The sequence below is a fragment of the Schistocerca serialis genome, chromosome 9 (assembly GCF_023864345.2).
Source record: "Schistocerca serialis cubense isolate TAMUIC-IGC-003099 chromosome 9, iqSchSeri2.2, whole genome shotgun sequence".
Lineage (NCBI taxonomy): Eukaryota > Metazoa > Arthropoda > Insecta > Orthoptera > Acrididae > Schistocerca > Schistocerca serialis.
The window spans coordinates 464,490,472-464,778,829 of record NC_064646.1 but is presented as its reverse complement, the minus strand read 5'-3'; the positions used below and the strand labels follow the sequence as shown (position 1 = coordinate 464,778,829).

Genomic DNA, 288,358 nt, shown 5'->3' with positions numbered 1-288,358 from the left:
CAATCAGCTAACCTTTTCATGAATCAGACAATGACCAAATGGTTACAGAACACGAATCAAATGCAGATACACTATCTGTGGTATCGATAGTAACGATGCCACATAGTTTCAAAGGTTGGCTCTACCACGAGACACCGACGGCAGCGCCCTCTAGCTGGTGCTGTGCAGCTCTACGAGCTCCGCTACAGTTTCTGCCCATTTTCATCAGGTGCAGTCAGCCAGGAAACTTTGCTTCACCTACGCACCACCTTGCAAGTTATGTATTCTTATCGCCTGAGTAAAGGATATTTAAATGCATACAGCAGTACCGACGTGTTTTATCTTTTCCTGATCCAACCCACGCGCCGCCTTCAAATGCTTAAAATGGCTCTGAGCACTATGGGACTTAACATGTGAGGTCGTCAGTGCCCTAGAACTTAGAACTACTTAAACGTAACTAATCTAAGGACATCACACACATCCATGCCCGAGGCAGGATTCGAACCTGCGACCGTAGCGATCGCGCGGTTCCAGACTGAAGCGCCTAGAACCGCTCGGCCACACTGGCCGGCGCGCTGCCTTCCAGGCAGGATACAAAAAATTGGCTGCATTTCATCTCCTATCATTTCCTTTTTTTTTTTCTCTCGGTTCTGCTTTAGCTTTTGTGATTTCCACGTGTAACCATGGCTTCGCCACAGGAATAGGCATCGCTCTCCGATCTTGTCCGTTTTCAGGCTCAGCAAATGACGCAGCTGATTGCTGCCATAAATGGACTGGTCACGCTACAAACGGCAGCTACTTCGGCGCCTCCGACGCCACCGCCTGTACCGACGCCGTCGCCGGAGGCGCCGCCATCTCGTGCCTTCAATCCTGCAATCCTGACGTTGAACGCTGGCCAGAATACATCGCACAGCTCGAGGCACACTTCGCAGCTTGCAACATACCAGGTACAGAGCGGCTTGCTTTTTTCATTAACCAACGCGGGTGTTGTGTTGTACCGTGTGCTCGTGAAATTGTTTCCCACCACCCGCCCAGAAACTAAAACTTACGACGAAGTGATTGATGCTTTGAACTCCCACTTCCGTGACAGTGTAAATGTGGTAGCTGCACGTTACAAGTTCTTTCGTCTCCGGCGTGTCCCTACTCGGTCGAATAAATCTTGGTTAGCAGACCTTCAGGGACTCACTTCTGATTGTGACTTTAATTGCTCATGTGGACGCTCATATGCGGATATAGTGAGTAGAGACGCTATTGCGCAGAATGTGGCGGATCACCGAATCCTCGAACAAATCCTCCGATTTAAAAACCCGTCTTTGCAGGAAGTAATGGACTTGCTAGACAGACAAGATACATTAGACACGGCTACTTCCGCGTATGACGTGACCCCGTGTGTGTGTACTGTTAGCGCGGCACAACACGTGCCCTCCAAGCCAGCCACGCCGCGCCGCTCGCGCGCACGTAAACATGGTTCGAACCTGGCACCCTCTAAGAAACTGAAATCCTGTCCGAACTGCTTTCGTGCCCACCCACGGGACAGTTGCCCATCCCGTCAAGCACAGTGTTAGTTTTGTAGTAAAAAGGACATGCGAAAGCTGTGTGTAGTAAGAGAAACTTTGATTTTCAACATGTCTCCCGTTCGCGTGACTCGCGTGGGCGTCACCGCAACGGCAACCGCCATAATCGGGTTTCACATCAGCCTATGGACGTTAATGCCATTTATTCAAAGTCTTCTTGCTTCACGTGCGTCAACAGCTCGTCGTGTGAATCAAGTTTTGCCAGGCACTTTCTCTCGCATTCAGCGCCATGCGAAGCAACTTTTTGTTACTTTGCATATTTGTAGACGTTCTGTTCGCATGCAGCTGGACACTGGTGCGTCAGTTTCTGTACTGAACAAATCAACGTATGCCTTGTTTGGTTCGCCCCCGCTTCGTCGTTCACGTTCCACACTGACTGCATTTACTGGTCAGGAAATCTCAGTGCTTGGCGTGTGTAGTCTGCAAGCCACGTATGGTGCAACGAAGCGTACAGTGTCTTTCCATGTGCTCCGCTCTAGTGATGCTACTAACATTTTTGGCATGGACGCATTTGAACTTTTTGGCCTCGAAATTCAGGACAATGTACTGTGCATCAACGCTAGTGACCATGCTGACAGTGTTGCCGCACTATGCGATGATTTTGCTGGACTCGTTTTTGATGGACTTGGTTGCGCCACAGACTTTGCAGGGCATGTTGTAGTCAAAGACAATGCCATGCCTATTTTCCGGCGCGCACGCCCGCAACGGAAGGCACTGCGCGACGCCGTAGCTGCTCAACTTACGCATTTGCAAGACAATGGTGTCATTGAACCTGTTTCGCCTATTGTGTGTGTGTGAAAAAACCAAACGGTCGTCTCCGTATTTGTGCTGACTTTAAGCCTAAAAAAATGGTTATGAGCCCTATGGGACTTATCTCTGAGGTCATCAGTCCCCTAGAACTTAGAACTACTTAAACCTAACTAACCTAAGGACATCACACACACCCATGCCCGAGGCAGGATTCGAACCTGCGACCGTAGCGGTCGCGCTGTTCCAGACTGTAGCGCCTAGAACCGATCAGCCACCCCGGCCGGAGACTTTAAGTCCACAGTAAATCCCCAGACAGTGGTAGCTACGTTTCCCTTGCCGCGTCCTGAAGACATTTTTGATAAGCTTGGTGCGGGAAAATTTTTTTCCACGATTGACTTGTGGGACGCATACTTTCAGATTCCGCTCGACGAACACTCTGCGGTATTTTGTGATCAACACCCACCTTGGCTTGTTAAAGTTTCGCTGCCTTCCGTTCGGTCGTGCTTCGGCTCCTTCTATTTTCAGTCTTACTTGCAGCAGTTGTGTGCCACTGTCCCTGGTTGTTCCAATTATCTGGACGATATAGTTGTCTCAGTTCGCACACCTGACGAACATTTGCAGACTTTACGTGCCTTATTTTCTGTACTTTTGCAGGCAGGACTAAAGTGTAACAGAAGAGTGTAAATTTTTTCAAAGTGATACAGTATTTAGGACATATGATTAATGGACAGGGTATCCACCCCTCGCCGTCACATCTCAGTGCGATTAGAGGCTTTCCAGCACCCAGGAACTCGAAAGAACTTCAGTCTGTGTTGGGCAAAACCACTTACTATATTCGGTTTATGCGAAATACAGCGCAGATTGCAGCGCCTTTGCATCGCCTTCGGCGTAAGAACGTTCCTTTTGTTTGGTCTTCGGAATGTGACGCCTCTTTCCTCAAGCTCAAATCTTCTTTGTTGAGTGATCGCTGTTTGATACCTTTCGATCCTTCCCAACCAGTTGTTTTGGCTGTCGATGCATCTTCTCACGGCACTAGAACGGTTCTCTCGCACCGCATTAATTCTGTCGATCGCCCGATCGCTTTTGCGTCTAAATTGCTCAATTCTGCCCGGCAAAACTATTCTCAAATCGAGAAGGAAGCTTTAACTATTGTATGTGGAGTGACTAAGTTTCATGATTTTTTGTACGGTAGAAAGTTCTATTGGTCACCGACCAAAAGCCTTTGACGTTGCGACCGCTGCGGTCGCAGGTTCGAATCCTGCCTCGGACATGGATGTGTGAGATGTCCTTAGGTTAGTTAGGTTTAATTAGTTTTAAGTTCTAGGCGACTGATGACCTCATAAGTTAAGTCGCATAGTGCTCAGAGCCATTTGAACCTTTGACGTTGTTGTTCCACCCGTCAAAGCCAGTTCCGGCCCGTACTGCACGAAAGTTGCAACGTTGATCTTCGTTTTTGTCCAACTACAATTACGAAATTTTGTTTCAGCCTATGGCCCAGCATGGCAATGCTGATGCTCTGTCTCGTCTGCCTATCGGCCCTGACGAAGTGTTTGATTCATCCGAACTATCATGCATGTTTATTGATTCGCAAAAATGGCCGCCGTATCGTCTGGTTGGCCACTCTCTCCCTATACAGGCTCTCCACCCGGCAGTTCCGCTGACCGCCCCCTCAGCTGCGCCGCCCCTGGCTCCCTTCACCCGTCGTCGGAAACCGTACTCAAATACGGCCCGCCATTTCAGGGGGAGGGATGTGGTATCGATAGTAACGATGCCACGTAGTTTCAAAGGTTGGCTCTACCACGAGACACCGACGGCAGCGCCCTCTAGCTGGTGCTGAGCAGCTCTACGAGCTCCGCTACAGATTCTGCCCGCTTCAACTACGCACCACCTTGCAAGTTATGTATTCTTATTGCTTGAGTAAAGGGGATTTAAATTCGTACAGCAGTACCGACGTGTTTTACCTTTTCCTGATCCAACCCACCCGCCGCTTTCCAGGCGGGATACAAAACCATCACAAAGCACAGGAAACAGAGACGCTAAATAAACGTTGATCAAGTTATGGCAATGTTGCTACTACTTGATGAATCGAACAAACAAGTTAACTAAAATTTCAAACAGTCTAATGAAAACAAAAACAACTTAACAAGCACCTTGATCAGGTCAATCAAATAATCCGATAAAAATTTCAGATTACTGAAAATCTTCACACCTCTATTGAACAGCTTACTGATCAGATTACAGCCGTTGCCGAGCAATGTAATGAAACTAAAAAACAATTACGTGAGGAAATTAAGGCTTGTGCTAGGAATAGTAGTGAAGAAATCAGATCCGTTGCATAAGAGATATGCAACACACACGAAGCCACAACAAAATTACTTTGAGATGAAATCAACGCAGTCGCTAAACAGTGTTCAGAAAACACAACACGGTTACACGATGAGCTTAAAGCAGTAGCAGCACAACTTTACGCACCTTGGATGCGAGAGTTGACGAGAACTTTGAACAGAACACTCAAATTGACGAACATTTTAAGTGATGATAGTGACGTCCCGTACTCCAAGGAGCGTAGGGGACGATGCCGGAGACCCGCACCGCTGTACTAGGCAACGTCCTAGTGGAAGTGGTTTGCCATTGCCTTCCTCCGACCGTAATGGGGGGGGGGGTGAATGATGGTGATGAAGACCACACAATAACACCCAGTCATCTCGAGGCAGAAAAAATATCTGACTCTGCCGGGAATCGAACCCGGGACCGCTTGCGCTGGAAGCGAGAACGCTAGCGCAAGACCGCGAGCAGCGGACACAGATTTTAATTAGCACCTACAAAACAGCGAAATGCGTTACCGCAAATTCATACAAGAACAGAACAAAGTAAAGAAACAAGTCATGCAAACAATTACTACACAGAGACAGTAAGATAAGCGTAAGTTGTTTGCGAAAGCAAAAACATATGTAAACACCAACATTGCTACAATATCAGATGAAATTAAGTCAAACAATCGAACACAGAACTACAGATTGAACTTACGGATCTCACAAAAAAAAAAAAAAAAATCGAACACAGAACTACAGATTGAACTTACGGATCTCACAAAAAAAAAAAAAAAGAAACCAAAAAAAAAAGAACACTAGTATTCAGACCTTGGAAAATAAATACATAAATACATAGAAGACTTTCAGACAGTTAGCAACAGACTTGAACAACTGGAATTTGTACAGGATCCCGATACCATTAAAGCAGATATTAAGAAATTAAACAAAACCACACGCAAAAATGCAAAAACAAATTGATGCTTGTGACGCCACAAATGACAAGCAGGTAAAAGCACTAACTGAAAAATTTGATTAATTAGCCAGTAGAGTTGACGTTATCGAGAACAATGACACTAAATCAGATGATACGTCAGCAGTTTCCTTCAGACACCTAAATTTCAAAATGTGCAGCAAACAGTCATTTAGGTACTTCGAATAAATATGTCGCAAAAGTCATCCTTACAGCATGAAGTGACAGGAATGAAAAATATTTCAGCCTCTAACATCTCACAGCACACGCCTTATTCTGAACATTTGTCACACTCTCACAGCCAACACAATTTAAGGTAGATTACAGAGAGTACGTGACTTAGATTCCGAAAAGACGCAGACAAACAGATTCTTACACAACCCTGATCTTGGTCAGACATTTAGAGACGATAGTTTTGATTACAAGCACTTTCTGTCCGTGAGGAAATTTAAAGTATTTAAGAACGACAGAACACAGATTCACCCTTTGGACTGGATACAACAATTTGCTTTTGCGTTTCCACTGGCTTGGCCTGTAACGCAGAAGCTAAAATTTATTTGCGGCTTTTGACATCAGGGGATTCATTACACTTCGATGAGTGTGTGCCGTAGCGTGCACAGGGCCCCGAGCCATAGTAGTGCCATTTCTTCTTCATCAAAACTAGACATGATTGTCTCAATGGTAATTCCGCGACCGTTCATTAAATAAAATGTGGCGTTTCAGTCTTCGATCGCAATTCTTTATTTTCAATTACTGCTCTAACAGATCTGAAGATGGGCAGCTAGCCCTAAACCGGTAATTGAAAATAAAGAATAGCGATCGAAGACTGAAACGCCATATTTTATTTCTTCTTTAGTTTTCTGCACTGATGCCTGCTCTTTCACTATCCTTTATATCTATCAAAGCAACTCTTCACCTATCGATCTACCTAGGATTAGGAATGAGTAAAGAAAACCTGATGTGACAAGTTTTATCTGAAAGTGACAGTTTTCATTAGACACTCCCGATATGACAAGAACTACCAGCACAATTTTAATGACAAAATTTTAGTCAGCAGTATCCTTATAATTATCAACAACCGCAAACACATTTTGGCAACAGTCGAGGTTTTTCGTCACAAGAGCAACAAAACCTACCAGCTAGCATACCTAACCAACAATATGGTTTACAAGGTCAGGCAGGCTTTAGTGCTTCGCCACCTGCATGTACAGCATGGGTTCCGCCGAATAATAACGCTCGGCAACAAGGAAGCCAGTACGTACAGAAAACACATTTCACCTCCCATCGCAACGTGCCGTATAGTAGTGGCGATCACGACCGACGCAAAAGCAATGAGCACAGTTTTCAGCGCACGTTTAATAACAGTAGGTTTTATCAGCAGCAGGATCATCTACAACCACAGTTTATTATGAATGAACTAGACAGTCGGTATCATTTTCAGTCTAATACTTCAGGACGAAGTAACAGAACAGTACAGATAGTTGAAATAACACATCATCCGTCATCCTCCCGCAAATAACAGCGCGTCAGAAGGAATTTGACCAGATACAGTACAGGTTGCATCTTCCAGCAACGTGAGCAACACCTTTGACAAAAAAGATTTTGTTCATGAAAATGTCATTACTTTTGAAGATATCCGAGATACGCTTTTACATGAAAAACCAGTTATACAAAAAACCATTTCCCACCCTGTTATTGAATAAAAATTGGATCATTCACATTTTCAGAAGAAAATTATTCTGGATCACCTATGTCAGTAATAAGTGAAGAGACTTTCAACAAATGCAACAAAGAAAATACCACCAGGCAAAACTAAAGTAAGAGGAACAGTATCTGGTAAAGGAGTAGATGTTAAATTACAGACATACTTATCATTTTTTATTGCAGGTCATGTGTTTCACACAAATTTTTGGATTGTTCCTTTACTGACAACACGTTATTTTAGGGAAGAATTTTTTGGTACAACAAGACGCAACTATCGATTTCAAAAGTTATTATTTGATGTTAAAGGATTGAAAGGTACAACCGGCATTGGAATTTCAGCACGCATTATCAGCAGAACAACAGGCAATTAATCGAACAGAGGTCATATCCCGTAACGTAGATTGGCATACCACATGAAGCCGATTGCGACGTTATGCAAATGATTTCTGATAAAGTAAAACAGAGCAACGCAAATACAGATGATGGACATACAGAGCTACGCAAAATTCTTTTACAGCAAGCCCCAGTTTTCGACAACATCCCTGGTACTATGTCCGGTTTTATGTATGAATTTCAAGTTAAACAGCACGACACGTTTAAAGCCAAACATTATCCTATGCCTTATATCCACAGAGAACAAGAAAGAATTACAAGCTATGGTAGACCAAGGGATTATTGAACCGGCAGATAGTCCGTATATAAACCCGCTCCATATTATTACGAAAAAGGATGACTCACTTCGTCTCGTACTTGATTCCCGTCATGTCAACGACATTATTATTGATGAAACTGATCGTCCACAGACACTAGAGGAACTTCTACAGAAATTTCATGGTACTGCTATTTATACCACCTTAGAATTAAAATCGGGATTTTGGCAGATTCAGCTCCATCCGAACTGCAGAAAGTACACAGCTTTTCTCTGTTTTGAAAATTACCGTTTGGTCTAACAATTTCTTCAGCAGCATTTATTCGTGGTCTGAATTCAATACTCCCGACAGAACTCAAAGACAGAATCACAACGTACGTAGACGACATCCTTATCGCAGAAGCTAACTGGTCTCAACATAATTTGATTCTTGAACAGCTGTTACAAACTTTCCGTGCACAAGGACTCACAGTTAATCTTAGCAATTCGCACTTTGGCAGAACCTCCATAAAATTCCTTGGACATGTAATATCAGCAGAAGGCATTGCGCCTGACCCGGAAAAACTGCAAGCGTTACGTGACATTACTGTTCCCGCGACCAAGAAATAACTACGCACCTCTCTAGGATTGATTAACTTTTTTCGTAAATTTATTCCTTACTCTGCCTTAGACAGCCCTAGATTATGCCAGTGAACACTTCCGCTGCGGCATCGGTGCTGGCGCGCAGCTCACCAGTGTCGCGCGGCGCGGCGCGGCAACCTGCGAGTGCGGCCCGGTGACACTGACACGGCAGCCGACCTGCCGACGCTCCTAAACACACTTGAACTACAGCCTGACGTCAAGAACTTGTAAAGTCTGTAGGATAATGTTCTATACTGACTTAATGATGCATTACTTCAAATAAGCTTCGACTGTATTGTGGTCATGTTTTAAAGTCTGTTTGATATCTGACACCTATAGGGGCCACAGGTGTCATTCAAATGTTCGTGATTTGTTGAAAATGTAACTAAAAATAAAATTCAAACAAGCAACAAATCCAGTGCATTCAGGAAGAATTTGGATTCCAAAACGCAAATTCTTATGAAGGAAAAAGGAAACTGGATTCATTTGAAATTCTATTTACTTCAAATGCGCATTTTTAAGATTGACTATGATAGAGGTCGTCAACTTAGTAGCACGCTTGCTCCTGGTATGAGAGAATTAGCCGTCTACATTTATTATAGACGCCCAGGGGACGCCAGGATGTATAGAAATTGGTAAGCGAAACACACCCTACGTGGAGGCTTCTCTCGTGTCCCCCATCACTTCAATTAAGGTGCTATTAAAGAAAATTTAGCACAACAAATTCTTTCGCAAAAAACTAAAGTGAACACTTTACAGCGCAATAAGTCGACTTAACACAAAAGAAAACCTAATTTTCTGAGTGCTCGTGAAAAAAAAGTTCTAACCTTTCACGTCATAAAAAGAAACCATGCAATGTCAAAAGAAATAAAAAGTTGTCTTTGATAATCGGAATTTCCCCGATATAGAGAATTGAAAACTAGCACGTCAGTGACATGAAGGAATAGTTTTTTCGGCCAGCGGATAGTCTTTCGTTCACATAAATAATACGATAACACCTGATGTTGTTTATCAGTTCCAGACATACACGCATTGTACCTAATAACAGGCAAAGCTTTCGTGACTATCTGCTCGCGCGCATTCGTCACTTGCTCCGTTAACATTTAGATGTTCTGTGGAAATGTAGGAAATCTCTCGTCGATGCTTCCATTTTCCAATCTTAACTCCATTAGAATACCGCGCAATTGTTTTGCCGATACAACGTCTTCGGGGGTATATTTTCTATTTAATTTCAGAGTACCTGTGGAAAGTGGTTTTAGGCTCAACAGAGTTGTAGCTAAATGAAAACTGTTATAATAATTGTCCAAGTAAATGTGATGACCAACATGCAGCTTTTCTGCCATCAAATGCAAAACGACCTTTTCAGCGTGACATTTTCGCCCCATATCTCCACTACTTCCGTGTACACAGCGCACTAATTTATGAAACCGTCTGGATTGTTGAGCATGTACATCGTAATGCCATATTTATTACGTTTGCTTTTTATGTATTGTCTAAATAACAGTCTTCCCCTCCAAAGAATTATTGATTCATCTATTGATAAATCTCTTCCCGGGTAATACACTTGACATTCTAGTGTTAAAATAATCCAATATAGGTCGTATCTTATATAAACGATCGTCTGGTTTCGGGTTTCCTGGAAGTGGATTTTTTGCAAAATACAAAGAGCATAATGTGATCAAATACCGGTCTCTGCTTATACTCATCGCTAGTCCTCTTTTGTCAAACAGGGGTTCTTTCTTCCAGTAGTCTTATAATCGCGGATATTTAACGTTACCCATATCTAACGAAACACCCAGGAAAACTAGTAATTCGCCTTTACTTAGAGATTCTCATTTACACATCCTAGATCCCTCTTTTGTATTTTCACTCAGCAATATGTTGACTGCGTTATCGTTCGTTTCGTCAACTAAAAATTGCAACAATTCGTCTGTTATCAATAATCTGAAGAAATCCATAGGAGAATTGCCACCAGGATGAATTTGCAAAACTACTTCCTTCGTAAATTGGTGATACTGCACATTACGTGGTTCTCTATGCCAGGACTCACCTGGATTATCTCCGTGTGACAGGTCAGGCTCTTTTTCGCCGTCGATTTCCACATAATCGTCGTGATCCGTATCGTCATCTTCGGAACTGTCACGAAACAGATTCGAAAGTTGTGCTTCTACGCTACAATCACTCTGCAATTCTTCTGCAGCCTCTAAATGATAATCTCCGAGGTATGAATCGTCCTCACTACACAGAAAATCACTGTCGTCTATTACACTAAGTAACAGTTCCTCTGTCAGTTTAACACTTTTCTTGCTCCTTTTCACATTGGAAGGTCCAGGTGTCGGTTCATTAGCCGCCGTTACGAACAATATACGTTGGATAACAGACCACACAAATGTATTCACGCTTTGATGCTAGCTTAGACGCTGCAACTAGACAGTAATCCGACAGTTGTGACGCTTATAAGCGTCAGCCGCAGCGAAAGTGTTAACTGGCAAAAACACTAATTGGTCCTGGGGTAGCCAAACACAGTCTGAATTTGTTAATCTGAAACATGCCTTGTTGAACGCGCCACTTTCATCGCACCCAGATCCCACCAAAAATTTTTCCATTGCCACCGACAGTTCTAACACCGCTCTAGGCGTACATATTTTTCACGAAATTGAAGAAGACGGTGCTACAGTGATTAAAAACATCGCCTTTGCAGTCGCATTCTGTCACCTGCGGAACGAAATTATTCTGTTACAGGGCTTGAAATGAAATGTAGTGTGACGAGGGCCTCCCGTCGGGTAGACCGTTCGCCTGGTGCAAGTCTTTCGATTTGACGCCACTTCGGCGACTTGCGCGTCGATGGGGATGAAATGACGATGATTAGGACAACACAACACCCGGTCCCTGAGCGGAGAAAATCTCCGACCCAACCGGGAATCGAACCCAGGCCCTTTGGATTGACAGTCTGTCCCGCTGACCACTGAGCAACCACTCAGCTACCGGAGGGGGACGTTACAGGGCTTGAAACATTATGTGTTGTATGGGCATTTTACCAGATTTGGGCATTTCCTCTATGGGAGACATACTACCATTTACACAGACCATAGAGCTATACAGTTTTTACTTTCCGCCAAATTTACACACGACAGGTTAAGCAGTTGGAAACTTTATTGGCAGGAATTTAATTTTACAATTGTTCACATTCCCGGAAAAAAAATATTGTAGTAGACGCACTATCCCGTTCTCTCAGCAACAATCAGCGAGACGTCGCGACCAACTTACGCCAAACAAATTTCAGCCTCATGTACAGTCGTGTTCAAAAGTATCCGAACGACCTGAATTGCATTTCGCCTGATTCGCATACAACCCTCATAACGCAGCTGTCTAGCAGGTCCTCTGATCGCTCCTCGGTATAGTCGTTTGACTATTGAAAATGGTTCCAACAAATCACCACTAGAAAACACTGCTCTGTCAGTCGCAATAACTCAACACGTAAAGTAATACCACGATACGACAAATATCAAGAAACACCTTATCACAGATAAGACAGTCCTGATGGCTTGAAATCTCACAGTTATTACAATAAATGACATACCTGAAATGTTACCATTCTCATTAATTCGTCAGATAGGTAATGCACGTAGTTAAGTTCGTCCTACTCACGATTTCCTCTTCAAAGTAACATACCTTACTTATTATTTAAAACAAATTGACATTAAAAATTTAAGTTGCGTATGAACTTAAAATGACACGAAGAACCGTCTCGTTCAGCATATGGATTCAAACCCAGGTCATGAAGCCTAAGCAAAGATTTCGTGACTAACGGACACCAGCAGTCATTCCTGACTAGGCATACAGAGAGTGATATGCCTCGATTTCAGACAGTATCAGTTAGCAAATATCAACTTTAAATTACATAACGTAAACATTTTAACGGACGCGAATCCCTACCCAGCATCTATTGTCCCTGTTAACGAACTACGAGAGATGTTAAATATTGCTTCTTCACAAGTAACTTACTTGAAATGCCGTGAGGTAAAGCTTTGTGTTGGACAGGGATTCGAACCCAGAACCTAGTCGGACTGTTATGGAAGCACAATCAACTGTGACATATCGGATTTTCTCGGCAGTAGCAAGATGTTTTAACTGAAATGACGAGACGAAACATTAATTTTATCCTTCCCAGGACTCCAACCTAGCACCTATCGCTGCTATATTCTAGAGCAGGGCTTCCCAACGTGTGGTGCGCGGACCCCTTAGGGGTCCGCCGGCTCTTTCTGGGGGGTCCGCGGGCACGTTTCACCAAATCGTGTAAAAAAATGAGTAAAATTATTGAATAAAAATATGAAAATAAAATTCATCACTATTTTTTTTTTTTTTTCGTGTGAAAATCATGTGTACCTTTCCTTCAGGTCGTATCCCCAAGCAGCCTTTGCGGTTCCTAAGTGAGAACGTATACACAGTTTTGTGCCGGAGAATGCGGCTTTTCTGATCGACTGTTTTGCAACAATACGGGGGTCGTTTGTGCGCCGGCTCACGGCGCTAGATGCGCTGAAACCTTTTACGCATGCGCGGAGCGAGCTTTGTCGGCCAATCACAGCGCTCGCTGGCACGCATGCGGCCCCAGGCATCATTAAATGTTAAGGCTGCGTTCACACTGCCGGCCGGGCCGAGCCGAGCCTGGCCGGGCCGCCGCCCGCTTCGATATCAAACACATGGTTTTGAATTGCGGTGTTCACACTGGCGGCCGGGCCGCGCCGACACGGCGTGAGCCTCCCGGAGCCGAGCCGGCGACATCCCGTGTGTTTAATATTGCCGGCGCGAGCCGACCGCAGGCGCGAGCCTGTGGAACAGCACTACAGCTTCTGCAGTACACGCATCACACGTCTCCCTTCTGCTTTCTTCACAAGTGTGACTGCACACGTCTTTTATTTTAAGATGTTACCTCACATTTCACAATCAATGAGGAAAAATTACGTTTATTATGATGATACATGCGAAATTACTTTTATTTCATTTATTTAATCTACCGTATTTAAATGCATTTGCAACAATAGCTTGCCAGCGATCGCGGCATTGCCGCCACTGAATAGTTTCCATTTACTTGTAAACGGAGACAGATATGAGTGTCACTGAGGGACGGGAATGTGTCCCTACCAGATGATAATGCACTGTGAAGTCATGCTGTGGCAGTTCCTTATCAGTGGAAATGTCCGCCCCAGTAGCTGAGTGGTCAGCGTGACGGATTGCCGTCCTCTGGGCCCGGGTTCGATTCCCGGCTGGGTCGGAGATTTTCTCCGCTCAGGGACTGGGTGTTGTGTTGTGTTCATCATCATTTCATCCCCATCCGGCGTGCAGGTCGCCCAATGTGGCGCCGAATGTAATAAGACCTGCGATATGGCGGCCGGACCTGCCCCGCGGGGGGCCTCCCGGCCAATGACGCCAAACGCTCATCATCATCAGTGGAAATAGAACCACTGAGTCAAAGGGCATTATCTCAAAACTCTTCGCCTATCAATCTGTCTATCTTACAAGGTAATGAAAAGAATTCTGTGAGATCATCAGTGGCTCCACATGATGAACCATCACCATTGCCAAGCGCTGCATCATGAAGAAAAAAGAAGAAAAAAGTTACAAAATTCTGAAGGAGTTTTCTGCGATTCTTCGTTGAAGGCACAGCAAGACATTACCCAAAATGACGAAGCTAATTACTTCGAATGATTCTCAGGAATCCCATAAACTCTCTTTCCCTCAGAGGTAAGGGTAAGCGTTTGTGAAATTTAAAATACAAAAGCATGACTACAATTAACTGGAGGTAGTGAATGCTATACGAAGTTCTACTGCGAGCCAAAAAGTGTGTACTAACGAATCTTACCTTATCGTTATACACAATTTTTCTTCTGCTGTTATACTTCTGCGAAAATTTGTGTTCTGTTTAGCAATTTTGTCTTGAATGTTCTGCAGCACATACTGAAATGTATTATGATTCGTTCTGTAATTTGAATAAAATTTTTTAAGGATAGTTTTTAAGTTCTTCATATAAAGAAAAAAACTCTCCTAAATGTCTGTCGCTATTCATGGGATGAATCCACAACCTCCTAGTTCTTCTGTACTTCAAAACTCGACGAGTTACTGCAGAGTCAAAACAATACCAATAAAAGAGTGAAGCCATTGTTCTACACGACAGCACAGACCAGCTAAAGGCGAGCAACTGTTGACTGCAGCTGCGTTTTCTACTGACTTGCTTGTCAGCTGCCGAAGGGTGGAGATCTTTTTAAATTTATTTATTTGGCCTCCCGCCAGCCATTTAGCCAAAGTGTGGGGAGATTCAGGGAGAGCATAAGGGAGCAATTGACAGGAATGGGGGAAATAAATACAGTAGAAAAAGAATGGGTAGCTTTGAGGGATGAAGTAGTGAAGGCAGCAGAGGATCAAGTAGGTAAAAAGACGAGGGCTAGTAGAAATCCTTGGGTAACAGAAGAAATATTGTATTTAATTGATGAAAGGAGAAAATATAAAAATGCAGTAAGTGAAACAGGCAAAAAGGAATACAAACGTCTCAAAAATGAGATCGACAGGAAGTGCAAAATGGCTAAGCAGGGATGGCTAGAGGACAAATGTAAGGATGTAGAGGCCTATCTCACTAGGGGTAAGATAGATACCGCCTACAGGAAAATTAAAGAGACCTTTGGAGATAAGAGAACGACTTGTATGCATATCAAGACCTCAGATGGAAACCCAGTTCTAAGCAAAGAAGGGAAAGCAGAAAGGTGGAAGGAGTATATAGAGGGTCTATACAAGGGCGATGTACTTGAGGACAATATTATGGAAATGGAAGAGGATGTAGATGAAGATGAAATGGGAGATATGATACTGCGTGAAGAGTTTGACAGAGCACTGAAAGACCTGAGTCGAAACAAGGCCCCCGGAGTAGACAATATTCCATTGGAACTACTGACGGCCGTGGGAGAGCCAGTCCTGACAAAACTCTACCATCTGGTGAGCAAGATGTATGAAACAGGCGAAATACCCTCAGACTTCAAGAAGAATATAATAATTCCAATCCCAAAGAAAGCAGGTGTTGACAGATGTGAAAATTACCGAACTATCAGCTTAATAAGTCACAGCTGCAAAATACTAACACGAATTCTTTACAGACGAATGGAAAAACTAGTAGAAGCCAACCTCGGGGAAGATCAGTTTGGATTCCGTAGAAACACTGGAACACGTGAGGCAATACTGACCTTACGACTTATCTTAGAAGAAAGATTAAGGAAAGGCAAACCTACGTTTCTAGCATTTGTAGACTTAGAGAAAGCTTTTGACAATGTTGACTGGAATACTCTCTTTCAAATTCTAAAGGTGTCAGGGGTAAAATACAGGGAGCGAAAGGCTATTTACAATTTGTACAGAAACCAGATGGCAGTTATAAGAGTCGAGGGACATGAAAGGGAAGCAGTGGTTGGGAAGGGAGTAAGACAGGGTTGTAGCCTCTCCCCGATGTTGTTCAATCTGTATATTGAGCAAGCAGTAAAGGAAACAAAAGAAAAATTCGGAGTAGGTATTAAAATTCATGGAGAAGAAATAAAAACTTTGAGGTTCGCCGATGACATTGTAATTCTGTCAGAGACAGCAAAGGACTTGGAAGAGCAGTTGAATGGAATGGACAGTGTCTTGAACATCAACAAAAGCAAAACAAGGATAATGGAATGTAGTCTAATTAAGTCGGGTGATGCTGAGGGAATTAGATTAGGAAATGAGGCACTTAAAGTAGTAAAGGAGTTTTGCTATTTGGGGAGCAAAATAACTGATGATGGTCGAAGTAGAGAGGATATAAAATGTAGGCTGGCAATGGCAAGGAAAGCGTTTCTGAAGAAGAGAAATTTGTTAACATCCAGTATAGATTTAAGTGTCAGGAAGTCATTTCTGAAAGTATTCGTATGGAGTGTAGCCATGTATGGAAGTGAAACATGGACGATAAATAGTTTGGACAAGAAGAGAATAGAAGCTTTCGAAATGTGGTGCTACAGAAGAATGCTGAAGATTAGATGGGTAGATCACATAACTAATGAGGAAGTACTGAATAGGATTGGGGAGAAGAGAAGTTTGTGGCACAACTTGACCAGAAGAAGGGATCGGTTGGTAGGACATGTTCTGAGGCATCAAGGGATCACCAATTTAGTATTGGAGGGCAGCGTGGAGGGTAAAAATCGTAGAGGGAGACCAAGAGATGAATACACTAAGCAGGTTCAAAAGGATGTAGGTTGCAGTAGGTACTGGGAGATGAAAAAGCTTGCACAGGATAGAGTAGCATGGAGAGCTGCATCAAACCAGTCTCAGGACTGAAGACCACAACAACAACAACAGCAGATGATTGTCCAGTAGCCGAGGGAAAAATTCTTATACATTTGGATTTATCTAGAGAATGAGACCATTAAAAAAATAAGAGGGACTGGCACTAGGCCTGCGCTGATCACTAGTAATTAGTTTTTTTCTGTCCTGCATTATATGACTACACTAAACCAAGCTGTAACCGCGCGAACTCCGTGGCTTGCGGACGCGGCACTGACGCCACTGAATAGCTCACACTACTTGAGACCAGAGACAGATATCAATATCATTATCATTTCAAAAACTTTTTGGTACTTTTAGCTACTTCTCAACAATGTATGGTCTAAAACTGATCTAACAGTAAGCTACCCGCTACATAACTTTTTCACTAAAAGATTTGTAAATCAAGTGCACAACGTTGACAAATAGCATCATTTCACAATGACTGTTAAGAAATATGGAAAGATAAATGATTCAATACGAAGCTAAGATGTTGCACTACCACGTGTACAAAAATCAGATTCTTTAGCCGCATACTTTCTTCAAAATCGGTTGGGTAGCGTTACGAAACTAAGAAATCACGCGAAACGAAAAGTAGACTTTTTCTTTTTTCACGACGTAAGTAACGCTTTTAAGGAAAAAATAAGTTCATAAAACGATGTGGCGAAGTCTTATATACCGCTAAGAATTTTTAAAACATGAAAATCGGAGAAGTGAATTTTCCCCCATTTCGCCGTCCCGGTTCGGCGCTGCGATGCAATGTGAATGCACTACTCGTCGGCCTGAGCTGGCTAGGCACGAGCCGAGCCAGTACGCGTCAGCCCGGCCCGGCCCGGCCGGCAGTGTGAACGCAGCCTATTAAACTTGCCTTGTCAGTACACTCCCTATTTCATAAGTCGCTTTTTGACCAGTTTATTACTTCTAACATTGATCGGTGGCTGAAGTCAGGATCATTGAAGAAGGGTGCAGATTCTCCATCGCCTTCACAACAAGGAAGTGTCCAGTTGAAATGAATGAGGAGGGAGGACGACCAAAGGAAGATTTTACATACATTAGAACGTCACAGCTGCAAAATACTAACACGAATTCTTTACAGACGAATGGAAAAACTAGTAGAAGCCAACCTCGGGGAAGATCAGTTTGGATTCCGTAGAAACACTGGAACACGTGAGGCAATACTGACCTTACGACTTATCTTAGAAGAAAGATTAAGGAAAGGCAAACCTACGTTTCTAGCATTTGTAGACTTAGAGAAAGCTTTTGACAATGTTGACTGGAATACTCTCTTTCAAATTCTAAAGGTGTCAGGGGTAAAATACAGGGAGCGAAAGGCTATTTACAATTTGTACAGAAACCAGATGGCAGTTATAAGAGTCGAGGGACATGAAAGGGAAGCAGTGGTTGGGAAGGGAGTAAGACAGGGTTGTAGCCTCTCCCCGATGTTGTTCAATCTGTATATTGAGCAAGCAGTAAAGGAAACAAAAGAAAAATTCGGAGTAGGTATTAAAATTCATGGAGAAGAAATAAAAACTTTGAGGTTCGCCGATGACATTGTAATTCTGTCAGAGACAGCAAAGGACTTGGAAGAGCAGTTGAATGGAATGGACAGTGTCTTGAAAGGAGGATATAAGATGAACATCAACAAAAGCAAAACAAGGATAATGGAATGTAGTCTAATTAAGTCGGGTGATGCTGAGGGAATTAGATTAGGAAATGAGGCACTTAAAGTAGTAAAGGAGTTTTGCTATTTGGGGAGCAAAATAACTGATGATGGTCGAAGTAGAGAGGATATAAAATGTAGGCTGGCAATGGCAAGGAAAGCGTTTCTGAAGAAGAGAAATTTGTTAACATCCAGTATAGATTTAAGTGTCAGGAAGTCATTTCTGAAAGTATTCGTATGGAGTGTAGCCATGTATGGAAGTGAAACATGGACGATAAATAGTTTGGACAAGAAGAGAATAGAAGCTTTCGAAATGTGGTGCTACAGAAGAATGCTGAAGATTAGATGGGTAGATCACATAACTAATGAGGAAGTATTGAATAGGATTGGGGAGAAGAGAAGTTTGTGGCACAACTTGACCAGAAGAAGGGATCGGTTGGTAGGACATGTTCTGAGGCATCAAGGGATCACCAATTTAGTATTGGAGGGCAGCGTGGAGGGTAAAAATCGTAGAGGGAGACCAAGAGATGAATACACTAAGCAGATTCAGAAGGATGTAGGTTGCAGTAGGTACTGGGAGATGAAAAAGCTTGCACAGGATAGAGTAGCATGGAGAGCTGCATCAAACCAGTCTCAGGACTGAAGACCACAACAACAACAGAACACTTTTCTTCGGATTTCAAGAAAAAACCACACACACACACACACACATACACGACTGTTACGAAATATGCATGCTCCTTACACAATAGCAGCCAAACAGTGGAAGTGAACAGACCATAAGCGGCAACTTGTCAACAGCGAACAGTTTGGACGTGACGTTGATTGCTCTTGGAGGAAGGCACCTCCATCGTGTGAAATTTCAATTATCAAGTAATTTTAATCAGGCTATAGTGTGTTGAAGAAAGAGAGTAAATACATTAGTAAGTGTCTGGATACAGTGGAAATTCAAATTGGATCGTTAATTTCAAGTTGTTTTCATTCATCTCTAAACCAAAGACTATTGATCCTTTGGGGTGGGGGGAGGGAGGGGGGGTTCATTGGGAAAATGGCACTTGCATTAAGAAGCTTTCAGTTCCCATGGGTTTCGCTCTGAAATTTAAAGTTACTGTGCTCTTGACTGACTAGGGGTCCGCCATGGATTTTCGACTGAAGAAGGGGTCCGCCAGCTGAAAAGGTTGGGAAGTCCTGTTCTAGAGAAAACGAACGTTAAATATAAAATTTGTTAAGCCAGCAGCGACATGTGAGCATGTTTGAACTAGAAATAATATGACGAAGAGTTCAGTGCTGACTGGTAATCGAACCCCACACATATCTTTGTTGACTACACACAAAGAGACGTCAGCTACCGAATTATTCTCCACCAGCAGCTCGGAATAACATCCTTGAACTTACAGTGATTTCGCAAATAGTTCTGTGTCTCACTGGGAGTCAAAAACATCAGATATCGTAAGTGCTGACAACGAGCGAAAATACATTAAAAACAAAATTATTATCCACCAGCAGATAGGTGTTCTCACGCTAGAACTTGATAATACATAAATACAACTTTAGTTCTGGGCCAGGATTCGAACCCAGTATGTGGAGATGTTGTGGAATCTGCACTTTTGAACAAACAACAAATTGTAGTCGAGCTGTATTGTCATGAAGGGATCAAATTCCGCGTTAAGAGCGGTCTGAGTTGCACTCCCAATTCAGAACCAATTTTATCGACATACAGAAGCTCGAATAAAAGGTGGAATAGATGTCCTATGACCTGACCCTACATAGCGTTTGTTTCGTCACTAAAAATAAATAACTGGTATAAGAAAGGTTACTTGTGACAGAGTTTCTACATGTCGCCACTCCTGACTTTATTGTGGTTCAACCTGATGTCTACTTGGTAGAGAAGGAATATCATGTTTAATGTGAATTTCAGACCACAATGCCATTATACCTTCTTCACTTGGCGTAGCCAGATGAGAATAGAATCTCTCTCTCCCTATCAAAAACCCTTGGCAGAAGTTGGAATCGAACCCAGACCATGAGTATATTAATCTATCAACAATCCAACAGACCACCAAATCCTCTTCTCTGTGGCTCATTTTTCTATTGTAATGCCGTTGCACCATACTGGATGAGAATTCTGACACACAGGCTCCCTGTGGTGGTTTGCAGCATTTTCAGTACATTCATTTACTTGGTTGACCGAATCGCCATGAACTAGCTGCCTCGGATACCCAGTGCATACATTCGATTCTATTTTGTAATCACGGAAATAAAATCACGTAACTGCCTCCTACACAGAACTGCCAACAGTGTAGGATGCAGAAATTTAAGTAGGAAGTGTTCCTTCCCACTTGAGCTACTCTATTGCGCTATCTGTTTGTTGGAAACGTCGTGCACTGCAAAAGAAAAGCTGTAACGGTGTCTCTCAGAAGTCTACATCTGGCCATAGGCGTTGTCTCACAATACTGTGGAATGCGGAAGTTCTGGAGGAACTGTTACTGACTTCTGGAGCTGCACTAGCTATGGTTCAGCTGGTAGTGTAACGGCAAGTGTAGTGCACTGTAGACAATATGTTCTGAGTTCAAATACATTCACTGCTATATTTTTTAAACGCAATTCTGCTGTCAGCTGAAGTTATCAATGTAATGGAACTTTGAACATAATACCCTTCACTTCTCAACCCAAAATAGTTGCATGTGGAAAAAGGGCCAACTATGCGACATTTTGTTCTTTTCAGGTTTAGTAGGTGGCCTTTGTATTTTGTATGGGGAGATCGCATCATGTCAAAATACGTCAGGAAAGTATTTCCTACATTGGCTGTCATGTGGTAGAGCCATTTTATTCTTCTTCAGACCTTGTTTGACAGCTTTAACTCAGAACAAGTTTTCTACATGCATATAATCAGTAAACTACATGTGCGTTGTGAGACTGTTAATAGAAAACTTCAGAGAATTCGCATCTATCGTTGATGATTAATTTCTCTCTCATCTTTACTATTGTTTAAACAACACTAAAAGAAACCCTACGAAAATTGTGTACTGTATTATAAGAAATGAAATAAAACTACCCACTATAACCTTACGACGAAAGTCTGTTTTAATAAAGCTGAGTATCTGTAGACAAGTGTGCCTCTATCGGACGGAATTAGTAAAATGCTACTCACTTAGACTTCGATTGGGTCGATGTTTAATTGGTATGCTGTGTCATACTCAAGAGGTATGCAAATATAGCATTTCATAAATAAAGTTATGTATTCCTAGAAACCCAAAATTTGCTTGTCAGGAATGGAAAGAGGCATTACCTCTTGGGCAGCATTGTACGTTTTTCACCATTGTACTATGAGCTGAAAGTATTTTCTTGCGTTTTCCTTATCGATGTTTGATCTGACTGCTTGTTGCTCTTTCACAGAATGGTATAAACGTCACAGTCAGCGAGACAGAAACCGCGACTAAGAACAGTCGCTTTTTTACAGGTCAGCATGTTACCACAGAGCGAGCGAATAAGTATGTGTCTCGGATTCCTATTACGAGGCTAATAGTGGCTAGAACTCGCAAATCGCTATTTAAAGGACAAGACTGGTTGTGATTTCCATGTGCAACGACTTTCCTAGGCTAAAAACCGTAAATTTACAATCTTTTGTTACACCTCAAGCAATAATAACTCAGATTATTCAATGGAAATGACATGAAAAATAAAGTGAACTTCGAGGCTTAATTCCGTGCACACCAGGAAGTAATTCGTCGATCACAGAGTTGCCAAACATACCTTGCCTTGTTGCCAAATCTCAGTTACAGTACCAGCAGGAAGTGACCATAGCTGGTATCTCAAAGACGTGGCTAGCACAGCCTGGAATAAATAATGCGTCAGATTCGCATTTCTGTAACTAGGTTTAGGGACTGGAGCGTAGTTACTAATAATACTCAGAACTGACTGCAAACTAAGCATCATAAATCAATAACTCTCATAGTTCCCAGAATGAGATTTTCACTCTGCAGCAGAGTGTGCGCTGATATGAAACTTCCTGGCAGATTAAAACTGTGTGCCCGACCGAAACTCGAACTCGGGACCTTTGCCTTTCGCAGGCAAGTGCTCTACCAACTGAGCTACCGAAGCACGACTCACGCAAAGGTCCCGAGTTTTAATCTGCCAGGAAGTTTCAACTCTCATAGTTGTTTTTATATTTCTTTCGTAAGAGTACTCAAAACTAAGAAACTCATTCATGGACGTTTTCGTGCCCGGCCGATAGTCGAGCACAACAAACAAATAAAAATAAAAAACCAAGTGTGAGTGTGTATTTGTGTGTGTGTGTGTGTGTGTGAGAGAGAGAGAGAGAGAGAGAGAGAGAGAGAGAGAGAGACGATTATATATATATATATATATATATATATATATATATATATAAAAAGAATGAGAGAGTAAATAATTGTTGTAAAGAAATTGCATCATAGTATGTACAGAAATCTTTCATTAAAATGACACGTTCTACATCATTATGAAATGTCGTATTCATCATCTATGGAACAAATGTTAATCTAATCCAATCATATTGCTGACTAGCCATGAAGAGTCATGAATTATCGAAATTTTCACCAATATTAGTAACCAAATCCAAATTTGAAAATAAAAGACCACAGTTTTTGTAATAAACCGGGACTCCTACCAAGACGCTTTCGTCCCTGTTAACTAACCACAAAAGATGTCTGATATACCTGCATTCTGAAGTAACAAAGTCTGTGTGCATTTAAAGATGAAGTGCATAGTCGAAGTTCTGTGATGGAGATGCGAACCTGACACGTAACCGGATTGTTAACTAAGTAAAATCAAATGTTATGTATCGGTTTTTCTTACCAGCTGGTAGGTGTTTGAATCTAAAATAAGGATACAAATTTTTGTGCCTGAGCGAGAGTTGAACCGCACACCGACTGTCCTCCTTTATCGTCCACAAATTTAGCTTAAGTATCAATTGGTTACTCACCAACAGTAAGATGTGTGCATGTTTGACCAGAAAAACGACACCTATTGTGAATGTTCGCAATACATGAACAGACATTAAAAATGCATGTTAATTTTCACTAGCAGTCCAGTGTGCATGTGATAGGGCTTGAAATGAAATTATGAATATTTTTGTACTGGATCAGTATTTGGACCCACATACTTACCTTTGGAGGAGACGTAGAGAAGACTGAAATCTTGGGAAAAGGAATGAAATGACTGAACTACACTGCTCCAAGAGATGCGAGGAGGATCCTGTGCTCGTGTCATAGGAGGATACAGAGAGGAGGCGCGGGGTTTCGTTAATATGCAGCGTTTTCTCCTACCAGTTGTGTCAAACATTCAGGTGTATAAACTTCCATCACGATTACAGTTTCCCACAAAATATATTCGAATAAAACACTTACCCTGTTACTTTGTGACAAAAGATTATTTCAGTACAATAAAAGGTCTTTGGAAGTCAACTTTGCCCACTTGTCACGAAAAGTAAGATAACGAACAAACTTGCACCTCGAAATCGATTGCGTCTATGTGCACTCTTGTGATCATACAAGTAGAATTTCATGAATTGCACGAGAATGTAGAAAAATGTTGGTGGGTATGGAAGCTACAAGAAACACAATTAATTAATTACTCTGTGCCACGTAATAATCAATACATTTGAAAATTCAGAAGAGAAGAAACTAAAAATTATGCCAACTAAGACAGAAACTAAAGTGCAGATGCAGGCACTGTGCAGATCTGTGCTTTTTCATCTTCAGATCTGCACGAATAATGTATACTAACTAGCGTATTCATTGCTTTCGTTGTGTTTCCCTCTTGTTTAGTCTTCTAATGATGAACTGGATCCACACCCATGAGTCTGATTGCTTCTTTGTATCCTTCCATTTACTATCTTTGTGTGTTATTGCTCGGTGTTCAAAAAGCAAAATTTTATGCCTGGTCCCACGAGGTATAGGAACGAGGTCGCAAGAAGGCTAACAAAGTATAATCAAAACACAGGAGACGCCAATTTGTCTGTCGTCATGGTGTTAAGTCGACAGAAATACTTCGGTATTATTGCCTGCATCACCGGCATCCCACTGTTGTCTTCTCTTACTGAGATTCTCATATTACCCTGAACACAAGACGCCGAGATAAATGTGTATATTCTCCATGACGAAACATCCCACATTCCATTCATCCTGATCCATTCGTTACGTGCATCGGCAGCAATGAGTGATAGGAAAGTTGTGAGGTGACGAATAACAATAACAAAGGTAGTAGTAACAAATCAGTAATCAAGGATGTTTACTGCATTACAGACAATTGTTAACGATTAACAAAATAACCTAGAAAGGCTGAGTGTTTAATTGGCGCACTGCATTGGTCTTCTTACCACTCTGTTGCTGAATTCTGTTCTGGTTGTTTGCAGAGGGAAAGAGAGAACCCTGTAGCCATACATATCGCTAGTACAACGAGATGTTACCTGTCAACTATTCTTGCTTTACATCACAAGACGAACATGGCTTCACCAAGCTGATATTTGAAATACATTTCTGTTTTCTCTCTCTGTTTCTCTCTCTCACTCTCTTTCCCGTTTTCTTTTTCTTTTTTGAGGAAAGCATCGAGAAGTACGAGTAATAACCAAGTAAGCATATAATATATTTACAGTTATTTTCATCGGGATACATAATGCAAAAAATACACGTTTTAAGTGTATTATTGTGGAATTCCAATTATTGGCAGTCTATTCGTGAGCTTGCTCGCATTCAGGGGGGTGAAACCTATCACAGAAGCTCAAATAGTTCAAATGGCTCTGAGCACTATGCGACTTCTCGCTTTACCTGATTTTGTATCATTCCAATACAACAACATGACCTTCCAGTGTACGTTTTTTCTCGCAAAGACGCATAATGGCAATGAAGATTGAGGCAGCAAAGGGAGACCATTTGGGTTTTTTAATTTTTCTCCTTTTCTGTTTATGCCAACTTGAAGGCACTACATTCAGTTCAGTTCTCTTTACTTTGGTGCAGTGACGCCCAAGCGCCAACGCAGGCACAAACAAGAGATGCTTAATTTTAATGCCAAGCAGAAGCCACAGTGGTGGCTACACGGCGGCAAAGTGATAAACAGCAAGACTACGAGTACGACGCTCTCGGGTTCTATCCCTGGTCAGTCTCACGAATTTTATCTCCCATTTTATACTTATTTCACCTCGGGCAGAGTTTGTTGATGTGAAAAAAGCCGAGTTGCACTTTGGTCCGAAAGCCATGTTAAACTGTAGATTCCCCTATTAACTGTCTAGGCAAGTCAACTCAAAGTTCGGAGGAAAGCAACGGCATACCACCTCCAACAGGATCATGCCTATTAAAGCACTGTGGTGTTCAAACCAGTCTTCTAACTGATGACTGCTTTACTTTACTATGGGTTCCAAAGTTAATGATCTTCAGGTTATTAACATTTTTGTGTTTTCATGCTGTAGCTATGATACCAGTAAAAGTAAGTAAATGGCCGAACACTGTCACAGTTCGAGTTGTCAAGCTTGTAGACGACGATGCCGTCGACCCCAGTTACAATCTAGGTCATGGCTATGTTTTAGTCGAATATCTTTATGTGCCTTTCCGTGTATTTCAACATATACTTTTACACACTTGGTACCCATCCAAATTGATATCTGATAGAGCTGTATTCAGCAATATGAATCAGATATGTTTTCCGAGCAATACATCGGACAACACGTCAGTGCAGCGTGATTTCGTCTGTGCGTTGCGCATGGTCCATAAATATGAGTGTTTTACTTGCTTCTGTGATCTGGAACCGAGCGACCGCTATGGTCGCAGGTTCGAATCCTGCCTCGGGCATGGATGTGTGTGATGTCCTTAGGTTAGTTAGGTTAATTAGTTCTAAGTTTTAGGACCTGGGGACCTGGGATGCAAAGCATGACGAAAGTGGCGGCTGAGCACACGATCATCACCAAACGACGCGCGCAAGAGATCTTTCACGCATCTAGCAATATGGGGTGGAGAGCCATTCAGCATAAACATCGTACGTTCCAGCATGTGTTTATCAGGCAGGCTGAGGATGATGCAATTCTGTAACATATCAGCGTACCTCTCACACGCCAAGGTAGCAGTTACTGACGTTTTGCTGTCCAGCGCCATCTGTCGGACATTTTGTGAACTTCGTCTTTTTTGGTTCTAATAAAACCCCACGTCATTCCAAGCATGTGTGTCAATTTTTACCTCTCTATCTACATTATTCCGTGATTTATTAAGTTTCCAAATTTATACTGACTTTTTGATGACCCGGTATACATCCCAGTATCACACTTCTTTGAATCCTTCTGAATGACTGATGAAAGAAATTTAAACGGCATATTGATTGGGATGTACACATATTCTCGTGGTAGGATGTAATTACCTCTATAACAAATGAATCTACTATGTTATCTCCTACTGTTATCTTGAAAAACGTTGAACACCCAACAAAATTATAGAACTGGTATCTTTTCCTACATCTCGTCGACTATACCACAATGAAATAATTGACATTGCGCTCAACAGTATCAAGTTTGCCATACAGCGATGCAGTAGACAGCAAAAACAGGTTTGTAAACGCCGTGAATTTCACATAGGACAGAAGATATTAGTATGCACACACTATTTATGCAACAGAGGAAATAGTAGATGCAGTATATTTGAGCTTCTATACACTGGTCCATATAGAATTTGCAGAATTCCTCACCCCAATGTAGTACATATTGAAACTTAAAGAAACAGAAAATCCAGGGGCAACCACCACATTGCAAATATTAAACCCTTTATAAAATGAATATACTTTATGATTTATCACACTGTAATTCCGTTTTCTCCAGATACACTTAAATTTATGTAACCACTTACTGATGAATATCGTATTTTTCTTGCCAAGTGCCCGGCAAGGTAATGTTAGCAGGTCACTTTCCTTGTCATTATATATCAGACTATGCACATTTTCTAAATAACATAATTTTTTTGGGAAAGTCCCAATAAGTTGAACTTAGCAAGTCAATCCACATACTATAATCACAGACCTGAGACATTTTCCACTTTATAATGTATATATGATAGTTTTCCTATAGTAAGTAGAATATTCTCTGTATGCACTATGTAATCCTTAAGATATAACAAACACCAGTTGACCTTGACATTTTGCCTTATGATATCCACTATCTTGACTGTTCAACATTTTTATGCTACTACATTATGATATTGTGTATACACTTCTGCAGTTGAAAATATACTTCTCTATGGATTTGATCTAATACATTTTCTATCATGCTATGCTGTATGCTTAGTTATATCATTAGAAACATGAGTTTCTTCAATGCGAATGTGATATAAATGCAAGATAATAATCCATATTCATCATTTTCAGAAAGCAATACCCTCTAAAAGAAATAAATTAAATAACCACAGTGTTTACTGTAAAATGACGTGGATATTTTACCATCAGAATGAAAGAGAGAAGATACAATACTTTGTCATAAAAAGTAAATGGATCAGAATCAACAAGCATTAACAAGAATAGACTATACACATCATATGATAGCAGTCTTGACTAATTATTTTTCCTTCAGTATATGACGTGATTGTGGCAGGCTGTCGGATAAACTACACATGCTAATTTTAGTTCTGAAATATGCTAGAAGTAAAAAACTCTATAATATATGAAATAATGAATTATGGTGAATAGTTGTATGAATAAAATTGTAATATGAATAATGAATAATGAAGTGTTTATCTTTTTGCAAATGATAATAAATGATGATGAATAATTATACGAAGAATATAGTAATATGAATAATAAAGTTTTTCTTTGCAGATGATGATAATGATGAAGTTTATATATTTTCTATTAATGAGGAGATGCTATGTAATTATTTAAGTATTTTTTGCACTTCTTTTTGACAGTATGTCATATGTCACATAGTATAATGACTGAATGTTTTGGGAAATACAGCTGGAGTGCATACATATTAAGTACATGTTCCATTACCTGTTAGTTCGAAGTTTACTACATTTCAGCATTCTCAGCTCAATAATCAACTTCGTATTTTTCACAGGAGAAGCTTTTCATGATATTAAGATCATTCCTGAAATATGTCCTTATGTTATATGCTACAGGCACTTAGTTATTAACTCTATTCCAGTACTTGCATTTTACCCAGTTGTTTCTATGAATCATTAATGTGATAACTTATACTCTACTTGTTTGCTAACCTTGTTGCAGCTGACTCATAACGAATGACAAATGACTTTCATTACTTTATTTCCAGCAGTACATAAAAGGCAAATATTTTAATGCTACAGCAATAGGAATACTGGTGCTATGTCACTGAAGTAGCAGCGATATGCATCACTGTAGTGTAAAAGAAGACTCTACGATAATGAAGAGTGATACTCCGGAGACATCATATCCGATCAGCTAGAGAATGCTGTGAAGAATTTCAGTTTGAAAGCAACAGTGGTCTGTCTAAAAAGTTATCGAAATTTGAACCAGGAAATGGGTTACAACCTATAACTTTTTTTTAAAAAAAGTTTGAAAATGCAGTGCCAGGTGCATGGAATGATGAGTGGAAAATACAATGAGCATAGAACACCTGAAAGAAGAAGCTGTGAACTGGGCTACATTGCATCGAGATAAATTTACTGACTGAGGACAATTTTGTAAAAGGTTTAGAGAAAGGTATTGGCCTACAGCCGAGCAACATAAGTTGTCTTTAGAGCTTATGATGCCCAGCCCATATGAGAGACGATGGGGGAGGCGGGGTTGAAACAATATTTCGAGTGGCATCTACAAAGGCACGAATGTTAGATGAGAAGTTCAATAAACCGCAATTAATAAAAGCACTGATTAGTTAGTTACCAACATTTGTCAGGGAGAAAATTGTAGGTAAAGACTGCATAAAAAGACATGTAGTTTTACAATACTTGGGTAAGCTAGATATTTTAAGTAAATGAAGGAAGATGAATGGGATTGGAAAAATAGGAATGTGGTTTTCGATTACAATTGTGATGTAAATGGAAAGAGGGAAGGTGATAGAAAACATAGCCAGTATTGTGAAATGAAGAGAAAAAAAATTAATGATAATAACCATGGTAGTGATCAGGGAAATCAATGGGTTAATAAATGTCCCAATAAAAGTACTTATCACAGACAGTAAGTGAGAGATCAGAAAGACTTAGGATATCCAATATCAACAATCGTGACTGAATCAGTGGAAAACGAAGAAGGTCCTTCGGTAGGAGCTATGCCATAGGACCTAGGTATAAAATTAGGGGGCTCAAGTTGCTTAGTTTGCAAACGTTGACCGATTGTTAGGAGAAGAATTGTTGGATGAAAGAGAATCTGAGATGCAGAAAGAGGTGATAAAACTGGTAATACCTGGAAAAAAGGCTCAATAACAATTCAGTTGATTTTAGCCACAGTTAGAGATATTAGTGTTATAAATAGAAGTATCTATAGCTAGTTAAGACAATGTGCACATTATCCCACTTTATCAGTGGAAGGAACATGGGTAATAGGTATTTTTGGGGACTAAGGGAGCCCAATTAAAGAAATGGTGTTATTGTCAGTTTCTTTGGGCAATGTGAAGTTCTCCCATAATTTCTTAGTAATGTCAAACTTAAATGTTACCATATTACTAGGTGTTGACTAGACCTCCAGAAGTCAAGGCATAATCGATTTTGGAAACAGGAAGATAAAGTTTCCCACATAACAACCAGTACAGGAAATTAGTTTTAGTAAAAGTGAAAGTATAGTAAGACCAGTTATTAAATCAGATTAACTTTGGGCAAATCCTAACATCTGTGCAATGTCATGCACCAAAGAAAATATGGGAAAGCCAGGCACTTAATGAACAAGAAAAGAAGGAGCTAAAAATCATGCTAAGTACATACCAAGAAGTACTTTTGGACAAGTCCAGCATAATTAAAGGATACAAATTAAATTAAAAATTAATGCATTACAGCCATTCTTTAAAAAGACATACCGAATCCCTCTAGCTTTTAAGGATGCCGCTATTAGGGAAAACAAAAAAAGCATAATTGATGGATCTATTAGTACGTTTAATAATCCCTTGTAGGTCGTGAAGAAACATTGTGGAAACATGAGATTAGTTCTGGACACCTGAACATTATGTCAGCATATTGAAATGGAAAGGGACTGACCTGTGTCGACAGAAGAAAATTTATCAAAATTAGAAGGTGTTAAGTATATGAAATTTATGGACCTCATGTTGGTATACTGGTCACATTACATCCTAACTTATGACCTATAATAGCTTTCATATTTGGAGGGAGGTAATTCCAGCTGAAAGTGCTGCCTTTCGGTTTGAATGTGTCAGCGACTTCGTGAGAGCATTGCAGCAAGCTCTAAGGATGTAGATGATGTGCCAATAGTAACAAAATCCTGGACTGCACACATCAAATTGTTACAACAAGTGTTACAAAGGTTTCTTGATGTGGGAATTGCTTTGAAGTTGAGTAAGTCTGTATTTGGAGCAAAGAAAGTAAAATACTTAGGACATATCGTTGATAGTAAAGGGGTGAGACCAGATCCAGAGATACTGGAAACTATAGCGGAATGTCCCTATCACAGAACAAGAAAACAATTGAAAGTCATTTCTAGGAATGGCAGGATATTATCATAGATATTTACCAGGAATTAATATAATAAATCTGGATACTGTTACCTTACTTAAACAAAATACTAAATGGGAATGGGGCCAAAATAAATGTGAAAGGTTGGACCAGATAAAAAGGGATTTATTTACATTTGGTTTATTGCGCCATCCCTGTATGCATGAGGATTTTAAAATATCTGTTGATGCATCTTCCTAAGAGATAGCTTGTGAGATTTTTCAAGGGGAGTTCTCTAATGCAAATGGTGAATATACAAGCTTTGCATTTGCTAGCTGAGTGTTAAATTCCCGAGAAATAAATTATACTGTTACTGAAAAGGGAGCATTATCAGTTGTGTGGGGGTTTAAGAGATTCAAATATCTATTATCAGGTAGAAAGACCGTAATTTATACCGAAAATCATGCACTCACATTCCTAATGAAAAGCAAATTATTACATCCAAGGTTAATGTGTTGGGTTTTATTTTTCAGGAATTTGATTTTGAAATAAGATACGTAAAGGAAAGTTAGAATGTCGGTACAAACATTCTCTCTAGGTTACCTATGGGATTAGAAAACTAACCTATGTTAGAATATGGAGGTAAGGAAATAAATATTTATTTTTTAAAATCACAAAGTACAAAATTCTATGAAAAGAAGTTAGCTTACAGTATTATGAGGGAACAAATTAAAGGTATGTATCTAGGAGGATACTAGATCAACCGGAAAAGCATGCTACAACTAAAGAAAAGGAAGATCACTGGCTGATGTGCAACGGGCTATTGTACTGGCTCAGCCACATTGGAGACAAGAAATGGCGAATTTGTGTCCCTGAGTATGCACTAGACGAGCTAGTTACTCATATACATAAAGGATACGGTCAGTTTGGTATAAAAAAGTGACTACAACATATTAACAAATTCTAGTATGGATGCGGTATGGGCAGGGTGTTTAGAAGCAACATCAGGCACTGTAAAATATGTCAGAAGACTAAATATGTAAGTATTCCATATAAATTTACGCTTTACCCAATAATACCTAATGGAATGTGGGATCTCATTGCTGCCGATTTTTACGGTCCATTAGTGAAAGGAAAAGGTGGAGTGTCTTATATTTTCGTAGTCATAGGGTGCTGGTCAAAATTTGTAAAACTGTACTCTTTAAAAATGGCTACAGCTAAAGGAATAATTGGATGTCTTGTGAATGATTACTTTGTTAAGTATCAGTTACCAAAGAGGTTATTATCTGATAATAGTAGTCAGTTCTGTGGAGAATTATTTAAAAAATTCTTAGACAATTATAATGTAAAACATGTGGAAATTTCAATGTGCCACCCATCCAGTAATCTAACAGTGAGAATTATGAAAGAAATGGGATACCTTTGTAAAACAGGCTGTAACAAACGACACAGCAAAGGTCAGAGATGATTGGCAAATTCCAAACCTTTTTGAATGAACTACCACACCTAAGCAAAGTTTTGGTGCCTTATAAAATAGTGAGCCAAAAGATTACAGAGGAGCCGTTACTGGGTGTGTTGTTATGGCCTCCAGGATACCAGACACAAAAACATATCTTAAAGGTACAAGTTAAGCGAAACCTTATTTCAAGTGCAAAAAGTCGATTAAAGAAACATAATGTAAACGCTGGAATATCCAAGTTCCCTAGAGGGGATATAATATTAATTAAGGCTCATGGATTTAGTTCAAAACTCGAAAGGAAAATCGCTCCTTGGGAAGTAATTGGTAAGTTACACCAGAAAACATTCAAACTTAGAGATCCTAAAACATAAAGGTTTAAAGGATTGTACAATATAGAGCATGTCAAAAAAGAAAAAGTGAATTGGGTAAACACACTATAGGACACTAACATACTGAGAATTCTCGCTGTCAAAAGGAATGAAACATCTTTATTTAAATGTGTGTGTCTGTACTTAAATTGCTGAATGACTGACCACAATATCCTAGCACAACACAATCTGACTGCCCAAAAGAAGATAACCTGACTTCAAATAATTAATTCAAAAGAATGGCCCTGACTAACAAGAAAGCCTAGCAATAACCTATACATTTCATTAAGCACTTACCTAACAAAAATCTTCATTACACGAACTACTGCAATACAGCGAGCGCCAATACCGCCAGCTAAATAAAAGATTCTAACTACTAAAGCCACTACTACTAATAGGCATGTGGTTAGCAAAGGAAAGACTTTGTTGCAAACTAAATAATGTATTTTTTCCCTTAATAATGTGACATCCAGTTCAGACACGAATATAAATCGTCATTGACATCTAGTACAAAGGTATATAATCACGAATAATATTCAATCTCCAAGTCGAACACGTACAGAGGGATCGTTAGCCTACAGTAACACTTCATACCTCTACCCTCCATCAATGCTAACTTCTCACAGTTAACATCCATCACTGCTGGTTGTTCATCTCTAACTGCCCAATAGCACTTCCGTCACTGCTGGTGACTAACTTCCAACTGCTCAACACTACTGGCAATTAACTTCCAGTAATGAGTCCAACCAGCCACAGAGTCTCCTTAAAGAAACCTCAGTCAGAGATCCAATGCAAAGCGCTACACAGCGTTGCCAACACAGAAGCAGCTCACTTACAGGATGTAGATCTGAGTCTAAAGTATTCCACATTTGAAAAAGAAAAGAAAATTACAAGCTGGGGAAAAGCTAAGGACACAAGACATAATCGACCACTCTGTGTGTAAAACTGCATACTAAGATTCTCTAGAGCAAGGAATAGCTTAAGAATGTTCAAGAAAAGGTATATGAAGTAATCGAGGTGACAGTTCTGCCAGATAATATAAACTTTTTGGGTGTAAGAAACTCCAAATAGCAGTTTAAATTCTGGTGAGTGCTGGGGTATAAAATACGAGATTCTGACTAAAGGGATAACGAATATGAAGGAGTTACTATATCTATACATTCACTAAGTGGTGCTGAAAGAAAGCACATACAGTACGGCATATCCTAGGTATGACAAATGTCCACAGACAAGTAGAAAACGGTAAGGATAATGAAATCAGGCTTGTGAGATTCAATTTACTGATGAGAGGTGTAAACAAAGAGGACTATTATTTTAATATAGGAGTAAATCGAACGATACTTAGGGATGAGAGAAATTATAGGCTTGAATAACCGAAACTTAGGAAAGAAGTATTGTGGGAGAACCATGATCTCAGAGAGTAAGAACAATTGTTTTGCATGCTACTCTCCTTTCTCATTGGATAATGGTGCAGGGATGCCTACCACTGAGTATGCTACTTCAGGTCACAGTATGGTAAAATAGTGATATAGTAATAGTGTCTTAGTTTTAAAAGGAACATAACAAGGGCTAATGGAACTATTATGCATAAAAGAAAACTGGAGCTAGCTACAATTTGTAACCTGCAGTAGTCTGGTATACAAGTCACTGTACTACGAAATTTCCTGAAAGATGGTAGATGTTATTTAGTATGCCTAGCGATAGTAATACGATAAGAGTATAACAGGATTTTTATGGGTCGATGTATAACCGAGAATATGTTATAATCAATACATAACAGAAACAACCTTAGAAGATTGGATACTGTGAGTAATTACAAATGCTTCACTGTTACATTGCTTGAGAACCAAAACACTGATCTCAACTAAATAAACAAAACATAAGATTATTAGCTGATAAGGCTAATAAGTATTACACTATCATATTTGTTTGTCAAACCTCATATGTCAAATATTTATGTCAAAGAAATTTGATGGTGTAATAGGGAACTTCGTCAAATCACGCCTGCCATCAAATAAATATTATCAAATCTAGGGCCTCGCTGTAGATTTGACCATAAAAGTCGCTTGTCTTCTGTTCACTGCAATGTGAAATGTTAGCACTTGGATCTGTCACCAGTAGTGTGTAAACATGGCTGCAAAGTTTAATTCGTGGGTGCTGCCAGCTGCAAAATTAATAGAAATGTATGAAGGTGATGAGGCACTTTACAACTTGAGGCACCAATTACATTTATGAATATTAACTATGAATCTCGTGAACTTCATATACTGTAGTGTTATCACTGGAAGATTATACATCGAAGACCGTTCTTGGAGGAAGGCAGTGCTGATCAGCAAAAAAAGTGCGATATTCACTCAAGAATATCAGCGCATATCTCCCTTCCAGCGGTTCGATATATGACTGCAGTCATAATTCAGTTTTCACTACTACACACTGAGTGCTTTAGTACCATCATTATTGTACTTTTTCAGTATAGTATTGTAGATATTATTGTGCATTCCATAGCTATTCCTTCTCCAACAGTTCCACCTTTACATTATTAGTTCAAACGTTCCCTTACTATATCAACAATTATAATTTGTTCCCCTTACATAAACAGTACATTAAATCTTTACATACATACTGTGTATGTATATTGTGTATCATTATTTATGAGTCTTTTACTAATCGATTGTAGGCACCTTGTCAGTCTTTTTCTAACCACTTGGGTGGCATTCATCTCACACTCACACTAGGTGAGGAGAGCCCTACGTCATAATGACGTAACGCTACGTCATCGTGACGTAAATAAACTTAAATCGACTTCACGAGTGTATCGATCTCTGAAGTTGTACCACAGAGGTTGCACAGTAACGTGAAAGCTTAATGTAAATAGACGTGTTTAAACGTAGTGACAGCAATTGAATTACTTATTAAGCTGTAATCTCAACAGTTTTCGATGTTACTGTGTGTTTCTTGATGTAATGAATGTCTGAACGAAGGAACCATAACAATAACGAAAGTCAAAAATAGCGTCTAGTCATTAAAAAAAATCCAATTAATTGTGCATAAATCATGTGGATAGAAACGTGAAATAGAGAGAAATTAACGTGTTTCGTATTTTTATAAAAGCCAATGGATTGTACATAATTCTTCTGGACAGAAACGTTAAACAGAGAAATTAATGTGGTTCCAAAGATAATTCCGAATGTTGCTGAAATTTTAATTTTGCCTTCATGCTGTAGTTTAGCACAGAAACTTTTGCTCTTCAGAAATAAATTATTGCTGATGATTATAATGTACTGACCTGTTATAACACATTTCATTATTTTTCTTCATATGTTGTATATCGTGAAAAACAATGGCATGCAAGTCACATTTACCAGCATTTTAAGCAACTGAAAGCAATGAGTGCTGTTGCCATTTTCAGCTACTTTTTGTATGACTCTCAAAAAGCTGGGTTTACACTAGCAAGTCGCTTGCAGAAATTATTGCTGCAAGTTATTGCGATCCGCTTGCAGCTGTGTTTACACTACAACGCAAGAATTAAGCAAGATTCTTCCGCAAGTTCTTTGGCAAGAAACTTGCGTCAACATGTTGCTGATACTGTTTATATACTCTTTCAGTACCACTACGAGTGTCTGCCGAAGTATAAAATGACAAGTAGGCGCGTGAGATATGCTGCAGCTCTTGTAATTGTAATGAAAAACGTGAAAAAGAGAAAGAGAAGTATTTGGGTTAGAGAGTGGATAATGAGAAGATCGCAATATGGTGCCTATAATAACCTTTTGCAAGAACTTAGTATCAAGAGCATGGATACTTTTGAAAACTTTTGCAGAATGTCCTCAAATGATCTGGAGTGCTTGTTGACGTTAATAGCGCCCGTCATATCAAAACGTGACACAAAGTTCCGTACTGCTATTTCAGCAAAGGAACATTTGCTTGTCACTCTACGATTTATAGCTACAGGTGAGCTACAAATAAAATAGGCCTTTTCATTTATGTGTGTGAAACATACAACCAAAAAAAGTTTAAATTTTGAAATCTTTTCTTTGTAGGAGACTCATACAAGTCCCTGATGTACTTGTTTCATATTCCGGTCAGCACGATTTCTCTGATCGCACCGGACGCATGTAGAGCCATTTTCGACGTGTTGAAAAGGGAAAATTATTTGCAGGTATGTGAAAACACAACAATGAAATTAAATTTTTATTGAAATAAAGTGCATTTTACAGAATAATATACTTATAAATTTTTTTTTTTCTAATGCTCATAAAATCGAAAGTGACTAGCTAATTAAATAGAACATGTACTAATTACACATCATCTGTTTCTAGACTCCTAAGACAACAAGCGAGTGGATGCAGGTGGCAAAGGGGTTTGAAGAGAACTGGAACTTTCCACACTGCATTGGGGCCTTGGATTGGAAGCATATTGTGATGCAAGCTCCAAAAGACAGTGGAAGCTATTATTATAATTATAAACATTGCCACAGTGTTGTTTTATTGGCACTTGTTGTTATACATGGATGCAGGCTGCAATGGAAGAGTTTCGGATGGTGGTGTATTCAGTACCTGTTTCTTATCTTCAGCCTTGGAGCAAGGACATCTTGACATTCCTCTGCCCAAACCACTCCCTGGTAGAGAAAAGGACACCCCCTATGTAATCATTGCAGATAATGCATTTCCAATGAGGTCATATTTAATGAAGCCCTATCCATTCCATAACCAACCTGATCTGCACAGAGTGTTTAATTACAGGTTATCGAGGGCCAGAAGAGTTGTGGAAATTTTTTTTGGACACATTGCACAACGGTTTAGGATATTGAGGTGTCCATTGTTACTAGGTCCTAAAAAACTGTATCAATAGTTTCAGCTTTATGTGCCCTACACAATTTCTTAATGGACAGGAAAGATAGTAATTATGCAAACCGAAGTAATTTTGATATAGAGGATGTACAGAATGGAGAGGTAATATGAGTCTCATGGAGGAATGAAGAGCAAGGAACACACAATTTAATCCTCATTCAAACAGGACAATGTAACAGAAATTCTAATGATACTAGAGCAATTCGTGAAGAATTCATGAATTACTTTGTATCGCCATTAGGTGAAGTACCTTGGCAGTACAAATACATTTAAAATGTAAACTGTACACTTGGAAAATATATTTGCTGCTTGTGACTTATCATTTATAGCCTTACCATTAAGTTCAATAGTGATGTTCTCCTTTTCTGTGGCTGGCTGTCCCAGCACTCATTTCACTACATTCCATATGGCCCTAAGCATGTTTTCGGAATTACTGATTTCTGACATTACATACATGTTCCTGGACTTTATAGTAAAGTTTCTCAGTAATTTTGAGTGTTTTTTTTTTGTAACGTGCAATTTACTGCAGGACCAGTTGAACACTTATTTACTTAATATTAAATTGCAAATATTGGCTGCAGTTAAAAGAAGTATAAAGCCTCTTAGTAAGTAGTGAAATTCAGTTTAAGATCAGAAGAATTGGAGCTTGCCCTACTTGACAAAAGTTGTGCATACTTTTGTTCCACATGGCCACTTAATGTACTTACAGCTTCACAGAAGATAGAACACCATGTGTATGGTATGCTGTGGTGCAGTAGGTTGTTCTATGAAATCAACTGTTAATGAATAATATACTTACAGATTAACAAACAATTATGATGAACAAACAAGGAATCAATCTATATTTTGGTTTCTTTACAGAACTTATCTTACCTTTGTGTAATACCCTTAAATTGTGAACTGTGTGTCTTATCTGCTTATTCAATTCCAACCCTTAACACATTTTCATAAACAGGAGAATATTCATTCATATTCCATTTACATTGTGGCACTCTTGTCTTGTATAAAATCTCACATTTGGAGAACTGCATACTATTTTATTCATAGAAATTGTAGATGTAGTCAGTGACAGTACAAAGTAACATAATGGCACTGGCCAAACTGCATTTAAGTTATTTGAGGAATCAATATGTAAACAGGTTCCTCCAACATTACTGCAAATTGGATATTCCCGGCCTTTTAGTAAGGAAATTCAGCTGGGTAATGTCAGCAGGATTGGTATTCATAATACTTGGCAATTTACGTTCACTATTTTGTTTTGGATGGTAACAATATGTAGGCAATCTTTTTTAATGGAGGGTAACATGGAAAATGGCAGCAAATATGTCCAATAGACTATATTTGACATGCAACCAAACATTTCAATTTTGAAATAAACTATAGTCTGCACAATACAATTTACACAAGGAGCTGTGGAGGTGAAGAAAGGATCACAACCTACCTTTGAGTTTCTTTACAATACTTCTTTCCTTAATTGCAGTTTTGAAAATAGCTATTCTACATATAACTTTCACTAGGAGATCCAGGTCAGGTTAGGAATTGAAACCCACTTTGTTTCCTTAAAAAAATCCTTCATTTGTTTCAATTTTGAAATATTTTGCACAGTACAGCTTCCACAAAGAGTTGTGTAGGCCAAGAAACTAAGCACAACCTACCATTCAATTTCTTTATGAATTGTATTTCATTTGTTATTAATATAATCTTACATTTGTGGCTAATTATTTTGGCACAGCATTGGAATACAACTACTTCTCATACAATCAGTGTTAGTGTACCATATTTAAGTATCTAGCTAATAATCATACAGATTTATTAAGCATTTACTGTTCCTATATGCCAAACATTTAAAAAATCAATTTCTGAAGATGTTATTTGTAAGACCTTAACAAAAGCCCACAATGTACACATTCCAGTGAGCCTAAATTCAGCAATCATTACAGGTTTACTGAGCCATTTTTTTTAGGTTGGAAAGGTTATTGAATAAACACTACATTCTGAAAATAAAATAATGTTTCATTTCGGTATCATACAGATATTCTATTATCATTAATCTATGTTTATAAAATCTGTAACATTAAGTATACATTGACTTGCAGCACTTGTCTCTCTCGTTGGCGAAACTGGAGCGGATGGTATTCCTGCACTGTCAATCTCGCTTATTTCAGTGATGTTTTTCAGAATCATTATTTTCAGTTTGTTTACATTTTTTTCATTTTTTAGTGACCGCAGCTCACTAGCCACATAATCTCCAAAGGTTTGAAAAGCATCAATTTCCTGGCCCAGAAATTTTTCTGCCTTTTCAATGAGCCCATTACCACTTCCTTTATTCTCCTTTCTTTTTCGTTTCTTACCTTCATTAGCAACAGGCACATCATCTCCTGTAACTATTTCTTCTTCCTTCAAAAAGTAACAAAATTGAATATAACAGCAGATCAAGGAATACAAGAGGCAAACAAATGGAACATAACTAAGTTTCCATACAGTGTTGATAGACTTCATTGGAAGCATATTGCTCGTACTGCAACCAAAAGACAGTTAAGGTTATTAGAATTTAAGTTCACAATGTAAAATGTGACTAATACATATTAATTATACTATTTTGTACTATCTGTGTTAATGTTATGTGAGAACAACTATCGTGTATTAAGTAAAACAGTCAGCAATCAAAAGATTGTTTTGAACATCACAGGGCTTTACCAGCCCTGGTTCTGTTGGTGGTGGTATTATGAAAATAATTTGTTTACATTCCCAAAACCTGGATCTACTCAATACTATGCCTAATGATCTTACTGTAAATGTATAATTCCACATGGCAATCACATTTGCAGAGATTGATATAGTTAGTTTCATGTTATGTGGATCATTTAGCATGAGAAATTGTAATGATTTGGAAGGAGTCATTTTACATAGCAAATTAATTTGTGAATATGTCTACATGCTCAACATTTATAAGGTGTATATATTTTTTATATCCATAAAAGTCTATAACATACAAACTAGTTAGTACCCACCACCTACTGCATATCACCGTAAAAGAAATTCTTGTAAAAGAGAAACTTTTTCAGTTTGTTTTCAATTTTTTGCTTTGCTATCTACCAGACACTTCATATCACTGTAAGTAATCAAAAGTTTGAGTTGCAGCATGGTGCACTCCTTTTTGCGCTGAAGACAACTTTAATGTAAAGTAATGAACGTAATTTCATTAAGGCATAAATATACTGTGAAGCAGTAGTCAGAATGCCCAATACCTTAAGCAGGTGTCTACGGGATGATTGCGGGTGAGCATCACATATTATTCTTACAGCATGCTTCTGGACAATGAAGACTTTCTTACTTAGATATGAGTTGCCCCCAGAACACTATTCCACATAACACTATGAAAATATGTCAACTTACTGATTTGTCTCTCCCCAATGATTTTAAGTTCAAATGTGGATGAGCTGAGTTCTTCTAGGAATCCTAAATGTGCAACCAAACCAAACCAAACCAAAACCAAACCCAAACCCCAACCCCAACCCGGCATGTTCCTCCGCGCAAGTAAATTAGGTGTAAATTGCTGCAATATGTTACTAGTGTAAACCCAGCATTAGGCAATATGGAAATAGCTATAGCAACCTCTGTGGTACAACTGCAAAGATCGATACACGTACTCGTGAAGTCGATTTAGGTTTATTTACGTCTCGATGACGTAGCGTTACGTCACTATGACATAGGGCTCTGCTCAGCTAGCGTGTCTTTTTAGAGGTGGGGCAAACAGTTATTCTGGAGTAACCGTTATCACAGCTCCAGTTATTCTTTGATAACCGTTATTGTTAACGGTTACTAATAACTGCCGAGTTATTTTTCGCTATCGAATACCGAATACTCCGAGGAGCTACAGTTAAATAACGACATAGTTGGAATCCATTAGTTTAGTTATCAGTATAACTGCGAGTAGTGTGAAATGGCAGGAATGTCGTATGAATCGTGTCATAACCTTAGCTTATTAACTCCGGGTACATTTTAGTTGATGTTAGAACGATTATTAGTGTTTCATATTATATGTTTGTAGGTTATCGGTCGCTATTAGAAATATTATCTTCGCAGCTGCAACAGAAAGTACGCGGAATTTCGCCACAGCATTGTTTAAGTAAAATGTTAACAATGTGCGTGTTTAAGTATGAAGTAATATGTAAACTGAGTACTGTAGGTTAAATTCGAAGCTTAATTTCTTGTGCTGCTCACATAATAGAATAAAGTGTACAGCCTTGTAATACAACAAAAAAATCTACGTAATGTGACAGATTCGTTTACTCCTGTGCTGTAAAAGATAGTCCTATTGGGAAAGTGTGAGTACGCTAATCCAAGTTTTATGTGAAATTTGGAAACTTCTCGATTTCTCCAGATACAGCATGTTTATAACATATGAAGACATGCAGATCGAAAAGGTTGACAGTGTTACATTTGTGGGACTACAACTCGATAACAAATTCAGTTGGGAACGGCATACCACATTTTTTCACTCTATTATTTAATAAGGGAGCATATTCTGTGGTAACTCATAAAATGTAGCAAAAGTGTTTCGCATGTAAAAGCGTGTAATAAAAATTGTTTGTGGTATAAATTGAAGAACATCATGTAGGAACCTGTTCAAGAAACTTTGTATTCTAACCACTGCTTCCTAGTATATTTATTCCTTAATGAAATTTGTTACAAGTATTTCCAACCAATAGCTCAATACATAATATCAGCACTAGAAATAGGAACAGCCATCTACATAAAGACCTAAAATCACTTACCTTGGTCCAAAAGGGGTCCAATATTCAGGAACATGCATTTTCAATAAACTGCCAGCAAGTCAGCAATCATCAAAAACTTGGTTTCAGATAAAGCACGGTTTACAGTGTGTTTGAAAGACTTTATGATACAGAAGTGTATGATTCCACCCATCATCAATATGCCGGAAATGGCTATTTTAAGTGTGTCTATGTTGTCACTACATACACATGGCAACAAACACGAAGATACATATAAATAATACAATAACATCTCCCACCAAAAATACAATCAAACCAACGGGACAACTGCGGGAAGTTGGGGGTTTTAGGGTGAGGACAAGCTAGTAAAAAAAACACACCATGATCCCAAAACACAAAATGAAGAACAAAAAGAAAAAATACAGCATTTTGCTACACCAACAAAAATCTGCGGGACTCGGACACTTCCCTTGAACACTATAGGTCAACCATTGGTGACCACACCAATACCCACAGCTACAAGCACGAAAATTGGAATCGGACATTTCCCTTGACTTACATAGGCAAACCACAGATGACGATACCAAAACATCAACACGTACAACTATGAAAATGGGAATCAGTCATTTCCGGTGACCACCACAGCTACTGATGCCAAAAAGCCAACACCTACAACTGCGAAAAATAAAACCACAATCCCAAAAGTCCACAAATTAATCATCCCTACATAAATTAAATCACATTCAATACTCCATAAATACACAAAACATCACAGCTAGAAAAAAAAAAAAATAATAATAATTACCACCAGCAAATTCCGGCACTGCAAACTAGATTGGCCAGCGCCCCCCCCCCCCCCCACACACACACACACACAAAAACAAACTCATAAACACCGTGCCGTAATGACACTCACACACCACAATACCTTTTTACATCGAAGCAGACGGGTGGAATCAGACGCTTCCATTGACCTCTCCTTCTACTCTGTAGATGAATATCGTAACAGACTGATAGACCAGCTTATGTAAAAATTCTGCTATATTTCAGTTTTGACAGCATTTGGTTGCAACAGTCAAGATCGGGTATTCTGTGTATGATAAATTTATTAAAAGTGCGTAACTGTGTTTTATTCTAACAGTGTATCAATTCCGTAAATATTAGAATTCTTTACAGACGAATGGAAAAACTGGTAGAAGTGGACCTCGGGGAAGATCAGTTTGGATTCCGTAGAAATGTAGGAACACGTGAGGCAATACTAACCTTACGACTTATCTTAGAAGAAAGATTAAGAAAAGGCAAACCTACGTTTCTAGCATTTGTAGACTTAGAGAAAGCTTTTGACAATGTTGACTGGAATACTCTCTTTCACATTCTAAAGGTGGCAGGGTAAAATACAGGGAGCGAAAGGCTATTTACAATTTGTACAGAAACCAGATGGCAGTTATAAGAGTCGAGGGGCATGAAAGGGAAGCAGTGGTTGGGAAAGGAGTGAGACAGGGTTGTAGCCTCTCCCCGATGTTATTCAAACTGTATATTGAGCAAGCAGTAAAGGAAACAAAAGAAAAATTCGGAGTAGGTGTTAAAATTCATGGAGAAGAAGTAAAAACTTTGAGGTTTGCCGATGACATTGTAATTCTGTCAGAGACAGCAAAGGACTTGGAAGAGCAGTTGAACGGAATGGACAGTGTCTTGAAAGGAGGATATAAGATGAACATCAACAAAAGCAAAACGAGGATAATGGAATGTAGTCAAATTAAATCGGGTGATGCTGAGGGAATTAGAATAGGGAATGAGACACTTAAAGTAGTAAAGGAGATTTGCTATTTAGGGAGTAAAATAACTAATGATGGTCGAAGTAGAGAGGATATAAAATGTAGACTGGCAATGGCAAGGAAATCGTTTCTGAAAAAGAGAAATTTGTTAACATCGAGTATAGATTTAAGTGTCAGGAAGTCGTTTCTGAAAGTATTTGTATGGAGTGTAGCCATGTATGGAAGTGAAACATGGACGATAACTAGTATGGACAAGAAGAGAATAGAAGCTTTCGAAATGTGGTGCTACAGAAGAATGCTGAAGATAAGGTGGGTAGATCACATAACTAATGACGAGGTATTGAATAGGATTGGGGAGAAGAGAAGTTTGTGGCACAACTTGACTAGAAGAAGAGATCAGTTGGTAGGACATGTTTTTGAGGCATCAAGTGATCACAAATTTAGCATCGGAGGGCAGCGTGGAGGGTAAAAATCGTAGAGGGAGACCGAGAGATGAATACACTAAGCAGATTCAGAAGGATGTAGGTTGTAGTAGGTACTGGGAGATGAAGAAGCTTGCACAGGATAGAGTAGCATGGAGAGCTGCATCAAACCAGTCTCAGGACTGAAGACCACAACAACAACAATTTTGACAATCTCCTGACAAATGATGAGGATAATAATTATTATATTCAACTGTATTATAGTTCCTGGCATGTTATTTGTCATTCGCGATGGCCAGCGGCTATTTCCGAAGTACGTAAATATTTGTTCGCTCCAATAACTATCGTCTCTTAAATATCACCGGGGTCTAAGACAGGAGTCACTGTGTCAGGAACACTGACACAGTTATTCCGTTACCAACTTCCAGGTTACCTGTAATGGTAGCCCGATAACTGCCAGAGAGCGAGAACGGTGAGCCAATAAAGATAACTGCCAGAGGAAAATATTTTTTTTTTTTACTTTATTGTTATTTTAAAATCTGTACAACAGGCGGGCTGTCAGCAGCACACTACGCTGCTCTTCAGCCATAGAATATACAAGGAGCTAAAACAGTGAGAAGACACATAAGTTACAGAACGGTGGGCAATAAAACAGAGGACTCCGGCGCGTGAATGTCCACTTAGCGTGTGCGAGTCCGGGGACCTGCCAAGAGGGGAACAGGGGTGAGGTGGGGGAGAGGGGAGAAAAAGGATGGCAATGGCTGAGGAGACGGGGCAGGAGGAGAGGGACAGGGGTGGGGAGGCCCGGGGGAGGAGGGGGGAGAAAAGGAGGAGGGAGGGAAAAGGGAGGAGCAAGCACAGGAGGAGGGCGGGAGGATCAAAGTTGGTAGGAGGGGTAGATGGAGGGGAGGAGGGCATCATCTGGGAGGGGGGGCTGGTGGAAGCCACCTTGGGAGAGGGTAAGGAGGGTGGAGAGATGGAGACCGGGTGGGACCAGAGGAAAATACCGACCTCTGACAGTTATTTCCATTGTCGCTCGAATTCCTAATGGTACCTCTCCTTATACTACCCGTCCAAGCTAAATTGACAAATGAGGCGGTGTCTTTAGGGAACGACCGTACTTGTTAATGCCTGTACTGCAGCTCCTATCAGCCACCGCTCGGACGTTAACTTTATTTAATTGTTTGTGGTAAAAGTAACGAAGACCCACGATATAGTACACAGTTCTTATCAACAGATAGCGGGCAATCTCACAGTTATTCCCATGGCCTATAGAACGCCTTCCAAATGGTCTATCCTCTCCTTAGTTCCTAGCCAGATCTCCGATGAGTTGACGGGAAAGCGTAGTACGATCTTCGGTCAACAGATGGCGCGAGGCACTGTTGACATTAGACAGTTATTGAAATAACTGCCTGTATCAGAGGAACGGTTATCGCAGTATACGTTACCTCTCAGTAACCGGTTATTTCTATCAGTTACGTTATTTTTTGCCATAAGCTTGAGATGATTGCTATCCAACCCACTTGTCAACACAGACAGTTTCATCTTTTTAAGTTTGCAGTTACTGTGATACCTTAGGCCGGTATTATCAACGACCTATATAAACAACATAGACTGGCTATGGCACTGCCATATTTGAGGCAACCTGAAAACTTAGCCGCCATGTCTTCTAACGTCAAGATGCAGCCTACACGTCGTCTGCTAATACTGAATGTTGTTATTGTTTACTACACATGGCGTAAAAAAAAGCCAATCTGCAGTGACAATCTGATTTCTCTACTGTAAAACATATAGTGATGAAGGCTAAAAGAAATGAAACACACTTCTGACATAGATTAATTGAAAAGTTTATTTCGAAATGTTGCAGTTCATTTCGCTGCAATGCCTTATAGATTAGGTCAAAAACAATTTTAAATAGTTCAGTAGGTCCATAAACGATCAATTGACAGCGCAAGACCTTTCATTGTCCATTAAACAATATAAGTTTGTATATATTTGCCGAATATGTTTCCCTCTTTCTTCCATTGAGCAGGTTTTTCCACAAATGGTGTAACGACCAATTAAAATATTATTTTAACAGCATCCTGGCTAGAAAAGAGTAATGTAACTCTTCTCCAAATCCAACTGGCACCATTAGATGGTCAAAATCGAGTAAATAAGTTCGTCCTGTCACCCAACATTCTGAACAATTCCACACAGAACTACAGAAGAAAGTTCTTTTTCCATATTAAGGTTTGACAGTCCCTGAGAACCCTTTCTGCCACTGTTAACAATTTGAATACACCCTTTGGAGCAGTATAAAAACTATTTTTGATGCATTTTATTTGCAATGACACCTGTTTTCCATCAGTTTCCTCCAATTTACGGAGGTACTGCTGCAGTAAATTAAGTTTCACACTTGCTGTTAAACCATTAAGTAAACAATAGCCAACAGGATTTTTCCAACTCTTATTAATCCCAGTGACCATAAACACGTGCCTCTTTTTTGTCACATCCTATCACTTGAGAAGCACAGTCTTGAAGTCTCTTATTTAGGCATACAACCACTGTTTTATGTGTCACAATTTGTTTCTTCTTTCTTGAAACACTTTGCCTTGCATGTTTCGCTTGCTTCCTCAGCTTCTCGGTCCTTTGCTGTAGTGTCTCATAATTCTGTTTCAATATTTTGGGGGTAGGCAAACAATAAGAATGATCTGTATGATTATTCTCATTCACTCTTTCACCTACAAAAATGAAGTATTATCTTTAAGCTTTGTTTTTCTTTAAACATACATTGATTAATAGTAAAATTCACACATAACCCATATAGCAAATAAATAACAGGAAAACTATTTTACCTGGTTCATTTAATAAGGAAGCTGATTCTTCACTGACAAGCCCTTTCCTTGGTTGTCTCTATACTATAGTTGTTTTCTGCAGATGGTCAGGAAACGTAAATATTGTCGGTATGCGTTTCCAGAAGTCGCCTTTTCTCGTCTGTACTATACATGTATCTATCTTCTAAGTGAAACGAGCATATGTAGCTATATTGAGTTGGCTGCCACTTATCTCGCCTCATATTGGCTACCCACCGACTTAACAGCTCTTTCTTTTTCAGAGGAAATCTAAAAATAAAGAGACGTGTATACAGTAGCTTATTTACATTTTGTATACAGCTTAAACCCGAAAATGATGCACAAGACGCTAAGTACAACACGCACTTAGATACTCACCTGAAATATGATATTCCAGTTGTTTTATCACTTCTATTAGCGCAATTGTACACTGCACATACACTGGGAATGATTGGCGATCGGTCAATAAGACTTCTAAAACAAATTACAACCGGAAAACAGTGATTTTCTAACGCCAGTACCATACACCAATTTTTAGATTTCCTCTGAAAAAGAAAGAGCTGTTAAGTCGGTGGGTAGTCAATACGAGACGAGATAAGTGGCAGCCAACTCAATACAGCTACATATGCTTGTTGCACTTTGAAGATAGATACATGTATAGCACAAACGAGAAAAGGCAACTTCTGGAAATGCAGTACCGACAATATTTACGTTTCCTGACCATCTGCAGAAAACAACTATAGTATAGATACAACCAAGGAAACGGCCTGTCAGTGAAGAATCAGCTTCCTTATCAAATGAACTAGATAAAATAGTTTTCCTGTTATTTATTTCCTATATGGGTTATGTGTGAATTTTACTATTAATCAATGTATGTTTAAAGAAAAACAAAGCTTAATGATAGTACTTCATTTTTGTAGGTGAAAGAATGAATCAGAATGATCATATAGATCATTCTTATTGTTTGCATACCCCCAAAAAATTGAAACAGAATTATGAGGCACTACAGAAAAGGACCGAGAAACTGAGGAAGCAAGCGAAACATGCAAGGCAAAGTGTTTCGAGAAAGAAGAAACAAATTGTGACATATAAAACAGTGGTTGTAGGCCTAAATAAGAGACTTCAAGATTGTGCTTCTGAAGTGATAGAATGTGACAAAAATAGTGATATTCTGAAGCACTTTTAGCAATGCAAAACAAATGTTCAATTCCTGAATATCCTAAAGAAATAAGACAGTTTGCCCTTACACTCAGTTTTTACTCCTTCAAAGCTTATAATTATTTGAGGAAGTCTGTTAAATTACCCCATCCTCGAACACTCCACAGGTGGGCAACTACAGTAAATGGCAGTCCTGGATCTACAGAAGAAAGCTTAAAAAAATTAGCAGATGAGGTTCAACGTCGTTCAGGACCCATTTTAGCTGCACTTATGTTCGATGAGATGGCTCTTAAAAAAGACTTAATATGGGATGGTAATAAGGTCTGGGGTTATGTTGACTTAGGGCAAGGATGTAAGGAAAGTGATGATAGCCAAATAGCAAAAGAGGCACTAGTGTTTATGGTCACTGGGATTAATAAGAGTTGGAAAAATCCTGTTGGCTATTGTTTTCTTAATGGTTTAACAGCAAGTGTGAAACTTAATTTACTGCAGCAGTACCTCCATAAATTGGAGGAAACTGGTGGAAAACAGGTGTCATTGCAATAAAATGCATCAAAATAGTTTTTATACTGCTCCAAAGGGTGTATTCAAATTGTTAACAGTGGCAGAAAGGGTTCTCAGGGACTGTCAAACCTTAATATGGAAGAAGAACTTCATTCTGTAGTTCTGTGTGGAATTGTTCAGAATGTTGGGTGACAGGACGAACTTATTTACTCGATTTTGACCATCTAATGGTGCCATTTGGATTTGGAGAAGAGTTACATTACTCTTTTCTAGCCAGGATGCTGTTAAAATAATATTTTAATTGTACGTTACACCATTTGTGGAAAAACCTGGCCAATGGAAGAAAGAGGGAAACATATTCGGCAAATATATACAAACTTATATTGTTTAAGGAACAATGAAAGGTCCTGCGCTGTCAATTGATCGTTTATGGACCTACTGAACTATTTAAAATTGTTTTTTACCTAATCTATAAGGCACTGCAGCGAAATGAACTGCAACATTTCGTAATAAACTTTTCAATTAATCGATGTCAGAAGTGTGTTTCATTTCTTTTAGCCTTCATCACTATATGTTTTACAGTAGAGAAATCAGATTGTCAGTGCAGATTTGCTGTTTTTTTTACGCCATGCATAGTAAACAGTAACAACATTCAGTATTAGCAGACGTCGTGTAGGCTGCACCTTGACGTTACAAGACATGGCGGCTCAGTTTTCAAGTTGCTTCAAAGATGGTGGTGCCATAGCCAGTCTATGTTGTTTATACAGGGTGTTACAAAAAGGTACGGCCAAACTTTCAGGAAACATTCCTCACACACAAATAAAGAAAAGATGTTATGTGGACATGTGTCCGAAAACGCTTAATTTCCATGTTAGAGCTCATTTTAGTTTCGTCAGTATGTGCTGTACTTCCTCGATTCACCACCAGTTGGCCCAATTGAAGGAAGGTAATGTTGACTTCGGTGCTTGTGTTGACATGCGACTCATTGCTCTACAGTACTAGCATCAAGCACATCAGTACGTAGCATCAACAGGTTAGTGTTCATCACGAACGTGGTTTTGCAGTTAGTGCAATGTTTACAAATACGGAGTTGGCAGATGCCCATTTGATGTATGGATTAACACGGGGCAATAGCCGTGGCGCGGTACGTTTGTATCTAGACAAATTTCCAGAACGAAGGTGTCCCGACAGGAAGACATTCGAAGCAATTGATCGGCGTCTTAGGGAGTACGGAACATTCCAGCCTATGACTCGCGACCGGGGAAGACCTAGAATGACGAGGATACCTGCAATGGACGAGGCAGTTCTTCGTGCAGTTGACGATAACCCTAATGTTAGCGTCAGAGACGTTGCTGCTGTACAGGGTAATGTTGACCACGTCACTGTATGGAGAGTGCTACAGGAGAACCAGTTGTTTCCGTACCATGTACAGCGTGTGCAGGCACTATGAGCAGTTGATTGGCCTCCACGGGTACACTTCTGCGAATGGTTCATCCAACAATGTGTCAATCCTCATTTCAGTGCAAATGTTCTCTTTACGGATGAGGCTTCATTCCAACGTGATCAAATTGTAAATTTTCACAATCAACATGTGTGGACTGACGAGAATCCGCACACAATTGTGCAATCACGTCATCAACACAGATTTTTTGTGAACGTTTGGGCAGGCATTGTTGGTGATGTCTTGATTGGGCCCCATGTTCTTCCCCCTTCGCTCAATGGAGCACGTTATCACGATTTCATACAGGATACTCTACCTGTGCTGCTAGAACATGTGCCTTTACAAGTACGACACAACATGTGGTTCATGCACGATGGAGCTCCTGCACATTTCAGTCGAAGTGTTCGTACGCTTCTCAACAACAGATTCGGTGACCGATGGATTGGTAGAGGTGGACCAATTCCATGGCCTCCACGCTCTCCTGACCTCAACCCTCTTGACTTTCATTTATGGGCGCATTTGAAAGCTTTTGTCTACGCAACCCCGGTACCAAATGTAGAGACTCTTCAAGTTCGTATTGTGGATGGCTGTGATACAATACGCCATTCTCCAGGGCTGCATCAGCGCATCAGGGATTCCATGCGACGGAGGGTGGATGCATGTATCCTCGCTAACGGAGTACATTTTGAACATTTCCTGTAACAAAGTGTTTGAAGTCACGCTGGTACGTTCTGTTGCAGTGTGTTTCCATTCTGTGATTAATGTGATTTGAAGAGAAGTGATAAAATGAGCTCTAACATGGAAAGTAAGCGTTTCTGGACACATGTCCACATAACATATTTTCTTTCTTTGTGTGTGAGGAATGTTTCCTGAAAGTTTGGCCGTACCTTTTTGTAACACCCTGTATAGGTCGTTGATATACCTCCTTGGGTGTTATACTATCATATTTCTTTGACAAAGATTTGATCAAAGATAAGAGGAAATATTCGTCAAATTTGTTTGAGAAAGATTTTTGACGTGGCACTAAGAAGGGATGTTACACTGTCATCATATTTTTCGAAGCTTTATTGAAAGTTAACAGTGAAAAGTGAAATATTTTGACGGTTTCATTACGGGACTCAGAGATACACTTAATGCTATTGCGCAGTAATTCACGCGAGCCTATCTGGTTGCCTTGAGAACAGGAACAAACTGCAGTATGTCTGAATACGAAAAGTAGCTTGAATTTGATATTTCCAACATTAATCTTTACGAGAATAAAAGCTACTAGTGCTCGTTTGTCATTTTTGAAAGTACAAACCTGCAAAATATAGAGAACAATTCTTCGGAAGAGACGACATTAAATATCGGCCCATTCAGTATAATTGATAGCTCTGTTGGGCTGATCTGTGGAGATATTTCTGTGGACATTACGTGTCCAAGTGTGTGGAATTCGTACACCAAAGTTGGGGTGACTGCCAATATGTGCAGTATGGACTGGGGAAGAAATGGGGAGTGACTGTCCCCAAAGACATAATAGGAATAGCATTATTATTGTGCAACATCATCGAATGATTTTTTTTCTTATTTTTAATTTGGATGTGTAGTAAAGTATCCTTTATCCAATGAAGAAATGTTTTTCCACATATCTACAGCACATAGTTGACATTTACATAAATTGTGTTGTGAAATTTTATGGTGTGTGACACATTGACTTTTGAAACTTAAGGCATTATCAGTAAAATCACTTGAGTAGATATTTGAAAAGGATAGATAGGCTTTTCAAACGTAATGATGCCTGTGACACGCACTGTTACTGAATGTAATTTTAAAAGTAGTCATTACGTTAGCATTATCTTTAAAGAACTCAAATATTGCTTTGAAAACTTCAGGCACTGTCCATGATATTACTGGAATGGATATTTTAAACCGGAAATGTAGGCTTTTGAAACCATCTCCTCTAGGAAGAAATCGAAGTGTCGCTGCCAAACGAACTTTAGCAGGTGTATCTTCCCTCCAAAACACAAATATTTTTCTTTTCTATTTTGGGTTCAATCGTTTGAAGAAGCAGCCCGAAATTTGTCGTTGACATACGACAAAAGTTATCAAACTGACCTGAGGGTCCATGCCTCAAATGGCCTTATAATTGACGTTCCTGACACCTGCAACAATAATTATAAATAAAATCAAGCTGGTAGAATTTTTATGTAACTGGAAGCTTACACTTCATTTAACATGTAGTGATTTCCGTATACGTGAAGTGACATAGCCCACCATCTTCTTTCACGTGATTCCATGCTATTGCTTTCTAACGACAAAATGTCACTACCCTTGCTCAAAACCGGAAATGCTCCGACTGCGACCTGTGTGTCAGACATACGAATTCAGTGCTATACCATAAATACTGGCCGATATTGGCGGCAGCCTTGGTACAGTGTGTGAACAAGGGGTACGGCCAAGCAGATGGAACCGATCGAGGGGGCCCACAACTACTCCAAAACGGGCACCCTCACACACACCTACCATATGACGCAACATTTCAAAGTCTTTTTGTGTGATCATGGGGATTTTCGGAGGGACGAGCGTGCAGGGAGGTGGTGGACAGTGCGTAAGCCAGACTTGGAGTGCGAGGTTCTTCCTCTTGACGGTTTCTTGCTGCTTGTCCGTACACGAACACCGTCTCGGCTTGTTCCTGACATGAATAGCGGACCATTCTGCTGCTTGCCACACGTTGCGTCTAACACACACTGGTGGTGGGGTAGAAGCGCTACACTGCCATATCATTCCATGTTATGGTCGAGCAGTTAAGTTTTACTTAGCTCCTCCTACTTCCAGTGCACTTCCTGCAGTCCGTGTCTGGCTGTTAACATCGAGAAGCACCTTCAGAAGGAAGTTAAACTAGGTTCCGTTTCACTCTGTGTGCCTGGTACAGCAACCAGTTATAAATTTCTTAAAAGAAGACACTTAGTTGCATATTGTTTTTATCTATTTATTCACAATGATGTGTCTTGCTCTTTTGAGGCACCTTTAGATTACTGGTAACGTAAGAAGTAATGTGGTGAGTCAACATCTGTCCTGTAATGCCAGCATATGCCATCAAGATAGAATTATACGAAATCATCATACTGTCATCATAAGGCAAACAAAAGCATGGGGGACATAATATGGAGCCAGCTGTTGCTTACAGCTGACAAAATTGAAATGTAATGTAGCTGAGAACACAAGATATGTCAGACCTTACGGCCAGCCACACAAACAAGACTATCTTATTTCACGAAGTTAAAGTAAGTGGACCAGGTTTTGGCCCATGACATCAAGGAATACCAAACCAATACTTCAAAAAACAAAGATGATGTGACTTACCAAACGAAAGCGCTGGCACGTCGATAGACACACAAACATACACACAAAATTCAAGCTTTCGCAACAAACTGTTGCCTCATCAGGAAAGAGGGAAGGAGAGGGAAAGACGAAAGGATGTGGGTTTTAAGGGAGAGGGTAAGGAGTCATTCCAATCCCGGGAGCGGAAAGACTTACCTTACGGGGAAAAAAGGACAGGTATACACTCGCACACACACTGTGGAACTCACCGTTAACCTATGGTTAATATTTCATTTTTGCGTTTATCAATTTCATTTATTGTGAGTGACATGTTCTTTATCTCTCTCTGGACTGAATGCAGTCTTAAATTATTACCCTAACTGTGACCAATCGTAATCGTTTCGTTTTCATTTAATTATATGATAATTTTGGGAATGCTGATGCAGAACATGGTTTCTGCAGCACCTAACTATGACTTTTATGTAGGTTTGGTTAATCTTGAAATTTTCAGAGTATATAATTGGCATCTCCCGTGTAGTGGTGAGCTGAATTTATCACTTTTTTGAAATGCCCCAATGTTCTAAATGCTCTTTTTTTAACAGCGTTCCTTTTGCTCTCTTTATAGTTCTCGACTACTTAGTAGTAGTAGTAATAGCAGTAGCTGTATTCATCATAGATCTCTTTTTACAAGGATATAGGACATGTCAAAGTTTAGAGCAGTTTAAAATAAGCTACACATACATATACAGAATTCTGGTTTGAGACAATCATTAGATTTACTACTGGTACACAATATTTTTTTACAAATAACTTATTAAATAATTTAATGCCACACCATTCACACATAACTCACTATCTGTCACTGCACACACAATACACAACACCAGCCACCGCTGGCAAACCAGGGAAACTTTTAAAGCCTGCTGGCCTCATTGCTAGTCCAAAATTATCCTCTAAGGTCCAGCAGGTGACACTCAGCCTTAAAATCATACGCCAGAATCTTGGTAGTCTTAGAAATAAGCATGATCTAGATGTAATTTCATGAATTGACAAACCCGATATATTAGTTGTAACTGAACATTGGTACAATGAAGCTCTGATTAGCATTAGTCAACCACTGTGTAAGAAATTCTGCACAGCCTTCAGTAGAAAAGACAAGACGGGGAGGTGTAGCAATTTTCACTGTAAATGAAAGTAATTTTAATGTTATTGATGTGAGTGCCTTCTGCTTGGAAGGAGTCTCAGAATTGGTTGCAATAAACCTAAAATGGGGTAGAGATAACATAACAGATATCAGTGTTTACAGGCCACCTGCAGCAAATACAGATACCTTTTTTTGTAAATCTTTCTGACTTGCTTGTATATATAGACACAACATTTTCTGGGCCAAATGGTCATGTAAATATTATAGTTACAGGGGATATAAATATAGATTTATTAACAAATGATGTCAGCACCAGAAAGTTACATCGTCTGTGTGATGAATTTAACCTGACCCCACTCATTCGGGAACCCACTAGAGAAATTGGCAATAGTAAAACATGTCTTCACAACATAATAACAAACATGACCCACCTATCCCACAGTGCATCGGTTTTAAAACTAGCCATCTCAGATCACCATGCAGTACAGCTTAAATTGGAGCTCCATGAGGCCCCCACTGTCACCACAAAGCAACAGTTTGTAACCAAAAGAATAATGTATAATGACAACATAAATAGACTAAACTGCATGCTAGCACAAATAAAATGGTTTGAAAATAATAACTTTTCATATGATACCTTTGCTGCTGACTTCTATTACTGCTTTGATACCACATGCCCAGTTGTAATCACAAAAATGAAACAAACAAAAAATATAAACAAAAATATTTGGGTAAAAAGTAATGTCACTGAAGTGAGGGAAAAATTAAAACTACTCCACAGTGCAATGCTGAATAATAGAGAGATTCCTGAGCTAAAGGAAGCCTCGAAAATATATCAAGCACACTATAAGGATTTACTCACACAGACCACGAGCAACTGTGTTGCAAATAAGCTTCAAAAATCACACAATGTAACTGCTGGCATCTGGGCAGTCATAAACAGTTTTAGAACCTGCAATGACAAATCCTGTATGGACTTTACTATTAACCACAATGGCATGCTCATAAAAGACCAACTGGAAATTCCAAATATTTTTAATGAATACTTTTCTTCCGTAGGGGAAGCCATAAATGACAAACATAAAAACATGCACCATAGTTTTAAAGGTAATACATGTGACCATCCTGTAGCCAAAATGTCTCTGTACCTCTGTCTGCAGCAGTCAACAATAATATAGAATCAGGCACCTTTCCAGACAGACTAAAAATAGCACAGGTAACACCCATTTTTAAGAAAGGTGACAACAACAAAATATAAAACTACAGACCAATCTCAATCCTTCCTGTCTTTTCCAAAATAGTTGAGAAAGTTATATACATCAGGATTATAAACTATCTTAACAAGCACAACCTGATGTTCGAAAATCAAAATGGATTCCTAAAAGGTAAATCAACTAGCACTGCAGCTGCGCAACTAATTGAAGAGGTGTTAGAGGGTATCAAAAGCAAGGAACATGTGGCAGGTGTATACCTAGACCTGGAAAAAGCCTTTGATTGTGTGAGCGTTGACATCCTATTAAACAAGTTATGGAACACGGGCATTAGAGGCGGTGCTTATGACCCACTAAAGTGTTATATGAGCGATAGAAAACAGTTTGTTCTACTTAAAATGGAAAGTGGTGTCTACAAATCAGAGATCACTTGCATAAAATATGGCGTACCCCAGGGCTCGGTGTTGGGCCCCCTTCTGTTCTTGATCTATGTAAATGATATTAAATACTGTACTATAAATTCCAAAATTGTTCTGTATGCCGATGACACATCCATTGTATGTAAAAAGGAATCATGTAATTAACTAGAGGGCGAGTGCAATAATGTGATAAAAGAAATTGTTCAGTTTTTTAATGAAAGCCACTTAAATGTAAGCACCAGTAAAACATGTTTGATGGAGTTTAACAAAAGTAGTTTGAATAATGAAATTAAATTATACATGGGCAACGAATTGGTAAAGGAAGAGTCTAGTGTAAAATTCCTTGGCACAACAATCCAAAGCAACCTGAAATGGGACACACATATTGACTCCCTAGCAACTAAGTTGTCAAAAATATATTTGGAATCAATACTATTAGCAAGTTCTGTAGAGACACCGTAGCCCTAAAGACCGCATACCATGCTCTTTTCTCCTCTCATTTGAACTACGGTATTGAAATTTGGGGGGCAACAACCAAAGCTAATCTAGATAAGCTACTCATTCTTAAAAAAAGGTGTGAGAATGATCTGTGCAGCAAAATATAGGGAATCTTGTTGCAACTTATTTACAATAACAGAGGTGTTAACTGTTATAAACATATACATTCTAAAAGCCATATTGCTTGTTAAAAGACTGCACCCAAATACTTATTCAGATTTCCGCCAGTACAACACTAGAAATAAAGAAAGATTTTACATTGGCAGCCACACAACAGCACTTTACGAAAAGGGGCCTCGGTACGCAGGTATAAAATTAGCTAATGCACTGCCTAGTGCAGTCATGGCTCTTCCTACAATTAAACTGAAACATTAGCTTAAGAAATTTTTAGTAAAACACCCTTTCTACACATTAGAAGAGTACCATACTTATATGAACAACAAATGCTTTGTGAAATTATGTGAATAGAAATAAGGAAATATCTTATTGTAATTTTGTTGTAAATTAATGATGTACTCAGAAGAATGTGTCTTGTGTATTGTACAAATAACTTTAATCATTACTGTTTCTTTGTACATGTGCAGTGTACCATTCGGTGTTGAATAAAGCTATTATTATTATTATTATTATTATTATTATTACACACATTGTTTCATAACACTTCACTAACTACACTACACACACACACACACACACACACACACACACACACACACACACTGGTGATCTCTGGGCCATGATCTGTGGTACCACAACTTCCCATTTGCAGTTCTGAAAAACGGAGTCAGCATCCCTCCATAATGAGTGAAATGTTGAGGTCAGAAAGAGGAAGAGGTATTAGTATAGTGCTATGCATAGCTTGTGGGTAAGTATTTCTGGAAAGGAATATATACGGAAAAAAACAAAGTGAAGGTGGTATGTGGTATGTTTTATAATAATAATTATTATTATTTTATGTGTATAACATTCTTTTATCAAACCCCTACTCAGTTTTATTTAAGTAATCCTTCAGTGTATAAAATGTATTGCATAACAGGTACTTTTTAGCTGCCTTTTTAAATAAGTGTATTTTTGGAATTTCTTTAATCTCTTTTGATAATTTATTGTACAGTTTTATTCCTTGGTGGAAAATGCTGTTTTGAGTTTTATGTTTATTTTTCCTTGGTAAATGTAAGTTGAGTCGAGCTCTTGTTGCATGGTCATGGACAGAGCTGTTTGTGCAGTAATTAACATTGTTTATGTGTACAACCAACTTGTAAATGTATTCACATGGGGCAGTTAAAATCCCCAGAGTTTTGAGCAGAAAACTTGCTATCCTGATAAACTGTTGTTACTATTCAAAGGCTCCAATGAGTTAGTTTTGTCAATATCAGTGAGCCACATGTATCTCACTGATTTTGAAGTTGTTTAATATAATAAAAGCCTATTACTTTTTATTAATCTTACAGGTATGGCTAAACCTGAATCAAGTAAAGGTTCTTCTATTATTAAATTTGGTTGTAGGTTTTTCAAGAAATTGTATGTTGTCTTCTAAGGTCAAAGACTAAGGTAATAAAACTTTGTGCCAATTTCCTGATAAAAATAATTCCTGGCACCTTATCACTTACCAGCATCCCACTGATCAATTTTTATGACATCAAATAGGATTTTCTCAGTTATTCTGACATTTTTCTCTTCAAGTCACATCATAGGATTAAAAATAATTATTTTCGAAAATATTTCCTATATTACAGTTTTGAATACGGCTGTTATTCAGCAACTGTATATTAGTTTCAATATAAGATTAAACAGCCAACTTGCACATCCCAAATATGAAAAGAGTCCTTCTGGATGCTATATTCCTGATGACAGCACCACTGAAGAGAGCTTATTAAGCACTCCCTTCCAAAATTATTTCACAAAAGGAGATGTAGTAAATAATCAAGAATTTGAACTGAGACCAGTTGCCAACATGAGTAATTTGAAAGTGGTGTAGTGATACAAAGTGTCACTTAGAAAATGTAAATCTTCTGGTCCAGGCTGTACACCTATCACGTCCTTTCATAGTTGTTGTTATTGTTGTGGCCTCCAGTGCAAAGACTGGTTTGCTGCACCTCTCCACTCAAGTCTATCCTGTGCAAGCCCTTTCGTCTCTGTGTAACTAACAGTCCTCCGCCATTTTAATTTGCTTGCTGTATTGAATCCATAGCTATAAGGAGACAGGGGTAATATACAATATGCACAAGAGCCAAGAGAGAATAATAAGAGTGGATGACCAAGATCAAAGTGCTCAGATTAAAAACGAAGTAAGACAGGGACGTACTCTACTGTTCAACCTGTACATTGAAGAACTAATGATGAAAATAAAAAAAAAGTTTCAGGAGTGGAATTAAAATTCAGGGTGAAAGGACATCAATGGAATGATTCGCTGACGACATTGTTATCCTGAGTGAAGATGAAGAATTACATGATCTGCTGAATGGAATGAAGCTGGTTGATGAGTACAGAATATGGACTGAGGGTAAACTAAAGAAATATGAAAGCAATGAGAAATAGCAGAAATGAGAACAGGATTGATGGCCATGATGAAGTTAAGGAATTCTGCTACCTAGGCAGCAAAATAAACAATGATGGCTGGACCAAGGAGGACATTAAAGGCAGACTAGCACTGGCAGAAAAGGCCATTCCTGTCCAAGAGAAGCCTACTAGTATCAAATGTAGAGCATAATCTGAGGAAGAAATTTCTGAGAATGTGCGTTTGGAGCACAGCATTGTATGGCAGTGAAACATGGACTGTGGGAAAAGAGGAACAGAAAAGAATCGAAGTGTTTGCGAAGTGGTGTTACAGATGAATGTTGCAAAGTAGTTTGATTGATAAGGTAAGGAATGAGGAGGTTTTGCGAAGAATCAGAGGAAAGGAATATTTGGAAAACACCGACAAGGAACAGGGACAGGATGGAAGCACGTCTGTTAAGACATCAGCGAATGACCTCCATGGTACTAGAGGGAGCTGTAGAGAGCAAAAACTGTAGATGAAGACAGAGACTGGAATACATCCGGCAACTAATTGGGGACGTTGGTTGGAAGTGCTACTCTGAGATGAAGAGGATGGCACAGGAAAGGAAGTCGTGGCGGGCTGCATCAAACCAGTCAAAAGACTGGTGACTAAAAAAAAAATTGAGTCTGTGGCTTCCTCTACAATTTTCACCCCTCACACTTTCTTCCATTACTGAACTGACAATTCTCAGATGCCTCAGCATTTGTGCTATCAACTGATACCTTATTTTACTCAAGTTTTACCATTAATTTCTTCCCTCCCGTATTTGATTCAGTATCTCATTTTTTATTTAATCTACCCATCTAATCTAATGATTATTCCTCTATAGCACCACATTTCAAAATCTTCTATTTTCTTCTTGTGTGAATTGCTCTATCTTCTGTGTTATATTTCAACATAAGCCTACACTCCAGACAAATATTTTTAGAAAAGACTTCCTAACATTTAAATTTATATCTGGCGTTAACAATTTTCAGTTGTAAATCTTTTCTGGCTATTGCCAATCCACATTTTATATCTTTTCTACACTGGCAATAATTACTTATTTTTCTGCCCAAATAGAAAAACTCATCTACTACTGTCTGCAGCTCGTGGTTTAGTGGCTAGCATTGCTGCCTCTGGATCATGGGGCCCGGTTTCGATTCCTGGCCAGGTTGGGGATTCTCTCTGCCCAGGGACTGGGTGTTTTGTGTTGTCCTCATCATTACATCATCATTCATCGGAACTGGACTGACTAAAGACTGGGAATTTGTACAGGCACTCATAACTGTGTAGTTGAGTGCCCCACAAACCGATCATCATCATCTGCTTTTAGCACCTTGTGTTGTAATCTAATCCCCTCAGCACTACCGAATTTAATTTGATTACATTACATTACCCTTGTTTTAGTTTTCTTGATGTTCATCCTAGAAAATTTTTTCAAAACATTATCTGTTCTGTTCATCTGCTCTTCTGAGTCCTTAACCATCTCTGGCAAAACTACAATGTCATCAGCAGACCTCAAAGTTTTTATTTGTTCTCCCTGAACCACAGTTCTCTTCCCAAATTTCTTCTTGGGTTTCCTTCACAGCTCGTTCAATGTTAAAACTGAATAGCATCAGGGATAGGCTACAACTCTGTCTCACTCCCTTCTCAACAATGGCTTCCCTTCTGTGTCCTTCAACTCATCTTCCAAGATAAATTGTAACATCAGTAATGCTTTGTGTGTCACTATTTCTTTGTAACCTAAACTGATCTTCCCCAATGTTGGCCTCTACCAGTTGTTTTCAGTCTTTTGTAAATAACCATGTCAGTATTTTCCAGCCATGACTTATTACACTGATGATTCGGTAGCATTTGCTCCTGTCAGCACCTGCCTTCTGTGTAACTGGAATTCTACATTCTTCAACAAAACTGTAAAAAAACCATCAAGGTTACTCAGAAGTTTGTATTTATTAACTAATGACTAGCTTTGGACCTTTTTAGTCCATTTTCAAATCATCCACATAAGTCATGCAAGAACTGCGAAGGTCTCAAAGTAGTCATCAGTTAATAAAGACAAACTTCTGTGCAACTTTGACAGTTTTTAAGATTCTGTTGATTCATTTCAAGTTGCTGCCATCCGGCATACTGGGAGCAAGTATTGCATTCTTGTCAAAGTCTGACAGTACTTTACCAGCATCACATATTTTGCACACCATGTGGAATAATCTTCTCATGGCTTTATCTCAATAATTCTGAGGGAATCTCATCTACTCCAGGGGCCCCATTTCCAGTTAGGTCTTTCAGTACCCTGTCAAATTCTTCTCGCAATATTTTCACCCACCTCTCTACTATGCTGCCCTCAAGTTTGTTTCCTTTTATAGATCCTCTACACTGAGGTCACAAAATCATGGCCTGATGCAAGTCTTTCAATTGGACGTCACATCAATGACTCGCATATCCTGAAAAACAACGCCACCCGGCTTTCCCCAAGCGGCCATCCATTCAAGTACTACCGAGGCCCAACATTGCTTAACTTCGGTGACTGGGCAGAAACCAGTGTTACCAACATGGCAAGGCCATTGGCGGTGGGGCAATGATATGCACTCATTTGTACTCAGGTGATTGATGTGAAAATGTTTCTGACATTATGGCTGCGCGACGGGAATTTACAGACACTGAACGACGGTAGTTGGAGCTAGACAAATTGGACATTCCATTTAAGAAATCATTATGGAATTCAGTATTACCTTGAGAGGTAATGCCTGAATTTTGGTATTCTCATCACATAGACAACACAGTGGCTGACAGCCTTCACTTAATGAACCAGAGCAGGAGCATTGTGTAGAGTTGTCAGTGATAACAGACAAGTAGCACTGCGTGAAATAGCTGCAGAAATCATTGAACATATGCATTAGGACAGTGCAGCAAAATTTGGTGTTAATGGGCTACGGCAGCAGTTGACTGACGTGAGTGCCTTTACTAAAAGCACATCATCAGCTGCAATGCCCTCTCTTGGGCTTGTGACCATGTCGGCTGGACCCCAAATGACAGGAAAACTGGGGCCTGGTCAACTAAGTGCTGACTTCAGTTGGTAAGACCTGGCAGCAGGGTTCGAGTGTTGAGTACAGTGCAGACACCATGAAGCCATGAACCAAAGTAGTTAACAAGGTGTACAAAATCCTGCACCAGTGCAGTTTCACAGCCATGAATCGCTACAGAGGCACCATGGCTCCATATTTCTGCAGGGGACTGGGAATGACGTGTTGAGTCCATGCCACATTGAGTTATGCACTATGTGGACAAAAATAAGTCCATCAAAGTATCAGGTGATATCCCATGACTTGCAACCTCAGTGTGTGTATTCCTTCCACCTTTTTTTAATGCTTATCCTTCCTTTCTTAATACTTCTTTGTCATCTGAGCTCTTGATATTCATACAGTTACTTCACTTTTCCAGGAAAGGAACCTGGGTCTGTGGAATCAAGTTCTCTTCATCAAAACATGCATGATTAGTCTAATGCTTGACAAACATCATAGAAGAGTGTGGAAGTGGCTAGGTACCAGTGGACATCTCAGGGATGTAGTTCTACGAATTCAGAAGGGATCTGGTTTAATCGTGTTTTGGGCGGGTATTCTGTACAGATGTTGGACACATCTCATTACTTATGAAAGCACATTGAGGGCTGTGCAGTATTGGACCAGACCCTACATCCTATTGATGAACCCTACACTCAACATTGTTGAGATGGATTAATCCTTAAGGGTGATAATACACGACCACACTGCTCACCTTGTGAACACCTGCCCTCAAGAACAAGAAAGTCGAGTTGTCTGTGATATCTTCTGACGTAAGCCTGTAGTGCAGCATTGCAGGAAGCCTCTGTCAAACACTGGAAGTTCTCAGGAGGATCACCAACAAAGAGTGGAGTAAGATCAAGCAGCAACATCTCTATCACCTTGTGGATAATATTTCAATGTGAATCCAACTGTGTTGCTTGCATGGGGTGGAGCAACGTGTATTCAGGGTTAGCCATTAGCACATTTAGATTCATGGGTGTCCAAAGATATGAACTTCAAACAGAATGGGCTCATTTCAGTTAATGTTTTATTTTTATTTCACAGGAAAATTAACTTTTTAGTTTCATACGGCTTATTCTTTCATTCTGTCCTACTTCTGTATCTAAAACTACATATTTTTGCTGATATGGATGTGTTGCAAAACATTTTTGAGCACTTTTTATGGATTAAATGGTGATGAAAGCAGTATACTTACATTTTTGATGTTAAGTCTTGTAAGCAGTAAAAAATCTGAGTTGAAACCAAAAACCAAACTTAGAGAAGATTGTTCTTTGTCTCCTTAGCACATGATCATATTTTGTTTTATTACCCAGGAATTTTAAAAGAAAAGTACTACTGCAGTAGTTATGTACAGGGTGAATGTTAATAAGAATGACATACTGCAGGGATGGATTCCTGACTGGAAATGGCGGAAAAATGGTCTTATGAACACATGCCCGGAAATGCATCATTGCCACCCTACATGCCGCTGAAAGTGACAGTACCTTTGACCAATTGCCGTGTGTTCCATGTATGCTGCAGGCTGTGCGATTGACACAGCTACTGTAAGCATGAGAATGGTCCTGCATTCATGTCAGGAAAAATCCGAGATGGTGTTTACAGCTAAAGAGATGGAAACAGTTGAGGGATAGCTTAGCTATACCAAAACAACAACCCTCACAGACACCCACCACATCACACAACACTGTAAGCCCATTTTGGGCATTTGTGTGATTATGGGTCCTTTCAGACAGACAAATGTGCAGGGCGGCAGAGGACTGTATGTACACCAGATTTGGACTGGGTTCTACAGGATACTGAGATGAACTCTAGTACAAGTTCCAGGCAAGTGATCTGTCAACATGGTGTAAGTCAATTTTTGATTATAAACATTGTGTAAGTCAAAGTACAATTATGTGTATCCTGCATGACAACTGCTACTGTCCCTATCATCTGCAACAAATGCAAGAATTATCAGCATCGAATTCCCTCTATGGGAAGGATTTTGTCAATGGTTTTTGCACCAAACTATCACAATTATGAGATTTCTGTCATTTTTACTGACAAAGCAACCTTTACCAGAACTGGCATCATCAGTCTGCATAATCATCATTTGTGGGGAACATACACGGTACGAGGTCAGAGGAACTTCATTTGCCAGCACCATCTATCGAGGCACTGATACACTTCTAGGCGCATTTTCATAGGACCTTTCACCCTCCGTTTCCAGTCAGGAATCTGCCCCCCACAGTTTGTCAGTTTTATTAATGTTCACCCTGTGTGTGTTTACAAATTCTGTGGTAATCTTGCTACGCTTTTGTTATGTCAAGTACCACCATGAGTTACTACCATAGATGTTCATTCGGTACTGTATGTCACAAAGAGTTCTTTCACCATCTGTTACAACATCACATTGCTTCTATGTGCAGATAGATGTCAATGGACACTGTGTACAGAGAAAATGACAGTTGTGGGTTTGTTTTAATTTCTATGTATGTTGCGATGTAAGGTACACATTAGTCAAAACTGGTATACATATGAAGGCAAAGAAAGTAGTGGCAGTGACTTAAAGAAAAGTTTTGGTGCTGAAGCTAGACACATTTGGCATTTTTAAATTTACAGGTAAATATTTAAAAGTAACTAAATATGATCAAACATTAAATATTTATTTTTAAATGAATGCTCACAATTGTTTCACAACTCTTAGTAAATTGTTGTCTGATTGCCTTCATAATCAATAGAATAAATAACATATTACAAGTATATTTTACAAAACATTTTTCAAATGGCACATCTTAGTTGTAGTTTATATATCAGTACACAGACTTTAAAAGCATAAAAAATTACTTGTAACTTGTACCATGTTCTTAGGTAAAAATTCATAACTATAAAAATAATGTAACAAGATATTAACCACAATAACTAAAATCTAACATCTACTGCAGGCAAGACTATGCCCAACATCACTTTCTAACACGTAGAGCTTGAAAAACAGGTAAACAGTCAATTAAAGGCACTGCTCATCATAATTCACTAGCATATAAAAGCACACTGACAATAACATCAACAGTTAGTGAAATATTTACAGAAACATTGTATTAAGTAGAATGATTATGTGCAGAAGATGATAAAGTTTTAAAAAAGTCTGTACCTTACGCGAGTTACAAGTGAAACAACTGTTGACACTGGACAGCTGACTAATAGCAGAGCAATCCTAGACAATACCTATAGATACCTTTAAGGGAACATAAATATTTATCTTCATGTGTAAAACATCTGTAATGAATTCACAAGATTCCTGTACTTCTTATCAAGCCACAGATACATTTATTGATCTTTATTTGTTGCCACACATTGCCTCCACTGAAACTGAAATACAGAAAGCTTCTTAATGTCATAGCTACAAATCGGTAAAAAAGGCCAATGAGTAGGATGCTGTAGATCAAATCTTTTCTTTTGTTTCCACAAGTAACAATGTTAAGTTGAAAACAGGACTGGATTGGTTAAAAAAAGCAAAAACGGATATTAGATTTTATAAAGATGTTGGTTTGACTAATGCAAGATGGAAATGAGAAGGGAGAGTCATTATTTGTGAGGATATGTGATACATCCAGTAGTGTTTCCCAAAATTCATTTTGTCAAGTAATCTGAGGTCTCTATCACAAGTAATACAAAAGTAATCATAAGTTCTTTATTAAATTTCACATGGAACTTTCTCTCTATATAGTTGCCTCACAGTCTGTTTTTCCCCATTAATGGGTTCTTAGTGCAGGAGGAGCATTACTTGTCTGACATTTACAGAAGAGTACAGAGTATGTATATAGAGATAACACCACCAAGAAGAGTAATGTTCACATATGGACAAAGAATTTGCTGAAAGAATAAACTAGCAGGAAAGATGGGTAGCACTATGGGAGGCCACCAGCTGGGGATGAGTCCAATCTTTTAACATTTTTACAAAGCTGAAATCTGTTCTCAGTGCATAGAGGAGATGGTGCATAATTTGTACTGACTTGAGGTAGAGTCTTCAGGAGCAACACTGACAAGATGAAAATAAATCTGATGAAGTGCACATGACAGTGCATGCCAGTGTTTTACAAATCTGACTTCGTAATTCTGTTCAACAGAGCTAGAAGTACTTTGGTTTTCATGGAGACATGTCCAATAGCCATTCTGTCTAGAGGAATAGTCACTTCAGCTACATGTGCACTTTGAAGGAACTGTATCAGTTTATAAAGAAGTTATGATAACTTGTGTTAACTGGGACAACAGAAGACCTGCATCTCTTTTCCTTTCCTAACTTCAGAAAACATTTTTCCCACATTAACATTTCCTGCTACATCACCAACTTTGTAATAGCCATTACATAACGAGCACGGACACTTAGAAAATATTCAAGGAAACTTTTTGATTGTATGCCTCATAATCAACAATTACTCCATACTTGAAGGATATGCCCATTCTCCACGGAGACATAGCCATATTTTATGTCATCCCATCTGCTTATGGAAAGATCAGATACTGAGTGACAGTTGTCAATAAGCATACTATTAAACTTTTCTGTGTGGTATGGCAACACATTCAATTCACCTAGAATATTTCCTTGGTTTAAAAAAAGGTTAACAAATTTTTGAAGAAGGTGTCTTAGAGAGATACTCAGTACACATGCAGTTATCATCACAAGAAATTTTGTATCTTACATAATAGGAAAGAGTATTGTATGGGCAACAATTTTTACTTTTGGTTTCCATCTCATGCCTCTCTTTGTGTGAACGGTTCCTCTTGTCCTAAAATAAAGGAAAATAAATGGTCAAGGTACTAAGGTTACATAGATTTATACTTTTTCCAACTTTTTACAGAACATTTGCTCTTGACAACCAATTAAATTGTCCCCATGATATGAGGTTTTATTTAGATGCTGTACAAGAGGGAAGGCATTGCAGAAAAGTCACAAAGTGAAAAAGGAATTTTTAAACCCACAAAAATTTTGTTTTTGGACGCAAAAATAATTGTAGTCATTATATTTGCCTTCATTTTTCCTGCAAACAATGGGAAGTCCAGGGCAGACTTCCTTCATTCTATGGCAAAGACAACTAACTACAAGTAGGGACAAAAGCGTTACAGAAATTGTGTTGATAAATGTAAAAAAAAAAAGATAAAAGTTTTGCTGTTACCTTTATCTTTTTCTTAATTCTGATACAAGCTGCAGTTCACTTGAAATTGTTGTTACTTCAATGCTGTGGTTGAAGATGGTGAGTACAAAACTTGTTGAAACATTGTGACAACACAATGCCATGACTTGGTGATAACCCAAGGAGATTTCATCAATGAAGTTCACCGAGAAAGTGTCCACTGCCAAATCATTAATACTGTTATTTTTATGATGGATTTGGTAACCCTTACCATGCCATGTATTGTGGCAACTAACAGGCATTTAAAGATTTCCTGCGTGCTCAAGTCTTATCATTCAGTAAAAATGTTCTACCTAACAAAATCAATACTGTCTTAGGTGAAGGACTGCTGATGAATTCAGAAATTGACAACGTGAAATAGATGCTTAAACAATCATGTAAGTCTAGTAATTAAACTTTCTTCCACAACAACAGTATACAATGGTTTAAAAAGTTGTTGAGTGTAGCTACATGACTTACTGCATCAATATGGATTCCAAAGTTGACAATGGCAGTACACTTTTTTTTTTAGATGTTTTATAATAATGAATACTGTGCTCACTCAGTTATAGATTTTGGCACAATATTTTTCAAACAGTACTTGGTTTACGTTCATGTGGCAACAAGAATGTAAAATAAGTGTTATTCAATAATTAAATTATGGAATATTACATTAATAAAAAAAAATATTTTCGGAAAAACATTTAAAAAAGTAGGATGAACTGATAATCCATTATGACATTTATAAATAATACACAGGTGGAATGAGAAATTTGAATAGCACTAGTGACATCAGTTTCCCATGAAGCTAACTTTGAAAAGACAAATCTATGAATGCTCCATAGCACTTTGTACAAGAAGATCCATATGTTCTCTTTCCTTTTTCTTCTGAATATGTTTTAGTAATATATCTCATATAGTACCTGTAGTGATGATTGAGATTTTTGAAGTGGCCTTTCAAAATAGATATCACTATAAAGGCCCAAATAAGTATCAAATAAATTACAAACACAGCTATCATAAATCTTTCTATTGAGAGTTAAATAACAGCCAGGATACATAACAAAGCAACTTATTTAAAAGCATTCATATTTAATAATTATTTCCTCACAGAGAAATATAATAGAAAAGATAATCTCTCCATTTGTTATCTACCGAGTTTGTCTTACTGTTCACTGAAATACTGAGAAAAGAAATCTTTCCAGGTTTTCAATTACCTTTTTTCCTGTATGATATCACAGAAATGTCACTGATGCAGGAACTCAATATTTTACGATAATTATTACTACATCCCAAAGGTTAAGGTTGGCTATTATTTTTTCACTTATAACTAATGTTCCTTTCTTAGTTTTCCACTGTCATCAGTAATTAGCTCATTGTTATTACAATGTCATAACAATATTACACAGAGTTCGTTGTAGTGAAGTTGTCAGGAATATTGTTAATTAAATATTATCCCAAATATCACTTTCAAAACTTAACCATGTCTATGTTCAGTATACTATATACTAAACTGCTTGAATTACATTTCAGTTTGTTATGTTAGACTTAGATTACAATTTTTTTTGTACATCATAAAGCTTAAGACTTACAGCATGACTGCCACAGCATTAGTAAATTGTTCACCAGTGGCATGTAAAGCATGAATGAAATAATGTTATATAATTTACCTCAGCTCCCTCATCTTATTTAAAAAAATGTAGTTCATGCAGAAACATATGCACAAACTGATATAATGTATTAAAAATTGCAGAACACTATCTATGCAATCACATTTTTAACATCAGTGTTAAGAGATAGTGTGCAAAAAAATGCACACTTTTGAGGCAGAAATTTGTTTTCTTGTTGACTGTTGTTTATTGGGATTTGGGTTGTGGTCTAAGGCATATGTTTGTATATAATATGTTGTCTCCTCATGTGGGAGACAAATCATTTACTGCTTCTTTGAATGTTTTCATGGCGCATACAGCTGAAACAATTGCCTATTCATAATCATACAACAGTACTCTAATTTAAAACATCCTTCTTTTTTTTACTGAAATTGGTCTCACATTTATGAATTTATGTTGCCATTATTCACTTTAGTTCAGTTTATTAGCATCATTTTAGCTCATCATATATAATTATCTAGGATTTTACATAGACAATTTTATCAAAAAACAAAGATGATGTGACTTACCAAACGAAAGCGCTGGCAGGTCGAAAGTCACACAAACAAACACAAACACACAAAATTCAAGCTTTCGCAACAAACTGTTGCCTCATCAGGAAAGAGGGAAGGAGAGGGAAAGACGAAAGGATGTGGGTTTTAAGGGAGAGGGTAAGGAGTCATTCCAATCCCAGGAGCGGAAAGACTTACCTTAGGGGGAAAAAAGGACGGGTATACACTCGCGCACACACACACATATCCATCCACACATATACACATATACACATATACTGTATATGTGTGGATGGATATGTGTGTGTGTGCGAGTGTATACCCGTCCTTTTTTCCCCCTGAGGTAAGTCTTTCCGCTCCTGGGATTGGAATGAGTCCTTACCCTCTCCCTTAAAACCCACATCCTTTCATCTTTCCCTCTCCTTCCCTCTTTCCTGATGAGGCAACAGTTTGTTGCGAAAGCTTGAATTTTGTGTGTATGTTTGTGTTTGTTTGTGTATCTTTCGACCTGCCAGCACTTTCGTTTGGTAAGTCACATCGTCTTTGTTTTTTGATAAATTTTTCCCACGTGGATTGTTTCCCTATATTATATTAATTTTACATAGACAGTAAGATATGAAACAATTTTACCATTAAATTTTAGTTAATAAAGTATTCTTATGTAGAACTTGAAGCCATACACATAATTACAGGCAATATATAAATTAGCACAGTAAAAAAAGTTTTATTATATTTTATTATGAGACACAGTTAGTGGCCAGTACTTAGCTTGATGAGCCAAAAATATTTTTGCTCCCAAGGTACATGATGATACAGTCTCTTTTGGAAGTATTGTGCCCTTCCTAGGGGAAGAGAGAGTATTAGGTAAGGAGAAAATTTTAAAGAAAGGACAGCTCACTCAGACCTGATTTGGGAGGGATTCCTTGCTTTGAAGTCTGATGATTCACATGTTATTCAATACTGTAAAAACTGTTGTTGGTTAAATGTGTGGAATAATGATGTCTTTATTTCCTTACATGGTGCACTAAGCAGAATTTTTGGCTATCACAGTGCACTTTTTGATACTTGCCTTTTGTGTGTATTTCTCTATGAAAATCATCTCTATATCTTGTTTCGTAGTTATCGAATTGACTCTATGACTGAGAATTCATTGTGTAGCTTCAGAAACATGCACCTTAACACAACTACATTATTTGTAGGGTTGTGATTTAAAATTTCTTAAAAATATACTTATATGATTGTAAAGTACAAATCGTTGTTAAGACAGACTGGTATTCCACCAAGACTATGATTTATCTTCACATGCCATGCATGGCAGCAATGTAGTTACAGAAAATTGTTTTGATACTACAGAAATTTTTAAGTGTATTTAGAATACAACTCTACTGATTCAATGTTTTCTTTAACAATTCTGTATGTTTCTGCCAATGTGCTTCCATCAACACTCCTAAAAATGCAATATGGAGTGTTTTCTCTATTTTATGTGGGCCAACTGCTATTTTTAGATTAGTTTCTAATATGTCCTTCATAAGGCTGAAGTACATTTAAATTGCTCCCTTTTTTGTCATTCACAATGAATTTTTGTCTAAACAAGTACTATTGTTAGATTACTTTCTAATTTGTTCTTCATATGGCTGAAGTTCATTTAAATTGCTTTCTCTTTGGCATTCACAATGAATTTTTGTCTAAACAATTTGCTTGCTTGCTCTCTTGCTACAATGACTCTATCATGTAAATCAGCTTTATTCATCTTTATAACAAACAGGCCACTGTCATCCACTGGCAGTACATGATTTGGCACATCATTTATTAATTATTAATGACACTGATGGTCACAGTACAGAATCCTCTGCCCCTTCCCAGTAAAGAAGGATGCTGGACAAGCAAGATAAATTAGGGGCCTTTGTGTAAATAATAAAAAACATAATAATAATAATAATAACAGAAAATAATTTAACAGCTTGTCCACCAAGTGTGCAAAATGGCAACATTTGTCAACAACAAGATAATCAAAAATGAAATGTTAGGCTCCAAAATATGCTTTAGACCATGACCTAAATCCTGAAAAGTAAAATTTGCCAAGCAAGTGTACAAACAGCAAATAGATGTCATTTGGCATGTTACACCACTTCAACATCTTCTGTACGAAAGCAGAGGCTAGTGTTTCAGTTATGGCAGCAACACTTACACTTCAAACAAAATTGAGCTTAATGAAAATGTGAGTACTGCAATGCTATAGGCAGGAATGCAACAGCTAGGTGTCACGATTATTCTCTTAATTATAAACATGTGGCCGGATGATCAGTCTTATACCTCAAAGGCCTGTCACCCATCTTTAATACAGATCTAGTGCACTAATTTTGTAAAATCATTAATTATACCTGCTGTTGTCATCCTAAAAAAACATATTGTTGAAACCTTTTGCATTTGTAATACTGATGGTAAAATGGATTTACTCATACAAAGAAATCGCAGAAAGAAGCAACAGATCCCCAAAATACTGCAAACCATTTTCAGTTTAAGATTTCAGCAGCTGGTCATATTTAAGATATGTCTTAAGGGTATCCACTAGAGTGATAAATTATTATCTGAGAAAAGATCGCATTTGCTTGTTCTGGTGGGACATGCTCATTTCTGCCTGCTCAGCTTTCATGATCATTGCATCCAAACGATCTGTCTGTGAAGTTATTTTATCAGCTAAATTCAGTGCTCTCTGTGATGTTACAGATTTCTCTTCTTTTTCTGAAACGAGAAATTATTTACACAGAATTATTTAAACATTACAAACATCCATGTTCACTACAGGAAATAATTAATTAGCATTGAGGTCTACAATTGTGTGACTTGGTTTAATTTTAGCTCTATAATGAAGAAAATGCAATGCAATAACAACATTAATTTATCTTTGTCATCATGACCTCGAATACTCATGATTTTACACGCTATTTTAGATTATTCACCAAATTTTTTCTTTGAGTGATCAACTAGCATTCTAGCCTGCCTTGGACACATGACACATTTAAAAAAGTGTGGTAACACTGTCATGTAGTGAGAAAGAAATTTTTACAATTTTTTTCATGCAGATATTGATGCCATACATTTTAAATGATAACTAATAATCTAATGTAAATGGTAAAATAATGTACAGATGTACTTTATGACATCATAAAATCCATGGATCAAGGCAGTCACATAGACACAGCATTTCTTGACTTCTGAAAACAATTTGACTTGGTACCATGTCTACACTTATTATGAAAATATGGTTGTATGGAATATCAAATAAAATTTGTGACTGGATTGAAGATTTACTTTTATGGAGGCTACAGCATATTATCTAGGATGGGGAGTCATTGACAAATGAAGAAGTAAAATCAGATGCACTCCACGAAAGCGTGTTGGGACACTTACGGTTCATTTGTATGTTAAAGGCTTGGCAGACAATATAATAGCATCAGACTTTCCACAAATGATGCTGTTATACATAATGAGGTTCTGACTGAAAAAAAAGCACAAATTTTCAGTCTGATCTTGATAAGATTTCAAAGTAGTATCAAGATCAACAATGTTCATAAACTGCATACATAACAAAATGAAAAAAAAGTAAAGAAACATAGCATCCCATGACTGCTATGTCAGTGAGATACAACTGGATGTTACAATTTGTAGGGATATGAAATGGAAAAATCAAATTGTCTCAATAATCCCTAAAGCAGGTGGCCGACTTCAGTTTATTGATAGAGTGATAGGGAAATGCAACTGGTCTCCAAAGGACTAACAGTGGATATGGGATGTACACTAAGGACAACAGGAATGGTAACATGTTTGTTTGACCCATGGAAGAGTGTCGCAGCTGCTGAAAAACGTGAACTGGCAGATGCAACCTATTCCATAAAAGACTACTCACATAATTTCAAGAATCATTTACAAGAGATGAATATAGGAATGCACTATAAACCCCTATATGTCAATCTTGTGATGATTTCAAGGAAAGGATTAGACTAACTACAGTGCACACATAAGAGTTTACACAATCATTTTTCCCACACTCCATAATTGAATGGAAAGGGAAGGAGCCCCAGAAGCTGGTACAACACAAGAGTAGCCTCCACATACACTTCACAGTGGTTGTGGAGTATGAATGTACATTAGATGTAGAGCTGGTAAGAGTACTTAATGCATATATGTGTCTCTTCTTCAGATTTGCACCTAAAGGCACTAATTATGGTGTTTTGATATCTTCTGGACCATATTAATTTTGGTTCAACATAGACAAGAATAGCCACTTGGAAGGTTGTACATTTGGTGAAGCTCATACATCTCATTACTTTTAAAATAATAGCAATAACTTCATGAATTTTTTATGCTCCCATGCACATTAAGACCATAATAATAACAAATTTACTGAAAAGAAAGTGGTCTAGTCCCTTATTTCAGAAAAGCCAATGTCCCCTATTTGTATGTTCAACAGCAAAGTATGTCACCCTGTAAGTGATACTTTATGACAGTACAAAAATATTTCATTGGAAAAGTACAAACTATTAAAAAAAAACTCTTTTTCAAAAAAATGAGTTGTAAATATTTTGCAGTTCCTCTCACAGTAAACTGAAACTACAACAAAATGAAACTACAACAGGCCTGCTAAACTGTGGAAAACATTAATTGGCTGTCTTCAGGCTACAGGCATTAAAGTTAAACTCCTTGAAAACAGGAACCACCCTGTAAAAGCATGTAATAAAAAAACGATAATATTTAGAATGAAAAAAATGATTTCATGTATAGAGTTTGATGTAATGCACAGCCATTAATAGTTGTTTCTTATATTGTAGACCATCAGTATTTGTTTAGAACTACCTCATATTTGAGGACAGTATCACACTTTGAGCACTACAACAAGATCTGGAGAAGCACTCTGTCGAACATGTATATACAGGGTATCAGAAGTTAGCCAGTAAAGGAGGGGTCATCACACATGTACGTGATTGATGCCTCAGCCCTTTTGTAGTTGTACCAAATGTGCCAACATCTATTTCTGAATGTTTATCTTGGAAGTTATTTGCATGACTAATTTCCAGGGCATGCAGTGATTTGCAGTATTTTCACTAGGATGTTTAGAGTAAATATTTCTGAAAGGCATAGCTGCTGAATTGCTATAATTACAGTTGCAATGATCAGTGTAGAAAGAAAAATCGACATCTTGAAAACCACAAAGGGCCACAATCATAAAAGATTTGGACTTTTCCATCAGAACATCAGAAACTTATTTGAGAAGAGAGACAAAGTACTCATATTTTTACAGGAAACTACAAAACGAAATGGCATTTATACATAGGTTTTAAACTTAATTAATCAATTACATTGTACTAAATATACTTCGTGGTAATAAATGAGAACTGACTATATTGTGTTATAATGGCATCACAATTGCAAAAGTGATTTTCTTCTGGATTGTTCTTATAGGGAGTACTCAGAGTTAGTAATGTCCAGCTTTTGTTTCATCGCCACAGTAAAGTTAACAACTAGAACAGAAGGAAACTGCACAACATTCATTTATTTCTAAGTACCTCTATTTTTCATTTGTGCTGAAACTTAAAGCTCAGAATTTCTTGCTCTGTTATCAGTATTAGATGAGGCATTACATTTCATGCATACTACTCCATCAGCTTTCTTCCTTTGCTGATGCAAGTTGCAACCTCGCGCTCTGAATTGTAGTGTGTAATACAGCTGTGTGTGAAAATCTGTGTGCCACAATCTTCAGAAAATTGAAAGCATGAATTCAAAGAGCTCATCCACACAAGGAATACTCTCTCCTTCAGCATGACAATGCCAAACTACAAATAAGTGCTGCAACAATCTGACACTTTGGGTTCACTATCACTGATCTTTCTCCATACAGTCCCCGACTTGGCCCCCATTTTCATCTGTCTTCAAAACTTATAAAACACATTAGATGACTTCACTTTCATATTGATGAAATGGTGCAAGCAAAGGTGAGATTGTGGCTCTGTCAACTAAGTCAAATATTCTACAGTGACAATATCAACAAAGTAGTCTCTCATTGAGAGAAATGTGTTCATCACCAGAGTGGCTATGTTGAGAAATATATAAAAAATGGAAAATCCAGGATGGAATAAAAACAATATTACGTAAAATATGGGAAATAAATATATTCATATGAAGAATAAAGATGTAGAATGTTAATTGTTTTATTTAAAAGGCTTTAAGAGTTTTGACATAAAATTTTTGGAGGCATTGCTTTTCAGCAGTCCTTGTGGATGTGAATCTTATAATAAATGGCTTATCTGGCCAAGATTGTCTGATGGCTGCAGCAAAGAACCACCATCAGCAGAATTAGATTAGATTAGATTAGTTTTTCATTCCATAGATCCGTGCTGAGGAGATCCTTGTCGATGTGGGACATGTCAATTTTTTTTTAACCTGAAATAACAATACTAATAGTATGAGTTTATACAATACATTATTTGTTTACATTAAAAAATTTGTCAATGGAGTAGAAGGAGTTGGGCACTAGTAAGTCTTTCAGGCTCCTTTTAAACTGATCTTTATTTGTAACTAAATTTTTTATGTTTGCTGGCAAATTATTGAAGATTAGTGTTCCTGAGTAGTGGACACCTTTTTGAACTAAAGTAAGTGCTTTTAAGTCCTTGTGCAGATCATTTTTGTTCCTGGTATTGTATGTATGAACTGAGCTGTTTGTTGGAAAAAGGGATATATTATTTAGGACAAATTTCATTAAGGAGTAAATACACTGAGAGGCAGTAGTTAGTATACCCAGTTCTTTGAAGAGGTTTCTACAGGACGTCCATGAATTTACTCCACAAATAATACGTATTACACACTTTTGGACTCTGAAAACTTTTGTTTGACTTGATGAGTTACCCCAAAATATTATACCATATGACATTATGGAATGAAAGTAGGCAAAGTATGCAAGCTTTTTAATTTTTGTCACCTATGTCTGCCAACACTCGAACTGAAAATACAGATTTGTTAAGGCGTTTCTGCAGTTCTGTGGTGTGCTCCTCCCAACTGAATTTTTTATCAAGTTGTAATCCCAGAAATTTAAGACTCAACCTCTTCTATCTGCTCTTCTTCATACTTTATGCATATGCTGGCTGGAAACCCCTTACAGGTTCTGAATTGCATACAGCGAGTCTTTTCGAAGTTTAATGTCAGTGAGTTGGCTTTAAACCATTTATTAATATCCATGCAAATATCATTAGCAGATCTTTCTAGAACTACACTCGACATACTATTTATTGCAATACTTGTGTCAACTGCAAACAAAACGAACTCTGCTTCTGGCAGTGTAAGTCATGAGAGATCATTAACGTACACAAGAAAAAGCAATGGCCCTAAGATGGATCCTTGTGGGACACCGAATGTAATTTCTTCCAGTTCTGATGATGACTGATGACTTAATTCACTAGTCCCTTGCACTGACACCCTTTGTTTCCTGTTAGTGAGGTACAACTTGAACCACTTTGCAGCACTGCCCGTGACACCATAGAATTCTAATTTATTTAACAGGATGTTGTGGTTCACACAGTCAAATGCCTTTGACAAATCACAGAAAATACCTGCTGCTTGTCGTTTGTTATTTAATGAATTAAGTACATTTTCACTGTAGGTGTAAACAGCCTTCTCGATACCAGAACCCTTCAGAAATCCAAACTGTGTTCTTGATAATATGTTATTTGTGGTCAGATGGTTGAGAAGCTGCCTGTACATTACTTTTTATAAAATTTTTGAGAATGCTGGTAAAAGTGAAATCGGTCTGTAGTTTGATGGTATCTCTTTATCTCCTTTCTTGAATAGAGGCTTAACATCTGCATATTTTAGCCAGTCAGGAAATGTCCCAGTTATAATTGACTGGTTACACAAGTAACTTAGAATTGTACTAAACTCACAAGAACATGCCTTAATTAACTTTGTTGATATTTCAATGTAACCACTAGGATACTTTGTTTTTAAAGATTTTATTATGGAAGTTATTTCTTTTGGTGAAGTGAGTGACATATTCATGTACCTAAAGCTATTTGTAAAGGCTAGTTTCAGATATTCATGGGCATTATTTACTGATCCTGACAATCCCATTCTATCAGTAACAGATATAAAGTACTTGTTAAATAGATTTGGCACACTATGCCCATCAGTTACTAATGTGTCATCTACCATTAATGCTTTTTGCTTCTGTTCCTTTCTGGTTCCACTCTTTCACTATATCCCATATTGTTTTTATTTTGTTCCCTGACATTGATTGCTATCTTCTTCTCGTAGTGCATTTGTTTAGATGTCTGAATCACTGTTTTTTAAATATTTTACAGTATTCATTGTATTTAGCTAAATCATCAGCATTGGAGCTATTCTTGGTCGACAGATACATTTTCCTTTTTGTCTTACAGAAAATCTTTATTCCTTGTGTAATCCATGGTTTTATTATAGACTTATGTTTAATTTGAGTAACTTTTAGAGGAAAACAGTTTTCAAACATGGTACTGACATTGTTCATGAATGTGTTATATTTTTCATTCATGTCATGAGCACTATAAACATCTTTCCAGTTCATATCTCTGAGCAGTTTTCTAAAACACTCAATTTTTGGTTGATTGACTACTCTCCTGTACTCAGATTTAGCAGTCTTGATAATCTGCTTAGAATTTACATCTAAAACAAGGAGCTGCATGTCATGATCTGATAGTCCATTTATTACAGGTTTTATGATATGATTTTGTTCCTTTGATTTGTGTATAAAAATGTTATAAATGGATGTCCTTGAGAATTTAGTGATCCTAGTTGGAAAGTTTACATTGTGAGTTAGATTGAAAGACAGCATTACTAACTGCAGTAAATGTTTACTGGGGAAGATTGCATTAGAAAATCTGTATTAAAATCACCAGCAATCAAAATTTCTTTGTTTCTTCCCATTAAATAACCAAAAAGAGCTTCTAGATAATTTATGAATAGATTATAATTTCCTGCAGGTGCTTGGTAAATAGTTACTATTATATAGGATCTGTTATGGAACTCTACTGTTGCACATGCTTCTAGATGCTGCTCTAAACATAATTTATTAATGTCAATGTTCTTGAATTTATGGCAGTATTTAATAAATGTGGCAACTCCTCCTCCATCCATATCTACTCTGCAGAAGTAGAAAGCTAGCTTAAATCCTGAAATGTCTAACATATCTATACCAGTGGTCACTTGATGTTCAGAGAGGCAGATTATGTCAATTTAGTTAGATGACTTCATTTCATCAATACAAATGAGTAGTTCATCAACTTTATTTCTGAGTCCTGGAGTGTTCTGGTGTAATAAAGATAACTAATACTGCATACTAATGGGATTATAACTGCTTTGGCGAAGATGAACTGGCAGTTTCTGATTATTTCACTAAGAAGAGAAAAAAACACTTTCACAGAAGAACTGTAAACGCTGACTCACGTACACTATTTGAGGAGAACTCGCTGGATGGGCCATGGGGAGAAATGTGCCGAGAACTCCAAGTAGATGATAAATTTAGTTCTTTCCTAAAAATGTTCTTACAGCAATATTCCTTTTAATGGATTAGGGAAAATTACAGTTGATGTTGAGAAAGGGGGTAGCTTACATTTGGACTCAAAGTATCTTGTGCAAAGACGAGAGAGTTTTGTTTGCTGCAGAGGACTACCTCTATTGCGGAATTATTAATGAACTCCAAACATACCCGCAAAATTCTTCAATGTGTCATCAAAAAGACTGAAATATTGTAATATGCATAAAAAATTTGCAATTCCAAGGACAAGGCAATACTCTATGTCGACAGATTCTAGATGTACCCTTGTCCAGTTCTCAGCTACGCTACAGATCAATTTATTTATGAAAATACAAAGTATAGTCTCCAACAAATTTTACATATTCACATGTACCTTTACCTTTAATCCAAATAAATACAGTTTCATTTACAGATATCTTACGTCTATTACGTGTATACAAGGAAAAGGGTGAGGGTGACATATACGATGATTTGCCAAAGTCTTTATTTGCATTTTCACAAACGTGGAATGTGCGGTAGGCTATGACGTCACGGTCGACAAAGCTTTCCAGTCCTGATACATTAGGTACGCCTGTACCACCTCGTACAATAGCGACTGTCAACCAGCCGTTACCATGCGAAAATGTATCATTTAGATCAATACTGAAGTTCAATCTACATCCACAGTCGTCGTGCAAGACAGACAATATATAAAACAATAGAAGACGTCGAAATGACAACATCTGCTGCCGACAAGAAGAAGAATACTATAAAATCTGTCGCCGCACATTCACTACTAGATGGACCCGCTGTCTTCTGTGGATGTTTGTCAGTCTTCGGCAGCTGGCGCGCTGCCAAGATGGCCTTGAGCCGCCTTATCGGCGGGGTCAAAGGTCACGCGCTCAGAGAGCTGATGTAACATGCTGTTGCATACTCTATGTCGACAGATTCTAGATGTACCCTTGTCCGGTTCTCAGCTACGCTACAGATCAATTTATTTATGAAAATACAAAGTACAGTCTCCAACAAATTTTACATATTCACATGTACCTTTACCTTTAATCCAAATAAATACAGTTTCATTTACAGATATCTTACATCTATTACGTGTATACAAGGAAAAGGATGAGGGTGACATATATGATGATTTGCCAAAGTCTTTATTTGCATTTTCACAAACGTGGAATGTGCCATCTTGGGAGTGCGCCAGCTGCCGAAGACTGACAAACAGCTGACGGGCGCACCTAGTGAGGCTAGTGCGGCCGTCCAGGATAACACGCGGCTGGCACTGTGAAATTTTCTAAGTCCCTTATCTGGCGCCGCGCCAGTGCGCGGCTATAAAAGCGAGCGCTGCCAGCGGAGCGGATCATTCGCGCTGCTGCTGCTGCACAGGCAACTGCATTGAACGCTGCCAAGATGCCATACAGAAGATACCGTCGTCGTGCAAGACAGACAATATATAAAACAATAGAAGACGTCAAAATGACAACATCTGCTGCCGACAAGAAGAAGAATACTACAAAATCTGTCGCCGCACATTCACTACTAGATGGACCCGCTGTCTTCTGTGGATGTAAACTGAACTTCAGTATTGATCTAAATGATACATTTTCGCATGGTAACGGCTGGTTGACAGTCGCTATTGTACGAGGTGGTACAGGCGTACCTAATGTATCAGGACTGGAAAACTTCGTCGACCGTGACGTCATAGGTTTTAAATGAATGAAGTCAAAAGACAAATAATATTCCACCATCTAATGACAGAATGGTGAGAAGAATAATGTTAAATTCACACTGTTGCCTATCAATTCTTCCTAAAAATGATGCATCAGAAGCAGTTACAATAGGTTTCCTCAGAAAGGCGTTAGATACTCCACCATCACTCATCTGTTAAAATAATCACAAAAGTTATTAACTTACGTTTTCAAAACTAACAGCCAGGTTATTGGGCTGAGGGATCCATGTGTGCCTGTGGTGCTCTGTGCATCTTTCAAGTGCTGTACAAGTTCAGCTGTCTAACATATGAAATGCCATACATGCAAGGGGTCTAGTAAACCCTGGCCTTGTGGACCATCAAGTCATCTTTGACAGAACCCCGTCTTCTGGGTAGGTTAAAAAGTTGCTTTACCTTTGTGTCTGCTAAGTTCTGATCTACTTGTGATGATATCCAGTTATCAGAAGACAACTCGTACAGAACTACGATTCACCAAGCACATAGCACTACTGATGAGAGCAATATGTAGGATGAGCTTATTCTCGTAGAAGGAGTTTTTGAAGCAGATGAGTATTCTCCACAATACATACACGATATGCTATAAATAAAACGTAAAGTGGACATAAGAAAAAAAGAAAAAGAAATTTAAGTCTGTGCCTTTCCCAACATACTATCAAAAATAGGTTAGATTCTCACCAGACACAAAATTAAAGTGACTTTTTGCCATCCACTGAAGGCAACAAACAGCAGTATTGGACTCCATTGAAGATGACTTGAAACCCCAAAAGGCTGGGGTTTTACAAAATCCTCTAAAATACTGGTATAAAAAAAGTTGAAATTCTAGTGTCAATTTCATATTTTTGTGACTCAGTGGTACACATGGTCTAGGGGTAGCGTCTTTGATTCATAATCAAAACGTCTTCGGTCCCGGGTTCGATCCCTGCCACTGCCTAAATTTTGATAAATAATCAGCATTGGCAGCCGAGGACTTCTGGCATAAGAAGTCAGCCTCATTCTGCCAATGGCCTTGTCAAAGAGGGCGGAGGAGCGGATTGAGGTTCAGGGCACACTCTTGTCCTATGGGTGGGAAATTGCCCCTAAAGGCGGAAGAATCAGCAATGATCAACAACATGAGGATGCAGAAGGCAATGGAAACCACTGCATTAAAGACACGTAATGTGTGTCCACAGGACATGTGGCCTGTAATTGAAGAAGTGTCATGATGATCTCTCCATTGGCAAAAGATTCCAGAATAGTCCCCTATTCGGATCTCCGGGAGGGGACTGCCAAGGGGGAGGTTACCATGAGAAAAAGATTGAATAATCAACGAAAGGATAATGTTCTACGAGTCGGGGCGTGGAATGTCAGAAGCTCGAACGTGGTAGGAAAACTAGAAAATCTGAAAAGGGAAATGCAAAGGCTCAATGTAGATATAGTAGGGGTCAGTGAAGTGAAGTGGTAGGAAGACAAGGATTTCTGGTCAGATGAGTATCGGGTAACATCAACGGCAGCATAAAATGGTATAACAGGTGTAGGATTCGTTATGAATAGGAAGGTAGGGCAGAGGGTGTGTTACTGTGAACAGTTCAGTGACCGGGTTGTTCTAATCAGAATCGACAGCAGACCAACACCAACAACGATAGTTCAGGTATACATGCCGACGTTGCAAGCTGAAGATGAACAGATAGAGAAAGCGTATGAGGATATTGAAAGGGTAATGCAGTATGTAAAGGGGGTCGAAAATCTAATAGTCATGGGCGACTGGAATGCAGTTGTAGGGGAAGGGGTAGAAGAAAAGGTTACAGAAGAATATGGCCTCGAGACAAGGAATGAAAGAGGAGAAAGATTAATTGAGTTCTGTAACAAGTTTCAGCTAGTAATAGTGAATACCCTGTTCAAGAATCACAAGAGGAGGAGGTATACTTGGAAAAGGCCGGGAGATACGGGAAGATTTCAATTAGATTACATCATGGTCAGACAGAGATTCCGAAATCAGATACTGGATTGTAAGGCGTACCCAGGAGCAGATATAGACTCAGATCACAATATAGTAGTGCTGAAGAGTAGGCTGAAGTTCAAGACATTAGTCAGGAAGAATCAATACGCAAAGAAGTGGGATACGGAAGTACTAAGGAATGACAAGATACGTCTGAAGTTCTCTAATGCTATAGATACAGCAATAAGGAATAGCGCAGTAGGCAGTACAGTTGAAGAGGAATGGACGTCTCTAAAAAGGGCCATCACAAAAGTTGGGAAGGAAAACATAGGTACAAAGAAGGTAGCTGCGAAGAAACCATGGGTAACAGAAGAAATACTTCAGTTGATTGATGAAAGGAGGAAGTACAAACACGTTCCGGGAAAATCAGGAATACAGAAATACAAGTCGCTGAGGAATGAAATAAATAGGAAGTGCAGGGAAGCTAAGACGAAATGGCTGCAGGAAAAATGTGAAGACATCGAAAAAGATATGATTCTCGGAAGAACAGACTCAGCATACAGGAAAGTCAAAACAACCTTTGGTGACATTAAAAGCAACGGTGGTAACATTAAGAGTGCAACGGGAATTCCACTGTTAAATGCAGAGGAGAGAGCAGATAGGTGGAAAGAATACATTGAAAGCCTCTATGAGGGTGAAGATTTGTCTGATGTGATAGAAGAAGAAACAGGAGTCAATTTAGAAGGGATAGGGGATCCAGTATTAGAATCGGAATTTAAAAGAGCTTTGTAGGACTTAACAGTCAAATAAGGCAGAAGGGATACATAACATTCCATCAGAATTTCTAAAATCATTGGGGGAAGTGGCAACAAAACGACTATTCATGTTGGTGTGTAGAATATATGAGTCTGGCGACATACCATCTGACTTTCGGAAAAGCATCATCCACACAATTCCGAAGACGGCAAGAGCTGACAAGTGAGAGAATTATCGCACAACCAGCTTAACAGCTCATGCATCGAAACTGCTTACAAGAATAATATACAGAAGAATGGAAAAGAAAATTGAGAATGCGCTCGGTGACAATCAGTTTGGCTTTAGGAAAAGTAAAGGGACGAGAGAGGCAATACTGATGTTACGGCTAATAATGGAAGCAAGACTAAAGAAAAATCAAGATTTGTCGTCCTGGGAAAAGCGTTCGACAATGTAAAATGGTGCAAGCTATTCGAGATTCTGAAAAAAATGGGGGTAAGCTATAGGGAGAGACGGGTCATATACAATATGTACAACAACCAAGAGGGAATAATAAGAGTGGACGATCAAGAACGAAGTGCTCGTATTAAGAAGGGTGTAAGACAAGGCTGTAGCCTTCCGCCTCTACTCTTCAATCTGTACATCGAGGAAGCAATGATGGAAATAAAAGAAAGGTTCAGGAATGGAATTAAAATACAAGGTGAAAGGATATCAATGATACGATTCACTGATGACATTGCTATCCTGAGCGAAAGTGAAGAAGAATTAAATGATCTGCTGAACGGGATGAACAGTCTAATGAGTACACAGTATGGTTTGAGAGTAACTCGAATAAAGACGAAGGTAATGAGAAGCAGTAGAAATGAGAACAGCGAGAAACTTAACATCAGGATTGATGGTCACGAAGTCAATAAAGTTAAGGAATTCTGCTACCTAGGCAGTAAAATAACCAATGATGGATGGAGCAAGGAGGACATCAAAAGCAGACTCGCTATGGCAAAAAAGGCATTTCTGGCCAAGAGAAGTCTACTAATATCCAATACCGGCATTAATTTGGGGAAGAAATTTCTGAGGATGTACGTCCGGAGTACAGCATTGTATGGTAGTGAAACATGGACTGTGGGAAAACCGGAACAGAACAGAATGGAAGCATGTGAGATGTGGTGCTATAGACGAATGTTGAAAATTAATTGGATTGATAAGGTAAGGAATGAGGTGGTTCTACGCAGAATCGGAGAGGAAAGGAATATGTGGAAAACACTGCTAAGGAGAAGGGACAGGATGATAGGACATCTGCTAAGACATGAGGGAATGACTTCCATGGTACTAGAGGGAGCTGTAGAGAGCAAAAACTGTAGAGGAAGACAGATATTGGAATACATCAAGCAAATAATTGAGGACATAGGTTGCAAGTGCTACTCTGAGATGAAGAAGTTAGCACAGGAAAGGAATTCGTGGCGGGCCGCATCAAACCAGTCAGTAGACTGATGACCAAAAAAAAAAAAAAAAAGGTGACGGAATCACTTAACATTCATTTGGCAAAGAATTTAATATATAGAGGTAAGGATTTCAGCCTGGACAAACCTTGGAATCTGGCACTCTCTTTAATACACACATAAAGATATCACTACAATGCAGTTCATAGTGATACATTGATATCCCAACATGGATAGATCCCGTTGTCACAGATTCCATTTATGCATACTTCTTTGCCAATGACCAACATCTGTGGCACTTGTGTATCTGCTACCACATGCACAATGGCACGGTCTGCACTTTTAAAAGGATGGCGCATGTATTACAGCAGCATCAGTCTGTCTGCTCACTCTAAAGATGGGCAGAAGGTATTTGGCTGGATATTAGGAGAGGAAGTGGGGTTTACACAGCTGCACACCCGAAATTTAATAGATCGTTAAATATAGTATTTGCTAGGTTTGATGCTGAGACTACTTCTGTTCTTTATGTACATAAATGTTTTACTCAGGGCACTGGAGGACTTTTCAGAAACTGTGATGTTTGCTGCTGGCACAGTACATCAATAAATGGCTCAAACACATTCATACTAGACACAACCAGGAGCATAGTAGAACTGGCTTCTTCAAGCACATAAGGATGCTTACACTTAAATGTCAATATGTATTCTGTAATGATATTTGTGATTAATAATAATTAAAGTGAATTTAGGATATACTTTGCAATTCACAACCAGGATACTAGAAGTCAAAATAATTTACATAAAGCTTATGCATCCCCATTTAGGATTCAGGATGGAGTTTTACACTCTGGTGCTGGCAGATATCGGACAGGAATTTGAAATTCCTAAGATATCCAAAAACAAAGGAAAATAATATTTCTTTAGCCACTCCTAAAAGTGACAAGAACATTTGGACTCAGGAATGTAAAGACCATACACCTCTACTGTTTAATTAATAAATACACTAGATTCTTGCTAATTCAGCCCTCAGTAGTCTGGCCTCTCAGTAATCTGGTGCACATCCAAAAACACGTGCACAATGAATTATCATGTACAACAACGCTTAGTTAAACAATGCTTTATACACTGTAATTGAAATTGTAGCTTTCTTTACAGTTCGGAATCATGTTTTCTAAAAAGAAACACGTTACACTAGACCTCAAGCAGAAACTTGAAGGTTTAGAAAAGCTAAATTGAGGTTCTTCGCAGAAAGCCCATTGCTGCTGAGTTCAATGTTGGGCGAGCATGTTTATGACATCAAAAAGAAAGAAGATGTTATTCGATAGTACTTAACACAAATCAATAGTGAGTTGGGGAAACGGAAAGTTATGCAAAAGAGTGAGAATGAAAAACTGGGCACAGTTGTTTATAGATGGTTCATACAACAACCAAGTAAAGGAATTCCAGTCAGTGGCCCGATTATAAAGGAAAAAGCAGCTGCATTTAACAAACAACTTGGCGGTAGTCACTTGTTTGCAGCGACTGGAGGTTGGCTATCAAACTGGGAAAAACAACATGGCATTCGGCAGCTGACAGTCACTGGGGAAAGTCGCTCAGCTAATGATAAGGATGCTGATGAGTTTTTAAGCAAGATATGGAAGATAATAGAGGAATAAGATTTAACTGCCGATGCCTTGTATAATGCTGATGAAACAGGAATCCTCTTTTACAAGATCCTTCCTTCAAAAACATTAGCTGCCAAGAACGAGAAGGAAGTGCACGGCTACAAGCAACAGAAACAGTAATGTGTTGTAATGCAAATGGGAGTCATGAACTACTGCTTATAGTGATTAGAAAGTCCCAACATCCATGTTGTTTTCAACATACTGACATAAATACTCTACCAGTGCAGTATTGGGCTCAGAAGAAAGCGTGGATGCACACACAAATATTCTCTTGGTGGTTCCATGAAATGTTTGTACCAGCAGTGAGAAAACAGCTAAAGAAGAAAAAGCTTCTGCTGAAAGCTATCCTGATAATTGACAAAGCTACCAGTTATCCTTCACATGTTTCTCTAAATCCCAATAATATACATGTACAAGCACTCTTTCTCCCACCCAGTGTGACAGCCCTAATACATCCCATGGACCAGGGAATTTTGGAATCAATTAAATGTCATGATCGACATTCACGTCTTGTCTCCTTGCTGAACAAAAGTGAAAATGACTCAATTGAGCCTATGCTGAAGGCGTGGAGCGCTACTACCACATGTGATGCTGTTTTCCAAGCAGCCAAAGCATGGAATAAAGTGGAGTGTGCTCCCATAATGAAGAGCTGGAGAAAATTGTGGCCATCCATTGATGCAGAGTTGGATCCAGTAGTGAGTGACAGCAGTGAGCCAGTCAATTCGGAATTATCAGTTACTTTGTACACTGACATGTTCCACAACCTTCCAGGGGGAGAGGAAATTGATGATGAAAATGTTACTAAGTGGCTCAATGAGGAAAACTGTGATACAGACCAAACTTTTAACAGATGAAGAAATAATCAAAAGCGTACAAGAAAGTAATGATGGAAGTGATGAAGAAGAGGACACAGGAGGAGAGAGCATGAAGATTTCTCACACTGCTGGTGCTGAAGCTGCCGATATCTTCCTGGCATACATTATGCAACAACCAGATACATGCAGTACCGATGTAGGTGATAAAGCATGCCACCATCACGGATCATCATTGAGACAGTTAAAAAAAAAAGGTTCAAATGGCTCTAAGCACTTTGGGACTTAACATCTGAGCTCATCAGTCCCCTAGACTTAGAACTAATTAAACCTAACTAACCTAAGGACATCACTCACATCCATACCCGAGGCAGGATTCGAACCTGTGACCATAGCAGCAGCGTGGTTCAGGACTGAAGCGCCTAGAACCGCTCGGCCACAGTGGCCAGCTGGTGACAGTTAAAAATTAGGGACATGTTTCATAGTGAGTGATGTCACTGTATAATTATGTACAGTATACACTCAAGGACTAAGTTTTCTTTGAAAATTAATGTATTTTTGGATTTAATAAAATATATTCTCTATGTTTTAAAATCATATCCTTCAATTTAATAAAGTACAGTAACACTTTATCCCCTATGTTTTCAAATTAAAAAAAAATGGATAAAATAAGTTTCAGACACTCAATAATCTGGCACTTCCACTAATCTGGCACCCGTATGTAGCAGGAATGGACGGATTAGTGAGAGTCTAACGTACTTCATCTGAAGTATCGTATAAAAACAGTAGTTGAGAAATATGAAAGAAGGAGCAGTGAATTTGTTTCAAGGTTGTCATTTTCTCCCACATCTTTAATTCACTTTTATTACTATCCACAAACACCATTTAAAAGTGTATGTATTGTCATGTAAGTCTAAAAATCACGCACAAGTAATCTCAAATTCCCATAGTTACCAGTGTGAACAGATTAGCACTGGCCATGATTTGTTGTTAGTACACTTTAGAGAAGTAATCTACTTTGATGGCTTTTGCCTCCAATATTTAGTTTGACACATTCCACATCCCTGAAGGCTCCCTTCCTGGTGCAATGAGAATAAATGAATGTGATAGACTGTCACCCTCAAATTTTTATGTACGGCTTGTGCCTCTTCCTTCACATTTGATGATATAACTCCTTTAACTTATTATGTGCTGTTTCTCCTACTCCTTAACCTTTCATGTGCTCCAATAACATCATTTTGAAGAATCTATAATCTATAGGTTTATTGATGTTCTTGATTTGTATATTTCATATTCACTTGCATGTTGCCAACTGATTTGTCTCTACAATGGTAGGCAATTTGTTTATTACAGTTATCCAACCACTGCTGATACTTGTCAAATAATACACAAACTGAATGGAAGGTGATTCTCCAGAAACATTCCTAGACCTACACTGATTGCAGGCCATGTACAGTCTGAGGTAATGTATAGTTTTGAAATGTACATTTTTTTATTTTAGTCATCAACCTTCTGACTGCTTTGATGCAACCTGCCACAAATTCCTCTGCTGTGCTAACGCTTCATCTCAGAGTAGCATTTGCAACATATGTCCTCAATTATTTGCTATGTGTATTCCAATCTCTATCTTCCTCTGCAGTTTTTACCCTCTACTGCTTTCTCTAGCACTTGGGAAGTTATTTCCTGATGTCTTAACTGATGTCCTACCATCATGTCCCTTTTTCTTGTCAGTGTGTTCCACATATTCCTTCACTCTCTGATTCTATACAGAACCTCCGCATTCATTACCCCATCAATCCACCTAATTTTCAACATTCTTCTGTAGCATCACATCTCAAATGCTTTAATTCTCTTCCATTCCTGTTTCCCCACAGTCCATGTTTCACCACCATACAATATTGTACTCAAAACATACATTCTCAGAAATTTCTTCCTAAAAAAATTAAGACCCATGCTTGATACTAGTTGGAAATGCCCTTTTCGCCATTGCTAGTCTGCTTTGTATGTCCTCCTTGCTCCAACGTTCGTGGGTTATTTTACTGTCTTTAACTTCATATACTTCATGATCACAAATCCTGATGTTAAGTTCCTCACTGTTCTAATTTCTGCTACTTCTCATTACTTTCATCTTTCTTCAGCTTATTGTCAATTGATATTCTGCATTCATTAGGTTTTCATTTCATTTGGCAGATCCTGTAATTCTCCTTCGCTTTCACTGAGGAAAACTATGTTATCAGTGAACCTTATCATTGACATCCTTTCGCCTTGAATTTTAATTCCACTCTCAAAGGTTGCTTTTGTTTCTTTCATGGCTTCTTTTATGTATAGGCTGAACACTTTGTTCTTGGACTTCTACTCTCATTGCTTAGTCTTGGCTCTTGTACATATTGTATATTACCCACCTTTCGCTATAGTTTACACCTAGTTTCCTCAAAATTTTGAACATTTTGCACAATTTTACATTGTCAGATGCTCTTTCCAAGTTGGGAAATCCTACAAACGTTACTTGATTTTTCTTTAGTCTTGCTTCTATTATCAACCACAACATCAGAGCTGCCTCTCTGGTGCCTTTTCCTTTCCTAAAGCCAAAAGACTAGCTTTTTGGGTGTTTGGAAACATCAATGTGCATTTTTTTTTTTTTTTTTTTTTTTGCGGGGGATAGAGAAATTTTATTTAATTTCTGTAATAATGAGTTGCATCACTAACAATTTAAATATTTTTACATACAAGGACACCGTTGATCCATGTACATGCACCTTCCTGCTCATTAATTTTACGATGATTCCTGGTCCTTAATACCAATGGCATTGTGGATGTAAAGTAGGATTTACCCATATCTCTTGTTATATACCTCTCCTCATAATCTTTTCCATTCCTCTGTATATTATTCTTGTCAGTAACTTGGATGCATGAGCTAAGCTGATTGTGAGATAATTCTCACATCTGTCAGCTTTTCCAGTCTTTGGAACTGCATGGATAATGTTTCTCCTAAAAGTCAGATGGTGTATCACCAGACTCATATATTCTACACACCAATGCAAATAGTTATTTTGTTGCCACTTCCTCCAATGATTTTAGAAATTCTGATGGAATGTTATCTATCCCTTTTACCTTCTTTGATCTTAAGTCTTCAAAAGCTCTTTTAAATACCAATTCTAATACTGGATCTCCTATCTCTTCTACAATGACTCCCGTTTATTCTTCTAACACATCATCAGACAAGTCTTTCGTTCATAGAGACTGGAGTGCTCTCCCCACCTATCAGCTATCCTCTGCATTTAGCAGTGGAATACCCCTTAATGTTACCACTCTGGGTTTTAATTTCACTAAAGGTTGTTTTGTCTTATCTATATGCTGAATCAGTCCTTGCAATTTACCTTAGCTCCCTGAACTTTCTATTCATTTCATTCCTAAGTGACTTGTATTTCTGTATTTTTTTGTACCTTCTTTGTATCTATATTTTTCTCTCCAACTTCTGTGATTGCCTTTTTTAGAGATGTCTATTCCTCTTCAGCTGGGAACTGCCTACTGAACTATTCATTACCTCAGTATCTATAGCCTTGGAGAACTTCAAGCGTATCTCTTCATTCCATAATACTTCTGTATCCACTTCTTTGCTCTTTGACTCTTCCTCAATAGTCTCTCAAACTTCAGGCTACTATCCATCACTACTAAATTGTGATCTGAGACTATATCTGCTCTTGGATATGCCTTACAATCCAATATCTGATTTCCGAATCTCTGCCTGACCATGGTGTAATCTAACTGAAATGTTCCTGTGCCCTTTCCAAGTATGCTTCCTCCTCTTACAATTTTTGAACAGAGTATTCACTATTATTAGCTGAAATTTATTGCAGAACCCAATTAGTCTTTCTCCTCTTTCATACCTATTAGCAAGCCCATATTACCCATAACACTTTCTTCTACTCCTTCCACTACAATCACATTCCAGACCCCCATGACAATTAGATTTTCATCTCCCTTTACGTAATGAATTATCCATTCATTATCCTCATATATTTTCTCTATCTCTTCTTCTTACACTTGCAACACTGACATGTATACCTGAACTATCAAAAAAATGGTTCAAATGGCTCTGAGCACTATGGGGCTTAACTTCTGAGGTCATCAGTCCCCTAGAACTTAGAACTACTTAAACCTAACTAACCTAAGGACATCACACACATCCATGCCCGAGGCAGGATTTGAACCTGTGAACGTAGCGGTCGTGCGGTTCCAGACTGTAGCACCTAGAACTGTTCGGCCACTCTGGCCGGCACCTGAACTATCATTGTCGGTATTGGTTTGCTGTTGATTCTGTAGATAGTCTGTGGTATAAATTTAATTTCATATACAAGACTTGGTATGCAATTTACCACACTGTTCTTTTATTTCTTGGTCCCTGTGCCTAAATGTTATTTGTTTGTAATTGCATAAAATATCCTTAATATTTAATCATATTAAATTGTTTGTTCTGAGCAAGTGGTGTTCATTTATTTGCATATTGTGTAATCTAAATTGCATTATGAAAGAAAACTTTCAAGGACAAGTAGGAAGCCAAGTCACACATTAACAGGCAGAATCAACACTGTGAATACATCTTTAATATATACTAATGAACAATTATGTAAATATTTTACTTAGCTGAATTAATAACATATTTTACACTAGCAGGTCAAAGATAAGTACTGTAGCATCCATTTATATCAATCAAAATAATGAAAATCATGGAGCATTAACAAAGCACTTCCTCCAAACAAGGTGATTAACAATTGTTCTGGTAATTTAGAATGTGTGTCATTACACTAATAATGTGATATGTATTTGTTGGGCCTTTATGACACACACCTGCTACCTGAAAATGATCATGTGATTGGAACCACTAGTGAAATGAAACACTTAATCAACAGCAGTTGTGAAAGGACTGGATTTATTTATGAAGTATAGATTTAACATATTTTCCTCTTTTTCTGAGGGCTTTGCTCCACAATGGTTTTGTGAAATAAGACAAATGAATAAATGTATGGAATTATAGGAATGCATAACTGCTAGAACAATTATTTTGTAATAGTCAGTGACAAGGGCTGGAACTTTAATAGTGATCACTGGTTCTTTACTACAGACATGAAGCAGATTCGCATTACAAAGTTTTACTGTCCTTTAAAGTAGTCAGCAACATTGTGTATAGTCCATTGCCACCAATGTGGAAGTCATAGAATACCTTTAGAAGTGTCAGTTGTGTTGATAGTTTGAATGGAGTGAATTGGTGTCTAACGAGTCTCTGCAATAGTTCTGAAATTGATGCCATGAACTACTTCCTTCATCTTAGGAATCAAGATGAGATCACAAGAGCTCAAGTTCAGAGAGTATGATGGACTGTACAGCACTTGCCAGCCCCATCAATTGAACAAATTAGTCACAATTGCACTGTACACACCTGAGCACTGTCCTGCAAAATGATGGGTGAATTCTGCAGAAAGTGTCACCACTTTTTCTCAAAGATGGTCACTGGTTGTGTTCCGAAAATGAACAGCAACATAGCATGCCGAAAGCCTGCGGTTAGTGAGTGGTATGTGTTATAGGAACATCATCACAATCGTACATGAGAATCACCATAGCTTTCACTTTGGTGGGATTCTGAGGATCATCATGTGGACCCATAATGCTGTCACTGATTTAATTGAGATTTTAGCTGTGGCTTGTATGATTTGTTCCATGTCTCACCAAGCATAATGAAATGTTGTAAGACAGACTCTCCTTCATGTTCATAACATTCTAAGTGGGTCCGGGCAGCACTGTATCATAGCCATTTCTGCATTTCCTGTGCCGAATCTAATATAATGCAATTATTCTCATTAGTTCTGAATGTGAAGCATAGTTGTATGCACTAATCTTATCTCTTGTAACCTCATGAACTATTTGGCATCAATCACCGTCCCATAATGTGGTAAGAGCAGATGCTTCTTCAGGGATGAGCTGACAGAGAAATGTCTTCCAAATTTTGATATCCCTTGTTGATAGCCTTTACCCACTTTGCCACTGTTGTGTAATGCAATGTACATTATTATCTGGAAGCCTCTCCAAGGGCCTCATGACATTGCTATGCTGTATGCCCTTTGGCATATTTAATTTTTATCCAACTAGTTGTTCTTGTTTCAAAATCACAATGACAGCACTACATTAGACCATCTACTACAGGAGGCCCCATTCTGATAACTGTGCATGCACATGATGTTGGAAGGCAGTGTCCATTCACTCTGTGCATGTGGTATAAGTGATGTTACTTAATTCAGTTGTCTTGTGTCTCCACAGCAGTGTTGCCACTATTCAAATTCTGGTCCTCGTATAAGACTTGGAACACTACTGACTTCAATAATCAAACCATGGTCCCAAATGATGAGCAGAGAAAAATTATAAACTACTCAAACATTGATAAAGCCTGTTTTCAGGACAGCCTTTAATTTCACATACCTGGACTGTTCACTACAGGATTCTGTTCCTTCTCTGCTTCTGCATCCTGTTGCTCGTCCTGTTTCCTTTCTGCCTCAGCACCAGAGCCCAGAGATCTGCTACAGTCTGTGCTGCAGGCACTCGAGCTGCCATCTTCCTTGCCAATTCTTATTTTCAGCAGATTCGTTAGGCTGCCACACACGACCTAGGGAAGTACCACGCATGCTAAGCAAAATTACATTACAGCACCACATTAACATCCTAGTTTTACTGTAGTGGTAGTTAGTATAACATACCTTAAACTTGTTCAGTTTCTTTTGAGTGACAGTGAGAATACTGTTTAGTTCATCCAGGCCTCCTGTTATGTTCTTCATCTGCTCATCTTCAACATCGAGCACTTGCTAAAAAGACACATATTTAATTAAAATCACATTTTAAAAGAGGGGCAAGTACACTATAACACAGCAGAAGCTGTAAATAAAGAATGCAGACTCTGCCTGCAAGACTTCAGAAGTTGATCTGAATAATTTACTGAGTTTTTCAATTTAAGGAACTTTCAGCCAGTTATGATTCCTAAAATAGTAATTTGTTATCAAATTTACCATTGTTACAGCATTTTTCTATGGATGCCTGAACACTGATATAAGTGTGTTTGTTTCAAGCAACTCATTGTGCTTGCCATTGATGATACAGCTAAATCTGCATTTTTTCCCTGTTCACCCACTGCATTCACTTATGACATAGATCATCATATTCTTTATGGGACAGAAGAGTTTCATCAGAATTATGAGCAGAGTCCACCCTAGATGCTCTTGTGGGAATTTATGTAAACAGCTGGGGATACTCACCATGTCATGCCAGTACATTTTTTTCACTTATGTGCATTGTCAACAGGAATTAGACAATTTACAAAATGAAGAAGACATTCAATGATGTTGATACAAGAAGTAAACATAGTCTACACAAATATACATAAAAAAATATGTAATAATCTTGCCATTGGAGTCAAAGCAGTCACTGAGGATCTGACTAAATTCAAACAAAGAGTTAAACCTTTATCTTTTTGATAGCTCTTTCTATTTGTTACACAAATATTTTGAAAGTGTATTATACTTTGTGAAATGTGATGAATTTCAAGCTTTACTTTCTCAACTTAAAAAATAGTTATCCCAATATCTCATTTGTTAGCATAACTGTTTATATGCGAATTGGACTGTAAGCCTTATAATTAGTATGCAGGATTATAATTGCTGTAATGATGTCTTATTATTTAAGAATTTTTCAAGTAACTGTTTACATACAAAATAGATGTATGCTTTATAAACACTTATATACCGGGTGATCAAAAAGTCAGTATGAATTTGAAAACTGAATAAATCACGGAATAATGTAGACAGAGAGGTACAAATTGACACACATGCTTGGAATGACATGGGGTTTTATTAGAACCAAAAAAATATAAAAGTTCAAAAAATGTCCGACAGATGGCGCTTCATCTGATCAGAATAGCAATAATTAGCATAACAAAGTAGGACAAAGCAAAGATGATGTTCTTTACAGGAAATGCCCAATATGTCCACAATTATTCCTCAACAATAGCTGTAGTCAAGGAATAATGTTGTGAACAGCACTGTAAAGCATGTCCGGAGTTATGGTGAGGCATTGGCGTCGGATGTTGTCTTTCAGCATCCCTAGAGATGTAGGTCGATCGTGATACACTTGCGACTTCAGGTAACCCCAAAGCCAATAATCGCACGGACTGAGGTCTGGGGACCTGGGAGGCCAAGCATGATGAAAGTGGCAGCTGAGCACCTGATCATCACCAAACGACGTGCGCAAGAGATCTTTCACGCGTCTAGCAATATGGCATGGAGCGCCATCCTGCATAAACACCGTACGTTCCAGCAGGTGTTTATCAGCCAGGCTGGGGATGATGCGATTCTGTAACATATATCGGCATACTTCTCACCCGTCATGGTAGCAGTTACAAAACCAGAATCACACAAGGCCAGATAACAGTTTTTTTTTTTGGTCATCAGTCTACTGACTGGTTTGATGCGGCCCGCCATGAATTCCATTCCTGTGCTAACCTCTTCATCTCAGAGTAGCACTTGCAACCTACGTCCTCAATTATTTGTTTGACGTATTCCAATCTCTGTCTTCCTCTACAGTTTTTGCCCTCTACAGCTCCCTCTAGTACCATGGAAGTCATTCCCTCATGTCTTAGCAGATGTCCTATCATTCTGTCCCTTCTCCTTATCAGTGTTTTCCAGTAGATGTGGTAAATCCAACCCATACCATGACTTTCTTGTCATGCAATGGAGTTTCCACGACAGTTCTAGGATTTTCGGTAGCCCAAATTCTGCAGTTGTGGGTGCTGACAGACCCTTGGAGCGTGAAATGAGCTTCGTCGGTCCACAATACATTACTCAACCAATCGTCATCTTCTGACACCTTTTGAAACGCCCACACCGCAAATGCCCTCCGCTTCACTAAATCGCCAGGTAACAGTTCATGATGCCAATGGATTTTGTACGGATAGCATCGGAGGGTACTCCTAAGTGCCAACCAAACAGTAGTGTATGGAATGCTGGTGCGACATGCGACTGCATGAGTGCTGACTTCCCTGTGCATAGATGAACCTGCTACAGTCTCCATTTCTTCCTGAACTGTCTCAGCAGCATTACGCCTTGTGCTCGCTCGGCCACTACGGAGTCTGTCGTCTAAACAACCCGTGGCTTTGAACTTCGAAATCATTCTCACCACAGCTGCATTTGTCAGCGGACCTTTACCCATTCGAATCCCCTTCCTATGGCAATAGGATCGTAACGCCGAACTAGCACGTTCCCCATTCTGATAATACAGCTTCACTAAAAGCGCCTTTTCAGGTACCGTCAACATGCTGCGACTGCTGGCGCATCTGATTCTCTCTCTCATTACAGCTCCTTTTATACACGATTGTCATGCGCAGTCACTGACGGTTTGCTGTCCAGCGCCGTCTGTCGGACATTTTGTGAACTTTTTTTTTTTGTTCTAATGAAACCACATGTAATTCCAAGCATGTGCATCAATTTTTACCTCTCTATCTACATTATTCCGTGGTTTATTAAGTTTTCAAATTTATACTGACTTTTTGATCACCCGGTATGATAATTACTGTAATTGTTTGACCTGTTCTGTATTGTTATCTACAGACTTGAATCAAGAGCCTACTACACTCAAAAATTAATAAATAAAAAGTGTTTTGCAGACCAAAGGGGCAAATTGGTACAGTTTGTTGTTGTGGCAAGCTGGTCACAATGAACAGTATTCTATGAACAATGGCCTGCATTTTCAACAGTAATCAATAAAGAACTTTTTCTGGACTTGTCATAGCCAATTTAGCATCCACAGGCCTCACTGGGTCCTTCAGCTCACAATCGAAAATATAGTGATCACTTAAGACGTCATCTACAAACAAATTTCCAGGAACTTTACAAAAACCACTGTTACTGCCAGTACTTCACAACATCCAATGTGTGAACTTAATATAAGGGCTTTCACTCTGCATCTGTGTTCTGTTCACTGATCATATTTTTAGTTTTGGTATCTATTGCTTGGATCCTGGGTTACCTTCATGCACTACTCTGCTGTGATGGCAACATCACAGCTGACTTTGAAAATATGTGAAATAATATCCTAATTTTGCAGAATTTCTTCAAGGTTTTGGGAGGAATAGCAGGTTGTTTTGAGAGTTGATCTACATTACAGATAATCTATTTTAACATGCAGAAAATGCATTCTTTTGAGCTGCAAATCATGTTATGTAATTACAAAGAGACAGAATGGGTGGCCACTGCTTTCTAACCTCTCCCAAACCCTGTCTCTCCAATAGTTCTGATAGCTAGATTTAGTATTTTCATTTTTTACATGTGTCTATTGGTGGTACTGGATTTACACCTCTTGAGAGATGCCATACCGTGTGCACAAGTCACAGGCAGCCTCTTGTGCCCACCGTATGCAGATGCTGTTGGCAGAGTATTTGAGCGTAGCCTGTCAGAGGCCTGGTGCCGCAGCTCGTATCCAGGTATGACATATAGGGCTATAGCACCTCTCCTCCCTTGGGGAAAAGCAACACTCCAATGCAGGCATCGGGGCAACTGATGATACATCCGGGGCCTCTGCAAAAGATACCATAGGTGATGACAGAAGTGGCAGATGGAGATTCTGGATCAGAACTGACGAGTAGGGGTGGAAGTGGCATGGCCAGTCCCCTGTGAAGTAGTGTAAGGAAGGACCAGTGATAAGGATGCTGCTTGCTCATCGGCGTCTGAGTCCTCAACATGGTGGAACTGCACCGATAGTGAAGGCACCGGGCAGTGAAGATAGGGGGTGGTGCCCCGGACTCTTGTTATGACAACCTGATGGCACTTGTGATGAAGCAAACTGTAAAAAATTTATTTCACCTCTTGTTTTGCCACCTGCCTCCTTAAATTTGTTCTTTCAATTTTGACTGGTTAACTAACATATTTGAATATAATCTGCATTTTCATAAAAGAGAAAGGATGGACCTCAGTTTTAAAGAATATAACACCAGATTTAATTTTGTGCTTAGTTTTAGGTATGTAATTGATTTTCTAATTTATTTTGACTATGCCTAGTTAGTATCTTTTGTTATAGGGTGCAATCAGTAACTGTTTTGCATCTTAAATTCCATTGTTGACTAATAAATAATAATAATGTCATGTGACTAGGGCCTCCTGATGGGTAGACTGTTTGCCTGGTGCAAGTCTTTCGATTTGACGCCACTTCGGCGACTTGCGCGTCGATGGGGATGAAATGATGATGATTAGGACAACACAACACCCAGTCCCTGAGCGGAGAAAATCTCCAACCCAGCCGGGAATCAAACCCGGGCCCTTAGGATTGGCATTCTGTTGCACTGACCACTCAGCTACTGGGGACGGACCATTGTTGACTTATAAACAGATATAAAGTCTGTACTAATTCTAAACATTTGGAAGATGAAATGCTAGTAATTTTAAAGTATCTATTTGGCTCTATTCGAAAATATGTTAGCAAAGCCAGCCCGTAATTAATTCCAAAGTAATTAACATTTTTGTCCAAAGTATTGACTGTGTACTTATATTTGTTAATTTCATGATTTAAACAAATAATTCGACATAACTCTTGCAGTAGAAGAAACTGTTAAAAAGGCGCAATTTTTCGATGTGTTCAGTTAATTTAATGAGTTAAGTTTTAATTGCAATTTCTGTAAATTTAACTTCGAACAATGTGTAGTTCCGGCCCCTATTATTGTGAGGATATATAAGGGCCTAATTTTTGGTCATGAGACAGTCAGTCCATGGCCGAGTTTCAGATGGGGAACCTTTGTTGGTCAGAAAGACAACAATGCTTCAACTTAATAGTGAAATACATGTTACACTATGTGTTAAAGCAATGACAGCGTCTGTTCCTTACATACTTGATTATTCCGAAAGAACTGTGAATTATGTGGTTATGTTATTACTGCTTGTAGATGTTCACCTGCAAACTACTGTAGTAGCATGTTGATGTTCACCTGCAAACTATTATCATTTACAGGAGATAGTACTGCACGTCCACCCCCTATTTTTTCAGCCAGTATGTCAACACCAAGGAAAGTGAAGAAACAAAGCAGGCAAGCACTGCCACAACTGCTCCAGAGACATTGGAAGTGCAGGTGGCAGTGAAGCATCATGGGAAGGGCTGGCAGCATGGATCAGGGTTGCGGACCCTGAAGGAGAGGCAGAAGATGGCAACATCCACAAGGAGGGTGGGTTCACCCTCACAGCAGTGACACACTACAAGTCCAGGACAAGCAATGATGGAGGAGGCAAAGCTGATGGCGGCAGACTGTTGGTCATCGCCTTGGCATGAGATGATTGCAGTGACATGCCCCCAGCCTCTCACTGGTGTGCACCATACAGAGGCAGTAGCTGTGGACCATGGCTGGAATCCACCGGCGACTAAACCTGCGAGCCCAGACTGTGGAGACAGGAGTAAAATGTGATGAGGGCTGTGCCGACAGACTTTGGTGGGGCGGCATGAACAGTGCAGGAGGGTACATGGCTGGCAATCAGGAGCATCTCGGCTGGAATCCAATTAGCCCTCTGGTGTAAATCTGTAGGAACTGATGAAGCACAGCAAGGCATCATCCACAGAAGAGTTGCAACATACTTCTTCATTTGAACCTTGAACATGTGGACAAGCTGTTGGCCTCACTGTTAGATTGTGGGTGAAAAGTTGGAACAGTCATTTGACGAATGCTTTGGTGGGTACAGAAATCATGAAGGCCTGAGACACAAACTGTGTGTTATCCGTCACAAACATAAAAGGCAATCCTTTGATATGAAATGTTTGAGAGGGCATGAACTGCAGCAACAGCTGATTTGGAAAAAACAGCAAATAGCAATAGGAAATTTTGAGTAAACATTGAGAACTAACAACTAGTGAGAATTTAGGAAGGATGTCTCAAAATTAGCATGGACTCATTCCCAAAAACGCTGTAGTGCAGCCCATGGAGAGCATGTCACAAGACTCAAAATGTCATTGTCAGTGCCTGGTCAAAGCACATGACAATGGGCCAGTGACTTGGTGACTTGGTATGAGAGGCACCCTGCACCCCCCCCCCCCCCCACCCCTCCAAATTGTCCCAGATGTAGAAGCTGAAGGACATCCCGCTGTAGCAAAGTCAGTATCACAGCCCCAGACGACAGCCCATCATAGCTAAGAGAACATCAGTAAACATGAAAGGCAGTGATGGGGGGAGGGGGAATGAGATGAATAACTTTGTGCAAAACAGGATCAGCAGCAATAGCAGCTGCAATCTGGGATTCCATAACAGGAAACCCTTCCATTGCATCTTGTGTCTCAACATCTAAGCAAAAGCAAAGGAGTTCATCCTGATCGAAAGTAGTACCTGGCCCCATCAGTGTTGGCGTGCTGCATGGCATTTATCTCATAGTTGTAACAAGACAGAAACAAGACCCAATACTGGAGGCAATTTGCTGCTTTATTGGGCAATGAACCACGGGGGAAACAAAGAAACCAAGGGCTTGTGATTAGTAATGAGGTGAAACTTAGACCCATACACGAATACATGAAACTTTTTGAGGGCGCAGACAATGGCAAGTGCTTCCTTTTTAACTTAGGAATAGGGCTACTGTGCTGAGTTGAGTGTTTTTGATGCATAAGCTATCGAACATTCAGAACCACACTCAGAGATGTGAGAGAATGCCCCGGAGCCCTACTGAGAGGCATCTGTAACCAAGGCCAGGGGGTGGCCAGGATGGAAGGTAGCCAAACAAGGAGCTTAGCTTTCATTAGCTTTCAAAATCATCAACACACACTGACACTTAAAAAAAAAAAAAATACATATTCCACAAGGTGCACTTCATGATGGAGAGAAAGGCCCACATGGTCGCTCCCAGAATTAATATGTGATACTAGACAATTGTCTCTAAAAATGTTTAGAATTATTTAACATTGGAAGGGCAAGGAAGAGCTGTTACAGCAATTACATGATGCTGCAAAGGCTTTAAATGATCACGAGAAGCCTTAAATTCCAAATACACAATGGATGGCTGAAAAAGATGGGATGTGGCCAAGTTACGCTTCAGCCCTTCAGTACGTAAGATCATGAACAAGGAGCATTAGCTGTGTAAATGTTCTTCCATGCATGCATCCATCATGATGATGCCACTCAGATAATTGATGCAGTCCAGAACAGACATTGCCAGTTTTCCAGAAAACACTGAAAATCACAGGGTCAGTAGCCACACCAAGTGGGAGGAGCTGATATAAGTACGACTCGAAGGGTGTGTTAATCACTAGGGGCTTTTTCAAGTCCTCACCCAATGGAACTTGTAACAGGGCTTCAGATAAATCAGTTTTAGAGAAAAACTCAGTGTTAACAAAAACTTTAAAGTCACTGCAGAGGCAAAGCTGATCATTCAGTTTTTTGACAATCATGAGGGGGGTAGATCACTCACTGGATGTAATGGGTTGTATGACATCAGCCAGCCAAATTCTGATTTCACATGATTGCACAAAGACACTGGAATAGGGTGTGAACAGAAAAAGCATGACCACACCATAGGTTTCAAGGTAATGTGGGCTGTAAAATTTGTGACAAAACCTAACCCATCTGAAGAAAAGAGACGAGAACTCAGACCACAGAGAATCAAACTGCTGATAAGAGACCTGGTTGGAAATGAGGAGCACCGCATCTGCAATAGATGAACCAAAGCATTAAAGCATCCAAACCAAACAAAGTCAGCACCAGCATCATCCAGTACCAAAAAAGTCAAGGAATGAACCACAGATTTATAAACAGTAGAGGCCCTAAATTGCTCAAAAAATTGGGATATACTGCTTACTGTAACACACCAAACATTGAGTAACTGGAGGCAATGCCAGAGATCCCAAATTCACATAACTTTGTGAGTTCAGCAATGTCACCGCTGCACCCATGTCCACTTGAAGTCTGAGGACTTTGTCCATCAGTCACACTTCAATAAACAGTCCATTTTATTTATAAACACTGAAGACATGCAATGAAGACCCACGTCCATATCTGCTGGAGAGGTCTGGGAATGACACACAGACACTATACGTCCTTTATTCCTACAGTTGCTGCAAGTCGCTCAACGCTTAGGGCACATGACGCTGTCACATTGCATGAAACACTATGAGCAAGATGGGAGCACTCAGTGCTGCCACTGCTGTGAGTTGTTGTTGCTGTTGTCTGTCCAGTACGGTGCAAAGGCCATGTTTGTATGGCTGCCTTGTTGTCCTCTGTCTGAAAACTAGCTGACACCTGATGACCGGCAACAGTAGCTGATGTGGCAATGTCACAATCAGATCACCATCAGCATGAGGTACCTCCAGCAATATTCAACACTTCAGTTAAAGATGTATTCTCACACTGTAGTGCACATTGATGCACCTCCTTGTCAGGACCCAACCAAATGCTGTCCTCATGGACCATAGAATCAGCATAGGAATCATGATGAGCATTGGTAACAACTGACATTTGTGACTGAGGTCACAGAGTTCGGCTGCCCGAGCGCGTTAGACTGATGGGGCTATTTATGAGAACGATAGAACTCGGCACGTGCAGCTATGACATGCATACACTTACAGTGATAAACAGACAAAAACTTGCACATTTCATTGGATGAAAGCGATGCAGCTTCCTGAAGTGAGCTAACTGGTATAACAATTGGTAAATCCAATTGAAATGCCAAGAAAGGAACAAAACCTTACACATGTTAGCATCAGTGACACCAAATGCAAGGAAGTGTTGCTGGAGCTGCTTCTCATAAGCCTCCCAGTCTGCCACATCGTTGTAAGAGGTAGAAGGTGGCAGGTGTGCCCACAGTGTAATAGGCTGAATATTCAAAGTGGCTGACAAATTTGTGACAGCAAGCTCAAGGAGAGGTTTGAACACTGCCTTCATGGACATAAGAACTGGCGGAACAACAAAATAGACTGAGCCCACAGAAGTAAACACCATACTCGTCACCAATTGTGTTGTAACATTAGATAGAAACAATAGTGCGGCCACAAAGAACAAGAGTTTATTTATCCACATATCCACATTTTCAAGTGATCACCAAATATGGAAACAGTACAATAAGCAATAGAACACATTTTGAGGACAGGTGCCTGCCACACTGTCCATTTATTGGGTGTACGGAAATTCTTGTTACAAACTTCTAGGACTTGTAAAAGGGGAGTGAGCAGGTAATATTTTGAATTGGACCCCATGTCCAGAAATATACCATTCCATGCTACAACCATTAGAAAGCATGTTGGTAACACAACCACTTTTACAAGTAATTGATTAGGTATGATGCAGTATTCAATTTTTTTACAATTCAACTCCTTAATAGCGAAAGAAATTGCCCATGTACTCAATGACAGGTTGTCTTGAATGTGATGCAATACAGCCTCTTCTGATTCAGATGTTTGACATCTCCTTGGAGAATCACAGTCATGCCTTTCCTGAAACCACTGAGTGATTGGGGCGAAAAGGATATGCAATTTAATCAGATGTTGTGGAGAATGATCTTGATGAAAGCAACAAGATGAAGGCAACAAGCAGCTCTTCCACCACTGTGAGATTCACCATTCAGGAGGGTAATATTCTGCAAATGTATACTCAACTGTGTTACTCTAACACTTACAGACATGTGAATGAGGCTCAAACCATGTTAAAGAAGTAGGATAGACACCAAATGACATCTGCTGATCTGACATAACTACCTCAACCATGACTACCTTGCTGCACATCTTCCTAGCAAATATGTTTTCAAATGTCAGTAGCATGGACGTGGGTTCCTATTCAAAATATTATTTACTCACTCCCCTCTACAAGTCCTACAAGAATTTATAAACACCGTGTATAGAGGAGAGTTCTTGTAGATAGCACTAGTTGCGGATGGCCTCTGGTAGCCAGCCCGCACAGATGCCGTTGGCAGTGTATGTGAGGGTAGCACATAAGGGGCTTGGTATCATGGCATGCATCCAGGTATGCCTTGATGTCTTAACACATGTTTTATCACCCTGTTCCTTCTTCTTGTTAGTGTTTCACATTTATTTTTTTGTTTATTTAACACCCATATTATCACATTCATGATACTGGACGTGTCAAAGTACAAAACAGTATAAAATATTATATATTTACATCAGGTACAAAGTCTTATCATTTGTATCAATTCAATTCAATTCAATTCAATTCAATTTTTATTATCACATAACATGCCTTATACAATCAAAGATTGTGACATAGGTGACTTGTCAGTTTTTACACTATATATAACAATACTAAAAATAGACAATAAACTAATAATATACATGGTGTAACATCTTCAAAGAGGTATTTTAATTACAATTATAATGCATTGTTACCATTCATGAAATCTTCTACACTATAGTAACATTTATCTTTCAGATATTTTTCCAGGTCTCTTTTGGTGCCTTTTATATTTGGGTCATCCATATCTTTCCATATTTTATCTACAAATTTCATGCCCATATAGTATGGGGTTTTTTCATATGATTTTAAACGGTGGGTAGGTAACATGTAGCTCGTTTTATGTCTTGTATCATATTGATGCAAGAAGAAGTTGCCCTCAAAAAGTTGTGGGTTTCTTTTCGTGAAAGTGAGAGTTTCATAGATGTATATGCTTGGAATGCTCATTAGATCCAGTTTTACAAATAAAGGTTTGCAGTGTTGCTTTGGTTTTGCTCCCACCATTGCTCGGATGATTCTTTTTTGTAGTCGAAAAGCTCTAAGTAAATTTGTTTTTTCAGACCCCAGAAAATTATACTATACATAATGACTGAAACAAAATATGCATTATATACAGTTTTTCTTACAGCTAAATCAGTAATACTATACAAGATATTCATAATATATACAAGGCTATTCAGTCGACCCAGTATGTTATCCACATGGTGACTCCATAACAGGTTTTTATTGACTAACACGCCAAGGAATTTGACACAGTCTGCAGTCTCTAATTTTTTGTCCATATACCTTATTTCACTTATAGACTGTGCAGATTGTTTTGTGGTAAAATGAACAATTTCTGTTTTCGTAAAATTTAATGTCAAGTTATTGTTTTTGACCCATGCCTCCACTTCCCCAAGTGTTTGTTCAATATGACGAATTAGGTCTACCTCATTTTTACAACAGACTACAGCTGTTGAGTCATCTGCATAGAGGATAGTATCAGACTGGACCTGACATGGCATATCGTTAATATAATATAGAAAAAGCAGTGGCCCTAATATTGAGCCTTGTGGAACACCTAATTGAGTGTTTTTCCAGCCAGAGAGAAATTTCTTGCCGTTGATGTTAATAAGTACTCTTTGTTTTCTGTTTGCCAAGTATGATGACATCCAGCTAAGAGATTTGCCTTGAAAACCATAGCGTGCCAATTTTTGGAGAAGCAGGTCTTTCTAACAAAACATTATTCTCCTTAATTAGATTATAAAATTAATTATGTACACACAGATAAAATAAAAGCTGGCAAATAACCTTGGATGATTTTACTAAAACTATTAAATACCAGTACTTTAGTTAAATAGGCATAATAACATACAGCACAAAAGTTAGGTGCATAATTAGACCCACACGTGGATAAAAGAAGTTTACTTTTAAATAATAATGTTTTGATAATGAAGAATATTTATTCAGAGAGTTATGAAGCAGACCTACAGATTTGAGCAATATTTCAGGTATTCATTAATGTCTTAGAAGCTGTTGTTGTATTAGTAGATTTTTTTTGTTCTTTTGTATATTATTAATGTTTGGTATTTTTTTTATGGTATCTGGCAATGCACTGTAAAGAATGTTTTGTTTGCAAAGAGCACTGTCCTGATATATTGATTTTCTGTGCACATCCCTATGATAGTCATCCCTGTTCCTTGTTTGATAATTGTGGATCTCAGTATTCAAAGCTGAAACTTAGTGGTTTTTAATGAGGCAGATACTTTCAAATATAAATATAGATGGTAAGGTCATGACTTTTAATTCCTTAATGATACCTCTACATGATGCTCTGTAAGCAACTTAACTTATTAATCTTACAGCTTTCTTTTGAAGCTTAAAAGACTGATTTTCAAAAGAGATAATTCCCCAGAATACATGTAAGCACAATAAGCACATAATACTGTTTTGGTGTTACAGCAATCTTCAAGCATTCTTGATATGTAACAGTACTTGCTTAATTTTTTGTTAAGCACTTCTACATGTTTTTCCCATCTTAGATGCTCATCCGACCATAATCCTAAAAATTTTATATGATTCTTTTGCTGAATTTGGCTATTCGATAATTTGAATTTTACATTAGTTCTATTTTTGGTCCCTATATGGTTGAAGTTCATTCACACAGTTTTCTTGTAATTGACAACTAGACAGTTATCTTTTACCCATTTTTCTGCAACTTCTCCTGTTTTATCGATTTTTTGCTGCATCTTATAATCATTCTTTCCTTTTATAATGAAACTGGTGTCATCAGGAAATAATATAGTATCAGCTGTTGAAAACTGTTGTGGTAGAACAACAATGGTCCCAATATTGAGCCCTGGGGCACCCCATAATTAACTCCTTTATATTGAGAATGTATTTCCATCCTGACAAATTTGCACTCTTTGTTTCCTATCAGTTAAATATGACTTGAACCACTCATAGGAAACACTTTAGACACCATAATTATATAGTTTTAACAGAACAGCAAAGTCCCGCTAATCTGAACCCTGGTAATCTGCACGTTCTGTTAATCCGAATACGAAAAATGTTAGTCTGAGTATGGAAAACTGTCGGTAAACTGCTGCACATAAACACTATTTTAATTTACACATTACAGTAAACATGTATTTTGAAAAAATGGCAAGTAAACATTAGGTTTAAACAATGAATAACAATGAAAGAAAAGCTGTCAAACTTACTAAAATACAGTGGAAATTTTATCCCTACTTTTTAGATGACAAAACCTTAGTGATTTTTTTTGGCATAATGAAGACAGTCTGTATGATGCATAGTTGCGCCATCATCTCATAAACATAAAATCAGCAGGTGTAGCAGTGGGCTGTTGCTCCAAATAACGTAGTGCGAGGTGAAGGGCTTCTGCTGTGTCACTGTGTGGCACCAGCTCTCCTTTGTCACTTTCAGGCTCATTGTCACTTCTGTCACAGCAGTCCACTTCTTCCTGGTCTTGAGTCACACCAGCAACTAAATCAGTGTCAGTAAGGTTCTCCACCCATGCCCCATCCACTGCCATCCACTCAACTACATCTTCTTCACTAGCTTCCTCACATCCAGGGATTGTCTGTATCATTTGTATTATAATTTTCTCTTCATTTTCAACTAACTTGTCCTGTAATTCAAGAGATGTCCACCGTTTTCCCCATGATTTTCTCAGAGTATTTTCTGAAATATTCTGCCATTCCTCAGAGGCCCAATAAACAGCGTCCTCCACATTGGTCTTTTTCATTTTGTCCACTAAATGAATGCTATCATCTTGGATCAGCATTCTTAAAAATTGTTTTCTGTAAATCAGTTTTAATGTTTGCAGTATGCCCTGGTCCATCGGCTATAGAAGTGGTGTAACATTCAGCAGCAAAAACTTCGACACAATTTCTCTACCACATAATTCCTCAGTGCTCAGGTGAGATGGCGCATTGTCAATGAAAAGGATTGCATGGGGAGACAAAAGATTTTCCTTAGAAAACCGTCGAACAGAGGGAACAAACTGGCTGTGAAACCATTCTTTGAACAGCTTACCATACATCCATGCTTTTTTCTGGTTGTGATAACACACGGGCAGGGACTTCATGTTGCTGTTTTTAAAAGCTCTGTGCCTAGCAGATTTACCGATCAGCATTAAAGGCAGCTTGTGATTACCAGTAGCATTGATACATGCTAATTAAGTCATATGATCTTTGCACATTTTAAAACCAGGAGCATGGTTTTCTGATTTTGATGCCAGGCCTTTTGTTGACAAAGCCCTGAAATTAAGGCCAGTCTCGTCAGCATTGTAAATTTTTTGGGGAGAATACTTCCCTGTGTAATCACTTTTTCAAACTCACCCAAGTATTCCTTCACTGGATCATGGTCAGAAGAAAGCTTCTCTCCAGTAATTGTTAGCTGATGGATTCCATGAAGTTTTTTGAACCTGTCCAACCAACCCGTACTTGCACTAAAAGACTCATCACTATTCATTAACTTGTTCAGGTAAATAGCCTTCTCCTGAACCAGTGCTCCACTCAAAGGAGTTCCCCTTTCTGTTTCCTGCATAAACCAAAGGAAAAGAGCTTCATCCAGTTTATCGTACTGGGACTGTTTCAAAGTCTGCCGAATTTTGAATGTTTTTCCCGAAAACATTGCACAGGACTGTTCAAGCTTCACTCGGTTCTTCTTCCAATCACTAATGGTTGTTTTACCAACACCCAGTTCCATTGCCATTTTAGATACATTCTCACCGTTGTCTATCTGCTTCACAGCATTCAGTTTTTCTTTGAGAGTTAATGTTGTATGTTTCCAGTTACTAATGATGAAAATATGTACACCACTACACCTGAACGAATGCAATACAACTGTTACACGTGCCTGGTACAGGTACCAGGTACAGTCATAATTAAATGTGCTAGTGTCATAGCAGAACTATTCTCACATATCATACACATATCATTAACAGAAGGGGCGTTCCCACAAAAATTAAAAATTTCAAAAATAAAACCATTGTATAAAAAGGGTAATATATATGAAGTAGGAAACTATAGACCAATAGCTTTGTTATCTGTATTTTCAAAAATAGTAGAGACTGTCAGAAAATTATAATTACAAATTACCTCAAAAAATTCAGTCTATTGTCTGTAAACCAACATGGTTTTCGCAAAGGCAATTACCCATTTCATTGAAATATTATAATAGGACTTGACAGAAATAACAGTACAGTAGGAATAAACTTGGACTTATCGAAGGCATTCGATACCGTTGATCATGATATCTTGCTAGACAAACTAGCATTAAAATGGTTTCAGTCATATCTCCACAATAGAAAACAGGTAGTATAAATTACCTCAGCAAACAATAAAAACCAAAGCATTGTATATATATATATATATATATATATATATATATATATATATAGAGAGAGAGAGAGAGAGAGAGAGAGGGAAACATTCCACATGGGAAAAATATATCTAAAAACAAAGATGATGTGACTTACCAAACGAAAGCACTGGCAGGTCGATAGACACACAAACATACACACAAAATTCTAGCTTTCACAACCAACGGTTGCTTCGTCAGGAAAGAGGGAAGGAGAGGGAAAGACGAAAGGATGTGGGTTTTAAGGGAGAGGGTAAGGAGTCATTCCAATCCTGGGAGCGGAAAGACTTACCTTAAGGGGAAAAAAGGACAGGTATACACTCGTGCACACACACACACACACACACACACACACACACACACACACACACACACACACACACACACGCACACATATCCATCCACACATATACAGACACAAGCAGACATATTCAAAGGCAAAGAGTTTGGGCAGAGATGTCAGTCGAGGCGGAAGTGCAGAGGCAAAGATGTTGTTGAATGACAGGTGAGGTATGAGTGGCGGCAACTTGAAATTAGCGGAGATTGAGGCCTGGTGGATAACGGGAAGAGAGGATATATTGAAGAGCAAGTTCCCATCTCCGGAGTTCGGATAGGTTGGTGTTAGTGGGAGGTATCCAGATAACCCGAACGGTCTAACACTGTGCCAAGATGTGCTGGCCGTGCACCAAGGCATGTTTAGCCACAGGGTGATCCTCATTACCAACAAACACTGTCTGCCTGTGTCCATTCATGTGAATGGACAGTTTGTTGCTGGTCATTCCCACATAGAATGCGTCACAGTGTAGGCAGGTCAGTTGGTAAATCACGTGGGTGCTTTCACACGTGGCTCTGCCTTTGATCGTGTACACCTTACAGGTTACAGGACTGGAGTAGGTGGGAGTAGGTGGTGGTGGGAGGGTGCATGGGACAGGTCTTACACCGGGGGTGGTTACAAGGGTAGGAGCCAGAGGGTAGGGAAGGTGGTTTGGCGATTTCATAGGGATGAACTAACAGGTTACGAAGGTTAGGTGGATGGCGGAAAGACACTCTTGGTGGAGTGGGGAGGATTTCATGAAGGATGGATCTCATTTCAGGGCAGGATTTGAGGAAGTCGTATCCCTGCTGGAGAGCCACATTCAGAGTCTGATCCAGTCCCGGAAAGTATCCTGTCACAAGTGGGGCACTTTTGGGGTTCTTCTGTGGGAGGTTCTGGGTTTGAGGGGATGAGGAAGTGGCTCTGGTTATTTGCTTCTGTACCAGGTCGGGAGCGTAGTTGTGGGATGTGAAAGCTGTTGTCAGGTTGTTGGTGTAATGGTTAAACAAAGATGATGTGACTTACCAAACAAAAGCGCTGGCAGGTCGATAGACACACAAACATACACACAAAATTCAAGCTTTCGCAACAGACGGTTGCTTCATCATGAAAGAGGGAAGGAGAGGGAAAGACGAAATGATGTGGGTTTTAAGGGAGAGGATAAAGAGTCATTCCAATCCCGGGAGCTTTGTTTGTGTGTCTATCGACCTGCCAGTGCTTTTGTTTGGTAAGTCACATCATCTTTGTATATATATATATATATATATATATACATATAATAGAGGGAAACATTCCACGCGGGAAAAATATATCTAAAAACACAGATGATGTGACTTACCAAACGAAAGTGCTGGCAGGTCGATAGACACACAAACAAACACAAACATACACATGAAATTCAAGCTTTCGCAACAAACTGTTGCCTCATCAGGAAAGAGGGAAGGAGAGGGAAAGACGAAAGGATGTGGGTTTTAAGGGAGAGGGTAAGGAGTCATTCCAATCCCGGGAGCGGAAAGACTTACCTTAGGGGGAAAAAAGGACAGGTCTGCTTGTGTCTGTGTATGTGCGGATGGATATGTGTGTGTGTGTGCGAGTGTATACCTGTCCTTTTTTCCCCCTAAAGTAAGTCTTTCCGCTCCCGGGATTGGAATGACTCCTTACCCTCTCCCTTAAAACCCACATCCTCTCGTCTTTCCCTCTCCTTCCCTCATTCCTGATGAAGCAACCATTGGTTGCGAAAGCTAGAATTTTGTGTGTATGTATGTGTTTGTTTGTGTTTCTATCGACCTGCCAGCACTTTCGTATGGTAAGTCACATCATCTTTGTTTATGGTTTTAAGGGAGAGGGTAAGGAGTCATTCCAATCCCGGGAGCGGAAAGACTTACCTTAGGGGGAAGAAAGGACAGGTATAGACTCGCACACACACTCATATCAATCCGCACATGTGTCTGTGTATGTGCGGATGGATATGAGTGTGCGTGCGAGTGTATACCTGTCCTTTTTTCCCCCTAAGGTAAGTCTTTCCACTCCCGGGATTGGAATGACTCCTTACCCTGTCCCTTAAAACCCACATCCTTTCGTCTTTCCCTCTCCTTCCCTCTTTCCTTATGAGGCAACAGTTTGTTGCGAAAGCTTGAATTTTGTGTGTATGTTTGTGTTTGTTTGTGTGTCTATCGACGTGCCAGCGCTTTCGCTTGGTAAGTCACATCATCTTTGTTTTTAGGTAGTGCTGGCAGGTCGATAGACACACACAAACTCAACCTATTCTGCCTAACTCTCTGGGGTCATAATAAGGCAAACATGAAAACCATCTTCACCTTACAATAACGAGCTGTTAGAATAATTTCAAACAGTAAAAGGCAAACACCTTCCAAACAGTTATTTCAACTCCTAAATATTCTACCTTTACCATGCCTCTGTGTTGTTAATATAAAAATGCACATTGATAATTACAAAACCAACTCAGATCTTCATTCGCACAATACCAGAATGTGCAATAACATCCACATAAAAAGAGTAAACAAGGCTTTAACACAAAAACAAACCAACATTCAGGGCACAATTTTGTACAACAAACTTCCAACTCAGCTAAAAGAAACAAAAACATTATCTACATCAAGGAAGCAATATTTAAATTCTTAATGACCAACTGCTGTTATAGTGTAAATGAATATCTGCAGTAAGCTTGTAGCAAGTACCTACATTCATTTACTATATGTGAATAGTACCATTAATCAAATGTTTGCCACAACCTCAATTTTAATTTTTCAGAACAAAAATGTTAAATGAATTATTTACTTATAATGTATTTCATGCAAAATGCCCCAAACAAAAGTTTTAAATCAATTATTTACTTGTAATGTATTTCATGTAAAAGATCCTTCTCATACTTTTATATTATTACAGTAATCAAAGTTGTATTGCCCAAAAATATTGTGATGGGTACAATGAACCATTGTATTATGTAAGAAACTGTACACCCTTATCTTATTTTTGTTATACTATGTTCTTTGACGAAATCCAAACAATGTACATTGTCTCTGGATGAATAAATTACTACTACTACTACAACTACCACAGTGATTGATAACTAACATAACCAAGAGCATTGCGAGCCAACAGGCAGTGGACTGACCTCAGACACTATAAAGGTCTCAACAGTGCACAACAACAAGGGCAGGGCATGAGAGTGAGACATTGTTCCCACACTTGTTCCCATTTGCTACCATGGTGTACCTACTTATCTGCTTGGTATACTTCATTCTAGAAACTCGTCACCCTAATTCCGGCTAATCCAAACAAATCGGTAATCTGAACAAGGTTTGGTCCCAATTAGTTTGGATTAACAGGACTTTACTGTAGTAGATTATGATTTATACAATCAAACACTTTGGAAAAGTCCAAAAACAACCCACAGATCAGTTCCTTGTCCCCAATGGCTTTGTAAACAAGTTTAAGGAAATTGAAGAGAGCTGTTTGTGTAGATTTGCTTTTTGTGAAACAAATCTGTGCATTTACAATAATTTTATTTTTGTTTAAAAAATCTAGCACTCTGTCATATATTATTCTTTCAATTATTTTCGAAAAACCGGATAATAATGATGGTGGTCTGAAATTTTTAATGTCAACTTGCCATCACATTTATAAACTGGTATTACTGTGACTGGTGAAGTTTACTGGAAAACAAGCCAGTTTCAAAGGAGTCATTGATTATGTCCACAAGTTGAGAACAAGAACCTGTTGAATTTTATATTTGCAGAAAGAACTGTTGTTTTCCATGTCCAAGTTTACATTTTTAACATGAGATTAAAGACACTAATGCTGTCATCATTAATTAATCTTCTCTCAATATATCTCCCATTGTCACTTTTATCCTGAGATTTCCTTAAAGTCAATTTAATTGCTTGATGATCAGAGAAACCTGTATCCAATACCTCAGATTTAAAGCCACATTTTGATTTGTCACTGAATATTTGATCAATAGTGCTTTCATTTTTGCTGCCGTATCTGGTGATATCTTCTACACATATGTCCATATTGTATGCTTTTAGTAGATTAGCCAGTTTCTACCATTTTTTACAGTTGTCATTGACATTAACATTGAAATCCCCACGCACAATTATGTATTTTGACTGAGAATTTACACAGTTCAGAAGATTTTCCAAATTTTCAGATAACAATTCAAAATTGCCACATGGTAACCTATAAATACATGCAGTTATAATTTTACTTTCTGTTAGTTCACGTAAACAGTATTCAAAATCTTTTTCAATACAGCAGACATTTTTAAACCTGATTTCCTTTGTTTTAACATGATTTAACACCTGTCCTTACGTATATACATGTTCCTTCACTTTTTCTGTGAAGAGCCTCTTCATTCCTTACCTGAATATATTAAATAATTATGTTGTACACAATACAGAGTGTTCATTTAGAAAAATTTGCTAATTCATTTGATGTACATATTTTTAACTCTACAGTATACTGCTCAACATGAATACTGCAGAGCACCTGAAAACGAAACCACAGTGCCAAGAAAACTTTTAATTTCTGGGAAAATTTTGTCTATAGCACTGCGTAAACCATGGACCTTGGCAAGGTGGGGTGACTAACATGCCTCTATGATACAGAAGGTCAAACCTTAGGTGCCACTACGTAAGAGTGATATCTGTGCAGAGGCCAGACTAACCTGTGGTTCCTGAAGAAGGGCAAGCTGACTTTTCTGTAACTGCAGGGGAAAGAGTCTGGGCGACTGACCGATTGGGCCTTGTGACATCAGCCCAGAGAAGAGAAGGCAGACAGGTGAAAGCAATTCATTAAAGGGCTGTATACAAGGGAAACAAGCTTGAAGACAATATTACAGAAAGAGAAGAAGATGTAGGAGAAAATGAGATGAAAGATATGATATTGTGAGAAGAATTTGATGAGCACTGAAAGACCACAATTGAAACAAGGCCCCAGGAGTAGACGATATTCCATCAGAACTATTGATAGCCTTGGGAGAGCCTGCCATGACAAAACTAGCATACTAGATGTATAAGACAGGAAAATACCCTCAGACTTCATGGAAATTTGGCCACCGCATTCCATGTCATATTTCAGGCAATGCGACATTGGGGAACTTGCTTGTCGGTGATGAGGATGAAAGGATGAGGACAACACAACACCCAGTCCATGAGCAGAGAAAATCTGCAGCCTGGCCGTGAATCCAGTCCAGGTCCGCTGCATGATAGGCAAGCACATAACCACTCAGCTAAGCAGGAAGACTGTTAACAGGTGTGAATATTACTGAACCAACAGTATAATAAGTCACTGTTGCAAGATTTTGAGAAGAATTATTTTAGAAGGATGAAATAACTGGTAGAAGCTCACCTCACAGAAAATTTGAAGAACTGTAGGAACACGTGAGTTCATCCTGACCCTATAGTTAAAGAAAGGCAAACCTACATTTATGGAATTTGTAGACTTAGAGGAAGCTTTTGCAATGCTGACTGTAATACACTCTTTGGAATTTTGAAGGCAGTTGAGGTAAAATATGGAGAGTTAAAGTACAAATACTACTTGTACAGAAGCCAGACTGAACTTACAAGAGTCAAAGGACAAGAAAGGGCAACAGTGGTTGAGAAGGGACTGAGATATGGCTGCAGGCTATTCTTAATGTTATCCAATCTTTACATTGAGCAAGCAGTAAACGAAACCAGTGAGCAATTTAGAAAGGGAATTGAATTACAGGGAGAAGAAATAAAAACAATGAGGTTCACCAATTACATTGTAATTCTGTCAGAGATGACAATGGACTTGGAAGATCAGTTGGATGGAATAGATAATGTTTTCAAACGAGGTTACCAGTGTAAGATATGCATCAACTAACCTGAGACTAGTGCAATGGAACAGAATTGAAATGTATCACGTGATGATGAGAGGACTAGATTAGGAAATGAGACATTAAATGTAGAAGATGGGTTTGCTATTTGGTAGCAAAACAACTGATGGTGGCCAAAATAGAGATGATGTAATATGCAGACTGGCAATAGCAAGAAAAGCATTTTTAAAAAGAGAAATTTGTTAACATCTGGTATAAATTTACATGTTACGAATTTTTTCTGAAGGTATTTGTCTGTAGTGAAGCCTTGTACTGAAGTTAAATCTGAGTGATAAACAGTTTAGACAAGTAGTGAATAAAAGCTTTTGAAATATGATGGTAGCAAAGAATGCTGGAGACTAGATGAATAGTTCGGGTAACTTACTGTATTAAGAGGAACTGTATCAAATTTGGGGAACAAGAAATTTGGGGCACAACTTGATTGCGTTATAGATGGGAACAGCTGACAGGCAGCATCCTGGTGCATCCAGGAATCGTTGATGATGGAAGGAAGTTTTGTGTGGGAGGGGGGTGGGGCAAGGGAGGGGGGGGGGGGGTTTGTAGAGAACAACCAAGGCTTGAGTTGGTCTACAGTAAGAAAATTCAAATGGATTTAACTTGCAATACTTATGAAGAAATGAGGAGGCTTGCACAGAATTGACTAGTCAGGAGAGCTACATCAAACCAGTCTTCAGACTGAAGTCCTCAACAATAAATGTCTTAAGTTTACTTGGTTGCATTAACTGATTTCGTAAAACAGCTCCAGTTATAAGGCCTGTGGGATTCCGCTTCTTCCCATTTCCACCCAAGTAGCATCATAGTGCAATTACAATACAATTCAAATTGAAAGAAGTCATTTGTTATCACTGAACATGCACTATTATGGTTCCAATATGTTGATTAAAAGTTTAGGCCGAATAAAGGGTTTTAACCTGGATCTCCTGATTTAAGTGAGTGCATGTCTTCAGCAATTATGCTCCCTGAGCATACTGGACCTACTAAAATTATAATTTGTTAAAAAGTTTTTAATACTGTAAAGCGGGGTTATATTGAACAGCGAGGCAACTTTGAACAGCAATTTAGCATCTTTTTAAAGTAAATGCTGCCCTCTAGTGTGAAAATAAGGAACTAAGGTCAGAGTCATGAAATATCGCCAATAATCGATACTTTCAGATGATATGACAGTCAATATGAAATAACGTTGTGTACCAACGCCAGAAAATAAAATAATTTTCTGGAAATGTAAGTTCCTTCACAGCCACAAAAACATTTGCCTATTATTAGAAGCATTTTTGAGTTTAGAATTTAAAACAAGTTTTAATGGGCAAAGTTAACACTTGAATGAACATTTACAGAAAGCATAAAATGTTATATTAATTCTTTGGTGATATAAGAAAATAAAATGTGAAGGCTTATCTTTCAAGGGGTGACTTTGAACGGCAACTTCCGTATTCTTTGACACATCAGCTCCATGGAAAATATGTTTCAGTGAAGTTTCCTTCAAAGAAAACTGTAAAATATTATATTGGGCATGTTATCACTGAGATGAAATTACACTTCTGAGGAAATGGCATTCCAAGCTGGAATCAGATGAAGTTTTTGTGTGTGTGTGTGTGACCTAATGTTCCCAAAGTGTCAGGTTTTGAGAAAGATGATTTTTGTAAGATTCTACCTGATTCTAAGGTAGAAAGAAGGGGAAAGCTTCATTTGAGTTTAAATTTGATGTCTATGACATCTGTTAGAGTGGACACTCTTTCCTGCAACTTCCTTCCCTGTAGAGTGTTTACAGATGAATTTCTTTAAAATGTGATAACTTTTTTCATTACTTTTATTAAAATTACACATACTATTTGAAAAGATCTGTTTTTAAATAATTTTATTTCTTAAGTAGCTCAGCACCCATTTCCATTATTAGCAAAATTAAGCTGTAATTATACGAGCAGTTTCAGGTGATTAAAGAAAACTCATTAAAAATACTCAAATTTTTCTAAATAAGTTACTTTCAAAATTACATTTATATACAAAATACCATGCTGTTTCATATGATAGGGGTGTCATTTAACAGTAATTGACATGACTCCCACAGAATAGGCATTTGTTTCCATGCTCAAAGTGACCCCAACACATGGGGTGAAATTGAACAGCAAAAAATTTTAAAAAAATAAACTAAGCATGGGGGATAAAAATGTATAATGTGTGAATTTTAAAATTGACTGTTCAAAGAAGTTTCAGGCTTGAACGACGACCGGCTGCAAGCCCGAAATTTCTTTGAACATGTACAATGTGCTTTATCATCTTCAGCAACACCTCTTGCAACTTCCCAAAAAGTTTCATGTCAATATCTTGAGAAGTTTTAACATTTTAATGTTCGGATAACAAGTTGTCATCTCTTTAATCTAAGAATAGATGATCAATGCAGCTAGCCACTATCTCTGTGTAATGTCTTGCCTGTATAGATGTGTATCTGTTGTCTTTGAGATCCCTTTACCTTCACACATAAGTCTATACAGTAAAGTAAGGCCCTCCCAGTTCTTGGCTGATCCGTGATAAGACAGGCGAAAAATTAGACTAATGGAGGATTATTAGTATTATCTCTATTTTCATTCGCTCTCTCTCTTTCTCTCCTTTATCTATGCATAGTTTTTAATATAAGATTTCATTACGTGATATGGTGATAAAAAGAATCAGCCAAATAGAATCTTTGGTGGAGTCCTTCGTCTTGGTAATCAGCGGCTGGCTTGCTGTAAGAGATCTTTACATTTATTATTACTGTTAAACACTGCAGTCAGTCGGGAGAATCAATCGTTTGGACAATTTGTTCCTTTTACGAAAGATTGCGAATTCCAGATGTGTACGAAGCCTTTTTGGACGATTTAACACAGACTCAGTGATTGCAGGTTCTCTTCAACACAGCTGAAACTTCCCCACTAATTACAGGGCCAATGTGATCAACAAATGATTCAGAAAAAAACTCATTCGTTCATTCACTCCAGAATAAAAAAGTCACAAACCTTACTTATGAAGGAAATCGTGTATTAAATCCATCTTCATTACATGTCCAGATCTCCGGTGATTCCACACCTTAATTATTTTTCTTTTTTACAATTCTTTCTCTTCAAAACAAATCGCTAGTGGCACAAATGTTAATTGGCTTACTTTAGCAAGAAGAAAAGCAGAAAATGTATCTCTCAGAAACACGTCAATCCATCAACAGATACTCCAGAAGCTGTCCTAGTTACCACTTTAACAACCATGGAAAATGCATATATGCATCTCTGTTATTTCAAAGAATAAATGCACTAGAAAATACTTTGACCTCGATGAGCTGTCGTCGCATATATTACGAGAAAATCAGATCAGATAACTTTTCCAAAGTGAATGAATGTGGATGGTTTGATTGAAAATGATTAATTGGTGCATGGTAGAGTGTCTTTGCTGTGGGGACATTATAAAGTTTCTGTTTAATTTACAAAAATGAATTTAAAATGTTCAAAGTCACCCCACTTTATGGTAGTCTCGATCACAATAAAAAATAAAATTAGAATTTGTTGATTATTGGTTTCAGTTGATTAAAGACAATCTTCAGATCAATGAAAATAATCAGAAAATTGCCAGCACTTAATGTGAACACTTAACAACCTTTAAAAAACATGTTGTTGTGGTTGTGGTCTTCAGTCCTGATACTGGTTTGCTGCAGCTCTCCATGCTACTCTATCCTGTGCAAGCTTCTTCATCTCCCAGTACTTACTGCAACCTACATCCTTCTGAATCTGCTTAGTGTATTCATCTCTTGATCTCCCTCTACTATTTTTACCCTCCACGCTGCCCTCCAATGCTAAATTTGTGATCCCCTGATGCCTCAGAACATGTCCTACCAACCAGTCCCTTCTTCTTGTCAAGTTGTGCCACAAACTCCTCTTCTCCCAAATTCTATTATGTGATTTTCCAATATAATCTTGAGCATTATTCTGTAGCACCACATTTCGAAAGCTTCTATTCTCTTCTTGTCCAAACTATTTATCGTCCATGTTTCACTTCCATACATGGCTACACTCCATACAAATACTTTCAGAAGCGACTTCCTGACACTTGAATCTATAATCGATGTTAACAAATTTCTCTTCTTCAGAAACACTTTACTTGTCATTGCCAGTCTACATTTTACATCCTCTCTACTTCGAACATCATCAGTTATTTTGCTCCCCAAATAGCAAAACTCCTTTACTACTTTAAGTGTCTCATTTCCTAATCTAATTCCCTCAGCATCACCTGACTTAATTCGACTACATTCCACTATCCTCGTTTTGCTTTTGTTGATGTTCATCTTGTATCCTCTTTTCAAGACACTGTCCATTCCGTTCCACTGCTCTTCCAAGGCCTTTGCTGTCTCTGACAGAATTATAATGTCATCGGCAAACCTCAAATTTTTTATTTCTTCTCCATGGATTTGCTCAATATTCAGATTGAATAACATCGGGGTGAGGCTACAACCCTGTCCCACTCCCTTCCCAACCACTGCTTCCCTTTCGTTCCCCTCAACTCTTATAACTGCAATCTGGTTTCTGTACAAATTGTAAATAGCCTTTCGCTCCCTGTATTTTACCCCTGCCACCTTTAGAATTTGAAAGAGAGTATTCTAGTCAACATTGTCAAAAGCTTTCTCTAAGTCTACAAATGCTAGAAACGTAGATTTGCCATTCCATACTCTTTCTTCTAAGATAAGTCATAAGGTCAGTATTGCCTCATGTGTTCCAACATTTTTATGGAATCCAAACTGATCTTCCCCGAGGTTGGCTTCTACCAGTTTTTCCATTCGTCTGTAAAGAATTCGCGTTTGTATTTTGCAGCTGTGACTTATTAAACGGATAGTTCGGTAATTTTCACATCTGTCAACACCTGCTTTTTTGGGATTGGAATCATTATATTCTTCTTGAAGTCTGAGGGTATTTCACCTGTCTCATACATCTTGCTCACCAGATGGTAGAGTTTTGTCAGGAATGGCTCTCCCAAGGCCGTCAGTAGTTCCAATGGAATGTTGTCTACTCCCGGGGCCTTGTTTCGATTCAGGTCTTTCAGTGCTCTGTCAAACTCTTCATGCAGTATCGTATCTCCCATTTCATCTACATCCTCTTCCATTTCCATAATATTGTCCTCAAGTACATTGCCCTTGTATAGGCCCTCTATATACTCCTTCCACCTTTCTGCTTTCCCTTCTTTGCTTAGAACTGGGTTTCCATCTGAGCTCTTGTTATTCATGCAAGTGGCTCTCTTTTCTCCAAAGGTCTCTTTAATTTCCCTGTAGGCACTATCTATCATGCCCCTAGTGAGATAAGCCTCTGCATCTTTGCATTTGTCCTCTAGCCACCCCTGCTTAGCCATTTTGCACTTCCTGTCAATCTCATTTTTGAGACGTTTGTATCCCTTTTTGCCTGCCTCATTTACTGCATTTATATATTTTCTCCTTTCATCAGTTACATTCAATATTTCTTCTGTTACCCAAGGATTTCTAGTAGCCCTCGTCTTTTTACCTACTTTAACCTCTGCTGCCTTCACTACTTCATCCCTTGGAGCTACCCATTCTTCTTCTACTATATTTATTTCCCCCATTCGTGACAATTGTTCCCTAATGCTCTCCCTGAAACTCTCTACAACCTCTGGTTCTGTCAGTTTATCCAGGTCCCATCTCCTTAAATTCCCACCTTTTTGCAGTTTCTTCAGTTTTAATCTACAGTTCATAACCAATAGACTGTGGTCAGAGTCCACATCTGCACCTGGAAATGTCTTACAATTTAAAACCTGGTTCCTAAATTTCTGTCTTACCATTGTATGATCTATCTGATACCTTCTAGTATCTCCAGGATTCTTCCATGTATACAACCTTCTTTTATGATTCTTGAACCAAGTGTTAGCTATGATTAAGTTATGCTCTGTGCAAATTTCTACCAGATGGCTTCCTCTTTCATTTCTTACCCACAGTCCATATTCACCTACTATGTTTCCTTCTCTCCCTTTTCCTACTCGTGAATTCTAGTCACCCATGACTATATTAATTTTCGTCTCCCTTCATTTCCTGAATAATTTCTTTTATTTCATCATACATTTCATCAATTTCTTCATCATCTGCAGAGCTAGTTGCCATATAAACTTGTACTACTGTAGTAGACATGGGCTTCGTATCTGTCTTGGCCACAATAATGCATTCACTATGCTGTTTGTAGTAGCTTACCTGCACGCCTATTTTTTTATTCATTATTAAACCTACTCCTGCATTACCCCTATTTGATTTTGTATTTATAACCCTGTGTTCACCTGACCAAAAGTCTTGTTCCTCCTGCCACGAACTTCACTAATTCCCACTATATCTAACTTTAACCTATCCATTTCCCTTTTCAAATTTTCTAACCTACCTGGCCGATTAAGGGATCTGACAATCCATGCTCTGATCTGTAGAACGTCAGTTTTCTTTCTCCTGATAACGATGTCCTCTTGAGTAGTCCCTGCCCGGATATCTGAATGGGGGACTATTTTACCTCCGGAATATTTTACCCAAGAGGACGTCATCATCATTTAATCATTCAGTAAAGATGCATGCCCTCGGGAAAAATTACGGCTGTAGTTTCCCCTTGCTTTCAGCCGTTTGCAGTACCAGCACAGCAAGGCCATTTTGGTTAGTGTTACAAGGCCAGATCAGTCAATCACCCAAACTGTTGCCCCTGCAACTACTGAAATGGTTCCTGCCCCTCTTCAGGAACCACTTGTTTGTCTGGCCTGTCAACAGATACCCCTTCGTTGTGGTTGCACCTACGGTACGGCCATCTGTATCACTGGGGCACGCAAGCCTCCCCACCAATGACAAGGTCCATGGTTCAGGGGGTGTTAAAAATCATAAATTATTTAAAAATCTATTAATAAACAGCTTCAGATCTCTGAAAATAAACAGAATATTGTCTTTCAGTTAATGTGAACACTTAACAACCTTTAAAAAATATACATTGTTTAAAAATTATTAATTCTTTTGTAAATCGTGGGGACATCGACACAAAGAGAATCAGTGATCAGTGCTGTGGAGTGGGGGGTACGGAGCCTCTGCACCCTGGGCACTAATTTGCACTGAGTGATGTTAGATGGTGGATACCTCCTGTATTGCCTTTGAAGTTTAATAAATGTTTATTTAGACTTATTGCTTACTCACATGTTATTTACTTGTCACCTACTACCATGGGGACACACCTCTACATTGGTGACCCCGACGTGTGTGGACACTGCTTTATTTGTGAAATACTGTCGTGTGCCGTGCAACTGGGCATTAACAATGGATGTGAAGTTTACTGTGTAGCTCTATGGCTAATAATTCACTGACACTGACCATTGTGCGTTGCACCCAATGCCTTTGTCAGCAACCAGTGTGGGATGTGTTGCAACAAGTGAGCACAAATGTTGTCTCACTAAATACAGTGACTGTGACTCAACAATGGCCACTACTGGAGTCTTTATTAGTAAACTACATGCTAACCTGCTTTGGGGACAGTTCCCGTTCACTTTTCACGTGATCAGTCATGGTGCCAATAATGTCTTTGGCACCCGCTGTGCCACGATCACCAACACTCAGCACAATTGCCTCCTACACGCAACCTTTGTGCAACATCGACACCATGTTCCTACCTCCAACCAAACAGTGATCGACAGATCCAGCACCAGTAATGCGTTTCCATTCAGCCCAGTACAACTATTTTCAGGATTCACAGGACAGTGCAGAGCTGCACCACAACTGAAGTTCCCAACATTACTACCAGCTCAACTGTCATTGTGGTTCTCAGAGGCTGTGTAGGTATTTGCTTCACTAGCCATTGTCAATAACTGAAAATTTGTGATGTTAATCTGCCTTCTCACAGAACATGCAGAACTAATAAGCGACATTATCCTTTCCTCTCTACCACTCAGTATGTACAATACAGCATAAAGTGTTCCTGAACAACAGGTGTGGCAAATCATTTATAATGAGTAGCTTACTAAGTGAACCCTTTCACAAATATGGTGACACCTACATCTGCTAGTGAACCCCGTGCTAGTGTTGAGACCAACCATTTGCACATAACTCCAGTAATAACGCCAAATCCAACCCTTTGGACATAACTGATTGTTAGACTTCCATTTCATTCATAGCTTGCAATGACTGCTCATGAGGCAGAACTGCTAGATAGTATGTTGGCCATACCAGAGAGATTATATTGAGTGATTCAGTACAGGCAGAATGTCAATTTGGCCTCCCTTGCCTCCTCTACTTGGCCATCTGGCACACACTCTGAACAACGGCAATGCTGCATGACCTCATGAAGCTGACATCATGAACTCCTGGCCAAACACCCCAACTGTTGACTGCAAACGGCACCAATATTGCCACGAATGCTGTGCTGGCTCACTGTGCCCCCTCTTGCCTACTGCCATGAATGCTATGTCAGCTTACTGTGTCCCCTCTTGCCTGCTACACTGCTGGTGACATGTACAGGATGGCGCATCTGCACGCCATTGTCACTAGCCAAAATGAAAACTGTGTGCCACAATTGGCCTGCTCCAAAATACCAAGCTGTCCCTCTTCTACCACTGTGACTTTGCACAAGGGACACCTATACATTTGAGACCACCCCACAAATCTCAGCTTCCTTGTAAACACAGGGTCAGATGCTTGCACAATGCTCTGCCTACTATGTGAACCACAGACTCAAAACCTAGGACTGCAACTACATCTGCATACACAGCAATTGAGATCTAGTGGTGCCTCTTTTCCACGAGTTACATGTCATTTGGACCTTCTACATTGCTAATGTCGCCAAACTGGTGATAAGAGTAGATTTCTACTACAAGTTCAATCTCTCACCTAATCTTTATCACGATGTCTTATATGACTTACCTCACAGCAACTCATTCCCGGACTCTTCGCCCCGACTTCATCACTGGTCACGAATCACTGTTGACCCACATCGTAGTCTTTGCTGACTGCGGTCCACTATTAGATAAGTACATTACCAGAATACAAGCAATGTACACAGTTCAAGCCCAACTGCAAAAGACTTATGTTGACTCTGAATGATTACACTGTGCTCTGCCAACAATGAGCCACACCGACACATGCATGAAACACCCTTCACACTCGCACATGCGTGTGACCAAATGCAATGTCTGTCACATGACAATGTGGCAGCGGTGCACGTGATCACACCCTCACCTGATGGCCATGCCTCACTGCCACAGCTGACAGACATCACAACACACATGGCTCACTGCCAAACAACATGGGTATGTACAGTGCTATCTGCATTGCTTACCCCTTTGGAATGAGCCCATTCCAATCACTTGTGTGACATGCCAAGGGTTAGACTCTATCAGTGTGCATTTAGAAATGGTACTACGCTTCACATCAACACAGCCCCTGATCTGACCATGTCATGGTGTCTCACGCCAACTCTCGCTCAGGCAGCCAAGATACTGATTGATGATATGGTGCAAGCAGACAGTGTCCATCTTCCAAACACTACCTGAGCATCGCCCATCAAACTGATATTTAAAAAAGATGGTTCTGTGAGACACTATGGGGACAACAGGTCATTTAATTCTCACATGATTCGCAACAGCTACCCTGTGCCAAAGATTCAAGGTTTCACACATTCATTCGTGTGAGCTACAATCTTCAGTCTAATAGACTGTCGAAAAGCCTATTATCAGATTTCTGTGCACCCAGACAATCATAACATTTGGATTATCTGAGTTTTTGGTAATGCCATAAGGATTAACAAATGTGGTAGAGATGTGGTGACATTTCATTGACAGAGTATTATTCAAGATTGATTCCTGCTATAACTATCTGTATGATATTTTAATTCTTTCTGCCGACATTTGTAGCCACGAATGGCATCTCGGACTCATTCTCATGGCCCTCTGTGATGCACATGTCATCATCAGTGACAATATGAAGTTAATTTCTTGGCCGCACCCTCAGTGCTGACAGAATCACTGCCCCTCCCATAAACGTACCACGACCTTCACCAACTTCTTCTTATTCTAAACCTTTATCAGTGTCATTTGCCTTATGCTGTGGTAGTACAGGCACCTCTGACCAATGCCTTGGCAGGCCCTCACACATAGGAGAAATGAAAAACTGTGTGGACTGCAGAAGTGCAAAAGTTGTTTGACCACTTGAAGGAATCTCTGGTGGTGGAACTGTCCTTGGCACACCCGATACTGGATGCTCAGATTACACCCACAACTGATGCCAGTGACTCAGCTGATGGTGTTGTACTCCAGCAACAAGTGATGATTACTACATGGCCTCTCAGGTTCTTCTCTAAGAAATTAACATCTCAAACAAAAATGGTCAGCATTTGACAGTGAGTTACTGGCAGAGCATTAAGCTGTACACCAGACATCATTTACGCTGACCATAAGCTGTTAGCAGAAGCCATATGACACCCATCAGAGTTAGTCAACCACAGGAAATACTGTCATCTGGATTTAATTACTCAATAGTCAACCGACGTCTGGCACTTGCATGAGGCAGACTGTGTATGCCTGCCTATCTTCCTTGAGTAAACACATTCTCCCTCAACTAGACCTTACGCAATCTCTAACAGAATCAGAAGGCTACAATATCACCGATCCAAAGCTGACAGAGTTCTATACTGGGTAGAAGCTGCTCCTCTAACATGTTAAAATAGACTCTATGGCTAAGGCTTTTATCACAGCTTGGCTATTGCATTTTGGTTGTCCGTTTCCTATCACCATGAACCAGGGATGCCAACTCAATTTGGCACTTTTCACAGTGCTTTGCAACTTACAGCATGGTAAGCCCAAAGTAATGGCCTACAAGAGAGATGGCACTGCAAAATGAAGACAGCTCTTTGTGTCATTGAGGCACACGGACCGAAGCTCTTCCATGGGTACTCATCAGTATCTGCACAGCGTGTAAAGATGATCTACAAGCCTTGGTTGCAGAGATACTCTATGATGAGATGTTAATGCTCGAAGCTGAATTTGCATTACTGACACCCACTCCTTCCCTTAATGTGCAACATGTTAGGAACCATATTAGCAATTCTCTTGTGCCTCCTCTATCCTCACACATGGCCCCCAAACTGTACATACACAAGAGACTCATGAATATTGCAAACACCAAAGCTCCATGATGATACGATACTGACAGCATTACAATCACCCTACAATGGCCCATCCTGAGAGGTCAAATGAGGAACTCAGGCATTTGACATTGCTATTAACAGAAACACCACAACAATCTCAATCAACAGTGGGGACACTTATCACCAAAGATGACAGGATCAGCCTGTGGAACTACATTAACTCAGACATATCTTATCTGAGTGAATCACATCCTCCATAACCAATGACAATCGATGTATGAGACTTTCATCCAGATGAAATTACAGTCAAGCTAGTCCACAATGACCTATGCATAGAAGAAAAATGCACAGCTCTGCAAATTATGACCAAGGCAATCACCCAATCTCCTTCAGACTTCTCACCTGCTGAAGACAGTAGATTTCATAGTGATGTTTTCACAACTAACTGATCACTTGTTAACACCATGACCAGTTTGTCTACCCAAATATGCATTCCAATCACACGATGATGACCAACAGTTCAATACAGCTGTCAACGGTGGAAGAGCCAATGCTAACCACTCCCACCTCTCACTACTGTTGGTCACATTGTCTTCCTCCTCAGTTTGTGCCTTATTAAATGTACACCATCTCTTCTCTACAAGAAGGAGTGCTGATCAACACCTCCACGCCTCACAGACAATGGTTTTCCACCACACTCTCCAGTGCCCTACATTCAAGTAGGTGGGGTTGAGGGGCTCTGTGTTGACACTGAGACAAAGAGAATCACTGACCAGCACTGTGGAGTGGGGTGTGGAGCCTCTGCACCCCAGATGCTAGTTCGCACCAAGTGATAGATGGTGGATGCCTCCGGTACTGTGTGAAACTTAATAAATGTTTAGTTAGACCTATTGGTGGTTGCATGTTATTTACATGTCACGTACTACTGTACCTGTATCTTGAAAGATTTCAACATGGCACAGAGACTGGCAACTTTCTCTAATGGTTCAGAAATGTAAAACTGTGCACTTCACAAAAAAAAAAAAAAGTAGTATCCTGACTATAATATCAATGAGTAACTATTGGAACTGGCCAATTCATACAAATACCTGGGTGTAACCCTTCCATTTCATATAATGGAATGATCACAGAGGTTCAGTCATGGGTAAAGCAGGTGGTAGACTTCAGTTTATTGGTAGAATACTGGGGAAGTGCAATCGGTCTACAAAAGAGATTGCTTACAAAACACTCGTGTGACCCATCCGAGAATATTGCCCAATTGTGTGGGACGCAAACCAATAGAACTTACATGGCATATTGAACGTATACAGAGAACAGCAGTATGAATGGTCACAGGTTTGTTTAATCCATGGGAGAGTGTCACAGAGATACTGAAGGATCTGAAATGGCAGACTCTTGAAGACAGATGTAAACTATCCTGAGAAAGTCTATTAACAAAGTTTCAAGAACTGGTTTTAAATGATTACTCTAGGGATATACAACAACCAGCTATGTATCCCTCACACAAGGGTCACGAGGATAAGATTAGAATAATTACAGCATGCACAGGGGTGCTCAAACAATCATTCTTCCCACACTACATATGTGAATGGAACAGGAAGAAACAATAATAACTGGTACAATGGGATGTACCCCGCCATATGCTTCACATGGTCTGCAGAGTATAGATATAGATAGTAGATGTAGAAATTGAGGTATACACTATATGACAAAAAGAATCTGGACACCTGGCTGAAAATGACTTACAAGTTCGTGGCACCCTTAATTGGTAATACTGGAATTCAATATGCTGTTGGTCCACCCTTAGTCTTGATAATAACTTCCATTCTCACAGGTATATGTTCAATCAGGTGCTGGAAGGTTTCTTGTGGAATGGCAGACCATTCTTCATGGAGTTTTGCACTGAGGAGAGGTATTGATGTCAGTCAGTGAAGGGTGACACAAAGTTGGAGTTCCAAAACATGCCAAAGGTGTTCTATAGAATTCAGGTCAGGACTCTGTGCAGATCAGTCCATTACAGGGCTGTTATTGTCTTGTAACCACTCTGCCACAGGCCATGCATTACAAACAGGTACTTGATCATGTTGAAAGATGCAACCCGCCACACCAAATTGCTCTTCAACAGTGGGAAGCAAGAAGGTGCTTAAAACATCAATGTAGACCTGTGCTGTGATACTGCCATGCAAAACAAGGGGTGAAAACCCTCTCCATGGAAAAAACGACCACACCATAACAGCACCACCTCTGAATTTTACTGTTGTCACAATACATGCTGGCAGATGACATTCACCGGACATTCGCCATACCCACACCCTGCCATCGGATCACCACATTGTGTACCAGCGTTTTGCTACTGTTCAATTGTCCAATGTTTATGCTCCTTACACCAAGCAAGGTGTCGTTTGGCATTTACTGGTGAGATGTGTGGCTTATTAGCAGCCGCTCAACCATGAAATCCAAGTTTTCTCACCTCCCACCTAACTGTCACAGCACTTGCTGTGGATCCTCATGCAGTTTAGAATTCCTGTGTGATGGTCTGGATAGATGTCTGCCTATTACACATTACGACCCTCTTCAACTGTCGGCGGTCTCTGTCAGTCAACAGATGAGGTTAGCCTGTATGCTTTTGCACTGTACGTGTTCCTTCATGTTTCCACTTCACTATCACACTGGAAACAGTGGACCTAGGGATGTTTAGGAGTGTCGAAATGTCGATACAGACATATGACAGAAATGACTCCCAATCAGCTGAACACGTGCATGAGTTTTGTGGGGCGCCCCATTCTGCTCTCTCACGATGTATAATGACTACTGAGGTCGCTGATATGGAGTACCTGGCAGTACTTTGCATCACAATGCACCTAATATGAAAAACGTATCTTTTTGGGGGTGTCCAGATACTTTTGGTCACATAATGTACCTCTAGTAAATAATGTATGTGTTTTAAGTATTGTTACATTTTCACATTAGCTGAAAGGTAATTTTCTGTTTATTTTCATAGGTCCATGGCTGGTTGTTAGTCAACTGAAACCAGTAATCAGCAAGTTATAATTTTATTTCTTATTGTGATCAAAACTATTGACAATAATTTTTAACAACTAATAATACAGACTGATGAATCTCCTTCATCCAAGAATGTCAGGTCTTACTAAGTATTATAATTGTTAGTTTTGTTTACACTCAGTTTCTATAACTGATCTCTTTGAACTTCTTCAGTTACTTAGAATACCAGAAGGAACAGTCAATAGCCACCACAGTGAACTGCATTATTCCTACTGTACTAAGTGAAGAAGGAAGCACAGAGATTCAGTCAAACATGATGAGGCTTCAAAGGGAGAGAGATATTGTCATCATGTTTTACGTCCTTAAGAAATACACTCCTGGAAATGGAAAAAAGAACACATTGACACCGGTGTGTCAGACCCACCATACTTGCTCCGGACACTGCGAGAGGGCTGTACAAGCAATGATCACATGCACGGCACAGCGGACACACCAGGAACCGCGGTGTTGGCCGTCGAATGGCGCTAGCTGCGCAGCATTTGTGCACCGCCGCCGTCAGTGTCAGCCAGTTTGCCGTGGCATACGAAGCTCCATCGCAGTCTTTAACACTGGTAGCATGCCGCAACAGCGTGGACGTGAACCGTATGTGCAGTTGACGGACTTTGAGTGAGGGCATATAGTGGGCATGCGGGAGGCCGGGTGGACGTACCGCCGAATTGCTCAACACGTGGGGCGTGAGGTCTCCACAGTACATCGATGTTGTCGCCAGTGGTCGGCGGAAGGTGCACGTGCCCGTCGACCTGGGACCGGACCGCAGCGACGCACGGATGCACGCCAAGACCGTAGGATCCTACGCAGTGCCGTAGGGGACCGCACCGCCACTTCCCAGCAAATTAGGGACACTGTTGCTCCTGGGGTATCGGCGAGGACCATTCGCAACCGTCTCCATGAAGCTGGGCTACGGTCCCGCACACCGTTAGGCCGTCTTCCGCTCACGCCCCAATATCGTGCAGCCCGCCTCCAGTGGTGTCGGGACAGGCGTGAATGGAGGGACGAATGGAGATGTGTCGTCTTCAGCGATGAGAGTCGCTTCTGCCTTGGTGCCAATGATGGTCGTATGCGTGTTTGGCGCCATGCAGGTGAGCGCCACAATCAGGACTGCATACGACCGAGGCACACAGGGCCAACACCCGGCATCATGGTGTGGGGAGCGATCTCCTACACTGGCCGTACACCACTGGTGATCGTCGAGGGGACACTGAATAGTGCACGGTACATCCAAACCGTCATCGAACCCATCGTTCTACCATTCCTAGACCGGCAAGGGAACTTGCTGTTCCAACAGGACAATGCACGTCCGCATGTATCCCGTGCCACCCAACGTGCTCTAGAAGGTGTAAGTCAACTACCCTGGCCAGCAAGATCTCCGGATCTGTCCCCCATTGAGCATGTTTGGGACTGGATGAAGCGTCGTCTCACGTGGTCTGCACGTCCAGCACGAACGCTGGTCCAACTGAGGCGCCAGGTGGAAATGGCATGGCAAGCCGTTCCACAGGACTACATCCAGCATCTCTACGATCGTCTCCATGGGAGAATAGCAGCCTGCATTGCTGCAAAAGGTGGATATACACTGTACTAGTGCCGACATTGTGCATGCTCTGTTGCCTGTGTCTATGTGCCTGTGGTTCTGTCAGTGTGATCATGTGATGTATCTGACCCCAGGAATGTGTCAATAAAGTTTCCCCTTCCTGGGACAATGAATTCACGGTGTTCTTATTTCAATTTCCAGGAGTGTACAAAATTGTTCATTTCATACAACAAAACAATATGCAATGAGTCACAGTAGGAATCACTCAACTCATACAAATGTTTGGGTTTACAGGGATTTGTAAGGATACGGAATGGGATGATCATATAAACTCAGTTGTAGGTAAAGTGGGAGGCAGACTCACACTCACTGGTAAGATACAGTCAGCTTACAAAACATGTGAGCAACTCATCTTAGAATACTGGTCAAGTGTGTGGGACCCATACCTAAGAGGATTAACAGGATATATTGAATGAATATAGAAAAAGTCATAGCTGACTCACAGAAGAGTGTCACAGAAGTGCTGAATGAAGAGAAGTGGCAGATGCTGTAAGACAGGTGACACAAACTTTCCATGCAAAAACTACTTACAAAGTTTTGTGAACCAGTGTGGAGTGAAGAATCTCCAGTGCAGAGTTTTTATTCATTACAGAATCCTCATATACTACCTCCAGAAGTGTGTTGATAACAACTAGTTCTCTGTGATACAGCGAGTTTTTTGTATTACCTATGATGCTGAGTTATTGTGCATGATCCACATTGAAACTGACCAAACCCTTTATACAAAAAATTGGCATTTTAGAGTATTCCTTTCCACTCCCCTTCCCTTCACCTCACCCCACCAGATAAATTTTGGCAGATGACTACAGTCATGCGCCAAGATATTAAGCAATTCTTACACACGTGAAGGGAATGGGAGAAACAGTAAAATGTGGTACAGTGTGGAAGAACCCTCTGCCATGCGCTTCACAGTGATCTGACGGGTATGGTTGTAGATGAAAGCATGCTATTCAAATTGAAAAAAGTGGTTCTTTAATGCTGAAGAAATCGTAGAGAATGTTTGGTGCAAACCTATGTGACATTACAATCTCAGTGGGTCTGATGCACTGATGCAAAATATCACTAGGCACCACAACTGACACAGTCGTAATATATGTACAACAATGGTTTAATGCTAATGAGTTAACACTTAATCTATTATATACAATATGGCAAATCTACCCAAGATATCGACCTCCCGTTAAACTAATTGATAAGGAGATATAAATTGTGCAATCCAAAAAGACTTTTGGGCATGCACGTTGATCAAAACTTAAACTGGAAAGACCATCTCAAGTATTTATCCCACACGCTAAATTCGGCATGTTTTGCATTGAGGATATTATCTAGAGTATGCAGCACAGACTGTACTAAACTAGTGTATTTTGCTTACCTTCAGTCCATCATGTCTTACGGCATTAGTGTTCTGGGGTAAAACTAAATCAAGCTTAATAGATGTTTTCAAATTTCAGAAAAGCACTATATGAATCACAACACATAATTCTCCAAGAACTCATTGTAGGCCCCTTTTCAAACAACTACAAATACAATACCATCACTGTATATATTTATAAAAGCACTCTGTGTAGAAGAGCACATATGAAAAATCTACGTACAAATGAGGACTGCCACAATTATAATACAAGAAGTCATGTAGAAAGGGCAAGGACAACACAAACCAAAAAGCATGTAAGTTATTTTGGAATAAAACTTTACAATGCTCTGCCAGTGTACATGAAGGAAATAATAGATGAAGTAAAATTTAAGACTGAGCTTAAAAATTACTTTTTAAGCAAAACTTTCTATAACATAGATAAGTACTTAGATTGTGTGTAAATTTATTGCAAAAAATTTTAATTTATATGCCCAAATTTGTACTTATAAAAATGCCTTGAAAGTGATATTCCATTATTATGTTGGAGTACTTGTACTTGCATCATAACTTTGTTGTAACAATTCTTACATCATGTAAATGATTTACAAGAAGATAATAAAACGAAATGAAATGAAGCTGTCCATGGCTTGTGTTGTGGGGTCAAGTAGTGTGGCGGATTGAGAGTGTATCAGAGGGATGCATTGGTTAGCTGTGTTTATACACAAGGTGGCTAAAATGCCACACATCTGCACTGCCGTAGAATCTGGATATATGAAGTATGCTTATAGCTTCGGCAATGGTAGAGCTCTTCCCGCTGTCAGATTATACCATCTGAGCTTCCCAACACATTGAATTTCTTATCATAGAGTGTTTGCAGTACAATGCGTGAAACAGGTATTCTTCCAAGATCCCATTTTTTTTAACATGTAGTTCAACAGTCTGTGCATGAACAACACATTGTTGAAATGATGCAGTGCTGTTCTACCAACCAGCGCAGAGCAACTTTTTGCACATTTTAATGCTTCATGAATATTTGTATAGTGAATATTACATGCAGAAAACTTGTACCCACTTCATATATAGTGGACAAAAAAAAAAAAAAGAAAAGGTTCAAATGGCTCTGAGCACTATGGGACTTAACATCTGACGTCATCAGTCCCCTAGAACTTCGAACTACTTAAACCTAACTAACCTAATGACATCACACACATCCATGAACGAGGCAGGATTCGAGCCTGCGACTGTAGCGGTCGCGTGGTTCCAGATTGAAGGGCCTAGAACCGTTCGGCCACTGTGGCCAGCCGCATCCACAATCTTTATATTAGTGAGAATGCCACACAAATTGAAATTTGGCAATGGTTAAATGACAACAGTCATTTGTTTCTGTCAATACTATTAACTGATGAAGCCACTTTTACACGGAATGGAATCAACAACACAAGTGATAATCACAGATGGTCGTAGGAAAATTCACATGCTACAGTGGAAACCAATCTCCAAGCTCGTTTTTCAATCAGTGTTTGGTGCGGCACAATCGGTAATGTGTTGCCAGGTCCAGCCATTTCAGAAGAGGGAATGACGGAACAGAATTACTTGCGTTTTTTTGGAAAATTCAGGCGCTGAACACCTTGCAGATGTTCTTTTGGGCACACAGATTGCAATGTGACGGAGCTCCTCCGTATTTTACCACGCGTGGGAGGTAACATCTTAACTGCAGTTACCCAATCGCTGGATTGGTCATGGTAATGCAATGAACTGGCCACCAATATCGCCAGATCTTACGCTGTTAGATTTTTGTTTATGGGGATGGACGGAGTCTGAGGTGTATAAACAAATGATGAATATACGAGATGAATTGCTTGGTCGCATCATGGACGCAGCTGCCCTCATTAAGGGTCGTGCAGAGGCATTTATACAACCAACAGGTGTTATCCGAAAAATGCACAAATCATTGAAGTTGACAGTGGGGTATTTGAACAATTATTGTGAACTGTACAATAGCTGTAATGTGACATAGACGATAATGCTTAGAGGTTAGTGTGTTAAAAATACTGGTACATATTTATCAACTGATACTCTGTAAAATGCTTGTTGATATACAAGTGTACACCTAACAAGGAATGAATACTGATAATAAAATAAATTAAATGCGTTCTAGCTTGTAAACCATTTGGAATACGGCATTTGTCCATATGAAGTTTTCTCCTTCAGATCATCGTTCCTGTCATATACCTCAATACTGACCATTCCTCCTGAGACACACTGTACAAAAACTGAAAGTAAAATAAAATCTATCTTATTGATCATGACAGCCACTGTACATTGCTTGAAAGAAAACATTGACCGTTGTTGTAGGCTGCAAAATTTTCATTTATTCGCTATGGGCCAGTTACCGTACGACTGTGAAGTCATTATCAAACGCATAATGTCTCTACGCAACAAGCCATAGGGTACGTGGTACATAAATTAATGTCAATCTACACGTCGAACAACATATCACCTTTGACATGATCTGTATCATAAACGAACAGAAAGATTGTAAGATACGTGGAAGAACTAAGTACAGTACAGTCTGTGGGTGAATTTGACATCCATTCACTGATGAACCATATTTTATCATATACGTACATCAACTTATACGCTCGTTACACCCATAACTTTATCCATAACGTACAACACAGCTTGGGAATGGACGTGACTCCCACACACTGAAGAACCACATTTTATCAAATGCGAACCTCAACTTACACACGCGTAACATCCATAGCTTATGTTCCCCATATCTCTCTGCAAATATTTTCCCCGCCTGCTCTTCGTTCCAGCAGAATTTATCTTTTTAGTAACGGCATGCATGTCTGCAACAGTCAATTGTTTCGTATTTCGTTATCAGAATATTGTACAAAAAATGTCTCTTTGCCTTACCTTCTGCGACCTTTCGATTGAATACTTTTGAACGAAAATGGCTTTGACACACTCAATTAAACTTCACCAGGAATCTGCGACTGACTTGATTACGTCGCTCCAGATAATGCTGCTCAAAATGTTGCCTCGCAACAGGCGTCCTTTTGTACAAGCCTGCACATTGTCGGTAGACACGCTCAAACAAATGGACGTGTACTATGCTCGCACAAGCTTGCGTTATCGATCACGCCACAAGTAGCTGCAGCCCTACAGAAAAGCAAAACACTGTACATGAATCTGGTGTTGTGACATGCGCAGTTATCCTGCTGGAAGGTGCCATCGATGTCAGGGAAGATATCAAGCATGAAGGGATGCAAGTGGTCTGCAATAATGTTCACGTAATACACAACTGCCATGGTACATCCGATTACTACCACATGTCCCCTAGGAGCCCAGATGAACGTCCTTTCAAAAATATGAGTTCTCAGGTCCTAGAAAGACGTAGCTATTGACACACTATCAAGATATTGTCCCTCTCACTTGGGAAGCACAGTTAACACTGCGTATTGCATATCACGATTTCCAAAAAGCATATGATAGAATAGAATTTAACTACCTTGAAAGAGTCATTGCTAAAGTGGGATTTGATAAAGAGTTAATCGAAATTGTCGATGTATTTGTACGAAACGTGTGCATCAGTATCAAGATTGATGATAATCTTTTGAAACACACACTGTTGCAGCCTAGGGCCCTCCACCAGGGTTGTTCTTAGTCTGCTTCTCTCTACGCAGTAGTGTCGTGTCTTAGGCTAGAGGGAAGATAGGGGTTATAAGTCAGTCCACAATTACCGAGTGATTAGGAGCAATTACAGAAAGACAAAGTGCCAGTAATGGCTGGCTGATTGCTTGGATCAGCGCCAAACACCGTCACAGGGAACTTATGAGAGGCGCAGATTTTGGGACTCGACAGGATGATTGCAGCAGGAGATTGAAGGAATTCAGGGATCCGAAAGAGTCTCCACGTGGGGAAGTTCGACCGCTGAATTGCAAGTCTTTTCTGTTGACACCACAGTGGCAGACTTCCATGTCGATGATAATGAAATGATGATGAGAACAACACAAAACACAGTAGCTGCGTGGAGAAAATCTCCGACCCAGCCGGGAATCGAACCTGGGCAGCAGTCAGAGGCACTGACCGCTCAGCTAAGGGGGCAGACAGGAATCCGGGCAACATCATTTATTTGCACTCAGACTAGCTTTTACACTGAAAGGCTATTATAAACATTAGAAAAAGCAAAAGATCCAACTGGTGGCACGACAGAGTTCTATGATAGACTCTGTGGGATGAGAACTGACAGAAGTTCAAAATGGTTCAAATGGCTGTGAGCACTATGGGACTTAACAACTAGGTCATCAGTCCCCTAGAACTTAGAACTACTTAAACTTAACTAACTGTAGGACATCACACAACACCCAGTCATCACGAGGCAGAGAAAATCCCTGACCCCGCCGGGAATCGAACCCGGGCGCGGGATGACAGAAGTAGCAGCATTGTTAAGTACTAACTTTCAGAGCAGCACTCCAAGTGAGAGGCACGGACTTGACAGAGCTCACCCAAGGTTGGCAACGAGCGACAGGAATTTGGCGCCCCAGCGCTCTGACTGAGAACTCTTGTCTGTACACAAAAATTTGGGTTTGTAAAGGGTTGTGGCGGCGCACTATTTCTCCCTTCTTATAGTTGGCTCAGTAATCCACTGGTAGTTTACAGATTTCGGTCAATCTGATGCGGGACTCTGCACCCCCTTGATGTCCCTGACCAACTGCAGTCAGATTCTTTCCCTTCTCCTACTCTGTAGGCAGGTTCTTACATTAACGAATTCCAAATTTGGTAGCAACAGCGTTCTGCTAAACTCTAATCGACACTGCCTTTACTATTATGGCTAGCAACAACAATGTTCTACTTCGCTTGGCCCCACCCTGAGACCTCTCGTGAGTAGAGATTGCTGTTGCAGTAGGTGCACCCATTTCCCAACTCACTCTAACCTGTGGAAACCCAATGACGTTGCGGTTCTGAGACAAGTGGCAAGCTTGCTGCCTCTGCTAAGATGTGGCTGTTTGTTACCATCTTATATTGTGATGCCTTGCCACAGCATCTACACGGTGGCTGGAGTTACCAGCTCTCTGAAGTGGAACTTCTACTCTGGTGCAGCTGCCTAGAGCTCTGCTCTCTGCATTGTGTCTCTGATTTCTTATCTTGCCGTACCCTTGCTGGCTTCCAACAGCCTGGAGCTTAAAAATGTACACGTCAATACATCATAAAAAATGACAATAGCAATGCAACCTCTACTCCAAAGATTACAGACCACATTGACTGGATGCTGTATCTATGGGCTGAAGATTGCAGTGAATGTGTAAGCAGATGATTAATTTAATTTTAAACGCTGAGTAAGATTAGATCAGCGCGGTTGACACACGTAACGAATATTAAAGATCCATCAGAGCCAGAATCAACTTGGATAAATCAGTTTTTAATATCAAAGATCCATTGAAGCCAAAATCAACTTGGATGAATCAGTTCGTATTGTGTGTGTGTGTGAATTCCTAAGGGACCAACTGCTGAGGTCATCAGTCCCTAGACTTACAGGCTACTTAAACTAACTTTTGCTAAGAACAACACACACACACCCATGCACGAGGGAGGAGTCGAACCTCCGGTCGGTGGGGCCGCGCAATCCGTGATATGGCTCCCTGAACCGCGCGAACACTCCGCGCGGCAATTCGTATTGTACTTGAATCAAAATCTCAATGTCGGCAGCACCAATTGTTGCATGCAATTCACAAAGAACATCATTTGTTCGTGACCAGCATGGCGCATCAGCTCAATTGGCAGGAGAAAGTCAGCCAACAAAACCCTCCTTAAGGCTTATTATATCAATGATTATGTATTATCCAAACTCAATCATGTAGCTGCAGTCCTACCTATACCTAAAAGATGCGAGACAAGTACTTTCCATGACAGCGTTGTATGACAGGATGTTCAGTATGTTCAAATTGCCCTTTCTCACCACAGCTGCCTCACGTACCAACGGGGGATTGGCGATGAGATATCCTCATGGGCATTGAGTGACAGTATTCCTAAAACATGAAGCAAGATATTCAGAGAAGGCGCAGGAAGTATCAGAGGAAGGAACCTCCAAATGTTTCAATCCTCAGTATTAAGGCCACAGATTTATAACTACCTTGAACGCAAAATTTACTGATAGGTGTACATCTACTACACAGAAATAAGTTTCCTAGGAGCGGAAAGATTGAAACAGTCCTCAGCAAGAATCTAAAAACAATCAGTTCAATGCGCTCCTAAGCATTCTTTTACAATGAAGTATTACTTGGTTACAAGTCTGGAGAAATGTCTGGGCAAAGATTTTATTCACAAATATAAGAGCTATGTGGCTAGATATCATCAGCGAAACCTACCCGAGTCTTCCTAAGAAATATAAAATCAAACCGCTCGCTTCAATCCCATGCGTAGTGCACAGGCAAACATGGAACACATATAGCAATGCAAGAAAACGATTGGTATTTGGAACTGGATAAGAAGGAAGCTCTCTATGACCACTAAAACCGCCGTAAATGAGATAAACGTCGACCAAGTTTTGCTACCAGGTTGAAGCATTTTACCCGGCGCCAAAAACAATGCTTTTGTCTGGCTTGTTGGACACTAGACATTTTTTCCCGCCAAAATGAAGGGCACTGGTATGCATGAATTTATCGGCTGTTTGTCAGTTCAACACTGAAGACCTAATTTCGTGTAGGAACCAGATACGGACCGTCAGTGAACAGTATCTTCGTGTGGTTCGTGAGACAGGTTAAGAAAAGAAGACGACAATGAAGAATACACATTAGTCAGTAACATCACCTGATGAAATAAGACGTTTAAGAAAATCATTTGAAGTTATAAAGACAAAGAATGAAAGTATAGACTGTTTGACACCACGTTGAGAATGCAACAGAGACTTTGTTTGGAGTAATTTTTCGTTCTTTTTTTCATTTTAAAATATTTTATTCGTGTTGTAATAAGTGTAAGAGAAGGAAATGATACGTTTCACGCACGTATAAACTTTTGTAACACATTGTAATTTTTATTTCGGTTCGTTAATAATAAAATAAGATGAAAAATTCCCAGTACAATCGTAACCGATGTCACTGAGTCAACGCGGGAACATGTAGGGCTTCTCTGCTGTTCGACCACGTGTTCTGAACGGTGCGCTGCGAAACGCTCGTGCTTGCACCAGAACTGTACAGGGTCGTCGTGTGTGCCGCATATCGGCCGGCGCGTATCCTGCTTTGAAGAACGGGCTAGCCTCCGACCGTCACGTTTTGTGACGAGGCGCCGACGTTCAACACCTTGTCGCCTACTCTTGGTTTCGCTGTACTTCAGCCACTTTCCACAAATGCTCACGACAGCAGCACCAGAACAGCCGACCAGTTTCGCCATTTCCGAAATGCTCATTCCCAGGCTCTCGGCTATAGTAATTTCTCCATTTGCTGCACATAGTTATTATTTTTATTTTGTACTCAGTATAACATTCTTCATCCTCAGCGAAGGCAGGAGTTTCCTACTGCTATTGATAAATACGAAAGTTGTTTATGAACAACAGAAACATATTTCATGAAAGTTCGACAAAGTATTGAAGCGTAGTTTGATATACTTTTGTTTTGCATTTTTTATTGGATCTTTTTGTTGAGGAAATGAGTTTTCTGGGGCTATATTATTCTTTACTGTTATTGCAGAACCACCGCCCCCTTCTTTTTCACGTTATAAACCATTTTCAAACCAAATGTGAATTAAACATTGGCAGTTTCATTTTCGCTATAAATACTGTTAATTTCTAAGTAACAGACAGGAAGAGGTTAACTATGCAGAACAAAAACGTTTCGTAGGTTACCTGGCCATTTACATATCCTCATTCAGTTTCTAGACGGTCCACCACTTCCGGTTTTTATGGGAATCTGGCAGGACGCTGATAGCCTATGTAAAGAAAGCGATCGTTATGAGGTATGCCCGATAGAAATGCAACATACGTAACGTATAGGTAACGTGGATGCGACCTCAACTGATCAAAGCTACCAGGAAACGTACTGTATTCTACGCTTACTTATGAGAGTGTGTGTGCAGTCTGTGGCTGGTTGGCATTGTTGGAATATTCGCCATTGTAGTGTTGGGCAGTTGGATGTGAACAGCGCGTAGCGTTGCGCAGTTGGAGGTGAGCCACCAGCAGTGGTGGATGTGAGGAGAGAGATGGCAGAATTTTGAGAGCGGACGATCTGGATGTGTGTCCATCAGAAAGAGTAAGTTTGTAATATTGGATATCATGAAGTGATATATATATGATGACTTTTGAACATTTTTAAGGTAAATACATTGTTTGTTCTCTATCAAAATCTTTCATTAGCTAACTATGCCTATGAATAGTTAGTGCCTTCAGTAGCTAGAATCTTTCATTTAGCTGGCAGTATTGGCGCTCGCTGTATAACAGTAGTTCGAGTAACGAAGTTAGTCCGGGCCATTCTTTTGTAGGGATTTTTGAAAGTCAGATTGCGTTGCGCTAAAAATATTGTGTGTCAGTTTAGTGTTAATCAGAATAGGTAAAGAGCGAAATGTCTGAGTACGTTCAGTTGTGCTCAGCTGTTTGAAAATCAAATAATGTAAGAGGTTCATCAGCACAGTCATTCATAAATTTTTCTAAGGGGACGTTTCAAGTATGCGGTAGCCTACGGTAGTTTTACAATTTTAGTTACGACTATTGAAAGCAACATTGTCAGCCTGATGATGTAACGCAGCACGAATTTTAAAAGGTTGTTACACAAATTGAACTTTTGACTGGTGACGAAGAGAAGGACCTCGACACTGTAGTTTTCTGCTAGATGAAGGTTAGCTGACGTGGGAATAGGTTATGTTGATGCAACTTATGAGATCATACTAGTTTAGAGACTCGTAACACACGACAGCATTTACGGCTGTGTACAGCACTCAGTTAGGAGCATTGTGCGTAAATAACAAGTCGGCTCCTACGACTTCAAGACATGCAATGTGGCAGCTACGTTCGTACTTACCCAGAGTCCAATAATGTTCATGTGCAGCCTCGAAAGCCTTGGCGGAGACGCGATTACTCGTCGACAAACACGGAGAGGTAATAATGTCTTGTCACACCAGAGGCAGACCACTCTTGCGTTTTGTTAGTGTGGACGCGAGAAAGTCGCACACTTTTTCCCAAAGACTCGTTTCATAATTTTGATCAGAAAAAGACTTTTAGTCCCGGGTTGGAAAGGAAACAGAATATTTCGAACTGTGGCTAAGAAACGTAGTTATCTAAATTCTATTCGCGTCGGAGTTTAGTGACAGACTTGCTCAGAATGATTACCGCAGTGGTACATACAGCACTGCGGATAATAGTGTAACAATAGTCTCACATAAAGCTGCACTCTTCGAGTAACTGCTCAGTAGGCGTCGGAAACTGTTTAGAAGGCGGGGAATCCAAAGAGGTTCTGGCTGTATGCAAAGAACATCAGCAGCAAGACGCAGTCAACAGCTTCACTACGAGCCAGCAATCGTAATGTTACTAACAACTACACCAGTAAAGTGGAGTTACTAAACACGGCTTTCTGGAAGTCTCTTGCCACAGAAAATGTTTCAAGATCTGAATCAAGAACAGCTGTCAACATGAGTAAAGTGGAAGTAGGCTCGGTACAGCTAAGCAACTGAAATCACTTAGCAAAGAAAAGTCTTTTGATGCAGATTGAAGACCAATTAGGTTCCTTTAGGGTATGCTGATGAAACAGTTCCGTTTCTAGCACTCTTATGTAGTTGCTCGCCTGACGTACCGTGCCTTAAGACTGGTAAGTTAGACAGCTCACACCACAAAAGAAGATAGAAGCAGTCACCTGAATTATAAACATACACCACTGACATCAATTTCTAGTAGGCTTTTGGAAGATACGCTGTGTTCAAACATTATGAAATACCGTGAAGAAAACGGTCGGTTGACTTATAAACAGGACGTATTCAGAGCATATCATTCTTGTAAGAAACAGAACTAGCTGTTTGTTCACGCAAAGTAATGAGTGCTGTGATAGGTATCTCATATTTGTCATATATTTCTAGATTTCCAAATTTCTTTTGACGCCGTTCTTCACAGATGGGTGCTAATCAAAGTGCTTGACTATGAAATATCCGCTCAGCTGTGCGACTGGATTCTGTATGGTGACAGTTCAAATAAATTAAGGTGAAATCGTGTAGAGAACCGAAATTTGACCTGGGATTCTCCAAGGATGCATTATCGGACCTCAGTTGTGCTTAATCTATATAAATAATCTAGGAGACATTCTCAGCAGCCCTCTTAGATTGTTTAATGATGATGCTGTTTCTTACCACACAGTAAAGTTGTCAAAAAATCAAAAAGCATTAGAAACTTACTGTACCCCCCCCCCCCCCCCCCCCATATAATTTCGGTTAGACGATAAACCACACAAATTTGAAGGCTGTCGATTCATCCAAATACTTAGGGAATATTATTACGAACAACTTAAATTTGAACCATCATGTAGAAAATGTTGTGGGGAGGGCGAACCAAAGACGTTGTTTTATTGGCGGACTATTAGAAGATCCAACAGATGTACTAAAGAGACTGCCTATGGTATGCTTCTCGTTCTGTATTGGAGTGTTGCTATGCGGTATGGGGTCCTTACCAGTTGGGGTTGACGGTGGACATCGACAAAGTTCAAAGAACGGCTTATTGCTTTGTATTACCTCAAAACTGGTGAGAGCATGTCATGCATATGATCAGTCATGATGGCAGCCATTAAAACAAAGACGTCTTTCGTTCTGGTGAAATCTATTCACGAAGTTACAGTCACCAACTTTCTTATCCGAATGCCAAAATATTTACTTAACTTCCAGCTACAAAATGGCACTCGAAATGTCCACCATTTGTTTCGTACATAATTTATGAGTCGTACCAGATATCCCATTCAGCATCTCAACAGCAGTAGCAACAGAACTTGGAGAGGCAAATGAGTCACGAAATGTCGCCTGATTCATGATACCGTCGCTAGGAGACTACTGTTTACAACATGACCGATACTGAACGACCGACAACGAGGCAGCGATAGGCAACTGTGTTACCTCCTGACGAAATGAAAAGTCGTGTTACGGCTCAGAGACGGTTTCAACAACAGTTTAACACACGCTGGGCGTCTTGCAAGAGAACCATCTAAACCATAGACAGGTTGTATGACCAATTTGTACGGGAAGGATGAAGAATGGAAGCAAAGTGACCTCAGTCGAAGCTCGTTTGTTCGCTGGAGAATATTGAAGTGGTTGCTGTTGTTGGGTTGTTTTCTGGGGGAGGAGACCAAACAGCGAGGTCATCGGTCTCATCGGATTAGGGGAGGATGGGGAAGGAAGTCGACCGTGCCCTTTTCAAAGGAACCATCCCAGCATTTGCCTGAAAACCTAAATCAGGATGGCCGGACGCGGGACTGAGCCGCCGTCCTTCCGAATGCGAGTCCAGCGTGCTAGCCACTGCGCTGCGCCACCTCGCTCCATCATTGAATTGGCGCGAGCTGCCCTACAGAGATGTGGGCGCAGGATAGGGGACAAACTCTTAACAATGTTTGCTTTCCAGACGATATGCAATTTCATTTGGACGTTGTGTTTAACAAACAAAATTCACGCTTTTGGTTACTAAAAATCAGCAGCTGCTTCATGAACGACACCATCAACTTCCGAGGATTACAGCGTAGGACGCAGTTTCCTGTCACCGCCTTACGGGAGCGTTTTTCTCTGAAGAAATTGTGAACAGTGCGTATTATTTGAGAATGCTCTCCAATAACTCTTGTTACTGCGTTGCCCTTTAACACGCAGTGGTTCATGGAAGAAGGAGCAAGGAAACATACCGCAAACACCGTGGTGGATTTCTTACACGAGTGTTTCGACATGCAGGTCATTTCAATCTGATTCCCAGGTCGTTTGAATGATGGGCAATTTCTCCCCCCCCCCCCCCCGCCCCCGCCCCGCCCCCCAGACCCCCAACAGTCCAGACCTTAACCCACGTGACTTCTTTCTTTGGGGGTTCCTAGGGGCAACAATTTTATCGAAACGTCCACAGAACTTAGAACTACTTAAACGTAACTAACCTAAGGACATCACACACATCCATGCCTGAGGCAGGATTCGAACCTGCAACCATAGCGGTCGCGCGGTTCCAGACTGAAGCGCCTAGAACCGCTCGGCCACACTGGCCAGCGACTATATGTTCCTTCGAGTTTGTCTTGACAGTAAAGCGTTTATTCAAAATGGTGACACATTTCGAGGGGTCACGCTGTACACAGGAAAGAATGACCACTGAGAAAAAATAAAAGAAATTTGAGCTTGCACAGAAAGACTCAAATCCCCATTTTTCCTATGTGCTGTTAGTTAGAGTAATGATGGAGAAATAGCCGAAGTGGTTCTATGAACCCTCTACTAAACACCTGAAGTGTGAATTACAGATTAATCACTTCGATATAAAGGTAAGAAAATGAAATTTTATGGTTCCAGCGAACTTTTCAGGTCTCCAACATTTATATATATGTTGTTGTTGTTGTGGTCTTCAGTCCTGAGACTGGTTTGATGCAGCTGTCCATGCTACTCTATCCTGTGCAAGCTTCTTCATCCCCCAGTACCTACTGCAACCTACATCCTTCTGAATCTGTTTAGTGTATTAATTTCTTGGTCGTCCTCTACGATTTTTATCCTCCACGCTGCCCTCCAATACTAAACTGGTGATCCCTTGATGCCTCAGAATATGCCTTACCGACCGATCCCTTCTTCTAGTCAAGTTGTGCCACAAATTTCTCATCTCTCCAATTCTATTCAATACCTCCTCATTAGTTATGTGATCTACCGATCTAATCTTCAGCATTCTTTCTATTCTCTTCTTGTCTAAGCTATTTATCGTCCACGTTTCACTTCCATACATGGCTACACTCCATACAAACACTTTCAGAAACGACTTCCTGACACTTAAATCTACACTCGATGTTAACAAATTTCTCTTATTCAGAAACGCTTTCCTTGCCATTGCCAGTCTACATTTTATATCCTCTCTACTTCGACCATCATCAGTTGTTTTGCTCCCCAAATAGCAAAACTCATTTACTACTTTAAGCGTCTCATTTCCTAATGTAATTACCGCAGTATCACCCGATTTTATTTGGCTACATTCCATTACCCTCGTTTTGCTTTTGTTGATGTTCATCTTATATCCTCCTTTCAAGACACTGTCCATTCCGTTCAGCTGCTCTTCCAGGTCCTTTTCTGTCTCTGACAGAATTTCAATGTCATTGGTGAAAATCATAGTTCGGTAATTTTCACATCTGTGAACACCCGCTTTCTTTGGGATTGGAATTATTATATTCTTCTTGAAGTCTGAGGGTATTTCGCCTGTCTCACATATCTTGCTCACTAGATGGTAGAGTTTTGTTAGGCCTGGCTCTCACAAGGCTGTCAGTAGTTCTAGTGGAATGTTGTCTACTCCCGAGGCCTTGTCTCGACTTAAGTCTTTCAGTGCTCTTCTGTCAAATGAATTTGGTCAGCAATGGACCGCATACAACTTAAGACTTATGGTGTTTCTTTTTCTTCCTTTCTTCCCAGTACTTCTTCATTTTCTCTCCAACTGCTCGTCTCTGCTCATCTGTCCACACTCTCTTGGGTCTAGGTTTTGGCTCATCTTCTTCATATTTTGCGTTTTCTCAGTAGCCTGAAGTGATTCATACTATTTCTTCTGTAACAACTATTTTGTTGGATCTTTGTTTAATGCTTCTATCCATCCTACAGTTTTTCAGCTTACTAATGTAATTAAAATTGTTCTTTGTATTCTGCGTTTCTTCCATTCTTTTTAAATGCCCATAAAATATTAACCGTCTCTTCCTCATTGTGTCTGTGATCTTTTCTACATTTTTGTATAAATATTCATTGCCCTTTTAATCCAATTATTTTCATTGTTTTTCTCAGGACATAGATTTTTTCTTCGTATTTTTCTCTCTCTTTTTTCTAGTTCTCTTAATTCGCCTTTCTTATTCAATGTTAGGCACTCTGATCCATGTGTTGCTTGTTTCCTAATAATTGAATTATAATGTCTAATCTTCGCTTGTATGGATATTGATTTCTTATTGTGGTAGTTTTGTGTTAATTTATACGCAAATTCTAACTTTTTTTATTCTTTCTTTATTTGTTGTGTTATCAAGTCCATTGGCTTGGCTCCACTCCCCAAGCTATTTGAATTTATCAACTCTTTTAATTTTTCCATAGTTTGTTTTCATAAACTTTTCTGTATTATGTTTGTGTTCTACATTCTCTGTTTTTTCATAGGATATGAAAGTCTTTTCAGCAATCTCATGTAACAGATCAAGCATAACTGTTGCGTCTGTTCGGTTTTCAGTTATCAATGCCATATCATCTGCAAAGGCTGAATATTTCATTTCAAATTTGTTTTTTCCTTGGCTCATGCTTATACCCTTTGTGCCTCTGTTTTTTAAAGTACTTTCCCATGTTTTTACTATTTTATCTTATATATATATTTTAATTCGTCACTTTATATATATATATATAAAGTGACGAATTAAAATTTGTACCAAGGCTGGTATTCGAATCCAGAAGTCAGGTGCAGTAACCATTGCGACACCCTGGCACAGTGGCTTTGCACAACTGCACAGACTACTCTAACTCGCCCTCTCCCCCATTCAAATTCTCAATCACGCCTCAGCCCACTTGGTTTTCCCCTTAAACTTGAACAGCATTGCAGAGGCTCTCCACCTTTGTTGGAATAGCACATCAACATCAAACGAAACAGAGTATCCTGCCTGAAACCAAGGCAAAGGTGCTCGAGTCGAATGAAACTATATGGTTTCAGAGACCTTTTCAAGCCCCAAACATTTACGATGTTTGTATACCGGGTGGATAATGTTCTAGATAAAAGTTGTAGGTGAGAAAGTCGGTCACGCATTGCTACTAATGGCCGTGATCTTGAAGATGATTTTAAAGGTAATTTGTTAATAAAAGTTATTTTTTTTAATGCGAACCCTAATATTTGATTCAAGATTTGAAAGAGTGGCAAATGTACCTATAAAATGATGCCTTATTCAACCTCATGGCTAGCTCAATGAAGGTCAAATAAGCAAATATGTTTTCAGTTCTAGTAGGTATTATCCTAGAATAGAGGAGGGATACAGCAAAATAAAATATTAAATACAAATTGGGAGGGTGGAAGGGGTATCCCAAGGAATGAGAGGCGAAGAGAATCATTCACCGAGTTGGAAATCACTGATCTGTTTATTTATGTTTGTTCTGTCTTGCAAATGCCACAGTAGCAATTAAACGCTGTGATGTATTTATCTTTGGAAATAAACAAGTTAATGAAAACTTAAATTTCCGTTTGAAGTTTCCAAATTCGACATCACAAATAGAGGTTTCCAAGAAACAAAACTCAGCTTTCGAATGACCTTCGATAAGTACCATTAAAATCATGGTTATAGGTAATGATACGTGGCCCCTTATGCCCCTTCCATTCTGCATCTAACATAGTATTTTGCTGCATCCCTCGTCTATGCTCAGTTAATCCCCACTACAACTAAAAACATATTGGCTTATTTGATCTTGATTGATTCTTGCCAAGTCCTTGCACAATGTTTCATTTTGCCGCTGTTTTCAAATCTTGAATCAGATATTAGGCTTCCCATTTAAAAAATCACTTTAACCTCGAAATCACCTACAAAATCGCGTTCAAGGTCACGGCCATCAATAGCAATGTGTGACCAACTTTGCCACCGACAACTTTTATCTAAAACATTTTGCTGTATCCCGAGTTTTTTTCCCCATTATGGATTAAAATCGTCCACACTGTATATATGCAGACAGAAGCGACGAATGAAAATGGCCTTGGTAGCAATCTTCATTCGACGCTTCAGTCTGCATATATACAATATAGACGTAAGTGATTAAGGTACCTTGTAAGGTGTCAGGCAAATCCAACACCTTCCATGAAAACCCTGACAAGATAAGCAAATTCAGTAGTATGTCACACAGCTTCGAATAAATCGTGACATTAAATTAACCAAAGTAATACGAGTAACGAGTGAGCAAATGGAATACTACAGACTAACACAAGAATGCCTAAATGCATGTCATACCTTCCCACCGTGAGACAGACGCAGTTCCGAGGGGAGAAACGAGAACAGAAGCCGAGAGCAGAACTGTGTTAAGCTGGAAGGCCCTACGATAAGGGATGGACAGACACCCACGTCGCCAGCTAACTGCTGGGACCACACCACCCGCAAGTCTTAGCGTGAGACTTTTTCACGTCTCTGTTACGTTAGGACCACCCCCCAGCCCATGTTAAAAGATAGAGCCCTCCAGAAGAACAGTATAGATATTACGATAACGATAAAAGGACCACACCAGCTGCAAGTTTTAGCGTGAGACTTTTTCGCTTCTCTGTTACGTTGCAAACTTTAAAAACATTGCCCCACCACGAAAAGTGTAACGTTTCTCATTGGATGGACAGAATTTTTGTAGGCGGAGCTTAAGGTTAACATTGAGACCTTGATTGGTCAGATGAAACCACAGCCAGATAGTTTTTTTAAACCAGCTTCGGTTAATTGTAGTAAGGAGAAGTTAGGAGAGAGTTGCTAGAGTGTTGCTTCCGAGACAGCGAGGTGAGCGGAGCTGTGCTTCCCGCCGCCCCCTGACGAACACCGACAAGGTAATGAACACACGCGATGCCGCATTTTTGAGCGCATAATGCTTCACTCAGAACTGCAGAAGTCTCATCTGTTACATCCCCTTTACGTAATACTAGTGTCGATCGTCAATTAAAGCTCATGGTCTTCACATTTGGCACTTGAAGTAAAAATCTGAAACGCAATGATTTTTCTGTTATATAGTTATTGAGGAGCCACATCAGCCACTGTAATTTACAAGTTAGATAAGTATTTAAAGATAATAGGGGGTCACTGTAGACCATTTTGATAGTTTTCTCTCTTGTGAATATTATTTTAAACCTAGATTATAGATGTGATATGGCATAGGTCATCATTCGATCCATTGTAGAACTTGGAAACCCATTCAGGGAATATTCGTTCACATTTTTGTTGAACGCAGTTGGTTTTTACCAATAGTGCAATTTATAAACGATGCTTTGTGAGTAGAATAAAATTTCCAGTGGTAAACTTAACTGCTTTTTCGACGTTATTTTACCAGCTAACTAACAAAAGGAAAGCCTTGAACCCCTTCCACTAAATTTAGTTAGTATTAAGATTCTTTTACAGGGAGTGCAGTGGAGCTGACTTTGAAATCATTAAGCATTTGGTTATATCATCGCTAGTCTCACTGAACTCTTCTGAATTCTACATGTCATGAGTGGTCTGGCGTCTCCTTACCAGCAACAGGTCCCAGGTTCAAACTAGTCAATTCCCTAAAAAACACACTCAGAGCGTCGTTGCGCGAAAGTGGTAGGGAGACACGATATAGAACAAACAGACACCACGCAGAATGGTTAGAAAATGGCGGCCCTGCCAGGATGGTAAAATACCATGACTGAAGGTCGACCACATGCCTAACTAGGTCAGAAAAATATCCTGTTGAAAAATGTCACACAAACGTATCACAAAAGCAGCGCTGAAAAGATATGATAACCGCATAGTCAAAATAGAAGCGCAAACGAGGCGACAATTTCAGAAATTGCGAACAGAGTTGTTGCAAACCATTGAAGAGCGTAGTGAACAGGACCAAACAAACATGGAGTCTGCAACCACATCCGTATCTGTAACAGCACTGGAAAAACAAGCAATTAACGAAGATATCATGCATTTGCGATTCCAATCACAGGCGGAAAGTAAGTTACGTGACAATGGAAAGCCAGGTCGCGAAGAGTACAGTGCAATGCATTCAGCTACACGTTCACAACCGATGGAAGAAAATTATTGCGTACCACTCCAACGATACTACTCAAGGGTAGGCGAAAGTTACAGTGGACAATATCCAATGCATCTACCACAACCGGAAGGAACGACGGGAGAAATGATCAGAAACAAAAGTGGCGAAGAATCGCGAATTTCATATGGAACTATGACAAAGTACGACAACGATCATTTCCTCACAGTCAGAAAATTTCAACACTTTCGAGAAGGAAACTCATTACATCCACGAACTTTTATTGATCAATTCCGAGTAAGATTACCAGAACACTGGACGCTAGCACACAAATTATACTTTATATGTGCACACATGTCAGGAACAGTCGCAGAAACCATGCAGAATGTTGCAGCGACATGCCGATCGTACGAAGATTTCAGAGAGAAGTTTCTCTCACGATATTGGTCCAGCGAAGCACAGAACAGAGTGAAGTACGAATTATTACAGAACGCATATTTTGAAAATTCAGGAGAGAAGAGTCCCGTGAAATTTTTCGAATTAATGGCAAAGAAAAATCAATGCTTAGATGTACCATACAGTGACGGAGAGTTGATTAAATTATGCGCGATGAAGCTACCATTGAAATACCAGCAGTCATTAGTAGGTCGCGGAGGCAATGACGTCGAAGCATTTAAAGGTATTCTAAGGGAACTAGAGTTCATATTTTCGGAAGATGACGCAAGAAAAAGACGAAGCCAACGTGAAAACGAAAGCAAAAGCAGTGGAATCCACAAGACACAGTACGAAGAAACAATAATTACGGACCATGTGATAACTTCGCACCAAGAAACGACAACAGATTTAAACAAAGAACCGGTTATGGATTTAGAAGAGAATATGGCAATAACTATAATTCACCCAGGAACAGCAACAACTGTTACAGAGGGAATAACGACAACTGGAACGGGTACTGGAGAACCAATAGACCGACAAATTATCAACAAAGAAACCACTATCAACAAGCTGAACAAGAAAAGAGAATGCAGATACAAGAAGTGGAGGTAAGACCACCAAACCCCGATAAACGTTCGATTTGACAGCTAAGCGCCCATACCAAAGAGAATGACGCACCGACCCAGGACAATTGCAGCACCTCGAACAGAGAAGTAAAAATCTTATCACGAGAAGAGAAGAAGGAAGAAACAAATCCGCAGGGACCAGATGAAAACGAAGACAAGAAAATAACAATATCGTGTTGGGACGAAATTAATTGGGAGAATACTGACGAGGAAGATGAATTACCAGAGGCATGCACAACGAATGTAGGAGGATAGGACGAAACAATCAGTATTGCAGAGCTATTTGAGATGGAAACCAGGGAAAGCGAATTCAATGAGGATAATGCGCAGTCGACAGAAGTTGAAAATAAGTTACGAGTGGGCACACAACCCAACATATACACTCCTGGAAATGGAAAAACGAACACATTGACACCGGTGTGTCAGACCCACCATACTTGCTCCGAACACTGCGAGAGGGCTGTACAAGCAATGATCACACGCACCGCACAGCGGACACACCAGGAACCGCGGTGTTGGCCGTCGAATGGCGCTAGCTGCGCAGCATTTGTGCACCGCCGCCGTCAGTGTCAGCCAGTTTGCCGTGGCATACGGAGCTCCATCGCAGTCTTTAACACTGGTAGCATGCCGCGACAGCGTGGACGTGAACCGAATGTGCAGTTGACGGACTTTGAGCGAGGGCGTATAGTGGGCATGCGGGAGGCCGGGTGGACGTACCGCCGGATTGCTCAACACGTGGGGCGTGAGGTCTCCACAGTACATCGATGTTGTCGCCAGTGGTCGGCGGAAGGTGCACGTGCCCGTCGACCTGGGACCGGACCGCAGCGACGCACGGATGCACGCCAAGACCGTAGGATGCACGCCAAGACCGTAGGATCCTACGCAGTGCCGTAGGGGACCGCACCGCCACTTCCCAGAAAATTAGGGACACTGTTGCTCCTGGGGTATTGGCGAGGACCATTCGCAACCGTCTCCATGAAGCTGGGCTACGGTCCCACACACCGTTAGGCCGTCTTCCGCTCACGCCCCAACATCGTGCAGCCCGCCTCCAGTGGTGTCGCGACAGGCGTGAATGGAGGGACGAATGGAGATGTGTCGTCTTCAGCGATGAGAGTCGCTTCTGCCTTGGTGCCAATGATGGTCGTATGCGTGTTTGGCGCCGTGCAGGTGAGCGCCACAATCAGGACTGCATACGACCGAGGCACACAGGGCCAACACCCGGCATCATGGTGTGGGGAGCGATCTCCTACACTGGCCGTACACCACTGGTGATCGTCGAGGGGACACTGAATAGTGCACGGTACATCCAAACCGTCATCGAACCCATCGTTCTACCATTCCTAGACCGGCAAGGGAACTTGCTGTTCCAACAGGACAATGCACGTCCGCATGTATCCCGTGCCACCCAACGTGCTCTAGAAGGTGTAAGTCAACTACCCTGGCCAGCAAGATCTCCGGATCTGTCCCCCATTGAGCATGTTTGGGACTGGATGAAGCGTCGTCTCACGCGGTCTGCACGTCCAGCACGAACGCTGGTCCAACTGAGGTGCCAGGTGGAAATGGCATGGCAAGCCGTTCCACAGGACTACATCCAGCATCTCTACGATCGTCTCCATGGGAGAATAGCAGCCAGCATTGCTGCGAAAGGTGGATATACACTGTACTAGTGCCGACATTGTGCATGCTCTGTTGCCTGTGTCTATGTGCCTGTGGTTCTGTCAGTGTGACCATGTGATGTATCTGACCCCAGGAACGTGTCAATAAAGTTTCCCCTTCCTGGGACAATGAATTCACGGTGTTCTTATTTCAGTTTCCAGGAGTGTATAATGAAGGAAGTTATGAAGCGATAATTAGAGCATTTAGATGCGATTATGTGGAAGTAGCGATGAAGAAGGAGAAGATAGAGAAGGATGAGGAAAAAGTAGAGGATGTTGAAGAAAGCGTAAATGAAGGAAGAAATAGAGAAGAGGAAATAAAAGAGAGAGAAGTAGCAGTCGAAGCTTATCCTACAGAAAGTTCGAATTCACAAAGGAAATTCCTAAAAAGACTCATGTATGATTCAGTGGAGGATTCATTGATGCAAGAAAAAGAAGAACAGAACCAACCCTTTCAAATTCAACCAATTGTGAAGGCCATGGTAAAGCATATCCCAGTCAATATTGTAATTGATAGCGGACGTGAACTGACTGCGATCTCAGAAAATTTATTCATGCAGTGTAATGCCAACGAGGAATTGCCAGTTCTGAAAACACGTAAGATTAAAGTAAGAGGTCCTATTAGAAACAATGCTGCGGAAGTTACGAGACAAACAAGGTTAACTCTTTCGTGCCAAAGTCAAAAGATCGATGCCAACTTCGTGATTATACCTAAACTAACTGTAGATTTGATTATAGGTGCAGATTTTTTAAATGAGAGACAAGCGATAATAGATATGGGGAAAGGTAGCGTAACATTCGGGAATGTCACACTTCTCTTTGAGCAAAAGCTAAAATTAGAAGAAATAGCAGTCATAAACAAACAATTAGGAATGATGCGAGATACAGAGGATGAAGAATTAGAATGGTATGCACAAAAGGGGGAATCGCCTCAACTCATGTTAGAAGTCCATAAAGAAATCGACGAAAAATTGCAAGAAGTTCAAGGTATTTCGGAACACAGTAAAAGAGAATTAGAGGGTATTTTACGAGATAAAGCAGAGGTATTTTTACCTAAGACTGGCAGTATTAAACACTTTCAGTACAAGTTTGAAGATTAATTTTATTACTGATAAATAATCAGCACAATATCTCAAGATTATGTTGCAGATAAGATCGTCAGGAGAAAGAAGTTGAAGAGAGAGGAAGGTGGGAAAAAGAAAGTAGTTTCAATAATAACACCAATAGTACCGTAAATTAAGGTGAAGGGATAAAGCGTAGATAGTCTAACAGCATGAAATACTAAAATGCTGTACACCACGACACTACACAAAAATAAAAAACGAATTTGAGGATTCTTCTAGAAGTTAAGACTCAAAATATCTTAGAGTTGTAACATGGAAAGGGTGCCAAAATTTGTAAAGCTTTTAAGAAGGTGTAAAACAATATAGGTACTAGACATATGTTAGATGATTATAAGTAAAACTTTTTGTAAGAACAATTGTAAAAACTCCAGCAAAGACCAGATCCAATGACCCACAAGTCGCAATGCGAGAAGTATCAAGAAAGAAAAGGACATAATTAGCAGGACACGATTCCTACAAGGCAGAAGCTTCGAGAGAAGGGAAAGGACAGCGAGACCAACAGAAGGCCCTTGTAACTGAAGTGGGCAATAAATTTGCCCCCTAGGCAGAACCCTGCTGGGACGGAACACCCTGCAGTTACGCGATGGGATGCCGAACGCCAGGTCTCCGAGCACCCCAAATGAATGGAGCGAGCAAAAAACGGCCCGACGAGAAGACCGCTTGGGCAAGCCACCACTGGCAAAAAAATGTGTAAAAGTCACACTACCGCTATTAAACAGCACGCTGATGCACGAAACTGAAGGAAACATCCACAAAGTAAAAATGACACACCCAAACAATTTATCAAACTGTTACTAGGAGGACAACTTCAAAGCGACTAGTTATCAATAAATATTTCCATATCCTGCCCAGAGAAGAACCAAGAAGCAAGTAAGAAGCAGAGAAAAAGCAGAAAGAACAGAAGTTGAAGATTCGCAAGATTGAGACCAAGAAAGAAGATGGGTGAAGAATACATGACATACCTTCCCAAATCCCTATCCTATTGTAAACTAGCCGTCTGCGAAGTATTACAACGAAAAACGGTTGCTTTCAGCGACACATAACGATGACTTTCACGCATACAAAGCCAGTAAACCACAAGATTCTGCACTCACAGCTCCATTCCATTATGGGACCTCCACAACAGCAACACACACTTGCAAACCCAACAAGGAACGACGAACAAAGCTGTACATCAAATACTTGCTCACATCCATCTCGCTCAAGTCCATCACCTTCGTGCAAAAACATTCACCAACCTCATGCTTAAACGTTCATAGGATTGTGTGAATGTGTGAAATTAAATTATTTGATATAGGAATTGTGAATAAGAAACATGTGAAAAACTAAATAAGTTAAGCACATCAGACAGTTAATAAACTACAAAATAACAGTCATTGACTATGGACTTAAATAAAAAATAGACTGTCGATAAAAATAAGTCATTAGTTCTGAAATGGACAGTATATAAAGAACAAAAGTAAGGCATAATAAACACTAAAACTATATGGCACTTATTTTCTCCTCATAAAAATAAAAGAATAACTCTATGTTACTTATTTCCTCCTTATAAAAACAAAGAATAAAAAATTATCTTGTTGAATGTTTTCCTTTTTTTAAATATTTGTACCATTTGTTAGGATAATATCTCAATACTTGTGTATGTATATTTCTTTGTCAAAGCAATTCTTGGAAATAATTCTTATTTGTTACTGTAACAATGTTGAAATGAGTGTCTAGAAACAAAAACATTTTACTTGTACATGATATTTAGAAAATGTGTTAGGAATAGATTTTACTTAATTACTACATTTATAAAAACAATATTTCTAAGAAAATCGATGTGAAAGATTCCTCACTTTCGATAACAAACTTCTTAAAAAAACAAACTTCACACTTAAATAAAGAAAGAAAGTGATTAAAAATTAATAATAGCATAAAAATATTTTTCTCTTGTCATTTTTTAATTATAATGTGGAAGAATATAAAAATATAAATTAGTAATACAAACTAGCATAGAACAGAATAACGTGGCTGAACAGTAGGCAACAAAATTTAGACAACGGTATAATTTTTTACTGAACTTAGACAACGATTCAATCATTGCCTAAATTCAGTGCAAAAATTAAGTTCGAAGGGTGGTGATATGTAAGGTGTCAGGCAAATCCAACACCTTCCATGAAAACCCTGACAAGATAAGCAAATCCAGTAGTATGTCACATAGTTCCGAATAAATCGTGACATTAAATTAACCAAAGTAATACGAGTAACGAGTGAGCAAATGGAATACCACAGACTAACACAAGAATGCCTAAATGCATGTCATACCTTCCCACCGTGAGACAGATGCAGTTCCGAGGGGAGAAACGAGAACAGAAGCCGAGAGCAGAACCGTGTTAAGCTGGAAGGCCCTACGATAAGGGACGGACAGACACCCACGTCGCCAGCTAACTGCTAGGACCACACCACCCGCAGGTTTTAGTGTGAGACTTTTTCACGTCCCTGTTAGGACCACCCCCCAGCCCATTTTAAAAGATAGAGCCCTCCAGAAGAACAGTATAGATCTTATGATAACACAAAAAGGGCTACACCACCTGCAAGTTTTAGCGTGAGACTTTTTCGCGTCTCTGTTACGTTAGGACCACCACCCAGCCCATGTTAAAAGATAGAGCCCTCCAGAAGAACAGTATAGAACAGTATAGATCTCATCTGTTACATCCCCCTTATGTAATACTGGTGTTGATCGTCAATTAAAGCTCATGGTGTTCACATTTGGCACTTGAAGTAAAAATCTGAAATGCTATGATTTTTCTGTTATATAGTTATTGAGAAGCCACATCAGCCACTGTAATTTACAAGTCAGATAAGTAATTAAAGATAATAGGGGTCACTGTAGACCATTTTGATAGTTTTCTCTCTTGTGAATATTATTTTAAACCTAGATTATAGATGTGATATGGCATAGGTCATCATTCGATCCATTGTAGAACTTGGAAACCCATTCAGGAAATATTCATTCACATTTTTGTTGAACGCAGTTGGTTTTTACCATCCTGTATTAAAACATTTCCTTTTATCAATAGTGCAATTTATAAACGATGTTTTGTGAGTAGAATAAAATTTCCAGTGGTAAACTTAACTGCTTTTTCGACGTTATTTTACCAGCTAACTAACAATAGGAAAGCCTTGAACCCCTTCCACTAAATTTAGTTAGTATTAAGATTCTTTTACAGGGAGTGCAGTGGAGCTGACTTTGAAATCATTAAGTATTTGGTTATATCATCGCTAGTCTCACTGAACTCTTCTGAATTCTACATGTCATGTGTGGTCTGGCGTCTCCTTACCAGCAACAGGTCCCAGGTTCAAACTAGTCAACTCCCTAAAAAACACACTCAGAGCGTCATTGCGCGAAAGTAGTAGGGAGACACGATATAGAACAAACAGACACCATGCAGAATGGTTAGAAAATGGCGACCCTGCCAGGATGGTAAAATACCATGATTGAAGGTCGACCACATGCCTAACTAGGTCAGAAAAATATCCTGTTGAAAAATTTTCGTAGTAAAAAAAATTGTTTTCCTAAAGTTTTAAATACTCGAAAACAGTAGCTGCAGTGGTAGATAGTAAGAAAGTGTCAGAGACAATAGCATAATTAAGTTGTGAATTTTAATATTGTTAGAATTAAGTTTTCTCCTCAATGCAAGCGCACAGGTGGCGGATACATCGTTGACATGTTGGTTCTGACCCAACAAGTAAGTGAATGGATTGTCAGTCTTGGTAGTGTCAAGTCGTGTGAACAAAAAGTTTATGAAACGCGTGAGGTCGTATGAGCGCATGTTGACGCGAAATAGGGCGCGTGAATTGCTTTTAAAACAGAAAATAAGGGATTCGGAAAGATTAGCACTGGCAGATCGAGACCTTGACCGAATTGAGGTAGAGACCCAGCATGAAAATGGACAGAGAATAGAGGACAGTGCAACACACGATGCAGGATCGCGAAATAGGACATATAACGCACCATAACGAGGATAATGTACGTCAAGGCATAGAAAACGTAAGTCAGCATACGACAGAGGAGCAGGAAAGTAGAGAGACAGACTTGCGTCTTGAACACGTAGAACCCATAGTACAAGTAATCAGAGCTCCCTCACCACAGAGTACAAGGAATGCGAGCGGAAATGTGTCACCGCACAGTTCAATGCAATCGGTTGCAAACCAACAATTGGGCGAAAACACAGAGCGTAGGACGTCGGAAGAAAACGCAATAGGACCCACCAATCTGGCAGAATTACTACAGCAAATTACGGAAACCATGACAAGACAAAATAAAGACATAGCGAACATGCAATGTAGCGCTCTCCATGGAGTAATAATCACTGCTTTGACCAAAGAGAAAATTTACATTTTGATGTAAGGACTTTAAAGGAGTAAATTATTCCATACATAAAGCCGAACCGCAAGGTGGCTCGAAGCCACGATAATTCCTCACAGATTCCAACAGTCTGAATGCTGTCTACCTGTAACGGTAATTGTCACGCTAGGTTTCGTCGAAGAAAAGTATTTCTTATGCACAGAATACCGTTTCATAGTTAACTGCGCGCTTTACACCTACAGAACGCCGTAGTCCAATCCAGGACAAAAGTAAAATTATAAGTAGTTCTTGTAGTTACAAAACATGAATCTGAGATAACCCAGTATCCGCAAGTAATGCAGCACCCACAAGAGTTTATACACGTATATTGTGATCGCTGCTTGCGACTAACTAGCAATTGGAAAAAAAAGTTCATTTACAATTGTTGCTCGAAAGACGCCGTAATCACATTTTGAGTGATCAACATCTTTAGATTTAGGTAAATTTGAGTGTGTGAAATTAATAGCGTATAGAAGTTATGCTTATCGAAAAGTTTATACAGCTACAGCCACTGTCAACAATAATAACAGTAACAATAACAATAATAAAAATAATAGTAACATGCATAACTTAGCTTGCAAAAGAAAGAGTTGTTTTGTGAAATAATGTGTTAGCGTTTGCAGCTCTTCGTTTCGCCTGAATGGGACTCGAACTCGGGACCTTTGCCTTTCGCGGGCAAGTGCTCTGCTGACTTTTTTTTTTTAATTCTCATTTTGCTCGATATTGTTCATTGGATTTGCTCGGTGTGGACGTCCCACGACCCCCGTTCAGATTTATCGATGATCCAGTCGCTCAGTTTTTTCATTGCAGAGGGCAGCTATCCCTGCGACCGAACACGCTGAGCTACCGTGCCGCCACCGACTGACAAGTGAGCCACGCAAGCACGAGTCACGAGCCGTCCTCACAGCTTTACTTTTCTGTTAGAGTTTAGTATAGGTTCAACATGGTGCATGTTAACCCCACACAGTAAACAACCAGCTCCAAGAACACATAACTGTCGTTTGTGAAAATGATTAAATTCAAGCACTAATGTCTACCAACATAGTCACTTCGCTAGAGTAGAAAAGAGGCGCTGAGATCCGTAAGGGCCTAAAACACACTGCCATCGATCTCACATTTAAGTGAATATCAGAGAAACTAGTGATACAGCTTCTCGTGAATGTTCATACAGGGTGATCCATTGATTGTGACCGAGCCAAATATCTCACGAAATAAGCGTCAAACGAAAAAACTACAAAGAACGAATCTTGTCTAGCTTGAAGGGGGAAACCAGATGGCGCTACGGTTGGCCCGCTAGATGGCGGGATATCAACTGCGTTTTTTAAAATAGGAACCCCCATTTTTTTTATTACGTATTCGTGTAGTAGGTAAAGAAATATGAATGTTTTAGTTGGACCACTTTTTTCGCTTTGTAGTAGATGGCGCTGCAATAGTCACAAACATATGGATCACAATTTTAGACGAACAGTTGGTAACAGGTAGGTTTTTTAAATTAAAATGCAGAACGTAGGTACGTTTGAACATTTTATTTCGGTTGTTCCAATGTTATACACGTACCTTTGTGAACTTATCATTTCTGAGAACGCATGCTGTTACAGTGTGATTACCTGTAAATACCACATTAATGCAATAAATGCTCAAAATGATGTCCGTCAACCTCAATGCATTTGGCAATACGTGTAACGACATTCCTCTCAACAGCGAGTAGTTCGCCTTCCGTAATGTTCGCACATACAATGAAAATGCGCTGACGCATGTTGTCAGGCGTTGTCGGTGGATCACGACAGCAAATATCCTACAACTTTCCCCACAGAAAGAAATCCGGGGACGTCAGATCCGGTGAACGTGCGGGCGACCAATCCCCCTGTCATGAAATATGGTATTCAGTACCGCTTCAACCGCACGCGATCTATGTGCCGGACATCCATCATGTTGGAAGTACATCGCCATTCTGTCATGCAGTGAAACATCTTGTAGTAACATCGGTAGAACATTACGTAGGAAGTCAGCATACATTGCACCATTTAGATTGTCATCGATAAAATGGGGGCCATTTATCCTTCCTCCCATAATGCCGCACCATACATTAACCCGCCAAGGTCGCTGATGTTCGACTTGTCGGAGCCATCGTGGATTTTCCGTTACCCAATAGTGCATATTATGTCGGTTTACGATACCGCTGTTGGTGAATGAGGCTTCGTCGCTGAACAGAACGCGTGCAAAAAATCTGTCACCGTCCCGTAATTTCTCTTGTGCCCAGTGGCAGAACTGTACACGACGTTCAAAGTCGTCGCCATGCAATTCCTGGTGCATAGAAATATGGTACGGGTGCAATCGATGTTGACGTAGCATTCTCAACACCGACGTTTTGAGATTCCCGATTCTCGCGCAATTTGTCTGCTATTGATGTGCGGATTAGCCGCGACAGCAGCTAAAACACCTACTTGGGCATCATCATTTGTTGCAGGTCGTGGTTGACGTTTCACATGTGGCTGAACACGTACTGTTTCCTTAAATAACGTAACTATCCGACGAACGGTCGGGACAATTGGATGATGTCGTTCAGGATACCGAGCACCATACATAGCACACGCCCGTCGGGCATTTTGATCACAATAGCGATACATCAACACGATATCGACCTTTTCCGCAATTGGTAAACGGTCCATTTTAACACGGGTAATGTATCACGAAGCAAATACCGTCCGCACTGGCGGAATGTTACGTGATACCAAGTACTTATACGTTTGTGACTATTACAGCGCCACCTATCACAAAGCGAAAAAAGTGGTCCAACTAAAACATTCATATTTCTTTACGTACTACACGAATATGTAATAAGAAATGGGGGTTCCTATTTAAAGAAAACGCAGTTGATATCCGTTTGGCCTATGGCAGCGCCATCTAGCGGGCCAACCATAGCGCCATCTGGTTTCCCCCTTCGAGCTAGACGAGTTTCGTTCTTTGTAGTTTTTCGTTTGATGCTTATTTCGCGAGATATTTGGCCCGGTCACTATTAATGGACCACCCTGTATATGCGATGTGTGCCTACAGCATAGATAAACCCGACTCACGATAAGGTCAACATGTGTCATAAGCATGAATAAATACTACAATCTCACAATCGCCAGTGATGTGTGTGAGGGCCTTACGATGCTCAGCGCCTCACATGGATAAAAGTCATAACTTAATATTCTATAACTCATTCAGAAACCCAGGAAATAGGTTTACTGTCAAAACAACTTTAACATATACTGACGTCCAATATAATTTTAGTATATGGTGAAAGACTTAGCATATCTGAAGAGTGTGCGATCCTGTATCAGGATTTATGCCGAGCGAGTGGCAATGAAGTCTGTCGCAGTGTTCTACCACCCTGTGGCAGTGACGTAAACTTCTAGTTGAGTGGTAAGGGCTAACTGGGCACATCGGCAGACAATTACGTCATGTGAGTTGCGCATGCGCAAAAGCTCCTTAAAACGTGCACAACTGAAGGCGTTCTCGCGACCCTGCTGCGAAGTTTCACGGAGTCTAAAGGAGCAGCAGAGCGGTAGATTTAAGTGCCGTATCTTTCCTACTGCAGCATCTACGAGGGTAATCCCAAAAGTAAGGTCTCCTATTTTTTTATAAGTACATAGACCTGTTTCTTTCTACAAAGGTTTACATCAGTTTACAGCTTGAACATTTAGCTATTTGTCGAAATAATCAACATTTCTGTCGATGCATTTTTGTAGACGCTGTGGCAGTTTTTGTTTGCCCATGTCATACCAGCTCGCCGCCATGCTGTTAAGAAAGTTATGAACCTCTTCTTTCACCTCGTCGTCGAAGCTGAATCGCTCGGACCACGATTAACGCTGACAGGTACTGACAGACTCTGAAAAAACTCAAACGGGCAATTCAGAACCGGAGAAGAGGAATGTTGAGCAAGGTCGTACACATTCTCCATAACAACGCTCGCCCGCACATCCCTTGGCAAATCTTTGGTCTCCTGCAACAGTTTCAGTGGAACATAATCACCCACCCACCCTATAGTTCTGACTTGGCGCCCAGTGACTATCACCCGTTCCCTGGATTAAAAGAACATTTGGCCGGAAAGCGATTCAGCCCCGACGACGAGGTGAAAGAAGAGGTTCATAAGTTTCTGAACAGCAAGGCGGCGAGCTGGTATGACATGGGCATACAAAAACTGCCGCAGCGTCTACAAAAATGCAGAAATGGTGATTATGTCGACAAATAGCTAAATGTTCAAGCTGTAAACTGATGTAAACCATTGTTGAAATAAACAGGTCTATGTACTTATGAAAAAATTGGAGACCTTACTTTTTGGATTGCCCTCGTATGTTACGTTCAACAGCATTCAAAGAAAAATAACCAATAAATCCGCAAAGTGTCGAAAGTTAGGGTGTTCATGTCTTCTTGTGCTCTTACACAGCAGCCGCAACTACTCTGAAGTCTGCGACCTACATTAATACTACTTCATGTCAATGCGTTTTAACTTATGACAAATTAATACATGCACATCGGTCATTATCAGTGGAGGCTATTGTCTAAGAGCACAAGAGCACGTGGACACCTTAACGTTTGACAGCTTGCGGATTTATTAGTTATTTTTCTTTGAATGCTGTTAAACATAATGTAGATACGGTAATTTGAAATACACGACACTAAATCTACCGCGCTGTGCTGAATTACTCCTTTGGACCGGTGATACTTGGCATCAGCGTCGGGAGTACATCTTCAGGAGTTTTTACGTATGCGCAACCGGCGTGACGTAATTGCCTTATGAGCCAAATACATGCGGATTTGACAAACAACGTGCATGGTTCTCGGCGTGCACACTCACCATTCAGTTGCAAATTTGCTTCAGTGCCACTAGGTGGCAGCATGTTGCAGCAGAGCTCTCTCCCCGTTCGCTCGGCGTGAATCCTGGTAGACCGTAGCACATTCCTCACATATGCCAATTCACTCATTAGATAGTAAAATTAGATCGGAAATAAGTGTACTTTATAGTTATACTGATAGAAAAAGTTATTTTACGGGATTCTGAATGAGATACAGTAAATTAAGTCTTGGATTTTATCATACAGTAATCCATTTGAGGCGCTGAGAATCTTAAAGCTCATAATCGTCGATCGTGAAACTGTAGCATTTATTCGTGCTTCTACGTCTGTTGATTGTATGGTGAGTCGGCTATGCATATATGAACGTTCACGAAAAACTGTCTCACTGATTTCTCTGATATACACTTCAATGTGTGGTTGATGATGGTGTCTTTTGGCCCTTATGGCTCTCAGCGCATCATTTGTATACTAGTCAGGTGACATTGTACTACAGTAGAGTCTCGATAGTTCGAGTTTCCAATAATCCGAGCCTCATTTTTTTTTTAGAAAAAAGTTGCAACGATCTATTTTTTTTACTGACAAATAATGATAAATAATGAAAACATCATTGCAAAAGATAGATAGGGAGAGTACAGCTCAGTGACAAAGCAGACAACAATGCAATCAACACCGACGATTAGCTCGCTGCTCTGTTGCACGAACATCTGTTGTCAGTATGGCACGAAATACCCCGACTGCTGCCGGCTGCTACCGATCAAAACTGGGGAGTTCATACGCTGACGTAGTTCCCAGTTCCTGTACTGTACAGTGTTGTGTGTCGTTTTGTTCAATGTGTTTTCCGTTGTACACCTTACAAAGATGAGTGCTGTAACAAAAAAGAGGAAATTTATGCCTTTGTATCTAAAATTAGAAGCACTAAGACGACTTGATATAGGAGAAATAATTAAAAAACTTGCTCTCGAATATGGTGCCGGTGAAGTTACTGTTGGTGACTGGCAAAGAAACCGACGTAAATTGGAACAGTTTTCTTGACAGAAATGCTCACACGAATCTCTCAGTCGAAGAAGTATAAAGAAGTCAGACTTTGAAAAAATAAGTGAGGCATTGTTCATGTGGTTTACCAAACAGAGACAGAAGAGTCGTAAATTGGAATAGTTTTCTTCACAGAAATGCTCATACGAATCTCTCAGTCGAAGAAGTATAAAGAAGTCAGACTTTGAAAAAACAAGTGAGGCATTGTTCATGTGGTTTACCCAACAGAGACAGAAGAGTGCTCCGATTTCTGGCCCAATCTTGCAAGAAAAAGCTTTGTTTTTCAGAAACCAGTTGCAGGAAGGAGATGACAATTGCGCCGCTAGTGTGGGCTGGCTCGACAAGTGGAAGAAGAGGTATGGAGTGCGTCAACTAGACGTATGAGGAGAAAAACTCTCTGGTGACGCTCAGGCCGTTTCAAAATTTATCGTCGAGTTTAAAAAAATCATAACTGACGAAAATTTGTCTAATGAACAAATATATAACTGTGACAAAACTGGGCTAAATTCTAAAATGTTACCAGCGAGAACACTTGCTTCTTGTGAAGAAAAAAGTGCTCCTGGGCACAAGAAAAGCAAAGAGCGGCTCACAGTTGTGGCAACTGGAAACCACAAACTAAAACTTGTTGTGATTGGGAAGTCTGACAAGCCAAGAGCATTCAAGAATGTATCCATCTCAGCTCTTCCGGTTGTCTATACACATCAGAAAAATGCGTGGATGAATCAGGAAATCTTCAAGAACTGGTTTTTTAACTCATTTGTACCTGACTGCAAGATTTTTTTTATAAAGGAAAGGGGACTGCCATGCAAAGCAATTTTGCTCACGGGTAATGCGTCCTCACATCCAAGTGCAGGAGAACTGCAGTGCGACGGTATCCGCGCCTTGTTTTTCCCACCAAACGTTACCTGTCTCATTCAGCCCATAGATCAGGGCGTTCTGGAATGTCTAAAAAAAAAGTATCGACGGCGATTGCTGCAATCAATCCTGCATTCCGAAGACAACGAAAGCATTGTAGGAGCTTTAAAGAAAGTGACTCTGAAGGACGTCGTTTACTGGATTAGCGAATCTTGGAGCGAAATAAAATCAGACATAATTTCTAAGTCATGGAGAAAAATTCTACAGGAAAGTATGCCAGACACAGAAACTGCAGATTTACCAGATGAAGATGATCAACCATTGTGTAGTTTAATCAGAAGATTGCCAGGGTGTGAAGAGGCAGAAGAGGTGGAAGTAGGCGAGTGGTTAAATTCGGACGAACAGTTGGAAATGACAGACTCTTCTATAATTGACACGGTTAATATTCCATCGCAGTGTGAGAGTGACGAGGATGACGAGGCAGAGGCTGCACCGATGATGAGTCACACCGATGGCTACGCTGCTCTTGAGGCCGCCATACGCTACGTGGACCAACAGCCTGAGGCGACACCGACTGAAAGAACCTTCAACATCGCAGCGCGTCAGCAATCGTTGGTTAATATAGTAAAAAACTAGAAACCCGCCTCGATTGTGTAAACTCATAGTTTATGGCGGGTCATGGCCCACCGAACATAGGCCGGTGTGAGGTGGAGCGTACACCATTAAGTTAGGTAGATGTTTTGACTTTGTACATATGTACTGTTTGTGTTTTCCTTTTTTTCGTTTATAAATGTATAGCTATGGTGTTCTTTTAATCATTAACAAAGGTATTCTTAGGCACTTGTGGGTTTTATTGTTCTGAAGAACATGTAGTTATCTACGCCGAAACCTAGGTTAACACTAGGTGCTTTTTTCGCAATCGAGGCGGGTTTCTAGTTTTTTAATGTAGACACCAACTGACCTACTGCTTCTGAGACGGTGGCGTAACATTGCCACGAGGAAACGTGCAACTACGCCAACAAAAGACACTTCACTATTACTTGTCTAAATAAATAATTATTGTTATTCTGCCGATGCAGATGCATGTGTAAATACTTTTATTTTAATAAAGTTCATATTTTGACCTGTGTTACTTACAATATCATAATATTTCTTTTTCCCATTTAAATTTCGATAGTCCGAGTTTTCTATAGTTCCAGGTGGTTCCGCTGCCGTTCACTTCGAACTATCGAGACTCTACTGTACTTGAATTTAATCATTTCCGCAAACAGAAGTTTGTGTTATGAGTTGGTTGTTTACTGTACAGGAAACCGATTTCCTGTGCAGTGTCAACCTGAACTACATTGAATCTGTTTTAAGAGCTTGCAGAAAAGAAAATTGCCAGGAAAACATTGCCACAAAGGGATTAGGCCTACCCACACCAGATTCACTAAGTGACGAAATTAAATAAACGTGACTACAAGCGAACATTTAACAAAGAAGTGTATAATAAGTGTAAAGTGTTGTGTGAGTGCAACGTAAGCATGTCTGATTTTCAGACCGGAAGTTAATTCATTAACTAATGCATGTATTAGGGATCTTATACATTTGTCCGACAAAATAAGAAAGCTCGAAAACTCCCACTTGTACAAAAACGGAGAGTAGTGAAAGCTTAAACATTATTTCGTTCTTGCCATAAATTGTACTTAATTATGTACGAAACCACAAAATTCCACAAAAACTGTTCTTTCTTTTTTCAGACGATTTATGCATATTATTATTGTTGTTGTTGTGGTCTTCAGTCCTGAGACTGGTTTGATGCAGCTGTCCATGCTACTCTATCCTGTGCAAGCTTCTTCATCTCCCAGTACCTACTGCAACCACATCCTTCTGAATCTGTTTAGTGTATTCATCTCTTGGTCTCCCTCTACGATTTTTACCCTCCACACTGCCCTCCAATACTAAATTGGTGATCCCTTGATGCCTCAGAACATGTCCTACCAACCGATCCCTTCTTCTAGTCAAGTTGTGCCACAAACTTCTCTTCTCCCCAATCCTATTCAATACCTCCTCATTAGTTACATGATCTACCCATCTAATCTTCAGCATTCTTCTGTAGCACCACATTTCAAAAGCTTCTATTCTCTTCTTGTCCAAACTATTTATCGTACATGTTTCACTTCCATACATGGCTACGCTCCATACAAATACTTTCAGAAAGACTTTCTGACACTTAAATCTATACTCGATGTTAACAAATTTCTCTTCTTCAGAAATGCTTTCCTTGCCATTGCCAGTCTACATTTTATATCCTCTCTACTTCGACCATCATCAGTTATTTTGCTCCCCAAATAGCAAAAATCCTTTACTACTTTAAGTGTCTCATTTCCCAATCTAATTGCCTCAGCATCACCCGACTTAATTCGACTACATTCCATTATCCTCGTTTTACTTTTGTTGATGTTCATCTTATACTCTCCTATCATGATACTGTCCATTCCGTTCAACTGCTCTTCCAAGTCCTTTGCTGTCTCTGACAGAATTACAATGTCATCGGCGAACCTGAAAGTTTTTATTTCTTCTCCATGGATTTTAATACCTACTCCGAATTTTTCTTTTGTTTCCTTCACTGCTTGCTCAATACACAGATTGAATAACGCCGTGGAGAAGCTACAACCCTGTCACACTCCCTTCCCAATCACTGCTTCCCTTTTGTGCCCCTCGACTCTTATAACTGCTATCTGGTTTCTATACATATTGTAAATAGCCTTTCGCTCCCTGTATTTTACCCCTGCCACCTTCAGAGTCTGAAAGCGAGTATTCCAATCAACATTGTTAAAAGCTCTCTCTAAGTCTACAAATGCTAGAAACGTAGGTTTGCCTTTCCTTAATCTAGCTTCTAAGAGAAGCCGTAGGGTCAGTATTGCCTCACGTGTTCCAATATTTCTACGGAATCCAAACTGATCTTCCCTAGGTCGGCTTCTACCAGTTTTTCCATTCGTCTGTAAAGAATTCGCGTTAGTATTTTGCATCCGTGACTTATTAAACTGATAGTTCGGCAATTTTCACGTCTGTCAGCACCTGCTTTCTTTGGGATTGGAATTATTATATTCTTCTTGAAGTCTGAGGGTATTTCCCCTGTCTCATACATCTTGCTCACCAGATGGTAGAGTTTTGTCAGGACTGGTTCTCCCAAGGCCGTCAGTAGTTCTAATAGAATGTTGTCTACTCCTGGGGCCTTGTTTCGACACAGGTCTTTCAGTGCTCTGTCAAACTCTTCACGCAGTATCGTATCTCCCATTTCATCTTCATTTACATCCTCTTCCATTTCCATAATATTGTCCTCAAGTACATTGCCCTTTTATAGACCCTCTATATACTCCTTCCATCTTTCTGCTTTCCCTTCTTTGCTTAGAACTGAGTTTTCATCTGAGCTCTTGATATTCTTCTCTCCAAAGGTCTCTTTAATTTTCCTGTAGGCAGTATCTATCTTATCCCTAGTGAGATAAGCCTCTACATCCTTACATCTGTCCTCTAGCCATCCCTGCTTAGCCATTTTGCACTTCCTGTCGATCTAATTTTTGAGACGTTTGTATTCCTTTTTGCCTGCTACATTTACTGCATTTTTATATTTTCTCCTTTCATCAGTCAAATTCAATATTTTTTCTGTTACCCAAGGGTTTCTACTATCCCTCGTCTTTTTACCTACTAGATCCTCTGCTGCCTTCACTACTTCATTTCTCAAAGCTACCCATTCTTCTTCTACTGTATTTCTTTCCCCCATTCCTGTCAATTGTTCCCTCATGCTCTCCTGGAAACTCTGAACAACCTCTGGTTTAGTCAGTTTATCCAGGTCCCATCTCCTTAAATTCCCACCTTTTTGCAGTTTCTTCAGTTGTAATCTGCAGTTCATAACCAATAGATTGTGGTCAGAGTCCACATCCGCCCCTGGAAATGTCTTACAATTTAAAACCCGGTTCCTAAATCTCTGTCTTACCATTATATAATCTATCTGAAATCTGTCAGTATCTCCAGGCTTCTTCCATGTATACAACCTTCTTTTATGATTCTTGAACCGAGTGTTAGCTATGGTTAAGTTGTGCTCTGTGCAAAATTCTATCAGGCGGCTTCCTCTTTCATTTCTTAGCCCCAATCCATATTCACCTACTACGTTTCCTTCTCTCCCTTTTCCTACTACCGAATTCCAGTCACCCACGACTATTAAATTTTCGTCTCCATTCACTATCTGAATAATTTCTTTTACTTAATCATATATTTCTTCAATTTCTTCGTCATCTGCAGAGCTAGTTGGCATATAAACTTGTACTACAGTAGCAGGCGCGGGCTTCGTATCTATCTTGGCCACAATAATGCGTTCACTATGCTGTTTGTAGTAGCTTACCCGCACTCCTATTTTTTTTATTCATTATTAAACCAACTCCTGCATTACCCCTATTTGATTTTGTATTTATAACCCCGTATCCACCTGATCCAACGTCTTGTTCCTTCTTCCAGCGAACTTCACTAATTCCTAGTATATCTAACTTTAACCTGTCCATTTCCCTTTTTAAATTTTCTAACCTACCTGCTCGATTAAGAGATCTGACATTCCACGCCCCGATCCGTAAAACGCCAGTTTTCTTTCTCCTGATAACGACATCCTCTTGAGTAGTCCCCGCCCGGATATCTGAATGGGGGACTATTTTAGCTCTGGAATATTTTACACAGGTGGACGCCATCATCATTTAACCATACAGTGAAGCTGCATGCCCTCGAGAAAAATTACGGCTGTAGTTTCCCCTTGCTTTCAGCCGTTCGCAGTACCACCACAGCAAGGCTGTTTTGGTTAGTGTTACAAGGCCAGATCAGTCAATCATCCAGACTGTTGCCCCTGCAACTACTGAAAAGGCTGCTGCCCCTCTTCAGGAACCACATGTTTGTCTGGCCTCTCAACAGATACCCCTCCGTTGTGGGTGCACCTACGGTACGGCTATCTGTATCGCTGAAGCACGCAAGCCTCCCCACCAACGGCAAGGTCCACGGTTCTTTGGGGGGATATTATTATTATTATTGACAGCGGTTGAGATTATGTAAGTATGTTGACAAGCACAACTGTTATGCAGTAGGTGCTATTAATTTCACACTCTCATATTTATCTGAATTTGTGAACACTCAGAATGAATACTTACGAGCCGCCACACCGGTCGCTGCACTCGTAAGAAAGGTGTGAGGCAAGCACATGGCAGGCGGTGAGCCGTGCGTTGCTGAGAGGTTTACATCGACCGGCGGCCGACAACACGTCAGCGGAAGAACTCTGGCGGGCCGCCTCGTCCACAGTGATCGCCTTCACGAGGACACCGCGGTGTTCCACAGTTCGAAACCTGACGCCTCTTGGCTTCGGCATGCGTGGATTGTGTCGTCTCAAGTTTGCTTACCGAGCAGTCACACAGCTAGTCCCAGGAGGAATAATACGACGGAAATGCTCATTTGGAGGAAACAAACTTCGTACGGACATATGCTCTATTCCGAATGGTTTCCGTCATAGGGCAAACTTAAATGTGGAGCGCATGTATGTGTCTTACCCTCAGCTTTTAAGCTTTTGTTTATGGGGTTACATAAAGACTGAGATGTACAAACGAAAGGTGAGTACGCGAGATGAAGTGCCTGGCTGCGTAATGGACGCTGCTGCCCTCAGTACGGAACGTGCAGAGGTACTCAGACAAGCAACACAACATGTTCTCCCCAAAAATGCACAGATGAAGTTGACACTGTTTTAAGATTTACTGTGAACTGAACAACAACTGTAATATGAAGTGCACGAAAATTTTTAGAGAAGAATATGTTCAAAATACGTATTTTTCAATTGATACTTTGTAAGACGCATGCTGCAATGTTCACTGAATGTTGCATGTGTGCACACATTTAAACCTGACAGTGTACTGAATAACGCAGAAAATAAATAACTAAGTAAATTAAATGAATTCTCTCTCGGAAACCATTCTGAACGGGGTGCAGGGTTCAAGTGATCGTTCCTGTCATGTTGTTGAGCATTGGCCATTCCTTCTGGGACACACAGTAAAGATGAACCAGAACTCCACCGGCAAACTTCAGGGCGATGTTCTGGGATATATTTGGAATATTTTGTGATAAGGAACCCGTGGTCTCTGTTGGGTCGCTACAAAATGGTTGCATTTCGTTTGATGTCTTGCCTCCATATATATTTGTAATGTGCAAAAAACTCTGTACAACAGTACAAATGTACACGATATTCTCTGTATGTCTTGTTTGAAAACAAATTCAGTCGCGTTACTTACAAGAGAGACTTAAACAATCATCCAATTTCCTTACTGACATCTTTCTCCAAATTATTCGAAAAAGTAATGTACTCTAGAGCAGTCGCACACTTAAAGCGGAAAAATTTACTTAGCATAACACAGTTTGGATTCCACAAAAGACGAGAGTGCTATTTATACGTTCAGTCATCAAATGGTACACCATTTAAATAAAAATGTATCACCCGTTGGCACTTTTTGTGAGGTTTGCAAAGCCTTTGATTATGTAGATCATGTTACTCTCTTAGAAAAATTAATGGCTGGTTTGAATCATACTTATCAAACAAAGTGCAAAATATTATAGTGATTAATTCAGACAATGTGTGAAAGGTAGAAAATTTTAATGATTGGAGGGAAAGAGTCACACCACTGGGTTCAATTTTGGGTCCACTCATATTCTCAGGCACTGATGAGCCAAAACATCACCACCTGTTCAATAGGCTGTTTGTCAGTCTTTGGAACTACATACGTCAGGGACCTGTCAATTTGTTGGTAGGTATGTGGAGGTATGTCTACGCACAAGTCATGTAATTCGCATAAATAACGGCCGGCTGATTTGCGCATGTGGTGATGGCGCCAGATAGCGAACCAGATAGGTTCCATATTAATTACATCAGGCGAATTTGGTGCCCGACGCATCAACGTGAGTTCACTATAATGCGCCTCAGATCACTGTAGCATTGTTCTGTCTCCGAGACGCGGACAATTACGCTGCTGAAAGATGACATCACTGTCGGGGAACATATCAAGCATGAAGGCATGCAGGTGGTTCGCAGCTGTCAGCGTGTCTTCGATTACTACCACAGGTCCCACGCAAGCGCAGGAGAATGTCACCCACAGCATAATATTGCTCCCACCGGCCTGCATCTGTTGCGCGCTGCACGTTTCGAGCCAGGGTGCACCTCTATGACGACGTTTATGGAGACGACCATCGGCCTAGTGTAGCAATAATGCGATTTACCAGATGAGTCGACACGTTTCATTGATCGACAGTCGAATGCCGATGGTCCGGTGTCAGTAGGTAACGATGTCATTGGGTCAACAAGTGAACACATAGGAATGATCTGCCGCAGAGATCCATATTCAACAACGTACGATGAACGGTGTGTTCCGAAAAAGTTATGCGTGCATCAACATTGTGCACTTTCGGCAGAGACGCCACATATCACCATCTATTCTACTTTACAGAGCAGACAACCCTCCAAAACGCACGTTCTATGAAGAGTCGTGGACGACCAACTATTTAGGGCCTAGTAGTAGTTTCACTGTCTCATTTCTTTCCGTAGATGCTCACGACCGTAGCACGTGAACATTCAACCAACTTCACCGTTTTCGAGATACTCTGCGTAACAATAATCTGTTCTTAGTCAAGATGCTTATCTCAATGGATTTCCCCATTTGCAGTCCATACCTTCGCTGGGTTGAGCCCCCGTCGATGTCTGCTCCGCTTACATACGTTTGTTGTCGCGTCACGTGCCCGCACGTCACCAGGAGCCATCCAATGTCGTGGTGGGCTGTGCGCATAACGTCCCGTCGACATGGGGATCATTAGAGACGGAGCACAAACTCGGATTGCGTCAAGGATGGACAAGGAAATCGGCCGTGCCCTTTTCAACGGAACATTCCTGCCATTTGCCTGGAGTGATTTTGAGAAATCAACGAAAACCTAAATCTGGATGGCCTGACTTGGATCTGAACCGCCGTCCCCCTAAATGCGAGTCCAGTGTGCTAACCGCCGTATCACCCCGCTCGGTCACGTGATTCGAGGCGTTTAGTTCAGGGACATCACAACACATTTAATTACTTGCTGAGCACATTCTATTATGAACAAAAAGAAGCAACTAGAAACGTGCATTGATTGGATCTAACCTCCACACACCCTGCCCACTGCCTCGCAGTTATGCCTTCGTACAGTATTGTCCAGGGAAAAAGTAATATAAGACTTCATAATGAATGCCTTATAGGTATAGATATAGATAAGAAAAATTATCTTGTTGATAAGAAATTGCAGAAAGGTAGGAGATTGGGGTGATGGTACCTGGATAAATTGAAGGGTCCAAAGGTTGTTTAGAAAAAAAATTTCGGCAGTGCTTGACTGAAACAGGGGAAAGGAGTGCAATGGAAGAATATTGGGTAGCTCTGAGAGATAAAATAGCGAAAACAGCACGGGATTAAATGGATAAACGGACAAGGTCTAGTAAAAACCCTCAGATAACGCACAAGATACTGAATTTAATTGATAAAAGGAGAAAATATAAAAATGTATCAAATGTATCAGATTGAAGGGAATACTGACGTCTAAAGAAACAGAGATTGATTGAAAACCCAGAATGGCTGAAAAGTAAAGGCTATAGGACTAATGCAAGGCTGTAGAAGCTTGCATAACTAGGGGGAAGTTAGATGTCGCCTATAGGGAAGTTAAAGAGACCTTTGGGCAAAAGAGGAGCAGCTGTGTGAGTAACAAGAGATTCAGATACAAACCAGCCATATGCAAAGAAAGGAAAGCTGAAAGGTGGAAGGAATATGTAGAAAGGCTGTACAAGGGAGATCCACTTGAAGGCAAATCACAATAAAACAAGAGGAAGTAAACAGTGATGAGACGGGACCATACATGCAGCTTGTGTGGGACCGGCGAAATACCCTCGGAATTCAAGAAGGCAGGTATTAACAGGTGTGCATATTACCGAAAATCAGCTTAATAAGTCATGGCTGCAAAATACTAACACGAATTCTTTACAAGAGAATCGAGAAAATGGTAGAAGCCGCCGTTTGGGGAAGATCAGTTTGTGTTCTGCAGAAATATAGGAACATGCGAAGAATACTGACCCTACAGCTTTTCTTAGAAGACAGGTTCAAGAAATGCAAACTCCTTACATTTATGGGATTGTTTTGACAATGGATTATACTCTTTGAAATTCTGAAGCTGGCAGAATTAACATTCTGAAGCTGGCAGAATTAACATACAATGAGCGAAGAGTAGCTTACAGCATACACTGAGTTGACAAAAGTCGTGGGATACTTCCTAATACTGTGTAGGACCTCCTTTTACGTGGCCTAGTGCAGCAAGTCGACGTGGCGTGGACTCGACAAGTTGCTGAAGATCCCCTGCAGAATTATTTAACCATGCTGCCTGTACAGCCGTCCATTACTGGGAATAGTGTTCTTGGTGCAGGATTTTGTGCACGAACTGATTTCTCGAATACGTCCCACGAATGTTCGCTGGGATTCACGCCGGGCGATCTGGATGACCAAATCATTCCCCGAACCGTCCAGAATGTTCTCCAGACCGATCGTGTGGCCTGGTGACATTGAGCATTGTCATCCATGAGAACTCTGTCGTTGTTTGGAAACATGAAAATGAGTGGCTGTAAATGGTCTCCAAGTAGCACAGCATAACCATTTCCAGTCAATGATTGGTTCAGTTCGGCCCAGAGAACCCAGTCCATTCCACGTAAACACAACCCACACCGTTATACAGCCACCAACAGATGGCACAGTTCCTTGTTGAGAACTTGGCTACACGACTTCGTGGAGTCTGCGCCGCCCTCGAGGCGCTTACCGTCAGCTCTCACGAACTGCGAGACTCATCTGACCAGGTCGCGGTTTTCCAGTCGTGTGGGGTCCAACCGACACGATCAGGAACCCAGGAGAGGCGCTACAGGCAGCGTCGTGCTGATGCCAAAGGCACTCGGTCGTCTGCTGCCATAGGCTATTAAAGCCAAATTTCGACGCATTGTCCTAACGGACACGTTCATCGTGCATCCCACAGTGATTTCGGCGGTTATTTCACTCAGTGCTGCTTGTCTGTCAGCGCTGACTACTCTATGCAAACGCCGCTGCTCTCGCTCGTTAAGCAAATGCCATCGGCCACGGCGTTGTCCGTGGTGAGAGGAAATGCCTGTAATTTGGTATTCTTGGCACACTCCTGGCGCTGTGGATTTCAGAATACTGAATACCCTAACTATTTCCGAAATGAAATGTCCCACGTGTCTAGCTCCAACCACCACTGCGCGTTCACAGTCTGTTAATTCCCGCCTTGCTGCCATACTCACGACGGAAACCTTGTCACATGAATCAGCGGAGTAGAAATGACAGCTCCACCAATGCACTGCCGTTCATATCGTACATTGTGTATGCGACACTACCACCATCTATATACGTGTATATCGCTATCCTATGACTTTTGTGAGCTCATTGTATACTAAAACAGAATAGGAGATGCGAGAATCGGAGGAAATGAAAGAGAAAAATGTGCAAGTGTGTGTGAAATCTTATTGGAATTAACTGCTAAGGTCATCAGTCCCTAAGCTTACACACTACTTAACCTAAATTACCCTAAGGATAAACACACAACCATGCCCGAGGGAGGACTCGAACCTCCGCCGGGACCAGCCGCACAATCCATGACTGAAATGAAAGAGAAACAGTAATTGAGAAGAGAGTAACATAGGGCGGTAACTTACCACTGATGTTGATCAGTCTGCACATTGAGCAAGCAGTAAAGGAAACCAAAGAGAAATTTGGATAGGGAATTAAAATTCAGGGAGAAAAAGAAAAAAGAGCCTTTGACGTTTGCCGATGACTATGTAATTTTCTTAGAGGCGGCAAAGGACTTGGAAGACCATTTAAGACATTGAAAGCATATAGAAATGAGGTAATAAGATAATAAGAGTAATGGAATTTAGCCGAATTAGATCAGAAAATGAGATACTAAAAGTAGTAGATGAGTTTTGGTATTTGGGCACCAAAAAAATCATGATGCCGTAGCAGAGAGGATACGAATTGCAGGCTGCCAATAGGAAGAATAGTATTTCTGAAAAAAGCGGAATTTAGTAACATTCAATATAAATGTAACCATACGTAAATTGAAATGGGATCACTGCTATTAGTTGCAACCACTCTGCCATCCGTGACACAGTGCAGCTGCTTGGACTGTCCCCGCAGGCCTCACGGCCGATCCACACTGCCGTCGAGCGCCGCCCACCCGCAGTCCATGTCCATTGTGCTCCTGTTCGCTAGTCCCACTGAAGCTGATAGCAGGTACATATAGTGTTTCACAGCTGCTGCTTTTGCGTGGTGTCTGTTCTTTTGAAGGAACAGACACTGTGTATTGAAATAATACCGATCCAGGCACTTCAGTCCGGAACCACGCGGCTGCTACGGTCGCAGGTTCGAATCCTGCCTCGGGCATGGATGTGTGTGATGTCCTTAGGTTAGTTAGGTTTAAGTAGTTCTAAGTCTAGGGGACTGATGACCTCAGATGTTAAGTCCCACAGTGCTTAGAGCCATTTTAACATATTTTTTTTTTGAAATAATAAATATAACTGTTAGGAATAGGTAGCTCTGAGGCTCAAAAAATGGTTCAAATGGCTCTGAGCACTATGGGACGTAACATCTGTGATCATCAGTACCCTAGAACTTAGAACAACTTAAACCTAACTAACCTAAGGACTTCACACACACCCATGCCCGAGGCAGGATTCGAACCTGCGACCGTAGGGGTCACGCGGTTCCAGACTGAAGCGCCTAGAACCGCACGGCCACACCGGCCGGCACGCTCTGAGGTATGAAGTAGTGAAGGCAGCAGAGGATCAAGTAGGTAAAAGGACGAGGGCTAGTGGAAATCCTTGGGTAACAGAAGAAATATTGAATTTAATTGATGAAAAGAGGAAATATAAAAATGCAGCAAATCAAGCACGCAAAAAGGAATACAAACGTCTCAAACATGAGATCGACAGGAAGTGCAAAATGGCTAAGCAGGGATGGATAGAGGACAGATGTAAGGATGTAGAGGCTTATCTCACTAGGGGTAAGATAGATACTGCCTACAGGAAAATTAAGGAGACCTTTGAAGAGAAGAGAACCACTTGTATGAATATCAAGAGCTCAGATGAAAACTCAGTTCTAAGCAAAGAAGGGAAAGCACAAATGTGGAAGGAGTATATAGAGGGTCTATACAAGGGCGATGTACTTGAGGATAATATTATGGAAATGGATGAGGATGCAGATGAAGATGAAATGGGAGATCCGATACTGCGTGAAGAGTTTGGCAGAGCACTGAAAGACCTGAGTCGAAACAAGGCCCCTGGAGTAGACAACATTCCATTAGAACTACTGACTGCCTTGGGAGAACCAGTCCTGACAAAACTCTACCATCTGGTGAGCAAGATGTATGAGACAGGGGAAATACCCTCAGACTTCAAGAAGAATATAATGATTCCAATCCCAAAGAAAGCAGGTGTTGACAGATGTGAAAATTACCGAACTATCAGTTTAATAAGTCACAGCTGCAAAATACTAACACGAATTCTTTACAGACGAATGGAAAAACTGGTAGAAGCTGACCTCGGGGAAGATCAGTTTGGATTCCGTAGAAATATTGGAACACGTGAGGCAATACTGACCTTACGACTTATCTTAGAAGAAAGATTAAGGAAAGGCAAAGCTACGTTTCTAGCATTTGTAGACTTAGAGAAAGCTTTTGAAAGTGTTGACTGGAATACTCTGATTCAAATTTTAAAGGTGACAGGGTAAAATGCAGAGTGCGAGACGCTATTTATAATTTGTACAGAAATCAGATGGGAGTTACAAGAGTCGAGGGGCACAAAAGGGAAGCAGTGATTGGGAAGGGAGTGAGACAGGGTTGTAGCCTCTCCCCGATATTATTCAATCTGTATATTGAACAAGTAGTAAAGGAAACAAAAGAAAAATTCGGAGTAGGTATTAAAATCCATGGAGAAGAAATAAAAACTTTCAGGTTCGCTAATGACATTGTAATTCTTTCAGAGACAGCAAAGGCCTTGGAAGAGCAGTGGAACGGAATGGACAGTGTCTTGAAAAGAGGATATAAGATGAACATCAACAAAAGCAAAACGAGGATAATGGAATGTAGTCGAATTAAGTCGGGTGATGCTGAGGGAATTAGATTAGGAAATGAGACACTTAAAGAAGTATAGGAGTTTTGCAATTTGGGGAGCAAAATAACTGATGATGGTCGAAGTAGAGAGGATATAAAATGTAGACTGGCAATGGCAAGGAAAGCATTTCTGAAGAAGAGAAATTTGTTAACATCGAGTATAGATTTAAGTGTCAGAAAGTCTTTCTGAAAGTATTTGTATGGAGCGTAGCCATGTATGGAAGTGAAACACGTACGATGAATAGTTTGGACAAGAAGAGAACAGAAGCTTTCGGAATGTGGTACTACAGAAGCATGCTGAAGATCAGATGGGTAGATCACATATCTAATGAGGAGGTATTGAATAGAATTGGGGAGAAGAGGAGTTTGTGGCACAACTTGACTAGAAGAAGGGATCGGTTGGTAGGACATGTTCTGAGGAATCAAGGGATCACCAATTTAGTATTGGAGGGCAGTGTGGAGGGTAAAAATCGTAGAGGAAGACCAAGAGATGAATACACTAAACAGATTCAGAATGATGTAGGTTGCAATAGGTACTGGGAAATGAAGAAGCTTGCACAGGATAGAGTAGCATGGAGAGCTGCATCAAACCAGTCTCAGGACTGAAGACCACAACAGGCGGCCGCGGTGGTCTCGCGGTTCTAGGCGCGCAGCCCGGAACCGTGCGACTGCTACGGTCGCAGGTTCGAATCCTGCCTCAGGCATGGATGTTTGTGATGTCCTTAGGTTAGTTAGGTTTAAGTAGTTCTAAGTTCTAGGGGACTAATGACCACTGCAGTTGAGTCCCATAGTGCTCAGAGCCATAGGGATGGGTACTGGGCCAATTCTTGTCTTAACCTACATAAATAATCTTCCCGTCATTTTAAAGGGCGGTTCAAAACGCGTGTACTGATGGCACAAGCAAACAAATCAAGTGTCCAAACTCAAAGTTGCCAAAAACATCGTAGATGATATCTGAACAGGCCTACAAGTGGCTTAAGGTACCATTTTCAGTCGTAAACTCACAGACACTAGTATTATGCGATTTGGAACAAGGAAAAAAATAGTTGCTAGTGTGAAAAGTAGATATTAAGGTGGACATGCAACGCCCTGTGTAAAATTCCGTGAGATACTCTTGGATAACAAGCTACAATCGAGTTAACATATGTATATTACTTAGCGACTATCCCCGAACCCGAAACCCGGTACCAATTGGAGGTTGCCTGTCTGAGAACTTCCAGCGTCAACAAATATTTTCCAAACGTCTTGTAATTATAGGGTGAATTAAAAAAAAACACTGTCGTAACACACTCAGCAAGTGTGTGTGTCCTGAGACCGTGTAACTCAGTGCGCTCAAATCACCCGGACTATATACATCCGGATTTGAGAATGACAGCGCTTAGCGACTTCCAACAAACTTTACACGCAACCCTCCCGAAACGTTTTCTCGCAGATACCCCATCACAAAAGAATGAAAGAAAAAAGCTCATCGCTCATTGTATTTTCGCTGTTCTTGGAGTACAACCTCAGCTTCAGACATGACAATGTAATCTATTACCTCCTTGCTGCTAGCTCAATTCCCAACACATTTTGCAGACATTATCCAAAATTATATCAAAGAAGGGCAAATAGTTCAGGAGGTATTACGTCATAAATGTTTTCAAGTGTTCCTTTACAAAGGAAAAACTAGGAGTATTGCCCCAATTTAATCCTTGTAGCACTGAAAAGATAAAGCGAAAAGGTAAATAAATGTCAATAGCGTTGAGAAACAGCTGAAATCGTTAAAATTCAACAAAGCTCCAGGGCCCGATGGCTACTGAATTTACGGCTGACTTAAGCGCTCTGTTAACTATATCACAGATCCCCCGTACAAAAAACCGTGTTCAGTAGTTGAAAGAAAGTAGAGGTTAATCCGTTTGCTAGCAGGGGTTGTAGAAGTGATCCACAGAACTACCGTGCAATATCCTTGACATCGCTTTGTTGTTGAGTCCTAGAAGATACCCTGAGCTGAAACATAATGAGATGTATGCCAACCGGCATGGATTCCGAAAACATCGATCATGCGGAACCCAACTCACATTTGTCTCATACGAAGTAATGAAAGCTTTGGATCAAGGAAGTCAGATAGATGCAGTATTTCTTGATTTCTGAAAAGCATTTGACTCAGTACCATATCTTCGCGTATCAACAAAAGTACAATCATGTGGAGTAGCAAGCGAAAATAGCGACTAGTTTAAGGATTTTTTGGTAGGGAGGACGCAGCAAGTTATCTCGGATGGAGAGATCAGGTGTAGAAATAACTTCGGGTGTGCCCCAGAGAATTCTGTTGTGACCCTTGCGTTGTATTCTAAAACTTTTACGGAAAATGTTAATAGAAACCTCAGACTTTTTACAGATGATGCAGCTATCTGTGATGAAGTACTGTCTGAAGAAAGCTGCATAAATATGCAGTCAGATGTTGACAAGATTTCAAAATGGTGCTGAGTTTGGCAACTTGCTTTAAATATTCAGGAATGGAATACTGTGCACTTCAAAAAACGAGAAAACATAGTATCCTATGACTATGACTCTCAGCTGGAATCGATTAACTCGTACAAACACCTGGCTGTAATACTTACTAGGCATTTGACATTCAACGATCGTATAGGCACTGTCGTAGGTTCAAATGGCTCTGAGCACTATGGCACTTAACATCTGAGGTCATCAGTCACCTAGACTTACAGTAGAACTACTTAAACCTAACTAACCTAAGGACATCACACGCATCCTTGCCCCAGGCAGGATTCGAACCTGCGACCGTAGCAGCAACGCGGTTCCGGACTGAAGCGCCTAGATCCGCTCGGCTACAGCGGCCGGCTAGTGAAGAAGTAGCTTTTGCTTAAAATAGGGATACAAACTACACAGACTGTACTCAGTCAATGTTTCGTCAGACTTTAAACATAATTCAGACCTTCCTAGTCAGTCGGTCGGTGAAACGCGAAAGCGTCACGGAGATGCTCAGCGAATTGCAGTGGCAGACGCTGCAAGAGAGGCGTTCTGCATCACGGTGTGGACCGTTGCTAGAGTTCCAACAGCGTGCATTCCTACAAGAGTGAACCGATATATTGCTTCCTTCCACATATATCTCGTGAAAGACCACGAAGACAGAATTGGAGAGGTTCGAGCCCACACGGTGGCTCACCAGCAATCGTTCTTCGCGCGAACCACACGCGGCTGGAACAAGGATATTAGCGTTTTCCGTCTCCAACAAGGACGTCCGCCTCGGTAGTTGCGCGGTCAGCGCGGCGGGTTGCTAAGCGAAGGGGCCCGTGTTCGATTACGGGCCGGCCGAAAGGTCTTCTGCTTTCGGATACTGGGTGCTGTCTCGTCCTTACGCCCTTATCGTCATAATTAACATCTTATTCCCACTGACACCAGTTCACACGCGTGGCTCTTTCGTGGGCAATAGCACTAAGACTTTTAAAAGTATGCATAAAGGAAACGGAAATTTGTGCTAAGTTCTATGGTACCAAACTGCTGAGGTAATCGGTCCCTATGCTTACACACTGCTCAATCTGACTTAAACTAACTTACGCTAAGGAAAACACACACACTCACGCTCGAGGAAAGGCTATTTGCCCATACCTCATTTCATTCAAATCCGGACTCATGAAACGTCAACGATTGTTTCGTAATACCGATGTCGCTCTTACTATGTACCTGTCACCTTCGATCACAAACAGCAATGGTGAAAGCTCATTTTCAAAATTGAAGTTGATCAAACCTTAACGTTCCCAGACTTAACTTTTTGGCTTCGTTTGAAAGTAATAATTTAATATAACTATCAAGTTATCGCCAAAGGATAGCCTTTTGAAATCCTTTGGAAGAAACAGAGGTCTACTGCCATAAGAAACAGTACCCCACAAAAATTCTGAATGAACGAAACGAATTTACATGAAACAGGTATTTTTTACTTTATCTTGCACATGTTGATATTCTGACTCTGTCCATCTGTTTTCTTGGTTCTGTTTTCGTAAGACCGTTGTGCCTGCTGCTTTTTTCGTGTCTCGAGATGCTGCTATTTTTTAACTTCGTTACGTACTATGTATGTCGCAGACACCTATTTGAGAGTTGGCATTTATAATTTTAACAAACATTTTACCCATGTTTATGCTCTAGGTCATTTTTAATTACATTTTAACTCATCCTATTTTGGTTCACGTAGGAAACTGAACATCGTGTTTTCTTAGTAACGCGCCATTGTAAACACGCCCCCTCAGCTGATTGCACTGCAACAAAATGTGCTAAAGATGCCCCTACATCACGGGCTATGAGTGTTTCTCATAATTTTATCATGTTTTTATACTATGTGACAGTGTCACTCGTGGCTATAAATTTTATTTGCCTCTTTTATTAAGTGCAAGGAGACAGGTATGTCGTTTTTAGATGTTTTTCAGGTAATGTGAATCAACGCTACTACTTACAGTGTTACTGACTTATCATAATCATCTTCAACACTTACAAAGCCTTGATCCGATCCTTCCTTTGCTGTACAAAAGTTGCGTGCATATCGCCCCGCACCCTGCCCCCTAAGTTCTCCATATCATTGAACGCCATGCACTCTGCCTCGCCTTCCCCATCCCGTTACCTTGCCGCATAATGATCCATTACCAACTCATCAAATTCTCATTCCCAATGAAACCTCCGAACAACCTACAAAACTCGACTCCAGTGATCCTATAGTTTCCCTTCCACTTTCCAATCCTAGTACGTTGCCGCTCCTCAGACGCCTGCATATCTTCCACATGCTGTCCCAGATAATCAGCCATTACTCCCTCCCAAATCATGAACTCTTGCCCGACATTTAGCCATCCTACCAACTCTAAATCCACCCCACCCGTCCCACTCCATCAGGGCTCTCTTTGCCTCATTTCTCCACGTTTCTCTAGCCCCTTTTTCCTCTCTTCCACCCTGCTTCCCCTAGCCCTTTCTCACATCAGATTTTAGCCTTAGCGTTACCCATTTCCTCTCCTCTCGGATCCCAACAGCCACACCTACCCATCGATACTATGCACCAGTCCTCCATTCTTATACCACTATCCTTCTACCCTCCTCAACGACCATCCTTCCTCCCTTCAATAACAGACTGCCAATACTGGGGGAGGCTGTCCAAGTTTTTGTGCCAGTGAAGTGCTTCTTTTTAACAACAGTGGGAATCATCACTCAAGACAGTTCCACTCCAGTCAATGAGATTCTAGGCAGAAGATGTGTGTGCATATGTCTCAGACAGCAGTGGGATGCCAGCTGGACTGTCCCTGTTGTACAGCCTGACGACCAGGAGTGATGGTCTGGGGGACCATTTCTTTTCATAGCAGGGCCCCTTTGGTTTTAATCCGCGGCACCCTTACAGCACAGCGGTGCGTCGGTGGTATTCTAGGGTCCGTTTTGTTGCCCTTTGTGACTAGCCACCCTGGGCTTATATTTCAGTAAGATAATGCCCGCCTGCATGCAGCGAGAGTTTCTATTGCTTATATTCGTGTTTGCCAAATCCTACCACGGCCAGCAAGGTCTCCGGATCTCTCCCCAGCTGAGAACTTTGGGAGACTTATGGGCTAGACCCTTCAATCAGCTAGGAATTTTGACGATCTAACGGGCCAAATGGACTAAATTTGGCACAGTATTCCTTAGGAGGGCATACATATACAACTCTATCAAGCCGAATAACTGTTTGCATAAGGGACAGAGATGGACCAACGGATTTTCGGCTTGCTCAACTTGGGAAGCTCTCTCCTGAATAAATCATGCAGCTTTTCTGAAATTGCTATCACTTGCTTGTCTGTACATATACATCTCGTCTACCGATTTCCGTCCCATTCGGATAATTCGTTCGTGATGCAGAAATCGTTACATTCATAATTAATATCTCACGTTTGGTTAAGTGTTTTTCATCTCATTTAGAGTTCTTGTCAACTTTCTGAAGAGGGGATAGACTGTTCCGCTAGCAACCCTCCCTCCTGCCCCCGCCTGTGCCCTCCTCCCAAATGGAGTGACGGGTGACGAAATAACAACAAAGGAAAAGAAATCATGATACTTACACATAAATATGTACACTGTCTTTTTAGATCTATCTGAGGATGGCGATTGAAACAAGTCATTGAAATAAACGAATATTTGCGATCACATATTGTCAAACATTGGATCGCTCTTATCACCAAGATAACCATGTCATTCCTCATCACTTTAGCTGCTATTGTACTGAGTACACCTACTCAGAACATAGTCATGGATGTGCAAATAACATAGACTACAGAGCCTACGTGAGGCTGTACAGCAGTAGTTTCCAACCTTTCTGAGGCCACTAACCCTGAGTGCAATCAGACATTAGCTGGTACACCACGAAAGAAGAGTATTCTTTGAACATTTTTATTTTTAAAGTGATGAAGTATAAATGATATTTAGTTTTTGTAGGTGCTTTATTAAGTCCACAACTAATGAGTCGATGACAACTGGTTCTGCTTATTTCTAAGAACTTTTTTTATAGAATGTCAACAACCGTATTTGCTCCATACGAGGCTGATTACCATCGACAGTTAAACAATGGAAGGAAATCTTTTAAGGAAAAATCCACTGCTTCACAATTGTCAAGGACGACTGCACTCGGATTCTGTTGGCAGTCACTTGAAAGATAACTTACATGAGTCGGAGCATCTGAAAATACCAAGGGCCGACAAAAGATCAAAATTTAGATTCAAGAGAGGACAGCATAGCAGGACAGGACAGACATAGCAACACACAACAAGGGAAACTCAAAATTCTGACAGACGAAACGGATCGCAAAGGGTTTCTAATAAGTGGAATTCAAGAAACGAGAAACATTGATCAGGAGCCAATAGAAGCACAAGGACACAGAATTTATATGGGAATACGAGGGAAAAGAGTAATGAACCAATGTCTACAATTCGGAACGGGATTTGTTATCAGTCTCAAAATAATTCAGTATCTAATAGAATTTAAATCTGAACCTATCAGACTATCAACATGATCCATAAAAGATGCAAATAAAATATATACAATAATAAATGCTCATGCCACAAATAATGATAAAAATAATACGAAAGAACACAGAGAAGATGTGCATGAATTTTGGGAGCTTTTAGTTCAGACGACGTCTAACATAAATAAAAACCACACCAAACTTTTAATTGCGGATTTTAATGCCCAGTTAGGAAGAGGAAAGAGATGTAGACGTGTAATAGGCAAATGGCCAGCACAAAGAAGAACAAACAGGAATGGCATGAACTGGTGGAATTCTGAAGAAACCCTGACATAATTTCAAAATCAAAATACCTCAAGAAAGACCAAACAAGCTTAAAACTTGGAAACATCCAGAATGGAAATTAAAAATGGCTACTGAATCATGTCTTTATGGATATAAATTACCACAGAGAAATTTACAATGTGAAAGCTATGACAGGGAAAGTTACTCGATCAGATCATTACGTGATAAAAATAAAAATTAAATTCATCCCACTGACAAAGAAAAAATCCCCTCCTCCCCAAAAAAGAGAAGGTACGACCCTCATAAACTGATAAGTAACAAGCAATATGAAGAACAAACGAAGATTATAAAATAACAGACGATCTAGAGGATATAGCACCCCAGTTGAGACAAATATCTGAACAAGTAGTTCCAATAAGCACAAGAAAAAACTACCAGTGGTGGAATGGTGGAACAATGAATGTGATAAAACAGTACTAGATAGACGCCAAGCTTGGCAAATGTATCAGAGTCATAAAACGGAAGAATCACACTTGGAACTCACAGAACAAGGCAAGATAACCCAAATACATGTCAATATCAAAAAGATATACTTCCGATAATGGAAACAAACAGTGAGAAAACACACTCAAGAGATTATACAAAATATTTAGCAGACAACTATAAAGATATGACCCTCCAACATTAATCTTAAGGAATAAAAATAAGAAGATGGTCCACAGCAATAGAATAAACACCAAAGTTTTTGCAGAAACATTTAACAAATTACTAAATTGCAAAGATCCCTCAGTACTAATTCAAATAAACACAGATATTCCTATTAAAACAGTAGCAGAAACTATAAAGCCTCCCACAATCCATGAAATCTACAAAGCTCTGAAAGAGCTCAAAAACTACAAAACAATTGGAGAAGATCAGAATTTCTGGAAATTAGGATATATGCAGCAGAACCAGTGAAAGTAAAAGTACACCAAGCATAATGAAAATATGGAATAAAGAAGAACTAACAGAACATTGAATTACAGCTATAATGCTTCCATTACAGAAAAAAGGCGACAAATCGGATCCTGAGAACTATAGAAGAATTCCCCTTTTGGATATCACATGTACAGTCATGTCAAAAATTTTATACAACCGTTGTAAACACAAACTTGCCTGGGAATTAGAAGAATACCAAGCAGGATTTAAACTCTGGAGAAGCTCTCCAGATCATCACTTGGAAATTGATGTAGGATTACTGAAGAAGAACACAAAAAGAACACGCCATAACCTTTGTGGATTTCAAAAAAATTATAATTGTATCCAGAGATCTTTAGTGATTGAAATGCTAAAGAATTTCAGTCTCTATCCTAAATTAATAAAAATTATAAACTCTTTAAAACATAAAATGTAAAGTAAAGTTTAGAGGTGTTAAGATAGGGAGATGGATTATCACAATTACTTTTCAGCTGTGCTCTGGAGTATGTGAGGAGGGAATGGTACAAGCAAAATCATAAAAACGTAAGAATTGGAACCAAGAACAGTAAATAAACTCAAATTGCTAGGGATTCGGAGATGACTTAGCATAACCAGCTAAAAACATTCAGGAAGCTAGAAATCAAACAACAAGCCTAAAAAATGTAACACAAAAAGAGAACTCCAGATATAATTAGAAAATACTAAGATAATGGCAGCAATTCCACTAATAATCAAGCACATAACAGTAACTAACAGTCAAGAAAAACACAGAGACAATTAAAATATCTAAGAGAAATTATAGCATACAACTAGAACGAGAAATCTGCATGGTGAAAAGGAACTAACAAAATGATAAAAACTCAAAAATTAGCATCTTATACATACAATAAAAATGTCTATCAATTAAAAATAAACTAAAACATTTTAGGGCTGTGGTTCAACCAGACATGACATGCAGAAGAGAAACTCTTTTCAAAGTCACCCAGAAAAACATAATCGAAAAAATCCTTAAAATAGAGAGTAGGATAGCCAGAACATGCAAAAATAATAAGAAACATCAAAAAGACAGACAATGACAGGTAGTGCCAAATGAAATGGTGTGCCGTGAACTGAAGCCCATTACAGATATTATACAGAATAAAAGGGTCGCTCATTCTTTGTCACATTATGAGGACACCAGCAACCAAACTACCAGGCAAAATTATACAGAAACTTTGTAACATAAAGAAGCAAGTAGGATGGTTAGGGGAAATCAAGGAAAACAAAACAGAAAATTTAATCAAACTGAAAAACGTTTTTACAGGTTAGGAACTACGAAAAAGAAGCAGAATAAATGAAAAGGTACTGGGCAACTCGGAGAGAAAACCTATTGAAGAAGATGACCAAAAAATGATTGCCTCAAGTGGTCCAATGAGGCCGCAAAAGCAGAAGAAGAAGAAGGAGAAGAACAACGATGAAGCAGTTCTCAATACATCACGAGTGCTGCCTACAGCTCCGTCTCAGAAACGAAAGCTAACTATTTACATTGAGGGCAGTGGACACGAATTACAAAACATGTTTTCTGTGCATCACTCTTTTTTCTAGCAACACGTGCTTCACCCACAGCCTGCACCCCTATTTAAAATCAATCACGTTAAAATGTATGCACTGTACTTTATTGTCTGTGAATTACCTGATTGCTGGACTCAGTAATTCTGAAATGGCAGAATTGCTTCGTGTGTGACCACTTCCGCTAATAATAATAATAATAATAATAATAATACACTGTGCAGGCCCTACAGCTGTGTAGTAGCCATGAAGTAGTTATTTTTGTGTTGTGCTGTCACTTCAATTATTGTCGCGAACTGAATAATGAAGCAGTTTCTGGGCTATTGCAGCAACTAACTACAACTCAGAGAAGACATTTTCATTAGACATTAAATCATATATGATATATATGACTCAGTTTCACTAGCATAGGTCCATGGTACAAAGTATGTGTCCGTTGGGTGGACTATGTGAGGAAGATGATGTTCATATAATCGTTTCTCAAGCTGAAACCTCCATCATATTGTGTCATGCGTTAATGCTAGCATTTGAAAACAATGTAATTATTGGTGACTTATGTAATCAGTATCATAATCTTTCGAAATAGTGATAATAATAATGATATTTTGAAAATAATTTATTTTCATGACTGAAACGCGATTAAATCCTTTTCTCCGTACCACTTTAATTTCATCCATTACAGGGTAATTTGGTCTCAAGTGGGTACCAAAGCTACAGAGGCTAGACTTGCCTCGAAGTGTGTTGACATCCAATTTATAAACAGCGGCGTTTGTGCTATACTTCCAGTAATGTTTCTCACAATATTTGGTACTATTTGAAACTTATTCGTAATTTCCAAATAAAAACCTGAAATATGGAAAGTAAGCGCACTTAGTTTACAAAAAAAGATAGCTGCAAAACGTGAAGGGGACGTGAGTCAGAAGATGTGTGGACAGCAAGTTAGATTCCAGTATCTGCTTAATACTCTGAAAAGAAAAGAAAATCGCTTGTCATCAAAACGTTGGCAAATGAACAAAAACGGCTGTAATTAAGCGTATAAAGTTACACGTCTGGTCAAAGTCCATTTCAGTTTACAGTTATTTTACAACAGAAAAAGTATTAATGCCGTCGAATGACGAACCTAATAAACGTGAAAATTAAAATCTAATGTAAAGAGGCTATTTTTATTTGCAAATCGTTTGCAGACCTACCGCGAACTTCTGCTCGTGTATTCGACTTGCTAGTCAGCAGTTTCAATTTTGTTGCATTTTCTTCACTGCCCAGACATCTCAATTAAGAAACAAGTTCCCCCACGCTCTTATTTTTTTATTGAAGGATAGAAAAATGTAGACATGGCTTTTGTGTTCCACTGTAGCAATTGACTAAAAAAAATAACAACAGGTACGATAGTACGAGCTACATGAGATCGTTACAAAATATCTCATTCCAAATATACCGTGCATGTTGTTGGACATAAAATTAGCGAAGTAAAGAAAACAATATTTCTTGGGGTGCACGTGAGTGACATATTGCAGTGGAAATTGAATACAGACATGTATTCAAAAAAGCTTAGCAAAATCCGTTTCTTACTGCGATCAATAAGAGACACAACAAGTGTTGACACTTTAAAGCAGACGTCTCGTGCCTTATCTGAGTCTGTTACAAGCTATGATGTGATTTTCTGGGTGAAAGAGCTATGTATATCACACCATTTTCAAATTACAGAAGGAGGCAGTAAGAATAATCTCATTTAAAAAGAGATATGAACACTGTGAGCTACTTTTCAAACACCATAAAATCCTGACCCAAGCACGTGTATACATACTGAAGGTGACCTGTTTCACCGTTTAGTATTTGAAGTATCCGTATTAGAGCCTTAATCACCAATATTGTGACAGAAGAAATAAAAGTCTCATAAAGGTCATATAACACTACACAAAATACTATGGAATAGTCTAAGATGCATGGGAATGAATATATGTAATCACCTCAACAGTGGAACTCATATCAATGAGATCACCAATAGAAATGAAAGTTAAACTGAAATTACTGCTTCTGCTCTGCTAAGGAATGTCTAGAAATGAAGTCCCCTGCTTAAAAAAAAATATATTATCCTTGTATACATGTAATTTACGTCTAACTGCTGAGGATGCGTATGTTGTAATGCCAGATGACTCCTTGCGTTTTCACTTTCTGTTACTGTAATTCGTTTCTTATAATGTTAGTTTAGCAAGTTTCTAGCCGTGACTGTTTTTCGGAGCAACTATATGTAAATTTTAGTAAGAAAATGCCCTCTTGCACGCTGCACATGAATTTCTGTGCATATAACCAGATGCTTTTCCCCTTTCTGACAAGATGTCATCAGGAAATGTCCTGGATTATTACACGATTTGAGTTTTCATTGTTTTTAGGATCCCATGCCTCAATCGGTAAAAACGGGACCTTTATAGGATCACTTTGTCCAACTGTTGAAAATCCTTTTTCTCAGGAACGGGTAGATGCATCAGGCTGAAATTTATGCCACGCACTATGGTCTACAGTCCCTCGATGGCGTAAAAAGTTAAGCTCCTAAGTCAGTGCAACCAAAACAAACAGCTATCCTACATCACGTATTTTGATATTTGCAAACTCACTCATTAAAACCTATGGGGTGTAACCTACAATGTGGAACCATTAAATTTGGCAAGAAGCTAGATTTCGCACTCCAGATGAAGAAAAAAATAGAATATTGTTAATTTGTCAGCATACCACAAGAAAAAAATACTTCTTTTGTCATTTGTTATCCGACGTCAGATTTGAGATTAAAACATTTTCGAAAGTCGTGGAATCCCTTTGACAAATATCTTGGTATCAATGCCCATAACAGGCAGAAATGATAGAGATTCTCTGTTCCTGGAATGGATGAACAGTGCATTTAGGGTGTTTGAGAATGATGTTTTAAGACGTCACGGGTAGGTTCCTCGCATCAAAACAAGTAAAAAGTTCAGTAAGTTTGGACTCTAAAAGGTATACTTTAAGAGATGTAACCACTTCATCATCTTCGATATTGTGAAACAAATTTCATCTACTACAAGCTCTTTTCTTTCCACATTTTTGGGGGAGGTAGTATGGACTATAATAAGAAAAACTGTCCAGTAGAGATGGACTCTAAAATGGATAGTTTAAGAGCTATAAGCACTTGTTCAGTGGAAGAGATGTGTTTCAGTGCAGCAAAAATGAACAAGTGCTCGAAGCTCTTAAAGTGCGCGTTTTAGAGGCCACGTTCATTGGATATTTTTCTTGTTTTGGTCCATACTACCTCCTCTCAGAATACGGAAAGCGAAAGGCTTGCAGCGGAAGAGCTGTGGATCACAGTGTAGAGGACGAACAAGTGCTCGTAGCTCTTAAAGTACGCATTAAAAGCCCTGGTTTACTGGGCGTCTTTCTCTTGTTTTGGTGTAAGAAAAGTGTCCCCAAATTTTGAAAACGTCATTCTGGATCACCCTGTATACATAATTAAGTTTGTACGGAACTCTGCGTGCGCGAGCCCAGCTAGTACCTGGTTTTATGTAAAAACCAATATGTGAGAACCAAATATCATCTAATATTTCAGGATAGCCTACGATGCCGTCTTGTTGCAAAGCTGGAGCGCATCTGGATATATAAGTAAAAATTCGTGCGCTCGATCACAAAAAGGCGTTTTCGTACTAACTACCCCAGTGTTTGTTTGTTCTGTAAATGGAAAACTATGTTACCTTTTGTTATACTAGAATTGACTTACCGCGTATTAACTGTAGAGTCACTTGCTTGTCTGACGCACGAGACGAATGAAGAATCAGTGAATGAGTCAGTAATCAGCAGAGCCCCTCCTACAGAAACGTATTACGATGAAAGCGGCAGCACTTGCTCGCTAGCACAGACACAGGAAAGCGCGAGTACCCGGAAACTGTGAATAAGCGAGGCCGTAAGGTGAGAGATGCGAGAGTGTACGTGCTGAAGAGGCGCAGTGACGTGCACGGAATATTATGCGGTGCTGCGTTCGGGAAGCGGCGGCGTTACCTCGTCGATTGCCGGGTTCGCTTCCTCGTCAGCGTCCTCCGCGGTTCCCTGCGCCGGCGGGTCCGGCTTCCTCTCGGGAGGAGGCAGCCCGAGCAGCTCGGCACGCATCCTCTCGTACTCGTACTCGTCCGCGGACATGGCTGCCGACACGATTGACGCCGTGCAGCTAAGCGTGCCACCGTCGCGCGACAGCTGCAGCCGCCCTGGCGCGGTCGATGGCCAGCCGCGATTCACTTGTTCGCGCTGCGCGTCACCGCCGCCGCTCTCCCCATTGGCCGGAGAAAGGCGCCAGGCGCAAAGCTCTCTGCCACGAAGAACATCCTAAAGCCCGCTTCACACCTACAGTATGTGGTAAATATTGGCCATTAAAATTGCTACACCACGAAGATGACGTGCTACAGACGCGAAATTTAACCGACAGGAAGAAGATGCTGTGATATGCAAATGATTAGCTTTTCAGAGCATTCACACAAGGTTGGCGCCGGTGGCGACACCTACAACGTACAGACCTTGTGACGCTACAACGCAGTTCTTGCTATGAACTTTTTCGCTTACTTCACACATGAAACTGTTTGTACAGAATGTATTGTCTAGTGTAAATATGTATTGTAAACACTATGTTTAAATTGTGTAATATTTAACACAGGCAAGTCAGGGCATATTTAGTTAACGTTGAAGTCAAAGAGATTGTTTTGTCGCGGGAGCGCGCCAGCGGATAGTAGTAGCAGTAACGCCGTACTCAGAGTAAGAAGTACAGTCGAGTGCTGCTAGTCCTAGCTGTGTTACATCTAACAGCAAGTGTGTGGATCTAAGTACGGCGGGAAAGTAAAGGTCGGCATATCTGGAAGCATGGCCGGGCAAGTTATTATGGATTAATGGGCATAGTGCTGAAGAAACGAGGACTTAAATGTGAAGCGCTCTGTGGGCCCAACTCGCAACAGCAAAACCCCAATGCCACATTGTGTCGCTGCCGTGGACTTCCCTCGATCCACCGACAACGAAGGAAGTAAGATCTACGTAATTTTCGTAGGATAAAATTGTAGAAGGCTTGCCAGTGACTGTGCTTTTCTTTGAAGTTGAGTTCAATAACAAACACTTTATAATCGAAGTGTTGCAGTTACATTCCACCCAACAATAACACCAAGTAGGTTCCTTCCAATCCTTACCTTATTGAACCAAGTGTGTCACGCCATTATCAAGAGAAAATATGTTAATTATCAAATTATTTGCATAGACGGTGAAGAGTAAATTTCAGACTGGTTATCATAGTTAATTGTAGCACTTAATAAACTTACACCAGTTACACCAGTAACATAGTAATAGACTGAAGTAATAAATTTGATTATTAAGATTTATTTCAATGCATATTCAGTTGAAGTTAATTCAAGGATATTTTATGAAACTATAAAGTTTATTCCACCTGACAATCCCCCAATTAATGAATTATTATCATTCAAAACGTAGTTAATCAATTATTGGCAATATATTTCATTATCAGTAGATTAAAATGTGCACAGTACCTAATTTTAAAGACAGAATGACAGTCCATTATTCAAAATCTCGATAGATAATTATCTGTGTTGTCAGTATTGCACTTAGCTGACAAATTATGAACGAAATAAGTCTAGTTAGATTGTTATGACATTGTTTTATATGACTACTGAGCCTGACACAGCACTTACGTAAAAGTTCCCGTTCCACCTGCTGCGCCACAAACAGCTAAACTTTATTTTTGACACAATTATTCACGTACTTAACAGTTCTGTCGCTCATCGGTTGAGCTGGCGACCGATTTTTTAATTGCTTTTACAATTTAATCATTCCTTTCGACAAAATTTCCACTGGCAAAGTTTATTTACAAATTATTTCCATCATTTCATTTGAAAGGGTACAGTACCACCCGACATTGAAAATAGGTACAACATTCTTCGTTATTCTTGTCAGTACAACATATTTTTTCTAATAATAACTCAATTTCAATTAATACAGTGAAGCCAGATACCAGTGTGGGAAAGAATGACAATTTATTTATTTAATTGATCACATGTGCACTCCCACAAAATAAATCCCTACATCCAGTTTGGTGAGATCTGTGAAATGAATGAATGTATGGTCGTCTGCTAACTGCAGATAGTGAATGTGAATATATGATCATCTTTGAGACGATCCTTTGGCCACCTTTGGTGGAACCAAAGAGATGAAATTTACCGGAGCTTTGAGCACCTGAAATGTGGCTGACCAATACGGTAGCAAGGTGCTCCCCCACTTCAGCAGAGGTGCGAGAGGACCTGAAGAACGGCCATGTTTCAGCACTCTGCCGCTGGATCTAGTGTTGGTAAGACCTGTCTTAGGTGTGCTCCGTAAAGATAAAAGAGTGGAGACATGGTATGCATGTGAAATAGTTAAGAGTAGTTTGGAGTAATAATTTCTCTATTTCAGGAACTTTTGTGGGGAGAATTAAATGTCAGGCAGGTAATATTAAGGGGATCGTAGTAATCTTCGAAAGTGACCAACGGTCACAATGAAACCACGTGTAGCAATAAGTTGAAATACTTCCGAGTGCTTAAGTTAAGCTGAGTTACTACCGTGTGTACTATAAGTTGGAAATATTTAAGAAATGGCGTGTGCAGGACTTGAAATTACAGACGAGTACTTCCACGTGATGAGTACTGTGTGAGTCTCAATCTGTGTATGAGACAAAGGATAAAGAGAAGTACTCATCCATGGTATCAGTTGAGGACTCGCGTGTGTGATGAATGTGTTCTTAATATTACTTTGCGTGTTATGTTTCCGTGTGACGCTTGATTCAAACTATAATACTCTGAGAGAGAAGCAAGGTGAGTCAGCCGTCTATCCAGCAACGCCACTTGACTTGCATTGCACAGGAAGACGTGCATATACCCTCCAGAGTTCGTAGTAGGAAAGAAAAATTACGAAGTGGGGCAGTGTCGTGTGAAACTGGGATGAATACTAATTGAAGTGGGAAAGCTGAAAGTGATAATGTCGTGACTATTCCTTGTGTTGTATTCCATGTTGCAGTGTGGTGTATGTCATGTAATTTAAGTATGTGTGGTTTGCATGGGAGAGTAGCAAGGTAGTTTCAGAGGTAGTGGGTTATGCATGTTCCTTTTGTACCGCTCAGTCTGGAGGAAAGTTTCGTGATGATGGTTGTGAGAGTCGAAGTGTGAGATATAGCAAAAGCTCCATCATCCTATCCAGAAAGTGCACTGTAGCGTTAAATAATTACGAGACCATAAGATAGAGAATCACCAATGTAAAGCCGTGCCCACTGGGCGGAATTTCTCATGTGTTATTGTTGTGGGTTATAGAATTTGTGTGTTTAGGTTATAGAATTTATCGTAATAAAGAAGATAGTGAAAAGAAAAAGATTGGTGGCCTTTTCCTTCGAATAGTATGTTGTCATGATACCCAGAATTTATAATGTGTGCGCCATTCGTATTCAGTGCAATGGCCACGTGTTGATAAAAGCCATTAAATAAGAAAGAAAATGTGGTATTGCCAGTGTGTAGTGAACAGTCAGTTTTGTGTAAATTACTAATAGTCAGATGTGCGTTTCCATAGCGTAATATCCAAGCAGGAGAATAACTTTTAACTTAATTGTGAGTACTAGAGTTCATGTTACTTGATAAATAAAAATGAATCCACTCGCTTGGCAGACCACTCATCTTGCAGGCCTGACTGCTTGATGCCACAGTATGAGCAAGGCATGCGGGTGCCTCTCATAATTCGACCCTGCCAGGATTTTGCTGTTAGGGTTTGCTGTTAAGATTTTTTTGATGGAATATATTGTGATAGCGCTGAGAAGTAAAATTTTTTTGTTTGCAATTTCTTTCTGGTTTGGTGAGGATCTTTTATTTTTTTATGTATTTTATTGTCATATCGTCCAAGGCTGGAAGATCGTTGTATAATTTTTTTTTTTTTTGCGTAATGTTCGTAGTAACTAGGTCGCAGTCGAAAAGTGTAGTCACCATGGAGAATAGTGATTCTGGAGTGAATGTATCAGTGCAGCAGGAAGTAGGTGTCGATCTTGGGTTAATGAGCGAGAATGGCAAACACTCAGAAGGGGCTGAATTGGTCAGCGGACCGCGGCTAGGTGATCCTTTAAGCGGCGGGCTTTGTCCACAATCGAGGGGTTTTCTCAACGATGCGGGCGAGCTGGAACTAGGTCAGGTATGCAGTGAAAGTGTAGCTACCCTTAGCGAAGCTTCTGTTTCTCAGGCGAACGAGGTGAGCGCGTCGAAAGTAGCAGATGACAATGTGCTATTGCATTTTTTACAGAGGATGGATAGAGGTAATAAGGAGAGAGATAGGGAGAATAAGGAAAGATTGGAAGCGATGGGTAAAGATAATAAGGAAAGATTGGAAGCGATGGATAAAGATAATAAGGAAAGATTGGAAGCGATGGATAAAGATAGTAAGGAAAGATTGGAGGCAATGGATAAGGGAAATAAAGAGGCAGTGAGGAAGCTACTCTCAGTTATCGATGAGCGTCTGTCCACAGTTAATAATCGGTTAGACGGGGCGGAGAAGAATCTGGGTGCGTTGAAGCAAGTATGTGACGCTGTGAAAGAAAAAGCCAATAATTTGGGGGTACGAATAATTGCACTAGAGAGGGATATCACAGAACGTAGGGATGTGTTGCCGGATTAGGGAATCAAAGAGGTAGTGGAGGACTTACTTGCAGATAAACAAGGGGCATTAGACAGCGTGGAAGCTCAAGTCACCCGGCAGGAAGTGGCGCTAAATAAACACAGGGATGAAGTTGCGGAGGTAGTGGTCAGAATGAATACGATTAGTGCAGATGTAGAAAAGATCAGTATAAGAGGCGAAACAGGCTCTGACAGTATGCAGCGAGAGGTTTATGCCGACCAGGAGGAGATACAATCACTATTACAGTTTAAAGAGGCACAATTAGAAATAAATAGGAAACATAGGGAAGAACTAGCACAGTTGCAATTAGCGTGCAGTAGCGAAGGTGAAACACCACCGGGTAGATTGCAGAGGGAGAGTGAGATAAATTTAAAAAACGAAAATAGGCAGAAAGAGGAAGACGAACTCAGAGAGTTAGAAGAACGGTTGTGTCGGATAAAACAGGTGTCAAACCCAACTGGGTATAGTCCAAGGTCGGAAAACATAAATGTGGAAGAAAAATGTAGGAGGCACTTCGTGTCGGTACAAACGTACACTTGTTTTCCTGATCCTGATAACCACCAACATCCATGCCGGTGGCTGTCTCAATTTTTAAGATTCATTACCTTCATCGTGGGGACCGCTCCTCAAAATGAAGTTTGTGTGTAACCATTTGAGGGACGAGGCTAGAGCTAAAATGCAGGAAGTTATTAAAGACTGTAGTAGCTACAAGATATTTTGTGACAAGTTTTTAAATGAATTCTGGTCGAAAAGTAAGCAGGACCAGGTTAAGCAAAGCATATTGATGATGCCAAATTGTAACGAAGATGGTATAAGAGATCCAGTGGCATGCTATCAGGAAATGCTGAGACGAAACTGGGGAGCTCATTAGGATCTGTATAACAAAGTTGCCAGTGAAATTGCGCAGAGATATAGCGATAGCAGGCAGAGGTTTAGACGATTCTGCGTCATTTCAGCACTTGTTACAGGAACTGGATAATGAGAGCAACATCGTGAACGGAGACACGATTCATAGGTCACACAGTGTCGAGGATAGGGACGGCAGAAACTATCAGAATGACAGGAGAGCATGGAATCCTGGCATTTCATTCTTGTCATAATGGACTGATGGATAGGAGAAACTAATCCAACATCAGCCCTTAGCATCTTGCCTTAAAACACATGCCGCTGGCACTGAAAATTGTCTATGTAGCAGACATACTTCACTGACATGTAGGAATGCAAATACCATACTTCTGATCACAGAATAAAACACCAGTAACAGCTGTTAGGCTGGTCTCTCAGAGCAAAATTCGCAAATTTTTATTTGGAACACTAAAGTAAAAGGACTGATTCCTCAAAAAACCAGTTGCGAAAAATCTCATCTACATCTACATCTATACTCCGCGAGCCACCTTACGGTGTGTGGCGGAGGGTACTTATTGTTCCACTATCTGATCCCCCCTTCCCTGTTCCATTCACGAATTGTGCGTGGAAAGAACGACTGCTTGTAAGTCTCCGTATTTGCTCTAATTTCTCGGATCTTTTCGTTGTGATCATTACGCGAGATATATGTGGGCGGTAGTAATATGTTGCCCATCTCTTCCCGGAATGTGCTCTCTCGTAATTTCGATAATAAACCTCTCCGTATTGCGTAACGCCTTTCTTGAAGTGTCCGCCACTGGAGCTTGTTCAGCATCTCCGTAACGCTCTCGCGCTGACTAAATGTCCCCATGACGAATCGCGCTGCTTTTCGCTGGATCATGTCTATCTCTTCTATTAATCCAACCTGGTAAGGGTCCCATACTGATGAGCAATACTCAAGAATCGGACGAACAAGCGTTTTGTAAGCTACTTCTTTCGTCGATGAGTCACATTTTCTTAGAATTCTTCCTATGAATCTCAACCTGGCGCCTGCTTTTCCCACTATTTGTTTTATGTGATCATTCCACTTCAGATCGCTCCGGATAGTAACTCCTAAGTATTTTACGGTCGTTACCGCTTCCAATGATTTACCACCTATGGCATAATCGTACTGGAATGGATTTCTGCCCCTATGTATGCGCATTATATTACATTTATCTACGTTTAGGGAAAGCTGCCAGCTGTCGCACCATGCATTAATCCTCTGCAGGTCCTCCTGGAGTACGTACGAGTCTTCTGATGTTGCTACTTTCTTGTAGACAACCGTGTCATCTGCAAATAGCCTCACGGAGCTACCGATGTTGTCAACTAAGTCATTTATGTATATTGTAAACAATAAAGGTCCTATCACGCTTCCCTGCGGTACTCCCGAAATTACCTCTACATCTGCAGATTTTGAACCGTTAAGAATGACATGTTGTGTTCTTTCTTCTAGGAAATCCTGAATCCAATCACAAACCTGGTCCGATATTCCGTAAGCTCGTATTTTTTTCACTAAACGTAAGTGCGGAACCGTATCAAATGCCTTCCTGAAGTCCAGGAATACGGCATCAATCTGCTCGCCAGTGTCTACGGCACTGTGAATTTCTTGGGCAAATAGGGCGAGCTGAGTTTCACATGATCTCTGTTTGCGGAATCCATGTTGGTTATGATGAAGGAGATTTGTATTATCTAAGAACGTCATAATACGAGAACCCAAACATGTTCCATTATTCTACAACAGATTGACGTAAGCGAAATAGGCCTATAATTATTCGCATCTGATTTATAACCCTTCTTGAAAATGGGAACGACCTGCGCTTTCTTCCAGTCGCTAGGTACTTTACGTTCTTCCAGCGATCTACGATAAATTGCTGATAGAAAGGGGGCAAGTTCTTTAGCATAATCACTGTAGAATCTTAAGGGTATCTCGTCTGGTCCGGATGCTTTTCCGCTACTAAGTGATAGCAGTTGTTTTTCAATTCCGATATCGTTTATTTCAATATTTTCCATTTTGGCGTCCGTGCGACGGCTGAAGTCTGGGACCGTGTTACGATTTTCCGCAGTGAAACAGTTTCGGAACACTGAATTCAGTATTTCTGCCTTTCTTCGGTCGTCCTCTGTTTCGGTTCCATCGTGGTCAACGAGTGACTGAATAGGGGATTTAGATCCGCTTACCGATTTTACATATGACCAAAACTTTTTAGGGTTCTTGTTTAGATTGTTTGCCAATGTTTTATGTTCGAATTCGTTGAATGCTTCTCTCATTGCTCTCTTTACGCTCTTTTTCGCTTCGTTCAGCTTTTCCTTATCAGCTATGATTCGACTACTCTTAAACCTATGATGAAGCTTTCTTTGTTTCCGTAGTACCTTTCGTACATGATTGTTATACCACGGTGGATCTTTCCCCTCGCTTTGGACCTTAGTCGGTACGAACTTATCTAAGGCGTACTGGACGATGTTTCTGAATTTTTTCCATTTTTGTTCCACATCCTCTTCCTCAGAAATGAACGTTTGATGGTGTTCACTCAGATATTCTGCGATTTGTGCCCTATCACTCTTGTTAAGCAAATATATTTTCCTTCCTTTCTTGGCATTTCTTATTACACTTGTAGTCATTGATGCAACCACTGACTTATGATCACTGATACCCTCTTCTACATTCACGGAGTCGAAAAGTTCCGGTCTATTTGTTGCTATGAGGTCTAAAACGTTAGCTTCACGAGTTGGTTCTCTAACTATCTGCTCGAAGTAATTCTCGGACAAGGCAGTCAGGATAATGTCACAAGAGTCTCTGTCCCTGGCTCCAGTTCTGATTGTGTGACTATCCCATTCTATACCTGGTAGATTGAAGTCTCCCCCTATTACAATAGTATGATCACGAAACTTCTTCACGACGTTCTGCAGGTTCTCTCTGAGGCGCTCAACTACTACGGTTGCTGATGCAGGTGGTCTATAGAAGCATCCGACTATCATATCTGACCCACCTTTGATACTTAACTTAACCCAGATTATTTCACATTCGCATTCGCTAATAACTTCACTGGATATTATTGAATTCTTTACTGCTATAAATACTCCTCCACCATTGGCGTTTATCCTATCCTTGCGGTATATATTCCATTCTGTGTCTAGGATTTCGTTACTGTTCACTTCCGGTTTTAACCAACTTTCCGTTCCTAATACTATATGCGCACTATTTCCTTCAATAAGAGATACTAATTCAGGAACCTTGCCCTGGATACTCCTGCAGTTTACCAATATTACGTTAACTTTTCCTGTTTTTGGTCTCTGAGGACGGACATTCTTTATCAACGATGATAATGTCCTCTCTGGTAAGCCGTCAGGTATTTTATCGTTTCGCCCAAGGGGGGGTCCCTCTAACCTAAAAAACCCCCGTGTGCACGCCACACGTACTCTGCTACCCTAGTAGCTGCTTCCGGTGTGTAGTGCACGCCTGACCTGTCTAGGGGGGCCCTACAGTTCTCCACCCAATAACGGAGGTCGATGAATTTGCAACCATTATAGTCGCAGAGTCGTCTGAGCCTCTGGTTTAGACCCTCCACACGGCTCCAAACCAGAGGACCGCGATCGACTCTGGGCACTATGCTGCAGATATTAAGCTCAGCTTGCACTCCGCGTGCGATGCTGGTTGTCTTCACCAAATCAGCCAGCCGCCGGAAGGAACCAAGGATGGCCTCAGAACCCAAGCGGCAGGCGTCATTCGTTCCGACATGTGCTACTATCTGCAGCCGGTCACACCCAGTGCGTTCAATAGCTGCCGGAAGGGCCTCCTCCACATTACGGACGAGACCCCCCGGCAAGCACACCGAGTGCACACTGGCATTTTTCCCCGACCTACCCGCTATTTTCCTGAGGGGCTCCATAACCCGCCTAACGTTGGAGCTCCCTATAACTAATAGGCCCGCCCTCTGTGACTGTCGGGACCTTGCCGGAGAATCGGCCACTGGCCCAACAGGCGAGGCACCCTGTGGTGGCTCGGAAACGATGTCATCACCACTAGGAAGCACCCCGTACCTGTTGGAAAGGGGTAAGGCAGCTGCCACGCGGCCAGATCCCACCTTCGCCTTTCGGCCAGGCACGCGCGAGCCCACCACTGTCCGCCATTCACCCTGGAGTGATGGCTGACCGGTAAGATGCTCACTGCCGGAAGACGCAGCGACATCAGGGGTTCCATGTGATTCCAAGGCCACCGAAGTAGGCATAGGTCTCACCACAGTTGCCCCAACGCCACTACGAGCCGACGCCTGCGCCTCGAGCTCGATGAGCCTAACAGACAAAGCCTCCACCTGCCCCCGAAGAGTGGCCAATTCTCCTTGCGTCCGCTCACAACAACCACAGTCCCTACACATGACTATGTTTACCCTACTCTATACGGTGACAAATTCCCAAGATAATCTTCTGATGAGCTACTCTGATAATCAAGAAACACTCACTGAAATACGAGACGCGAAAACTACGCTAGGTTTTCCCAGAAAAACTATTTAAAAGCTAAGCGCAGCAAATAAGTACAAAAACGCTTTATACAAACAGTACTCGCTGCTGCTGGTGCTGTCGCTCTGGCTGTCACAAGACAACTGCTGATTCAAGTGACTAGTGGCTAACGGCCGCGAAACAAACAAAAGACGGTTTTAGGGCGCTTTCTGTTCTAAACGATCAAGAAAACACTAAGAAATCTAACACGAAAATTACGTAAAGTTTTATCAAGAACTGTTAGTTACTATGCAGAGCAGATAAACACAAATAGAACCCCTTCCTTAGTGGAAGGTCGTAAACAAAATGCAAAATAAACGCTTTATACAAACAGTACTCGCTGCTGCTGGTGCTGTCGCTCTGGCTGTCACAAGACAACTGCTGATTCAGGTGACTAGTGGCTAACGGCCGCGAAACAAACAAAAGACGGTTTTAGGGCGCTTTCTGTTCTAAACGATCAAGAAAACACTAAGAAATCTAACACGAAAACTACGTAAAGTTTTATCAAGAACTGTTAGTTACTATGCAGAGCAGATAAACACAAATAGAACCCCTTCCTTAGTGGAAGGTCGTAAACAAAATGCAAAATAAACGCTTTATACAAACAGTACTCGCTGCTGCTGGTGCTGTCGCTCTGGCTGTCACAAGACAACTGCTGATTCAGGTGACTAGTGGCTAACGGCCGCGAAACAAACAAAAGACGGTTTTAGGGCGCTTTCTGTTCTAAACGATCAAGAAAACACTAACAAATCTAACACGAAAACTACGTAAAGTTTTATCAAGAACTGTTAGTTACTATGCAGAGCAGATAAACACAAATAGAACCCCTTCCTTAGTGGAAGGTCGTAAACAAAATGCAAAATAAACGCTTTATACAAACAGTACTCGCTGCTGCTGGTGCTGTCGCTCTGGCTGTCACAAGACAACTCATGTAATAATGCCAATGAGTCCAATTTTATGAGTGCGATTAGACTATTGCAGGCACTTAACACGTAATGTAAAAAGTCAACATTGTGATCTGTATGGCATGGGGTACATTTACACCGCTGTTACAGGTAACATCATCAATGTGATCGAAGTTTTTAGATCAGCTGCCATCTGATCTATAGTATGTCATTGTCGTGGTGACAGTTTCTGGTGTTAGGAAAAGGGGCCACTAGCACCAAAGTTTCTAACACTTGTGCTGTCCCTTTCTCCTAACTTGTATATTCTCTGCACACATTTAATTTTCATGTAAGCTCAGATTCCTAACTAGCAAATTCTTTACTGTGTATAGTGGACCATTCAGAGTGAGGCGGATTGTCCATGAAAATGTTATACTTATTGAGACGATCAAAGGAAAACAATCTCGTGGGCTTCATCACATTTCTAACATCAAATTATGGAAAAGTTAAGGATAGATCAAAAGTAGGCAATTTATGGTAGATAGTCAGTGTATTTATCTGTGCTGTGTAACGTTGTGCATGGTCAAATCGAACATAAGAATTTTCAGGCGGGATGTCAGGAAGTATGACGGAATAGACTGGTCGAATGAGTCATGAACAGGAATCGACAGAGTGGCGTATGTACGTATTTTTTGTCATATGAATAAGGATCAAGCAGAAACGACCTGATGATTAATGAGTGGATAGAGATGGTAGATAGAGAGAGAAGCGACGTGATAAATAGTAGTGGATAAATGTGATATTTAAGAAGAGAAGCGACGTGAAGCAGTATGATTAATAAAGAGAGATTCGACGTGATGAAACAGTGGTAAATGAAGGTGAGTAGAATTGAATAATGTGGAGATGTCTTAGATGTATGTTACAGAGAGGCCTGTGTATGCTGCAATCGAGATTGATACGAATGGCGAAGGAAGACCAGGAAATGATGGAGTAATGGACGGACGGAGAGCCGAAATACGAATGAAGAGATGAGAACAACTGCACAACGTGAAGGGACATAAAGGGAGTATGAGATCCAGATGGTGAACGTTGTGGAATACTGACGTAAGATGCAATATAAGCGTAAATCTAATTCTTACCATAACATTTGCAATATGAAAAAAAATAACTTTTGTTGTTGTTGTTGAAGCCTGGTACCAGTATAACTAATCAAAACGGTACCAAGAATGTGTACAGTTACTTTGCAGGATGAATAATTTGTGTATTTTTTGTTCTTAGATGAAATGTCGCAATTCTAAGTTGATATTTAGCAAGATGAATAATCGGTAAAGTGAATGCAGAGGTAAGCTGATGGAGAGAGGTGCAAGAGTGAAAGGACGAATTCGGAGACTGGAATGCTATCTCCGAAACAACTTCATGTGTTATGTGGTTGAGTATAAGGGAGCAAAGGTATGGTATGTTGTTGCGAGTGTGGTGGTGTTATGAGTATAAGGGAGAAAAGGTATGGTATGTTGTCGTGAGTGTGGTGGTGTTAAGGTTAGCTGACTTCTAGACCTATTCTGTTAGTGTATTAATGGATTGAATGAGAAGGAAAATGTGATGTCTGGTGAGTGAGACTTGTAGAGTAATGTGATCAATGCGCACACTCCTGTAAAGGGGATGCTACCGATCGATAACTAAAACATTATTGTGCTTTGTTGTTTGATTTAGATGAACCTCGATGGCAGGTCAGGATCTGACATCTTGTTGATGGTACATACATGTCCTAGAAATGTTGTTATATATAATAAAAGGTAAAATATATAAAGAGATACCAATTTCAGTCTGTCACAAGCTCAAAGGTGCATTGTATGTTGTAGATTTAGAGTCACCAGTTTCTAAAATGTTTATTGTGTTAGGATGTTAAAGTAGTTTACTACTTAACATCATGTGGTAGGTAATTGTGAGCTGTGTAGATTATTTCTTATTTTTTTGTTAGAACACTTTCAAGGGGTATTAATTTCAGTCTGTCACAAGCACAAAGGTGTGTTGTATATTGTAGTTTTAGAATCAACAGTTCCTAATATTTTCACTGTGATAGGATGTTAAAGTAGTCTACTATATATTGTAATTGTGAGCTGTATGGATTGTTTCTAAGTCCTTTTTTGTTGTTTTGGACTCTTTCATGTTTTGTATGAGGGACGACAGGTACAATCAATAGCACAAGTGTGGGTTGTATATAGAAAAGGGATAAATGTTGATGTTGTATGTGTATAAAACTAGGGTGTATGATTTTATGTTCTTTTAGAACAAAGATTCTTTTATTACCAATGTATCTAATAGATCATACATGTAGTCAATGAGTATTTAAAAACTGTAAGAATATCCTTTTGTCTGTAATGTTGCGAGATGCAAGGAAGGGTCTGACTGATTGGGTGTCATAGTGTTGAGGTGCTACGCAGAACGCGCCCATACCGCTAGCGGGAGGCCAAGCTGACATCGCCATGGGAGAGGCGACAGAGCCGCGGCACTCCCCACTCCACTGCCGGTCGAGGTACACTCCACGCGCCCGCTACAGCAGGTCAACGGCCTGGGGCGATACGTGCGTACCACTGGCCATTCATAAGTTCCGCCACCCTTACGACTGGAGACAGTATCCTGCGGAGGCAACAGCGGGTGGTTTCTACTGCTCAATGGCGACGCAACGGCAGAATGAACGACGCGCGGCAGAGTCCGGTGGGCATTTTTTTAACAGCAACTATTAACTAGTACTGGACTGTGGAGCCGTGAAACAAAATGACTGCTCGTATGTCTCCATTAGGTGGAAAGTGAAGGACTGGTGTTTCCACGTTGTGAGTGGTGGAAAAGATTTTGTCTTTAGCAGACAGGACGATTGTTTTGTTTTGTCTTGACCACTGAACGGTGGGATCCATAAACTTTTGGCAGTGACTTGTTAAGTGTGCTTTGTAAATTGCATGTGGGACGCTTGTTATACTTAAACAGGACAGTTGTCATATGGTGACTAATTATTGTCTTAACGCAAGAAACTAAAGTGGGACATTGACATTTGCATTTGTAGGTAGGAGACATTTCTTTAATTGGTGCAGGAATAAGTGCTGTTTGTTGGAACTTAAAGACTTAATTACACCATGAACTGAAAGGGCAGGACCGTGGACAATAGTAGTTGCAGGGCCATTTCTGGACGACCAGATTCGTGTGGATGGTACTCTGAGAGTGACTATGACATTTGTGTTTCATGTGAGATACACTTTACTGTTCAGTGCGTGTTCAAAATGCCGATTTAGGTGACCTAAAGACTTTCGTCCGGGTAACCATGGGAGAGCTTTGACACTGAGACAGTGTTTCTAGGAAAACTATCAGCAACTTTTTGACCCCAAGAAAATCACAGAATTAAATGATTCTGTGTGACTCGCAAGATAGGGAATAATGTATTTGTACTTGTAATTGTGTAAATTTTTTTATATGTTTCATTCATGAAGGGACAGCAAGTGAAATTGTATTTCATTAACATTTGAGTTTAGAATAGTTAGTGTTTTTTTTGTTTGTTCTGGGTTATCAAGTTCAGGTAGCATGTTTATTAGAATATTTGGTACAATGATGCTTTAATTATTAGCCAGTGGCGTAATACTAACGTAGTGGCTCTTGTTGCATTGGTAAGTAAGGTTGTCACAGGGGACAAGAGTTTGCATTGCACAACAAATATCGGAATTAACTGATGCACTTTGATGTCGTGGACAGTAATGATCTTGTTGGTGTGTTGACTGAAGCCACTTATTTGCATTATCACAGTGGTGATATTTCACATTAAAGTGTAACGATGGCTAGTCGAAATGCAAGTTCTTGCCGTCTAAATGTGTAACAACAGAGAAATGAGCAATAGAGTAAGATACGAGAGCTACTGGTGGATTCAAGCACTTATTGCTAACTATTTACTGCGTGTATTGATCAAAGTTGATGGACTGACTAGCTCAGCAGCAGCTATTTGTACTGGTGGACAAGGATAAGGTTAAACTCACAGTCGAGTAGTGGTGGCAATTGCTTAAGTGATGATAGTTAATGAGGTATGACATGATGTCTTAGATGAACTATATTACGTAACCAGTATGTACCTTGTGGTATATTTCATTGTTTTTCTTCTCAGTTTTATTTCTCTGTAGGTTTGATGTATATTTTAGAGTAATGGTATGGAGCCTGACATTCTACTTGTAACTAGTGTACACAATGTTTTTCTTTTGTTGATTTTGTTTTGTATTTAGACTTTGCTGTGTAAAGGTTTTTACCCCGCAATTTATGAATGTCAGATTACTTCCTCTGTGTTTGCACAGTGAGCTATTTGAAATTTCAAGAGTACAATAGTTTTTTTTATTTGTTATAGAATTAGTGAAGTTTGGATTACTCATAAAAATAACGAACATCCCAGTAACTAAGCAAATTTTTATCTCAACATTATTTTTTATTTGTATGATGTAATGTTTTATTTGTCATATGGATTCTGGTAAATTTGTATGTGTACGTTACTCCGGATTGTGGAGAGTACAATAATGCAATAACTGGGTCAATAATTTGGCAAAGTAACAGCATTTGGTAGTCTATTTGAGGTCACCAGGGGCTAAGGTCTCCTCCTGGTTATTATGATGACTTGCTACGTTTGTTCCCATACAGTTTCCTTAAAAAATGTTCGGAACTACCCTCGCATTACAAGGATACTACCGTGCCATTTTTTCCTGCATGGGTAGCCGGTGGTGAAAGGGTACAGTACCGCCCAACATTGAAAATAGGTACAACATTCTTCGTTATTCTTGTCAGTACAACATATTTTTTCTAATAATAACTCACTTTCAATGAATACAGCAAAGCTGGATACCAGTGTGGGAAAGAATGACAATTTATTTATTTAATTGATCACATGTGCACTCCCACAAAATAAATCCCTACATCCAGTTTGGTGAGATCTGTGAAATGAATGAATGTATGGTCATCTGCTAACTGCAGATAGTGAATGTGAATATATGATCATCTTTGAGACGATACTTTGGCCACCTTTGGTGGAACCAAAGAGATGAAATTTACCGGAGCTTTGAGCGCCTGAAATGTGGCTGACCAATACGGTAGCAAGGTGCTCCCCCACTTCAGCAGAGGTGCGAGAGGACCTGAAGAACGGCCATGTTTCAGCACTCTGCCGCTGGATCTAGTGTTGGTAAGACCTGTCTTAGGTGTGCTCCGTAAAGATAAAAGAGTGGAGACATGGTATGCATGTGAAATAGTTAAGAGTAGTTTGGAGTAATAATTTCTCTATTTCAGGAACTTTTGTGGGGAGAATTAAATGTCAGGCAGGTAATATTAAGGGGATCGTAGTAATCTTCGAAAGTGACCAACGGTCACAATGAAACCACGTGTAGCAATAAGTTGAAATACTTCCGAGTGCTTAAGTTAAGCTGAGTTACTACCGTGTGTACTATAAGTTGGAAATATTTAAGAAATGGCGTGTGCAGGACTTGAAATTACAGACGAGTACTTCCACGTGATGAGTACTGTGTGAGTCTCAATCTGTGTATGAGACAAAGGATAAAGAGAAGTACTCATCCATGGTATCAGTTGAGGACTCGCGTGTGTGATGAATGTGTTCTTAATATTACTTTGCGTGTTATGTTTCCGTGTGACGCTTGATTCAAACTATAATACTCTGAGAGAGAAGCAAGGTGAGTCAGCCGTCTATCCAGCAACGCCACTTGACTTGAATTGCACAGGAAGACGTGCATATACCCTCCAGAGTTCTTAGTAGGAAAGAAAAATTACGAAGTGGGGCAGTGTCGTGTGAAACTGGGATGAATAGTAATTGAAGTGGGAAAGCTGAAAGTGATAATGTTGTGACTATTCCTTGTGTTGTATTCCATGTTGCAGTGTGGTGTATGTCATGTAATTTAAGTATGTGTGGTTTGCATGGGAGAGTAGCAAGGTAGTTTCAGAGGTAGTGGGTTATGCATGTTCCTTTTGTACCGCTCAGTCTGGAGGAAAGTTTCGTGATGATGGTTGTGAGAGTCGAAGTGTGAGATATAGCAAAAGATCCACCATCCTATCCAGAAAGTGCACTGTAGCGTTAAATAATTACGAGACCATAAGATAGAGAATCACCAATGTAAAGCCGTGCCCACTGGGCGGAATTTCTCATGTGTTATTGTTGTAGGTTATAGAATTTGTGTGTTTAGGCTATAGAATTTATCGTAATAAAGAAGATAGTGAAAAGAAGAAGATTGGTGGCCTTTTCCTTCGAATAGTATGTTGTCATGATACCCAGAATTTATAATGTGTGCGCCATTCATATTCAGTGCGATGTCCACGTGTTGATAAAAGCCGTTAAATAAGAAAGAAAATGTGGATTGCCAGTGTGTAGTGAACAGTCAGTGTTGTGTAAATTACTAATAGTCAGATGTGCGTTTCCGTAGCGTAATATCCAAGCAGGAGAATAACTTTTAACTTAATTGTGAGTACTAGAGTTCATGTTACTTGATAAATAAAAAATGAATCCACTCACTTGGCAGACCACTCATCTTGCAGGCTTGACTGCTTGATGCCACAGTATGAGCAAGGCATGCGGGTGCCTGTCACATTTACCGATCGTTATTGAATGAAATTACTCATTCAGTAACGATCAATTTATAACGTCTCCTGTTTTTTAATTGCAATTTTTTAATTGCTTTTACAATTTAATCATTTCTTTCTGCAAAATTTCCGCTGGCAAAATTTATTTCCAAATTATTTCCATCATTTCATTTACCGAATGCTACTGAATGAAAATACTCATTCAATAACGATCAAGTTATAACGTCTCCTGTTTTTTTATTTACTTTGGATTCGGATGCCTTATCCCGACGCGGGTGAAAATTCATAATTCATGGTCATTGTCAACTTGTAATTTCGCAAATCCCGGGAAGCAGGGGGGTGTTATAACATGAGGAAAGTTTCCAACCGATTTCTCATACACAAACATCATTGACCGGCGTTGCCTGGTGAAATGTTATTGTGATGCCTCGTGCAAGGAGGAGAAATGCGTATCATCACGTTTCCGACTTTGATAAAGGTCGGATATTAGCGGTTTATCGTATTGCGACATTGCTGCTCGCGTTGGTCGAGATCCAATGACTGTTAGCAGTGTGGTGTGCATACTGTAAGACCTTCGGTACACACACCATCAGATTATTTGACTTGTCGCTCTAACGTAGTAGGCGAGTGTCAGCAATATGTCCTGTGATCTTATCGTGGCGTGTTTATCTTCTGCCATTAGATCAGACGATAGAAATGCCACTTGCACGCTTAGAGTAGCTGATTGATGGTGACCAACTTTAAACACAACTTGATTAATTTTCACACACATTTATTAAAATAATAAAAATCGTAGTTATTACATAACTTGATTCTGGATGCTGTTTACAGTTGATAATCTGAAGTTCCTTTGATCTTGGTACGTTAATCTTATTCTTACATATCCCTGATACTTGACAAAGTGTCTAAACATTTCTCTTCATGGCTAGGTACAGGAATATGATAATCTTATTAGGCGCAGACTGGAACTTGATGACGGACTAATTCAGACTGGTGCAGACGAATGCAGACTGATGCAGACTGGGCAGACTCACTAATCGGAGGTCTGTCCACTCGTTATAATACCTCGAGCGTTCAGGTATCACTGCGTGAGTGTGATCCGCCAGGAGAAAAGGTTCTACGTTAGCAGCAATCTCATTGGCTGCATGACATATTAATACGCGGATTGTGGAAGCAGAATTTGGTCCGTCTCTAAGACAGCGCCATCTCGTAGTGCGGAGATCGACGAGCGCTGCGCCTGCGCTGTAGTGATTAGCGGGGCGCGCTCTAGCGGGAAAGTTGTGTACACGCTGAGTACGCGGAATTATGTACACAACAAGCAGAATATGGAATCGGTGGTTTCAGGAGGGTAATACAGAACCCCGTCTTGGATCCCAACGGCCTCGTATCACTAGCAGTCCAGATGACAGACATCTTATCCGCATGGTTGTAACGAATCATGCAGCCACGTCTCGACCCCTGAGTCAACAGATGGGGACGTTTGCAAGACAACAGCCATATACACGAACAGTTCGACGACGTTCGCAGCAGCATGGACTATCAGCTTGGAGACCGTGGCTGCGGTTACCCTTGACGCTGCGATGGTGTACTCAACGACCAACCTGGGTGCACGAATGTCAAAACGTCATTTTTTCGGATGAATCCAGGTTCTGTTTACAGCATCATGATGGTCGCATCCGTGTTTGGCGACATCGCGGTGAACGCACGTCACAAGTGTGTATTTGTCATCGCCATACTGGCGTATCACCCGGCGTGATGGTATGGGGTGCCATTGGTTACACGTCTCGGTCACCTCTTGTTCGCATTGACGACACTTTAAACAGGGGACATTACATTTCGGATGTGTTACGACCCATGGCTCTACCCTTCATTCGATCCCTGCAAAACCCTACATTTAAGCAGGATAATGCACGACCGCATGTTGCAGGTCCTGTCCTTTGTGGATACAGAAAATGTTAGACTGCTGCCATGGCCAGCACATTCTCCAGATCTCTCACCTATTGAAAACGTTTGGTCAGTGGTGACTTTAACAAATAAAAATAAAATAATAATAATATATAATAATAATAATTATTATTGTTTGTTTGTTTGAGTAAGTAATTAAGAGATTAAAATTTATGCCGTGAATTTATCGAGCTTCGCACGTCCGAAGATGTACGGAACGTAGCCAGGGCTCATTATATATTTTTTGTAGACAAAGTCTGATATCTGAAAATGGAGTGACTAAAACTACTAAAACAAAGCAAAGCATATGATTAAATAAAGATATATTCATTTCAACATATACATTACGATATAAATTACACTTACGTAAAATTCTAGATAAATAATGGCAGATAATTCACAAATGAGAGCAACTTATTAATTCTGCGCGTCTTTTCTGCAAATAAGTATGAAATGGCTAACTGTGGAGCCACACAAAATATTACGTCCCTCTAGGACAACAAATGACATAAGAGTGTTGATGCCTACTGGCTGTGACAAGAGAGCGGTGTAAATTCCTTTATTTTGCATTCTCTTGTCTTAAAAAATCGATACATATAATCTAAGTTAACTAAATTAAATATTGTCTGTGCTCGAGTGCAAATGGTTCCTTAAACTGCCCCCCCAATTGCGAAGGCAAAGGTGTACCACCTGCAGCTGAGCAATTTGTTGACGTATTTTCTTTATTTGTCATGTCATGAATCATAAGTTATTACGTATCACGTTTCACAGATACAACATACATAAAATATCATAAATCAATACAAATACATAAATAATATTTATATACAAGCTAATTGAAAGTGAAAATAAAAAATGAAAATATTTGTTTTTTTAACATGCGAACTTCGGTTTCAGGGTCCAGTGCGCTACCACGTGACTACTGACCCGTAAATAAAATTACTATAATACTTACACATGCACTGTAACATTTATTCCACAGTTCGTATTCACTTGCGCTTAGTCACTTTGTAAAAAATTGATGATTTATAGTTCATTGTTCTCTTTCACTTCAAAGTGTTATTACACATGTTCATTCAATAAATAAAATTAATTAATGCTTTTTGTGAATATTCAGAGATATGTGAACGTATTCTCTTTAGAATGTCACTTGTTACAAAAGGTTTATACTGTGTTAAAGTCTTCGCAGTTTAAAATAAATATCACGTGTCACGTGTTTAGTTTACACCTCCGGCGGTAATTCAATTGAATACCGATTTGTGCTATTCTGGTACCAATCGAAGCGATAGGTGTTGCAGGTTCCAGCCAGCCAGCCAGCCAGCCCGTCGGCGTGCAGCAGTCCAGCCAGCAGCCAGCAGCCAGCAGCCAGCAGCCAGCAGTGGTCCTCGCCAGCAGCCAGTAGCGGTCCTCGCCAGCAGCGGTCCCCGCCAGCAGCCAGCAGTGGTCTACGCCAGCAGCTACCAGCGTCCCCACCAGCAGCACACAGCGTCCTCGCCTGCGGTCGCAGCCGCCAGCGGTCGCAGCCAGCGACCAGTGGTGGTCCTAGCTGCCCCCACCATCCGCCAGCAGCAGCAGCAGCAGAGTCGTCCCCACCAGCCAACCAGCCGGGTCGCCCCCCTCCCCAGCGGCAGCAGAGTGGGGCTTAGGCCCCAGTCTCCTTCGTCATTCTCCATCCCTTTCTCCTCTGTGTCTCTCGTCGCCCTGCCCGTCTCTCATTTGCTCCTTTGTCTAGTACTGTGTTTTTTTCTCCCCTTATCATAATGTCAACCCCCACCACCTCTTCTACAGCCACCACCACTGCCATTATATACACCTCCCCCTCCGCTGCTGCCACCACTATCACGTGGTGTGCCGCTTCACTCTCCCCTCAGTCCATCCCCCCACTCCTCACTCTCTCCTCTCCCTCCCTATTTGTCGACCCGTCCCCAGCTCCTCCCTCCCGCACCTCCTCTGATCCCTTCCCTCCACTCCCTCCCTCTGCTCCTTCCGTTTCTGCGGCCCCCGCCAGGGTGGTCGCCCGGCGGGCTATGGCTCACGCTCCACTCTCCCCTTCACCTTCATCGTCCTCGTCATCATCTTCACTGTCGCCTTCGCCATCGCCCTCACCACCTCTGGCGCCGACTCCAGCCCCGGGACCTGCCACTCCCCGCCACATTCCAGTTGTTCCCATCCCCCACACCGCCTCCACGGCCGTCAAGCGCCCCAGTGGCACCCCTGCCTCCTCTGCTCCCAAAAAGGCTCTGCCTCGTCCGCCTACCCCCACCCATGATGCCTTGGATGTCTCCCCGCCCGTCCCTGCCCCCTCCTCATCATCCTCTACCCCCTCCTCCTACCGCTACCTCCTCTCCCATCCTGATCCCTCCCTCCTTGAAGCCCGGAACCTCACCCTCTTCCTTCGCCAGAATTGTCCTGGTGCCCCCATCTCCCTCCTCATTCCTCACCATGATTCGGTGCTCATCTCCTCCCCCACCCCTACCGTCCTCACAGACCTCCTTTCCCGCATCCCTGTCACCTGCTTTGGCCCTCATGCCTCCCCACCCCCACCTCCCTCCCGCCAACCCCAACCCCCGCGTCGCCTGCCGTCCCTCACCACTGAGATCACTCGGCTCAGTCTGGCGATCACGGAGGAGGAGGTGTTGGTGGAGCTTCAGGCCCATCCCCATCTGGAGGTGCGTGCGGTTCGTCGCATCCACAATGCTGCCGGCCCCACCGCCTTATGCGGGTTTTTTCTGAGCACGCCCCATCCATAGACCGTCTCCTGAAGGAGGGTGCCCTCCTTTTTAACCAGCATTATAAAGTTTACCCCTCCCGTTCCCCTCCTCAATCCCTCCGCTGCCAAAGGTGCTTGCATTATAATGCGCACCCAACATCTGAGTGCCGCAAGGCCCCCACCTGCCCGCACTGTAGGCAAGCCCACTTTTTACGGCAGTGCCCCAATCTCCAGTCCCCCCCTCCTGTAATACCTGTAACCTCCCTCATCCCACCTACTCCCAGAAGTGTAAGACCCAAACCCCTCCTACCACTCCTGAACTCACCATTCCTGTCCGCCCTCTGGACGCCCACCCCTCCTGGCAACTCCCTTCGCCCACCCCCTACCGCTGAGGACATCATCAGATTCCTCACCATCGTCCTTCAGAATGTTCATCCTTTTCAGCGCCCGCACACCCTCCAACAGATCTCCCTCGCCGCCCGTTCCGTTTTCCAACTCAAAATGTACGCCACCTACTCCAACAACCAGGCCCATTTCACCTTCTCCCGTCTTGACACCCTCGTTTAAATCCCTGTCATGGTGGGGCAGCACCGTATCCTTTTCAACAACATCCGCTCCCTTCCCGCCAACAAGAACCTCTTCCTGCACACCCTTGCCACTCACCACGTGGATGCCTTCCTCCTCAATGAAACCTTCCTGCAACACTGTCCACACTTCGCCCTACCTCCTCCACCGCTCCGATAATCCTCTCCCGATTGTGCGTGGTGGAGTTGCCATTGGGAACTACTGCCAGATCCCCGTTCGGCTCCAACCTCTCCTTCCCGACCCCACCGAACACCTGATCCTTAGTCTCTTCTTCTCTGCGCCACCATCTATGTCCGCCCCATCGCTCCTATTCCCTTCGACTTCCTCTCCCACATCGACTGTACCTTCTCCTCCTACATGATCGCCGCCGACCTGAACATCCATAGTCGTTCTGCTGCCCAGTTACGGCGGTGGCATCGGTTCCTCTCTTCCCTTCAAGGCGACCTCATCCCCAGCCCCCAGCACACCCGTCCCAAATCCAACTCCACTCTCGATGTTATCCTCTCCTCCGCCAACCTCCTTGGCCACATAACGGTGGATGTCCTGGAGCCTATTGGTAGCGACCATCCCCCTGTCCTCCTCACCGTTTCAGATAGTCGTCGCCCCCGCCCTGACCCTCGTAATGACCCTCCCCCTAAGTACATCCATGACTATTCCCGTGCCAACTGGAATGCCTACCGGGATACCCTCTCCACCCAGGTCGATAGCCACCCTTTCACCTACCACCACCCCGATGATGTCACCCATGCCGCCTCCTTTCTCCAGCAGACCTTGACTGAGGCCGTGGAGGCCCATGTCCCTACTGTCGCCATCCACCCCCACCGTCCTACCTTACCCCCACAGGCCGTCCTCCTCCTCCATGAATCCCGCCGTCTCTACCGTGCCTTCCTCTGCACGCATGACCCGGCCACACTACGACGCCACCGGCAACTCCAGCGACACATTCGTAATTTGCTCGCGGCTAAGAAACGCCGGGACTGGCGACAGACATGCACCCATTTAACTGCTACCCTACCTATCAACTCGTCCAAGTTCTGGTCAGCCTTCCGTCGCCTTACTGGAACTAAACCCTCCCCCTACTATCCTCTTCTCCATGATGATCACCCTTTCCCGGACACCATTAGTAAGGCCAATCACTTTGCCTCCTACCTCTCTGATGTATTTTCCATCCCCGTTGATCCCCAGTTCGATTACTCCCTCTTCCCAGATATCCGCGATCGAACTGACACCTCTGTCCCTCCCCTCGCTCCTGGTTTCCAGTACTTGGGCAACATTGCACCCATGGAACTCAATGCCCATATCACTACACAGGATCTCATTGCTACACTCCACACAAAACGCAACACCGCTCCTGGTCACGATCGTGTCACCTACCGTCACCTTTGTGAAGCTCCTGTCTCTTTCCTCTCCACCCTGGCCAGGCTCTACAATGTAGTCCTGTCCACCGGTTACTACCCCGACCTGTGGAAAACCTCCCGTATCCTCATGTTCCTTAAACCTGGCAAACCGCCGTCCGCCGTCTCCTCCTACCGTCCCATCAGCCTTACCTCGGTCTTCAGCAAGGTCCTGGAATCTATCCTCACCCGACGCATCCACCAGCATCTCCGCCAGCACCGCCTCCTTCCCGTTACCCAGTGTGGCTTTCGGCCGTCCTTCTCTTCCGACGACCTTCTCCTTCACCTCACTCATCTCCTTTCCGAACAGCTTAATTCCCGTCACTCCGCAATCTTCCTCTCCCTGGACCTCGAACGTGCTTATGACTGCGTATGGCATTCCGGTCTCCTCTTCAAGCTCCAAACCTTCGCCCTTCCCATTAACTATGTCCGTCTGACCAGCTCCTTTCTCTCCTGCCGTCCTTCCTATGTCACCATCCATAACACAGATTCCTACACCTTTTTCTCCTCCGCCGGGGTGCCCCAAGGCTCCGTCCTCTCCCCCCCTCTGTACCTTTTGTACACGGCGGACATGCCGCGGCCGTCACCCCCCCTCCACCCTCTCCAGTTTGCCGATGACACCGCCATCCTTGCCCTTGCCCCCACCCTGCAGCGCTCCCAACACCTTCTCCAATCCCATCTTGACCAGTTCACCACTTGGTGCAACCAGTGGTTGCTTAAGGTCAATCCCTCCCAAGCCCAGGCGATCATTGTAGGCAAAACCACCCCTTCCTTCCACCTCCTTGATTTCAATCTCACCATCTATGGCTGTCCTATCGCCCTCACTCCCACCCTTAAGTACCTTGGCGTCACCCTCGACCGTCGCCTCTCCTGGACTCCCCACCTCCGGACAATCCAAGCCAAGGCACGCTCCCGACTCAGTCTCCTCAAGCTCCTCTCTGGCCGTACGTGGGGTCTGGACCCCTCCACCATCCTCCACACCTACAAATCCCTCATCCACTCTATCCTTTGTTATGCCCATCTGGCTTGGATCTCCACCCCCCTACCTTTTATAAATTCCTCCAAATCCTTGAACGCCATGCTCTCCGCCTCGCCTATCGCATCCGTCTCCCCTCCCCCACGCGGATCCTGTACGATCTCCTCCCATTCCCCCACCTCCTCCTTTTCCTTGAAAGGATACGGATCCTGTACACCTCCTGTAAACTCGATCCTCCTCACCCGCTATTCTCCCCGATCCTCTCCCACCCCTGCCCGCTGCCACGCTTGTATTCCCACATCCCACCCGGTCTCCATCTCTCAACCCTCCTTACCCTCTCCCAAGGTGGCTTCCATCAGCTCCCCCTCCCTGATGATGTCCTCCTCCCCTCCATCTACCCCTCCTATCAACTTTGACCCTGCCCCACGCCCCACTTTGGGTGTCCTTTCCTTTAGGCACCCTCCCTCCCTTCTCTTCCCTTCCCTTCTCTTTCCTTTTCCCCCGTCCTCTCCCTCCACCCCTCTTCCCCCGGGCTTCCCTTACCCCTTCCTCCATCCCCCTATCTCCCCTGCCCATGGACTCTCTGCTCTCCCCTCTCGCTCTCCCACTCCCCTTCCTACTCCTCCTCTCTTGGCAGGTTCCCAGACTCGCACACGCACAGTGAACATTCGCGCGCCGGAGGTCATCGCCATCAGTGTCTCGTGTGTGTGCCTTCGTTTGTGTTTAGTGTTTGTTCGCCATCACGCCGCCACTGTTCACGTGTACCATCGCCATGATCCATGTTTTGTCCGCCGTGTCAACTAGTGTCAGTGATGTTTTCTCGTCCGGCGTGAACGGCTCCATGTTTTTTGTTTTTTAGTGTCTACATTGTTTTGCCCGCCGTTTTGATTGTATTCTCTGTGCCCCCTCTATTTATTACTTATTGTAAACCTCAAGGCTGAAGAGCGGCGTACTCAGCTGCTGACAGCCCGCCTTGTGTAAGGTGATAAAAATCACAATTAAAAAAAAAAGTTTAGTTTACGTTGAGACGGAAGTTCTTGAAGAAATAATTCGGAGATCGACAATACCGCAATGAAGCGTGCTTTGGAAGACGTAGTGAAAATGTGGTTTCGTCTTGGTAGGAATACATGGTGTAAATGGTTCCATACTGACCAGTCCGTGTTACATCTACTCAATAACCTCCATATTTCGTCTTCCATAAGGCGTAAGTCGTCTCCTGAATATTGTGTCGTCGTTTCGTCGAAAAGTGTGTCGTGGTTTTGCGACTCACGTCAGTTATAGTGTCCCATCATGAGCGCAGTGAACGGTTTTTTTTTTAAATTTGCACACAACTTGTTCATACATTGTTTGTTGCAAAACAAAATGTTCGTTCACAACAGAGAGCACCAAACATAACAAATATCACTTCACTTTGAGTACAGTTTTCTGTTACATGTTTACATAGATATAAAAAATTTTCTGTGAAACATGTACCTATACATTGTTTGGTAATACATAGGCTATACATATTTTACATTTTCAATTGCATTAAACTAGATATTTACAAATACATTTGGGTCAGACATAGAAAAAATTATCTTATAGGTTCAGTGTTCTTTTTTATTTATTTTTTAATAAAGTTTTCCTTTTAAGTATATTTTCCTTTACATCAGTACTACACAAGAAGTGTTCTTCCTAATTAAATGTTTCCTGCAACATTAACTTTCATAGTAGGTTAGAAAACATCTTGGAGATGATCTGTCATGAAAAGTCATGTTCACAATAAGACACGACACGTCACATCCACAATCAATTCCAAATTAGCACAAACACAAAGTATCATTTACAAATAAAATAAAGTTTATAACCTTGCTCAATTAATCTCATTTGTCATTTCTTGTAGAGTGTTTTTTGTGCATGTTGTGTTCATGTGGATTCTGGTGTGAGTGTGAATAGATAATAAAGTGTCTGTCATGCCAATTAATATATCAGGTTCAGGGCAGAAATTGTCTCCAGTCATTTAGTCTGTCAGCTTGTCTGCATGGTATTAATAAATATAATCAGTACCTGTGCTTTGCATGAAAATCGTTAGTTCTTCCTGTGTCTTATCTTCTTGCTGCTGCTGTTGTTGCTGGTGCTGTAAAATGTAGATACTTAAGATTATAGCTTATATCTTCTCCTTCTTCTTCTTCCAGCTTGAAGTACCAGATGTGACTTACCTTGTTGTTGTATCAGTATACTCTGCTAAGGGCTAAAAATTTTCAAATCTTTGTGAGGGTACAAACCTCAAATTCTCTTATTCTTGGGGTTTTGTAACAGATACGCTCCAGGGTGTGGTGTATCAATGATTATGTAAGGACCTTCATATAATGGACGCCACTTAACATTACGTTTTAGAGGTGATGACGATTTGTAGTGGGTCTTAAGTAAAACTTGGATGCCTATTGTAACGTTTTGCCTTCTTTTAAGATTAGCACCATAGTTCTTATTTCTAATGTTAGCTTGTTCAGTAATTGCAATGAGTACTTCCCTTACCTTTTCTTTGTGTGAAGGTTTGGTGTCAGAAAATTTTGGTAGTGGGTTGCTCCATTCATTAGTTTCTTTTGTGTGAAACATGATTTCTCTGGGAGTATAGGTTGTGTTGTATATATTTAAATTGTTGTGTATTTCCTCAAAAAGTGCTAGGTAATGTATCCAGTTTGTGTGCTGTGTTGAGGTGTAAGTTCTCATGAATCTGTTTAATTCTCTAAAAATTCTCTCACAAGGGTTGGCTGATGCATGAAACTTTGAAATAAAGATACTCTTAATGTTATTGTCCTTTAGAAATTTTCTCCAGGTGAATCCTGCATAATACATGGCGTTATATAATAGAATGGCTTTAGGTTTTTCACAATATGGCATGTAATCATTTGTGGATCTTCTGATAATGGTGTTTGCTGTGGGTGACTTAATGGCAAAAAGTTTGATGTGCTTAGAAAATATGTCATAAAATGCTAGAATGTATTTACAACCAACGATGCTAGTTGGATGAGGTCCGCTAACATCTGTACAAAGTATCTCTCTAGGTCCAGTGGGTAAAATAGAGTGCAAATCTGTCATGGTGGATTGATTTTGTGGCTTGTATTTTTGACACATGAGACATTTGCTGATAACATCATGTATTTTTCTTATCATGTTTGGAAAATAGCAATATGTATGTAACTTGTTTAGACATTTCTATGTTCCATAGTGTCCCCTAACTGTGTGTGTGTGTGTGTGTGTGTGCGTGTGTGTGCGTGTGTGTGTGTGTGTGCAATGAGTTTGTGCACAGAATCTTGTGGTATGCAAACGCACCAGTTAGTAGCATTTGTGTGTCTTTTGTAGAAAAGTATGTTGTTGTGTAACATGTATCTGTCTTGTAAAGTGTTGTTGTACTATCATTTGTTTTATTTTGTACCAGTGTGGATCTGAATCTTGTAGTGTTGCCATGTTCCTGCATAGGTCTTTGTAGTATTGTGTAAACTGTTTGTCTTGCATGAGTAGTATTCTGTAATCGTGTGTGTTCTCAAAGTCTGTTTTGTTATGGTGTAATTGTTGTAGTAGTCTTGAAAGTGTGTCAGCTATTATGTTGTCCTTCCCCTTGACGTGCTTGATTTCAAAAGAGTAATTCTGTAATTCAAGTGCCCATCGTGTAAGTCTAGGATGAATGAGTTTATGTAACAAAAGGAAGGTAAGTGCTTGATGGTCAGTGTATATAATGGTGTGTCTTCCATACAGATAATAATTAAACTTTTTAAATGCCCATACCATAGATATTGTTTCCAATTTTGTGGTGGAGTAAGCTCTTTCACATTATGTTAAAGTCCTACTGGCAAAACCAATGATCTTAATATTTTCTGAAGTTTCTGTTTTAACAATTTGAAATAAACAAGATCCTAAACCAATGTTTGATGCATCACAAGGAATACAAAAGTTCAAATTGAAGTCTGGACATTCCAGGATGTTAGAATTTCCTAAGGCTTCTTTGATTTTAGTAAAGTCATTTTCACAGTCTTGGTTCCAAATCCATATCTGGTTCTTTTTTAATAAGTTTAATAAGTATCTGCTATTGAGGAACTGTTTAGGTATGAATCGTCTGAAAAATGAGCATAGACCGAGAAATGATTTTAACTGTTTCTTTGTAGTGGGACTAGGGAAATGTCTGATACCATAGCATCTAATTCGGAAGGGTCAGGTTTAATGCCTTGTGTGTTGATGATGTCTTCTAGGTATTTGATCTCAGAACAAGCAAATCTAGATTTACAAAGATGGGCAGTGATACCAGCTTGTGTGAATCTGCATAGTAAAGTGTTCAGGGTATCAGTGTGTTCCTTCCAGGTTTTTGAGCCAATCAGTATGTCATCTACATAGTGTGTAACAGTTTCTAGTAAATCATCACCGAGTACAGAGTTTAGTGCAGTAATGAATACTCCTGAGCTTACATTTAGACCAAATGGTAATACACAAAATTGATAAGTTCTACCACCAAACATAAAGGCTGTATATTTTCTAGATTCTTCGCTTATTGGCACCTGCCAAAACGAATTTTTAAGTTCTATTTTGCATCCAAGAATTTCTGAAGTTGTTCGTCAAGATTTTCTGGTTGTGTCCTCACAGGTAAGATAATTTGGTTGATAGCTCTTGCATCTAATACTAACCTGATACTTCCATTGTGTCTTTTCACTACGTGCAAAGGGCTACAATACGGAGATGTTGATAGTTCGATAATATTCCATTTAATCATTTTCTTTAGTTCTTCCCAAACCACAGGTCGCAGAGCTAGAGGTACATTGTATGACTTGTGGTAATAGATTTGGGAGGCTTGACTTCAATCGTATACATATATGTGTTGATCCTACCTGGCTTACTAGTGAAAACATCCTTATTCTTAAGTAAAATATGTTTAAACTGGGATCTCTCCTCTTCATTAATAGCATCACATTCTGATAACTTAAAATTAATTTGTGTAAGTACATCATTCACTACCTCACTGTGTGATACAGGTCGTTGTGTGGAATCTATGTCAGTCTCCCATTTAATCAGTATGGTCTACTAGTCGAGTGTCCAAGTTCAAAACTATGTCTCTGCCTTCATACTTAAAATAACAAATGCTTTTGGAGAAGTCTATAGTGCAGTCCTTCTCGCAAAGAAAATCAATGCCCAATATACAATTGGCAGCAAGGTTTTGGACAACTAGGAAAGGCCATTGTACGATTCCATTTCCCATATTAACAGCCACAAATACCTGTTTATTAACTCTACTTGACTTATTACCTAATGCAGTTAATATTAAACAGTGTAGAACTGGGAACTCTGGTATCTTAGAAGTTTTCTTCATCATAGTATAAAAATTGTGAGAAATCACACTGACAGCAGCTCCTGTATCAATAATTATGTTAGTAGGTATACCTCCTACAATGCCTGAGGTGGAAGACAGTACAAATCTTTTCTTTAGATTGTGACATTGTGTGTTGTCATTTATCAGATCATCAGCTAAGTTTCCACTTTCATTATATCTTAAGAATAGTGTAAATGTTAAATTTTCTTGTTTCACAGTTTCACTAGCAAGTGTGTATTCAAACATAGTTTCTAAATTGAAGTTCCCCCCCCCCCCCCCCAAATGTTCCTCAGTCGCAACCTGGGGCTCAGTAATGACTGATTCTAGTTTACCTGGTTTGTCTGGTGATTGGCAAGTGTAGTTTTAGTTTCATTAGCTACCTCAATAATATTTACATTAGGATATTGTCTTTGCCAATCGCCTGTCTGTTTTCGGTTGGCTGAAGTCACTTGTTGGTTTGTGTTGCTCGTTTGTGCAAAATTCCCTTGTAGCATCTGAATATGATTTTGTGGTGACGGTTGCTGTGTTTGCCACTGTCTCATATAATACTGGTTGTTGTTCTGGTTAAAGTGCGGTGTAGGTGTTCCATTTCTTGTGTAATCTGTGTTGTTGTTTCTTTGCCAGTGTTTCTCTTTGGCTTTGTGCCTGTTGTTGTTTCCGTCATTCCTGTTTGAATTAAAATTGTCGTTTCTTCGTTTTTTGTACGGGTTGTCTCCCTGTGTATAGTTACAGTTGTTTTTTGTGTGCAGCTGTGAGTTTTGGTGATTGTTTTGCATGTTTACTGTGTATTGTGAATTTTGCTGCGTGTTTGGTAATGTGGCAATGTAGACATGTTGATTCCTACTGCGTGAGTTGTGAGTTGGTTCTTGTTCTTCATACAGTAAATCAACAGCATCTAACTTTTCCAAAAAATATTCAGGATCGTCGTCCGGTAAGTACAGTAACTTCTCTTTAATATTAAAAGGAAGTCTTGCTTTCAGTGATCGGATCACATCTTTTGGTTTCACTGGTTCATTAAGGAAGTGTATCATGTTTAGGTATTTCTCGAACTATCGGCGCAGATTGTCGTTTTTAGCATTGAAGTGTTCGGGTTCAGTGACTTGTTTGCGGATACGTTCCTGCACAGTGGGTGACCAAAACGTATTCAAGAAGGCGCGTTCAAACTGCTCGTATGTTACACATCTGTCGCTTTCATGGTAAGCCCAGACAGCAGCGTCTCCTTGAATGTAATCCACAACGTGTGCAATGCGTTTGTGGTCACTCCACGAACGTCGGAATGCGTTCCTAAAAGCTTTTAAGAAGATGACAGGGTGTACAGTGTTTTTGCCTGGTATAAAAGGTTGGAATTTACGGTGCTTGAATAGACTTTCTTCTTCTTTGTTACGTGTTCGCCTGTTTCTTTCCGTGTAATCATTGAATTCTTTCCTGTGTGTACATGGATCTTCATCAAAATGATAATTGTATTGTATTTCAGGTGATGTGTATCTGTTGCTAGGCGTTTCAGTGTGTTGTGTATTAGAGTGTTGAAATTCATGTGTGTACATGTGTTCATTTCCGAATCGAGATTTTCTTCTGTGTGTGTTAAAATGTGTAGTGGGTGTACTATTCTGTTGTGCTTGGCATTTAGTTGTTTTTGTTTGCATATCGTCATCGATTATTTGTCTATTGTTCTTCATGTATTCCACTACGGAATCGTGCACAATATATGGCAATTTGTTTTGTATACATTCTTCAAAAATTTGGTCTTTGTGTGCTGTCCATTCTTTAAATTGTAAATTAATGCGAGAGAAATGGGGTTCAGCCTCCCTCTGTATTGTTGTGTGAATCTGTTTGTGAATGTCAGCTACGTTTGTTTCTATTGTATTCACGTTTAAATTAATTTCGTCACATGCGTGCGTGTTTGATTCTAATTTGCAATTAATAATATCAAAGGTTTTGTCAATTCATGGATGTGATTGGCATTGTCGCTTTGTCGTAACTCTAAATTTTCAAATTTTTCCGTAAGATCGTCGACCTGTTTGGAAAGACGTGTATTAGTTTCATCTACCTTTTGAATCAGTGTGGCGAAGTCTGACTTTATCTCATTTCTGAAGGCTGCATTGTCTGTCATTAATTGTGTGAATTTTTCGTCATTATCTTGCTTAATATTGGATATGCCTTCCAAAATTGAATTCAGTAGAGCGGCAAAATTTTGATTGCAAAATGAGCTTGCCCCGGCCGCGTCATTAGACGTGACGTGGTCTCTCAGGTTTGGTTCTGAATTGCTCCTTTCGGCGTTTGTGTGTGTGTGTGTATCGGGTTATTTTGATGTGTTTGCGCGTCTGCATTAATTTCTGTGTTTGAATGTGTCTGTGTATCCATGTTTGCATTACTTGATTGTTGTTCCATTGTGTACTGGTGTCGAGTTTTTACCATATCGTCAATAAATTGTCTGCAAGAAAAAAAAATTGTTTAAGCGCGTAGTGTGAAAATGTACTGCCTATGTGTTTGTTTAAATGACTGAGAACGATTGAGAGATACCTTTAAAGATCGAAAGTAGCATACGTGTTAATGATGACTAGCCATGTTGCTTGAATCTTGTACAATGTCGGCCATATTGTGCAATGTATGTGCGTATTGTTGGATCGGAATTTAATCGTCTGAATAATGAGATTTCGCGGAATTTGGAAAAAATTACTGAATGGAAACTGAATATTGAATTTAATGCGGAGAAAAATAATTAGGAATGAAATATGTGCTTGGAATCAATTGTGGATGCGCGAGTGCTGCGTCTTACCGTACATGTCGTCTTGATGCGAAGATTGCATTTCCAGTCCAAATTGTCTCCAGATTTTATTCCTTTTCTTCAATATTCTCATAACATAGGTTGTTGCCGGTCAGGATGTACATGAAAAAGAACAATTAGTTGTAGTACAGATACAAGAATTAGTCCTGGCACACAGTCGCCAGTTTAACAAATAAAAATAGTTCGTTTGGTTGAGTAAGTAATTGAGAGATTAAAATTTACGCCGTGGATTTATCGAGCTTCGCACGTCCGAAAATGTACGGAACGTAGTCAGGGCTTATTATATATTTTTTGTAGACGAAGTCTGATATCTGACCTCAGCATCAATCATGAAAATGGAGTGACTAAAACTACTAAAACAAAGCAAAGCATACGATTAAATAAAGATATATTCATTTCAACATATACATTACGAAATAAATTACACTTACGCAAAATTCTAGATAAATAATGGCAGATAATTCACAAATGAGAGCGACTTATTAATTCTGCGCCTCTTTTCTGCAAATAAGTATGAAATGCCTAACTGTGGAGCCACACAAAATATTACGTCCTTCTAGGACAACGAATGACATAAGAGTGTTGATGCCTACTGGCTGTGACAAGAGAGCGGTGTTAATTCCTTTATTTTGCATTCTCTTGTCTTAAAAAATCGATACATATAATCTAAGTTAACTAAATTAAATATTGTCTGTGCTCGAGTGCAAATGGTTCCTTAAATGGTCGAGCAAGTGGCTCGTCACAATACGCCAGTCACTACTCTTGATGAACTGTGGTATCGTGTTGAAGCTGCATGGGCAGCTGTATCTGTACACGCCATCAAGCTCTGTTTGACTCAATGCCCACGCGTATCAAGGCTGTTTTACAGCCAGAGGTGGTTGTTCTACGTACTGATTTCTCAGCATCTATGCACCCAAATTGCGTGAAAATGTAATCACATGTCAGTTCTAGTGTAATATATTTGTCCAATGAATACCCGTTTATCATCTGCATTTCTTCTTGGTGTAGCAATTTTAATGACCTGTAGTGTATTTAAGTCAGTAACACTGCAAGATCACAGATTAACGTAACCGCCAGATAAGCCATCGCAAATGTGAGATGCTGGTACACTAATAACCTGTGTAACTGCTAGAATGTTGAGTGCGATCATGCAAAGGTGCACGCATTGTGCTGTACATGTGCCAGGTATCAGTTTGAGGGATGGTGTTCCATGCCTTTCGCACTTTGTTGCTCAATATAGGGACGGTTAATGGTGTTTGTAGATGGCGCCGGAGTTATCGTTCGATGATGTGCCACACTTTCTCGACTGGAGTCGAATCTGATGATCTAACAGGCCTAGGAAACATGTCGACAGCCTGTAGAGCATTTTGGCTTACAAAACTGGTATGTGGGCAAGTGTTGTCCTGTTGAAAACACCCCCTGGAATGTTCTTCACGAATGACAGCACAGCAGGTCGAATCAGCATATTGAGGTACAAATTTGCAGTCAGGGTGCATGGGGTAATAACGAGAGTGCTCCTGCTTTCATACGAAATCGCTCTGGAGGCTATAACTCCAGGTGTAGGTGCAGTGTGTGTAGACTGGCTGTGGGCCCCCAGCTGGCCACCCCCTTACAGACACACGGCCGTCACTTGCACCGAGGCGGGACCAGCTTCCATCAGGAAACCCAGCATATCTCCACCCTGCCCACTACTGAGGTCTCGCTTGACAACACTCAAGTCGCAAATGGCGGTGGTTTGAGGTCAGCGGAATGCATGCTACAAGGCGTTTGTCTCGTAGCTGCCCTTGAAGTGATCGATTTGTGACACTCTGTTGCGTCATTGCGACGACAACTGCTGCTCAGTTTGCTGCTACAGATGTAATACTATGTGCCCAAACCATACGCCGAACACCATGGTTTTCCCTCTCGGTAGTGTCACGTGGCCATCCGGAGTCCTGTCTTTTTGCTGCTATTGATTCTGGTGACCATCGATGCCCGCACTCATGTACAGCGGCTACATTTCTGCCAAGTCTTTCTGCAATATCGCAGGGGCAACAACCAACTTCTCGTAGCTCTATTACATTCAGACTCAGTGAGGTGGCCCCGCTGCCTCCTTAAAGGCATTACTGACAAACATCAACTCAGCACATCCACTCTTAAAGGTAACTAACGCTCATAGCCGCTACAGCGTGTATTTAAAGCCTACCTGATTTGCATCCTGTTAATGGCGCTACTAGCGCTACTCTTTTTCGAATGGCGCGAAATTTGAACGGTTACCATCTTGCAGGCGTAGGAACAAGCCTATCAACTTTCATTTACGTCACACAACTCGTTCTTGGTGTTGCGATTTTACACTACTGCCCATTAAAATTGCTACACCAAGAAGAAATGCAGATGATAAACGGGTATTCATTGGACAAATATATTATACTAAAACTGACATGTGATTACATTTTCACGCAATTTGGGTGCATAGATCACGAGAAATCAGTACCCAGAACAACCACCTCTGGCCGTAATAACGGCCTTGATACGCCTGGGCATTGAGTCAAACAGAGCTTGGATGGCGTGTACAGGTACAGCTGCCCATGCAGCTTCAACACGATACCACAGTCCACAGTTCCTCAAGAGTAGTGACGGGCGTATTGTGATGAGCCAGTTGCTCGGCCCCCATTGACCAAACGTTTTCCATTGGTGAGAGATCTGGAGAATGTGCTGACCAGGGCAGCAGTCGAACATTTTCTGTATCCAGAAAGGACAGGACCTGCAACATGCGGTTGTGCATTATCCTGCTGAAATGTAGGGTTTCGCAGGGATCGAATGCAGGGTAGAGTCACGGGTCGTAACACATCTGAAATGTAACATCCCCTGTTCAAAGTGCCGTCAATGCGAACAAGAGGTGACCGAGACGTGTAACCAATGGCACCCCATACCATCACGCCGGGTGATACGCCAGTATGGCGGTGACGAATACACGCTTGTAATGTGCGTTCACCGCGATGTCGCCAAACACGGATGCGAGCATCATGATGCTGTAAACAGAACATGGGTTCATCCGAAAAAATGACGTTTTGCCATTCGTATACCCAGGGTCGTCGTTGAGTAGACCGTCGCAGGCGCTCCTGTCTGTGATGCAGCGTCAAGGGTAACCGTAGCCATGGTCTCCGAGCTGATAGTCCATGCTTCTGCAAGCGTCGTCGAACTGTTCGTGCAGATGGTTGTTGTCTAGCAACCGTCCCCATCTGTTGACTCAGGGATCGAGACGTGGCTGCACGATCACTTACAGCCATGCGGATAAGATGCCTGTCATCTCGACTGCTAGTGATACGAGGCCGTTGGGATCCAGCACGGCGTTCCGTATTACCCTCCTGAGCCCACCGATTTCATATTCTGCTAACAGTCATTGGATCTCGACCAACGCTAGCAGCCATGTCGCGATACGATAAACCACAATCGCGATAGGCTACAATTCGATCTTTATAAAAGTCGGAAACGTGATGGCACGCATTTCTCCTCCTTACACGAGGCATTACAACAACGTTTCACCAGGCAACGCCGGTCAACTGCTGTTTGTGTATGAGAAATCGGTTGGAAACTTTCCTCATGTCAGCACGTTGTGGGTGTCGCCACCGGCGCCATCCTTGTGTGAATGCTCCGAAAAGCTAAACATTTGCATATCACAGCATCTTCTTCCTGTCGGTAAATTTCGCGTCTGTAGCACGTCATCTTCGTGGTGTAGCTATTTTAATGGCCAGTAGTGTATTTTCGGTCAGAGTATGTCAGTTGACGTTTTTCGATAGCTTCTCGTTACTATTCAATAGGTAATTTAGAAGCAAAACACTAATTACTGGCCGGCCTTTGTGGCCGAGCGGTTCTAGGCGCTTCAGTCCGGAACCGCGCTGCTGCTACGGTCGCAAGTTCGAATCCTGTCTCGGGCATAGATGTGTGTGATGTCTTTAGGTTAGTTAGGTTTAAGTAGTTCTACGTCTAGAGGACTGATGACCTCAGATGTTAAGTCCCATAGTGCTTAGAGCCATTTGAACCATTTTGAACTAATTATTGACGTTCATCATAACCTGAAGGAAGGCTAAGATTTGCACTCTGGTTATTAGCAACTGGAGAAATTTAAGTTACTGATTGTCTCACATTCTAATAGCTACTACACTGCTTGACATTTGCTAAACAACAGAGACGCTATTGGACAGGAATAACCACAGGTGATAATGGGCGACATGAACCACAGCACACACGCAGTAGAGGTGGGGCAGTATATTTATGACGCGAAATGTTACAGACTTCTCGACGTGCGAAAGCAATGTGACAGACATAATTAATATACATGACTGACACAAGTAAGATTCAAAAGATAAAGGTCGACATCGGACTCTCAGTAATGAATATGCCCGACCCTGGCACTAACGCACATTTTGCACCTGTTAGTCATGCTGGTTACCAAACAACTGAGGTGTCCTTTCTCAAGGCAATTTTCAGTTCTCGCACAGTTCGGAGAGGCGGGTGTTCGTTGAGAAACACATCAGCCACTAGCATCCCAGACACGTCCTATGCGGTTTGGGTCACACGTTCAATGTCTTCACTTTCCAGTGCGTCCGAAGCCGCACTGTTCCACCGAGCGAGGTGGCGCAGTGGTTAGCACACTGAACTCGCATTATGGAGGACGACGGTTCAAATCCTTCTCCGGACATCTTGATTTAGGTTTTCCGTGATTTCCCAAAATCGCTTCAGGCAAATGCCGGGATGGTTCCTTCGAAAGGGCACGGTCGGTTTTCTTCCCCATCCTTCCCTAATCCGACATTGTGCTCCGTCTCTAATGACCTCGTTGTCGACGGGACGTTAAACACGCATCTGTTCCTTCGCCGCACTGTTTCCGTGGGGGCGGGCATTGTCATTCATAAAAAGGCAGTGGGTATCTACCGTACCACTAAACAGACGGACACTTTCCAGAATAATCTCCCTGCAATATCGCAGGTATGCAGGGGAGTTCGGCCATTGTGCACAATTCGTGCCCACACTATGACTCCTAAGCCATACGGGTGGTGTTAATGAACATTCTTTGATGTGTAAGGTGTTCCGTTTTCTCTTCACACTGACTGATGGCCAGAATTACTTACCACAGTGCAGCGGGATTCGTTGCAGAAAATCAGTCTGTAGCATTGTTGCTCGCCCCAATCAACATCCTCCCTACACCAACGAATTCTGTCTCTACGGTGGAGTGGTCGAAGTGGAACGCATTTAGCAGGCTTTCGAGCACGTAAACCAGCCTGATTTAGTCGCCGCTGACAGAGACACGTGTACGAGTAACAGTAGCAAGGTCTTCAGCTATCTGCCTAGGTCTGAGGTAGCTGTTCCTTTTCGCCACAGAGCTACGTATCGATCATCTTGCGGTGCAGTGATGGTTCTCCAACCTCCAGCATGCTTTCGCATAGCATTTCAACCTTTCTTCATCGCGGGATAACACTTCTGAACACACACGTTGCTGTGGCCTGAGTCGTGATACTAAGACCAGCATCGAGCTGTCCAAATGCTGGTACACGGTCGTAAACTCTCAAATTATGTACTGCAGACATGTTGCCGTACCACACGAAATGTCACACGAATCGGTTCCACAGCAAACTTTGGCACACACCATACCACATGAACTGCCTAATGTATACAATGCGCTTGCGCACGGACTTCGCTGCACTTAACAAGTCCCTCCCTCTACATTTCCTTTTTATATTATTGGCCGGGTGTTTCTAAGCAATTGTCAGTTGTTCCTTAGCAACTGGCAGTTGTTCCTTAGCAGGTGTCGGTAGCTTGTTAGCAGTTGTCAAGCAGTGTATATCTCACATACTTTTGATATCTGCAGTAATGTATGTGAAGCAATTCAAGGATTTCATTAAAGTACGTGTAAGGGAGATTATTATAAATAAAATATGATTAATGAACCATGAACCTTGTCGTTGGTGGGGAGGCTTGCGTGCCTAAGCGATAGAGATAGCCATACCGTAGGTGCAACCACAACGGACGGGTATCTATTGAGAGGCCAGACAAACGTGTGGTTCCTGAAGAGGGGCAGCAGCCTTGTCAGTAGTTGTAGGGGCAACAGTCTGGATGATTGACTGACCTGGCCTTGTAACACTAACCAAAACGGCCTTGCTGTGCTGGTACTGCGAACCGCTGAAAGCAAGAGGAAACTACAGCCGTAATTATCCCCGAGGGCATGCAGCTTTATTGTATGATTAAATGATGATGGCGTCCTGTTGCGTAAAATATTCCGGAGGTAAAATAGTCCCCCATTCGGATCTCCGGGCGGAGACTACTCAGGAGGACGTCGTTATCTGGAGAAAGAAAACTGGCGTTCTAAGGATCGGAGAGTGCAATGTCAGATCCCTTAGTCGGACAGGTAGATTGGAAAATTTAAAAAGGGAAATGGATAGGTTAAAGTTAGATATAGTGGGCATTAGTGAAGTTCAGTGGCAGGAGGAACAAGACTTCTGGCCATGTGAATACAGGGTTATAAATACAAAATCAAATAGGGGTAATGCAGAAGTAGGTTTAATAATGAATAAAAAAATAGAAGCGCGGGTAAGCTACTACAAATAGCAGAATTATTGTGGCCAAGGTAGACACAAAGCCCACGCGTACCACAGTAGTACAAGTCTATATGCCAACTAGCTCCATAGATGATGAAGAGATTGATAAAATGGTTGATGAAACAAAATAAATTATTCAGATAGTCATGGGTGACTGGAATTCGATAGTAGGAAAAGGAGGAGAAGGAAAAGTAGTAGGTAGGTGATTATGGAATGGGGGTAAGGAATGGAAGAGGAAGCCACCTGGTACAATTCTGCACAGAGCATAACTTAATCATAGCTAGTACTTGGTTCAAGAATCATGAAAAAAGGCTGTATGCATGGAAGAGGCCTGGAGATACTGCAAGATTTCAGACAGATTATATAATGGCAAGACAGAGATTTAGGAACCAGGTTTTAAATTGTAAGACATTTCCAGGGGCAAATGTGGACTCTGACCACAATATATTGGTTATGAACTGTAGATTAAAACTGAAGAGACTTCAAAAAGGTGGGGATTTAAGGAGATAGGACCTGGACAAACTGACAGTTTCAGGGAGAGCATTAGGGAACGATTGACAAGAATGGGGGAAAGAAATACAGTAGATGAAGAATGGGTAGCTTTGAGAGATGAAATAGTGAAGGCAGCAGAGAATCAAGTAGGTAAAAAGGCAAGGGCAAGTAGAAATCCTTGGGTAACAGAAGATATATTGAATTTAACTGATGAAAGGAGAAAATATAAAAATGCAGTAAATGAAGCAGGCAAAAAGGAATACAAACGTCTCAAAAATGGCTAAGCAGGGATGGCTAGAGGATAAATGTAAGGATGTAGAGGCATATATCACTAGGGGTAAGATGGATACCTTTGGAGAAAAGAGAACCACTTGTATGTATACCAAGAGCTCAGATGAAAACCCAGTTCTAAGCAAAGAAGGGAAAGCAGAAAGTTGGAGGGAGTATACAGAGGGCCTATACAAGGGCGCTGTACTTGAGGACAATATAATGGAAATGAAAGAGCATGTAGATGAAGATGAAATGAGAGATATGATACTGCGTGAAGAGTTTGACAGAACACTGAAAGACCTAAGTCGAAACAAGTCCCCGGGAGTAGAAAACATTCCATTAGAACTACTGATAGCCTTGGGAGAGCCAGCCATGCAAAACTCTAGCATCTGGTGAACAAGATGTATGAGACAGACGAAATACCCTCAGACTAGCCGGCCGCGGTGGTCTAGCGGTTCAGGCGCTCAGTTCGGAACCGCGGGACTGCTACGGTCGCAGGTTCGAATCCTGCCTCGGGCATGGATGTGTGTGATGTCGTTAGGTTAGTTAGGTTTCAGTAGTTCTAAGTTCTAGGGGACTGATGGCCGCAGATGTTAAGTCCCATAGTGCTCAGAGCCATTTGAACCATTTGAACCCTCAGACTTCAAGAAGAATATAATAATTCCAATCCCAAAGAAAGCAGGTGTTGACATATGTGAAATTTACCGAACTATCAGTTTAATAAGTCACGGCTGCAAAATGCTAATGCGAATTCTTTACAGACGAATGGAAAAACTGGTAGAAGCCGACCTCGGGAAGATCAGTTTGGATTTCGTGGAAATTTTGGAACACGTGAGGCAATATTGACCCTACGACTTATCTTAGAAAATAGACTAAGGAAAGGCAAACCTAAATTTCTAGCATTTGTAGACTTAGAGAAAGCTTTTAACAATGTTGACTGGAATACTCTCTTTCAAATTCTGAAGGTGTCAGGGGTTAAATACAGGGAGCGAAAGGCTATTTACTATTTGTACAGAAACCAGATGGCAGTTATAAGAGTCGAGGGGCACGAAAGGGAAGCAGTGGTTTGGAAGGGAGTGCGACAGGGTTGTAGCCTATTCCCGATGTTATTCAATCTGTGTATTAAGCAAGCAGTAAAGGAAACAAAAGAAAAGTTCAGAGTTGGAATTAAAATCCATGGAGAAGAAATGAATATTTTGAGGTTCGCCGAGGATATTATAATTCTGTCAGAGACAGCAAAGGACCTGGAAGAGCAGCCGAACGGAAAGGACAATGTCTTGAACAGAGGATATAAGATGAACATCAACAAAAGCAAAACGAGGATAACGGAATGTAGTCGAATTAAATCGGGTGATGCTGAGGGAAATAGGAAATGAAACACTTAAGGTAGTAAATGAGTTTTGCTATTTGGGGAACAAAATAATTGATGATGGTCGAAGTAGAGAGGATATAAAATGTAGACTGGCAATGGCACGAAAGTGTTTCTGAATAAGAGAAATTTGTTTACTTCGAGTATAGATTTAAATGTCAGGAAGTCGTTTCTGAAAGTATTTGTGTGGAGTGTAGCCATGTATGGAAGTGAAACGTGGACGATAAATAGCTTAGACAAGAAGAGAATAGAAGCTTTCGAAATGTGGTGCTACAGAAGAATGCTGAAGATTAGATGGGTAGATCACATAACTAATGAGGTGGTATTGAATAGAATTGGGGAGAAGAGAAATTTGTGGCACAGCTTGACTAGAAGAAGGGATCGGTTGGTAGGGCATATTCTGAGCCATCAAGGGTTCACCAATTTAGTATTGCAGGGCAGCGTGGAGGATAAAAATTGTAGAGGGAGACCAAGGGATGAATACACTAAGCAGATTCAGAAGGATGTAGGTTGCAATAGGTACTGAAAGTTTAGTAGGAGGAGGACATTAGTGTTTAACGTCCCGTCGACAACGAGGTCATTAGAGACGGAGCGCAAGCTCTGGTGAAGGAAGAATGGGGAAGGAAATCGGCCGTGCCCTTTCAAAGGAACTATCCCGGCATTTGCCTGAAGCGATTTTAGGGAAATCACGGAAAACCTAAATCAGGATGGCCGGAGACGGTATTGAACCGTCGTCCTCCCGAATGCGAGTCCAGTGTGCTAACCACTGCGCCACCTCGCTCAGTCTGAAAGTTTAAGAAGCTTGCTCAGGATAGAGTAGCATGGAGAGCTGCATCAAACCAGTCTCTGGTCTGAAGACCACAACATCAACAACAACATATGACGTGCAACACAGGAACTTGATAAAATGTGCTACACTGCCGGAATAGAATGCAACACCCTCAAGACTATTTTCAGTGACACCAGGGTATAATATGTACATACTGAGAGGTTGTAGTGTTAGTGATTCAATTGTCACGGTTATCGGCGATGAGACGGCGCTCTGGAGGCCCTGTTTGACTCTGCAGACAGTAACCGTACCGGGTTCAGGGCTGCAAAGTGTACGCAACAGTCATTCTAGGGTACAACCGTACGCCGCTATCGAGTATGTACTCCTGTCGGTTTCAACCGTCAGGACAGTTTTGCATTGCGGGCCTGCGGGAATCTGGAGGAACGTACCGGCGGGTTGCCTCACACGGTGGTTAGATTGTACCGCTGGCGTGTCGCCGCTTTCTTCAGTGGTCTGTAGATGGTTCCCTCACCTGTAGGCCCGGATTTGGACGTCCACGTAGTACAGAAGACGGACGCATTGTGAGGGCAGCAGTGGCCGGCCGACCGAACGTAGTCCAGGGAAGAAATCTGGGCACAAGCTGCACACGGCATGTCTGCTTTGAAAGCAGAATTGATATGTTTGCTTCTGTTCAGGCGACCGCTGACACCGCGACACTGCCAGGCACGGCTGCGCTGGTACGTGAAAGAGTCGACTGGTGAACGTAAGGACGCTGACTCGTCTTCAGTGGTGACAGTAGGTTCTGTCTGTGGGCGAGTGACGTGTGTCCACGTGTACGGCGCAGACCTGGTGAGCGGTCTGTTCCGGAGTACACTCACGCACCACAAACAGGTCCCACCCCCGGCTTCACGTCGTGGGGGCCCGTCAGTGACGACTCGCAGCAGTCACTTGGGGTATTTCTGCGAGGTCGGGGGTACCGTCGTTCCTTCGGCAGGAAGGTGATGCGGTGTCTCAGGAGGACAGTTCGTTTTCAGAAACGGCTGCCACGACGCAGCGTGGCGTAAAACAACAGCCTTAACCAGCCAGATCACCAGATCTCGCGCCAGGTAGGACACGATGAAACGGGAACTTACTCACTCTCCAGGACCCGGAAGAACCATTTCCAAACTACAACGAAAGGCGCAAGATGCGTGTGACACTCTATCACAGGATGCCATTCGGCAGTTTCGTGATCGTTTTGTGCGAGAAAACACGCCCGTGTTGCCGGCAGAGGGAACACGAGGAAAGGGGGAGCATTCACTGTATACTAATGCGACTGTTTTGACACCCTTTACACTGACGTGTGCTTCATTTGGTCTGAATTTGTTATCGTGTGCTCCTGCAAGATGTACTACCTGTCACATCACTCGCAAATAAAATAGCATTGTCCTTGAGGGCGTTGCGTCTTTTTTCCCAGTAGTATCTATAGTCTGTTAAAGAGTAAGCGATTTCTATTTATCATCAAAAATTTCCGACGTAGCAGTGATACATAAGCCATGGAGCTACCATAGACGTAGGCAGCGAGAATGATCAGGTCTTTTGTACATTTTTAATTTTAATCATCATTACAGATACATATTCCCACTCGCTTATTTTTAAGAAAATTTATCGTTCTTTTTCTTCTTAAAAAATGAAAAGCAAGGGTTATGTATATTCACTCTGTTATGACTGAGGCAAGCATCTAATGAATTGATCGTCTTTCTGACTTGTCCAGTTACGTCTTTTGAGTGCTTCGGCAATTTTCTACCATTCGTATTTCTTTTCCTTCCGCATGTGCGCTACGGATCTCTTGGGTCACAGGGCCACCTGCTCTTCTTGACCCAACATCACATTCTCTTCAGACCATTCCATCGCTCACACAACTTATGTCAATAACAAATGTAGACAAGGTAGCAGACGAAAGCTTTCTGCACTCCTAATGCCGAAGCGAAGAGCAAGAGAATTTACTTTGACGGTCCGCTTAAAAACCGACAACAAGCAGAACGCGAGGGAACACAAGCGAAAACGAACCGAACGCGACCGAGTGCAGTTCGCTCGTGCTCGCCTATCATTAACACCGCCGGTTGTTCAAATGGTTCAAATGGTTCTGAGCACTATGGGACAACTTCTGAGGTCATCAGTCCCCTTGAACTTAGAACCACTTAAACCTAACTAACCCAAGGACATCACACACATCCATGCCCGAGGCAGGATTCGAACCTGCGACCGTAGCGGTCGCGCGGTTCCAGACTGTAGCGCCTAGAACCGCTCGGCCACCTCGGCCGGCTCCGCCGCTTGCGTTCGCTCCGTTGTAAACAAGGTTTGTCAACTGAACAACATTCTAGTAGAAGTCGATTGTTCGTCTTAGGTACGCATCACATGCCTGCCTGTAAGGTCGATTTCCACTTGACAGAACGTTGTGTCGAAACATTTTACAATGCGTTTCAAAAGACGTCATTCACACGGGCCGTCAGTGGAAAGACACGGAACGTCTACATATACAGGGTGGTCAGAGACAGTCTCAGATGCTTGTAAGGGTGTTGCAGGGTAAGTTGTGCTGAGAAATAATTGTTACGAAAAAAATTCCAATACCTTGCACCACTTGCGACTCAGTTGGCATTGAAGTAAGCCAATCAGGCCGTTGAGCGTATAAATTCATCAGGCCCGACAGATACAATTAGTGTGAGTTGTTCTCACAGTGTAGATGACAGCGCACGAGACTGCTCAGCCTTTGGCTCGGGTTCGATCCTTATTACGGTCCCACGTCCAGTTTTTGCCTCACTCTCCGATTTTAGAAAACCAAATGAAGAACACGTCTGGCGACACTGTCTGTGGCACGCCGCTCGAATTTGCGCACCCAATGTCCTGATCAGCTAAAATAAATGCCAGGTAACCTGGAAAGGGGCAATGTATTCTAGCGAACTGAAAAATTCTTTCTAATTTCATATAGCGTGCAAATTCCTAATGAAATCGCCCTACGTTGAGAGCCAACAACTGACATCAATAATTAAATGAAATCAAGCACAACAGGTTGTGAGTTAAGGGGTTGATGAATGAATGGAACAGATTGCTTACATGTTTAAAATAAGAAAATATGTACTTATTTTCGTGCTGTTTACAGAAACCGTAACAAAATTACAAATATCACGGCCGATTTGACTAGGTGTTGGCACGACTCAGTAGTTGAGGGGAAAGAGAGAGGGACGACTCGTCTAGGCATTTTTCGCGATCATTCGTCGCGTGCTGCCCTCGGCGGCAGGCGCTGCGTCGCCACGGCCCCTCGCCTGGAGGTCTACGGCGCGAGTCGGCAACCGCGGCTTTGTGGCGGGGCCCGAGCTGAGATATGACGGCGGATGTTGGCGGAGGACGAAGAGCGCGCACGCCCTCTCGCTTCTGCGCTGTCTCACCCACTCCCCCTTCACTCCCCAACCATCTCTCACCTCAACGGTTCCTCGAAATATTCTCCTCTCGCGGCATTGTCGTTGGCCGACACAATTTGCGATGGCGCCAAGTGACTGACCGCTGTTTCGCGTCCACTCCTCTCCTTGCAGTATGAAAATTTCGTATCTTGCGTGGGTTGGTGTGTGGCTCGAGAATTGGCGTCTTCTCGCTATTTCACCAGCGTTGGTGGTACTTTCTTCCGATGTTTTTCTGCATGCTGAAGTTGCTATGGGAGCAGCCACTTCTTTGCAAGAGCTGTCTCTGCGCGAGGCCTGGACAGACTCGCGTATGTGCTTCGTCCCAGAGCCTGCTGGCGTCCACGATTTATAAGGAACGTCCTCGGTGTGTGAGCCGTGGTAAAAACTGCTGTTTTGAAGAGCGCGCCGCAGCGCGTTGTGTGAAGCAGTGGCCCTCTGTTTCTGGCGGTGGCGCCGATGTGGCAATCGCAGCTTTGGTGTCTCCCTCTGGTGGGAAAGGTAGCCTGTTCATTTAAGGGGCGCTATGAGCTCGCTAGGCGGCGAGTCTGGTCAGTTGGTCAGTCGGAGTGAGGCTGGGTCAATCTCGTGTCACCAGTTGCTGGTCTGCCTCTCGTTCGCATTTGTGCGGCAGTTAGTGTCTGTCTGTTGTCGGAGTGCTAGTATGTCTGTCGTTTGGATCAAACTTTAAAGACAGAAAATGAGAGTCTTGCCATTCCGCCAGTAACAGAACTCAGCTAGTGGTCACCCGGTCGGGGCTGAGTACCTGCATCTGAGTCTGCGCGTTGGGCCGCCAGTCTGCTCGAGTTGCTCGGGCAACGGTCATTGGCGGTTGGATCGATCGGTTGCTAGGTCGCGAACTGAGACACGAGATGAGTTGTCCGGCTTGAGCGTCGGCGCATGTGAGGTTCCCACGTGAGTCCAGTGGGCAGCGCCCTATAGAAAGGGGAAGTGGCTTCGCGGTTCACACGAGAGCAACAGGAGTCAAACCACGACATCGGGCTGGCCGGTGCGAGCTGCGACGCCGTGAGACGGGAGATCGGCGCGCCTTCCTGCGCCTGTTGAAGCGGCTGGCAGCGGACAGTTCGGGAGAGCTTTGGGGGTGCTGCGCCAGGTCTTCGCCAGAAATCGCAGGTTATTACAAGGTAAATGATTGGAGATATGTTGTTTCATTTACTTGTTAAATTCTACTTGTTTTCTTGGTGAGGTCACCAGCCGCTTTGTTTTGGGGTCGTCCCACCATTCTTTTCCGTTTGCCCACCCGCGGGAAGGTGGTTATTTACGAATAGGGTGGTCCGTTTTTCCCTTGTGGAGTAGGGGCGGGTTAGAGCAATCTGCCGTTCGGGTAGTTCAGTAATCCCCCTGTCAATCTGCCATACATTAAAAGCTGCCTCTGTCATGTTTGTCGGATTCGGTGTTAACGAATTTATTACTTAAGGTGTAAAGCCCGAATTCCTGAAATATGTTTTTATCTTGCGTAGCATCTTGAGAGAGCATGTTTGTACATTTTATGTAAGATTGCATTTCATGGGTTCTTATTTAAATGGCCATTTTAGTACATAAAGTTGCCACCCTTCCACCGTAAGAGTTTCCTTTTAAAACAAGTTGCACTTTCGGTGGCAAGTAATTTTTTTTAATGTGAGTGTTTTGTACCATTTCCATCCCTCCTAAGGGGTGCATAGTTTATGTGTTTGTGTGAGTTGTTAAAATTTTTAGTTTAAAGTAATCTGGTGTGTTGCAGATTTGCACCAGTGTAGTCCTTCAGAGGTTGTTGTGAGCGGTCGTGGCTATGGCCGTATTAAAAGGGAGCGGCAAGGTTCTCAGCCCGAAAACTCATACTGCCAAAAAGAAAAAAATTGTTATTTCTGCCTCTGAATAAATTGTAACTTGATATTTAGAGGGTGCTTTCTGATTATAATTTTAAATCTGTATTTTTTTAAATTTTTTTTAAGAAAAGGTTTTTAGGAATAAAAATTTCCATTTGTTGAAAGAAATTTGTTTTCATCAGTTCACTGGCAACTACTTCCACGCTCACCTAGTGTGATTAAATGTGTTAGTGTTCTTGATGAATCGCTAGTAAATAAATTCTTTAAGAAAAGATTTTGAAAGTAAATCCACGGTTTAGTGTGCAGAAAACATCTTTTCGAAAAGACTAACTTCTTTCACACGCGTCTCTATGCGAATCCTTCGCGCTTTGTGTACACCTCTCCCAGTGCCTGTACGGTGCTGGAATTGACGACACACTCTTGCTTTCTAAGGCAAGTAAAAACACTGCTGCCAGGGCAGAAAATTTCCCATTCTTCAGCGAGTGCATTTTTGATGGTCCATCCTGACGGCTGCAGGGGTCTGTCAGTTTGCGGTACACTTCTCATTGTCCTCCCAGGTCTTCGCAGAATGATTCCGGTGTACGCGCTTTCTCGTGGAGATACGAGTTGGCGAATGTAGCCCCCGCCGGAGGTATCACTGTTTGTATTTTTAATAATTATCTCTCAGCGCAACCTGCCCGGCAACACTCTTAAGGTTTTCAGATTATTTCTGAGCACCACGTATACTCCGCAGGCCGCCTTGCGGCGCGTGGCGCAGGGCCCTTGGCGTAGTGTTGTCACTTCTCATCATTGCTGTTCCAGCCGCCAGGGAGAACCACTTTTGACAAGCTTCCGCGTGACCTCGTGTGATGTCGTCAGTCATACGACCACACCTCCGCCTGAGAGATCGATCCGCCGGATGCGATTCTCTCGATAAACGGAACAGAAGAACGGCTGTGCTAGCCAAGAGTACGCAGCCAGTCGCAGTACTTATGCTCGCTGCTAGGCACCGCTAGGCCACTTCACGTGTAGCAGGAGAGTAGTGCAGTTGTGCCAGTCTACAGTTCGTAGCCGCGCTCAGTGGTCAACCAGCGTCGACGTTAGTCAGTCATCGTCTACAGCTCAGTCTTTTCTGCCATCAAGTCACTGTAGCCCAGTTCCAAATTAGTCTTCAAATTCACCGGATTCGACATTCGAGATTACGAGAGATTAATTCGTCACTGTAAGATTTATGACTTGTAAATTATGTCATCGTACAGACGCTTAATCTAGTCGGTTCTTCTATAATTGTCAACCAACAGATCATGGACTACAACAAAGTTAAGTAATAAATACTTTCTTATTTTTTACTACTGCTAATTAATTGTGTTTTCCTGTTGTAGCTACGAAGCAGCCTTGGCATAGTAGAACGCACGTTTCCACCTCCTTGGCTACCTCATATTTGCTACCTCATGTTGATGGACTCGGTTATAGTGTAAGATCGAGAGCCATCACCTTGAATGTCTCTAATTTTATCTTCATGATCTTTTTGCGAGTTACGAATAGGAGACACCAAATATAGTTGACTGTTATAGGAACGGAACGCAGAATTTCAGAATTTTAACAGGGAACTGCACCATTATACACAGTGCATGTCTGAGCTCCTCTACAAGAACCTTCAACATCGCAGCGCGTCAGCAATCGTTGGTTACTATATTAAAAAACTAGAAACCCGCCTCGATTGCGAGCTTCCATGCTTTCAGTCTTACCAAACGAACTTGTAACAAAACGTACTGTTCTTCTTTGGATCTCCTCTACTTCGTCTGACAATCCTGTCTGGTATGGATCCCAGCACCACTGCTCGAACTCGGTTTTGTAAGCTACCTCCTCTGTGTGTGTACTGCACTTTCTGATGATTCTTCCATATGAATCCCTGTCTGCCATTTGCCTTACCTGCGATTAGTTTCATGTGATCTTCCCACATCGGATCAATCGCTCTGTGCGTATGCTCACAGAATGGATGTGACTGCCTCCAGTGATCTTCCTGTAGCCATATAGTCACAGAACGATGAGCCTTTCTGCGTAATTATGCGCAACACATTACATTTTATCGAGGGTCAACTGCCAACCGCTGCATCAGGCCTCGATCCTCTGTAAGTATTCCAGCGTTCGGTACGTTTTTCACGTATTGCCACTTCATTATGTACGACAGTTGGTGGGCATGTTTCCACGTGTGAAAGATGATTTCTATTCAAATTTCGTGCAAGTTGCGTAAGACTAGAGCCGTTACGAGAATCAAAATCAAGTTTCCTTTAAAAACACACTGTAACGGTCGTGAGTGTCAGTTATCTAAGGTTTGATGTGGTGAGCTGTGAGTCAACAATGCCTTTAAGGCGACAAAGAGGCCATTTTTAACACCTCACTGACCTCGAACGAAGTCGTGTAACAGGGCTACGAGAAGCCGGATGTACCTCCTGAGGCACCCCAGAAAGACTTGGCAGGAATGTCTCCACTGCACGTGACTGCTCGCAGCGGCGGTCACGACAATGTACGGTCGCAAGAAGTCGGGGCTCCGGATGGCCACTTGACACTACAGAAAGGAAAGACCGTCGTGTTCGGGAAATGGCTTTGGCGCATCGTACTGTACGTGCAACAGCAATTTGAGCAGCAGTGCGTACCAAAGTGATGCAACGAGATGTTACAAATCGGTTACTTCGAGGACAGTTCCGAGCCAGACGCCCTGTACCGTACATTCCACTAACCCCAAACCACCGCCATATACAGTGATGTCAGTAGAGAGCTCACTGGAGGGCAGGATATAGGTCTGTTTTGTTCTCTGATGAAAGTTGGTTCTGCCTCGGAGCCAATGATGGCGGTGTGTTGGGTACAAGAAGCCCAGTTGATGGCGTGCAACCAACCTGTCTGCGTGCTAGATACACTGGACCTACACGTGGTGAGATTTCGTCTGACAGCAGGAGCACTCTCGCCGTTATCCAACACACCCCGACTCCAAATTTCTGTGGCGGCCTGGTGACTGTACCTGTTGTGCCGCCACTCATGAACAGCACTCGAGAGGCTGTTTCCCAACAAGATAACATTCGGCCACATACCATTGTTGTAGCCCAGCACGCTCTACAGAGCGTCGACTTGCTGCCTCGGTCTGTTCGTCTGCCCCAGTCGAGCACCTAGGAGACACGATCGAACGACAACTCCATCGTCATCCAAAACAGTATCAACCGTCCCTGTATTGACGGACCAAGTGTAACAGGCATGTCACGATAGCCCACAAACTGACATCCGGCGCCTGTACCACACAATGCATGCACGTTTGCATGCTTGCATTCAACCTTCTGGCGGTTATATCGGTTATTAATGTACCAGCATTTCACATTTTCAATGGCTTATCTGAAGCTTACATTATCCTGTGATCTTGCAGTGTTAACCACTTACAAATAATACCTAGACAGTGTATTTCACAAATTTCATTACTCTACATTAAGTACACTCCTGGAAATGGAAAAAAGAACACATTGACACCGTTGTGTCAGACCCACCATACTTGCTCCGGACACTGCGAGAGGGCTGTACAAGCAATGATCACACGCACGGCACAGCGGACACACCAGGAACCGCGGTGTTGGCCATCGAATGGCGCTAGCTGCGCAGCATTTGTGCACCGCCGCCGTCAGTGTTAGCCAGTTTGCCGTGGCATACGGAGCTCCATCGCAGTATTTAACACTGGTAGCATGCCGCGACAGCGTGGACGTGAACCGTATGTGCAGTTGACGGACTTTGAGCGAGGGCGTATAGTGGGCATGCGGGAGGCCGGGTGGACGTACCGCCGAATTGCTCAACACGTGGGGCGTGAGGTCTCCACAGTACATCGATGTTGTCGCCAGTGGTCGGCGGAAGGTGCACGTGCCCGTCGACCTGGGACCGGACCGCAGCGACTCACGGATGCACGCCAAGACCGTAGGATCCTACGCAGTGCCGTAGGGGACCGCACCGCCACTTCCCAGCAAATTAGGGACACTGTTGCTCCTGGGGTATCGGCGAGGACCATTCGCAACCGTCTCCATGAAGCTGGGCTACGGTCCCGCACACCGTTTGGCCGTCTTCCGCTCACGCCCCAACATCGTGCAGCCCGCCTCCAGTGGTGTCGCGACAGGCGTGAATGGAGGGACAAATGGAGACGTGTCGTCTTCAGCGATGAGAGTCTCTTCTGCCTTGGTGCCAATGATGGTCGTATGCGTGTTTGGCGCCGTGCAGGTGAGCGCCACAATCAGGACTGCATACGACCGAGGCACACAGGGCCAACACCCGGCATCATGGTGTGGGGAGCGATCTCCTACACTGGCCATACACCACTGGTGATCGTCGAGGGGACACTGAATAGTGCACGGTACATCCAAACTGTCATCGAACCCATCGTTCTACCATTCCTAGACCGGCAAGGGAACTTGCTGTTCCAACAGGACAATGCACGTCCGCATGTATCCCGTGCCACCCAACGTGCTCTAGAAGGTGTAAGTCAACTACCCTGGCCAGCAAGATCTCCGGGTCTGTCACCCATTGAGCATGTTTGGGACTGGATGAAGCGTCGTCTCACGCGGTGTGCACGTCCAGCACGAACGCTGGTCCAACTGAGGCGCCAGGTGAAAATGGCATGGCAAGCCGTTCCACAGGACTACATCCAGCATCTCTACGATCGTCTCCATGGGAGAATAGCAGCCTGCATTGCTGCGAAAGGTGGATATACACTGTACTAGTGCCGACATTGTGCATGCTCTGTTGCCTGTGTCTATGTGCCTGTGGTTCTGTCAGTGTGATCATGTGATGTATCTGACCCCAGGAATGTGTCAATAAAGTTTCCCCTTCCTGGGACAATGAATTCACGGTGTTCTTATTTCAGTTTCCAGGAGTGTATTTTTCAGTGTATCTATTTTTGCCTGTCAGTTTCTATACATATAATCGGTAATTACCAGGATCGGGAAAATGACATGGAAGTATTAGGCCCTTTAAGGGGTGTAGGACGTCAAACGGGCCGACTTGGAGCAGGAGAGGCACTACAGGACTTTTTATTTCTACTGTCTATACTTTTACAAATAAATTCAAAAACCTTGTCAGAATGACCAGGAAGGATTCAGGATTCACACTCATAGCAGTGTAAGTGCAAAAACGTAACAAAATAATTTTTTTACATGTGAAATTTCATCATTTATTCACTTACTACTGGCTGCATTTGTTGCTATAGCTACACTTTTCTGCATAAGTGAGAGAGACTGTTGGATAAATTTTGCACAGCATACAAACCATACTTACAGGTGTCTGAAACTCTAGAATCTATTTAATTTAGAAAAAAATCAAAGTTTGTAGTTAATTATCTCAATTTTTACCACAGTTTTTAATAGATTTGGAAAATTCTAGAGTTTCATACACCTGTAAGTATGGTTTGTATGCTGTGCAAAATTCATCAAAGAATCTCTCTTACTTGTGAAGAAAAATGTACCTATAGCAACAAATGTAGCCAACAGTAAGTGAAAAAATGATGAAATTTCATATTTTAAAAAATATTATTTTGTTATGTTTTTGCACTTGTACTGCTACGAGTGTGAATCCTGAATCATACCTGGTCATGCTGACAAAGTTTTATGAATTTAATGGTAAAAGTATAGACAGTAGAAAATAAAATGTCCTGTGGTGCCTCTCCTGCTCCAAATCGGCCCGTTTGACGTCATATCCCCCTTAACAAACATAATTTATCCTTTTGAAAACGAACATTTAGCAGCAGGTACCCTAGGGGATACGGAATCGGATTTTGGGTTAAAAAATCGAATTTTTTTTTATTGGCGTATTATATTCTGCCATGTTTCCTCTTTAAAATGACGTATCATACATAGCTCTACTACAATTATAACTATTTTATTTTTATATATTTGTGAGATCGGGTATTGCGCTTTAGTTATACACGTCTCTCGTGGCTGACCATGAACTTTTTGGCAGTACCTTTAAAGTGACATGAATTCAAATATCCCGGTTTCCAGCGACTATTTATACACTAGTTGCCCGAAAATGTTTCTCTCTGGTTTCCTCAAGTTACTCTTTGACTTTGTGGCGGGACTGTTTTGTAAACAGTGTGATATAAGAAAGTAGTTGTTGTTGAGTTATTTCGTATTTAGTGCTTCATTTTTGGCAGTGAAAATGCCTAGAGCTAAAGCAAAAGTATTTAAAAAGCGTGTGAACTGGCAAAAGAAAAGAAATAATGATTCATTAGCAAAGCAAAGCAGTTCATCATCATCACTGTTGGAAAATGTGAATCCACTTATTACTGATTTGCCGAACGAACTTACACCAAATGAAAACAGTGCTTCTCATAAAAAACTAAGAGATTTGGAAGAGAAATATAATTTACTTGATAGAGGGAATGAAGTTTTTGAACTCACTGATACGAATATATTGTGTGAAGCTCTTGAAAACAGTTTGTGCTGCAAAAAATGTCATGGAAACGTTTCTCTGAAAGTAGAATCCCATGTTGGCCTGGCTGCCCAGTTTAATTTAATATGCAGTGTTTGTAAATACAGCTGTAAGTTTCCAAGTTCGGTTTCAGTAACTGTAAATAATGGATACAAGAAAACTGAACTTTATAGTGTAAATATTAGGTTAGTTTATGGATTGCGAGCAATTGGTAAGGGCAAAGCAGCTGGTGATATTCTATGTGGTGTTCTAAATCTTCCAAGTGCACCTTCAAAGTTTGAAGCTTACAATTATGTACTAGGATCTGCAGTTGAAGATGTAGTACAGAAGTCAATGCAGGTTGCTGTGGAAGAAGCAGTGGAAGAAAATGACGGCAGTAGTGACCTCACAGTGGCGTTTGATGGCACGTGGCAGAAAAGGGGCCACACCTCCAACAATGGTGTTGTAACAGCAACTAGTGTTGATACTGGCAAGGTTATTGATGTTGCAATAATGTCTAAATACTGTAGGTGCACAGGCAGGCTGAAAAATGAACACAGTGATGACTGTATTGCTAATTATTATGGTAGTAGTGGTGGCATGGAGGTTGCTGGGGTGAAGAAAATTTTTCATCGCTCTTCACAGTGGTATAATGTTCGCTATGTCAAATATCTGGGAGCTGGTGACTCTAAAGCATTCAAAGAAGTTTTGGAAAGCAAACCATATGGGAACAGTGTAAATATAAGCAAACTTGAATGTATAGGACATGTGCAGAAGAGAATGGGTGCCAGGCTGAGAAGGTTAAAATCAGTTATGAAAGGGAAAAAACTTGATGGTGGGAAAACCTTGGATGGCAGAGGAAGATTGACTGATTCCATAATAGACCACATTCAGAACTGCTATGGCCTTGCAATCAGGCAAAATACAGGCAATCTTGAAGAAATGAGGAGAGCTATATGGGCTTTATATTTCCACACCGCATCCACGGATGAGCATCCACAACATGGTTTGTGCCCCAAAGGTGAAAACAGCTGGTGTAAATACAATAGGGGACTAACAACAGGAGAGAAATACATTCACCACCACAGTCTACCATCAGCCATCATGGCAGAAATAAAGCCCATTTTCAGAGATCTGGCTGACAGAAGTCTTCTGATGAAATGTCTTCACGGAAAAACGCAGAACCCCAACGAGTGCTTGAATAGTGTGATATGGCATCGTCTCCCAAAAACAGTGTTTGTCGGAATTAATACACTACATTTTGGTGTGTATGATGCTGTGGCAACCTTCAATCTTGGAAATATAACTAAATGCCAGGTCCTTCAAAAGTTGGGTATGTGTGTTGGTTCCCGTACGGTACGTGCTATGTTCTTTTTAGATCAGCACAGACTAAGGCATGCTGATAATATAATCAAGACATTAGTGAAAAAAGCAAGACAGGTGCAGAGGGGTGCCAAAAGAAGACTTGAAGATGATTATGAAGACTGTGAAGGGGGTATTAGCTACGGATCAGGAATGTTTTAATCTTCTTTCTCCGTTTCCCGTAAGTTTACTTTTTACTTCATCTAGGAACATTATCTCAGGTACTGGTCAACCTAGAAGTCTGAAATTTTTATGACGTAGTGACATAGGTCCCTATTACATACTGAAACAACGATTTTTTAATTACTTGATTTACAAAAGACTTAGGGGTGATAGTCTAGTAAAAAGCGATGGAAAAAATTTACTTAAAAATAAATGTACAATATCTCTGTAAGAAAATACTTTGACAATAAACTGTTGTTTCAGTATTGTTGTAACATATGAATGCACATACAGTAAAATTTTTACCTCTCTGTCTCCAGTAGTTTGTGAGAAAATGTTCCCTATAGTAGGCATATATTAACATTGCGGGGATAGGTGATTCCGTATCCCCTTAAGAGAAATTGGTATGATAATTCCAAGTTAGTTTGTCATGTTAAGTTTTTCACGCTTGGAAGGCGTTCAAAAGTGTGGATTACGCAGTTACTGCACTACAGTAACATTCTTTTAATGACCTTAAACAACATGCAAGAAGGTAATACTTTAACAATATTGGTTTTTAAAAAACTTTAAATAAACCAGGAAAATAATGAAACTGAGCTCTAGACAAATTTCTGCAAACGAGCTCAAAATCAAAACATTAGGTAGACTCCCAAAAGAAAAATATTAACTAGTTAACGAGACATAAGAGTCCGCCTTTACGGGTGACCCAAAGGGTCTACACCTAATGACTTAAAATAAAATTTAGAACAAAGTTACATCATGTATTAAACAGAACAATAAGATTAAATGGAAAATTCTGTGTGCCAAGACAATTACTGAGATAAAGTCCTCTTGACTGACGGAAAAATTTCATTTACGGTACATGTTAGAAAACACAAGGTACTCAGCTATAGCACAGTCAGTCAGAGCACGCGACTGCAAACGAATAGCAAGCCACCTTAGGAAATGATCGAGAGCCTTCCACACGGCGGCAAGCATGCTGGACCAACACGAGACGCTTTCCCGGCGACTCGGTTGGAGCTGTCAACAAACACCGAACATAAATGTCTTACTGGATAACGCTACAACTCCAAGTTATTGTTTAATGTAACCCTCGCACACTCACATTGACAGTGCGCCACAGAAATTGCATCACAATTGAAAACTACATGCTTCGTGGGGCCTTCTAACCAAGAGTCTAACATTGCGACTTTCAAGATAGGTAAAACCTCCTGGGAGTCCATTAGCTCTTATCCGATGCACTGCTACCTGTTTACTCTATTTCTTGCACCCCTCATTGATGAAGCGACAAAGAACTTGCATCGCAATTGAAAAATATAGGCTGCATGGCAACTGTTCTCCAAGAGACTAACGTTGCTATTGTCACCGTATGTAATCTTTCCTGGGAGCCAAGTAGCGCGTATCCGATGCACTACTGGCCGTTTGCTGTAACCCTCGCACCCTCACTTTGATAATGCGACACAGAATGACATCAAGATTGAAATCTACAGGCTTCGTGGCGACGTCTAACCAAAAGTCTAATACTGCCGCGGTCACGATAGATAACATCTCCTGGGAGTCCATTGCACTGCTACCTGTTTAATCCTTGCACCACCTCATTGCCGAAGCGACAATGAACTTGGATCGCGATTGTAAATTATTGGCTACATGACGACTGCTCTCCAAGACACTAACGTTGCTATTGTAACCGAATGTAATCTTTCCTGGGAGTCAACTAGCGAGTGTCCGATGCACTACTGGCCGTTTGATGTAACCCTCGCATCCCCACATTGGTGATGCGACACAGAAATTACATCGTGATTGAAAACTTCAGGCTCCATGGGGACTCAACTCCAAGATCCTAAAGTCCACACGGTCGACCTACGTAACCATTCCTGGGAGCCCAGTAGCTTCTATCCGATGCACTATTGCCCGTTTATTGAAACCCTCGCACACTCACATAGACGGGGCGACACAGTAATTGCATCACGATTGAAAACTACAGGCTTCGTGGTGACTTCTAACCAAGATTCTAAAATTGGGATGGCCACGATAGGTAACACCTCCCAGAAGTCCATTCACTTGTCTCCGATGCACTGCAACCTGTTTACTCTCATCCTTGCACCCCATCATGGCCCAGGCGGCAAAGAAGTTGCATCGCAATTGAAAATTATAGGCTGCATGGTAACTGCTGTCCAAGAGACTAATGTTGCTATTGTCACCGCATGTAGTATTTCGTGGGAGCCAAGTAGCGAGTATCCAATGCACTACAGCCCGTTTAATGTAAACCTCGCACAATCACTTTGACGTAGCGACAAAGAATTTGCATCGCAATTGAAAATTTTAGGCTGTATAGCGACTGCTCTCCAAGAGACTAACGTTCCTATTGTCACCGTATGTAATCTTTCTTGGAAGTCAACTAGCGCGTGTCCGATGCACTACTGGTCATTTGCTGTAACCCTCGCACCCTCACATTGACGATGCGACACAGAAATTACATCGGGATTCAGAACTACGGGCCCCATGGGGACTTCTCTCCAAGGCCCTAATGTTGACACGGTCGACGTACGTACCTTTCCAGGGAGCCCAGTAGCTTGTATGCGAGTCACTACTGCCCGTTTATTGTAACCCTTCCACCCTCACATAGACGGCGAGACACAGAAATTGCATCACGACTGAAAACTACAGGCTTCGTAGCGACTTCTAACCAAGAGTCTAATATTGCGACGCCGGCCGCGGTGGTCTCGCGGTTCTAGGCGCTCAGTCTGGAGCCGCGCGACTGCTACGGTCGCAGGTTCGAATCCTGCCTCGGGCATGGATGTGTGTGATGTCCTTAGGTTAGTTAGGTTTAAGTAGTTCTAAGTTCTAGGGGACTGATGACCACAGATGTTAAGTACCATAGTGCTCAGAGCCATTTTTTTTTAATTTTGCGACGGTCACGACAGGTAACACCTCCTGGGAGTCCATTAGCTTGTATACGATGCACTGCTACCTGTTTACTCTAATCCTTGCACCACCTCATTACCGAAGAGACAAAGAATTTGTATCGCAATTGAAAATTATAGGCTGCATGGCAACTGCTGTCCAAGAGACTAATATTGCTATTGTCACCGCATGTACTCTTTTGTGGGAGCCAAGTAGGGAGTATCCGATGCACAACTGACCGTTTGCTGTAACCCTTGCATCCCCACATTAATAATGCGAACACAGAAATTCCATGGCGATTGAAAACTACAGGCTTCATGGCGACTTCTGTCCAAGTCACTGAAGTTGACACGGTCGACGTCCGTAAGCTCTCCTGGGAGCGCAGCAGCTTGTATCCGATGCACTACTACCTGTATAAAGTAACACTCAAAACATCACTTTCAGAAAGCGACAAAGATGTTGCATCGCAATTGAAAATTATAAGCTGCATGACAACTGCTCTCCAAGAGACTAACGTTGCTATTGTCACCGTATGTAACCTTTCCTGGGAGCCAAGTAGCGCGTATTAAATGCACTACTGGCCGTATGCTGTAACCCTCGCACCCTCACATTGATGATGCGACACAGAAATAACATCGCGATTGAAAACTACAGGCTCCATGGGTACTTCTCTCCAAGACCCTAAAGTTGACCTGGTCGACGTATGTAACCTCCACTGGGAGCCCAGTAGCTTGTATCCGATGCACTACTGCCCGCTTCATTTAACCCTCGCACCATGATATTGACGGTGCGCCACAGAAATTGCATCACAATTGAAAACTACAGGCTTCGTGGCGACTTCTAACCAAGAGTCTTACATTGCTACGGTCACGATAGGTAACACCTCCTGGGAGTCCATAAGCGTGTATCCTTTGCACCGCTACCTGTTTACGCTAATCCTTGCACCCCCTCATTGTCGAAAAGACAAAGAACTTGCATCACGATTGAAAATTATAGGCTACAAGGCAACTGCTCTCCAAGAGACTAACGTTGCTACTGAAACTTTATGTAATCTTTCGTGGGAGCCAAGTAGCGTGTATCCGATGCACTACTGGCCGTTTGCTGTAACCCTCGCACCCTCACATAGATGCTGCGACACAGAAATTAAATCGCGATCGAAAATCTAGGCTCAATGGAGAATTCTCTACAAGATAATAGAAGTTGACACTTTCGGCGTACGTAACCTCTCCTGGGAGCTTAGTAACTTGAATCCGATGCACTACTGCCCGTTTAAAATAACCCTCATACCATCCCTTTGGCCCGCATCTCGTGGTCGTGCGGTAGCGTTCTCGCTTCCCACGCCCGGGTCCCCGGGTTCGATTCCCGGCGGGGTCAGGGATTTTCTCTGCCTCGTGATGGCTGGGTGTTGTGTGCTGTCCTTAGGTTAGTTAGGTTTAAGTAGTTCTAAGTTCTAGGGGACTTATGACCACAGCAGTTGAGTCCCATAGTGCTCAGAGCCATTTGAACCATTTGAACCATCCCTTTGTCGAAGCGACAAAGAACTTGCATAGCAATTCACAATTATAGGCTGTATGAGGACTACTCTCCAAGAGACTAACGTTGCTCTTGTCACCGTATGTAACCTGTCCTGGGTGCCAAGTAGCGCGTATAACATGCACCACAGGCCATTTGCTGTGACACTCGCACCCTCACATTGATAATGCGACACAGAAAGAAAATCGCGATTGAAAACTACAGTCTTCATGGCGACTTCTCTCCAAGTCACTAAAGTTGACCCGGTCGACGTATGTATCCTCTCCTGGGAGCCCAGTAACTTGTATCCGATGGACTACTGCCCGTTTCATTTAACTCTCGCACCATCATATTGACGGTGCGCTACAGAAATTGCATCACAATTGAAAACTACAGGCTACGTGGCGACTTCTAACCAAGAGTCTTACATTGCTATGGGTTGGGTTGTTTGGGGAAGGAGACCAGACAGCGAGGTCATCGGTCTCATCGGATTAGGGAAGGATGGGGAAGGAAGTCGGCCGTGCCCTTTCCCGGCATTTGCCTGGAGCGATTCAGGGAAATCACGGAAAACCTAAATCAGGATGGCCGGACGCGGGATCGAACCGTCGTCCTCCCGAATGCGAATCCAGTGTCTAACCACTGCGCCACCTCGCTCGGTGTACATTGCTACGGTCACGATAGGTAACACCTCCTGGGAGTCCATCAGCGTGTATCCTTTGCACTGCTTCCTGTTTACGCTAATCCTTGCACCCCCTCATTGTCGAAACGACAAAGAAGTTGCATCGCGACTGAAAATTATAGGCTGCATGGAAACTGCTCTCCAAGAGACTAACGTTGCTATTGTCACCGTATGTAATCTTTCGTGCGCCTTTACGGGCTTCTATGATGTCTGCTCCCTCACCACAGGACGGGATGGGACAGGCAGATGATGAGAGCGTAGTACAGAGACACACAAGAATAACTATGCTCTTAGAGCAAAATGTTAAAAACGGTAAGATAAGTCAAGCGGCTCTTAATACAATTAAAAATGAGCTATCGGCCTGGGCCATAGCTCATGCAAGATTGGAAGGCCGCGTAATGGAGTTAACAAAGGAAAACGAAAGGCTAAGAAAGCAACCTAGTAAGACTTGGGCGGCTGTGGCTGCACAGGCGCCAACTAAACAGACTTCAACTAAGGACACTATAGAAAAAGTTGCCAAGCGTCAACCAAAGAAACCATTGATAAAGTGGCTAAAAGAACAGACACTGCGGTCTTTCTCAGGACACTGCCTGGGCAAGACAACAGTGTAAAGAAAATCCAGGAGCTGTTCACAAAAACAATAAATCCAGCTAAAGATAAAATTAGGATAAAGAGGATTAAACCTAGCAGAAACTCGGTAATTGTGGAAGTAGCTTCAGAGGAGGATAAAGACAAATTATTAAACAATCAAAAACTAAACTCACTAGTAATGTGTGAACCTCCAAAGAAAAGAAATCCTTTAGTAATCCTTTATGACGTGCCCACTATAATGACTGACGACGAACTGACGAACACAATAAAAGAACAAAATTTTGATAATCTAAATGAGGAGGAATTTCGGAATAGCTTCAAATTGAGATTTAAGACGGGGCCTCGAGGGCGTGATGTAGTTCATCACGTTGCTGAGGTCACGGCACCAATGTCGAGGAAGATCACAGCAATGGGCAGACTATATGTAGGATTCCATTCAGTCAACTTTAGAGACTACATCGTGGTACCTCGCTGCCACAATTGTGGTGACCTGGTCCACATCCTAAGGCTTTGTACCAGGGAGTCGGCTTGTACGAAGTGTGGCACAAATGGACACAACCGCAAAGACTGCAAAGCAGGAGCGGTCTGTATTCCCTGCAAAAGTCGCGGGAAAACATCATGTGGAGCCAAGGGGGGGAATTGCCCAACATACAGAATGTTAGAACAACGATTGATCTCCAAAATCGATTATGGCTGATCACAGCCCACCAAACAGGATGCCAAAGCGCAAATCCCCGAGCAAGAGGAGGCGGGACGCTATGAGGGCAACCAGGTTTAAGAACTTCTTGATCGCGCTTTCGGGTGCCACTAAGACAGTAACAATAGATAGGGCCATCCAAACAGAACCTTATATGATTGATATAAGTATACAAACAGATTTCCCTGTACTGAGCACAGACTCCGCCCGTCAGCGCCGGGGAACGAAGCCGACAGTCCATCTGAAGCGGCAAGGGCATCCTATGACTGCAATAACCCTGACAAAACTTGAAGAAAACCAACCCATCCAAGACAATGCTGTCACGAGCACAAGCCTGAAGTCCACAACGCAGAACACTCCAGTGGTCAGATTGCCACCTGTGGACCCGGTAAGGGTGTACCCCAACATCGAGTACACGATGCAACTGGCAAGGCTGGAAGAGCCGATTACCCTGGCCACTGCCTTACGACATGTGGTCCGTGTAGGACACGAAGAGGGTAGAAAGGTAACCTTCTCGGTAATGGAGGCTGTGGACAGAATACAGCTCAAGTCAGTGAATCTCCCCACTGATTTCGGAGCCCTGCGGACCAACTGAAAAAAGTTTTTGAGAGACGTGGTGAGAAGTTTGACCTTCGGGACATTTATGAACAGGCCGTACTGGCAAACGGACGAATTGGTTTTGACTGGAGTAAGACCTGGCCGGACGACCACATGCACACATACTTCCCATGACGACTGAAATAACAATTGGACAATTAAATACGCACAACAGCCGACTTATTATGCAGGAGCTCCGCAAAGAGGTGGAGGAGAAGAGACTGGATGTGCTCTGCCTACAGGAGCCGTACTCCCAAGCTGGGAAAATAGCTTTTGCTGCCGCAACTTGGCAGATTGTCAGCAGAGGTGAGGACCCTAGAGCGGCAATAGTAGTTACGAACAAACTTTTGAGGGTTACCACGCTCTCACAATTTACAACTCGTCACTGCAACGTTGTGGAGCTTCAGTCCCCGATGGGAGTAATTATTCTCATAAATATGTATTTTCAATACGGAGACGAAATTGAACAACACCTAGAACACCTGGAAAGAGTTACCGCGGCGTTGCGAGGACGAAAGATAATCATAACAGCTGACATCAATGCAAAATCCCCCCTGTGGTACAGTGGCACCAGAGACACAAACGGTGATAAAGTGGAAGATTTTCTCATGGCTTCGCAGCTCGTGGTGGCCAACAGGCCGGACAATCCTCCTACCTATACAGCAGGAGGAGGACAAGGCACGAATATAGATGTAACCCTAACATCACATAATGCAGCAAACCTTATGAAGAGTTGGAAAGTCGTAAGCAATGCCACCACGAGTGACCACAACTTAATAACCTTCACGTTAGGTGAAAGAGAGTGCCGCTGGACCATGGGGTGGGAAGTACAATTCAACTACAACAAAGCGAATTGGGAACTACTAGCAAGGGAGTGCGACATTCCTGCCTTACCGAAAGGTGACGTACATCGGGACCTAGACGTAGACGAAAGAGCTGAGGAACTGGTGGGTGCAGTACATAGAGCGGTGAGGGCCGCTGTACCAACCAGGAGGAAGGCCGTGGCGGCCTCGCCGTCACCATGGTCGGCCGAGTTAGAGGAATTACGTCAATCTGTCAGAAGGCTAAGGAGGAACTACCAGCGCAGTGTCGTCTGGCTGGAAAGGCAAAGATGGCAGTTGCGATATAGGGAGGCCAAGCAGAGATTCCAGAAGGAGTTACGCGAAGTAAGAATGCGTAGCTGGGAAAGCTACGTGCTGATCCAGTTGGCCTTAGATCCGTGGGGTCTCCCTTGTAAATTAGTAAGGGAAAAAATCCGCTCTCCCCTGGAGCTATCAACAGTCAGGCAGGGGGATAGGATGACGGAATCTTGGCAGGAAACTGCTGAGGTCCTTCTCCAATCCCTGCTGCCTGACGACAATGCGGATGGAGAAACCGAAAGCCAGAAGAAACTGCGAGACACATACCTAGTAGATTACAACAACAACACGGCAGTCTACCCATTCTCGGAAGAGGAGGTGGCTGCACAGATAAGATCCCTAAAAAGAGGGAAAGCTCCAGGACCAGACGGCATTGTGGCTGAGGTGGTGCAACTTCTAGCACCCCAGTTAGTCGCGCCGCTGACCCACCTATTCAACGAGTGTCTTAGACAAAGGAGGTTTCCCAAGAGGTGGAAAACCGCGAATGTGGTAATAATTAAAAAAGGACCAGATGAAGATCCGGCCGAAGTTAAATCTTACAGGCCAATCTGCCTATTGGATCTGTTCGGGAAGCTTCTGGAGAAACTGCTGGCTGACAGATTGACGGCTCACCAGGTGCTGTGTGGGATGAGCAGCAGGCAGTTTAGCTTCAGGCCGGGGCAGTCGGCATCTGATGCTATCGCTCTGGTGGCTGAGGTCTGCGTCTCAACCCCGCATAAGTATGTCGTCGGCATCATGGTGGATATCAGTGGCGCCTTTGACAACCTGTGGTGGCCTTCGCTCTTCTCCTGTTTAGGGGAGAAAGAGTATCCAGGGCCGCTTTATGGGTGTCTGAGGAGCTATTGTAAGGACAGGGCGGTTTGGCTATCATCCTCTAGCGGGAGAATTGGAAAAGTAATTACCAAGGGGTGTCCCAAAGGCTCTGTTCTGGGGCCCATTTTCTGGGATATCCATATGGAACCATTACTAGACGGACTACAACAAAGTGAAGAAGTGCTAGAGGTGATAGCCTACGCAGATGACCTCTTCCTGCTGGTCGGCGGTCGTAGCCGAGAGGACATCGAGCCAAAGATCGAAAGGGCCATTGAAAAACTGCACCAGTGGTGCCTAAACACGAAGATGAAAATATCTCCGAGTAAATCGACATACTTACTGCTAAAAGGTCAGCTTATCAGGAATCCCACTGTCAGAATCGATGGCTCACCAGTACTTCGGCGACGGGAGGCGCGATATCTGGGAGTCATAATTGACGAGAGATGGAACTTTGGAAAACACATAGAAACTGTAACCCAGAGAGCCCTCCAATTACTAAACAATCTCATTTCCATTGGACATAAACGATTTCATCTCCCCCCTCATCTCATCAAACTCTATCATAATAGTATCATGACCTCAGTAGTGGGTTATGGCTCGGGAGTCTGGGCGCACAGGCTCACGCGGGTCGTGCCCGCCATGATAGTGAGAAGAATCCAAAGAAACATGATTCTAAGATCAGTAGGGGCCTACAGGACATCACCAGGGGGAGCTCTGTTAGTCATAATGGGGCTCTGCCTGTTAGATATCAAAATACGTGAACAAGCGGCATGGTACTGGGCTAAAAAACGGAACGGGGAGAAAATAATAGATATCATGGGTGTGAGAGTAGAGGACAAGAGAGAAATAAGAAACAGAGGGGAGGAACTGTGGCAGAGGGATTGGGAGGAAGATGAAACGGGGAGAAGAACATTCCAGTTCTTACCTAACGTTAAAGAACGCGGGGCCATGAAATATTTTGAACCCACACGAGGACTCATCCATTTTCTCATTGGTCATGGACCCTATCCGACATATTTATGTCGGTTTGGGAAAAGGGCAACACCCGAGTGTGACTGTGGCGTGGCGGAAGGAACTCCTGATCACGTAGTTTTCGAGTGCCCTGTCTTCAACGACGTTGCGACAACACTCCGAGACAGACTTCCAAACAACGAGACATACAATCTCCTAAGACAAGAAGACACTTTCCATACTTTGAATGCTCTGGCAGATGAGGTATCGCGAAAAGTGTTAATAGAATACTTGAGGGACTAAGAATAGGCACCAAATTCATAAACCAACCGATTAAGACGTGATCCTATTCCCATACCGCCTGTGCGTGGAATGGCCGACTTCCATCAGTTGGAAACCGCCACGTATGGGATTAGGGAGGGGGGGGGGGGGGTCAATTACACCGATTGCGACTAAAGCACCAATAATGACGTAGGTTAGGTCAGTAGTAGTAGGACTTAGTTTAGAACACTAACATAGGAAACTGCAGCGAATACTAACCTTGGCTGGCCCAGTGCCAGGGGCATGCTCCACGGGATTAACTCGAGGAGCCTGGCCACTCTAAGTAGGTTTGTATTTTACTGGCACACCTGTGACGCTGCAGTTAGTAGTCATTTCTAGGTTAGATAATTAAAAAACTGAACTGCCCATTGTTGTAGGAATCTAACCATACTTTAGTAACTTAAACTGTAGTTCACTAATATAATTTGTAATATTAAGCTGCAATAACTTAATTCTATGTAACAATTAATGGCCCACTAATCATGTTAGGAGGTGGGGCAAATATGTATAATTAGTATTGTTGTGTCAATAAAGAATTAAAAAAAAAAGTTGCGTCTGGCGTGAGATCGGTCGCCTGACGGCGCGTTCGGTGCGGCCCTGTCCGTTTCCGGCGCGCCGTAAGGCACGGAGGCTCGCACTGGGGCGTATCGCTTCCAGTCGGGCGCGCCGCGGCAGTCCTCACAGGAGGAGTGACGCGTCTCTCATAGCCTCTCTTTCCCAAGTGGCTCTTTCCGCCTTCCCGTGGCGTCAGATGTTAAGCTCGGCATTCTGCCTTTCGACAAAAGGGAGAGCTGCGATCCAGCCCGATGCGAAAGCGAAGGGTGCGTGGCACAGGTGGAGCTGTGTCGAGGGACCGAACACCAGTCCCTTTCTATCTATCTACTATCTACATCTACATCTATACTCCGCGAGCCACCTTACGGTGTGTGGCGGAGGGTACTTATTGTACCACTATCTGATCCCCCCTTCCCTGTTCCATTCACGAATTGTGCGTGGGAAGAACGACTGCTTGTAAGTCTCCGTATTTGCTCTAATTTCTCGGATCTTTTCGTTGTGATCATTACGCGAGATACATGTGGGCGGTAGTAATATGTTGCCCATCTCTTCCCGGAATGTGCTCTCTCGTAATTTCGATAATAAACCTCTCCGTATTGCGTAACGCCTTTCTTGAAGTGTCCGCCACTGGAGCTTGTTCAGCATCTCCGTAACGCTCTCGCGCTGACTAAATGTCCCCATGACGAATCGCGCTGCTTTTCGCTGGATCATGTCTATCTCTTCTATTAATCCAACCCGGTAAGGGTCCCATACTGATGAGCAATACTCAAGAATCGGACGAACAAGCGTTTTGTAAGCTACTTCTTTCGTCGATGAGTCACATTTTCTTAGAATTCTTCCTATGAATCTCAACCTGGCGCCTGCTTTTCCCACTATTTGTTTTATGTGATCATTCCACTTCAGATCGCTCCGGATAGTAACTCCTAAGTATTTTACGGTCGTTACCGCTTCCAATGATTTACCACCTATGGCATAATCGTACTGGAATGGATTTCTGCCCCTATGTATGCGCATTATATTACATTTATCTACGTTTAGGGAAAGCTGCCAGCTGTCGCACCATGCATTAATCCTCTGCAGGTCCTCCTGGAGTACGTACGAGTCTTCTGATGTTGCTACTTTCTTGTAGACAACCGTGTCATCTGCAAATAGCCTCACGGAGCTACCGATGTTGTCAACTAAGTCATTTATGTATATTGTAAACAATAAAGGTCCTATCACGCTTCCCTGCGGTACTCCCGAAATTACCTCTACATCTGCAGATTTTGAACCGTTAAGAATGACATGTTGTGTTCTTTCTTCTAGGAAATCCTGAATCCAATCACAAACCTGGTCCGATATTCCGTAAGCTCGTATTTTTTTCACTAAACGTAAGTGCGGAACCGTATCAAATGCCTTCCTGAAGTCCAGGAATACGGCATCAATCTGCTCGCCAGTGTCTACGGCACTGTGAATTTCTTGGGCAAATAGGGCGAGCTGAGTTTCACATGATCTCTGTTTGCGGAATCCATGTTGGTTATGATGAAGGAGATTTGTATTATCTAAGAACGTCATAATACGAGAACACAAAACATGTTCCATTATTCTACAACAGATTGACGTAAGCGAAATAGGCCTATAATTATTCGCATCTGATTTATGACCCTTCTTGAAAATGGGAATGACCTGCGCTTTCTTCCAGTCGCTAGGTACTTTACGTTCTTCCAGCGATCTACGATAAATTGCTGATAGAAAGGGGGCAAGTTCTTTAGCATAATCACTGTAGAATCTTAAGGGTATCTCGTCTGGTCCGGATGCTTTTCCGCTACTAAGTGATAGTAGTTGTTTTTCAATTCCGATATCGTTTATTTCAATATTTTCCATTTTGGCGTCCGTGCGACGGCTGAAGTCAGGGACCGTGTTACGATTTTCCGCAGTGAAACAGTTTCGGAACACTGAATTCAGTATTTCTGCCTTTCTTCGGTCGTCCTCTGTTTCGGTGCCATCGTGGTCAACGAGTGACTGAATAGGGGATTTAGATCCGCTTACCGATTTTACATATGACCAAAACTTTTTAGGGTTCTTGTTTAGATTGTTTGCCAATGTTTTATGTTCGAATTCGTTGAATGCTTCTCTCATTGCTCTCTTTACGCTCTTTTTCGCTTCGTTCAGCTTTTCCTTATCAGCTATGATTCGACTACTCTTAAACCTATGATGAAGCTTTCTTTGTTTCCGTAGTACCTTTCGTACATGATTGTTATACCACGGTGGATCTTTCCCCTCGCTTTGGACCTTAGTCGGTACGAACTTATCTAAGGCGTACTGGACGATGTTTCTGAATTTTTTCCATTTTTGTTCCACATCCTCTTCCTCAGAAATGAAAGTTTGATGGTGGTCACTCAGATATTCTGCGATTTGTGCCCTATCACTCTTGTTAAGCAAATATATTTTCCTTCCTTTCTTGGCATTTCTTACAACACTTGTAGTCATAGATGCAACCACTGACTTATGATCACTGATACCCTCTTCTACATTCACGGAGTCGAAAAGTTCCGGTCTATTTGTTGCTATGAGGTCTAAAACGTTAGCTTCACGAGTTGGTTCTCTAACTATCTGCTCGAAGTAATTCTCGGACAAGGCAGTCAGGATAATGTCACAAGAGTCTCTGTCCCTGGCTCCAGTTCTGATTGTGTGACTATCCCATTCTATACCTGGTAGATTGAAGTCTCCCCCTATTACAATAGTATGATCACGAAACTTCTTCACGACGTTCTGCAGGTTCTCTCTGAGGCGCTCAACTACTACGGTTGCTGATGCAGGTGGTCTATAGAAGCATCCGACTATCATATCTGACCCACTTTTGATACTTAACTTAACCCAGATTATTTCACATTCGCTAATAACTTCACTGGATATTATTAAATTCTTTACTGCTATAAATACTCCTCCACCATTGGCGTTTATCCTATCCTTGCGGTATATATTCCATTCTGTGTCTAGGATTTCGTTACTGTTCACTTCCGGTTTTAACCAACTTTCCGTTCCTAATACTATATGCGCACTATTTCCTTCAATAAGAGATACTAATTCAGGAACCTTGCCCTGGATACTCCTGCAGTTTACCAATATTCTGTTAACTTTTCCTGTTTTTGGTCTCTGAGGACGGACGTTCTTTATCAACGATGATAATGTCCTCTCTGGTAAGCCGTCAGGTATTTTATCGTTTCGCCCAAGGGGGGGTCCCTCTAACCTAAAAAACCCCCGTGTGCACGCCACACGTACTCTGCTACCCTAGTAGCTGCTTCCGGTGTGTAGTGCACGCCTGACCTGTCTAGGGGGGCCCTACAGTTCTCCACCCAATAACGGAGGTCGATGAATTTGCAACCATTATAGTCGCACAGTCGTCTGAGCCTCTGCTTTAGACCCTCCACACGGCTCCAAACCAGAGGACCGCGATCGACTCTGGGCACTATGCTGCAGATATTAAGCTCAGCTTGCACTCCGCGTGCGATGCTGGTTGTCTTCACCAAATCAGCCAGCTGCCGGAAGGAACCAAGGATGGCCTCAGAACCCAAGTGGCAGGCGTCATTCGTTCCGACATGTGCTACTATCTGCAGCCGGTCACACCCAGTGCGTTCAATAGCTGCCGGAAGGGCCTCCTCCACATTACGGACGAGACCCCCCGGCAAGCACACCGAGTGCACACTGGCATTCTTCCCCGACCTACCCGCTATTTTCCTGAGGGGCTCCATAACCCGCCTAACGTTGGAGCTCTCTATAACTAATAGGCCCGCCCTCTGTGACTGTCGGGACCTTGCCGGAGAATCGGCCACTGGCCCAACAGGCGAGGCATCCTGTGGTGGCTCGGAAACGATGTCATCACCACTAGGAAGCACCCCGTACCTGTTGGAAAGGGGTAAGGCAGCTGCCACGCGGCCAGATCCCACCTTCGCCTTTCGGCCAGGCACGCGCGAGCCCACCACTGTCCGCCATTCACCCTGGAGTGATGGCTGACCGGTAAGATGCTCACTGCCGGAAGACGCAGCGACATCAGGGGTTCCATGTGATTCCAAGGCCACCGAAGTAGGCATAGGTCTCACCACAGTTGCCCCAACGCCACTACGAGCCGACGCCTGCGCCTCGAGCTCGATGAGCCTAACAGACAAAGCCTCCACCTGCCCCCGAAGAGTGGCCAATTCTCCTTGCGTCCGCTCACAACAACCACAGTCCCTACACATGACTATGTTCGCAGGGCACAGACCAGCAGGTGCTCTGCATGCCGGCGATCTCGTTTGTCGGCGTGGGATCGCGGCGCGTGTCGGCAAGGGTGCTTCGCCGCGCCCCTGGGTAACCGGGTCGTGTTCTGCCAAACCCAGGTGGTGGTAACATCGCCTGGGCCAGGTTAGATGGGTCCAGACCGCCGAACGTCTGGGGGACCGGCCCGCCACCTGAGTAGGAGTGGGTCCCTGGCCGAAAGGTGGAAACTCGGGCAAGTAGGCGGCGAAGGGCGAGTGGTGCATCTGCCTCTCCGGAGTGCGGGGTGCAGTTGCCGGGGTGCGTCGCGTGAAATCGCCGATGACGGAGTCACCGAGGGGGACCAGTGCGCTAGAAACGGTGCGCTGAACCCAACAGCTCAGGAGTGCCCTTTACCTAGGGTCGAGGTCGGTGTGCGAGCTGCAGAAGTCCCCCCCCTCCCCCATGTCAGAGGAGCCAGTCTGGGGCAAGAGACGGGCTCCCACCCCTCTTTTTATCACTCGTACAAAATGGCGACACCAGAGACAAGTGATTCGACTGCGCCATCGCGAGCTTCTTTGATGCCTGAACCCACTCCTCAGGACGAGCTGGGACAGGCAACTGATGAAAGACACACAAGGATCACGTTGAGCAAAACATCAAAAACGGCTGCTTTGACAATAATTAAAAATGAGCTGATGGCATGGGCCATCGCTAACGCCAAGCTTGAGGGCCGTGTAGAGGAACTCGAGAAAGAAAACGAAAGATTAAGAAAGCAACCTGTCAAGACCTGGGCGGGAGTGGTCGTACAAGCGCCACCAAAACCGCAAACAACTAAGGACACTATTGCCAGAGTCACCAAACGATCAGACACAATGGTCTTTCTAAGAACCTTGCCTGGTCATGATACTAGTGTAAGAAAGATACAGGAGCTACTTACTACCACCATAAATCCTGTAAAAGACAAAATCAAAATCAACAAAGTAAAACCGAGCAAAAACTCGGTAATCGTCGGTTGCCTCAGAAGAGGACAAAGAAAAACTACTGAATAATGCCAAATTAAACTCGGTGGTCAAATGCGAGCCACCAAGGAAAAGAAACCCGTTAGTCATCTTATATGAGGTACCAACGATCATGACAAATGAGGAATTACAAAACACTATTAAGGCACAGAACTTTGAGGACATGACAGACGAGGAATTTAAAGAAAGCTTAAAACTGAGATTTAAAACGGGGCCTCGGGACTGTGATGTGGTTCATCACGTTGCCGAGGTCTCCGCTCAAATGTGGAGAAAAGTAACGGCAATGGGCAAACTATATATTGGCTCTCACGCCGTAAATACCAGAGACTGTCTTGTGGTACCACGTTGCCACAATTGCGGAGATCTCGACCACGTTCTGAGGCACTGTACCAGGGGGTCGGCATGCTCAAAATGTGGCGACGATGGTCATGTAAGGAAAGACTGTAGGGCTGCAGCAGTCTGCATCCCATGTAAAAGATGGGGCAAAAAACCTTGTGGAGTCACTGGACGCAACTGCCCCACCTACAGACTCTTGGAACAAAGATTAATTTCAAGGATAGACTATGGCTGATCAAGCTAAAGTAAACAGGATGCCCAAAAGAAAATCCCCGAGCAAAAGGAGGAGGGATGCCATGAGGGCAAGTGCTTGCAAGTTATTCTTGAGGTCGCTCACGGGCGCCACCATTAAAACCACTGATACAAGCACTCAAACAGACTTTTCCACAACGGACAGAGGGACTCAAACCGAGCCTCTTACAGCCACGTTTCCCTCCTCCCCAAGCCGAGAGACGAGGCCGACTAAAGACCAACGGCAAAGGCATCCTGTAACAGAGACTGTGGCAATCTCAACAAAAGAGGAGAATAGTACAAAGAAACCAGTTCAGGAAAACATAATAACTAGCTCCAGCGAAACATCTACCACAATAGATCCTGTCGTCAGATTGCCACCAGTCGACCCAGTCAGAGTCCATCCCAACCTTGAATTCACTTTGCAACTGGCAAGACTAGAGCAGCCGACTACCCTGACCACTGCCTTGAGACACATGGTCCGGGTGGGACATGAATATGGTAGGAGAGTCACCTTCTCGGTAATGGAGGCTATGGACAGAATACAACTCAAGTCAGTGAATCTCCCCACCGACTTCGGAGCCCTGCGGGACCTACTGAAGAAAGTCTTCGAAAGACGAGGTGAAAAATTCGACCTGGACGATATCTATGAACAAGCAGTTTTGGCAAATGGACGCATCTCATTCCACTGGAGTAAGACATGGCCTAACGACAGAATCCACGCATACTTCTCATAAATAACTACATGACGAGAATCACCATTGGCCAATTTAACACCCATAACAGCAGACTAGTGATGCAGGAGCTACGCAAGGAAGTGGAGGAGAGGAGACTAGATGTGGTCTGTCTGCAAGAGCCGTACTCCCTAAATGGGAAAATAGCCTTCACGGCTGCGACCTGGCAAGTTGTAAGCAGAGGGGAAGACCCAAAATCGGCAATTATAATAACTAATAAACTTCTAAGGGCCACAGTATTACCACAATTTACAACCAGCCACTGCAACGTCGTAGAGCTGCAGTCTCCATCGGGAGCAATTGTCATCATCAACATGTATTTGCAGTATGGAGACGATATTGAGAGACATTTGGCACACCTTACCACAGTTATTACGGGGTTGCGGGGCCGGAAAGCGATTGTAACAGCTGATATAAACGCCAAATCCCCCCTATGGTACAGCAGCACCAGGGACCCTAATGGAGAAAAGGCAGAAGAGGCCATCATGGCCTTGCAGCTGGTGGTGGTTAACAAGCCGGGCAACCCTCTGACCTACGTGGCGGGAGGTGGCCAAGGCACAAACATTGATGTGACCCTGGCTACGCCTAATGCTGCGCACGCATCTCATTCAGCAATGGAGAGTAGAAGAGAACGCCACCACTGGCGATCACAATCTCATCACCTTCACGATAGGAGACAAGGAGAACCGCTGGGCCATGGGGTGGGAGGTGCAATACAACTACAAAAGAGCCGATTGCTAGGGAGTGCGACATTCCTGCATTGCCAGAAGGTGACGGACACCTGGACATTGATGTAGACAACAGAGCCGAGGAACTGGTGAAAGTAATAACTCGAGCGGTGAAAGCTGCTGTACCTACTAGGAGGAAGGCCATGGTGGCCTCTCCGTCACCATGGTCAGCTGAACTGGAGGAGATGCGCCGGTCTGTTAGAAGGCTCAGGAGGCACTACCAGCACAGTGTCGTCTGGCTGGAAAGACAAAGATGGTTGCAGCTATACTGGGAAGCCAAAGACAATTTCCAAAAACAACTACGCGAAGTAAGATCAAAAAGCTGGGAACACTTTGTTTTGAACCAACTAGCTTTAGACCCATGGGGAGTCCCCTACAAGCTTGTCTGTGAGAAAATCCGCTCTCTGATGGAGCTCTAAACCGTCAAGCATGGGGGTGGGATGACGGAGGCTTGGCAGGAAACTGCTGAGGTCCTTCTCCAGTCCCTGCTGCCTGACGACACCGCGGATGGAGGGACAGATGAACAACGGCAGCTGCGTATATGGAAATGAAACGGCAGTTTACCCATTCTCTGAAGAGGAGGTAGCTGCCCATATAAAATCCCTGAAGAGAGGGAAAGCTCCCGGGCTGGATGGCATTGTGGTGGAGGTGGTGCAATTCCTGGCCTCCCAAATAGTCGCCCCTCTAACTCACCTCAACAATGTCTGCCAGCCGAAGTGGCCGTGCGGTTAAAGGCGCTGCAGTCTGGAACCGCAAGACCGCTACGGTCGCAGGTTCGAATCCTGCCTCGGGCATGGATGTTTGTGATGTCCTTAGGTTAGTTAGGTTTAACTAGTTCTAAGTTCTAGGGGACTAATGACCTCAGCAGTTGAGTCCCATAGTGCTCAGAGCCATTTGAACCATTTTTTCTACAATGCCTCAGGCAGAGAAAGAGGGCAAATGTAGTAATCATCAAGAAAGGAGCTGACAAAGACCCGGCAGAAATAAAATCTTACAGGCCAATCTGCGTGCTCGATCTGCTTGGGAAGGTTCTGGAGAGACTACTGGCTGACAGACTGGCTGTGCACCGAGTGCTGTGCGGGATGAGCAGCAGGCAGTTCGGCTTCAGGCCTGGGCGATCGGCATCTGTTGCAATTGCCCTGGCGGCCGGGGTCTGTGGCTCTACGCCGTACATACAAGTACGTTGTCGGCATCATGGTGGACATAAGTGGCACCTTCGGCAAGCTGTGATGGCCTTCGCTCTTCTCCTGTTTACGGGAGAAGGAGTGTCCAGGGCTGCTATATGGGTGTCTGAGGAGCTATTGTGAGGATCGCGAGGTCTGGCTATCATCCCCTAGCACAAGAGTAAGAAAAACTGTCACAAAAGGATGTCCTCAGGGCTCCGTACTGTGTCCCCTGTTCTGGGACATCCACATGGAACCTTTATTAGACAAACTACAGCAAAGTGATGAAGTGCTAGAGGTCATAGCCTACGCAGAAGACCTCCTCCTACTGGTCGGCGGCCGTAGCCGAGAAAATATAGAGCCCAAGATAGAAAGAGCAATAGAAACACTACAATTTTGGTGCCAAAACACAAAGATGAAGATTTCACCAGCCAAGTCCACATACCTTCTTCTAAAGGGACAGCTAGTTCGCAATCCAACTGTCAGGATAGAGGGCTCACCAGTTCTCCGGCGACGTCAGACTCACTATCTTCGTATCATCATTGATGAAAGGTGGTCCTTCGGAAGGCACATTGAAACCGTAACTCAAAGAGCCCTACAAGTACTCAACAACCCCATCTCCATTGAACACAAACGATTTCATCTCCCACCACATCTCATAAAACTTTACCACAATAACATACTCACCTCAATAGTGAGTTACAGCTCGGGAGTCTGGGCGCACAGGCTCACGAGGGTGGTGCCTGCCATGACACTGAGAAGAGTGCAGAGAAATATGATTATGAGATCAGTGGGGGCATATAGGACTACACTGGGAGGATCCCTGTTAGTCATAATGGGGCTCTGCCCCTTGGACATCAAAATTCGAGAACAGGCCGCTTGGTATTGGGCAAAGAAGGGGAATATGGAGAAAACAGAGGAAATTTTAGGCAGCAGGACTGGGAACAAGATTGAGATTAGGTTAAGAGGGGATCAGCTATGGCAACATTCGTGGGAAGGTGAAGAAACAGGGCGCAGAACTTTTGATTTTCTACCAGATGTTAGGGAAAGGATGGGAATGACATATTTCGAATCAACCCGGGGACTAATTCACTTTCTCACTGGACATGGACCCTACTCGACATATTTATGTCGATTCGGGAAAAAGGCGACACCTGCGTGTGACTGTGGTGCTCCGGAGGGTACTCCTGAGCATGTAGTCTACGAGTGCCCCCTTTCCAATGATGTGGCCTCAGTGTTACGCGACCAACTACCGCACAATGACACATATAGACTGCCCAGACAACACGACACTTTTCAGACCATTAATAAACTGGCTAAAGTGGTATCACAGAAAGTCTTAAAGGATTATCTGAGAGAATTAAACCAGCAATAATGAGAGACTTACCTAAATACCGATAGAGTATGGTACCCTATTCCCAAACCGCCTGGGCGCGGAATGGCCGACTTCCTCAGTCTTGAATATGCTGCGCCTCGGGACTTAGGGGGAGTGGGGTGCAACCTCACCGATCTGGACAACGCACCTGATTTGACCTTAGGATAAGTTTATTTGTAGGACTTAGTTTTAGACACTATCCTTAGAAACCTGCAGCGATCAACATCTTGGCCTGCCCAGTGTCAGGGGCACGCTCATTGGGGTTAGCTCAATGAGCAAGGCTCTATAGTAGGTTTATATTTCAACTGGCACATATGTAACGCTGTAGGCCTTAGTAACTAGTCTATAGTTAGGTTACCTGCTTAGTAGTAAATTAACACACTAATCTGCCCATTGCATCTACCTCATAGCTCACATACTAACTAGTTACTAAAATATGACTTAGAATAGCTGCAACTTAAACTATTGTATCACTATTTCGGCCAACTAATCACATAAGGCAGTGGGCTAAATTGTATAATTAATAAGTTTTTCGAATAAAGAATTAAAAAAGAGTTGCATGTATCCGATGCAATAATGGCCGTTTGCTGTAACCCTCGCACCCTCACATTGATGATGCGACACAGAAATTAAATCTCGATTGAAAACTACAAGTTCCATGGCGAATTCTCTCCAAGACATTATAGTTGACAATTTCGACGTACGTAACCTCTCCTGGGAGCCCAGTAGCTAGTATCCGATGCACTACCGCCCGTTTAATGTAACCCTCGCGCCATCACTTTGACTAAACGACAAAGAACTTGCATTGCAATTGAAAATTATAGGCCGCATGGCGACTGCTCTCTAAGAGACTAACGTTGCTATTGTCACCGTATGTAACCTTTCCTGGGAGCCAAGTAACGCGTATCCAATGCACTACTGGCCGTTTGCTGTAACCCTCGCAACCACAACATTGATGATGCGACACAGAAATTACATTACAATTAAAACTACTGTCTTCGTGTCGACTTCTAACCAAGAGTCTAACATTGCGACGGTCACGATAGGTAACACCCCCTGGGAGTCCATTAGCCTGTATCCGACGCACTGTTACCAGTTTGCAGAAATCCTTGCACCCCCCTCATTGCCGAAGCGACAAAGAATATACATCGCGATTGAAAATTATAGGCTGCAAGGCGACTTCTCTTCAAGACACGAAAGTTGACACTTTCGACCTACGTAACCTCTCCTGGGAGCCCAGTAGCTTGTATCCGATGCACTACTGCTCATTAATGTATACCTCGCACCATCACTTTGACGGATCGACAAAGAACTTGCATCGCAATTGGATTTATAGGCTGCATGGCGACTGCTCTCCAAGAGACTAACGTTGATATTGCCACTGTATGTAACCTATCCTGGGAGCCAAGTAGCGCGTATCCGATGCACTACAGGCCGTTTGCTTAACCCTCGCATCCTCACATTGATGATGCGACACAGAAATTAAATCGCGATTGAAAACTACAGGCTCCATGGCGACTTCTCTCCATGACACTAAAGTTGATACTTTCGACGTACGTAACCTCTCCTTGGAGCCCAGTAGCTGGTATCCGATGCACCACTGCTCATTAATGTATCCCTCGCACCATCACTTTGACGAAGCGACAAAGAACTTGCATTCTAATTCAAAATTACAGGCTGCATGGCGACTGCTCTCCAAGAGACTAACGTTGCTATTGTCACCTATGTAATCTTTCCTGGGAGCCAAGTAGCGCGTATCCGATGCACTAGTGGCTGTTTGCTGTAACCCTCGCACCCTCACGTTGATGATGCGACACAGAAATTACATTACAATTGAAAACTACAGGCTTCGTGTCGACTCCTAACCAAGAGTCTAACATAGCGACGGTCAGGATAGGTAACACCTCCTGGGAGTCTCTTGGCTTGTATCCGATGCACTGCTACCAGTTTGCTCTATCCCTTGCACCCCCACACTGCCCATTTACTGTAACTCGTTTACATTCACATTGACAATGGACACAATTATTGCATCGCAATTGAAAAATGAGCCTGAATGACTCCTTCTATTTAAGAGACTACCGATGTAACCTCTGGTGGGAGTCCCGTGGCTTGTATCCGACACCCTACTGCACTGTTGATGTAAAACCTCGGACCCTCACTTTGACGATGCGTCTCAGATAATTGCATCACGATTGAAGTCTACAGGCTCCATATCGACCTGTCTATAAGAAACAAGTTTTACTACGGTCACCGTATTTAACCTCTCCAGGGAGTCCAGCAGCTTGTGTCCGAGGTACTCTCGTGATTACTGTAACCCCCGTACTCCACATTGTCGATGCGACAAGGTAATTTAATCGCAACTGAAAAATTCACGTTCAATGGCGCATTCTCTCGAAGAGTTTAACGTTGTTATTGCCAGCGTATGTAACGAATTCCTGTGAGTCCAGTTGCTTGTATCCGATACACAACTGCGCGTTTAATGTAACCCTCCCACCCTCACATGGACAATGCGACACAGAAATTGCATCGCGAATGAAAACTACAGGTTCCATGGCGAATTCTCTCCAAGAGACTAACGCTGCTATAGTCACAGTACGTAACATCTCCTGGGAGTCCAGTAGCTTATATCCCATTCACTACGCGACACAGAAATTACTTCACAATGGGAAAGTGTACGCTCAATGGCGACTTCTGTCCAAGAGACTAACGTAGCTGTGGTCACCGTATGCAACCTCTCCTGGGAGTCCAGTAGCTTGTATCCTGATGCACTGCTGACCATTTACTGTAACACTCACACCCTCACATTGACGATGCGACACGGAAATTATATCGTGAGTGAAAACTATAGGCGCCATGGCGACTTCTCTCCAAGAGACTAATGTTGATGCTGTCGCCATACCTAGCTTCTATTCCCTAAAAAACTGCCTATTTATTGTAACCCTCGCACTCTCACATTGACGAAGCGATAGAGAAATTGCAACGCGATTGAAAACTCCATTATCTATTTCGAAGCCACTCCAAGAGACTAACGTTGCTACGGGCACAGTATGTAACCTTTCCTGGGCAGTCCAGTAACTACACTACTGGCCATTAAAATTGCTACACCAAGAAGAAATACAGATGATAAACGGGTATCCATTGGACGAATATATTATACTAGAACTGACATGTGATTACATTTTCACGCAATTTGAGTGCATACATCCTGAAAAATCAGTACCCAGAACAACAACGTCTGGCCGTAATAACGGCCTTGATACGCCTGGGCATTGAGCCAAACAGAGCTTGGATGGCGTGTACCGGTACAGCTGCCCATCCAACTTCAACACGATACCACAGTTTATCAAGAATAATGACTGGCGTATTGTGACGAGCCAGTTGCTCCCCCACCACTGACCAGGCGTTTTCAATTGGTGAGAGATCTTGGGAAACTGCTGGCCAGGGCAGCAATCGAACATTTTCTGTATCCAGAAAGGCCCGTACAGGACCTGCAACATGCGGTTGTGCACTATCCTGCTGAAATGTAGGGTTTCGCAGGGATTGAATGAAGGGTAGACCCACGGGTCGTAACACATCTGAAATGTAACGACTACTGTTCAAAGTGGCGTCAATGTGAACAAGAGGTGGCCGAGACTTGTATCCAGTGGCACCCCGTACCATCACGCTGGGTGATGCGCCAGTATGGCGATGACGAATACACGCTTCCAATATGCGTTCACCGCGATGTCGCCAAACACGGATGCGACCATCATGATGCTGTCAACAGAACCTGGATTCATCCGAAACAATGACGTTTTGTCATTCGTGCTCCCAGGTTTGTCGTTGAGTACACCAACGCAGGTGCTCCTGTCTGTGATGCAGCGTCAAGGGTAACCGCAGCCATGGTCTCCGAGTTGATAGTCCATGCTGCTGCAAACGTCGTCGAACTGTTCGTTTAGATGGTTGTTGTCTTGCGAACGTCCCCATCTGTTGACTCAGGGATCGAGACGTGGCTGCACGATCCGTTACAGCCATGCGGATAAGATGCCTGTCATCTCGACTGCTAGTGATACGAGGCCGTTGGGATCCAGCACGGCGTTCTTGAAATAACACCAATAGTTAGGCTTACTCTACAAAAAGAAAAGGTCTACATACAGTTTGGATCACTTCACATTGATGATTACGTGGCTGTTCAAAGATGCTCTAATTGCTGGGGTCTTGGGCACTCAACGAAGTACTGTGAAAAACCTACAGTATGTGGTAAATGTGCCAAAACAGGGTACAAACAACCGGAGTGCAGAGAGGACACTACAGTAGGATGTATACCATGTTGCCACACCACGAAGATGACGTGCTACAGACGCAAAATTTAACCGACAGGAAGAAGATTCTGTGATATGCAAACGATTATCTTTCCAGAGCATTTACACAAGGTTGGCGCCGGTGGCAACACCTACAACGTGCTGACATGAGGGAAGTTTCCAACCGATTTCTCACACACAAACAGCAGTTGACCGGCGTTGTCTGGTGAACGTCGTTGTGATTCCTCGTGTAAGGAGGAGAAATGCGTACCATCACGTTTCCCACTTTGATAAAGGTCGGATTGTAGCCTATCGCGATTGCGCCTTATCGTGAACGTACATTGGGAGCATGTATTCGTCATCGCCATACTGGTGTATCACCCGACGTGATGGTATGGGGTGCCACTGGCTACAAGTCTCGGTCACCTCTTGTTCGGATTGACGCCACTTTGAACAGTGGACGTTACATTTCAGATGTGTTACGACCCGTGGCTCTACCCTTCATTCGATCCCTGCGAAACCCTACATTTCAGCAGGATAATGCACGACCGCACTTTGCAGGTCCTGTACAGGTCTTTCTGGATACAGAAAATGTTCGACTGCTGCCCTGGCCAGCACATTCTCCAGATCTCTCACCAACTGAAAACATCTGTTCAATGGTGGCCGAGCAACTGACTCGTCACAATACGCCAGTCATTACTCTTGATGAACTGTGGTATCGTGGTGAAGCTGAATGGGCAGCTGTACCTGAATGCGCCATCCAAGCTCTGTTTGACTCAATGCCCAGGCGTATCAAGATCGTTATTACGGGCAGAGGTGGTTGTTCTGGGTACTGATTTCTCAGGATCTATGCACCCAAATTGCGTGAAAATGTAATCACATGTCAGTTCTCCTATAATATATTTGTCCAATGAAAACACGTTTATCATCTGCATTTCTTCTTGGTGTAGCAATTTTAATGGCCAGTAGTGTAGAAGCAGGGTATGTAATAATGCGGGGGGGGGGGGGGGGGGGGCTGAGTGTCCGACATATAGACAGTTATATGAAAGGCAAATAGAGCGCGCAGAATATGAAACTGTCAATCAGAAAGAATGTATAGTAGCCACACTACAACTCCCCTAAAAGTTCATGTAAGAATTTATAAACTTATTGATGCAGAGTCGTACAGTATAAGCAGGCTGAATCACAAAACACTATGTAACGGGTTAGGGATTTTGCAGCAAACAACCAGCTCAGTCTTTATGATGAGCATCGTATTAAACAACAAATTTCAATTTAGCAGACCTGTATGTGCCCACAGAGAAGATTCTCATTACCTGGCTATAATTTTTAGGGACCTAGTTAGAATATATGGACGAGTCTCCTTCGACCCTAAACAGCCTGTGTCAGAGAGTTATCCTTTTCTGGAAAAACATCCTTGAAGGTGATGCAACTGAACTGTATGAGGAGTTCCACAGTTAGTGTGGAACTAGGCAGGTTCTTGGGCGAAGTAAAAGCAGACGTCCTCTGTGTTCAGGAACCTCTCTTGCGTGGCGGCAGGATCCCAGAGCTACCCTCTAATTATATAACAGTTGCTGGCACATCAGGCGCGAAGTCGGCCATAATAGTATAAAATAAAAATATTGCAGTTACAAACATTGCTCAGCTATGTTCTGAGCATGTGGCCACCGCCGAAATAGCCGTAAGCCAAGAAATATGGATAATATCGTCAATATATGCTCAATTTTCCTACGATATCCAACCTTTTGTTGATAAAATAAGAGACATAGCTCAATTCTCGGAAGACAAAAAACTTTTAATTGTGGCAGATGTAAATGCAAAGTCGACGTTATGGCATTCTAGTAGAACGGACGAGAGGGGTCAAACAGTGATAGATGTAATTAATGAGTGCAACTTATTCATATTAAATAAAGCAGCACAACCACCAACTTTTCGTGGACATGCGGGAGGCGAAACCAATATTGACATTTCACTAGCGAACACCAAGTCCATACCATTCATCAGTACCTGGGAGGCTATGGACCGAGCCACATGTAATGACCATAATCCCATTATCATTGGGATAAACCGTTCTAGGTCCACACAAAATAGGGACGCTCAACATCAGTGTTTATTGATGAGTAAGGCAAATTGTCCAAAACTCAGGTATATGGTGACGACAGCATCATTGTCAACAATCAATGGCATTGTAGACTACAGGACACACGTTATAACAAGTGTCCTACAGAAGGCGCAGCATGCAACTATCCCTACGGTACATGATAAGGGCCGAAAGCAGCTGCCATGGTCAGTGGAACTGACCAGATTGCGTAGGGAATCTAGGGTCAAAAGACAGCACTACCAGACCGCGAAAACGGCGCCGGAGAGACAAATTAGGCTTCAACTCTACAGAAATGCAAGACAGAAATATAAAGAGGAATTACACAAAACCAGGAAAAACCACTGGACAAACTTTTAGATCACCGTGTAAGAGGTGTGGTTGCTTATGCTGCCGATCTCCTACTTATGACATCGGCAAACGATTGGTGTAGGGAAAATAAACTTCATATCGCTGCAAACAAAACGGTTTACATACTACTCAAAGGAGTACTGCAGAGAAATCCTATTCTAGAGCTAAACGATGTAAGCATACAGAGGAAACAGGTTACGCGTTACCTTGGCCTACACTTAGATGAAAAACAGACTTTCAGTGAACACATGAAACTCACAATAGATAAAGCCAGTAAAATCATGCATAAGCTGGCCAGGTTGTACTCGACACAGTATAGATTGCCTCTAAAGATACTACGAAGCCATAGCATGCTTCGCAGCAAGTACCTGGACACACCGATTAGTGTTACAAACCAACAAAACTATTATTAGAAGAGGACAGAAAAGTACGCTACTGGGAATGACTGGCGCTTTCAGCATAACATCTGTGGAAGATCTGTTTGTGGTCATGGGAATCCACCCCATTGACATCACAATAAAATTCAAGGCTGCCTCCAACTGGCTTCAAAAAGGAAGAGGAGATAAGGTGCGGGAGATTACTGGGAAAGAGACACTTTAAAAAATGGCGTAATGTAACGTGGCAAAGGGAACGGAACTCCTCTGACAAGGGTAGTCGCGTCTATTCCTTCTTTCCGGATATTGAGGAAAGGCTGAGGTTAACACATGTAGATCCACGCCGTGGGATGGTCCACTTTTTAACAGGCCATGGGCCATATCCAGTACATCTAACACGTGTTGGATTAGTCGAGAGTGACATATGTGTCTGTGGTGATTTGGGGACCCCCGAACATGTTACACTTAAGTGTAATACCCTTACGCACGTACGGCAAATAGTAGATGATACAGATATAAAACAAAAAATACATAACCAAGAAACATGGAATATACTCAATGACACAACAGATAAGGTCTCTACAGAAATGTATGATCTTTTTAGAAGGCAGAATCCTAATGGTAGTACGCAGGAACATCATCCAACACAAGGCCAAAATTACACTACAGATACAAGTACTGACGCTAACTCTGGAAGTGACACACAAAGTGAAATGGACCAAGAATGAGATTTAGCGTCAACATGGAGAACATACCTGAATCGAAGTATCCAGCGTGGAAGCAATTATGAAGGCTTTTCGATTATATGGAAATTCCGCACTAGCAACGACTGGAATTACACATTTAAACAGAGGTCTGGAAATGTCTGTAGTCGTCAGTACCTTTTACACCCTTTGCAGTTATACTACACTAGTAGCTGATGGCTGACGCCCTAATAAGGACGGGAGAGCACATACTTTAGGTAATGTGTGTAATAATTACAATTCAAAAGTAGCTACATTTAAAGGGCTTGTGCCCGCTATTACAGGTGGTATATATAAATGTGCCGCTCAGAGCCTTTAATGTTTTATATCTCCTTAATGTAGATTTAACGAGATGGGGTTAGGACCCTATAGAATATTAATTGTGTAACTTTCAGTAAATCTGTGTAACTATTAGTAACTCCTTGTAACTATTCGCAATAACAAATTTCGAAACTCATACATCGTCATGTTTACATGTTTTAGATTATCAATCATAAGTGAGTGTGTCATGCATTGGCTAATACCAGTATGAAGTAAATTATTAAAATCTTATTTTAAATGTTCAAACAATATTATATAAGACGATGCGTCACATAAATCGAATCGCAATTGAGAACTACAGGCACCATGCCGACTTCTCTCCAAGGGACTTAGGTTGCTATGGTCACCGTACGTAACGTCTCCTGGAAGTCCAGTAGCTTGTATCCGAAGCACTACTGCCCATTTCCAGTACCCCACACACCCTCACATTGACGATGCGACACAGAAATTACGTCGCGATTGAGAACTACAGTCCCCATGGCGACTTCTCACCAAGAGACTTACGTTGCTATGTCACCATACGTAACGTGTTCTGTGAGTCCAGTAGCTTGTATCCAACGCACTACTGCCTATTTAATTTAGTCTTCGAAACACAGAAATTGCATAACGATTGAAAACTACAGGCGCCATAGCGACTTTTCAGCAAGAGACTAACTTTGATATGTTCACCTGTCCTGGGAGTCCAGGATCCTCTATCAGTTGCACTACTGCCGGTTTACTGTAACCGTCAGACTCTCACATTGATTATACGACACAAAAATTTCATCACGATTGAAAATTACAGCTTTCATGGCGAAGACTGTCCAAGAGACTAATGTTTCTACGGTAACTTTATGTAACCTCTCCTGGGAGCCCAATAGCATGCATCGGATGCACTACTCCCCCTTTACTGTAACCCTCGCACACTCACATTGCAGATGCGACACAGATATTGCATGGTGATTCAAAACTACAGCCTCCGTGGAACCCACTTTCCAAGAGACTAACGTTGCTTCGGTTACCATACATAACCACTCAGTGGTTAGACACTGGACTCGCATTCGGGAGGACGACGGTTCAATCCCGCGTCCGGCCATCCTGATTTAGGTTCTCCGTGATTTCCCTAACTCGCTGCAGGCAAATGCCGGGATGGTTCCTTTCAAAGGGCACGGCCGACTTCCTTCCCCATCCTTCCCTAATCTGATGAGACCGATGACCTCGCTGTCTGGTCTCCTTCCCGCAACAAACCAACCAACCAACCAACCAAACATAACCACTCCTGATAATCCTGTAGCTTGTATCCGATGCACTATTGCCCGTTTACTGCAACCCATGCCCCCCCCCCCCCCCCTATTGACGATGCGACATAGAAATTGCATCGTGTTTGAAAACTACATACTCCATGGCGACATGTCTCCAAGTGACTAAGGTTGCTACGGTACTGTACATAACCTCTCCTGAGAGTCCAGTAGCTTGAATCCGATGCACTTCTGCCCGTTTACAGTAACTCTCGCACCCAGATACTGGCGATGCGGCACAGAAATTGCATCGCGACTGAAAACTGCAGGCTCCATGCCGACTACTTTCCAAGAGACAAAGGTTGCTATGGTCACCGTACGTAACCTCTACTGGGAGTCCTGTAGCTTGTATCCGATGCACTACTACCCGTTGTGATAAACCTTTTTCATTTCTTACTTTTATGTTTTCGTCTTCTTTAAAGGCAAAGCGAAAAGACGAGCGGTTGCCCAGCGTAGATCGTGTGCAACCGTAATGTATTTTCGATTTTCGGCTGTTAAAAAACAGAGGCGTTTTTCTTGTAGCAGCCGGCCGTAGTGGCCGTGCGCTTCTAGGCGCTGCAGTCTGGAACCGCGAGACCGCTACGGTCGCAGGTTCGAATCCTGCCTCGGGCATGGATGTGTGTGATGTCCTTAGGTTAGTTAGGTTTAATTAGTTCTGAGTTCTAGGCGACTGAGGACCTCAGAAGTTAAGTCGCATAGTGCTCAGAGCCATTTGAACCAGGCATAACTCAGCTTATTGTGCTTCACATTCATACCGAAAAATTAATCTCATTAAATCAATACATTTTCAAAAGCCACATAATTCATCATGTTATTATAATTTTTCCGTTATTTTATTATATTATTCCGTTTTCTGTAAGCATCGCACCCTCATATAGACGATGTAACCAAATTGTATCGCGATTGAAAAAAAAAATGGCTCTGAGCACTATGGGACTCAACTGCTGAGGTCATTAGTCCCCTAGAACTTAGAACTAGTTAAACCTAACTAACCTAAGGACATCACAAACAGCCATGCCCGAGGCAGGATTCGAACCTGCGACCGTAGCGGTCTTGCGGTTCCAGACTGCAGCGCCTTTAACCGCACGGCTATCGCGATTGAAAACTACACGCTCCATACCGAATTCTCTCCAAGGGACTAACGTTGGTATGGTCACCGTACTAACCTCTCCTGGGAATCCAGTAGCTTGTATCTGATGCACTATTGCCCATTTCCTGTAACCCTCGCACACTCACATTGAGGATGCGACACAGAAATTGCGTCGCGATTGAAAACTGCTGCCCCGTGGCCACTTCTCTCTAAGAGACTAACCTTGCTACGGTAACCATACGTAACCTGTCCTGTGAGTCAAATAGCTTGAATCACATGCACTACTGCACATTTAATTTAGCCCTCGCACCCTCACATTGACGATACTACACAGAAATTCCATCACAACTGATAAACACAGTCTCCATGGCGACTTTTAACCAAGAGACTTAACGTTGCTACGGTACTGTAAATAACCTCTCCTGGGAGCCCATTAGCTAGAATCCGATGAACTACTGCCTGGTTACTGTAGCCATCGCTCCCTCACACTGACAATGTGAAGCAGATATTGTATCACGATTGAAAACTACAGGCTTCAAAGCGACTTCTATCCAAAAGAGAAACGTTGGTGTGGTGATTGTACGTAACCTCTCGTGGGAGACCACTAGCTCGAATCCGCTGCACTACTGCCCGTTTACTGTAACCGACGCACCGTCACATTGACGATGCGACACAGAAACTGCGTCGCCATTAAAAACTACACGGTTCTTGGCGACTTTCTTGCGAGACACTAAGGTTGCTACGGTCGCTGTACGGAACCTCTCCAGGGAGTCCAGTAGCTTGTATCCGATGCACTACTACCCATTTACTGTAACCCTCACAGCCTCAGATTGGCGATCCAAGGCAAATTGCATCGCGACTGAAAACTACAGGCTCCATGGCGACTTCTATCCAAGAGACTAACGTTGCTGTGGTCACCATACACTATTTGACATAAAACTCGACCGGCGGCCGGCCGCTTCAGAGGCTAAGTTCGCGCCGATCGCGACATGGGACAAAAAAACTGGCCAACTCGCTAATTCTCTAAGTCCGGTTATCTGCACAATCTGGCAACACTGTAGACTGCGGCACTTCCTGGAGGAAAACTTGTCCCATGGTAGAAAAACCCTAGGCTGATTACGCCTGTTGTCTAGCGGTAGCGTGCGTTGCTTCTGTTCATAATGCCAGTGGATCGAGAGCAGCTGGCATAAAATATTTTTATAGCCTCTTCTGTCTGAATGCTGAAGACGTGAATGTAATGGTAGCGCAGATTCAAATTATTTCGCTTTCTGACACACCGATATCAAAATTTTATCCAGTAACGGTATCCACTGCACTCCCCCGTTCTTTATCGAAAGCGCCTGCTACCGCTCATCGCTTTTGATGATTTAAAACGCTTTTTATTATATGTTGCTCCACAGAAAATTTCTACAATTTCCATTCACGCTCAAAAGCAACGGAGACAGACGCCCTGATTAGTGAGCAGGTATTATATTACATTAATCGGCAAGAGCTGAGCATGGCCCGAAATTAATTTTATAGACTGGGACGAAATTAAACCATCTCACTACATTCGATGAATTTATAAATGCTTCATCCCTCGTTTCTTTTCCTTTCAAACTCAATTATTTGTGCAACTTTTGGTCAATGTTTGGATGTTTTCGTCAAGCCAGAGTGAGCGTCTGTGGTGTAAAGTGTATTACAGTTCTTGTTTCATTCCTTATGGTAAGTCTATGCGATAAACTGAGTGAATACCTTACAATGCATGCTCTGTAGCAGTGCAGGAACACTGCACATTTGGAGTTCCATGTATGGGTTCATAAAGCATTTATTGTTGATCGGAAGTGATAGTTAAGGTCATCAGATTTAAACCAGAAAAAATTTGTCGTTTTGAAGGTTTCAGAGAACGGAAAGGAATTGCTAACGCCGGTGTTAGAAAACGTCTACAATTAAATGCTATTGCAAAAATTTAGAAGAAGGGAACTATATTAATCAACATGTGCACTTCATAAACAACCTTCTGACATGTTAGACCTATATGACGAACAAAGCTCAAATTTGTATCGTTGACAGTCGGTTTGAATCTTTTCAGGACCTATTTTACAGTGAAGCACCTTGGCATTTGCAAAGCAGACATCCATGATATTAATTTACTAAGTCGAAATCGGACGAAGATTGATGTTTAAAGTCATTCTTCAGATATCGCATAAGGAATTTTTATTAGCAGTTTGCAACTCCATTAATTAAAATGGAATATAAAAGGTTGTAGTCAGCGGCTTCTACCGTGATTCGAACTGCTATGTCATATAGTACGACCACTGCAACGCACAAGGGAACCTCTGAGCTAACAGCACACTGGCGGTGAGAGGCGGACTATAGTCACTGCGATGTTGCCTGAGCCTCAAAACGCAACCTTGAACACACAAACAGAGGAGGAGGAGATTACTGTTTTAACGTCCCGTCGACAACGATGTCATTAGACACGGAGCACAAGCTCGGATTAGGGAAGGATGGGGAAGGAAATCGGCCGTGCCCTTCCTAAGGAACCATCCCGGCATTTGCCTGAAGCGATTTAGGAAAATCACTGAAAACCTAAATCAGGATGGATGGGCGCGGGATTGCACCGTCGTCCTCCCGAATGCACACACAAACAGGTGTTACTTGTGTGAAGAACGCCGTTCTTGGAGTCCAGAAATTAAATATACTTTCTAATTGTGTCATCTTACTGTGGATTATATCGTACGAGTCTTCGATGTGGAAAACGAATGTCAAGTGAATTTAGCGAGGTAATGCCGGCCTACACCCGGAAGTAAATGCATTACCAGAGTGTTGACAAATACTTGCTACGACGCTGCCATTTCTCGGCTCTCTGACGAGGCAGCTCTTCAGCGAAATGCTTGCCGTGATTCTACGATACGGTTCTTCAGAGTGGAGACGCGCGTGCACGTTTGGTTTTTATGCGGCGTTCTCCCCTGAGGGATTTTGACGTCGCCTTGTGGGCTATGTATACATTTGAAACATTCAATTATCATTAATCCAGGATGATACAAGTTTCAGCTTCCGGCGTGGAAGAAGGCTGTTGACGCCGACATTATATCATTTCAACGTATCGAAAGCAAAACGGATCATTCAATGTTTCTCATTCAACATAAAGCATGTGAGATAATTTTCCGTAACGTTCATAATCATCTAAAAATACAAACGAAGTAAAAATACATCGGAAGCTTATTCGAATTGAATATAATGTAAGATACCAAACGCTTTGCACCTCGATGTCGAATTTGTCCACGTGCAACCTTTTGCAGCATACACATAGAATGTCATGATTACCACGAGAATGAAGAAATATGTTGGTAAGGATGGAAGCAAGAAGAGACGCAGTCAACAAATATTCGATTCCTCATGGCATTCATTTCATTTGAGACGTAAGAAGAGGTAAAGCGGGAATTTGCTTTCGTTAACACGAAAGATATGCCGCACATATTGATAACGAGGAAGTCTGCGTCTTCATACGTTTGCTCCTTGAAATCTGTATGCTCTATTATATACTAAGTAGCCTGATCATTGTTTCAGTAATGTTACCCTCTTGTTTGACCCCGTAACGATGAACAGATTCCAGATGCATGTCTCTGCATGAAAGTAGCTGTTCGAACCATTCCTGGGTTGTTTTTTGTGTTTTATTGCTTGGAATTCCTGAAGCAGACCACTGTGCCTTCCCCCCTCGTGGGTTAGGTCTCGAAACTAAACCGCTTTTTATCCAATGGCATAATTTATTCAGACAGCATCAGCACAAGACTATCAAACAAAGCCTTCCATTTAAAGTTGCAACACTCTAACCAGCACTGACCAAAGTGTAATCCACGGTCATGGTCCGAAATTACCCGCTGCCTGTTACTGTGGCAAAGTCCGCACTACACTTTCGATCCCGCAAAACCATTTTATCTGGTAACACTGTGTAGTTGCAGAGTTGTGCCAGCATGTCTGTCCTCACACTGTCAATTTTATGATCTCACTTCTCCTGTAGCGTAGATCACGAGGAGCCGAAGTAAATGAGTGTATTCTGCATGACGTAACTTTCAGTATTCCCTTCTTTCATAGCCACTCTTCATGTGCATCGATACCAAATAGGAATGTGAAAACTCTTGCGAGTGAGAGAATGACAATAACAATCGTAACAACAACAAGCAAATAATGAATGATGTTTATTCCAACGCGTAACGAGAATGGCTTTAAATATAAACATCTATATCTATATCCATATCTATTGATCTTTGAGTTGGCACAATGCAAATATATTCTTAGCATTTAGTTACTGAATTTAGTTCTGGATGTTTGCAGAGAAAAGGAAAAGTCGGTACTTCTCGCTAGTGTAATATAATGTGAACCAGCGACTACCCTTTCATTAGAACACGACTCAAGCAGGTCCTCAAGTAGGTACCAAGGCACTGCTGCATTCTGTCCACTGACGTTGCTCTGATGACGGTTAATGCAGATAGTTCCGATTATGAAATACAAAACGTATTGCAGGTTAGTTCCTAGGATAGTAACAATAAATTTGCGTTGTAGACGGCACATGAACGTGACGACTATCCATATTACTCATCAATATAAAAAGACAATATTATGGGACTTTAGCAGCATTACTCAACATGAATTCTAAAATTGGGTGACTGACCGCACAGGTGCTAAACGTCGTCAAGAGTATAAGATGTCCTAATCGCATTAGGAATATGAATATCGCCTTCGACAGCTCGCAACTTTTATATTGGTATCTCCACCCTGCTCCACACAGCCCTCGGTGGAGTTGCACTACGTTGCCGATGTTATGGAAGGCCTTCAAACCGACAACAGACCACATATTGAAAAATACAAGCGAATTCTCTTGCAGCGTAAGCTTATTGTAACTAATCTAAAAATTATTGGAGAGGAACATTGTCCTATTCAAAAAAAGTAAAATGTGACACACTGCTGACGTCAAACGGACATTATCTATGTCCTGTCTTGTGTCCCACTCATCTATAATATCAAGTGTACTATCAAAATGATTATATGTAATGGATGATAATGTAATGCATTGATACCAGATGGTGGGGGCAGGCCGTGTAGCCGTGCGGTTCTAGGCGCTTCAGTCTGGAACCGCGTGACCGCTACGGTCGCAGGTTCGACTCCTGCTTCGGGCATGGATGTGGGTGATGTCCTTAGGTTAGTTAGGTTTAAGTAGTTCTAAGTTCTAGGGGTCTGATGACCACAGATGTTAAGTCCCATAGTGCTCAGAGCCGTTTGAACCATTTGAACCAGATGGTGGGTTCACAACAGTATTGATGCGAAAATAAAACAGAAGTTCGCAAAAGTGCAGTTGTGCGTTGTCGTACGTTTTCACCTCGAGATGTACAGTCGTGCTCAAAAGTATCCGAACGACCTGAATTGCATTTCGCCTGATTAGCATGCAACCGGCATAACGCAGCTGTCTAGCAGGTCCTCTAATCGCTCCTTGGTACAGTCGTTTGACTATTGAAAATGGTTCCAATAAGTCACCACTAGAAAACACTGCTCTGTATCGCAATAACTCAAGATGTAAAGTAACACCACGATACTACAAATATCAGGGAACACCTTATCACAGATAAGACTGTCCTTAAGGCTTGTAAGCTCACATTTATTACAATAAATGACATACCTGAAATGTTACCACTCTCATTATTACGTCAGATTGGTAATGCACGTAGTAAGCTCGTCGTATTCATGATTTCCTCTTCAAAGTAACATACCGTACTTATTATTTAACACAAAATGACATTAAAAATTTAAGTTATTCACGAGCAGCTAGTTGAGAATATGTATGAACTTTAAATGACACGACAAACCGTCTTGTTCCGCATATGGATTCGAACCCAGCTCATGCAGACTAAGCAAAGATTTCGTGACTGACGGAAACTAACAGTCATTCCTGATTAGGCATACAGAGAGTGATATACCTCGATTTTAGACAGTATCAGTTAGCAAATATTAACTTTAAATTGCATAACGCAAACATTTTTAACAGACGCGAATTCCTACCCAGCGTCTATTGTCCCTGTTAACGAACTACGAGGGATGTTAAATATTGCTTCTTCACAAGTAACTTACTTGAAATGCCGTGAGGTAAAGCTTTGTGTTGGACACGGATTCGAACCCAGTACCTAATCGGATTGCTATCGAAACACAGTCAAATGTGACATATCGGATTTTCGCGGCAGTAGCTAGATGTTTTAACTGAAATGACGAGACGAAACATTAATTTTTTCCTTCGTAGGACTCCAACCCGGCAACTGTCGCTGTTATATTCTAGAGAAAACGAACGTTAAATGTGGGTTTGTTGCACCAGCAGTGACATGTGAGCATGTTTGAACTAGAAATAGTATGACGAAAAGTTCAGCGCTCACTGGGAATAGAGCCCCACACACATCGTTGTTGACTACACACAAAGAGACGTCAGCTACCGAATTTTTCTCCACCAGCTGCTCAGAATAGCATCTTGAACCGTCATCTCGCAAATAGTTCTGTGTCTCACTGGGAGTTAAAAAGTCAGATATCGTTAGTGTTGACAACGAATGAAAATACATGAAAAATCAAAATTATTATCCACCAGCAGATAGGTTTTCTCATGATAGAGCTTGATGATACATAATTAAATCTTTAGTGCCGGGCCAGGATTCGATCCCATTCACGCGTAATATGTGAAGGTGTTGAGTAATCTGCAGTTTTGAACAAACAACAAATTGTAGCCGAGCTGTATTGCCTCGAAAGGATCAAATTCCGCGTTAAGGGCGGTCTGAGTTGCATTCCCAGTTCAGAACCAATTTTATCGACATACAGAAGTTCGGATAAAAGATGGAATAAGTGTCCTGTGACCATACATAACGTTTGTTTCGTCACTTGAAATAAATAACTAGTATAAGAAAGGTTACTGGTTATAGAGTTTCTACATGTCGCCACTCCAGCTATGGTCACTTCCCAGCCCGCTGTAGGATCACATCGGTTCGTGTTCTTCCTGCTGGTACTGTAACTGAGATTTGGCAACAAGGCAACGTATGTTTGGCAACTCTGTGATCGACGAGTTACTTCCTGGTGTGCACGGAATTCAGCCTCAAAGTTCACTTGATTTTACCTGTCATTTCCATTGAATAATCTGAGTTATTATCGCTTGAAGGGTAACAAAAGATTGTAAATTTACGGTTTTCAGCCCAGGAAAGTCGTTGCAGGTGGAAATCGCAACTAATCTCGACCTTTAAATAGCAGTTTACGAGTTCTAGGCACTATTGCCCTCATAATAGGAAGATGAGACCCATACCTCTTCGCCAGCTATGTGGTAGCGTGCTGACCTGTGAAAAAGCTTCTGTTATGGTTCACAGTTCCAGTCTCACTTACTGCAACGTTTTTATCCCTTCTGTGAAAGAGCTACAAGCAGTCGGATCAAACATCAATAAGGAAATCGCAAGAAAATGCTCTCAGCTCATAGTGCAATGTTGAAAAACTTACAATGCTGCACAATGGGTAACGCCTCTTTCCGCTGCTGACAAGCGAATTTTGGGTTTCTAGGAATATGTAACTATATTTATGAAATGCCACATTTGCTTACCTCTTGAGTATGACACAGCATACCAATGAAACACAGAGCCAATCAAAATCTAAGTGAGTAGTATTTTACTAATTCGTGTCGATAGAGGCATGCTTGCGTACAGATACTCGGTTTTATTAAAACAGACTTTCGTCGCAAGGTTATCGTGGTTAGTTTTATTTCATTTCTTATAATACAGTGCACAATTTTCGTAAGGTTTCCTTTAGTGTTGTTGAAACAATAGTAAACATGAGAGAGAAATTAATCATCAACGATGTATGCGAATTCTCTGATGTTACCTATGACAGTCTGACAATGCACATGCAGTTTATTGATTACATGCATGTAGAAAACTTGTTCTGAGTTAAAGCTGTCAAACAAAGTTTGAAGAAGAATAAAATCTCACTACCACACGACAGCTAATGTAGGAAATACTTTTCTGACATATTATGGCACGATGCGCTCTCCCTACACATCTTCGAGATGCATCTGCTGCCTGCTGTCTATTAAACCTGAATAGAACAAAATGTCACAGTAGTTAGCCCTTTTTCCACATGCGGCTACTTTA

The 288,358-nt window shown here is 41.5% G+C and overlaps 1 protein-coding gene across 1 annotated transcript; it reads right to left on the bottom strand.

The window, feature by feature from the left end:
* Positions 1-72,617: 72,617 nt before the first annotated feature.
* On the bottom strand, positions 72,618-193,331 carry LOC126419298 (uncharacterized). The gene is made up of 4 exons (XM_050086472.1): positions 193,194-193,331; positions 94,722-94,826; positions 94,447-94,630; positions 72,618-72,865 (listed from the first exon to the last, which is right to left on the bottom strand). The coding sequence occupies exons 1-4, from the start codon at positions 193,329-193,331 to the stop codon at positions 72,708-72,710; spliced, it is 585 nt and encodes a 194-aa protein (XP_049942429.1). The 3' UTR covers positions 72,618-72,707.
* Between the last annotated feature and the right edge of the window lie 95,027 nt (positions 193,332-288,358).

Bases quoted from the DNA above. Each gene is read 5' to 3' on its own strand.
- LOC126419298 (XM_050086472.1), bottom strand. From the start codon at position 193,331: ATGTCCGCGGACGAGTACGAGTACGAGAGGATGCGTGCCGAGCTGCTC. The intron at 94,631-94,721 runs GTATGTTATACT...GTACTTCCCTAG, and splicing joins AGAAACTGAACAAGTTTAAG to GTCGTGTGTGGCAGCCTAAC. The intron at 72,866-94,446 runs GTATGTGAAATT...TTCTCGTTTCAG, and splicing joins TCCTGTAGTGAACAGTCCAG to AAAAAGAAGAGAAATCTGTA.